At 38.0% G+C, this 288,358-nt stretch overlaps 1 protein-coding gene across 4 annotated transcripts; it reads right to left on the bottom strand.

Moving 5' to 3' along the window:
• Window positions 1-59,150: 59,150 nt before the first annotated feature.
• LOC132129724 (plexin-A1-like) lies at window positions 59,151-280,396 on the bottom strand. 4 transcript variants are annotated; one of them, XM_059541422.1, is made up of 32 exons: window positions 280,179-280,396; window positions 253,923-255,304; window positions 232,952-233,134; window positions 167,691-167,822; window positions 155,285-155,385; window positions 154,611-154,734; window positions 153,797-153,950; window positions 153,614-153,713; window positions 145,355-145,469; window positions 130,016-130,216; window positions 115,868-115,964; window positions 110,883-111,073; window positions 103,181-103,332; window positions 102,459-102,579; window positions 101,865-102,001; window positions 93,783-93,950; window positions 90,150-90,243; window positions 88,989-89,225; window positions 87,166-87,309; window positions 85,386-85,620; window positions 79,642-79,790; window positions 77,366-77,622; window positions 76,319-76,385; window positions 70,479-70,625; window positions 69,797-69,956; window positions 67,778-67,881; window positions 66,526-66,622; window positions 63,789-63,979; window positions 62,042-62,211; window positions 61,721-61,933; window positions 61,455-61,605; window positions 59,151-59,612 (listed from the first exon to the last, which is right to left on the bottom strand). In XM_059541422.1, the coding sequence occupies exons 2-32, from the start codon at window positions 255,108-255,110 to the stop codon at window positions 59,517-59,519; spliced, it is 5,676 nt and encodes a 1,891-aa protein (XP_059397405.1). In that variant the 5' UTR covers window positions 255,111-255,304; window positions 280,179-280,396; the 3' UTR covers window positions 59,151-59,516. The 4 variants fall into 4 exon arrangements, with proteins under 4 accessions (XP_059397405.1, XP_059397406.1, XP_059397407.1 ...); XM_059541423.1 differs by having other exon boundaries at window positions 79,648-79,790; XM_059541424.1 differs by lacking the exon at window positions 232,952-233,134.
• Window positions 280,397-288,358: the final 7,962 nt, after the last annotated feature.

The raw sequence follows: 288,358 nt of genomic DNA, 5'->3' as shown, positions 1-288,358 counted from the left end.
AGTTTTAAAAAAATTATATATATATATATATAAATCGGGTATAATCTTGATTTATAAAAATGAAAAAAAAAAAAAAAAAAAAAAAAAAATATATATATATATATATATATATATATATATATATATACATACATATATATATATATATATATATATATATATATATATATATATGAAAGTGAAAGTGAAGTGACATTCAGCCAAGTATGGTGACCCATACTCAGAATTTGTGCTCTGCATTTAACCCATCCGAAATGCACACACACAGAGCAGTGAACACACACACACACTGTGAGCACACACCCGGAGCAGTGGGCAGCCATTTATGCTGCGGCGCCCGGGGAGCAGTTGAGGGTTCGATGCCTTGCTCAAGGGCACCTAAGTCGTGGTATTGAAGGTGGAGAGAGAAACATATATATATATAACATATATATATATATACATTTTTAAAACAGTTTAATTAGCCAAAAACAGTGCTTAAAGAGGTAATTCAATGCTGCCAAGTTAGTAGAAATGCATAAGACTTCGGATTTAGCAGTGGAGTATGAACAAAAGCAACCAACAGCACAGAAACTCGGTAATCAAAGTGTGAACGCCCAATGAGTCATAATGGCAAGACACACTGACACAGCTTCAAGAGATGCATTTTTTACAAAATGAGCTCAATATTAGATTCATAGCATTGTAACAACCACATAAAATAGAGTTAACATGAGGCAGTTGTTTGCAATCCTTTAAAAGAAGCAAAGCTTTTCATGGTTCAGCATATTGTTGATGTTTCATTCCCAGGGGGTTCCCATAACACATCATCTGTCTCTGTCTCTATAGAAATGGAAACATATAAAAAAGACTGTGACTTTCAAGACAGACATATTTTAATATCTATAAAGTACGGTGGCCCAGTAGTGCACAACACAACGACATTAAAAAAGCAAACATAAGCTCACAACACAACGACATTAAGCCACAACACAAATACATTAAGCCACAACACAAAGACATTAACCCACAACACAACAAAATTCTCACAACACAACGAAATTAAGCCACAACACAACGAAATTCTCGCAACACAAATACATTAAGCCACAACACAACGGAAATTCTCCTGACCACTAGGGGGCAGTTGGTCTGCAGAAACGGGCAATAGACTACGTATTTCCTGTGAAATCTCAGGGCGAATAAAAGATTCCTGTCTTTATTCTGCCGTAGTGTGAGTGCATTACCAGCAGCAAACTTTTATCCATAAACGATGAATATTAAATCATATTTATACATTTTGCTATAATACAACAAATTAAGTATACCACAGCAATATAATTATTTAATGAAGAGTTCCATAAACATCTGTGAGGGTGGTTTACACTAGGGCTGTGCAAAAAATCGAATGCGATTTTCATGCACATCTCATTAGTAAAGACGCTCCTGTAATTAGAAGTAAGTTTACACAGCTATTGCTGTGACCCGTTTTGTGAGGCTCCTCAAAGGTTTTTCACACTTTTCCCCTGGATGAAGAAACTCGAAATAAGTGGATTCAAATTAGTAATGTAAGATTTAAGGATTTCAACATCACTTCTGATACTTCAGTCTGCAGGCGCCTCTTCAAGAATGACAACAGCATGCAAATCTACACTAGGTAAGATCTAAACCTTTATTACTATATTAACGAGCACAATGTAGGCCTATTGTGAATTTTTTAATTGTCATTATTACTTTTTTGTCGCTGTGGTTGCCTGTTTGTTTAAAAACCTCTTCCGTGGATCAAGGCAATACGTGTTAATAGATGATTAACCCATAAATAAAAAAATAAAGCTGTCATCATATACTCAATATTATGTCGCTGTAAACCCATATGGCTTGCTTTGTTCATTGGCATACAGAAATGTTGTAAATAATGTTACCGTCAGTCAGCTATCTAGATAAGACCCCACAGAATAAATTCAGAACAGTTTATATGTATATATATATATATATATACATTTTTAAAACAGTTTAATTAGCCAAAAACAGTGCTTAAAGAGGTAATTCAATGCTGCCAAGTTAGTAGAAATGCATAAGACTTCGGATTTAGCAGTGGAGTATGAACAAAAGCAACCAACAGCACAGAAACTCGGTAATCAAAGTGTGAACGCCCAATGAGTCATAATGGCAAGACACACTGACACAGCTTCAAGAGATGCATTTTTTACAAAATGAGCTCAATATTAGATTCATAGCATTGTAACAACCACATAAAATAGAGTTAACATGAGGCAGTTGTTTGCAATCCTTTAAAAGAAGCAAAGCTTTTCATGGTTCATGAAAAAGTCTGCAGGCGCCTCTTCAAGAATGACAACAGCATGCAAATCTACACTAGGTAAGATCTAAACCTTTATTACTATATTAACGAGCACAATGTAGGCCTATTGTGAATTTTTTAATTGTCATTATTAATTTTTTGTCGCTGTGGTTGCCTGTTTGTTTAAAAACCTCTTCCGTGGATCAAGGCAATACGTGTTAATAGATGATTAACCCATAAATAAAAAAATAAAGCTGTCATCATATACTCAACATTATGTCGCTGTAAACCCATATGGCTTGCTTTGTTCATTGGCATACAGAAATGTTGTAAATAATGTTACCGTCAGTCAGCGGTAATGACACGAGGGAGAATAAGCTAAAACCCCAGCTAAAATCTTTTTACAGACCTACCTTTTTTCCACTTGTATGTCAATACATTATACATTTTTAAGTATCCTTCAGGTTCAGTGTAGGCAAACAAACTTTTTACATTGTTTGGTTTGTATTTTCTGAAAACATGTCTCATCCAATCTAGATTTGAGAAGTAGATCCATTTAATGGCCTTTTGGAGAGTTATTGAACCTGCATTCCACATGGTTCGTGTGACCAGAGCAAGGGCAGCTAAAGCGAGGAGAGAAGTTGGAATATCAAGCAATGCAATGGTAAATATTGATATTGTATTGTTTGTGACGGAGAAAGAAAATGTTATATTTATTTTCACTTTTTGATGCACACGTTACATGCATGTATCATAATTATTTAACAATTATTTTGACAGTGTCAGTCTCTGCAGCCCTTCGATGAGTTCCCCCTCTTCATGGTCCACCTTTCAGTCGATCTTCCACAGAGAGATCTGGCCTTACACAAAAAACTTGGGATGGATTCATTTGGTTCTCTTACAAGAGTTCTGTCGTACTGCGTCTTAGCTAAGACGCTACGGGAAAAGTCTCTTTTCACTAAATACTGAAGCAAAAAATTATCCTTAATTTTGAATTTTTGTAAAGTGCATTTGCAGCAGCACACAGCCATAGTCGAGAGTCAATGGTGACTTTGAGGACTCGCCTGGCATTCTTCTCCGAGCCTGCATCCTCCGCTGCGCTGCAGCGCCGTAAAAAGCGCAGCTCCCAGCGTTTACCGGAACCGCCTCCAGCTCAACCGAGCTCGCCGGTTCGCCCTGCTTCACCGGCCTCCCCTGCATCGCTTCCCGATGGCAGCGCCCGCTGTCTGCCGCCGCGTCATCCGAGGAAGTCGATCTCAGGGCCGCGTCGGGGGAAGAGGAAACGTGCTCTCTGCTAGCTTCGGGCAGTGAGGGATGGGCGAGCTCCGGGGATCTCGCGCCTTCTGCTCAGAAGCCCAGCAAACGAGCTGACATCGAGAAGGAGCCGAGGCGAGTGCTCACGCTGGCCGCGACGAGTCTCGGCCTCGAGTGGGTTGCACCAGCGCCCCCCTCTCGTTCCCGGCTGGATGGTAGTTTCCTTTCGGATGAGCGTACTTCTCAAAGCCCGCCTCATTTCTTCCTGAGCTTCACGAAGAGGTGGCAAAGGCTTGGAACGCTCCATATTCAGCGCGAACTCGTTTGGCTGTCTCACTAGCATTCTCCGCACTGGATGATGCTAAAAACAGGAACTACCAGTCACTTCCGCCGGTGGAACAGGCGATAGCGACGCACCTTTGCCCGCCCTCTGCTGGACGGCAGACGAAAGTGGTGTTGCCATCTAAAGCCTGCCGCATGACGTCATCTCTGCTCACGCAAATCTTTCTGCTGCTGAGCAGGCTGCGTCTGCACTACACGCGATGGCTGCAGATATTCCAGGGTGATCTCCTCTGTAAACTGGACGAGATGGGACCTGATTTTCTCGCAGATTTTAGGAGTGCTTCGCTACTAAATCCGCTGCACAAGCCATGGGACGAGTTATGGCTTCCGCTACGGTGGCTGAGAGGCATCTAGGGCTGACGCTCTCAGACATGGCAAGCGCTCCGGTTCTGCAGCGAGTCGTGCTAGACCGGCCTCGCAAAGCTCTCAGCCACACCCCCCGCCTCCTGCTGCTTCATCGAAGCGCCGGTGTACGAGCTCTGCTGTGGCCGAGCTCTCACCCAAGCGCGCCGCTGTTTCAGTTTCAGGAATTGTGACTGTGTCAGCGTTTTCTGCAACGCGCAAGCCTGCACAGTTGCCCGCTTGCCTGCACACAAAAGCCGTTATCACAACAGCTTCAGCAATGCAGCTCGAGACCCCGTTCTCGCTCTACCGGCCGTCGCCCCGCGCCGCGGGGACCACGGCAGAGGATTACAGTGAGGCCAGAAGCCCCGAAGCCATCCTAGGAAAGCGCTGGTATACGAGTCGCCACGGCCAAACTCTCACCCAAGCGCGCCGCTGTTTCAGTTCCAGGGATCGTGACTGTTTCAGCGTCTTTTGCAATGCGCAAGCCTGTACGGTTGCCCGCTTGCCTGCACACAAAAACCATTATCACGGTTACCCAGATATTTCCCGAAAAGGTGTAATTTCTGGTGTCCCGGCCACGGCCGATGGTGCTATAAATGTAGTAACGATGCCCACTGCTCAGTGCCCATATCCACATATAAGCACAGCCCTTCACACAGGGCTCGCGCACATAAAATCGACTCAAGTCGATCGCGCGCACTGCATAGTAAACGTGCCCACTCCTCAGTGCCCACAAACACTATGTCACATGCGTCATGTGGTTTCTGTAAAAACGAAACCCGTGCACGTTCGTTCTGCCCAGGCAGACAGCGAGTCTAAAGCAGTAAATGTGCACGCCTACAGCCCACAATTACTCACAGACAGCACGAGTCCCACGGGACCTGCTCAGCCCTCCCTCACTCGGTTAAGCACCGTGGGGGGGTCGAGGACGAGCGATCTGCCCGCTGTGATCAGCGCGCTCCCCGCCTCATATGTCACAGGCTTAACGCCCATGTTAGAGCGCATCGAAGCGCTGCCGTTGCCCAGCAACAGAGCGCGCTTCGCATCCAACCCCTAGCCGTTCATGCAGACGCATGGTCAGCGCTTCCAGGGGTTCCGGATTGGGCGCTAGACATTATAAAGAGAGGCTACTCGCTACAGTTTTTTCGAAGCCCTCCGCACTTTTTAGCGTGCGTCGAAACTGCGGTCAAAACAGAAGTAGCACACATACTTCGGGCCGAAATATCAAAACTGTTGAGCAAAGGGGCTGTAGAGCCTGTGTCTCAAGCTCAAAGCGAGGTGGGGCTGTACAGCAGATACTTTCTAGTGCCCAAGAAAGACGGGGGTCTCAGGCCCATACTGGATCTAAGACAGCAAGGCATTGGTGAAACACATTTTCAGAATGCTTACGACCAGGGAGCTCCTCACGCATATTCGCAGAGGAGACTGGTTCATGTCAATAGATCTGAAGGACGCGTATTTTCAAATACAGATAGCGTCAAGTCAAAGGCGATATTTGAGGTTCGGCTTCGAGGGCCAGGCATACCAGTTTACAGTCCTCCGTGGCTCCTCGTACGTTTACGAGGTGCATGGACACAGCGCTCGCTCCTCTCAGACTCAGAGGCATGCGAGTGCTGAACTATTTGGACGACTGGCTGATTCTGGCTCAATCACGAGCGGAGCTCGTGGAACACGGGGCCATTTTACTCGATCACCTCGAGAAACTCGGTCTCAGTGTCAACTGGACGAAGAGTTCGCTGAACCCCAGTCAAACGATACGGTTTTGGGTATAGCTCTGGACTCACATTCCATGACGGCGCGGCTGTCACCACAGCGCGCGTTGGGCACTCAGCGCGCAGCGAGTTCTCTCCGCTGCGGCACGACTGTTTCGCTCAGAGAATTTCAGAAGATGCTGGGTCTCATGGCCTCAGCATCTCCAGTTCTTCAGTTGGGCCTGCTCCGCATGCGCCCCCTGCAGTTATGGCTGAGAGCGCGGGTACCGCGCGGAGCGTGGGTATCTGGTCAGCTGTGTCTCAGGGTCAATCAGAGCTGCGTTACAGCCCTGAAACCCTGGACAGCGAACGACGGATACCAATCAGGTGTAAGCTGAAAGTGAAGATGGTGTCGACGGACGCCTCCACTTCGGGATGGGGAGCGCTGCTCGAGGGCAGACCGTCCTTTGGCCTGTGGTCAGAACGGGAAAAGCTCCAACATATCAACTGTCTGGAAATACTGGCAGTGGAGAACGCGCTGACGCGCTTTTGTCCCCGAATCAAGGGCCACCACGTCTTAGTCCGTTCGGACAACATGTCTGTGGTGTCCTACATAAATCGCATACACAAGGTCCCGAAACCTGTACAAGTTGGCGGAACGCCTCCTGGTTTGGGCTCAGCGCAACTTGCGCTCGCTGAGGTCAGTTCATGTACCTGGGCTAACGAATCTCGGTCCAGACAGGCTGTCCAGAAACAACATTCCCACGGGCGAATGGTCTCTACACCCGCAAACAGTCCGGCTGTTGTGGGAGAGATTTGGCAGGGCGGAGGTGGACCTCTTCGCGTCCCACGAAAACGCTCACTGCCCTGCGTTCTTTTCCAAGAACGAAAGCGCGCTGTCACGGGGATGGCCGTGCTGCCCGCTTTATGATTTCCCCCCCGTCTCCCTCCTTCCGCAGGTGATGGAACAGGGGAGAGAAACGAGATGTTTAATACTGCTTGTAGCACCATTTTGGATGAACCAACCATGGTTCCCAGATTTGATGCAGTTAGCAGACACCGCTCCGTGGCCAGTGCCGTTGAGGAGGGACCTCCTCTCGCAGGCCAGGGGCTCGATTTGGCACCCTCAACCAGAGTTGTGGTCCCTCCATGTGTGGGCGCTCAACGGTTACCCGCTGATCTCTTAGTGGGATTGCTAAATACCATCACTCAGGCTAGAGCTCCGTCGACATGACGGCTGTATGCCTCGAAGTGGTCGGTGTTCTCCAGCTGGTGCACAGCTCGGGGATGTTCACCCCTTAGTTGTGAGGTGACGGAGGTTCTCTCCTTCCTACAGGAGCTGTTGGATAAGGGCAGAGCCCCATCCACGCTCAAAGTTTATGTGGTGGCCATCGCAGCGTTTTCTGAGACAGCGCTCGGTCAGTCAATATGAAGGAACGATTTGGTCATCCGCTTCCTTAGAGGAGCTAGGCGGCTGAATCCTCCCAGACCTCGTCAGTCCCTGTATGGGACCTCGCGGCAGTTTTGGAGGCCATGAAGGGTCCCCTTTTGAGCCTATCCAAACGATTAGCCTCCAGCATCTGTCGGTCAAGACAGTGTTCTTGTTGGCTCTCGCTTCAGTGAAGCGTGTGGGTGACCTGCACGCGCTCTCGGTGAGCCAGTCGTGCTTGGTGTTTGGACCTAATGACTCAAGGGTCATACTCAAACCTAGGCACGGTTGTGTGCCGAAATCCCTCAACACGCCGTTTCGGGCTCAGGTTGTTGCCCTGTCTGCCCTGTCGGTGTCAGGTGAGGATGGAGACTCGAGTCTTCTTTGCCCTGTTAGGGCTTTAAGAGCTTATGTCTCGCTCCGCTGTCTTTAGACAGACTGAGCAGCTGTTTGTCTCGTTCAGTGGACGTTCCAAGGGAATGGCTGTTTCGAGACAGACTCTATCCAGATGGATAGTTGACGCCATAGCGTTAGCTTATGCTTCCAGGGGCCTTCAGTGCCCACTGGGCGTCAGAGCACAGTCCACGAGGGGCGTCGCCTCGTCGTGGGCGTGGTCTACTGGGATCTCCTTGCAGGATATATGTATGGCGGCAGGTTGGGCCTCGCCGTCTACATTTATCAGGTTCTATAACCTGGAGGTTCCCGCCTTGCAAGCAAGGCTGCTGTCGGTATAGACGAATCAGGCGAAGCGCCCTTATTGGTCTGATATTGCATCAGCCTGCGCTCGATAGGCTGTGCACTTGCCGCAGAGCAAGCCAATGAGCGAGCGAGCCGTCTCGCCTATGGCTGTGTGCTGCTGCAAATGCGCTTTACAAAAATTCAAAATTAAGGATAATTTTTTGCTTCAGTATTTCGTGAAAAGAGACTTTTCCCGTAGCGTCATAGCTAAGACACAGTACTCGTTCCCTCTTCTAGAGAGAACCGAGGTTACGTTAGTAACCGAGTACGTTTTATTTGTACAGACTACAATATAAAATGTAAATTAAATATTATGTAAGTGCAAATATATGTAACTTTAATATGTTTTCTTGCTCACCAGTGTAATGTAAACATGTAAATATCCACACTTAAATTTTTTTAACTTTGATACAGTTTTAATAGTTATGTAAAATACAAATACTAATAACTATGACAGTGTAATGTTGTGTTACTATATTTTTATAACACTACTATATTTATAACACTTCTGCCACTTGGAGGACTGATAGGTCAGGCAGATCACTGGTGACTTCACTGTAAACATTCTCCTGAGATGAAAAACAAAGGTATAGTGTAAATTGACCATTAAGAAAAATAAAACATTTCCACCATCATTACAGGTTGCATGCATAATGAATAGAGCCATAATCATTATGATTGTGTTTTTGTCTTTTTTCTGTTAGGGCTAATCAAATAGGAATGTTATACATTATGAATAAAAGCAAGATATGAAAAGATGATCAATATCAATATTAGACACTTTCCTCCTATCTTAACCACTCAGCGAGTTTCCTCTCTTGAAAACAGGACCACCATCCCACTGACAGGACCTGGCTTGACTCTCTAGGCATATCAATGGGGCGTGTTAATATTATTAATCAAAGTTTATTAATTATGTCATACATTAAAGAATTTGATAATTCTCTTACTTACCATTGTTCTAGGTTTGTGCCAGCTCTGCTCCCTTCAGTGCAGCTCTGTACAGGAGGAACTGCACTGATTCTCATTTCTGAATAGTGTGCTGTCTGCTACAGTGCTGCAACAGTACGGATGGGAGTCCGTTAAAACAATCTGTGAAGATTATAACATTGGTTTGCATATTTAATTGATTTCAGATACATTTTGAATTACTTTAAGTTGCATTTTAAATTATTACATTGTAAATTACTCTATATTTAAAATACATTAAGACAAATAATTAATATTTTATATAATGTTACAAACATGCCAATAGACTGTAAAGAGATCAGTAATATTTCAAAGGATGTCCATATCTCTCTTAACCATTTCTGATCTTGTTTGCTTTTTACTGAATAGCTTTATCATGCTTGTGTTGGGGATCCATGGAAAACTGCTATATAAATGTGAACAATTAATTCAAGCTTCAGGTTACAGATAATACACTTTGAAAATATAACAATAACTGTCAGACTAAAGCCCCGTTCACACAATGAATGATAACTTTTAATATAACGATAGGAGTCCACAGCAGCGAATTATATAATCTGTTTATTCTAAGCGTGCACACGCTCGTCCGCTGCTTTACATTCTCAAGCTCGTTATAGCAGGATTCTGATTGGCTGTCAATGTTTTTAATCGTTCATCAGCTGGAAAAAAAATAGTTCTTAAAGTGATTCCAATGATATTGTTTCTCTATGTCTTCATCATTATAGCTGTGGTGTGGACTCTTTTTTTAAATAGTGAGAACGATTTTTAAAACTAAATATCTTTATCGTTTTATTTATCGTTTGGTGTGAACGGTCCTTTAAGATTTATTACGATACATGGCAATCTAAAAATGGCAACAGTATTTAAAATACTTTATATCAAGTGAAGAACTTCCTATCACAGCAAACACCTATCAGAACCAGCGATGCAAATCAATGTGGATTACCGGGAATCCTGCTTTTATTTCTACTATCTCTTACGAGTTATAAAAAGATGAGGTGGACGGAGTTTAAAGCTATACTCTAACTTAGCCCTGCTATTTTTGAGCTGATCAAGTCAGTGCAGCAGCGTTATCCAGCCTTATTAGCTAGATTTGCTAGAAGACGATAGAACAATACTCACCCTAAAGTTGTTGATGTAACTTGAAACGTTTAATGCCCTTCTCCGCGCGATGAAATTCATTTACAGTCATCAGGGGAAGTTCTTGTAAGATGAAAAATCTCCTCTTGTCAATTTGAAAGCTCTACGAAAAGAGAAATGGATTCCTGCACAGCACCGGATTTAAATAAGCCTCCTGAGGAAAAACATTGTGTACAAGAGCAGAGCTAAACGGTCCAAATTGAAAATATTATCAATTTATTTTTTGCTCGATTCATGAATCAGGACATTAAGATTGAGGATATCAAAACATTTAATAAAAACAGGTTTTTCATTTAAAAATCGATTACACATATTAAGTTACACATACGCCTCGATGAAATATCGGTGTTTAACTTTCAACACTGCCCCCTAGTGGTCGGGAGCACTTCTGTTGTGTTGTGGCTTAATTTCGTTGTGAGAATTTCGTTGTGTTGTGGCTTAATGTATTTGCATTGTGGCTTAATGTATTTGTGTTGTGGCTTAATTTCGTTGTGTTGTGGCTTAATTTCATTGTGTTGTGAGAATTTCGTTGTGTTGTGGCTTAATGTATTTGTGTTGTGGCTTAATGTCGTTGTGTTGTGAGCTTATGTTTGCTTTTTTAATGTCGTTGTGTTGTGCACTACTGGGCCACCGTAATAAAGTGCTATAAAACATAGTAGAAATTCAGTATCTTTACATGCTCTTAACTGAAAAAAAGAAAAGAATAAATCTGTAAGCCAAGCAGTTTCAAAATAAGACTTGCATTAGATATCATAAAAATACACACCACATATACTGCAGAAGCTATAATTTGGATTTCTACAAGCTATTTGATGCCACAGAGCTAATGACTGCCAGATTCACAAGTTAATTGTTCTTTAAAGTGGTTGTATTTAATGAATCAGTAGAACTGATTTACAAATTGGCCTGCATCTATATCATCCGTTAGCAATCGGTCAGATTACGGAGTTAATAACACTCTCACTGGCTGAATCGAAAGTCATCACTTCTGGAAACATCAAACTGATCCCAAGAGAAAAGAAGATTGCTCTTAAAAATAATTGATTGGTATCAAATAATAACTCTATTTTCTATGCTACAAACCACTGAATTCTACACCAATTACAAAAAGCAACCTGATGGATATAACGTAATAAAAAACATACATCTTCAAAATTAAACACAACAAAACAATAGGCATCTAGCACAAGTAACTTAAGGTGCCAGGCTGGATTTTTAAATGCCGTTCTCTAAACAAAGTTTTTTCCCAGGTTTTTTTTTTTTTTTTGAAAGTTGCAAAAAGTTTCTTTTTGTTGTACAACAACCACATATTACTTAATAGATTTGTCTTTATATTCTTGTAACATAATCAATAACTCACATTCACACTGTTAAGTAAAATATGAAGTATTTATGTTAAAAACACAATTGGGTTATTCTATAATTGCAGGGACATTTCCATCTGATTTTTTTTTTGTTGAAAATGAATATCATCAATAATATATTACACCTACTGTGCAATATTCATTATCTTCTTTCTTATTTTATACAAGGTCATGCTAACTATATAAGTGTAGGATTAAATATGTATCTTTTACCATAGTCGGCTATTTTGTTGATGTCTTACACCTAATAGAGTGGGGGAACTATGACATCAGAACCCGGAAATGTAATTCGCCGCGGGATCCTTCAAGATTGTCATGTTTATAAGTAAAATAAAGCCTGTGGTAAACATAACTTGATGATAATTTTACGTCTTTTTCTAAAATGTGTAAACTGCACACACTCCCAGCCCAAACGTTCTTATCTAGTTAGTGTTTTGGGTATGGATGTGTGTAATTTATGTTGTAGAACAAAATACTAAAGGGTTGTCAAGTTATGTTTACCACAGGCTTTTTTTTTTTTTTTTTTAACTAATAAACTGAAAAACACCATTATAAAACTCATATGAAAATCTCGAAGGAATCTGCGGCGAATTACACTTCTGGATTCTGACGTCATAGTTCCCCAACACTATAGAAGCCAGTAACACCACAGATGAATTCCATGATTGTTCACTTTTAAGATGGAGGAGGCCATCACAAAAAAAAAATACTACTATTGATCTTATGTCACATAAATGTCAAAGATATCTTTAACACCACTGTTGGCATCACTGCCATTTCACAATGAAAATTCTAAAATTATACATTTAGAGTCTAAAAACTGTTTGCTCTGTAGATACTCCATCACCACACATGACCTTTCACCTCAGGAAGTGCATTTTATAAAAGTCCTTTATATATATTATATTAAATTATTACATTTTAACATAGTAAATTTTTAGCTACTTTTAATACCTAATTCAACAAATACCTCTTTAGAGAACAGTGATATTGAAAACATATGTTTTCCAAATTAAAATAAGATTACTTTACATATTAATAAAAAAATCACCTATACTGTTATGTGTTATACTGCTACATGTTTTCTATATGTGTTTGTGCATTGCATTTTTAGCCATCTAAAAGTGACTTACAGCATCTGTCACTCCAGCAACTTTATAATGACGTTTTCTTCAAATGCACATTAACACTGCCAATCTAGGCCTTTTTATTAACTATGCTAGGTAAAATGTTTCTCAATAGCCCACGAGCAAGGTTTAAAAACACCAATTCACAGCTGTTGCTTTCCAAATGCCACATGCAGGGATTTCTGAGGATAAACCAGAGGCCCTGCCAGAGTCTGTCTGTGAACTGCAAACAAGACTTCCTGCTATAAAGGTGTAAACTTCCTGTTTATAGTCCATTGTGAGATTACTTAAATATAATCATGCAAAATCAAGGGTAGAACAAACATTGTTAACGTAACATGTTACTTGATCTCTGTGAATTCACATTTGGCTACTTTCGACTTTGGGTCAGTTTGAGTAGGCCCATATTTCTAATTTCCATGCTAATGTAGATGTGAGGGTACGGATTTTATGACTTTTAAATGTGATCTAACTCAGATGATGCAGTTTTTAGACGTTCTGTCAACACTGCATGCATAATTAACAAAAAAGCTAAATAAACATGCCGCTATCATTTAGACCCATGTCTTGAAATTTGAATTTGAATCTGCAACTAGTTTTCAATTCATTTTCATCTATTATTTATGAGAAGAAAATGAGATTCATAAGGTGACTCAAAAGCCTATGGGATGGTGTTGAAAAAAAAATCTATAAAATATTTTTAGGCTTCATTCTATTAGACTAGGTTAGCCCAAGGGGAATCTAGGAAGTTTGCCAATAACCAAATCATTGATCTCCTAAGGTTACAGTGAACTTAGACGGTTATTGCCTTGATACCTATATGATCTAAATCAAACAGACCTGGCCAGTCTTATTAGATTCAAGGGCCTTTAACAATAGGTGAAAAAATGATAAATGCAAATTATTTTCACTGTAACACTTCCATTCTTTGATTTTTTCTTCTTTGCTTAACGCTAGGCTTTAGGTTTTTTAATTTTTAACCAATAGCCAAATAGCTGTTTAGGCAAACAAACTAAACTTTTTTAGCAAACAAGGTCTGGCTCCATTCTAGTATGTACATCTTTTCTTATTGGATTCTCTCAGAAATTCATCATATGGTTTGTGACACCAATTCATGCTGACTTAAAGAGGTTAACATATGCTAGTCTGAGCTAATTCATGAATATGTTCACTTTCAAGATGGACAAGGCTTTTGTTTTTACACTATTGAGCTCATTTTTACATTTACATTTTTATATTTATGTAGCCTACACAATAATATTCTTTTACACTGTAATCCTTTTGTTTTTAATATTTGGCATGTTTCTGTTGATGTGCATCCCTGTGTGTAATAAGCAAAGTCAACGCACACTGTGGACCCGCCCAGAGGTGCATTTTCTACCGACGCGCTCATTAAATAACAAAAAAATATTGCGCCATTGACTTAGGGGCCCTATACACCCGACGCAATGCGATGCAAGGCGCAGCGCAAGTGTGTTTGCTAGTTTTTGTCCAGGGCCACTTCGTTTAATAAGCAAATGCATTTGTGCTCATTTTTGCGCCCATGGGCGTGCTGGTCTAAAAAGGAGGTGTGTTCAGCCGCAATGTTTTTTCTTTGTTATTTAAAGAGCGTACACGCTGCTTATTAAACACAGGGACGCACAGCAGCACACAAACATGCCAAATATAAAAAATTAAAGGATTGAAATGCATAATATTTTTTTGTAGGCTAAATAAATAAATTATATATATATATATATATATATATATATATATATATATATATATATATATATATATATATATATATATATATATATATGACAAACATGTTATAATGGAATACACATGTATCAGAATTAGGCTATTTGCTCGCATACGAGCAGCTCCGTTTCCTCTCGGAGACGCGTTCTGTCTTTGCGCTTGCTAAATTCCGCCATGTAAATAGCAAATCCGTCATGGCACGAGCGCAACTGGCTCTTAAAGGGAATGGAAGATGAGACTCTGATTGGTTTATTGCAAGTTACGCCCAAAAAACACCCTTTACTCATTAAGAGAATAAGGACAACCCGTTTAGACCATGCGCCCGGGCGCGCCAACCGTTTTTATGTCGTTAAAATAGCAAAAGTGGATTTGGACACGCCCTGGGTGCAACTGCGCCGTGCGCTTTACAATTTGCGTTTAGATCGTTAAAATTGGGTCCTCTTTAGACCAGGTTTGAGTTGGTCTACGGCACAGTCTATTTTCAGCTCCTTAAAATAGCAATGCGCCTGAACACACCTCTTTTTTAGACCAGCACGCCCATTGGCGCACAAATAGGTGAGCAAAAAATGCATTTGCTAATTAAACAACGTGGCGCTGAATGGAAAAATGCGAACGGCGCCGGACTGAAACTAGCAAACACACTTGCACTACGCCGTGCGTCACATTGAGCAAGGTGTATGATAGGGCCCATTATTTTCATAATAATAATAATAACAATATGTCGTGTTAAGTAACATCTTTTCTCACTAAATATCCTATTTCAGTCAGAAATATTATATTACAAAGCAAAATGGGTTGCAAATGCCAATTCAAGCTGACTTTAAGGAGGCTAATTAAGCTATTTTGAGTGATTTAGGTGCATGCTTATTATATGCACTTGCATTACTAAAGTAATGATTTATATATTTTAAAACAGGTCAGCTTTCCTGAAAAAATGTGTGTTATTTATAAAATAGTGTTGTCATTTCACACTCCTGTTGATGTACTTTAAAGTGCATTTGTATAGCAACTCTCCCTTACTGTCACATTTTTTCAACACATTGATGAAAAATTTACGCTTTCATGGATCATCAAAATCTTGCTTCCACTTGACAGAGGAGAACTGATATTTATCAACGTATAACCATCTATTAGGTGCAAAATCACTGCACATATGAGTCTTTTACTAGAGGACGTTCTGTCCTCGGTTAGCAGTGATCTTCCTGTCCCACTGGGTGCCCCTGCCATATAGTGATGAATAAGCTCTGGGATAATGAGAGGACATACAATGTAGGGCAGGCGAACACCACTGCTGCTGGTATGGGGGCCGCTGGGGGCCCTGGGGCCACAGTTCTCCAGTGAGTACTGGTGAGGCAGGCTCCTCTACCCTGACCGCCCATGATGCATTGAGCTCGAGTTTGTTACTGTACTACACAGAGAAGAGAACGTGAGTGCTCTCATTTATTTTGGACGAGCAAATTAGTGCCATGATGCATGCATTAAACGCCCTGACAGTGGCATTACCTTGTGCATGAGAAAGAAGGAGAGACAGAAAGACTATGATAGCAAGAGAACATCATGCATGTATCATAAACACAGAAGTCGAGAGTTAACCATTACACAACTGCATTAATTGCTCTTTAATGTGACTCTTGGTCTCCCAGTCATATTCTATAACAAATAAATGTGCTTTCAAAATAAACAGAAACTGAAGCGAATGTGCCCTTTTCACCTTCTGTTTATTTTTGCTCCAAACAAGTGCATTGGAATTCCAGAGGTTGATTTTTCCCCCAGTACACAGGTCTTGTAAAGTGAGACTCAAAGGATCTGTGACACTGGGTCTTTGACAGCTTCTTTCAATTGATTTCTTTTGTCTTTTTTTTCAGGTGTGGTGAGCTATGACCATAAGATGGATAGCCAAGGATGGCATGGAAACATCATTATCTGTGACCTTTGGTTGACTCGGACATATAAAAAAAGAAAGAAATAGGAAAAAAGGGAAGTGTAGCTCTAGAGATATAAAAACTAAAGTTCTAACTTTGTAATTTTTATTTTTATTTATTTATCTTTATACGTTTTTATCTGATAAAAATGGCTTAGTCCTCAAGCGTCTATTTATAGCACATTTTTATATATATATAACTGCTTTATAACATATTTACTTTTTTACACATAACACAATGTGTTTAGTGTACATGAAAGATATACGGAATATACACAACTTACACTGCATTCAATATATATATGTATATATATATATACAGTGCAGACCAAAAGTTTGGACACACCTTCTCATTCAAAGAGTTTTCTTTATTTTCATGACTATGAAAATTGTAGAGTCACACTGAAGGCATCAAGGGCTATTTGACCAAGAAGGAGAGTGATGGGGTGCTGCGCCAGATGACCTGGCCTCCACAGTCACTGGACCTGAACCCAATCGAGATGGTTTAGGGGTGAGCTGGACCGCAGACAGAAGGCAAAAGGGCCAACAAAGTGCTAAGCATCTTTCGGGGAACTCCTTCAAGACTGTTGGAAGACCATTTCAGGTGACTACCTCTTGAAGCTCATCAAGAGAATGCCAAGAGTGTGCAAAGCAGTAATCAAAGCAAAAGGTGGCTACTTTGAAGAACCTACAATATGACATATTTTCAGTTGTTTCACACTTTTTTGCTATGTATATAATTCCATATATAATTCCACATGTGTTAATTCATAGTTTTGATGCCTTCAGTGTGAATCTACAATTTTCATAGTCATGAAAATAAAGAAAACTCTTTGAATGAGAAGGTGTGTCCAAACTTTTGGTCTGTACTGTATATATATTAGCAGTCCAGTAGCAGCAGCTGTGGAAACTGGTATTTTGGTGGAAACTATGGTTTCCGTGGTACATTTTGTAAGGCTTTGTGTAATTCAAGTTTACTGGTATAAATATACTCTCAGACTACCAGTTTCCACAGTTACTGATTGTACTAAACTGATAAAATGTATACAAATGGTTATAGACAAAAATGTCTGCCAAATGCATAAATATATTTTATATATATGTGTGTGTGTGTGTGTGTGTGTGTGTGTGTGTGTGTGTAAGTACATTATGTTCTGACATTTACTAATGTTCTCAATAAGTTATGAAAATGCAATTTCTGAATGTTCTCTGAACCTTCCAAATGTTTGGAAAATGTGTTTATTTGTTTTCATGCAAGCATTCCATTTTATAATTTTCCAACTTTATGGGAATGCCACTTTTGAATGTTCTCTAAATGTTCAAAAACAAGTAGTAACAAAATGTTTAGTCAAATGTCCTACTAAAACTTTTTTGGGGGAAAAAGTTCCATGAATGAGGTATATATAATTAGTAATGCTTTTATGCTAACATTTTAAAAACATTATGAAAGACCAGATAACTTTGAATAAACATTCTATTAACATTGAACCTGTTAATAGAAACCAGAAGGTTAACCAAATAAGAAATTTCCATTTTAGACCGGGTTATGGTATTCATGCAGCCAAACTTTTGATTTTTAGCACAAGGTCCAGTAACATTGCAGGTTCTACTGTAGCTCTGTTTAGTAGCAAGAATAGACTGGGAAACAGCAAAAAGGATTGACAAAATTATAGGATACCTTCGACTGCTAAAAACATATGCAATATGTGCATATGTCTATCTAAACCTGAGACTAGTATTTTGGTAGAAACCATAGTTATCATGGTAAATTTATCATCACCAGAGTAGAAGGTTTGTTCTTGGATGTGCTGAGAAAGTGGGAATGTTTTGGAGTGTGGTTTTAACACATATTATAAGCCAACAGCATGACTTCAGTTAAACACCCACCAGCTTCTTCTCTAAGTTCTAGTGTCATTTCTCTCTCTACCTCTCCACTACACTCATTATACCGGCTCTGTTTAAATAATGGGAACATCTCTACAGAAACACACTTAGAGTTCTCGCCGCTAGCACTATCAGCAGGGTACACGCACCGCTGCAGAGGATTCTGGATGGTGGAATCTACACAATCTGACAGCGACTGGGAGTCAGCATGTATTCGCTCTGGCAAGTCATATTTCCTCTTTCGGGAAGACACCATTTTTCCCTTTCATCTTTCAGAGGAAGTGCTGCACTGGCAGGTCCCTTCTTTCTTTGTGTGCTTTCATTTTGTCCCCGCACCTGCCGCTGTACAAATAGCCATTCCCCGTCCTCGCCACAACTCTTCTGTGACCGCCACTTCCACATCCAGCCCCACTTCAGCCACTCAGCTATGCTTTACTGTTTACTGTTTTACAATGTATTTTTGGCTTCCATTTTTTCCTGTCTCTACTCACTCTAAGTAAAGTCTATAATAGTTGAAGAAAGCTAGCTAATAGCATTCACATTCATTCCAATAGCAGTTGCTCTGCTATGCCATTCAAATGATGTTTCAATACTTTTAATTATTATTTTTATTCAGCCACACATTAAAACAGTAAAGCCTTTTATAAAGATTTCTGTCAAATAAAACTTTCCCATTCTTTAGAACTTTTTACTCATCAAATAATCCTGAAAATACCAGTTTCCCGAAAAACATTAAGCAGCACGACTCGTTTTACATTAATAATAATTAGGAATGTTTCTTGAGCAGCAAATCGGCATATTAAAATGATTTCTGAAGATTGGAGTAATGGGTGCCGAATATTCAGCCTTGCCAGAACAGATATATATATGTTTATATATACATATACTGTAAAACCATATTTTGAAATATTTATATATGCCCATATGCCCAAAGTTGTGTAGTAACAAAGCCAAAATGTAGATAAAAATACTTTATTGTACATTTATATTTTATATTTATTTACAAGTATAAGTCGAAGACATTAGATATACACACACACACACACACACACATAGTTTGCACATCTTGGTGCCCCAGATGTTGCAGTTACCTGCTAGCACTAAATAGACCATGCTAACCATTTAAACTTTGACCCCTTCATTCATTCATGCCTCTCTGATTCTTTCTACCATATTGTCTATTTCTCCACCCTGTCATTTTCCTTTGCCTGCCATTTGTATGTTTCTTTCTATCTTTGTCTGCTTCTATATTAATCTCAAACATGAGATGAATGACCTCAATCTGTCCGTCTGAGTTAGACACTCACACACACACACACACACACACACACATACATTCAACAACACCTTGAAATAGGCAAGCTTCACGCTACTCTCTCTCACTCTTTATGTCATGTATTTGTGTTCTGATACACTCACTCACCACATTTACATGACAAATATATGGAGGTTATGCTTTTTCCTTTGTTATATATATATATATATATATATATATATTCTTTTATTTATAGCACAATATAATAGCATTTCGGTGTTAGGGAAGCTACATTAAGTTGTCTCTTTTTGAATTGGTTCATTTACATAAGCCATCCAAACAAACAATTCACTAAAACATAATGCACAGCAGTACATATTAAAGACAGGACATTTTAGAATAATTATAGTATAATTACAAATGAATATAAATATTTTAGATATTATACAGTATAATTTGTTTGTAGTCACTTATCTGGCACAAGAAAATATTAAAAGTATGAAAATGAACCAATTTACACTAAATGCAACTAATAAAACTATAAATTATAATAAATTATAATAATGACCAGAAGCATTATACTAAATATTTTAAAGTAAAAAGAATGATGACCAGAAGCATTATACTAAATATTTTAAGGTAAAAAGAATGATGACCAGAAGCATTATACTAAATATTTTAAGGTAAAAAGAATGTTACATTTTGAGTAGGGATTCAAATGAATCAGTGAATCTTTTATGAAATTGATATTCAGTAAATTTAACTGGCCAGTCCTTCTTGCTCCTGTTATGCTAAACCACGAATCATTTCAAAACTGGCTAGTTAAATATCGGGTGCCGTTTGTAAAGCTGCTCATGCTGAAAATAACAGCAACATTTTGTCACATTTAGCTTCAAACTATGTTTAAAAAACTGGTATGAATTTTTGACGGTCACTTTTTAGCACATTTACAACAATATTTGTCAACTTAGAGATATTTTAAATAGTTAAACATAAATATTAAATGTTAAACCTAAATGTTAAATGTTAAATCTAAATGCTAAATCTAAATATAAATGTTAAATCTAAATCTAAATGTTAAATCTAAATGTTAAATCTAAATCTAAATGTAAATATAAAATCTAAATGTTTAATCTAAATCTAAATGTTAAATATAAATGTTAAATATAAATATAAATGTTAAATCTAAATGTTAAATCTAAATATAAATATAAATGTTAAATCTAAATCTAAATCTAAATGTAAAATCTAAATCTAAATGTTTAATCTAAATGTTAAATCTAAATCTAAATCTAAATGTAAAATCTAAATGTTAAATCTAAATCTAAATGTTGAATCTAAATGTTTCGGTTGAAACTAAATATTTAGCTAATATGCAAATTCAAAATGCTGAAAGTGCCAAAATAAAAGCTCGATGAGGTCAGTGTGTGTTTAAAGCATCGTGTTAAATAAGGAACGAATAAAAATCATCTCATCCGAGGAAATTGACTCTTGGACATGGATTATCGTGATAATGACTACCTAAAAAAATAAACACGTTTGGAAAAATGTACACGTTGTGTACGTTTAGTAGGAAAACATCTGATCCACACTCCGGAACAGAAGAGGGCGGTATTGCGCCAATAAGCTGGATGCCAACCCCCGTTAAACTGGGAAGAAGACGAATATGACGGCTTGCTGTGAGCTTTTTGCAGTCTATGGCTGTGAGTTACAATGGTGAGAATATATTTTTTTCACGAAATAATTATTTAAATTTAAGAGTACAAGTTATTTTCATACAGTGGTATTGGTTTTGGAGTTAATAATCTATTAAATCTAAGGTGTAAAGTCAGCAACATATAAGCAAAGGTGTAAAGACGCTATCCTCTGGTTTCACAGGCAAGACTAATTGAGCCATGGCCTGATCCTGGCTTAATCTAAACCCTGTTTGTTACTTACATAATATAGCATATTTGTGATTGTGCTGTAAAAACACGTTTTATAATGAATAACTAACAGGGGAGCTCCATTAAGTACACGACTCAAAAGTGGATTTATATAAACCATATATACATCTTGAAGACTATTACTAAATGTCTATCATCTGACAGGATAGTCTTTGATAAGTATAGCAGGTGAGCACATTTAACAGACATGAAACAGGCATCTGAGTTCTCATTGTTGTCAACACTGCTTTAGATGAGTGTAAGTCATGTAAACAAACAAATCTACATAAAGTAACTAAACACAGGTCATCTATTTTATTTGTCCATTTGCAATATTGATAATTTTAGAAACATTTGTGTTGGATAAAAAGTGAGTTAGATCATTTACTAACTCAACATGCAGATGCAGTATATCACAGATAAATCACAGAGGAGACTGACTCTTGTCTGGATGTTACAGGAACAGATTATGTTTATCTGCTGTAGAGTGACTGATGAAGGACTGATGAAGGAATGATCAAAGGATTTGTGTAAGTACACTACAAAAATAAATGATACATTTTAAATAGTGTAATTTCAAAGAGTTATAACAGCACTTTTCTTATTGTTGATTTCTGTGCATTTGCTGCAGATCTTTTGTGGTGGAGCAGGACCTGCAAGGAAAGGGGAAAAAAGGAAATACCTGAAACAAAAGAATAAAGTAATGACTTTTTTTTATTGTGTGTGTGTGTGTGTGTGTGTGTATTTGTGTAGGTTATGAAAATGTCTGCAGACTGGTGTGTGCACTGAGGATGGAGAAGTCCACTGCAGCATCCGGAAATGGTCCAGAGATATGGATGAGATGCTCCATCACTCCAGCTCTCATCAAGACCAGATGCTGCTGTGGTCTCTTCCTCATCGGTGGCCCCAGAGCAGCGAGAGCATCTAGAGAAAGACCAAAAGACAGAGGATTTGATTTTGGTAAAGTTTGTTCTGCTGGTTTCTGTTTATACAATGAAGGCTGACTTTCAGAAGCTTCAAAAGCATCATCAAAAAATGTGATGGAGCTTTTATCTGAAGTCATTGACAGTGCTCTTATTACAGGGGCCTACAATCCTCTGATCCACCTGGAGAAAAGAGCCGTGCTCACAGACATACTGCTGGTTTTGAACCAGTTCAGTGGTTTAGCCCACTACAAAAGTAATAAATTAATGCATGTACTTGTAAACTCTGTGTAAATGTTTTAAAGGTAGTGGTGCTCGTGGAGAGCAGGCACACGATTGTTTGGAGCAGACACAGCAGCAGTCAGATTGTCCTGCACGTGTTCTTCTGCTCTCGCTTCAAGGTTGTGTGGTTCAGAGAGCCGACATCATGGTCTTCCTCATCCTGTTGCTCAACGACATCCCCGTTGAGAAGAGTGAGACTGTGAAGCACAGCGCAGCAGCAGAATTGGCGCAGCTGTGTTGAGATGATAGTAAGATTTGGGGTTCACCATCTGTAAATACATAATTGTTAGAACAGTAAGTTTGAATGAAGCTTTGTATCATGTGTTGTTGACTTGTACATGTATGCATTTATTGTGATGCTAACATTTATACATTCTTTTAATCATTTAAACATGTTTCTTGTTGTCAGTAAATAAAATATAAATATTTTATCTATTCATGTATTAATTGCTTGACTGAAAACTGATGCATTCACATCAACTGCATTAGTGTATATTCATGTATAGCTATGTCACGACAGAAAATACATTTTGCTTCTTTTACTAAAATGTAATTTTAAGGAAAAAAAATTTATATAATTATTGGTTGGCATTTAGATTTAACATTTAGATTTAGATTTAACATTTAGATTTAACATTAATATTTAGATTTAACATTTAGATTTAGATTTAACATTTATATTTAGATTTAACATTTATATTTAACATTTATATTTAACATTTAGATTTTATATTTATATTTAGATTTAACATTTAGATTTAGCATTTAGATTTAACATTTAGGTTTAACATTTAATATTTATATTTAACTATTTAAAATATCTCTAAGTTGACAAATATTGTTGTAAATGTGCTAAAAAGTGACCGTCAAAAAAATCATACCGTTTTTTTTTTTTACATTGTTTGAAGCTAAATGTGACAAAATGTTGCTGCTATTTTCAGCATGAGCAGCTTTACAAACGGCGCCCCATAGTTAAAACATGAGCTACGGTCATGCTAGTGAAAAGTTTGCATTACTAAGTTTAATTAGTTACTCCATCACATTTTGTTTTAGTGGGAATCCAAAAGTAAGAAAATTATTTGTATTTTATAAATGACATTATACTTTTTTTCCGTCTTTTTTTCTTTAAAAAATGTCATGTTTAATTCAATAACTTCCCATTGCTTTGTAATTATTTGCAAACTTTACTACCAGTTTCTGAAAGAAAACTGTTTCTACACCAGGGCTGCCAACTTTTGAGTTCAGCTTAGAGTGAGATTCTGGGGGCGTGGCTTTGTTATGGGGGAGGGGCGTGGCTTGGTATGGAAAAAATACAAACACAAAATCCTTGCATTAGCAGAAGTGTGGACGGCTGATACAAGCATTCTTTTCTTGCCTGTCCCTGACACTTTAGATAACATCTTATAACAGAAAATTCAATTTATCCATACTGACACCGCCAAATATCAAATATCTGACTTACATTCTGTTTAGAAAACAATAATTAACATTTACTACTAGGCATTAGGGCTGTCAAAATGGTTGAAAAACTAAATTCAAATTTTTTACTTGTATATTATCAAAATTCGAATTAAATTCGAATTTAAAATGCATAATTTCAGTAAGGGTGAAGAGAAGCTTTTTGCTTCTATCCTGATGCCACAAGAGGGCGCATCGAGCAAAATATTACTAATGCACGTTTAATAAATGCATTAGAATAAATGAGTGTTAAGTGAATAATATTTAAAAAATGTTTATAAACCAATTATAATTAAGTTGCTTAAACAACTATAAACAAAACAGCATCATGTATACATGCATAGTTTAATACAGAGCGCGGAAAGCCAATCACAGAGTCCATTTTACATTTAAAAACATGAGATTCAGTGGGATGGGAAAAACCCACCATAAATTATCGAGATAAGATTTTTAAAATTTCATTTTAATTTTACACGGCTTTCTAAATATCCGGCTCTCTTGTGAGAGACGCGAGTGTGCGAAATGCGTTCTATGTGAACAGCTTGATTTAGGTTTTGATGTAAACAACGTCTTCTCCACATTGTTGTTCTTTTTTCCGCAATATTTTGAAAGAACGTCGCTGCAGCCCTGCATCTAGTGGCTTTAACTGGAAAGGCTAACAAGAAAATTATAATGCAATGAAACTTACATTGTCATCGCATCTCGAGCTGCACTGATTAAGGCCAAAATATACTTGGGCCGTCTGCATCCACGCTACAATATGTCATTTTCATCATCAAGAGGGCTCGCGGACAGCTGCACACCACGCCCGCGTGCAGGCAATTTATGAGACGCACAACAGAGCACGCACGAGGTGAATGATGAGACAGAAGTGGTACTGCGTGTCGAGCTCATCCGTCTTTGGAAAGCTTGGAATGTGAAGTATACCTGGGCAGGGCCTTAAAGCAGCCTCCTTTTTTATTTAAAATTCTACGAATATTTGAAAATCTTTTTTTTTTTTTTTGACAGCCCTAACGTTACTAGGTATGTCCAGATACTATTTTTTATGATAAAGTTATGTAAAATAACTGCTCAGTGCTGCTGCAACAAACAACTCTACTAATGCTAACTTAATTCTATATAAACTACAGTATATAACCGCATAGGCCTATTAGTTACTAGCCTAAACTGGATGGAGACAAGAAGCGCCCTGTAACTCACTGACCTGCCAGCGTTCACAATTCACATGGTTCAGATGGGAGGGAGAACGGCTGACTACACAGTTTATGGGAATTAATTGTGTATCTCCCTCACAATTGTCACAAAAAAAAACGAACTAAACTGTCTGTCCGGTCTCTCTGCGAGTTGCTTTGCGAGATCATGCGGCGCAATTTTTCCCTCACTGCTGCAGGAGTCTGCGTGAGAATATGGGGGTGTGGCGTGAGAGCGGGAGAATTGGGTCAATTGCGTGAGTCTCACGCTGAATGCGTGAGAGTTGGCAGCCTTGTTCTACACCTTTTGTAAATCTGACTGTCAGATTCAAAACTACTGTTTTGTCATGTATGTGTTTTTTGGGAGAGAGGAAAAATCAAGAGAAAAACATGGCTGGTACAGTAATTAATAATATATCTTCTGTGTGTTTGCCTCCACATATTTTGTCCACCACATTTACAAAATTTAGCCTCAAACGAATGAGAATTATCACAACTTGGCAGCCCTTTGCCTTGGCTTCACTGTCAGCCTGCTGCGTTTTAAATAATTACTCTCTCTGCATCATCCATCATGGCCATTGTTTTCTTTATTCATATTCTTCTTATGTTAAAAGGCACTGGACACATGCTGGTTTGTTTAAAGTTGACTGCTGGAGCTACAGATATTGTAGTTGGCTCTGCATGCTAAAAATAACCTCTCTAAAGTCTCGTGGTGGCCCACCATAAAACCTATCATGAGTGCTAGGCTAATAATGTGCATGGTAGATGTGTTTAACACAGAGACGGAGGGATTCAAACCTGTGTCTGAATATCTCAGCCTGCACCTGAATGCTCATTATGCAAGGGTTTCGAATCGAAGATGAGAATAAGGGTGTGAATAAGGTGTAAGATAGGCAGCAGTGACACTAACAACACGAGAGAAGCTTTTAGAAAAGCCACATGTTCATTCAAACCTCGATGTGTTCCTTTCCTCTCTCGCTGCAAGTCTCATTTCATAAATGATACATGAGTCTGTGGAAGCCATCAGAAGAGGTGCTAAGATCGTATTATGGAGTGAAATCTGAACAATGAACGGAGCTGAGAGTGTGACTAGCTCTCTGTCAGACACAGAGCTGTGGCGTCAACATATTTTTAATTGAGCCTATCTGGTGATGCGCTAATGAGGTCTGAGAAGATGACTCGACCATTATGACTCGTCTTTGGTAATGAGGTCCTCTCACCAATCTGAGCAAAAAACATCCATGTGTTTGTTTGCACCTTTTTTGGGAAGAATATTTGCAGCCATTTTGTTAGCCCAAAGCCAATGCCTTTTCTTTAACTATTTGAAATACATAAACAGCAGGCAGTATGATGTATACTCTAACTTATCAATCAATGCAATCACTGAGGCTATTACATGCTAAATTATATCAGTTATGTCAGAATCAATAAAATACAGTCCTTTACAGCAATGCTGAGAAATTAAAAGCTACTACTGAGTCTCTCTGGTGTGAAAGAGGACTCAGAATGGTCTATGAATTTAATCTGAAGACTGTTTCTACTGATAGAAAGATATACTTTCTGTACGCGATAACAAAAGCTGCTTTATTCACTCTTGTAAGCCTTGTGCAAGAAAAAAAAAACTTTGATTGATTGACAGTCAGCCATTAGAAGTGTGAATGCAAACTTGTGATGAAAAAGATATATGTGCTTAGTCTGCTCACGTTAAAGCTTCAATACTGTCGCACAGTCTGGAAAGTGTAAAATAAACATTGAAAAACCTTCGTCAGATGATGGGTGTGTTTGACACATTGCATCATGAAGCTTCAAAACCATTGCAAGTCCTTTGTTTTGAGTTAGTTTGTCTAAAGCTGAATGGTAACTTCTCGTGTCAGTTTTCAATCATTCTCTATAAACTGTTGGTACATAACACTTGTGCGCTAAGGTTTCCATATTGAAACTTTAGCATAAGAAGGTGCTGTGAAATTGAAATCTACGAAAAGTTATTTGACAGCAGTGTGGAATTTTGTATGACTGTCTCTCTGAGTTGGAAAGAAAAAATGGTCTTATAAATTAACCAGATTAAAATCGATGGGGAGGAAGCCTCTGATGGTGTAAAAGTTTCCACCTAAGTCTTGATTCTCTGTCTGAAGATGATGCCACTTCTACATTTGAAAAGTATTTCAGAATATGGACAGTGCAAGGGGAGCATCATTCATTCATGAAAGGCTTTGTTTAATTCAAAATTCTGTCTTTTCAGCTTATTCTCTGTAAAACTCTTCTAATGACGTGGGCATTCGCTCCATGTACACCACGCAGGGAGTGGGTTCTTTCCTGTGGCACGAATATTAGCGAACACCCAGGCAACCCTGAGGTACATTATACAGTGAACAGAACAAGACATGTATGCTGCATATAGACTAGGCAATATTATTTAAGATATTTTAAGTCACAGAACAGTTTGTTCCCGGACCTCAAAGGTTTTTGGACATGCAGCATTCCAAGAGAGCTGATGTAGTCTTGCAGTGCTGGAACTTTTCACTGTTTGTATCACTCCGCTTGTACGTGTTTGTGTGTGTCAGACAGGTTGTCTCCGAAGTATACTTAGGCTTTTTATGCGTAACTTTGTGTGTGCACACAGTCGAACCCACAATATTTCAATGTATACCCCATTTGATAGTATGCACAAACACAGGCACTGGAGATTCAGCCTTGTCCAGAGTCTGTACTTCTTCTCTCCACAAGTTATAAGCAATACAAATGTCTTTATATTCTTTTAGAGATATCTTTTATTCCACCCACACAAGCACTCGTCAATGCTAGCATTTTTGTTGTTGTTGTCATTGTGTGTTCACTGTTTCTTTTCCAACTATGAAACAATAGCCCAGTGTTACAGTGTTGCCACCCTGAAAAAAAAAACTAATCAGTGCAAAAAATAAATAAATAAATAAATAAAATAAAAAAATTCATTAGTGGAATTTCTGTAAAGTTACAGCATTCGGTCAGTAGGTGGCAACAAGCAACTGTATTTCTGACTGAGCCATTTGAATCATTTATTCAACTGATTTGTTCAAAACCTATGATTCACCCAGGATGCTTTATTTATGTGTGAGTAATTGAATCATTCTTTCAACCAATTCTTTCAAAAATTCTGATTAATTCAGAAATGAGACTACTTCTATGCCTTTGTTTGGAACTGTAAGCAATAAAGCAAATGAAGTAGCAATAATAATATTAATGTAAATAAATAAATAAATGGTATATTATATAATATTTCTATAATTTAAGTAACTGAGTATTAACTTTTTCATTAACAGATCATATTTATAAAAAAAGAAAACAAAAATACAAATGAAGCCTAATTGATGCCAGATTATCATGTCACCATCATGTCAATTGATTAATATGCGCGAGGGAGAAAGAGCAAGACAGCGCTAGTGTTGTTTGAAGACTGTGACCGTGCGGCTGGGGCTCGCTCACTCTCTCTCTCTCTCTCTCTCTCTCTCTCTCTCTCTCCCTCTGAGTTCTCAAAAATCCTGGGAACCATTGTTCTTTATGTGTTTTTTTTTGCCTTATTCAACTGTTTTAGCATTTTTAGTTCTCTTACGAGAGTTCTCTCGTACTGCGTCTTAGTTAAGACGATACGGGAAAAGTCTCTTTTCACGAAATACTGAAGCAAAAAATTATCCTTAATTTTGAATTTTTGTAAAGCGCATTTGCAGCAGCACACAGCCATAGGAGAGACGGCTTGCTCGCTCATTGGCTGCTCTGCGGCAAGTGCACAGCCTATCGAGCACAGGCTGATGCAATATCAGACCAATAAGGGCGCTTCGCGGAAACGGGTGTGGCCCAACCCTATAAAAGGAGCTCGAAAAGGCTGACTCACCTGATTTTTCATCTCTTCAGTGAAGCTCACGCATCGCTGGATCAGGAAGGAAGCAAGCGCCGTCTGATAGGCATCTCAGCGGGACGAGCCACTTCTGAAGCTGCTGGCCTTCGCCGCCTTCCACTGCCGTTCCTGCTGCGCTCTCCGGCGCACATATCCTTTCAGTTCTATTATATCCTACTGTTCTTTATGCGTCTGTGTGTGTTCGCCCTGTGACACACACTCGTAAAAGAGCTTGCGTCTTTTTTTAAGATGCCTTCCTGCGGCTCGTCAGAGCCCCACTCAGCGAGGGAGACCGGTACGTCATCTGTGTCTCCTGCCTGGGTGAAGATCATGCAGCGCTCGCGCTCGCTGACGGCGGATGCCTTCACTGCGAGCTGTTGCCATGGTGACTCTGAGGACTCGCTTGGCCTTTCTCTCTGAGCCTGCATTCTCCGCTGCGCTGAGGCGCCGTAAAAGCGCTGCTTCCAGCGGATTCCGGAACCGTCTTCAGCTCAACCGAGCTCGCCGGTTCGCCCTGCTTCACCGGCCTCCCCTGCATCGCTTCCCGATGGGCAGCGCCCGCTGTTTGCCGCCGCGTCATCCGAGGAGGTCGATCTCAGGGCCGCGTCGGGGGAAGAGGACACACGCTCTCTGCTAGTTTCGGGCAGTGAGGGCTGGGCGAGCTCCGAGTATCTCGCGCCTTCTGCTCAGAAGCCCAGCAAACGAGCTGACATCGAGAAGGAGCCGAGGCGAGTGCTCACGCTGGCCGCGACGAGTCTCGGCCTCGAGTGGTCGGCACCAGCGCCCCCCCTCTCATTCCCGGCTTCCTTTCGGATGAGCGTACTTCTCAAAGCCCGCCTCATTTCTTCCTGAGCTTCACGAAGAGGTGGCAAAGGCTTGGAACGCTCCATATTCAGCGCAAACTCGTTCGTCTGTCTCACTAGCATTCTCCACACTGGATGATGCTAAAAACAGGAACTACCAGTCACTTCCGCCGGTGGAACAGGCGATAGCGACGCACCTTTGTCCGCCCTCTGCTGGACGGCGGACGAAAACGGTGTTGCCATCTAAAGCCTGCTGCATGACGTCACCTCTGCTCGCGCGAATCTTTTCTGCTGCTGAGCAGGCTGCGTCTGCACTACACACGATGGCTGCTTCATCGAAGCGCCGGTGTATGAGTTCCGCTGTGGCTGAGCTCTCACCCAAGCGCGCCGCTGTGTCAGTTCCAGGAATTGTGACTGTCTCAGCGTTTTCTGCAACACGCAAGCCTGCACAGTTGCCCGCTTGCCTGCACACAAAAGCCGTTATCACAACAGCTTCAGCAACGCAGCTCAAGACCCCCGTAATCGCTCTACCGGCCGTCGCCCCACGCCGCGGGGACCGCGGCAGAGGATTACGGTGAGGCCGGGAGCCCCGAAGCCATCCTAGGAAAGCGCCGGTGTATGAGCCACCGCGGCCGAACTCTCACCTAAGTGCGCCGCTGTTTAAGTTCCAGGGATGGTGACTGTTTCAGCGTCTTTTGCAATGAGCAAGCCTGTACGGTTGCCCGCTTGCCTGCACACAAAAACCGTTATCACGGCTACCCAGATATTTCCTGAAAAAGGTGTAATTTCTGGTGTCCCGGCCACGGCCGATGGTGCTATAAATGTAGTGACGATGCCCACTGCTCAGTGCCCATCTCCACATATAAGCACAGCCCTTTACACAGGGCTCGCGCCCATAAAAGCGACTCAGGTCGATCGCGCGCACTGCATAGTAAACGTGCCCACTCCTCAGTGCCCACAATCACTATGTCACACGCGTCATGTGGTTTCTGTAAAAACGAAACCCGTGCATGTTCGTCCGGCCACGGCCGATGGTGCTATAAATGTAGTGACGATGCCCACTCCTCAGTGCCCATCTCCGCATGTAAGCACAGCCCTGCACACAGCGCACCACATAGTAAACGTGCCCACTCCTCAGTGCCCACAAACACTGTCACACACGGCGCGTGTTTTCTGTAAAAACGAAACCCGTGCACGTATGCTCTGCCCAGGCAGACAGCGAGTCGAAAGCAGTGTTGGGTGCTAGACATTATAAAGAGAGGCTACTCGCTACGGTTTTTTCGACGCCCTTCGAAACCACAGTCAAAACAGAAGTAGCACACATACTTTGGGCCGAAATATCAAAACTGTTGAGCAAAGGGGCTGTAGAGCCTGTGTCTCAAGCTCAAAGCGAGGGGGGGCTGTACAGCAGATGCTTTCTAGTGCCCAAGAGAGACGGGGGTCTCAGGCCCATACTGGATCTAAGACAGCTGAACAAGGCATTGGTGAAACGCAGTTTCAGAATGCTTACGACCAGGAAGCTCCTCGCGCATATTCGCAGAGGAGACTGGTTCATGTCAATAGATCTGAAGAACGCGTATTTTCAAATAAAGATAGCGTCAAGTCACAGGCGATATTTGAGATTCGCCTTCGAGGGCCAGGCATACCAGTTTACAGTCCTGCCGTTCGGCTTGTCCGTAGCTCCTCGTACGTTTACGAGGTGCATGGACGCAGCGCTCGCTCCTCTCAGACTCAGAGGCATGCGAGTGCTGAACTATTTTGATGACTGGCTGATTCTGGCTCAATCACGAAGCGAGCTCGTGGAGCACAGGGCCGTTTTACTCGATCACCTCGAGAAACTCGGTCTCAGTGTCAACTGGACGAAGAGTTCGCTGAACCCCAGTCAGACGATGCTGTTTTTGGGTTTAGCTCTGGACTCACGTTCCATGACGGCGCGACTGTCACCACAGCGCGCATTGGGCATTCAGCGCGCAGCGACTTCTCTCCGCTGCGGCGCGACCGTTTCGCTCAGAGAATGTCAGAGGATGCTGGGTCTCATGGCCTCAGCATCTCCGTTCTGCAGTTGGGCCTGCTCCGCATGCACCCCCTGCAGTTCTGGCTGAAAGCGCGGGTATCTGGTCGACTGCGTCTCAAGGTCAATCAGGGCTGCGTTACATCCCTGAAACCCTGGACAGCAAACGACTGGGACCAATCAGGTGTAAACCTGGGGACTTCCTCGAAAGTGAAGATGGTGTCGACGGACGCCTCCACTTCAGGATGGGGAGCGCTGCTCGAGGGCAGACCGTCCTTTGGCCTGTGGTCAGAACGGGAAAAGCTCCAACATATCAACTGTCTGGAAATGCTGGCAGTGGAGAATGCGCTGACGCGCTTTTGTCCCCGAATCAAGGGCCGCCACGTCTTAGTCCGTTCGGACAACATGTCTGTGGTGTCCTACATAAATCGCCAGGGCGGTTTCGGGTCCCGAAATCTGTACAGGCTGACGGAACGCCTCCTGGTTTGGGCTCAGCGCAGCTTGCGCTCGCTGAGGGCAGTTCATGTGCCTGGGCTAACGAATCTGGGTCCAGACAGGCTGTCCAGAAACAACATTCCCACGGGCGAATGATCTCTACACCCGCAAACAGTCCGGGTGTTGTGGGAGAGATTTGGCAGGGCGGAGGTGGACCTCTTCGCGTCCCACGAAAATGCTCACTGCCCCGCGTTCTTTTCCAAGAACGAAAGCGCGCTGTCACGGAGATGGCCGTGCTGCCCGCTTTATGCTTTCCCTCCCGTCTCCCTCTTTCCGCAGGTGATAGAACGGGTGAGAGAAACGAGATGTTTCTCTCGTTCAACTGCTTGTAGCACCTTTTTGGAAGAACCAACCATGGTTCCCAGATTTGATGCGGTTAGCAGACATCGCCCCCGTGGCCAGTGCCGTTGAGGAGGGACCTCCTCTCGCAGGCCAGGGGCTCTATCCACGCTTAAAGTTTATGTGGCGGCCATCGCAGCGTTTTCTGAAACAGCGCTCGGTCAGTCAATAGGAATGAACGATTTGGTCATCCGCTTCCTTAGAGGAGCTAGGAGGCTGAATCCTCCCAGACCTCCGTCAGTCCCTATATGGGACCTCGCGGCAGTTTTGGAGGCCATGAAGTGTCCCCCTTTTGAGCCTATCCAATCGATTAGCCTCCAGCATCTGTCGTTCAAGACGGTATTCTTGTTGGCTCTCGCTTCAGTGAAGCGTGTGGGTGACCTGCACGAGCTCTCGATGAGCCAGTCGTGCTTGGAGTTTGGGCCTTATGACTCAAGGGTCATACTCAAACCTAGGCACGGTTATGTGCCAAAGTCCCTCAACACGCCGTTTCGGGCTCAGGTTATTGCCCTGTCTGCCCTGTCGGTGTCAGGAGAGGATGGAGACTCAAATCTTCTTTGCCCTGTTAGGGTTTTAAGAGCTTATGTGTCTCGCTCCGCTGTCTTTCGACAGACTGAGCAGCTGTTTGTCTCGTTCAGTGGACGTTCCAAGGGAATGGCTGTTTCGAGACAGACTCTATCCAGATGGATAGTTGACGCCATAGCGTTAGCTTATGCTTCCAGGGGCCTAAACGTGCCCACTCCTCAGTGCCCACAATCACTATGTCACACGCGTCATGTGGTTTCTGTAAAAACGAAACCCGTGCATGTTCGTCCGGCCACGGCCGATGGTGCTATAAATGTAGTGACGATGCCCACTCCTCAGTGCCCATCTCCGCATGTAAGCACAGCCCTGCACACAGCGCACCACATAGTAAACGTGCCCACTCCTCAGTGCCCACAAACACTATGTCACACACGGCGCGTGGTTTCTGTAAAAACGAAACCCGTGCATGTATGCTCTGCCCAGGCAGACAGCGAGTCGAAAGCAGTAAATGTGCACACTTGCAGCCCACAGTTACTCGCAAACATCACGAGTCCCAAGGGACCCGCTCAGCCCTCCCTCAATCGGTTAAGCGCCGGGACGGGGTCGAGGAGGAGCGATCTACCCGCTGTGATCAGCGCGCTCCCCGCCTCAAATGCCACAGGCGTAACGCCCATGTTACAGCACACCGAAGCGCCGCCGTTACCCAGTCAACAGAGCGCGCTTCGCATCCAGCCATTAGCCATTCATGCAGATGCATGGTCAGCGCATCCAGGGGTTTCGGATTGGGTGCTAGGCATTATAAAGAGAGGCTACTCGCTACGGTTTTTTCGACGCCCTTCGAAACCACGGTCAAAACAGAAGTAGCACACATACTTCGGGCCGAAATATCAAAACTGTTGAGCAAAGGGGCTGTAGAGCCTGTGTCTCAAGCTCAAAGCGAGGGGGTGTACAGCAGATGCTTTCTAGTGCCCAAGAGAGACGGGGGTCTCAGGCCCATACTGGATCTAAGACAGCTGAACAAGGCATTGGTGAAACGCAGTTTCAGAATGCTTACGACCAGGAAGCTCCTCGCGCATATTCGCAGAGGAGACTGGTTCATGTCAATAGATCTGAAGAACGCGTATTTTCAAATAAAGATAGCGTCAAGTCACAGGCGATATTTGAGATTCAGTGCCCACTGGGCATCAGAGCACAGTCCACGAGGGGCGTCGCCTCGTCGTGGGCGTGGTCTACTGGGATCTCCTTGCAGGATATATGTATGGCGGCAGGTTGGGCCTCGCCGTCTACATTTATCAGGTTCTATAACCTGGAGGTTCCCACCTTGCAAGCAAGGCTGCTGTCGGTATAGACGAATCAGGGCCCTGATGGGAATTCTGAGTTTGTGAGCGTTATGCGCTGCCAACTGTTATATGGGCAGCATTGCGTAAGACCCGCATTGCCACATTGGTCAGGCCTTGCCTCGACTGTGTGAAGATTCTCTAGAATCTCCTGCGGGTGTTTTCTCTACTTCCTGTTGGCCTTCTGTAGCAAATTGTAGCTCCGTGTAGCTGTTTTTATTTTATTTTTTCTCTAGAATCTTTATCTTACTATCACTCTCTGTTTTTTAAAGTGGTAAAATATAACTTAATTCACACCATATTTCTGATATTATCGATCAATCTTATCAGATTAACTTTGATCGTTCACTTTTATTTTATATCCGTGAGTGCAGTACACCTGCAAAGCGTTAGCACTCGTTAGCTTGTCATTAGCGTTTTCATTCGAACCTATCGCTGTTTTCTTTTCTCCTCTCCCTCGCTCCAGTTTTTCACAAGTTCATCAAACAACCGCAGTAAGAATATTTCATCAAGCACGGTGAGTAATGGCTTTTCCCGTCATTGTTACTTGCACCTCTTGCCACATGTACAGTTTATCTATCTCTGTCGCTGATGAGGGATTCACATGTGATAAATGCAGGGAAATAGTTAGGCTGACAGAGAAGATTTCAGAATTAGAGACACAAGTGGTGCCCACAGAATAACATAGGTTTCATAGACAATTGGACAAGCTTTTGGGGCAGACCTGGCCTGTTTAAAAGAGATGGTCTTCATCCCTCCTGGGGTGGCGCCACTATTCTCTCTAGAAATATGGCAAATAGTCTTAGTGTTTATACTTGACTAACTGGGGCCCAGGTCAGGAAGCAGACAGACTGGCTAAACCGACCATCTGCTAGCTGCCTCCCGTCACAGAGATCAGTTAATTCTCAGCACATAGAGACTTTTTCACCTAGATATCACACTATAGAGACTGTGTCTGTTCCCCGAACTAGAAAAAACAAAAAACGTCCAAACCAAGTTAAGATTAACAATTTAATTGAGGTTCAACAAATAAAAAACAGAAGCAATATGGATAAACAAATGATAAAGCTTGGCTTATTGAATATCAGATCCCTTTCTACGAAAACACTTTTTGTAAATAATATGATCACTGATCATAATATAGATGTACTCTGTTTGACAGAAACCTGGCTAAAACCTGATGATTACATTATTTTAAATGAGTCCACCCCCCAAGATTACTGTTATAAACATGAGCCACGTCTAAAAGGCAAAGGTGGAGGTGTTGCTTCAATTTATAACAACGTTTTCAGGATTTCTCAGAGGGCAGGCTACAAGTATAACTCGTTTGAAGTAATGGTGCTTCATATAACATTATCCAGAGAAACAAATGTTAATGATAAATCCCCTGTTATGTTTGTACTGGCTACTGTATACAGGCCACCAAGGCACCATACAGACTTTATTAAAGAGTTTGGTGATTTTACATCCGAGTTAGTTCTGGCTGCAGATAAAGTTTTAATAGTTGGTGATTTTAATATCCATGTTGATAATGAAAACGATGCATTGGGAACAGCATTTATAGACATTCTGAACTCTATTGGTGTTAGACAACACGTTTCAGGACCTACTCATTGTCGAAATCATACTCTAGATTTAATACTGTCACATGGAATTGATGTTGATGGTGTTGAAATTATTCAGCCAAGTGATGATATCTCAGATCATTATTTAGTTCTTTGCAAAATTCATATAGCCAAAATTGTAAATTCTACTTCTTGTTACAAGTATGGAAGAACCATCACTTCTAACACAAAAGACTGCTTTTTAAGTTATCTTCCTGATGTATCCAAATTCCTTAGCATATCCAAAACCTCAGAACAACTTGATGATGTAACAGAAACTATGGACTCTCTCTTTTCTAGCACTTTAAATAAAGTTGCTCCTTTACGCTTAAGGAAGGTTAAGGAAAACAGTTTGACACCATGGTATAATGAGCATACTCGCACCCTAAAGAGAGCAGCCCGAAAAATGGAGCGCAGCTGGAGGAAAACAAAACTAGAGGTATTTCGTATTGCTTGGCGGGAAAGTAACATATCTTACAGAAAAGCATTAAAAACGGCTAGATCCGATTACTTTTCTTCTCTTTTAGAAGAAAACAAACATAACCCCAGGTATTTATTCAATACAGTGACTAAATTAACAAAAATAAAGCCTCAACAAGTGTTGACATTTCCCAACACCACAGCAGTAATGACTTTATGAACTACTTTACTTCTAAAATCGATACTATTAGAGATAAAATTGCAACCATTCAGCCGTCAGCTACAGTATCACATCAGACAGTGCACTATAGACCCCCTGAGGAACAGTTCCACTCATTCTCTACCATAGGAGAGGAAGAATTGTATAAACCTGTTAAATCATCTAAACCAACAACATGTATGTTAGACCCTATACCATCTAAGCTCCTAAAAGAGGTGCTTCCAGAAGTCATAGATCCTCTTCTGACTATTATTAATTCCTCATTGTCATTAGGATATGTCCCCAAAACCTTCAAACTGGCTGTTATTAAGCCTCTCATCAAAAAACTACAACTTGACCCCAAAGAACTAGTTAATTATAGACCAATCTCGAATCTCCCTTTTCTGTCCAAGATACTAGAAAAGGTGGTATCCACACAATTATATTCCCTCTTAGAGAAAAATGGTATATGTGAGGATTTCCAGTCAGGATTTAGACCGTATCATAGTACTGAGACTGCTCTCATTAGAGTTACAAATGATCTGCTCTTATCATCTGATCGTGGGTGTATCTCTCTATTAGTTTTATTGGATCTTAGTGCTGCGTTTGACACAATTGACCACAACATTCTTTTGCATAGACTTGAACACTTTGTTGGCATCAGTGGAAGTGCATTAGCATGGTTTAAATCGTACTTATATGACTGCCATCAGTTCGTAGCAGTGAATGAAGATGTATCCTATCGATCACAAGTGCAGTATGGAGTACCTCAAGGCTCAGTCCTAGGGCCGCTACTTTTCACGCTTTATATGTTACCCTTGGGAGATATCATCAGGAAACATGGTGTTAGCTTTCACTGTTATGCTGATGATACTCAGCTCTATATTTCTTCGCAGCCCGGTGAAACACACCAATTTGAAAAACTAATGGATTGCATAGTCGATATAAAAAACTGGATGACGAGTAATTTCTTACTGCTAAATTCTGAAAAAACAGAGGTGTTAATTATAGGACCTAAAAACTCAGCTTGTAATAACCTAGAACACTGTCTAAGACTTGATGGTTGCTCTGTCAATTCTTTATCATCAGTTAGGAACCTAGGTGTGCTATTTGATCGCAATCTTTCCTTAGAAAGCCACGTTTCTAGCATTTGTAAAACTGCATTTTTCCATCTCAAAAATATATCTAAATTACGGCCTATGCTCTCAATGTCAAATGCAGAAATGTTAATCCATGCATTTATGACCTCAAGGTTAGATTATTGTAATGCTTTATTGGGTGGTTGTTCTGCACGCTTAGTAAACAAACTACAGCTAGTCCAAAATGCAGCAGCAAGAGTTCTTACTAGAACCAGGAAGTATGACCACATTAGCCCGGTCCTGTCAACACTGCACTGGCTCCCTATCAAGCATCGCATAGATTTTAAAATATTGCTTATTACTTATAAAGCCCTGAATGGTTTAGCACCTCAGTATTTGAATGAGCTCCTTTTACATTATAATCCTCTACGTCCGCTACGTTCTCAAAACTCAGGCAATTTGATAATACCTAGAATATCAAAATCAACTGCAGGCGGCAGATCCTTTTCCTATTTGGCGCCCAAACTCTGGAATAACCTACCTAACATTGTTTGGGAGGCAGACACACTCTTGCAGTTTAAATCTAGATTAAAGACCCATCTCTTTAACCTGGCATACACATAACATACTAATATGCTTTTATTATCCAAATCCGTTAAAGGATTTTTAGGCTGCATTAATTAGGTAAACCGGAACCGGAAACACTTCCCATAACACCCTATGTACTTGCTACATCATTAGAAGAATGGCATCTACGCTAATATTTGTCTATTTCTCTCTTGTTCCGAGGTCACCGTGGCCACCAGATCCAGTCTGTGTCCAGATCAGAGGGTCAGTACGTATCCAGACCAGATGCTGGATCAGCACCTAGAAAGGACCTCTACATCCCTGAAAGACAGTGGAGACCAGGACAACTAGAGCCCCAGATACAGATCCCCTGTAAAGACCTTGTCTCAGAGGAGCACCAGGACAAGACCAAAGGAAACAGATGATTCTTCTGCACAATCTGACTTTGCTGCAGCCTGGAATTGAACTACTGGTTTCGTCTGGTCAGAGGAGAACTGGCCCCCCAACTGAGCCTGGTTTCTCCCAAGGTTTTTTTCTCCATTCTGTCACCGATGGAGTTTCGGTTCCTTGCCGCTGTCGCCTCTGGCTTGCATAGTTGGGGACACTTCATCTACAGCGATATCGTTGACTTGATTGCAAATAAATGCACAGACACTATTTAACTGAACAGAGATGACATAACTGAATCCAATGATGAACTGCCTTTAACTATCATTTTTGCATTATTGACACTGTTTTCCTAATGAATGTTGTTCAGTTGCTTTGACGCAATGTATTTTGTTTAAAGCGCTATATAAATAAAGGTGACTTTGACTTTAATGTTGTATTGCCGCATCTACGGGTGCTGCTAGATATGGGACGGAGGGCTCCCCCCCTCTCCTGTCCTGGACTGTCTGTGAGTCCTTCGGGTGACTGTGCACTGTAAATCCTGGGCGTTGCTTCAGGTTTATTGGTGTGTGATCCCTGCACGCACGGCGTTTTACATGGGGTTCCCGTAGGGTCTTAGCTCAGACGCAGTACGAGAGAACTCTCGTAAGAGAACGTACTCGGTTACTAACGTAACCTCGGTTCTCTCTAGAAGAGGGAACGAGTACTGCGTTCTCTGCCGTGCGTACGATTCACTCGCTTCGGCGATGAAATAAATCAGGTGAGTCAGCCTTTTCAAGCTCCTTTTATAGGGTTGGGCCACACCCGTTTCGGCGGGAAGTGGCATGAAGGACGCGAAGCGCCCTTATTGGTCTGATATTGCATTAGCCTGCGCTCGATAGGCTGTGCACTTGCCGCAGAGCAGCCAATGAGCGAGCGAGCCGTCTCGCCTATGGCTGTGTGCTGCTGCAAATGCGCTTTACAAAAATTCAAAATTAAGGATAATTTTTTGCTTCAGTATTTCGTGAAAAGAGACTTTTCCCGTCTTAGCTAAGAAGCAGTACTCATTCCCTCTTCTAGAGAGAACAGAGGTTACGTTAGTAACCGAGTACGTTTTTCACTAACCATGCATAATATTTTTTTTCTCAAAAACACAATCATGTACATGCATGCATTTCACATATCATTACAGCCCAGTTTGTGCTGATTACAGTGAGATTAGACTTTACCCATTTAGATATTTATAAGAAACTGAAAAAAGCACAAATGTCAGGGCATGACAAAACTTCTCCAGGCCCCAAAAATACCCTTAGACTCCAGAGGGTTAAAGTTGTCCAAATTAAGTTCTTAGCAATGCATATTACGAATCAAAAATTAAGTGTTGATATATTTAAAGTAGGAAATGTCAAAAAATTTCTTCATGGAACATGATCTTTACTTATTGTCCTAATGATTTTTGGCATAAAAGAAAAATTAATAATTTTGACCCATATAATGTGTTTTTGGCTATTGCTACAAATATCCCCCAGCGACTTAAGACTGGTTTTGTTGTCCAGGGTCACATATGTCCTCTTTTTAATGTAATGACTGAAAAGTAGTTTGACCAATAGTTTGCAGGAATTGTACATAATCAACCAATCAAAACGTGCGAGAAAGTGGGATCTACAGAGAACCGTCAAAGCAATGCAAAAGCATGTACTTATAATGTATGAGAACAATAGAGAGCACACCAATAGTAACAAAGCCAAAATCCGGATATTTCAGCGAATTTTGAAAATATCGGCCAGGAAATGTCCGGAAAAAAGATGACGTATATGATCACCCTAGAGTTCATAGTGTGAGAAGCAGACTGAAATTTAAGTGATGTCAGAAATGTGCTTGTAATGTGAGCCAGCAAATGTGTGCAATGCATATTTTATATATATATATATATATATATATATATATATATATATATATAAACTGACAGGAATGTGGCCTAAAAGCTGAAAGACTGGATGGAGCTCTCTCATCCCTCCATCATGGCACAGATCTGCACTGCTTCCTCATATTTCATACTGTCTAATACACTTTTGACTTCCTCTACTTTCCCATTCCTCGGCCAGGCTCAACTCACCGCAGTCTCTCTTCCTCTCCCCCTCATCCCTCTCTCACCTTTCCATCTCTTTCAGTGCCCCGAGCGCTTGCCCTGGGACTAATTAGAGAGAAGTTGCAGCTCTGAGTGCAGCTCTGCTGACATTGGAAAGTAAGTGTCTGTGTGCACGTTTGTGTGTGCATGTGTGCATTAAACAGAACTGCTCTGCTCACAGACAAAACAGCAGGATTTTTAATTTATCATTTATCTAACTGCTCCTCTCCATCACAGTCTCTGTCTTCCTTATTCTATGCTGCAAACATGAAGTACCAGAGTGGATTTGCAGAGCTACATTGTAGACTTCATGCAGAAGTTACTCAAGTTACAACTACAGCCAAGCTTCTAACAGAAAGTAGCTCATAGGTAGGCAAAATATGCTAATACCAGTGCTTTAAGTGGCCCAAAAGAGTTTTTTTTTTGATGACTCCCCTCATCCCCTGAGGTAACAACAACTATATTGAAGGGGTTTTATATACAGCAGTCAACAGACAACCTTATAAAAAATAATTAATCCGTTTATTAGTTTGTGGATTTGCTTGAGCTAGAAAGAGCTACTGAACATAAATAAAATGTTCATTACTCTTTAGTCTGCCACAAGAAACAACAACATTAAAATAATGAACTCAAATGTCATTGTAAAAAGAAAAAAAAAATGACTGTTGTAACAGTGCGTAAATCAGACCTTTCTGTAACGTTAACGCTAATGAGCTGAAACTTATTTTTTGTACACAGTGCCGCGAACTGTCAATCACTACTTTACGTGTGCATCACTGTCCTCCACGCAGCTGCAGCAACTTGTGCTCTCTTCATCAAGCTTTAAAACAAAAAGGGGACAAAAAGGTCGTATTGTCTTTGTGCATATAGATTAATTAGATAAATGAATATCTAAATTCGTGCCTAGCCGCCTACCGTATTTTTTTAGAACTTAGAAAAAAGATGCTGCAGCCAATGAGCAGCCGGCGGGGGCTGGTTGCAGGACGACTCAACCTCCGCAGACAGTTTTTAATGTTTATCAGACAAAAACTACTCAAGATTTTGCTTTAGTATAATTTTCGGGACAATTAGGGCTAGATTCGGGATTCGGGACAACAGTTTAGATTTCGGGACTGTCCCGAATATTTCGGGACGTCTGGTCACCCTACCTGAAAGAGCTACTGCATTACTTCATTAGCTTGCGTCTGACCTGCAGCGATATCATTTAGGCTTGGTGGGGTGTCAGCCAGCGAATCATCTGATTCTGACCGTGTTGTTTTAGTACTCAAAGTCTGAAGCCAGGAGAACATATTAAGTATTGTTCACTGTATTTGTATTTTTACCAAGCCGAGTGTGCGTATTTCACCACCCTCTCAGGCCACGTTGAGTTGTTACGGACAACGGCAAAAGTGACGCATGCGCTTTTCACTTGTTAAACTCAAGGGTGTATGGGTAATGTAGTCTCTGCTCTCGGTGGGATGAATTAGGAAGCTTGCATTGTGAAGGGCGCTCTGAAAAGCGGCAGCGCAGACAAAAGATTAAAACCTCTATTAAAACAGATGTCCAAATAAGTGTACCGGTACGCTAAAAGCACGTTCTGGGCGCATGGAGAGGTGGCGGTATGCTCAAGAGCTATATTTGGAAGTGGCGGTACTGAGTACCGGTGCGTACCGGCCCACTTAAAGCACTGGCTAATACTTTATAATAAGGTCTGATTTGTTAACATTAACTAAGATGAATAAATACTGTGTAAGTATTATAAGTATCTTAAGATAAATAGCTAAAGTGAACAAATAAGATTGATTGTGAAGTGTTATAGCCTATTTAGATAATATCTTAGGGAATACGTATGTACTAATAAAATGTGTCTGCCAAATGTAAGCATTGCAAATGAGAACTTAAAGTAAAATTAAATAGTGTATAAAAACGGTCCAAAAGTCACCAATTAAACTATAAATAAGTTATATTATTTGTAATAATTAAGATTTTTTTAAATAAGTATAAATGCTGCATTTATTGATTACAAAAAAATACAATAAAAACAGCAATTTTGTAAAATATTATTAGAATTTAGGGGGGGGGGGGGGTATTTTTGAATACATTTTAAAGTGTAATTTATTTCTGTGATGCAAAGCCATTATTCTAGTCTTCAGTGTCACACAATGCATCAGGAATCCTTCTCATATGCTGATTTGGTCTTCGAGAGATATTTCTTTTTATTATCAATGTTGAAAACAGCTTTTCCTGCTTAATATTTCAGTGGATACTATGATACAGTACCATTCACAATTTTATAAAATAAAAAAAGTAATTTACTTTTATTTAGAAAGAATGCATTAAATTGATTGAAAGGAAAATTATATATGTCACTGGGATTCAATGAATCAGTTTATCGTTTGTGAAACAATCCAAATGAATCATAATAAACTGACACTAGTCACAATAAAATAAAGCAATGTAATGTTTTGTTATCTGGAAAAGCTTTTGATCTGAAAACAGCTGAGTTTGAGAACAGCTGCATGACTGTCTAGACAAGACTTGCATCTAAATGGTGAACTGACATGTAATATAATTGAGGAACCACCAGCACGAATCTAAAGGGCTGCATTGCACATAAAGAAACCAGATTGGAATATTCTATACTGAGAAGTGATACTTCATCATGGGATAAACAAATGGTAATGTGGCGGGCTGTGAGCAAATCAATGTAATTAATTGTTTGCAGCTTGGTGAAATCCTCAACAGGTTTCATGCATGTATCATTTATCACATCAACTAAACCTACATGCCTGCAGTTCCTTTGTTATAACAAAATTGTATTGCGTTTTTACATTGGCCAACAAATACAGTGTCAATTATCATCTAATTAATCTTTCTAATAAGGCTTTAGTTAAGCACCAACAGCCACATCATTTTACAAGCCTCCTGATGCTTTATATAGATTATTTATCCTGAGGTTAGTATTAATCAGAGGCCAGGATTACAGTCGTGTGGGATTTTATTGATCCGGAGAGCTGAGCTGCATCGATGAAGGACAGCACAGACATTTTCGTGTTCTGTGCAGCGAGATGTTCCGGTCTTTCAGAAGAGAGGGCCGCTGAACCGGTCCGGTTGATAGCAGCAGAGCTACACTAACTGTCACCAGCACTAATGCACAAACAGAGAATTACAGCAACTGGATGATCTACAACACCTTTCCAGCTCTACATTATATTCCCATGGACATTTCTATTGATATTATATATATATGTAATAGTTAATAATATAAATATAGGTAATTAAACTTTATCATGGCATTTAGATTTTAGATATTAAATATGTTAATAACAATCCATTTATAGTTCATACAATAATTGTATACATTACTGCAATAAATAACATGTATGTATTAATAGGTATATATGAATAAATATATTGATTATGTTTATTACAAGAATGTATTTATATGTGTAAACAATGATGTTTTATTTATTATTGTTATGTTCATTGTTTATTGAATATTATTTGCTAATTGTTTTATTATTAGATATATATGCTAATAATTGTATAATAAAATAATACTTGTAACAAATGTAATGTAATACATTTACATTTATTAAGAAATTATATTCTTTATAATATTCCTTAGAATAATTTGATATATACATATATTATGTTAATAAATATAATGCATATATTTATGTAGTTAGTTATTAATATATATGTATATATTAATAAATAATTGGACTTTATTCAGTTATTTAGCAGTACAAGATACAGTTAGAAAGCCAGCTGCTAATGTTTTCTGGATTGTTTCTAAGACACTGCTAAGCAGTTCATTTGCAGTTGCTAGGGTGTTTGTGTCGCTGAGGGCAGCTGCAGTGGAAACAAATGTGCAGCCCTGCCTCATTGCACCAAGAATTCATCACCAATATTCGATCCTGCAGACTTAATGACCAGAGATCAGAGTGCGGCCATGAGACATGAGCAACTCCACCTGTGGATGACCCCAGATCAGGTCAGGCCACACGGAGTAAATGGAACGTTACTAACACCAGCAGGAGCAGCTGACCCAGGAGCAGCTGAGCGCAGAAGCTGAGGAAATGAGATGCGAGTAATGCCACTGTCAGGAGCTGACCTGAGATCAGATGCTGAAAGAATGAAGACGTCAACATGATGACCGGTGAGGGTGGGCTGACGCAAACCGCATTGCAACAGGTTCAGTCACACTGCGGTCTGCAGTTTACAGCTCTCTCTCTCTTTGGTTATTTGCTTATCATTACCACTAGCGCAGATAAATGGGCTAATAGTGCAGAAAATTATTTCTTGAACATCCACACCTAAAGATGAGTTTTCATTTTTAATGCATCTTGTATTATTAAAGCGTAAATATGTTTAGTGCTTGAGAAAAACAAAGAGAGTGCAACCAGAAAAGGCACTCCAAAGACATTTCCTTTGTAAACCGCATATGCCAGATCTTTTTTTTTCTGAGATCAAGATGAATTCTGGGTACTGTTGGAAAGGTACATGATGCAAGGTTGATTTGATCAGACAATGACGCAGTTCTTTCATTTCTTTCCTCTTTCAATTTTGTTGTCTGAGAAGTGTTGCCGTGGAACAGCTTAGGAAAGGGAGCGAGCGAGAGAGAAAGGCCTTGACAGGCAACAACCCTCATGTAAAATGCATAAAAAGCTGCGATGTCAGTTTACTACAGCAAACTCTGCAGTGAATGCACATATTCTGCACTGAAGCTCTCACTTGTGAACTGTGTTCAGCACTGGGGAGTCTCTCCTCACCCTGTTAGACTTCTTCATTAACAAACCTCAAACCAAACTCTGAAGCATGACGTGTAACTTCATTACATCATCTTAACTCTTACAAGAGATTATGATGAAATATAGTGCATTTTTTATCATATGGGGAACATGCACGGAAGCCCATTTTCTCTAGGTAAAACATAAGTAATTATTTAGGGTAATTATAAATGTTTGTATTTTTACGACATCTCACAATTGGCACTATTTCACACAGTGGCTCACACAACTAACTTCAAATCTCTTAATTGTGACACAATGTGTCTTTATAGCCTATCACCACCATCTGCAACATTCTCAATTATTTCAACTTATTTTACAAATTTTACAGTTGGGACTTTATAACTCAAAATTGTCAGAACTATGGACTTGTCTGAGTTTTTTCCCCTGTGACCCAGTTTCTGTCACTTCTTGATTGTTGATTAATTCCCAGGTGTGTCTCCTTAGCTCCTTTGTTAGCTTGTCTTTTTTGAGCATTGTCCTTTCAGTTCAGTTTTGTCTGGTCTACCTGTTCCATACATGTGTCTTCACCCTGTTGGATTTACTCCTGTGTTTGATTAATATAGACTCTTTCGATTTATCCTCGGCACCGGGTTCCTTTCGGCAACGTAGTGTGACAGAAATGTGACCTTGTGTTTTTAAATTGACTCACAGTTATATTTCATAATTGTAACTTTATACGTATGTCACAATTGCGACTGTATTTCTCACAAATGCAACTTCATACATCACAATTGTGACTATTTCAATTACCTTTATATTTTCATAATTGCTACTTTCTCACATAAAAAAAATTGCCACTGTATCTCACAATTGCAGCTTTATATATCACAACTGTGACTTTATTTCTTATAATTGACTTTATACTTTATAATTGTCTTTATATTTTCATATTTGCGACTTCATTTCTCATGTCAAATTTTAAAAATTGCCACTATATCTCACAAATGCTATCACAACTGTACATTTTTTTTGTAATTGTTACTTCATATATCACAGTTGACTTCACATTTTCATAATTGTGACTTTATTTCTCATAAGTCATTTATTTTATTATTGCGACTATATCTAACAATTGCAACGTTATTTCTCACAATTGCAACTTTATCACAACCTCATTTCATTTTGTATTTTAAACTTTATGTGGTACCTTTTACCTGTCTATTTCTTTTCCCCATTTTAGAAAACATAGGACAAAACTGCTTCTTATACTTATTCTTTGATATGAAAGACAAAAAGCATGTGCTGTGAATTCCCCACAAAAAACACACGCGATTGCTCACATGACATGAAACTTTTGTTGTAAATGTCACGCTTGTGTTGGTCGCCAGGGGGTCGTGGTGCTGAAACGTCCTCTAAACATTGGCCTTCATTGCTTTGACTTAACTGTGTGGACAGACTGCTGAGAGGACATACATTTGAATTCCAAACATCAAATCATCATAACTGTAATCAATGTTGGCACGCCAGTGGTCGCAGGGGCCGGTGTTTCTGCTGTTAAATCACTCTGCTTTATCAATCCTTTGAAGGGTTTAGAGTGCACCAAGACCCCCCTCCCCGCAAACAGGTACACACACACACGCATACATACTATCTCTGGATCCGCAGAAAGGTTCTCTGTTGCTTCAAAGATTCAGTTTGGCGTGCTCACATCCCAAAATGCAATGCTTCTCTTATCTCTGCAAACCATAAAGAACCACCATGTAAATCCCCCGCTGATAAATTGAAAGATTGCAAAATGCATGCAACCTCTTCATTGCTCTCATTAAGTTCAGTTTATTTGCATCATCATCACTCTTTTTTTAGTTACATATTGAGATTTGAAGTCATGGGAGCCACGTATATAAAAACTTTTCAAACTAATTGGTTTTACGTGACCTTATTTTAGGTGTCAGTTTTTCTTAAGGCGTAACTAAATTTATGTCTCAGCTTTGACATTTTCAATTAAAAGTCTTTGTTTGAGTGAGCCTGGAACATAAAACTACTTTTGAGAGGATGATATTTAAGTGTTTAAAAGGATTACCTTAACATTTATGATGAGATGGTGCTGAAAACAGAGCCATTGGTGAGAGAATATTTATGAATGAGTGCACAGCCAAATGATGTCACCAAAAATGTTCACTGTTTGTCTAAAGAGCTATACATATGCCAGGATGTTTAAGGATGATGTAAAAGATTACAAAAGACTGCCTAAATCTAACAACAGTAATGATAATTATTCTTAAAACAAGCAAGAAGACAAAGTAAACATTATTACGGTGCCCGTAAGGTGACTTGTTGGGTTTACTTAATGAATGTATTACTTTACTTTATGAATGAATAAATCCATCTCTGATAATCCCAGGTTGCTATGGTCACGCAGGTTTGTTTACGCATTAAACTCATGGCCACGAGAAAAACATGTCGTTCCCTCAGCATAAGAAGTCATGGCCACGAGAAATGGATGTTGTTCCCTCAACATAGCATCTCAAGGCCACGACATAAGGATGTCGTTACCTCGACAAAATAATCTCGTGGCCACAACATAATATGACGTTCCCACGAGTTAATATGACGTTCCCACAAATTAATATCTCGTGGCCTCGACATATTATCACGTTCCCACGAGTTATTATTTTGTGGCCATGACAAAACTAAGTAAACCGATCAAGTCACCTTACGGGCACCGTACATTATCAATGTTGAAAACGGTTGTTCTTTCTAATAATTGTGGACACCGTGATTTTTTTCCTGGTATCATTGGTAAATAAAAGTACGTTATTTTAAAAAAATCTTGAAAAATCTTCACGAAACCTCTGAATGGTAGTATCTCATGGTTTCTTTAAACTACTTTCATCACTTATAATAATAAGAAACATTTTTGAGTACCCTGTCAGCATATAAGAAAGATTTCTGAAGGATCACGTGACACTGAAGACTGGAGTAATGATGCTGAAAATTATGGCTTTATAAAATAGGCTATGGTTTGTTAATTTTTTGATGGCTTTCTGGCTAATCTTATTTTAAACGGTTAAATCTCATTCAATGTTTTTGGAGATTTTTTTCAACAAAACTCATCACTAACAAATACAGATGGCATGCACCAACACTGCCTCATCATCCACTGACTCAACTAGAACTGATGCTTTGACATATTTACAACGTCTACATGCTCAGCACCTTTGCTCCATGAGAAATAACAGCCAAGAACCATCCTCCCTAATCATACTGTCTACATTCCACTGCCAATCACACCCCACGTCTCGGAGCTCAGTAATCAAAACGGCTTTCAGCAAAGCGCCATCTTATTACCTCCACGCAGGTGTGATCATTTCCAAGGGGCAATCCCAAGGCTTCATCATCAGCCTCTGTCCTCAGAGACCCGCAGAGAGCCGGGGCGAGGGGCGCGTGCGGAACGCATGAGTGAGCGGGAAGATAATTGTCCACATCTGTGTCTCTTTCTGACCATCAGCCATTCAAGAATCTGTCTGTCAGCGGGAGGCCCTGAGCAGAGGAGAGATGCTTAAAAGAGGGGGAAAAAAGATCCAGAAGAAGGATTGAGAAAAATATGGGGGGAATATGGTGGAAGGTAGATTAGTTGGGCTGGCAAAGAGTGTGAAATATCAGTAAATGGGTGAATCTCACAAAACTAGCACCAAAAGAACAAAAAAAGCTAATTTTTGTTATGATGAATTATATACTATTTTTATTATTTTATTTTTTTTACAGAAAACATTTAGCTAACATTTTCATTGTTCTATATATGTATAGAATATATAAAAATATATTATATTAAATTATTTATAAGTATCTATAATTGAATATATTGTGGCAGTCTTCATTGTTGTGAATATGTTGTGTTGCATTAAAATCATTTTATTGTCCCAAAAATTGACATTTAAATTATTGAATTACAATCAAAAAGCATATATTCAGTATAGATTAAGAAATATTAATGTTATATTAAATAGTAATATAATAGTTATATAATTAAAATGTAAAAACACACAAAATATATACAGGTCCTTCTCAAAAAATTTGCATATTGTGATAAAGTTCATTATTTTCCATAATGTAATGATACAAATTAAACTTTCATATATTTTAGATTCATTGCACACCAACTGAAATATTTCAGGTCTTTTATTGTTTTAATACTGATGATTTTGGCATACAGCTCATGAAAACCCAAAATGCCTGTCTCAAAAAATTAGCATATTTCATCCGACCAATAAAAGAAAAGTGTTTTTAATACAAAAAAAGTCAACCTTCAAATAATTATGTTCAGTTATGCACTCAATACTTGGTCGGGAATCCTTTTGCAGAAATGACTGCTTCAATGCGGCGTGGCAAGGAGGCAATCAGCCTGTGGCACTGCTGAGGTGTTATGGAGGCCCAGGATGCTTCGATAGCGGCCTTAAGCTCATCCAGAGTGTTGGGTCTTGCGTCTCTCAACTTTCTCTTCACAATATCCCACAGATTCTCTATGGGGTTCAGGTCAGGAGAGTTGGCAGGCCAATTGAGCACAGTAATACCATGGTCAGTAAACCATCTACCAGTGGTTTTGGCACTGTGAGCAGGTGCCAGGTCGTGCTGAAAAACGAAATCTTCATCTCCATAAAGCTTTTCAGCAGATGGAAGCATGAAGTGCTCCAAATTCTCCTGATAGCTAGCTGCATTGACCCTGCCCTTGATAAAACACAGTGGACCAACACCAGCAGCTGACATGGCACCCCAGACCATCACTGACTGTGGGTACTTGACACTGGACTTCAGGTATTTTGGCATTTCCTTCTCCCCAGTCTTCCTCCAGACTCTGGCACCTTGATTTCTGAATGACATGCAAAATTTATCCAAAAGTCCAGTGCTGCTTCTCTGTAGCCCAGGTCAGGCGCTTCTGCCGCTGTTTCTGGTTCAAAAGTGGCTTGACCTGGGGAATGCGGCACCTGTAGCCCATTTCCTGCACACGCCTGTGCACGGTGGCTCTGGATGTTTCTACTCCAGACTCAGTCCACTGCTTCCGCAGGTCCCCCAAGGTCTGGAATCGGTCCTTCTCCACAATCTTCCTCAGGGTCCGGTCACCTCTTCTTGTTGTGCAGCGTTTTTTGCCACACTTTTTCCTTCCCACAGACTTCCCACTGAGGTGCCTTGATACAGCACTCTGGGAACAGCCTGTTCGTTCAGAAATTTCTTTGTGTCTTACCCTCTTGCTTGAGGGTGTCAATGATGGCCTTCTGGTCAGCAGTCTTACCCATGATTGCGGTTTTGAGTAATGAACCAGGCTGGGAGTTTTTAAAAGCCTCAGGAATCTTTTGCAGGTGTTTAGAGTTAATTAGTTGATTCAGATGATTAGGTTAATAGCTTGTTTAGAGAACCTTTTCATGATATGCTAATTTTTTGAGATAGGAATTTTGGGTTTTCATGAGCTGTATGCCAAAATCATCAGTATTAAAACAATAAAAGACCTGAAATATTTCAGTTGGTGTGCAATGAATCTAAAATATATGAAAGTTTAATTTTTATCATTACATTATGGAAAATAATGAACTTTATCACAATATGCTAATTTTTTGAGAAGGACCTGTATTCGGACTATTCTGGTTTGAAATGGTATTTACTGCAACATAAAAATATGATATTGTCTTTTAATTTCTTATTATATAACTGAATATTTTCCACAAAAAAATGGTATAAAAAAAGTGTCAAACAATCATGATGGATCTAATGAGTTTTTTTTTCTCTCACACAAATAAATAAATAAATAAATAAAATATTTATTTATTTTATGGGATGAAGCATGACCTTGCCACATTCTAATGAGATTCAACCAAAAGAATGAGTACATAAAAAAGACATTAAGCATGGCCAGATCCTAAAGGAACGGAGCTATTTAATTATTTTTCCTAAAAGACAGTTAATCGTCAAATGACCAGTGTCTGTTCGGCACTTCATGGTTAACTAAAACAGAATGTGAAAATAAATTACAAAACTCCTCACAGTTAATTTAAGCCAGCTTGAAGACACCTGAAGAAATATTTTTGGAAAGCAGGCGCCAAATCTGAAAGAGAAGCTACAGACTCTACCTCCATTCACAGCTGTTGTTCATCGCTCTCCCAGTCCTCCCAGTTTGTGTTCCAAGGAAACATTGAGCAGAAGTCTTTAATGATGACATCTGTTCCTGTTGAAACACGGCAAATTAAAACAACCTCTTTATTTAAGCTGCATTTACACTGCAAGGCCTAAGGAATCCATCTGGTATAGGTATTTTGACACATTTGATTTAAGGACTTGTTTTCAAGTTTTCAAGGCCGTGGAACACTGGACCAGCTCTATACCCTCTACAGGGTGCTGGAGGGTTCATGGGAGTATGCCCAACCAGTCCACATGTGCTTTGTGGATTTGGAGAAGGCATTCGACTGTGTCCCTCGCGGCGGCCTGTGGAGGGTTCTCCGGGAGTATGGGGTCCGGGGCCCTTTGCTAAGGGCTATCCGGTCCCTGTACGAACGGAGCAGGAGCTTGGTTCGTATTGCCAGCTGTAAGTCAGACTTGTTCCCGGTGCGTGTTGGACTCCGGCAGGGCTGCCCTTTGTCGCCGGTTCTGTTCATGATTTTTATGGACAGAATTTCTAAGCGCAGCCAGGGGCCGGAGGGGGTCAGGTTTGGTGACAACACGATTTCGTCTCTGCTCTTTGCGGATGATGTTGTCGTGTTGGCCTCATCAGGCCAGGACCTTCAGCATGCACTGGGACGGTTTGCAGCCGAGTGTGAAGCGGCTGGGATGAGAATCAGCACCTCCAAATCCGAGGCCATGGTCCTCAGTCGGAAAAGGGTGGCTTGCCCACTTCAGGTTGGTGGAGAGTTCCTGCCTCAAGTGGAGGAGTTTAAGTATCTTGGGGTCTTGTTCACGAGTGAGGGAAGGATGGAACGGGAGATTGACAGACGGATCGGTGCAGCTTCTGCAGTAATGCGGTCGATGTACCGGTCTGTCGTGGTGAAGAAAGAGCTGAGCCGCAAGGCGAAGCTCTCGATTTACCGGTCAATCTACGTTCCTACTCTCACCTATGGTCATGAGCTTTGGGTCATGACCGAAAGGACAAGATCCCGGATACAGGCGGCCGAAATGTGCTTTCTCCGCAGGGTGGCTGGGCGATCCCTTAGAGATAGGGTGAGAAGCTCAGTCACCCGGGAGGAGCTCAGAGTAGAGCCGCTGCTCCTCCACATCGAGAGGGGTCAGCTGAGGTGGCTCGGGCATCTGTTCCGGATGCCTCCTGGACGCCTTCCCGGGAAGGTGTTCCGGGCACATCCCACTGGGAGGAGACCCCGGGGGAGACCTAGGACACGCTGGAGAGACTATGTCTCCCGGCTGGCCTGGGAACGCCTCGGTGTCCCCCCAGAAGAGCTGGAGGAAATGTCTAGGGAGAGGGAAGTCTGGGGTTCTCTGCTTAGACTGCTGCCCCCGCGACCCGGCCCCGGATAAGCGGTAGAAGATGGATGGACTTGTTTTCATTACGACTCAAAATTTGAATTCAGTTATGTCATAAAAATGTAATACAATTTTATGTTTGAAAATACTTGCTTCACAGGAATAAATTCTATTTTAAAATATATTCAAATGGAAAACAGTTCTGTTGAAGGAAAACGCCACCATTTTTCCATATTCCACTATGTTCTTCCCTCAACTTAGACAAGTTGATACATACGTACCTCTCCCATCTCAGTGTGTGCACTCAATCGCTGTAGCGCCTGGCACCATTATGCTAGTATTTAGCTTAGCACCATTCATTCCTTTGGATCCAAACAGGGATGAATTCAGAAGCCACCAAACACTTCCATGTTTTCCCTATTTAAAGACGGTTACATGAGTAGTTACACGAGTAAGTGACACAATATAAAACATGGCGATTTTCTAAGTGGATAAAAAAGATAACTATATTGTATGGCGGAAGAGTACTTCGCAGTACTTTAACCTCGGCGCATTAATATCATCACTCCTGAAAACTCCTCAAGTTGGTTGTATTGATGAAAGTTGGGGGTGGGGGTGGGGGGTTTCAGAAGTGATGATATTACTGCACCGAGGTCGAAGTGCTTCTCAGTGGCTCTCATTTTGGGAGAAAATTAAGACTTACTTACAAAATATATAGTAGTTATAAAATTTTAATTATATATAAACAAATCATTTTGGACTAATCTGGTTTGAAATGGTATTTACTGCAACATAAATTAAGAATTAAGACACGTTCATTTTTACAAAGCTCATCATTCTGAAAAACAAGGTGTGCTCTGATTTGCCAGATATTTAGTGCGTTATGATTGGCTGAATTCCTCAGGTGGTGTGACGGAAGTGTTAAGCCCCTTACCAGGTTCAGGAAAACTTTCCTTCGTAAAATGCGCTGCACACACTCAAATATTTGGGTCGTACTGTTCTGGAACGGTGTTGTAAATACAACTTAACCACTGATTTCTAGCCGTGTCCTCTTTTGGAAGGCCAAACAAAGTAGTTTCACATTCACAATGAAACACAAAGCGTTTCCACGATATGGCAGCGACAACATCAATACTACAGTTAGAATAAAAGTAATGCCTTCTTTCTTTGCGCATATATTTGGGTGGTATTATGCAAATCTTCCCAGACAGTGATGAAGACATGTGGGGGCTTGTTTAAACGAGCTATTTAAGAAGGTGTGGCTGAGTGTTTTACTTTTCTCTTTGGGTTTGAGACTTTAATCTTTTTGCGACTTTACGGATCTTCAGGTTCAGGTTTTAACACTCCAAAGACAAAGGAAAACATGAAATCTCATCATATGACCCCTTTAATAAAAAAATGAAAACATCAGGGCTTGAAGAAATCTGAAGGGAAACCAGTCATAGAACCACTCATGCAGGAAAATGAACACTTCTTGAAAAGGTGCCTGGTAAGAAGTGACGCATGTAAAACTATTCACTGAGAGAATCAGAGCATCATTGTGTCGCTCCAAATGCTTATCTAGCAACAAAAGGGCAATGGAGCATTAATTGCTCTCGCCGTTCGCGGCGGACATCATTGACTGTAACTGCTTAGAGGAAAGAAAATCACATCCACTGCCAGGCAGCCATAAATCACAGCTTTACTGGTACACGCACATTTGAGTCTGACAGAATCATTTAAAGACTCGGTGGGCTCGCAATCATAGGGCAATTTGAGCTTTCCTTCAAAAAGAGTTTTAATTGAATTAGTCTGAGCGATTATATGCTCCAAACTAATGGGGGCAGTTTCATCTGGCGGGGCTCACTGAGCTGAATAAAGAGCCAAATCTCAGTTCCTCCATCATTACCGGGACTCAAATATCAGGACGCCATCAGATAAACATTTGCACATACCGTTCACTAGCCTTTCAAAGCCTAGTCTGTCCCATTTCTGTCCTTGTTTAACATTCAAGATTTGATCACTTTTAATTGCTATTTGTGTTTTTATATAAGGTTTTTGATTGTACTGTATGTGTGTGTGTATATATTTCAGTATTGAATGTATTTATAATCATCATATCAACATCAATCATAAGTCTTCAACACATCATCTTGGTAAATGTTTTTCCAGTTCATCACAATGCTTTCTGGGATTGCCTTATTCAAGAAATGGCTCATTAGGAACCATAATAGGTGAACAGTGAACTCATGCCTGAGCCCTTAAAGTGTCACATATTTATTGTTGGTAGATTTCACATTGAAATCCAGTTTTGTTTTGTTTTTTCAGTCATAGATATTTCTCTTCATGAATTTTGATTTGTGTTCGAGGTGACACGAATTCGCTATGTTGACCAACAGTTGAGGAGTGGTTGGAAAGTGATGTTTATGCATTGCTATACAATTGACAATGGTTCTTTTTAGTCACCAGATTTGACAGAAAAAAAATCACCAAATTTGACAAATGACACAGTATATATGATATAGTGAAATGATAACTGAAAAATAAGACCGGTGACGAGCAATTTTAGCAAAAAATGTTTAATCTCTCCTTGATGCATGTGTTTATTTACACAATAAATTTGCAAAATAGGAAAGAGCACAATATTTACACAATGAGCATTTAACAGCCAACCTGTCACAGTTGATTCAAGTCTGAAACTCTTTAAAAGGTATCAGAATTAATAAAGTATTAAAATTCTTCAGTTTTTGTTTTTTGAAATCTACATGCTCACATTTTGTTCCTTCGCTTAAATGAATCAATCCTTCCAAAAAAAGATTTTTTTTCTTTAATCTGGAAACACCATTAGTGGAAATCAAAACCCGGATTGGTCTTTTGGACTGAGGAGAGGAAGAAAGAGGGCATGGCCAGACAGCAATAAAGAGGCGTATGGAAAGAGATGGATTGTGGGTAATGCAAGGGTCGGAGGAAGCGGAGAAGAATGAGAGAGGAGTTGACAAGGCACTCTGTGCAAAATGAAAGCTCTGTGTGTCTGAAACACCTTTTGTTCGGCTAGTAACTTTTTTTTTTTTGTTCCTGTACTCAAAGTAGCTCTCAAAACAAGTGTCATAAAATGAGAAGCATCACTCAAATACTTTACACAGCGAAATCTTTGAAAAATTTTGAATATCTCTGAAGAGTTCCACATGTTCCATAACTCAACATCTAAAAACCATTGAAAATAAAAGATAGCACTCGCCAAAAAAAAAAAAAATTGAATGAAAACAAAGGCAAAGACAACATCGAAGTGAAACATGTCCTGAGACATTACAATGCAACCAGCTGCTTTACAATCACCATCACCAAAGTCCCGCTAACCTAGCACAAAGCAAAGCACATCGAGATAAAAAAAAAAAAAAGTTTGACCGTATATATGATATGTAGAATGACCATTATCAGCCTTTGGAATGAAAGTAGAACAGCATGCTTGTATTCTCAAATCAATTTGTAATTTCGAAGCTTGCAGAAAATCGTGTGAAAATAAACATAACATACTAACATAATGAAGGCCAGACGGAGGGGTCTATGTCACCTGCAATGCTAAACGTCCAGCCCTATCCTTCTACTGATAAAATTAAGACATACACGTCCAACAGTACTGTGTCCTGTATGTTTACTTTAAGAAAGTCTATCTACTGTACTTCATTGATGACTCCTTCAATGTAGCTTGAGTTTGCTCTAAGAATGACAGGAATGATCGCCAAGAGTTTATGAGAGCTAAACACAAGCAAGCAAATCCAACATCGATCTAATTCATTTTCAGTAGACATCTGTGGGAAGACTGAAAATGAAGGCAGTTCCTTACAGGTGAACATCTTGAGTCTAAAGGAAGATTGTCTTTACCATGGAAGACCTGCTCCCGGTTGATTAGCAGAAATCGCAATGGCATAAAATCAATAATGTAAGCCGCAATCCCAAAATAAATAAATGTGTAAAGAGTGATTCATTATTACCGTATTTTTCTGACTATAAGTCACACCTGAGTATAAGTCGCATCAGTCCAAAAATACATCATTATGAGGAAAAAAACATATATAAGTCGCACTGTACTATAAGTCGCATTTATTTAGAACCAAGAGAAAACATTACCGTCTACAGCCGCGAGAGGGCGCTCTATGTCTTCAGTGTAGACTACAGGAGCACTGAGCAGCATAGAGCGCCCTCTCGCGGCTGTAGACGGTAAGGTTTTCTCTTAGTTCATTTCTCTTGGTTCATGTCAAATTTATTTTTATAAATAATTCGCACCTGACTATAGGTCGCAGGACCAGCCAAACTATGAAAAAAGTGTGACTTATAGTTTGGAAAATATGGTACTTTCCCGGCTGGAATCAAATCTGATGTATGGCTGAGGTAACACGAGCGAAAACCCGTCAAATATTCGGTTGGTGCGCCTCGCTCTTTCTCTCACTGGGTTTCTGACCTAAATCTTTCAAAGATGTTTCTATCGCATCTCAGAAAGTCTACTTCTACTTTAATCTCAGTGGAAAGCAAAAGGAGGAGAGGCTTTCTCTTGTTTGAACACAACCGACTTTAAGAGAACTGCTGCAGCACATGAAAGCGAGTCACTACAATAAATATCCTCGCAGAGTTACCAACGCTCGCAAGAGAGAAAAAATAAAGAGAAACTCCAAAACAACCAATATGTCAAAGAAAAGTAAAGCAGAGCTCGACTTGATAGTCCTGAAACGGTTTAAAAATCACTGCAATTTTGTGTTTGTAATACTGCAAATCACCAATCTTGATGCTAATGAGTTAGTGGAATTGAATATCAAGAGGAACGATAAAGAACAAGCACAAAAACTTCAAATAAAAATGGCATAAGGAAGTCAAGTAGCTTATGAAAATTAAACAAAAAATAAATAAAAATACTCCATAAAAAGATTCTACTTCCAAAAAAGCATCTACTGCTGATATGATGGGTGTTTTAAGAACGTGAATCTATAGTTAATGCCTTTCTGAGATTAATTCAAATCAACTTAGTTTAACTACAAGATTTCGTGAATGGGTAGCATTCACGTACAATTATTTAGCTTAAAAACACTTTCTGTGTGTCACACTTTTAAGCTTGTTTAAGCTTTTAAAAAATGTAGGCAGCTAAAAGAAAAGTGGAACTGCATGGAATTAACATTTGCTACATTTACTGTGATGTCACTGAACCTTCTCAGAATGCCAGATTGTAACATCATCAGTAACGGAACACATTCGTTGGTTCTTCAATCTCAAGTTTTCCTTCATTCTAGACTGATTTGTGCAAAAATGCCTGAGAGTGCTCACATCTGAATATGAGAAATGAACACGAGATGAAAACATGTTTTTGCATGGAATAGCAAAGAATATTGTCCTCAAGTGGCTTTCAGACTGAAACCAAATTGCAATAAAGGTTGAAAAAAAAAAAAAAAGTACAAACTAAGTACACAGATTCATCCACCAACTAAACAATGATTCTTGTTTTTCGTTAGGACAATTTCCCTCCAAAACACTAGGTACCACAGGGGAACACATTTGTCTGAGTTTGTTCTTTTTTGCACATTTTTTTTCAGTCTCAGTTCTTCAGTCACTAGGGTTGTCAACATTTAAATCATAGCACATTTTATCTAAAGAAAATCTTTTTTTTTTGCACAAAACAACATTCAAATAAAACATGGCACAGGACATTTTTTTGATATTTTTTTCATAATTCAGTCTGTTTCACATATCAAATTCATCTTGTTCTTTTCTATGTTAAAATGGAAAACTTTGTACGCATCTTTTCACTTTTTGTATAAAAATGCAGTTGTGTATATATATATACACATTTATATATATATATTTATATCATTTTCATTTGTTGTAGTTCCTGTAAATTGTGCAAATTCAGCAGTAACACAAGTGGCAGGAGACAGGAGTGAGTTGCTCAATCAACCCAAAGAAAAGAAAAAGATGTTAAATTAAGCGCTTAAAAAAAAAAATCCATTTGTGGGGGGGGGCACCGCTTTTATCCATTATGGGCTTTAAGTTCTTCTGGCTCATAATACAAGACATCCTTAGTGAGTAAAATCAGACAAGCGTGGCTCAACACACACTCCAAAATGATAAAAATCCAAACAACGAAGTCCTTTTGGTTGGACGCGGCATCCGAGGAGACATTCTGCTGCATGTTGAGTTCAAAGGAAGTGATGAAAGAGGATTTCCACCCTGGGCTGAGGGGTCTCCAGTGTACTGCTTCTGTCCTTGCAGTCCATTAGCTTAGTGTGTGTGTGTATGTGTGTGTGCGTGCATGTGTATGACTGTGGGGGAGGCATGGGGGCATGGGTCAGGAGGTGGGTGGAGAGATGGGGAGGGGGTCCTCAGCTTGCCAGAGCCATGGTATCGATAACCTGTTCCAGTTTACTGCGCAGTCTCTGTCGCCGAGCTAACTCATCCTTCTGTAGTGCGGACAGGATCTGTAGAGAAGGAAATGACCTCAGATTTGAGTTATTTAGTTGGTTTCTGAGGCAACAGACTTGCGTGAATAAATTACATTTCCCACAATAATCTCAGCATAAAAATGATAAAATACACAAAGCCTTAATGACACACTTATTAGATTTCCCTCTTTATTTTATTGCACAGGTGCTTAAAGATGTTTACTTTATCGGTCAGGAAAAATTGCTGGGGGAGGGGCTAAAAATAGAAGGGCTTGATGATGTCAGCTGACAAGAAAAGTCATTACAGAGGTAGAGTGAATTTAAATTTAATGGTTCACAATAATAATACTGATTTAAGTTGGGGTTCAAACCTACAACATTCTACCAGTAAAGATCTTTAACCACTTGACTTCATTTCCTTTGGGTATGTGTCTGTCTGCTGACGGAAATGCACATGTGCCGCTCAGAACTTGTTTGCAAAACAGCGTGTGATGCTAATACCCATCTTCTTGGTTTAACCAAAAGCAAGTGTCTAAATGTAAAGGAAACAGCAAAGAAAAGAATCTCCAACTCCCTCAGCATCAGATAATGGATGGACTGCTAATTTCCCTCCTGTTTTCATGCAGGTTCAGCGAGGGGATTCATGTGGACACGTGTGCATCTGGATAATAAAGACTAATGAACATAAACGGCTGTTTAAAACGCAACCAGCTGCAGTGTATTAATGTCAGACAGTGAGAGGGAGAGTGGTTTCATAGAGATCCGAGATGAGGTTTGATGAGTTGTGTTAGACTAAACTCTCCCGAAGGTGAGAAATGGAAGATGGAAATGAAATAATTTAGAAAGAAACAAGGGTAGGTGCTAACTATGGGCACCTTTTTATATCTGCTTAATAGGTGAAGAAACAGTTGCAAATGTAGGAATAATTATGGAGAGCAACTGTGTCTTTTTCTTTTCACTAAAATACACACACACACACACACACACACACCCTCATTTCTGTGTGAGGTAGAACTAAATGGTTTCCTTCGGCGGCTCATTATCTCTCCATTTATCCAGCCTGGCTGGAATGAGTCACTGATTCTGACACATGATCTTGTGTGTGCTGTCAGATGGCGTTATATGTGAAGGGCTACATGGATAATACTGAATCTGAATGGCCATGTATTAAATGTGTTAGATTTCAGATTTTGCCATTTTATTAACAGCCTATTCTGGCCTGCTTTGGTCGAAATCTGATGTACTAGTCAGAGTAGCCACCATATTTTTTTCTTTCTTTCATTTTTCTTCTATGAAACATCTTCAGAATAGCATTCTACACACAATTTTTCTAAAAAGTGGAATGCATTATTTATAGCAAAATAAGTTTCTGTATGCCAGAAGCAGCTATTTGCTGAATAGTTAAGTGTGCAACCAGACCACAATGTATGAAATAGAGTATCCCATGATGCAACTTGCTCAACTTAACCTTTTATTTCTTCTTGACCTTCTAATGTTGCTCAAACATATATTTCTTGACTCTGTGTTTGATTTAAGTTTTATGCAAATGTTTTATTTAATTCCTGAGATAACCAGATGCAACTTGATGAATTAGCCATGCAACAGTGTGGTCATGTGACAATGTGTTTGAAATGTTTGTTACTCATGGCACATTATTTACAACAAAATAATATATATATGGCTCAACTGGTTTTGCCTAAAGACCAAAATGTCAACAAAGTTGCTACCCAACACCAAAATTACCTACATTTAACATTTAACACTAAAATGAATTGTCCTTAACATTAAATATTCAAATGGTTTATTATGACCATTAACTGCATTGCTTAAACCATGTGCAAATATTAACACAACATATTCTGCCTTTCTTTCTCTTACCTCGTCTTTGTACTTGGCTATGTAGGAGTAGATCTCGTGGAGGGCACTCATGCTGTTAAACTGGCTCAGGTGGAGTCTGGACTGCTCCGCGAGATAAGCGCTCATGTCCTGATCACTGATGGCGGGCATGCGCGCAATGTCTGAGTAATACCTGCAGGACAGCAAAACAGCAGGTCCAGATGAGTGTGATGATTTGGAGTCTTTGAAGGTTGTAATTAACAACTAATAAGGGCATTTTCTGCCTAGCAAGATCTCATTCCACTTACCTTTCTACCCAGTTCTTGTAGTTGGGAATATCTTTAGCGTAGAGCAGCTTATTGGAGGGGGAATCTTTGCCAAGCTTGTGTTCAGATGTAGAGCAGGAGTCCATGAATGTTTGGGCCACAACTGAGAGACACGCATCTGTGATGCTGTTCTTGTGGATGTCGAACACAAACTGAGGGTTCTTGATCACGTTCACCCAGAACCTCAATGGCAAACTGAGGACGAGGGAAGGAAATGGGTAGATGGTTAGAAAAAAGTCCAACTGATTTCATGAAACAGAAATTTTACAATGAATGAAATGTTTACGAGTTGCCGCTCCTCACCAGTTGCTCTTCCAGGTATGCCGAACATCTGAATCTGTGATTTGGTGTTTGTCCGCCTGCTCGTCCAGGAAGTCAAACATGTATTTGATGGCGAGAGGGAGGGCACTGCCACGGTGAGCTGTGCTGAATATCGTCTCAAACAAATCATCAACGAATTTCTGTAAAGTACCCTGTGGAGAAAGAAGAAAACAGAAATGTTTCACCTGTGACTCTAAATGAATATATGACGGTCAAATGTCATTTTTTTCATATACGTTAATTTCATATACATTAATATTTAATCAGTGATTTTCAACTGGTTTTGCCCCAAAATCACGCTTTTGACTAAGTTGCTACCTAACAGCAAAATGACCTAAATTATCACACAAAATAAAAATAAATTATACTTAATATTACATACTGGAATTGTTTACTGTGACCAGTATTATTAAATATTAACATGGCAAACAGTAGAGTTTGACTGTTGATGTAATCAACAAAATATGGGAAAGGTTTTTCATTTCTGCTTTAAAAGCTCAATTTTTATTTTATTTTATGTACAATATTCTGGTTAGTTGCACGTTATTAATTACATTCATAATATGTTTTATCCACAAGCTTACACTGCTGTATTGCAGAAATTTGACCGACAGAAAAAGCCTGAAAACCTAACGGTTTGAAGCTACTAGAACTTTCACAGCTGTAAACCTATCCTATTGATCATAACGACTACTTGCATGGAATCGGTACTTGCAAAAACATACTAAAGGCCAAAAATCACCAAAGGGCCTCTAGCAGCCAAACTGGAGATGTCAGTTTATTCATCATCTCTGAGAGTGGGAGAACAGCAGTGGCTCTCAGATAATATGGATTGTGTTGATTAGGATGCTGGTGTGTGTGTGTGTGTGTGTGTGTATGAAACAGACAGGCACAGTCCATGTGGTTTCCCAGCATTCATTCTGTGCTCTGTCACCACGCACCATGAAGCACTCGATCCACAACAAATTACCTGTCTCCTGTTGTTCTCTTCCGCTCCAGCATTTCATTTATCTCTCGTTTTTTCTTATGTATCAAAATTGACCACCCGAGAGACTTGTAAACATATTCTGATTTCATTTTTTCCCTAGCCTAACAATTAGGAGGCAAAGCAATAAGCTACAGAAACAAGAATAGAGGGAGGAAGACAGAAGAGTGGAAATTAGATAGCAGGAACATGATATTGTGTCCTAACCAGGTGCGATGTGACAAGAGTCAAGCAATTTCTCTGTCAACACTAAATGTGAATCTGTTACAATTACAGCCAATCAGAACATATTTGATGTTTAATTTGCAGGATTTTGGACCAATGGGATTCAATGTAGGCAGTTTTTCCCAGCACAGCAGCAAATAAAAAATACAAGAAAACTAGGAAACTGAAATAACAAACCATCCTGTCTTTCATTGCTTATTGGATTTGGTTAGGATAAAAGCAAAACGTTGCATCGTTTTCATCATCCTCAAAACCTAAAGGTTCATCTCAGTTCTTAAGCATATCTTAAGATGCATTTTTGTCAATCACAAAAACACAAGTGGACAATGCTAAATACAGGTGTAAAGAGAGTCTGAAAGGTTTTCAGCTTGTCACCTCTGACCATTTCTGACCAATCAGGAAGGTGGACAAACGAGACAGATTAAAACACCTCCTTCATCTACTCCCTCGTGATCCAATCGACCAAAATGCATCTTCATAAATAGCAGGTTTAAGAGAGAAAACTTAATGCAAACTCACCTTGGTGGCCAGCAGTCGTGTCAGGTAGATCTCTGACACCATCTTGCTCCCGCGATCGCCCTCACGTTGATCTGCATGGTCGTGGTTTTTGACGAGGTGCCAGAGTTTGGTCCCGCTCTCTAGATCGGGCGTGATCATGGGCGTCCTGGACCGTAGACTGTCTGGGCTGCTGGCCGTCCTCAGCATACTCTCTGAAGAGAAACACGGAGTCAAGCATCAACAAATTTTATAACACAGATGGCTCTATTTTTACATTTGCTAGGCCAAGAAATGACAATACTTGCCAAAAGAATTGTTCATGCTGATTAATGTTATAGTTCAACAAACTATCTAGTAAAAATTGATGTCTTTTATCATGTTCCTTATTTTGCTGCCGTTTCATAAAAGCAATACACCTTGAAAGGCCATGCATTACAGTAATTTTACTTTAGTCAAGGGTGTTTTAGGTACTCGTAAAGCATTAAAATCAATGTAACGCATGGCCTCTCGAGGCTTATTGCTTTTATTTCATCATAATTTGGATGGTTCAGAGATCTCTGGTAGTATTGAACCCACACATCTTCATAAATATAATATAAACCAAAAACCTAAACAGCATAAAACAGTCACATTGGCAGTTGTAAATCAGGTCCGGCGGTCTCTTCTATCTGATGAGCAGTCGGCTGTTAGAAACCCAGGAGTTACACATCAAAGATGAGAGCGGAGATGAGCTGAGCTCTGGCTAATGGATGGTTAAGCACAGTAATCTGTCTAAGGATAAGGCATTCTGGGTAAGGATAATTTCCTGTGGATGCCCTTAACTACAATGAATATACTGCATCTGCAGAATCCATCAAAAACTCCCTCAGGTTTATTCTATCCTTAAGTGGCAAGTGGGAGTGAAAGATAGAGTCCCGCGTCTGGAGTCTAGTTAATCAGTCACAGACTGGCAGGCCAGCATGCTTGAAAGAAACAGCCACTGTAAGCTTAATTCGGCTCCTCGCAGTGCTTTTATATTATACCACATAAAAAAGTCAAGGCTTAGAAAAACATAATAGTAAAAAAGCAAATAAATAATAAATAAAGGAATAAATAAACCAGGGAATGAGCATTTTTAAGCTACACAGAGACCACAAGATAACGGAGATAAACACTAATGGCTGAAACTTATTTACTGCAAGTACATCAACGCAGACGTTCAGGCACCGAAATGTGTCAGAGCACAATTCATAATTAAATACAAGTGTGTACTGCATCCATAGTGTTGCTGTAATGATGGTTTTCTACGGTCAAGTTTCTAGTTCATGTAAACTAGAAATTAGTTTTCATTCATGTACTGTAAATAATGTGGCATTTATAATTTTACTAAAGAAGATTATTGTTTAAAGTAAATAATTTACATCAAATATATCCTGAAATTTTTTCTGATTACGATTATGATTTCCAACAAAACCAAAAAAACAAAGCATTGTTTTCAGCACTGATGATAAGAAATGCATCTTGACCACCAAATGAGCTTATTAAAATTATTTTTATTGATATTAAAATTCTGCATCATCACTACAGAAAAAAATAATTTAAAAAATATATTACAATAGACAAATCTTTTAAATTGCAATATTATTTCACAATATGACTGTTTCACATTATTTTTTATCAAATAAATGCAGCCCATAAAAAAAAAGCTACCAAGAAAAAAAAAAAAAAGAAAGAGTTGAATATTTTATTTTCTTCTGTATGCATCAGCATTATATCAGTCACCCTGCTTTCTATAAGAAAACCTTATTGGTCAATCGCTGACCAAAGATTTGCCTTTGTGTATTTGCAGATGTAAGCTTCTATATTTTTATGAGTATGATTCTGGTCAAACAGGCCGTTCATGCCTGCATGGTACTACTGTAGCAACAAGCAAGTGTTCATATATCATTTCTCAATGTGACACAAATCGCATATAATTCTCAGCTCAGGATAATAAAGGATGACACGAATATATAAAAATACCCTCTGAGCAGTCTGAAATAAGACTTCCTCAATTCTCTCCCATGGCCTGTGAATGCATCGTTCATTATTAATGGTACCAGTGTCAAACTTCATTACGGAGGCCCAGGGAGATGCGTATCTCCATGTCCATTCTGGAGGCTGGGGAGGAACTTTCCTTCGGGTATTGAAGATATGAATTCACTTCCTGAATGTGAAAGGGGTGAAAGGACTTGGAATAATGTTCAAAGGTATAATCACAAACTTACATAAAAAAAGTAAGGGCCAGATCATGAAATGACCAATGATGATAAGCATCAGCATCAACTCTGACACCACAGTGACTGTGCTAACTGCTGCCGTTTCTATGGCAATGGGTGAAACATGACTTGAACAACAATACGAATGTGTGTCCAGTGTTATAGCACTCAGAGAATTATCTGAGACATGAAGCCCCCTCTCAAAGGGAAATATAATGGACGTCTGCCATGAGAGAGCCAAAGTGCTCAGAAAACAAAACAATATCATCACAAAGAACAGCAAAAAATAAAAAATAAAAAAACATTAAGTTTGCCAGCTTTTTGAAATCGCGACACAAAGACACGATACTAGCTAGAGTCCTCATTTTCATTGGAAACGTAGAGGCCAGTGGGCTCTGGGAGCAATATAGACAAGTCTTTTGGTTTCATATGATCTCACTCTTCTGATGAAATTCTCGAAGGAGATGAGACTTGAACGTTCTGAGGAGAAAATCAAAAGAAGAATGAGACTGAGTTCTTACCGTATCTGCTGAGGGACTTGGTGAAGGTGGATGAGTTTGAGATGTTGTATGCAGAGTTTTGCTTTGGCACCAGGGCGATAACAGACCCATCTGTTACCTGAGGACAGTGAGCAGCACAATATTACTGCAACATACTCAGAAAAACTCAAATCACAGAGACATTAGCAGGCTATACTATATATACAGGCATATCATATATTATGCCACAATACTCACACAGATCAACCCGTAGCACTTTATTTTACAGTCCTGTTCCTCGTGTACATACTATTTACTTATTATAGTAATTACAATAACTATGTAATAACTAGGTACTAACCCTGAACCTACCCCTAAAACCTAAAACACTAGTTACCTTGTATTACCAGAACTTTCTTAGATAAATACACTGTAAGTACACTACAAGTACATGTAAGTACACGTACTGTAAAATAAAGTGCAACCGATCAACCCGTATGTTGTGTATCAAATGTTTCTGATAATTGAGCACCAAATAAGCATATTAGAATTATTTTAAAAAGATCATGTGATATTGAAAACTGGAGTACATGGCTGCAGAAAATTCATCTTTGCAGTCAAAGGAATAAATGATTTAAAATAAAGAAATAAAGTTATTGTAAATTGTAATAATATTTAATAATATTACTTGTTTTACTGTATTTTTCAGAAAAAAAATGCAGCCAGGGTGACCATAAGAGACTTTACAAAAAAAAAAAAAAAAAACATTACAAAATTACCCCAATTTTTTTACCGGTGGTGTTTGATATACAGTGACGACTCATATGTTGACTTGATTACAAATGTTTTGTAGAAAAACAACTTTTAAATTCCCAACTTATTTCAGTGAGTTACCATTAATTTGTACAGTCATTAATGAATGAATGTAATGAAATATTCCTAAGAATTTTAAAGATAATTCTATAGAGATTACTGAAAACCATTTCTATTTGTATACCAGGTAAGAATACTTAGAATTAATATATATATATATATATATATATATATATATATATATATATATATATAAAATAAAATAAAACACTAAGATTTGAATTTGGCTTTAAAGAAGTCTCTTGCATTACAGGAATAAATTATATCAAGTATAAAGTATATTCAAATAGAAAACCATTATTTTAAATTGCAATAATATTTCACAATATTACAGTTTTTCTTGTATTTTTAATCAAACCTTTTATTTTCTTTATTAAGGCTGTTTCCATGGTAACAGCTCAGGTGTGGACAGTAACCGTACCTGATAGTGTGCTAGTGTGTTCAGGCGTTTCCAGTCATTATCAATCTTAGTAGTGACATCCTCATCCTGCAGAATGATCCTCGCCAGTCGCCCCTGACGCCACTCTGCAACAGAAAACAAGTTGAGTATGGTGTGTCAATAAGAATGGGGTGATGTTTCATGTTTAAGAAAACAGCAATTACTTATTTATAAATACATTTTGTCCCCAAATGCCTCTCAAAGCAAGTTTTGTCATATTTAGCTAATTTTTGGGAACAATTTTGTACTCTGGCTCTAGCTACAGTATGTGTACAAAACACACATCACTCCCACAACAAGGACGAAAGGCTTCTTTCCTTTTATCCTCTTTAGAAAGGCTTCATTTATAACACATAACCTTGTGCAGACCTTGTTCGAATAGCCCTGTGCAGAGTGAAGTCACTTTTCTTAGCTGAACAAATGCAAAAGCATGCGCTTGCTGTTACCAGAGTTGAGCAACATTACTAGGAAGTCAGAGTCCGGGTCAGATCTAAATGACAGATCTGATCAAGATCATGAGAATGACTATTCTAAGCCTCTTACAAGCAAACCGTTCCAATAAACCACCTCCCTGTTTATTTGTAGCAGGAGAAGTCGCAGTTTCTTATTTCGAAACAGGCTCTGAAAGACAGCTGCCAAGGAGCGGAGTAAAGCCAGATGAGATCTGCAGCTGATAGCATCACTCAGTCTGAGCCAGATGACAATCATGTTGGGAACTGCTCGAGCTAATGGGATCTTGCTGTGGATGATATGGTTCAGTGTCTATTTCCCTGGTGCCCACAATGGTGACATCAGCATCCATTTACAGTATATCAAGCTGCTGATAAGCTGAACATTTGTATCAGCTTACAGTACCTGCTTTGAACAGAGGCATTTGATTACAAGGATGTGCAAAAGGGATGTTAATAATTTAGTTTAATCATTTAATTAAGCTTACCAATTGTCAATTTATTTAAGTGACGTGACATACAGTCAAGTATGGTGACCGATACTCAGAATTCATGCTCTGCATTTAACCCATCCAAAGTGCACACACACACTGCACACACACACACACACACACGGAGCAGTGGGCAGCCATTTATGCCGTGGCGCCCGGGGAGCAGTTGGGGATTTTGTGCCTTGCTCAAGGGCACTTTAGTCGTGGTATTGCCAGCCTGAGACTCAGACCCACAACCTTAGGGTTAGGAGTCGAACTCTCTAACCACTACGCCACGACTTCCCCACAAAGTTTAGGTTATGTCCATATAATATTTGGACTTTTTCACATGCATTTTGTTGCATTAAAGTCAGTGATTAAAATGATTAATTGACCATTAATTTAAATGACAATCAACTATGAAACTTCCTGAAAAATGACTTGTAATATTTCATTGATGTAACCATCTTGAAGAATAACTGCTCTGGCATCCATTCATCCAAGCCGCACATTTCTACAGGGTTTTTCACATTGTGTTTAACCCTGGGTAAGGCCACTCTTTGTCCTGGGTTATGCAACATTTCACTTTTGTAATTTTGAAAAGAGGTTAGAATCACTTTTAACCCCATGTTTTAAAACCTTCACAAAATGCAGAGGCAAAGGTACACACTATACAGTGTGAAATGATGCAGGGCTAGAATGTTACAGCAAATTATTCATCAACAGAAAACCAATCATAAACTGCCTCATTCAATACTCATGTGTTTTTGCATAGAAACCTTTACTTTAACATGAAACATTTTCAGAGATGGACAGGCAGTTATTAAAACAGGTCATTTGCCAATCAATCTTATTGACCTCATAAATATGCAAATAGGAACATTAACCCAAGGTTTCCAAATGTAGAGTATGTACCCAACTGCCCAGCATTAATTACAAATACAGGGCAAAGTATAAATAGTGTGCACCTTGAAACAAATTAAGACAGGATTATGCTCTCCATGGATTAGAATAACCCTGCATTAACAATTTCAAGTGTGAAAAGCCATATTCCTCCCTCCGTCGTTCTCAAGAGTTCTTACCCAGGTCCATGTCTCCTGCTTTTGGTCTCTGTGAGTATGGGCTTCCTTTATACACAGCATCCAGAAGCTTCTCTTTCACCTGGGTAATTGTGTCACAGTTCAGGCTTTTCACTGTCACCTCCAGGCCATTCTCGTTCTCGGGGTTCACACAATGAAGTGTCTAAAAGGAGACAAGATAAATCAGTCTGAGCAATTTATTATTAGCATCTAGTTTGAACAGTTCGAGATTCAAGATTTTTATTTGTCACATACATGGTTATAGGGAGAGCATATGACCAGCAGTGAAATCTAAGTAACAGTTAAGGCACTCTCACTATAAAAACAAGCTGAAAACACCAATGAGCTGCTCATCCCTCTCTAAGAAAATATCCTTTAAATTTCCTTAAAGATCAATCTATTAAATTATTTAATACTTATTAAATAATTATTATTTGAAACTATCAGCAGGAAGTATAAATAACACTCTTTACATAAAGTACATGGAGAATTGACTAGTTTCAATAGGGCTTAGTGTTAGCCTGTTGCTAAGCTAACAACATTACACGTTGACTTTTTTTCTTCTATAATAACATGCATGATTTGCGGACATGAATTATGCATGAGACTATTCAAGTAAATTTATGTTTAATCTCTATTTGAATGAAAATTAAAAAATATACTTGTGCTGTGCACTTGCACTGACCAGAGTCTTGTAGTCAATCTGTTGCCGGATGAGTTTGTCCTCACTGAGGGAGTATCTGGCCTCTCCGGTGATGGCGTCTATAGGGCCTTTTTCCATTTGCTGTTTCATAGCACAGTACAGCATGAAGAGAGGTTCACCAGCACACTCCTGTAGAGAGAGAAAGAGTGTCAGAAACAACAACAGTGTGTAAGGACTCCATGATGTGAAAAAAATGTGACTTTTTTCACCTTATAAAAAGTGGAAGACAAAGCAAAAAGATGACGCAATCAATAGCCATTCTTTCCTTTCATAGTAACACGCGGACATAAAATGCATTTCAGGTATGTATATTGAGCAAAACTTGATTACTGATAAACTGTCACTTCAGATGTGAAAAACAAGCAGCTATAATGGTGCACCGCTTTCAAATAATCACAAGGACTTGCCAATCAATACAACCATTAGCCTCACACACTCAAAATGCCCCTCTCGAAAAAGACAAACAGTTTAAATGCAGGGGAGGAAGAGAAAGATAGATGGAGGTTAACGATTGGGAGGAAGCACTTAAACCCCTTTGTGAAACAAACGGATAGGTGTGGAGAAAAAGAGAAAAGAGAGAGAGAGGGATGGCTGGGGTGTGGACTGATAGGCTGTTTTCTGCATTAGCATTAACATCTTTCACTGACTTAACAAACAACTTTCTGTTTTTCAGTTTTCTTAATTCTTCAGATTTATGTTTCTGTTTGATCCAGGTGTCTATTAGCAGTTAACTAGCCTCATGTAGTCTGTGTTACTATTATGACTTATTCTGGACAATTAGCATCCACTCAGAGAGGAAGATTTGATCTGACTGACATATAAAGACACCAAATAAAGCTAAAAACTAAATAAAGCTTAAATAAAATATGAATAAAAGACTAAAAACTTTTAAAATGAGAAATTATTTTAAAATCAGTGAATAAGTTTGCTTCACCCTAGTTTCTTCTCTGTAGCTTCAGATTTTGTATTGTATGTGAATTAGCTTGCTAGCTTTTGCCTCAGAAAATTTTGACTAGCAAGTTTATTTATTGTCGCTTCAGATAGCAGATAGAGTTGCACATAATCACACAAAATCAGCAGAGAAACTAGCAATTAGCAATCTTCTTCACTGTAGCCTCAGATTTTGTGTGATATCATGTGCATAAGCTAAGCTTTCAAATCGCTAGTTTCTGCTTCAGTTATTCATTGTAGCTTCAAATTTTCAAGTCAAAATCTGAGATAATTTCAGAAGATTGATCAGGTTCTAATGCAGGAATCTTGTAAGCCATAAAAATTACAGTGAGGAGTCACATGCGAGATGCATCAGGCACATACCCCTCCTCAGCCAACCCCTGACCACACTGACTATGATGGGCGCGGTGAAACGAAGAAACCCACCATCTCCCTCCGCCTTACACATACCCATATGAAACAGTTTCTTCTGGTTTCCTCCATCACTTCGTCCTGTTTACTCCACCCACCCTCCCACCATATGCTGTTAACGTCTCGTTAGCATCTGCGCTAATTAAGCAGACAGCTGCTAACGAGTGGGATCGCAAATACATCACTCTTAGAGACCCCCACTGCAGCGCACGCGGCCGAGAGACCAGACCTCATCCCACGCTTCAGCTTCATTAAAGAAATAGACAGAAAGAGAGTGAGAGAGCGCAGAAAACATAGCCAGACCTCACCCACCCATAGGGCTAATGAACAGTAGCAGGAAAATATCCTGTTGAAATATAGAGCTAGCAGATCAAATATTCCGCACTACAGCCTTGAGCAGACTTGTTGACACTGTGGCCAGAATGTTGATTAAAAAAAAAGTGTACTTTGTGAGAAATATTTCTGAGAAGGTTTGATTCAACTGTGCTGTCTGAGCCGTGTCTTCATATGTGGTATCACAAGCTGTGTGTTGGTGACAACAGCTTGTCAGTTCCACTAACTCATGCCACAATCCCATCGTCTAAAACAGCACCGCTTTTCCTAATGCTAATTAATGATTTTAAACTGCCTGCTTCTGAACTTCTGTCAGTTAGCAGAGGAGTCAAACGAGGCCTGTAAACAGTCAAAACTTGAAACAGACTTCAAACTAGCAAATCGGAATTGGGCTATTTGGTCTGAAAGGATGAGTTCACCCCCCCCCCCCCCCCCAAAAAAAAAACCCTCACGCCATTCTAAATCTGTTGAAATTTCATAGTTCACAAAAGATTTTAGGCAAAATATTCTTGCTGTATGTATCATTTTTAGCCATACTATTGCCTTAAGTGAGACTTGATTTCCTCACTCACATGCAATCATATATCTTTATATCAGGGGTTCTCAACTCTGACCCTCGAGGTCCACACACATGAACACACCCGAACAAGTTAAACAAGGCTTCCAGGATCATTAGAAAGTTATATATATATACAACCCGAATTCCGGAAAAGTTGGGACGTTATTTAAATTTTGATAAAATGAAAACTAAAGGAATTTCAAATCACATGAGCCAATATTTTATTCTCAGTAGAACATAGATAACGTAGCAAATGTTTAAACTGAGAAATTTTACACTTTTATCCACTTAATTAGCTCATTTAAAATTTTATGCCTGCTACAGGTCTCAAAAAAGTTGGCACGGGGGCAACAAATGGCTAAAAAAGCAAGCAGTTTTGAAAAGATTCAGCTGGGAGAACATCTAGTGATTAATTAAGTTAATTGATATCAGGTCTGTAACATGATTAGCTATAAAAGCTTTGTCTTAGAGAAGCAGAGTCTCTCAGAAGTAAAGATGGGCAGAGGCTCTCCAATCTGTGAAAGACTGCGTAAAAAAATTGTGGAAAACTTTAAAAACAATGTTCCTCAAAGTCAAATTGCAAAGGCTTTGCAAATCTCATCATCTACAGTGCATAACATCATCAAAAGATTCAGAGAAACTGGAGAAATCTCTGTGTGTAGGGGACAAGGCCGGAGACCTTTATTGGATGCCCGTGGTCTTCGGGCTCTCAGACGACACTGCATCACTCATCGGCATGATTGTGTCAATGACACTACTAAATAGGCCCAGGAATACTTTCAGAAACCACTTTCGGTAAACACAATCCACCGTGCCATCAGCAGATGCCAACTAAAGCTCTATCATGCAAAAAGGAAGCCATATGTGAACATGGTCCAGAAGCGCCGTCGTGTCCTGTGGGCCAAGGCTCATTTAAAATGGACTATTTCAAAGTGGAATAGTGTTTTATGGTCAGACGAGTCCAAATTTGACATTCTTGTTGGAAATCACGGACGCCGTGTCCTCTGGGCTAAAGAGGAGGGAGACCTTCCAGCATGTTATCAGCGTTCAGTTCAAAAGCCAGCATCTCTGATGGTATGGGGGTGCATAAGTGCATACGGTATGGGCAGCTTGCATGTTTTGGAAGGCTCTGTGAATGCTGAAAGGTATATAAAGGTTTTAGAGCAACATATGCTTCCCTCCAAACAACGTCTATTTCAGGGAAGGCCTTGTTTATTTCAGCAGGACAATGCAAAACCACATACTGCAGCTATAACAACAGCATGGCTTTGTCGTAGAAGAGTCCGGGTGCTAACCTGGCCTGCCTGCAGTCCAGATCTTTCACCTATAGAGAACATTTGGCGCATCATTAAACGAAAAATACGTCAAAGACGACCACGAACTCTTCAGCAGCTGGAAATCTATATAAGGCAAGAATGGGACCAAATTCCAACAGCAAAACTCCAGCAACTCATAGCCTCAATGCCCAGACGTCTTCAAACGGTTTTGAAAAGAAAAGGAGATGCTACACCATGGTAAACATGCCCCGTCCCAACTATTTTGAGACCTGTAGCAGAAATCAAAATTCAAACCAATCAGAGAGAAAACCAAATATAGCATATAGAATGTGACGGTAAAATTGTGAAATATAAAATTTTGAAATAACTTTTATATATTTGAATACATTTTAAAATGTTATTTATTCTGGCGATGCAATCATTGCTCCAGTCTTCAGTGTCACATGATCAGAAATCATTCTTATATGTGAATTTGCTGCGTAATTGTTATTGGTTCACACTTATTAATAATGGTTCTTGTTATTATCAATGTTAAAAACTGTTTTTGCTGTTTTGTGGAAACATTCAGGTTTCTTTACAGAACAGAAAGTTCAAAAGAACAGCATTTGAAAAATAAATCTTTTGTAACATTATAAATGTTTTTACTATCGAATTTGAGAAATTTAATGCATATTTGCTGAAAAAAAAAATCATTAATTTTAAACACACACAACATGTTATATCATGGTTTCTGCATAATTATTAAGTAGCTGTTAACTGTTTGAAACATGGATAATAATAAGAAATGTTTCTCGAGCAGCAAATCAGCATATTAGAATGTTTTCTGAAGGATCATGTGACACTGAAGACTGGAGTAATGGCTGCTGAAAATTCAGGAATAAATTACCTTTTAAAATATATTACAATAGAAAACATTTATTTTAAATTGTAATATTATTTCACAATAATAATGTTTTGCTGCATTTTGAGCACATAAATGCATCCTTGGTAAACATAAGAGACTCCATAAAAAAAAAAAAACACTTTTTTTAATTAGTATTGTGAACAAATAATGACAACTTTCATTTTCGGGCAAACTATACTTTTACAAGCAACTAGATTCAATGTACTCAAATAATACAAAAGCACGTTCAATTTGTGTCATAGTTAAATTAATCTCTATGAAGTGAAAGTATTCTGGACTCCCGTTTCCTGTTGATTAAAATTCTTTCATTGCATGCTGAGCCCTGCATGATTAAACTAATAAAACTAGAGAGAGTGAGAGAGCTACAGAGAGACAGACAGGGGAGGACCGACATCCTGCAGCTCAATCACGCTCTGTGAGTGGCATCATGGAGTGATGCAGGATGGAGGGGGGAGATACAAAATGAGACGGAGCTAAGAGCTGATGGAGAGTAGGATGCAGAGGTGCCTGAAGGGATGACCTCTGACCTGCCTGACCACTGACAGACAGCTTCTGTCTCATTATTTGGCACATCATGTTGGACCGAGTTGTGTTGGATATTTTGTGTTCTTGCAAAATAGAGGCAAGTTCATTTTTGTGCTTTTGTATGTGTGTTTGAGTGCATTTTGAGTGAGTAATTACACACTTTACACAAAAATAATTTACCCACCCCTCATGATGTTTAAAACATGTAAGACTTTCTTCTGCACACAAAAAAACGATATTTTGGGAAAAAAAGTTTCAAATGTTATTGTCCATAAAACTGAAGTGGAAGGGGTCTAAAACAACACTGTTAACTTTCATTGTATGGACAATATTATAATATGTGCTTCACAGTATACAGTATACACAGTATACTTCACAGTTCAGCAAATCATACTGATGTGAGTCAGTAAATAACTTCTATTTTTTGAGTTAAATATCTTTTTAAAAAATAAATATGGATTCAGAGAGATTTGAGACAGATTCAAGCAAATCAAACTGATTCAAAACTTATTTTTTTGTTTTTGTGAATCAAACTGTGAAAACTCATAACTTAAACATTATTCAGAAGTTTGGGGTCAATAAGATTTTTGTTATGCTCACCAAGGCTGCATTTATTTGATAAAAAAATACAGTAAAAGCAGTAATATTATTAAATATCACAACAGGTTTCTATTTTAATATATTTTAAAACTAAATGTATTCCTGTTATGCAAAGCTGAAATTTCAACATCATTCCTTCAGTGTCCCATGATCCTTCAGAAATCATTCTAATATACTGAATTGCTGCTCAAGAAACATTTCATATTATCATCAATTCTGGACACAATGCAGTCTTATCAGTAACAATACTGTACACACTTACTTTTAAGAACTTGTACAGAAGAAAAGTGAACCAGTTTGTAAGCATCTTCTCAGCAACAGACTCAGTCCTTAAAGAGAGAAAGGAAAAGTGAGAGTGAGAGAAATATGAATCAAAATTCATACAACACAAATGAAATCCAAAAGTGTATTTAAGCTTTCAACAAACTCCATCTAATGAAAAACGACACTTTTTTTTCCCCAAAACAAACTACCAATCTTCATAAAGCCCAGACAATTACAGTAATTGGGCAACATCGTCCCTCAATAGCCAACCTGTCGCCTGCCGAAGACCCCCAAAAGCTTCCCCAGAACAGAAGTAATTAAAGCATGCCTTAATTAATGGACTTCAAAAGCTCCTAATTCATCCGTAGCTGGCAAACGAGAGCGAATGCTAGTGTGCAGCTCCTTCCTCCCTCAGGCCCACCAGGAGCCTTTTCTGCTGTTTAATAATGCATTCACATAGACTTACCAACTCCCATTACTTCCTTACATAAGAGCCTATTATTAAATTATATGCTTATTAATAAAACGGTTAAGAGGAGATAAGGTGAACATAGTGGGACAACAGGTATTTCATGAGGGGGAAGTGTCCCGAATAGCTCATTTAGTGTACTTCAGTAAGTGCACTAGATCAATGACCCTTTGAAATAGGCTGTTTTTGTGACTGTAGCTTTAAGAGATCTGTAATGAAACAACTTCGGATTTCGGTGGCTAAAGGCCGGTCACATAAAAGAAGGTAACTATAGCAGGTAACTATAAAGTTTAATGACTGTTATAATTCTATAAGAATAGTGAATTTCTGCAAATATAACAACAACAGAGGAATTATATAGTTAGAATCATTTCCAAATTTTTTTAGCTGATTGACAGCCAATCAGAATCTGTTCTGCTTTAAAGAGTTTGAAGCAGTGTGTGCTTATGATAAACAGGACATTATCATGCACTGGTGTGGTCGCTGATATAGTTATCTTCACAGTTATCAGTCTTTGTTGTGAACAGTCCTTAACTCTGTATATCAGTGTGACTCTGTGTGTGTGTCTTTTCCCACCTCCTGAGCAGCAGTTTAGGGTGATTCTTGCTCTCCAGATTCTTGTCGATGAGGTCAGAGAGCAGCTGTTTGAGGACTCCTGTAGCGTACTCCATCTCTCCCTGTAGAGCTGTCATGATGAGTGATGCCACATTGCCACGGTCACGCATGGAGAAGGAGCGCTGAGCTTCCAGCGAGCGGATGAATGTCAGCAGGAAGTGCTTCTTGGTGAGGAGTTGACCAAACAGAGTCAAGGCCTTCTCGACATTAGCCTGCACCTGTGGGAAAACACACACAGCAACTCATTATACAGTGAGGAATAGAATACAACAGCTATGTTGTGTTTTAATTAACAGATAAATAATAATAATAAAAAAAGAATCTATCAACTCTAGTGTGATTTATATTAATTTAACATGATTCTTTTAAAGACGTTTTTTAAGACTCTTTTTTAAAATTCTATCACAACTATGGTAAAATAGTTCAAATCTACATTGTTGCCCTAAACGGATCCATTTATATTTACATTACATTTATTCATTTAGCTGACGCGCGACCTACAATTGCTATATATGTCAGAGGTTGCATGCCTCTTGAGCAACTAGGGATTAAGTGTCTTGTCATTGGTGTCTCACAGTGGATTCGAACCCGGGTCTCTCACACCAAAGACGTGTGTCTTATCCACTGCGCCAACACCCAATTTCATGATTGGTTTGGTGTGACTGGTTTGAGGTCCTGATACAATAACACTGGCTAAAAAATTGGCATGAATTTTGGGAGCAGGACAATCTTTTTTAACCGGCCAATAGCAGAAGAGGCTATCATTTAAGATTTGACTATTTAAGTTTTTTTTAATGATTATTAAAGATTTATTTTATTATTTAAAAATTAAAAGTGATCAGTTGTGCGTAGTAAGACTAGGGACATTTTTAAAAGAAAGTAAGGTCAATTTCATATTTATATTGCTTTTAAAATTTTTGATTGACGCATTCTACCTTTCTGAAAAACAATTTCGAATTTGATTCGAACATTCCGGCAGAAGTCCACATGAGGGACATGCAGCTCTCTGATTGACATCAAAGGGAATCCAAGATGCTAGCATCTCAAAACACAACAGAAGGAAATGCAGAGTGAGGGCGAGGAAGGACAGAGAGAGAAAGAGTACAGCAGAAAGCAGACACGACCATGGAGTCCAGGAGCAAAAGGTGGTGATGTGTCCTTCCATGAGCCGCACCTGTCAATTTCTTGAAGCCACATATTTACACTAACATAACAAACGCAACATCTTACATGTGTCCTAATAAGCCATGACAAGCTACTGGACATTGTCGTTCGTTTGGTTTCCACAGCAGCGTCTACTGAATAGCCCCGCCCACAGTGAAATCTCATTGGTGCAAAATTCTGCTCCACATGTACAACCTGGCTGTAATTATCTCACATTGTTGTTGGATAGTTTTCATGGCTAGTTAGGACAAAGTGCTACAATTCAAAGAAATTATTAAAAACAAAAACTAACAAATAAAATCTCCAAGCGAGGTTGCCGGAATCAGACTTCAAGGCAAACCGGCATCTATTATTGTCCCCTTCAGCACCTTATGTACCATGTAACCTGACAAAGACCTTTTTCCCAACAACACAGACTAATAAAGTGCCTCAAATGTTCTCTGCTGAGCCGAATGAAATTTGCAGCCTCCCGGGGAGGCCGATAGTAATGTAGGTTGCTTTGGGGCGAGAAGCTACACAGAGCAATAAGGGCCTGAGCCGTGCGCATAGGCACTTGATTACGCCGGGGACTCGGGGGCAAATACAGTGAAAACAAACCCCAGATGAAATAATAAACATACAATCCCTCCGCAAGCCAACAGCGTGACCTGCAGTATGCAGGCCGGTGGACGCAGCATGAAGAGAAATAGAGTTTTTAATTGCTCTGACCAGTGCATTTTGAGGTTTAGTGATTGCTCTCATTAAGTTGCGTTGTTTTCTTTAGCTCGTGCTATTACGTGTCACTAATAAGTGTCTGGCTTTATTGTACAAGAGGTCACAATCTGTAATGCACTGAACTTGTAAACTCCAAATTGTAGGTTGAAATTTTATTCTTTCACTCCTGAGAGAGTCACCAACCCCATTTATCAGAAGCAAGTGATGTCAAAAACATTGGTAACCGAATTTACAATATACATTATGACCTTTCAAGAGTGCTGATCAGGCGTCTACGGCACAAATGTAGTTTATACAATCTCAGCACTATGTTGTTGTTTCTTGTATTAGTAGTGGTCTGCTGATGGCGATGTATTGACCCGTACCTCCATCTCCTTGAGCACCGGGTGGTCCTCAATGCCAGGGAAAAGCACCCTCATGGCATAGGTTCGGTAGTCCAGGAATGGGATGCCAGCTCCATCCAGCTCTTGGGTCAGTTCATGGATGTCAGTTTGGAGTTCGGCAAAAGCTGTGAGGAGAAAAGCACTGGTAAGGAGAGTTTAAACAATATCTGACCAATTAGACCACTTCTGACAAAAAAGTTGCCTGATATTTCCAGTTGCATGTGATGACTGGATGAGGACTTTTTTTTTTTAAAGAATTATGTATACACACACACACACACACACACACACACACATCATTTTACAAAAACATTAGATTATTAAAATAACATTTAATTACGGTTTTATAAAAATGTATAGAATTTTTTCATTTACATTTAATCATTTTGCAGACGCTTTTATACAAAGCGACTTACAATTGGGGGATACATAAAGCAATTCTTCTTAAAGATGCAAACAGAGACAGGAAGTGCTTGTAATACGAAGTTTTAGACATTGTTCAAATAAGTACAAACTCAAATATTTCCGGTGTAGTTTTGCAGTGTAGATAAAGATTTAAAAAAATTAGATCAGGGTGCATTTACAGCATAGTATACACTTGTGTGCCTAATAAAATTTCTCATAATAGAAGTTTGATTTGCTTTAAGCCTTCCCTAAGTATGAATAAAAAATAACTTTAAATAAAGCGGTTGATTGGGAACTCATGAACTTGCTGGGTAAACAGAAGCAATGCTAAGTCTGTCAATCTGTTTGTTTATCTGGTTTATGACTAATTTGGTTTTGCCATTCGAAAAGAGCGGGAGGGAAGAGACGTAAGAGACACAAAGTTCACGGGAAAAGAAAGTCAATTAATTGCATGAGTGGGTAATTAATAAAGGAGCGGAGCTTTTCATGCATAATTTCCTCCAGCTGTTGTTCCTCCTCGTTGTCCGCTGGGATATGAATACTGAAACAAGAAGCTCCTACTCTAAGTTTTTCATCTTAAAAATACTACACAAATATTATTCAAGATGAACTGCCCAACAGGATTTCCAGTCTCCCGGCGAAAGTGAAAGGCCTAAAGAGCTTTTAATTCAATGGTTCTTTCTGGTCAAAGTGCACTTGAAAGGCCTAACAAAGATTTCCAACATGAGGGATGGCCTTGTAATTCAATTTCACCTTATTACTTGGAGAGGCCGGTATATCGTAAAGCACGAGGGGGCATTACAGACAACTTAAATGCGAATTTTTAAAGGCTTCCTGTTGTAGTGGTCAAAACATTACGCCTCTCAGGAAGCAGCAGCAGCAGCACTGCCAAGGTCAGCCAGCAAAATATTTCCTTTAGCTTGAAAAGTTTGTACACTGCTGATTATGCATTTCTTTCTAAAATTGTTCCTTTAGTTGTGAAAGCACTCAAAGTGAAACAATTCCAATTACCATGATGTTCACACAAGCTTGCGCTTACATTTCTCGGCAAATGTAAAGCAGACAAGCGAAGCTGATATCCCCACTGAGCATTCCCTGTATCTAAACCAGAGCTGGATAGCTCGCTAATTAGCCATTAGCCTTTTGTTTGTTTGTACTACTGTGCTCTCTGATGGGCTGCATCATGGTTCAGCAAGCGTCTGCACATGGTGAATCCCATGCCCCTGCATGGCTCGCCGGTCCACACCCCATGACCGTGCACATGTAGCGCCATCTCGACTGTATGCTATATAGCCAAACTAGAGGGCTAAGCGGTTTAGAGAGGTGGGATCGCATTTATACATTTGGGTAAATCTCATGATAAATGGCAAGAATAGGATATGCATACACACACACACACACACACACACACGCACATATATATATATATATATATATACAGTGCTGCTTGAAAATTTGTGAACCCTTTACAATTTTCTATGTTTCTGCATAAATATGACCCAATTCATCATCAGATTTTCGCACAAGTCCTGAAAGTGGACAAAGAGAACCCAATCAAACAAATGAGACATACATTTCTGTGGGGTACAAAAAGTGTGTGAATCTCTATGATCAGCTGTTAATTTGAGGGTGAAATAAGAGTCCATCTGTTCAGAGGTGTTTTTAAACAGTGGAATGACTGTCACGTGTCATTGCCTGCCCCATATTATTTAGTGAACAGGGATCTATGAAATTGAATCATGGCACGAACAAAGGAGATCTCTGAGGACCTCTGAAAAAGAGTTGTTGTTGCTCATCAGGCTGGAAAAAGGTTACAAAACTATCTCTAAAGAGTTTGGACTCCACAAATCCACAGTCAGACAGATTGTGTAGAAATGGAGAAGATTCAAGGCCACTGTTACCCTCCCCATAAGCGGTCGACCAACAAAGATCACTCCAAAAGCAAGACTTTTAATAGTCTGTGAGGTTGCAAAGGAATCCACGGTAACTTCTAAGCAACTTAAGGCCTTTCTCACATTGGCTAATGTTAATGTTCATTTTGTGCATGGCAGATTTGCAAGAAGAAAGCCACTGATCTCCAAAAAGAAAAAATCACTGCCCGTCAGCAGCTTGCCAAAGATCATGCTGACAAATCAGAGGACTACTGGAGAAATGTTTTGTGGACAGATGTTTTGGTTTATATGAAAAGTGTTCTGTTTGGAGAAAAGAACACACTGCGTTCTAGCATAAGAACCTCATCCCATCTGCGAAACATGGTGGTGGTGTTAGTATCGTGGTTTGGGCCTGTTTTGCTGCACCTGGGCCAGGATGACTTACCATCATCGATGGAACAATGAATTCTGAATTATACCAGCAAATTCTAAAGGAAAATGTCAGGAGATCTGTCCAAGAACTGAGTCTCAAGAGAAACTGGGCCATGCAGCAAGACAACGACCCAAAGCACACAAGTCATTTTACCAAAGGATGGTTAATAAAGTTAACAAAGTTAATGTTTTGGAATGGACCTTAATTCAACTAGAATGTTGGGGAAGGAGCTGAAGCAAGCATTTCATAGGAGGAAACCCATATCATCACAGAGTTGAAGTAGTTCTGTACTGCGGAATGAGCTAAAACTAATACATGATCAGCAGTTACAGGAAACTTTACCTGCAGTTACTGCTGCAAAACTGGGTCACACCAGATACTTATAGCAACTTTGGCTTTTAAACCGCACAGATATGTAACAATAGATATTTTTTCTCAATATATAAATGACAAAGAAAATATTTTTGTCTCATTTGTTTGATTGGGTTCTCTTTGTCTACTTTCAGGACTTAAAATCAATCAATCGATCAATCGATCAATCGATCCTTCGACCCATCGATCCATCTATCTCTCTTTCTCTCTTTCGTGATTTTGGTCTAATGTGACATTCCTTGATGTGATTTTTTGAGATGGACCCTTTTGTAGCCCATTATTTTTCAATGGTCCTACAAAAACTTGTACTGCGCTGATCATTTTCATTGCTCTAATGTAGTAATTTCGTAAAATATACAGAAAAAAAACAGATGTTACTGTCATGTATTTTATAACACAATTTTACTATTAAAATATTTTATAAAATGTAATAAAACTAACTTTTCTTTATCCAAACTTTTATTTGCCATTTCTTGACAGGTTTTTTAAGATTCACCCTCTTGCAGCCCATTATCTGACCCTGTTGGGACAGACTACGGGTTTGAGAGCTTCGGGTCGTTACCAAGCAAATCCACTCCCAGCCCAAACAAGAAATAGCCAAGCTAAGGTCAAAAATATTTTGCAGAGGTTGTAAATAATGTCAGCGCATATGATCCAAAAAAAAAATTGATGTGCAGATTGAATGGCATTGCGATAACAAACAGTTCAGGTTGTCCACTAATGAAGGCAGTCGGCCAATCAGTGAGAATCAGGGCTAAAGAACATGACAGCTAATCAATCTCTACCAGTTCCTTCATTCATTTGGCAAGTAGTAAACTTCTTTCATCATTCTCCCTCTGCCATTCAGCCATCTCCCCCTTTGCAGTGAAAAAGACTGTTTGTTAGCTAGCTAGCTATTCGTTTTCATCCTCCTGACAGGGCTGTGACCAGAGGGCCGACAGCCCTAAGATAATGGTCAATTAGACCCAGTGCATCTCTACGAGACCAAGTAGAGGCACTGGAAACCTTTAATGCATATGGAAACTGCATTTCAAACTGGGCAGAAGACGGAATGCCATAACAGTGCAGCCCACTAACACCAACCTGTTACCAAGACATGCTAACAACCATGATGTCACCATGGCGACAAGAAAACGGAAAGACGTTAATGTGGAGCCTGAGAGTACACCCGCAGGTTTCACTTCAACAGCCATTTAATTTCTATATCAAATTCACTTTCTGTAATGGGGATGTTTATCTCAGAATGTGCCTTTTTGTATAAAACAGAATTTATAAATATACAGAGAGGGTGTAAAAATTTGTATGTGTTACAAATTGATGAATCAATTTATTAGGGTGAACTAGTATAAAAAATATTTTACATATAAATTATATATATATATATATATTTCATTTATGTGCATATATGATAAAATTATGTATATATATTAGGGGTGTAACAAAACATGATAGTTCAGTATGTATCACAGTTTTCATGTCATTGTTTACTGAACAAATTGCTCTTTCTTTAAATAAATTCAGTTATAATTCAAATTTTCTTAGGGATAAAAACCCACCTCGGCTTATGCTCTGAACTACAGTGAGCCATCTTACAGTAAACCTTCTATAAGGTTACAGTTAACAACAAAGCCCAAACTTAAACTGAATTACTATCTATTTTTATTTTTTTACAGGCAACACTCAACTAAAATAAATGTATGCAAACATGTGAATTGCACATAATGCAGTTTTTTAAATTAACTTCTAATTTATAAAAATAAATATATATTTGTTGTTGAAATATATTCATTTACATTTAGTGCCTTTCATTACTCATTTCATAATGGATTTATTTAAACATTAAATAATTAAGACATCACTAACAGGTAAAGCAAAATATGAGTATATTGTCTAATATGTAGCGAAATGCTCTTCATTTATAGTGCACTAACGAGCTGTGGACACTGATGACTTCCTGAGGTTAACGAAATGCTATGTGACATTTTGTTTACAAGCTTTTATTGCCATCTTTCAGCAGTTGAAATGCTGATTGAGTGATTACATGAGGCATGAGATGTTCATTCATGTTTATTTCGTTTGAATGTTTATTGTTTGAATTTCCTGAAAAAAGGTCATAATTAGAATGATGAGATTTTGTTTCTTATCAAAAATAACAATATATAAAACTGGAAGTTTCCAATGAAGTTCTGTTTTTGCAGTGGTTAAAACAACACTGTACCGCAGTACACCCCTAATATATATATATTTTTATATATATATATACTTTATGAATACATGTGAATATTGTATATATATATATATATATATATATATATATATATATATATATATATATATACATATATAGAATTAAAACATTACAACTAGAAAAAAAATATATAGAATTCATATATTTTTCACATCAATAAATCAATGTTAACTGTATGATTTGTTAACAATTACAAATAAACTTAAAGCAGTAAGCCTGTGTCTTACCTGTACATAAATTCCATAATAACTTGAAAATAAAAAATAAAAATCACACTGACAACTTTGTTATTGTATAAAAGAGGCAGCTGCACTAAGATGCAGTTTGGGAATGCACTGACCAATAGGTGCAAGCCCTAAATGATATATGACTTACTAATAATTAATCTTACCTTCTTTGCACTCCAGAGCGACTCTGGACTCCAGGTTGTCCATTTGCAGCTGGAGTCGTTTGAGGGTGCGGTCTGCATCCCGGGACTTGCGCTTGTAGGCGATGAGCACAGCGATGATGACCAGCAGCAGGAGGCCTCCACCTCCTCCGATCCCGATGATGGCAGGCAGGGTGAGAAGGCTATCGGAGTAGATCTGCAGTGTGCCGGGGGAATATTCAAATCCTCCTGCCCGGATCTGTAACAGAGGCACGGGAGACCTGTCTCATAAAGGTGCAGGAAGCAAATCTTGTGTAGTGGCCTGTGATCTGCAATTAGCTGCGATTAGCATTTATCATTTTGTTGTGGTAATTCGTTTGTGAGAATCAACTTTTTGCTTCAAGAATGCAACCGCACATCCACACAAAGACCCAAATTAAAACTTTATGAGCCAATCACATTTGTGAGACAAGCAAGTCTTGGCAAAAATCAATCCACACAGTGTCCAAGTGTTTGTTTGAACCATAAACGTGTTTGTACACCAGAATAGTTAAACGTTTAAAACCAATTAGATTAAGATTTATTTTTTTCTAAAGAAAATCTGAGGATGTCTGTACAATAAAACTTAGGGATAACTTAGGGATAATTTGTGTTGTTAATAATGAATGTTTTAATTCGTTGTTTATAACAATCTATTGCTACCTGAAATGTGTAAAGTATTATGGGACGTATTGTGTCACTTACTAAAATTTTTGTCATGTAAATTGGAATCACAATGACTACAATTTGCAAGTTATCTAAATTGAACTGCTTAGAGGGCATAATTTTGATTAATAAATCTATGAGATATTTTTTCATTTTATCATCTAGTAGATGAAAATCAAGGACAAGCACTTAAATAAAATAAACTGCATATATATCAGTTTAACATATACATTTAATATAATTAATTATTAATACATTTTATAAAGCAATTAGCCTGTGACCCGAACGTTAATTCCAGTAAAGACTAGTCATATAATTAACTCGAAAACAAAATCACACCTCTCTTCGACAACTCACATAATTCGATGTATCATTCATTCACTCTAGTGCAGATACTAGGTGACTGTATGTGCTGCACCGCAGGCATTGTGTGCTTTCTAAAAAAACTACAGGGACCCCTGAGAAAGCATGGGGTCAAAGATCCCAGCCATGCAAAATTTCCTAGAGAGACTCTGTCTAACAGGGGTCATGGTGGTCATTGCACAGCTGTGTGACAAACACACTCAAATCACACATACACACACACACACACACATTCTCCAACTCTCACATACAGGCCAAAAGATACAGAAATCACACACACTGGGAGCTGCCAGACGTGATCCAATGCACAAAGGGCAGCCCATAAGTAGGCCACTGTACACAGGAGAAGAGCACAGTTGTGTCTGCATCTCCCCGGCTCACCTCACATCGCCTCTAAGTGCTTCACCAGGCCGGCGACGCAAAGAGACACGTCTATTTCTGAACCAGCATTTTTCAAAGAGCATTTGTACAAACATACATTTCACACAATTTCTACGACTTCAATGTGACATTTGCCGCAAAAGTAACACAAATGCAACAAACAGGCGTAAATATTTTTCTTCTCTGAGCATTTCACATTCAGAGCCATCCCAACGAATGACATGCTGTGGCAAGATAAAGAGTTTTCCTTCAGCGGGGCATTCGGTTGGTGTTAAGTTCATTCCTGAAAGCGAGTTGTCATTTCCAATCTTTTGACATTTGGTCAGTGTGAACTTGAGTATCTCTAAGTACATACCGTCACTTTGTGCTGACCAGTGAGGTTGGGCCACTCGCATAGCAACTGGGTCTCAGAGAGCGTCAGAACACACAGTGCCTCTCCGATAAACACTGTGTAGTTAAGTCTGGAGTTTCCAGGAGCGGCAGGAATCAAATTACGACCCTGTAAAGACAAAAAAATGGACTTCAGATATGAAAAGGAACTAACATAAATGGTTTTAACAAAGTATTTTCCTCATGATACTTATCAGGGCTTTTTAATGTAACACGTTAAAGCATCAACTATGCTAATAACTATAATTTGCATTAAAAATTAGTATTACCATTAGCAATATTTAAGATAAAAAAACTTTGGCAACAAGTAATTTATGTGAAAAAGTATAATATTTAATATACAGTAAATATAATTGCAGAACAGTATATATTATAAAAATTAATTGAAAATTATAATTTTAGATTTGCATTTATTATTATTATTATCAAACATTTATGAAATTAAAATTTAAGTAATTCATGTGTTTATGTGAAAGCATAATATTTAATTTGAATATAATTATGATTTATAATTATTATAAACAAAAATATTAATTGAAGATTATCATTTTCTATTTACATTGTTACTATAAACAATTCATACTCTAAAATAAAACATAGAAATATAAAAATTATTATATATTATAATATTCTATTTGTATGTGTATACACACTACACAATATACAAAATTACATTTAAACATTTAAAAAATAAATATATGCTACATATGAAAATACAAAATTTACAATAAAAACTATTAAACTATGAAATCATACATTTAAATAATCATTTGTTTTGTGTTGGCAACAGTGAACATGTTGGCAGGGCAAATATGTTTATAGAATGTCTATAGATATCTAAAATATTCCTTTAAGGTGCTGGAAATGGTTTTCCAGATAATAGTAATGGTCTGTTAGTCTGAATTCAATTTAGCATCACACAACCTTGGACACGTAAAGGTCATTTACTGTAGATATTGATTTAAAAAAGCAAAGAAAACTCAAAAGGCTTGAACAGATATAAACATATCCTCCAACTGATCTCCTCAATGGAGATAAAGAGGAAGGAAAATAAAGGTGGGAATACTCTGCGGCCACATGGACAGAAAGAACAGGAAAGAGAAATATTGATGAATAACAGTAAAGCACCCCCCCCCACACACACACAGGGTTCAGCGAGGCCATGGAATGACGCTCTTTAATGCAAATTCCGCTCCCTCTCTCTCTCATCTCATCCGTGCTGCCAACCCCAGATCAAATTAGATGAGAAATTAATTGCGTGGAGAATGTGATGCATCTCCAGAATATCCATGATTATTTCCCCAAATTGCATTTTCGTATTTTCCTTCGCTTTGCTAATGCATCAGGTTGTTTTCTCCCCTCACCCCCCGCCATCCCACCCCCACAAGGGCCAGGCGGGGGATCGGGCATTAAGTAAAAAGGTTTCGTTAATAAATTCCCATTTAACAAAGAAATATCACCCGACATGTTTCGACTCTCACCTCAGCTGGTTTAAAGAAAAGAGAAGCTTTCATTACAGGAGAAACCACCTTGTGTCTGTGATCAGCATTTTGAAGTTTAGAAACGAAGGGATGAAGAAGCAGCGATAGGTATGGAGAAGACAAATTTGTACTTCGTTATTACTGTAGCTATTTTGCAGTGTCCTTCTGCAGCTTTTATTCAGGAAAGGAAAATATGGGCAGAACAAGTGGCAACATGATCAGCAAATGATGCAAACTCAAACTGGCCACATTAAAATCACATCAATAACCACAGATCCATCAACCACTTGAAGCAAGAGATGTGCACCTTCAGGATAAGGGGAGATGTTGGTTTGAGCTCCAGAATGCCTGTGGGACTGAGGGGTTCAAAGACGGGGTCTGGGTAGTAGCTAAAGCTCTCGTTGACGACCACAAGGGCGTGGACGTTATCCATGTAGAAGCCGATCTCATCCGGTCCACTGCCAGTCTCAGCAAAGCCTCTATCCGAATCAGCCACCGATGGGGCCAGGCAGACCATAACGGAGTTGTTGAAAACTGTGCAGTTCTGAATAGAAGTAGGAAAACAGGGAGACAGAACTGATTTTTTTTTTTTTTTAAAACAACATTTATTATGTTGAGTGGCAATTAAATGTGTTCATTATAAAAATGAAGTATATGGTTTTTTTATATATATGTATAATCATAAATAATCATAATTATATGAAAACAATATACAGTTCATTGATAAATAAACAAAAAAAGAAAAAGAAAATTATTAAAATAAATATACATTTATGTACCAAATACATAAATTAAATAAATTTAAAAGCATTGTACTATTTGCATTACATATATTGTGCAATTAATTTAATTCAAATATTTGACTGACTACTCAAATAATAAATATTATTATTTTTATTATTAATAATAATATTTGTTGCTGATCTTGTTCATTTCTCGCACCAATTTCTTTTGAATGTTTTATTCATCTGCAAAGTACTGTAATGTATTTAAATGATATCTATATTTGGTCATTCTCAGGGGAAATAAATAAATGTGATCATTTAAATGCATAACATTATTTGCATTACATGTTTTGTGTATTAGAATATTTAATTGATTGACCTTAATTTCAATTAAATGGGAAATAAACTATGAGTTGTGACAGCAGAAGGGACGTCAGATAATTCAAATGTTACATTATAACATTTTAATGTGATTATGATAAACACAGAGGCCATTTAAACTGAGACTGTGAGGAAAATAAATTTATAAAAAGAAAATAACAAAAAGCGACACAGAGATACTTCTCTGACCTTTCTCAAGATAAAAATGCTGGTTAGGATTGTGTTTCGCTGTTACTAACACAGTGGCAGGGGAACATGTGAAAGCTTTTGTGAAATTAACTTTAGAAACAAGTACGGAAGAGCCTAATGAAGTGGAAGGTAGATGTCAGGAAAGGTCAAGGACAAGGAAACAGAATACTTACATGGAAGGACTCTGCAGAGCCGTACTTGGCGCGGATCTTGGGTTCTTTGATGGTGGCCAGGTTGGTGCCGCTGATCGTCAGCAGAGTCCCACCACTGGGAAGAGAAACAGGAAGTCATCATCGCAACATGATGGGTACAGATCTCACACAACAACCCAATCATACTGTACAGTCTAGCTCAACACTTGGCCTTGAAATCGGAAGAAATATCAGTCTATCAAGCTTTTCCTCCCAAAGGGAGGCAAAACAGAGCAGAGGTAATATATCCTATAATCACTTTTGGTGATGAGACACAAAAAGGATTTTTGCGAAGAGCCAGGCGTTTAAAGACATTCTACCTCTACATATGCGGCACCCGTTTTATAAGTCGAAACAGAGGCTGAGATTTGGTGATATTAAGATAGCATTTGATATTTGATATCAAATCAAAAAGAGTTTTATAGCTTTCAGTCAGCTTGTGTTAGCTTCAAGGGTAATTATTACATTTTACATTTATTCATTTAGCTCATGCTTTTTTTTTTACAATAGCTATATATGTCAGAGGTCGCACGCCTCTGGAGCAACTAGGAGTTAAGTGTCTTGCTCAGGGACACATTGGTGTCTCACAGTGGATTCGAACCCGGGTCTCTCACACCAAAGGCATGTGTCTTATCCACTTATCCATTATATGCACTTTAAATTTGTTAAATGAGAGATTATATTTGGGTAAGAAAAAAATCTACATCTAGGCTGAGAATGTTCCTCCCTCAAATGTACATGCCTCTTTTTAGTAATAGCAAGCAGCAAATTGATAATGCAATTTTTTTAACCATCAATTGTGGTGCTACCGGCTATTTAGAGTACGTGATTAGCCCTTTAACTTCATTCGTTTCCATAGGAAATCTGTTAACCCTACAGCTCGGTTTGTCTTACCAGCTGTTTGGAGACCTGCTTGTCCACAGCTCACTATATGTGTGGAGCTCTTTCAGTCCCTTCTCTTTCTATATCACTGCCTGTCTCAGTGAAAAATCCCTGTTAACTCAGGTACAAGCTTCAGGGAACAAGAAAAAGGACACCCTGCCTACAAATAGATCCTCTGCCCACTCCTATCTGAGAATATATCTCATTCCAGTCACAGTGCTCAAAAGTATGCAACTGTACACTTGACATACTACAAGCATGCAGCCCTGTTATTGTACTACTGTGGCAGCAATCAACCACAGTACTCAAGAGTGCAATAGTGTTACCTCCAAATGACATTAATCCAGATGTGCTAGCTGAAAATATGTTGTCAGTTTAATTTCAGCTAACTGAAATAACTCAGCAAAGGTTATATTATGTGATATTATACTAGTATATTAATATATAGTATATTAGGAGTCTATCTGTATATGTTTGAGTCTGTAATGTACTACTAGCATAGCTAGTTTTGGGCCTGACTGGTTTCCTGTTTGTTTTGTTTTGGTCTCTTGGCATCCGTCTTTGTTTGATGATGTTATATGTACCTTGGGCTTCTGTTTTTTTTTTTGGCTGATCGAACACAAAATCATTTTTAAGATACTAATTTGCGTTGGGTTCCATATTTCCTTATACCAACGTCTTGTGTTCACAAGCTTGTTGACACAGGAGGTCTGTGATTTTGAGTCTCACACCGTGATGCCGCTGATGTCTCTGCTTGTTTTCCTCTGTGACACCTGCTGTGCCGTGGTCCTGAAGGGCATTTTCAGCTCAAATCAATAGATTCACTCTGCGCAAACTAACAGACTCTAGGGCCACAACTTTTGGATTCCAGTTAGGTCTATTCAAGATAGGGGCGACTTCTGCACATGTAGAGTTATTTCCGGTACTGCTTTGATCCCTGGGTGTGTGCGTTTGTTTTTCAGAGGCAGATGGAAGAGAGGAGAGGTACCATTGTACACACTCCTGGGGGATAATCGCCCCTTTCAAAGTAGGACTCAACAGAGAGAGTGCACACTTGACTGTAGTGGCCTGGGTCAGCAACAAAACACACAGACACACGGTTGTGAGAATACACGTGTCGTGACATAACCGAATTTCTTCAGTCAAACTCAAGTAATATTTTATATATTTCACAGTTCTGTAAATATATGAAAATTGAGCCAAAATAAAGATGAGAAACAATATTACAGAATTATACAATAATTAAAATAAAATATATATAAAAAATTTTTTTGACAGTACTACATACTATACACACAGGTCTTACAACACAATACATATATTATACCATTTTGTGCCAAATTAAATGTATCACTGAGAGCTGATGTTTAAACAGACACTTTCTTTCTAAAACAGGATTATTATTATTATTATTATTTTTGGCTGATATTAAGCTGTAATGTGAACCAGACCTTTTTCAGTTTAGTCAGAGGTCTGGCTACAAGTCTGAGACTAGGAACATAAAAGCAGGCAGAAACATCAGCAACCATTCAAATATTGTAAAAAAAAAAAATACACAGATACCCACTAAATGCATAAAGTCAAAAGCTTTGCTCTATTGCTTTACATTTCTCACTTTTTTGCTCTCTGAGAGCGTACTGCTGACACCACACAAAGGTAAATAAGAAAGTGAGTGACAGAAAAAGAGAAGGAGCGAGAGAGAGTGTGTTAAGAGCTTCTTTTTATCTACAGGCATTTAAAGAGCTTGCTCTATAACCCGCAGGAGCAATGAAGATGCAGGTGATAAGTGCTCCATCCTGCCTGCCCCATCGGACACCTGATGGTGTTTCTATGGACTCTTTGTTTTCATTTCAGACCCGACACTGACAGACCAGACATGCTCCCTGGAAAGCTGCAAAATCATCACTTGACAGCAGCTCTTCTCATAAGTGCAGACGTCTGATGGCAAGAAGAGAGCGATGCCTACAATAATCTAATTTTTCAACCTCTTAATGAGTTCTGCTCATGTGTCAAGTGAAAGTGTAATACAAATGGCTTCATATTGATTTTTATTACTTCTTTGTTGTACCAACTTCCAAGGAATTGCCACATTTTTTATTTTGCCATTTTTTTTAATAAATAATAGAAAGTAGAAAGATGACAGAAAATTATGACAAGGGAACTTTGACAAAAAGTGGGCCAGTTGTGAATCAATGACTACCACATGAGCATGTGATGGAGAACATGCTAACCACTCCGAAAAAAACAACAAGGTGAAGTGTAGCTATTTTTAAATGTTAAAATACCTTCTGTTGAAGATCGACATGTCTTGATCCAGTGTACAAATTATTTAAAAAAAAATATTTGTATAGTTACAATATAGTTAAAAGAAATTTGATGTGTGCTACTTAAAAATAGCTTGAAGTTACTGAAAAGTTGTCCTCCATCTTCATAAAAAAGGAAAATGTAATAACAACAACAACAATAATAATAATAATAATTATTATTATTATTATTACCTGTTTTTTGTTTTGCTTTATGAAGCTACAGGACAATGAAGGAATAAAAGAGACAAGATCAGGAAAGAGACTACTGCTTAATATATTAAGGCACATAAACAAACCTCTAGGCAATGGTTAAAAAAAACAACAACAACAAAAATCGCAGTCAAGCTTTCACTCTATTCTGAAATCATAATGTTGCAATTTTAATTTAAACTCAAATGGTGGTCCATGCAACTGTTGTGTGGCCTACCTAGCAATGCTCCAGTCCGGGTCTATCTTCATGATAGTGGGGTCCTCCGTGTAGTTAAACTTCACCTCGGGGTTCCTCAGCTCAGCAGAGTCTATGTCCACCATAACTGGAGTGCTTCCCGCAATCACGCCGGCCGGGGTCACGCATATGATCTCTTTAGAGCTCCGCCTACAGTCATGGAGGAAGCGTTAGAGAAAGAGCAACTGAAGTATTTACTGTAATTCTCATCAGAATCAGATCATGTGCCGAGTAAGCATGTCAACACATTTCTATTTTATCATGACACAGATTCTGTACTCAGTAAGAGTTAAGTATGTTTGATAAAGCTCCATCATTTGTGTTAGCAAACATATGGGTTTCAAAGACTTTAGCTCTGCTTTTCTCAGTCTGCTTCACTATCTCATTCTGTACTGGAGACGTGCCTGCATTCTCCATGCACATCCCCTTAACACGTTGCCATGGGAATGCTTTTCAAGATGCACATCCCAGAAATCCCCTGAAGACTGCACATATTTTGACAAGGTGGTTGTCACAAAAAAAAAAAAAAAAAAAAGATGGAATAGTGCAAAGAGAGAGTTATTTTTTTATATTTGTGGAGTGAATAAGCCACAAATTTCCTCAAAGGTAAAATATACAGACATTCAACGGAATGGAGTGCAGAATTGCAATCATTGCTTTGGGATATTTTTTTTAGAGATTTAGCATTTTAAATATGTAATTTGGATTATAGACATGTAGAATAAATTTGAATAAGAATTAACAGGATATTATGAATGGAAGACACAAAATTCACACGAAAAAGAAGCAGGGCATCTGAAAGGGATGTTTCGACCGAAAACGAAGACCTTGCGGCTTTCGAATCCTGTTTGACAGTATTTCTTCTGAAGAACATAAAAGCAGATGTTTCACAAAATGTCCAAGCTGCCCTTTCCATGAAATGAAAGCGCAACAGGGACTACAGCTATCAAGTAGGGATGGGCAATATATCGCATCCGATTGTCACACCCATTTCGTCAGTAAAGCCGGTTTCCTGATTAGCGGTGAATCGCCATCACCTGATAAGCTACGCAATATTGCATGCATTATCGAAGGCGATTCATCTGCGATAACGAACCCGATATTGCCAGGGATTAAAGTGAAAAAAATTCTTCTGACTGAAATTTTTTTTCAGGCCAAGTCATATTCCTTTCAATTTTTAAATAGTCGAGACCAATAGCATTTTAAGGGGAGACGTTTTAAACCGCTTTAATGTTGCCAGATGGCGTATTTTAAAAGCTATTTTAATCAATGAAAAAGAAAAAAACTTAGCTTGACTAATAATCAACCATCTACATAACTTTTCAGTGCATGTTTTTATTTATCTTATAAGACCAAACAATGTTTTATGAAACTCTTAATTAACAGGAAAAAAAAAGATAAAGTAACAGCACCACCATTAAAGTGCTATTCTTGTGCAAAAGTCTCTAGAGTGCTTTTTACTTCTTCTGCCTTTTGGCTGTGAAACCATATTCTTGAAGCTTGGCTACACCAGACACCCGTTTCAGTGTTTGACTACTAACTACATGTGCAGGAGTTGCTCCATGTGAGGTGGAGGCTGTAGCACCAGTGCGTTTAACTCCAGGGATGGAGGAGGTGGAGGCTGTAGCAGTAGTGCATTTAACTTCAGGTTTGGAGGAGGTGGAGGCTGTAGCAGCAGTGCATTTAACTTCAGGGGTGGAGGAGGTGGAGGCTGTAGCAGCAGTTTTGCGTTTAACTCCAGGGGTGGAGGAGGTGGAGGCTGTAGCAGCAGTGCATTTAACTTCAGGTTTGGAGGAGGTGGAGACTGTAGCAGCAGTGCATTTAACTCCAGGGGTGGAGGAGGTGGAGGCTGTAGCAGCAGTGCATTTAACTCCAGGGGTGGAGGAGGTGGAGGCTGTAGCAGCAGTGCATTTAACTCCAGGGGTGGAGGCTGTAGCAGCAGTGCATTTAACTCCAGGGGTGGAGGCTGTAGCAGCAGTGCATTTAAGTCCAGGGGTGGAGGCTGTAGCAACAGTGCATTTAAGTCCAGGGGTGGAGGCTGTAGCAGCAGTGCATTTAACTCCAGGGGTGGAGGAGGTGGAGGCTGTAGCAGCAGTTTTGCGTTTAACTCCAGGGATGGAGGAGGTGGAGGCCGTAGCAGCAGTTTTGCGTTTAACTCCAGGGATGGAGGAGGTAGAGGCTGTAGCAGCAGTTTTGCGTTTAACTCCAGGGGTGAAGGAGGTGGAGGCTGTAGCAGCAGTTTTGCGTTTAACTCCAGGGATGGAGGAGGTGGAGGCTGTAGCAGCAGTGTGTTTAACTCCAGGGATGGAGGAGGTAGAGGCTGTAGCAGCAGTGCGTTTAACTCCAGGGGTGGAGGAGGTGGAGGCTGTAGCAGCAGTTTTGCGTTTAACTCCAGGGATGGAGGAGGTAGAGGCTGTAGCAGCAGTGCGTTTAACTCCAGGCGTAGAGGAGGTGGAGGCTGTAGCAGCAGTTTTGCATTTAACTCCAGGGATGGAGGAGGTGGAGGCTGTAGCACAAACAGAAGAGGGGGAACCTTTCTTTACTTTTTGTTAACCCTAACTGCTGAGAGGACCTTCACAGCTTCCCTCAGTTTCCTTTCCTTTTGCTTGTCAAGGTTCTCCTTCTTTTTCTTCAATTGATTTTGGTATGTCCCATAAGAAGACAGGCACGATCTCCTCAATGCAGGGGTAATTTGTATTTTGGAGGCAGTTTCGCCAATTACCTTCATGTGGGACTTGATAATGGCTAAGCCTTCATAAGTCTCAATGTTTAGCCTAACCCTGTCTTTCTCAATTATGTCATCCATGATGTTAAACGATCCTTCCACAAGAGGGCCAGTGAACAATGATAGAAGAGCCTTTACCAACTTCCCTAAGATGGGGAATCTCATTCCTCCTCCTGGCATCTTCATGGCAAAGATCTTACTCCACCAATCAACATCGATTCGTGCAATGTTCTCCTCAAAACATTTGGCCAGTGCTCCTAGATCTGTATCAATCTGGTAGGCTCGCACCTCTTCATCCAGTTGACCCAACTCCTCAGACTTCACAGCATTTGGCAAGGCCTTGGCCAAGGTGTTGAATGCACCTTGAACTGATTCGTGGAGAATCAATGATGGCGTCAGCACAGATAAAGAGTTGATGATGTTGTTGTTGAGGGGAAGGTTTTTCAGGAGGAATGTTGCTGCCTTTATGTAGCCTTCTCTGAGAGAGCTGTAGACCTTCTGCACCCAGGGCTTCTTTTCCACTCTAGCCTTGTTTAAGGTAAAGAAGCTGAACTTCCCCACAGACAACCTTTTGTCAGTGTACTGCAGGTCTCTCTTGTGAACATTAAGCTTCAACAAGCCCTTTGCACTCAAGGGGATAGTTTCAGGCTTCATAAATTTTGAGAGAAGTTCCCGAACCAGTAGCACCATTTCAGCATGCAGCACATGGATCATGGGCTTTTCATTCTGCAACTTCTTCAGGAACACCTGGAAAGTTGGAAGTACACCTGAAAATCACAATAGAACCTGATTAGAAATGTGTCTGAATATTTTATCCATTTATTCATTATCACATTAATAGTAATGTAACATACTCTTCCTTGAATATTACAACCCTTTATATATTTTTTTAGCTTTATTGTTTTATTGTTATTTTCATCTGTATAAATTTACTTTGTTTTGAAATGTGCTGTTTAAAGGGATACTCCACTTTAAAATGAAAATTCTGTCATCATACAGATATTTAGAAGAATATCAATAACCAGAAACTGTCTGGTTACTGACATTCTTCTAAATACATTCCTTTCTGTTCAGCAGAAGAAAGAAATTCATAAAGGATTGAAACAACATGAGGGTGATTGTATGATGACAGAATTTTCATTTTAAAGTGGAGTATCCCTTAAATAAAGTTTAGTAGTAGTAGTATGAACCAAAGTTATCTGATTAACAGTGATCTAAAAACTGCATTTATGGTTAACTTAGATTCCATTCCAGGATTCCAGGAAAAATAAGCACATAATAAATATACCAATAAAAGGATTTCAATACATAAGAAATCTCTGTACTTTTCTTACCACTTAAAGTGAATAAAAAGTGAACATACCTCGGTATAAATCAATCAGGGTTGTGAGCTTGTCAAACTCTGAAAAAAGCATACAGATGCTGTTGCAGAAAAATTATTCTGGCCTTCTCATCAGATGTAACTGCATGCTTATCAAGAAGCTGGTTTAGGAGCCATCTGCATCACAAAAAAGCATATACACAAGGATTAAGGAGAGAAAACAGACATTGCTATTTCTAATTGCCAATACTTAATTTGTCATGATATAATTTTTGTTTAGAGGTCAAGGCACTTTCCATCCCTCATATGAAGGTTATTTAATAATTTCACTGCATCTGTAATGAAGCCGAGCTTCAATATTTGTCCTTATTTAACCCTTTAAGTCACTACTGTCTATCTATTACTTGATATAACCTAATTGATCATTGATATATACACACACACAGACAAGTGAATCTCAAAAAATGAGAATATTGTGCAAAAGTTATAATTTTGATGATTATTATGGCTTACAGCTTATGAAAACCACAAATTCAAAATCTCAGAAAATTAGAATATTACATGAAATCAATTTAAAAAAAGGATTTTAAATACAGAAATGTGATGTCGGCCCTCTGAGAAGTATAATCATGCATATGTATATAGTTAAATATATTAGTTTCACCTTTTAATTTGAATGACTAAAATGCTTTTGCACGATATTCTATATATATATTGTTTGTTTGATTATCACCCCAAAGAAAGAAAACAAATCCATTGCTTTTTTTCTTTAACACTGAGGGGCTAATGAGATCTTGCAAACTGGGCCTACTAGTACAGAAATTAAATAATAAAAAAGAGAATGCTATTGCCATGTACCTGTGTTTGTGTTGATCATGAGGAGACAGGATGCTGTAGAAGTGCACAACCAATGGATCCATTAGCTCCCGTATTCTGTTGCACACATCTAGCATTTGCAGGAAACTGCTGCTGATGGGACGTATTAGGCTCTTATTCGCCAAATGAAGTAAGGACTGAAACTCAGAAAAAACTTCTTTCTGTTTTGGTGATTTTTCAATGTCATAGTATACATCAGAGCAAAATTGTTCCACAAATCCCTGGAAAGGATTTAAAAGGGCTTTGGCTGCATTTGAGACCATATGGACAGTGTCTCCGCTGATGTCCAGGAGTGATGGATTTTCTCTCCTGATTAGTGTCTCTACTCCAGACTTTTTCCCTCTCATTACATTGCAGTTATCCAACAGTATACCAACAACCTGATTCCAGTTCAGGCTATATGACTGGAGAATGTCTGTCAGTGTGTGTGTGATTGTTAAGGCATCTGCAATATTCATTTTCCTTGAGGCCATATGCTGAGTTGCCACTTTACCCATATCCTCATCAAAGTATCGAATAAGAACATTCAGAATCCTGTCCATGTTTCCATCTGTTGACTCGTCTACATTTAAAGAAAACATCTTCGTTTTCAGCTTTGTTGATAATTCGTTTTTCCAATGAACAGCAATGCCATGTGTGCACAAGTAGGAGGCGTGTGCATTAGATACAGACAATCTCGAAAGTGCACTCTTGTCTTTGACAGCTGATTGCATTAAATTAACCAGCGGTTGTGAGACTTTGAACGACAGGTCATGCTCTGCTATGAAAGAACATATGCGCACTTTTAGATCGCACACACGATCGGCCATGGATGGATGAACCTCCGTTGTGGTACTTGTCACACCAGGCAGGGAGCATGTGTATTGCAGAGCACGAACGGCAGCATTGTGACTAGCTTCTGACTGATGGCGAGCAAGCACTTTTTTGCCATTATTGCCATATTGTAGTCTCCTGTGGCATACTGTGCAAAGACACGTACCTGGCAGTTTGATTTTTTTAGCCCACGAACTAAAAGGCTTGCTATTCTCACCCATTTCGCTGAGCCAAGCCCATCTCCACTTATTTTTGACACTTTTATCTATCTCCGATACATCGGAGCCTTCCTGCAATATAGGTGTGTCCATGGTAAAGTTAACTGAAATGTAGTTCTACACCAGCGCTCATCTGACATGCACTTCTCCAAAGCTAATTGAGTGAACACGGAGCAGCTTTTCCGTGAGCGGGAATTGAAAACCCGGAGTGGACCACGAGCGAAGCGATTACAGAATGCTTAGAGTGGAGAGAGGAACGTGCTTTCGCTCCACTCCAGGCTTTGATCACATCCCCCTCAGCAGGGTGAATACACCTCGTCTTTCCTTCATTTAAGACCTATTCAAACTAAAATTAAGACATTTATTACACTATTTGAGAAATTAAAGCCTATTCACGGCCTTAAAATTATGAAAAGTGAATTTAAAACATTAAGGACAGACGGGAACCCTGCAATTGACAGAAATCCGTCATAGACTCGCTGCAATTAACGGAAATCTGTCGTAGCGACGGAGAACTTTAATCCCTGTATTGCGTAGCTTGTCAGTAATCTACGGCTCGGTCTATTAAATGCACCTCGATTTGAAAGCAGGTGATGGCGATTTACCACTAATCAGGGAACCGGCTTTACTGACGAAATGTGCGTGACAACTGCATGCGATATATCGCCCATCCCTACTATCAAGCAAGACTTTCAGTGAATACTTAATTAAATTTTTGTCTGTTCCTCATATATATTTTTTGGGCTTATAAAGACTTAGAACATAGTGCATATGATGTGTGTACTACTTTCATGATGCTTTAAGGGAAGAGAAATAATAATCTTCTCATCCTTATGTCGTTCCAAAACTATGACTCTCTTTCTTCATAAAAGATGAAATATCTCTGTTTTCCCAACTTTCTTCGGAGAAGAAAAATAAAAGTCACACAGGCTTCACTCCATCCACTTTCACTGTGTTGAAGCCAGGAGTGTGAACATTCTTCAAAACTTCTCCTAATGTGTTTTATAGAAGAAAGAGTGTCCTATAAGTTTAAAATGACATGTGGGTGGGTAAACGATGACTTAATTTACTGTAAATTTCTGGGTAGACTTTTTGAAAAATGAATGGCCCTAATCTCAAGTGTGAACGTTCTTCGAAACTTCTCCTTTTAATTTCCACAGAAGAAAGGCTTGGAATGATGTGAGGGTGAATAAATGATAAGAGAACATTCATTTTTGAATGAACTATTCATTTAAAACCCTCGCACAATGGGTTAACAGGAAGTGGACTTTCTCTCTGAAGTGAATCCTGGCTCTGAGACCAGGTGTGGCTGACGTCTCAGTCAGCGAGAACCGCGGTAATCCTCATTCTCTCTCTCTCTCTCATGTCTGAGACTTGGCAGCAAGACAATGTTTTTATTCCCTGCTGCAATGCAGAGCGGTCTGGTGCTACAAATAGACAGGTGGACGCAGGAACACTCATTCACTGTCCCCGTCCACAAACGGAAGCACACATCGACTGGGACTGCCTGTGCCATAACATGGATGATGTTCTTGCCTTCAAATTGTCTCTTTACGCTGTAGACACATGCCGATGGTTAAAAAAATGGGCCTGGGCATTTTGACTGAAAGAATGACAGGTGGACGTGCTAAGGTGAGAAGCTGAAGACAGCTTTTTGGATGGACATAGATAAAGACAGAGGGAGACAACTTGGCAGAGAGAGCGAAAGACAGAAAAGAACAACATTAACGAGCAAGTGGAGATTGTACGCTGGCAAATGCTACACCAAAACAGCCAACAGGCTAACCATCAAAACGACTGGCGCAGAGCCTATAGAACATATAAAACAGTCAAACAAACAAACAGAAACTGTATGACAGACAGAAACACAAACTTAGAAAGAAAACCAGAGAGATGGATGGATAAAACAATAGCAAGGTAGACAGAAGGGTAGCCAAACAGACAACTGTATGCTTTTTTCAATGTTTGGGGCTTTTGCCTTATTATTGGACTCTGAAAGCTTGTTTTCCTTTTCAGAACTGTGAGTTTATATCTTGCAATTGCAATATATAAACTGCTAAACAATGGCACAAACTAAAGATAAACAAAAAATAAAGAAGAGATTTACTCACTTTTTAAAGTGACAAGAGTGACGCCCAATGTTGACCACCACAGAGCTGCCAGCGTTGAGATGGTTTCCTTCAATAGTGATTCTGGTTCCTCCTGAAAGAGGTCCCTGAGCAGGCTGGACACGGGCGAAGTATGGCGTCTAAGGAAGAAATTGACAAATTGAAGAAGCACATTGTTTGTTATTGTCATCTTATTTTATACATTATTAGTAAAAGGCCACAAACTTTATGCATGTAGAACTTGGTTGGCAAGATTTTTAAAGTTTTTTAAAATAATATCTTTTGTTGACCCATAATTACATCATCACAATTTAATAATAAAAAAATAATAAAAAAAACTCTTTAGATTAAATTTTTTATATAATTTATATCTGTAATGGCAAAGCTGATCAAAAGAACAGCATTCATTTGAAATAGAACTCTTTTGTCAATTTAATCCATCCTTGCTAAATAAAAGTAATATAAAGAGGAAAAAAAACAACCTTTGAACAGTAGTGCGTTTATATGCACATTTGGAATTACATGCAATCATTTTGCATTTAAATTATCCAAAAGACAGGAAGATCTGATTAAGGATTAAGTGTCTTAGACACTCACCACAAAGGTGAAAGCCCTGGGTGAGAGGGCTCTGTAGTCAGCCAGACAGTCTCTTACACACACCTCCACCTGGGCTTCCTGCACACGGTATCCTGTGGCATCATTCAGAAGACACACAATCCTGTGGAAGATGAAAAACATTGGAATCCTCTTTAGGGTTTCTGATTAACAGCACTGCTAAGTTACCAAAAGTCTCAAGGGGAGGAAGGTGAATGGATACATTTATATGATACGGTGCAAGTAAATATTATTACTATAATTAATCTGTGTCTGGTTTACTAGCCGGGCCAGACATTATCTGCAGACATTTTTATGCATTTTCTACACTGATTTATGCACTGCAAGGATACTTGATTTCGATGTGGTGAAATATGGTAAATGGAACTACTAGAAGCGTATGCTAAAAGAATAATCAGTAACCAGAGCTAACAATGTATTAAAAATGCACTCTGTGGATTGAGATTGACAGATTATACATTGAAAAGTAAGAGTGTTATGGACCTTAGTCACGTTAGACAATAGTAGAATCCACGGAACACACTGTACTGTATTTCTATTCCTCACAGCCTCATTTTAATCTCTGTCAAATACTTAATATGGCTCTAATCAAGTCAAGTAACGTTTTTATAGTGTTTTATACAGTGGCGATTGTTTCAAAGCAGATTCACAGCACTGAAAAAGGACAGAAAAATTGAAGCCAAAATACTGTATGTAATACCCACCTTTCTGCACTAACGTATTCCTCTTCAATAGGAACACAGGGTACTTTTCCCAGACGAACGCCTGTCATAATGTCCCTAAACTGCAGACCCAGGTTCTCTCCGGTGATGGTGAGTCTGGTTCCGCCTTGCCGTGGTCCGGTCTCAGGAAACAGCTGTAAAATGAGGGAAATAGAGACAGCTTCACTGGAGATGGAGATTTAACTGACTATAATACAACAAACTACATTTTCGTTTTGGACTTTTTGCTATGATGTGCAGAGAGCAGGACCAGGAAATGTAAGAAAAGAACGATACTCTGGACATATTGTTTTACATTCTGATATATGTACAGTAGACCATATAATATCTCTCTGGTATGTGGACAGGTCTTGGCATTGAACCCTGTAGCTCCTTATAGTCTTGCAGTTCCAACACAAACTCAGACGCCTTGCATTTTAATGAAGACAAATCACCCCTCGGCACAGGGGAGCAGAAGCCCCTATGCTGGGCTTGGTGAGACACCCCCCTCCATCCGTCCTCTAATTGAAACTTATTATCCAGGCTCCCAGATCCATGCTTCAGAGACGCATGGCGCAAGGCAGTAGGATAATGTGATTTATTTAGCCGGATTATTCTCCGTAACGAGGACAGGTGTGGCATGACAAAACAAATATGGTGAATGATGTGCAGTGGTAACAGCAGGATGGCGACCTGTAACAGCCATCATGAGGTAATTATAGGTACTCTGTATGCCTGATCTCCCGACCACAGGGTCTCCACAGAAACCTGGAGCCGACCCTCAGCTACATCACTGCCGTAATGGCTGAGGGCCTAGAATGAAGCCTTGGCGGACCCCTATGTGGAAAATTTTGTAGCACAGCAAACCATATATTCAACAAGTGTGAAATAAGAATGTTTGCAATGAAATTCTAATTTAGTTTTTGGTAATTCCTCAGCCTCACTGTAGAATTTGAACTGGAATGGCAGGAAAAGAGATTTAACAAACTTTATCACTTTGGTGCACTGCATTGGATAAAAAAAAAAAAATGAAATAAAATAGAGCAGAAGATTTAACTGACCATAAAACAGCAAACCAAAAAAAAAAAAAAAAAACTATATATATATATATATATATATATATATATTTTTTTTTTTTTTTTTTTTTAAAAAGGAGACAAAATATTTTTTTTCGGACTGCTGTTCATGCCTCTACTATGCACGCTTTCATGTATGTGGTTTCCAGATATCAAGAGTTCAAATCCCCAAATCAGAGCTTCTGTGTTAAAATCCCCAAATCAGTGCTTCGGTTTTCTGTTATGTTTTCTATACAGTGTTTTGCTTAATTTTGTCAATCTGGCAACCATCCATACACTCGTAATACATTACGGAAGCGCCAACGATGATCTAAATACATCTACAAACACGTAAGCTGAAGTTTAGTGATATCCATGTGAGATGTTCAGCTTAAATGAAAGTGTCATTCAGCCAGTCTGTGTTATGTCATGTGATCTCAACTATTTTGTTTGCGATTGTGGTTGCTGATTAAATGCACTTACTCAAACACTGTTGTTTTTATAGAGAAACATTATTGCGATTTGGAATTATTCAGTTTAACCATTATACAGCATGATGAAAATGTGGTAAAAAGTTTACATTGACTAATACTAGACTAAAATGCTCAAACATTTAGTTGACTAAAACATGAATAAACAAAAACAGGATAAGGTTGACTAAATATGATGATAATTAAAAAGCACATTTGACACAGGATTTAGACTAAGAGTAATTTAAAAGACTAAGATTAAATTAGAAATGGCTGATAAAATGAACACTAATTTAATTGAAATTCAATTCACTTTAATTCCACATTCTTAATTTTAAGTTGAAATGTGAGAGACATTTTCAATTTAGTTCTGAATGGCATAAAAACCTGTTGTATTCATTACTGACTAGGGCCAGCCAACTGAGATTGGCTTGGCTGACTACACGCAACTTCTTTATGCCTGGAACAATGTAAGGAGTATTGATACAATGAGCACTTTTGAGAAAGATTAATTCACTAAATTTTCACTAGATAAACCACACAGGCTGGTTCTACACATATGATCAAAATATGCTGCAATGTGGAGCAGACTTAATGCAAATGCAGCCTCACAAAACTTCATTGACTGACCAGTTTCCCAGGAACTGGTCAGTCAAGTTATGATGCCTCAGACCTCACTGCAATGTCAATACAACAGCCTAAAAAGCAAAATAAATTCAAGCTGTGTTGATAGAGCTTGTACTGTAATACAGTAGTCTTGACATGAAAATCAAAGAATTTGTACTGAATCCTGTCACTCGGGATTATACTAAAATTAACCTACATTAGATAGTCTTTTATTATGTTCAAAAACAATTTATTAATTTATTATTTAAATCAGCCTTAGAGCGAAATGATAGATAAAAATAATATCTCTCAACACAAGTGGGAAAACACTAATATACATACACATTCTCCCCCAGGACCTTGTTAAATTACACACAGTTAAGTAAATCTTGCTTAATTATCATCTCTGGGTAATGATACTTTCAAAAAATATATGCAATTACTGAGATTAAAGTGCACCAGAATGCACAAAGTCTCCTGACGATTTCCAGTGGCGAGATTATTTCTGTTTGTGTGTCGCATTCCCCCAACCCTATCCAATACGTGGGAGGATGACAATGATGGGAGAGTGGAAGGATTCAGAAAAGATGGTGGGTGAAAAGAATAGGGGCAGACTGGGGCATCTGAAGAACCCAGTCTTCCAGATCCCATCCGCCCACAGGCCACCTGCACAGTGTGTATGTCTTGACGCTTTCCTGATGTTGCTGTCTGTCTGTTTGTCGGTCTTTCCCTGATATTCATCAGCAAGTTGGTTCTTCATCTTTTGGCAAGCACAGAAATGCAGCATGGGTAAAACCTGTCAAAAAACAGCAATCGATCTACTTGCGCACTTCAGCCAGACACACAACACACTTCTGTCTGGCACCCCCTTTTCCGTACGTCTATGGCTGTATGCTTTCTAATGTAATTGAGGTTAAGTGTCTTTGCTTATGAGTACAACAGCTTCACTTGGGATTTCACCCAGAAAACCTCCTATTTATAGAGCCTCCACCAATCTACTGAAGAATGGAAAAACGCAACAACGTTCTGCCATAGCTGTCATTTCAGCTATGTAGCTTTCCAGGGCCCTAATTTGCTTCCTTTTATTCCTATTTTCCCATCCAATATTGCTTGTTTGTAGCATATGTTCTCAAATCCCTCTCCCCCTAAGCCAATCTTAGAACCTTGCATAGACCATACACTCAAAAATTGCCTTTTCGTACAGAGCGAGGCCAATAAAGAATACAGCATAACGAAACAAGGGGTTTCAGAGGGGTTGTTTTATATGTAGCTTGGTGGCGTCCAATCATGGCCAGACTTGGATGGGCGGCAGCAGAAGTCTGTCTCCCAAAAGGAACATGAGGCTTAAGACTATTTTCATTTGTTACCTACATGAAGAGAACGTTAACTAAATCATCCAATCAAAGGCCTACCGCCTCCCTTGCCTGTCTCACTTAATCTCGCTGCATAAAAAACAAGGCAGAACATCATGTATATTTTACATATTTCAGTGTCAAAGCTTATCAGAACTGCTTACTGTTTACAGAGGTGCGATAAAGGTGTGTGTTTGTGTGTGTGTGATAATGAGAGAAAATCCCAGATAAAGAAAAGAATGTTTGGTATAAGAAACCTTGCTCTTGCCTCCAGTTAGGTGCGCTTTCCTCTGCTGTAATTAGAAAAGGAGAAAATCTACACAGAGCAAGTTAATGCGATATTGATGCCGAAGTGAAGAGATGCTTTTAGCGAAAAACTTGAGCTAAGGAGCAGTTTAGGAAGGACTTTTTCCCCATGATTGTCAGGGTTTCTCCACGCAGCATATTGCAAAACTTACAGTTACTGCCATTTAGATGAATGGTAACACTTACAGCTAGCTCTCTCCAGGTATTATAAACTTCTATGGCCCTTAGAATGAAAGAGGAGCACAACTTTGACATAAGCAGACAGCTTTAACTGAGACACAAAACAGCAGACAATAAGACAGACATAAAGCAAATTCAATTACAACTCATACCCAGGGGTCTCTCTGAGGAGACAGAGACAGAAAATCCCAGTTTAAATACTCTATTCCAAATGAAATTAGAAGCTTATCCACCGGTTAATATACGAAGTCAAACGGCTCTGATGTGAATGAAGGAGAAGCAAGGGAATGAGTGTGGTAGGAAAGGACAGACTGCAAAAAAAGAATAAAATATATAGCCACAGTGTAAAATTACTTGTGTTAAGATATTATATGGAAAGTTATTGCTCTATCCTGGGCCAATAAACAAGTTTGCTGCTCACAGTTGCTAGATTTGTTACCGTTAACTAACTTAATTTAATAAAGTAAATTGTTAATTGCAAAAAAATATTTTTTTATTAAACTTACTTCAGTTGTCATGACAACATTTAAACATTTAGGTTAAACTACTAAAATTACTAACTGAACTAAAACTGAAATAAAATTATTTGAAATATATATAAAAAATTAGATGTCAAAAACACAATAACAAAATGACTATAAAATAAAGATATATTCTTAATGTAAATGAAACAAATTGACTACAAAAAAAAAAACTTCAATAGTATTTAAATAATAATAAAATAACATTCATATTTTCACTTGAACATGAAGTTGAGAGGGAATGAAAACCTTAGTATGCTAAGTAAACTAATGATGATAAATATCCCCACTGACTATTTAGCGGACGATTTGATTTGTATTGCTAAATATCAAATTATCATTCTCAAAATTTGAATTAAACCATTTATTGCTACAGTTCCTAATTCTGGGCCAACTGGCTACTAACTCTCTTTTATTTACTCACCAAAAGCGATTTCATGCACATTTGGCGAGTGTTTATTTGGACCTTGTTCACTACCCTCCTGTATTCCCTCTAATAACATCAGAGATGTACCACAAATGCTCAAAAATGAGCCTGTGAAGAAAATGCAGCCTGTGTTAATGTTTTACAGTGTATCGTTGGTTTGAACTCATTGCATTGTTTTTCCATCTTTCACAACTTACAACTCTAAATCAAACATGACCATTGTTTGGTCACGAGACATAGATAGAACATACAATGCTTAGTGTCTTGTCTCTGAAGGCAACACATATCTGATCTGAGAGCTACTTTGGAGGGAAAAGTCTGTCAATATAAACTCAAATTTAGTTTGATCTTCACATAAAGCTATCGTTTGTCTTCAGAAGACTTAGTGGCTCAACCCAGTCAGCTGATTCTATGTGAACTGAAAACAAGCGTACTCCATTCCCTTTCTTTGTCTCTACCGCATCCTTTTCTGTTTCTCCATTCATTCAAGCTTTCAGTTCTGGTTATAGAGCGATAAGTAAGCAGAGAGACAAGCATGAGCTAACGGATTAGCAACTGTGCCACTGGCAATTACCCAGTATCAGGGGCTAATCTTACTGAGAGACACCGCTGTCTCTTAGACTGTCAGCTGCCAGCACTGGCACACCGCAGTATATTAGCATCAATACACCACTGCACAGCAATAAAAGCACAGTGAGGGATCTGTATGGCACAGCCACTTTAGGAAACTTAAAATGGAGGTCTATTGTTTCTTTTTCTTAGATGAAGAGCATGTGTGTTATAAAAACTGAGAAATAGTACACCATCATTAGCATACAGGAAGTTAACGTATGGCTTGCTCAAGGGCACCTCAGTCATGGTATTGCTGGCCCGAAACTCGAACCCACAACCTTAGGGTTAGGAGTCAATCTCTCTAACCAGTAGGCTACGACACCCCCCTAAGTGCCTCAGCATAGCCTTGGTGGAGATTTTTTATTTTATTTTATTTTTCTGTGGTAATCAACATTATGCCACTAATGCAGTTGACTGAGCTTATTTTGTATTGAACCTATATTTCATATACCGTATTTTTCAGACTATAAGTCGCACCTGAGTATAAGTCACATCAGTCCAAAAATATGTCATGACGAGGAAAAAAACATATATAAGTCGCACTGGACTATAAGTCGCATTTATTTAGCCCAAGAACCAAGAGAAAACATTACCGTCTAAAGCCACGAGGGGGCGCTCTATGCTGCTTAGTGTAGACTACAGGAGCACTGGGCAGCATCTCTGGCAGCATAGAGCGCCCTCTCGCGGCTGTAGACGGTAATGTTTTCTGTTAGTTCATTTCTCTTGATTCATGTCAAATTAATTTTGATAAATAAGTCACACCTAACTATAAGTCGCAGGACCAGCCAAACTATGAAAAAAAGTGCGACTTATAGTCCGGAAAATACGGTTATTATATTTAATATTTTATTTCTTTAAATTTTAATTTAACAAAACCACAATGGTGCTTCAAAGAACCCAGGAAGACTTGAGGTTTCTAACAGATACCTAAAATGTAAATGCTGATCTAAAGAACCAATAAACAAAATTATTATTTACAAGAACCAGTTTTTCAAAAACCTTATACAGTAGAAAATATACTTTATAGGTTCTTTGCAAAGCACTATTGAACAACCTTAATTAATAATCAACAATGTTCTGCAAAATACAACACCTGATAAATGCTCACACTAGGGATATGCCGGTATCAAATTTTCCTGTTGCGATTAATTGCTCATGCTTTTATCATGGTAAACGGTATTATCACAGTATTTAAATTTAGTTTAAAAAAGTGCTCAAAATATAGTATAATATAATAGGTTAAATAACTTTTTTCTAACAACAAAAATAACTGAACATTTAAATAAAATAAAACAATAAAGAAAAATATATAAAGTTAAATGTTTTGCACAGATTAAAGTGCAAAAGAACTATAAAGACCCATAGGTATCACTTTACAATCTCATTAGTTAACCCTTAACCTTCACAATAGCTACATTTGCTACAGAAGTTATTAATCTGTGTTGAAAAAATACAAGTCATAGTTAGCTCATTAAATACAGTTGCAACTTTACATTTTAACAAAGTTTTATTAAATATTGGAATACCTAAGATTAATGAATGTTCAGAAGAATTTGTCATTGGCAGTTTATGTTAACCAATGCATTAACTAATGTTAAAAATGAAGCCCTGATGTAAAGTGAATTAACAATAAAAATTCAAAACATTTTCAAACTATATCTATGACACGTTGTAGTCCAGATTAAAATAACCTATTAAGTCTTAATACTTAAGTATTTGGCACTGTGATGAACATCATAGCAAATACACAAATCTGAATGGCTATTTAAAATGATTTAAATATGTTTCAGAAAGTAGTCCAGCTGGTTTATTTAAGGGGTTTCCAGGGTAAGGACATTTTCTGCAGTTTAGCGCCATCTGCTGTCAGAAGAGTGAATGTGCTTTCATTCAGCGCGTCCCTCACGTGTTCCTCCATGTGCTTCTCTTACATGCTTGTTTACATCAGAGCGCACAAAGTCTTTCAAGCAGCATACAGCAGTGTTGTGCATTTGTAATATAATTATCGCGGTATTTAGAAGTGCCCACGATAACAATATTGTGCATATTCATTACTGTGATATATTGCATTACCGAATACCGGCACAAGTCTAGCTCACACAATAAAAAAGTGTGTTTGACTGCCTTGTAAATACTGAATGTGTTAAACGGGGTGTGACAGAATGGGAGCGGGTGCTACCTTGTTGATTTTGGGATGTGCACAGCGACTGTTTCCTGCACTGGGGTGCATCCAGATGCTCTCCGGAGGAGCACATTCCTGTCTCAGTGAACACTTCTTCTCCTGTACGCACCAGCCACAGTCGAATTGAGGATCTGCTTTCAAACACATCCCACAGCTGTCCCGCATGGCGTAACACTTGTACAGGTGCGCTACCGAGAGAAAGAGAGATAAAGACAGGGATGACTAAGCACACAGAGCAGAGGACAAAACCTGCGACCGCACATCAGATGAATTTTATATTAATGTGCTAAGTTGCTTGGCAACCATAAACCATCTACAGTTGAGCTAATTAACTATATTACCCGACTAAAGAAGTGCTTATTTTCATTATTAGACTTAACAAATGTGATTATTTTTAAACACCAGTGTCTTTTTCATATTACTGTTGCCAATGTTTTATGCGTGAGTTACAGTGATTCATCTGCATCTCACAATAAGCCAAAATACACCCTTTCACTGTGGTAAAATCAAGCACAACCTTAGTGGCTTATTAATTTAATGAACAGAAAAAAACGGTTACAAGGTAGAGTGACGGTATCAGATGGTATCTTATGTAATACAAATGTTTTCATAAATATTATATAGATAGATAGACAGACAGACAGACAGACAGACAGATACAGGTGCATCTCAAATTAGAATGTCGTGGAAAAGTTAATTTATTTCATCAATTCAACTCAAATTGTGAAACTTGTGTATTAAATTAAATGAACACAGACTGAAGTAGTTTAAGTCTTTGGTTCTTTTAATTGTGATGATTTTGGCTCACAGTTAAAAAAAACACCAATTCATCTCAATAAATTAGAATATGGTGATATGCCAATCAGCTAATCAACTCAAAACACCTGCAAAGGTTTCCCGAGCCTTCAAAATGGACTCTCAGTTTGGTTCACTAGGCTACACAATCATGGGGAAGACGATCTGACAGTTGTCCAAAAGACAATCATTGACACCCTTCACAAGGAGGGTAAGCCACAAACATTCATTGCCAAAGAAGCTGGCTATTCACAGAGTGCTGTATCCAAGCATGTTAACAGAAAGTTGTGTGGAAGAAGAAAGAAATGCATAACCAACCAGGAGAACCACAGCCTTATGAGGATTGTCAAGCAAAATCGATTCAAGAATTTGAGTGAACTTACAAGGAATGGACTGAGGTTGGGGTCAAGGGATACAGACGTGTCAAGGAATTTGGTTACAGTTGTCGTATTCCTCTTGTTAAGCCACTCCTGAACCACAGACAACGTCAGAAGCTTCTTACCTGGGCTAAGGAGAAGAAGAACTGGACTGTAGCCCAGTGGTCCAAAGTCCTCTTTTCAGATGAGAGCAAGTTTTGTATTTCATTTGGAAACCAAGGTCCTAGAGTCTCGAGGGAAGGGTGGAGAAGCTCATAGTCCTTGAAGTTGCTTGAAGTCCAGTGTTAAATTTCCACTGGAAATTTACTGAACATTTCCAAAAGTTGGTTAAATGACCATGGTGTTGGTGTGCTTGACAGGCAAGCAAACTCATCAGACCTGAACCCCATGGAGAATCTATGGGCTATTGTCAAGTGGAAAATGAGAAACAAAAGACCAAAAAATGCAGATGAGCTGAAGGCCACTGTCAAAGACACCTTGGCTTTCATACCACCTAAGCAGTGCCACAAACTGATCACGTCCATGCCACGCCGAATTGAGGCAGTAATTAAAGCAAAAGGAGCCCCTACCAAGTATTGAGTACATGTATAGAAAATGAACATACTTTCCAGAAAGCCAACAATTCACTAAAAATATTTTTTGTTTATTGGTCTTATGAAGTATTCTAATTTGTTGAGATAGTGAATTGGTGGGTTTTTGTTAAATTAAATTAAATTTTGAGCCAAAATCATCACAATTAAAAGAACCAAAGACACAATTTGAGTTGAATTACTGAAATAAATTAACTTTTCCACGACATTCTAATTTACCGAGATGCCCCTCTACAGTATATCATACTAACATGGCAATTTGAGCAAAAAAAAAAAACAAAAAAAAAACAACTAAAACCAGTCTAAGCTGCTTAGCTGGTCTTAGATGGTTAAATCTGGATGTATCTGGTATAAGCTGGCCAAATTGGTTTTTACTGGTTGTTCAGATGGTGACCAAGCCTGACTAGCTAAAGAAGTGGTCAAAAACCCTCTAAAGCCAGCCTACTAAACCAGCTGTGGCCATGTAGGAAGACCAGCTAACCAGCTTAGCTTAGTTTAAGGTTGAAGGTTGAAATGCAGTGAAATGCATAAAAATTTGCATAACAATTCGATAACCATGTAAACACAATATACTATGGTTTTTATATGGTATTCCAGGGTATATAAAAGACTACTATGGTTCACATCCAAATATTACCATGGTAGCTTTTTTATTTAGGCAGAATACATGTACTTGAGTACTTGAAGTAGCACAAATGAGTCATTCCATACAACCATCACCTACTACTGCTAATAATCCAAACCGCAAAAATTTAAATCAGAGCACAGACACATTATTCAACATCTTTTATCTAAATGTTTAAGTAGTTTGCTTTAACTGTGAACTGACTTCAGATATTAGCAAATTACAGATGTTAAATTCCCATTGTAAAGGGAAAGATGGCAGATTTTTCGTGGGCCTCTGGAGCTTCAGGGGACTGGGTGAATGTTCTGTTGGCTGGGTGTCTTATACTGCCACTGGACTTCAAAGGAGACAGTGTATCCATCCGTCGCAGCCTCATGCTAATCAGATTAGCCACGGCTAATCTTAAAAGTATTGCTGCACTAATTAAACTGAACCAAATGAATGATTTAATTACATTATCATTTCCACTTTACAGCAGGGCAAAGCTGTTTTTTTTTGTCTTGCAGTATGGTGCAGTTGAATACATTTATTGTGCTATAAAGACGCTGCTTAGAGAGAGAGAGAGAGAGAGAGAGAGGGAAATGGGCCAAATATATCTCAATTTCCTGAAAAAAAAAGACAGTTTGCATAGTTAAAAAGTTGCATAAGATAATATAATATATATTATTATTATATTATTATATTATTAATTATATTATTAATTATATTATTCAAAAAATAATATATTTTGAATTCATTTTAACCCCATTTCTCATTCTATGCATTTTAGAAGAACAACTTTTTTTTTGTTGTTGTTTTTTTTTTTTTTTTTTTTTTACAGTGCAGCCATCCTTTTAAGACACCAATAATAACTTATTCTTATTATTATATACAATACCATTCAAAAGTTTGGGGTCAGTAAATTATTTCTTATAAAAAAGAAAAAGAAAAGTAGGATATTATGCCAACAAAAGCTGCATTTATTTGATAAAAATACAGTAAAAACAAAGTATTGTGAAATGTATATTTTTTTATTTATTATATTTCATTAACATGTTATTCCCGTGATGGCAAAGGTTAATTTTCCAGCCATTATTCCAGTCTTCAGTGTCACATGATCTTTCACAAATCATTCTAATTCTGATTTGGTACTCAAGAAAAAAAATCTAATCTTCATCAATATTATACATTTGATACATTATTCTGATACATTATGATACAATACAATACATTTTTCAGGATTCTTTGATAAATAAAAAGTTCAAAAGAACTGCATTTTTAGAAACAGGAGTCTTTTAGAACATTATAGATGTCTGAACTATCCATTTTGATCAAACTTTCGAATGGTAGTGTATAGAAATGTTATCTAATATATTATTTCTTATATTTCACAAGCAACAAAGAGATGTGGAAAAATAATGGAATGGAAAAGCATTATATCAGTCAAGGTGCTAAGATCTTGACTTGGCCCAGGTGTGGTGATGGTAAATGGACTGCATTTATATAGCAATGGTCCTCTGGAGTCACCATTCACTCACCACTCTCTCTAAATCAGGGGTGTCAAACTCATTTTAGGTTGAGGGCCAGATCTGAGGAAATGTCCCGTTGTGCAGGCCGAATTACCTTTTGTTAAACCCTTTGTTTGCTCACAGTTACATTAACCATACAAACCACAATATATTTGACAAAAAACCTAGGAAAACTTTTTTCAAAGATGATGCTAAGTTATTTTAGGGGTGTGCAATCATTTTTATTTATTTATTTATTTATTTTAAAGTGATAATTGCCATATTTTGCGGAGTGTGTTTTTGAGATTGCACCTTGGTTGGTTTAAGCCTGTCCTGGTTAAATAAATGACACTAAAGCTGCCAAGAGGGGGCAGCAAGTCTCCTTCTTAATGAGTAATCATTTGACTCATTCAATCAAAATGGCTGATTACTTTAGAAAATAAGCGATTAGTAATTGTCTTTATGAATGGGCTACTGAATCATTGACTCAAATGATTTGTTCAAAATTCATTCAGTAACAAAATACACAGTGCTGCTTGGAGACGCGCAATTACTCCGCTTTATTAAAGCCTTTTTCTTGCCGAAACAAAGATGAACAGACAACATTGTGACTAATATAACACACTTAATACTAGCATATTGTTTCTTGAGCTGTTGTCTGAAATCAATTAATTTGCGATCACACTGACATTCGGGAAAGCAACACACATTCTGCGGGCTGGATTGGACACCTCTGTGGGCCATATTCGGCCCCGTGGGCTATATGTTTGATACCCCTGCTCTAAATAGACCAGGCAACAAATAGACAAGAACTCGACCCAAAATGAGCAAAGTGGCCATCAAGATGGGGATGTGAACCCAAAACCACACTTTCTCAGCTGTAACCGTTTTCATTCTTTGCGAATGAGGGTTTCACGTGGTTTCTTATTGTTTAGCAGCAGCGAGCTGCAGTCACAGCTCAGGAAGGACCAGATAAGCTGTATGGAGAGCAGTGAGGCCTGACATGCAGCCAGGCATAAAACGGACCTAATTTGTCTTCACAGACAAACTGGAGAGAGGTGTGGGTACACAGAAAGACTGACTATAGAGGAACGGATGCGAGCTGTACCTTGGATATTGTAGGGGTTGTCAATGACGAAATCTCCATTCCACACAACCGAGAGGTCTACCGGCAGGTCGCTGATGTCATTTCCTTCATAGTCATACTGGAGAGAGAGAAAAAAAGAATGATATGATTCAATGCTGTTACATACACTTGATGTTTTCTCATTCTTTTGTGCAGTGTGAGCCTCCATCAAGCGCAAATCCTGTCATAAAACCAAGCAAAAAGCCACAAGAGGTTATGATTTACTACAGGTACTACAGATTTACTCTTAAACGATTCTCAATAAATACTTTTTATAAACATTTTAAAACCTGCAAAAAGACTGTAGATTGTCAAGCTCATGTGGGAAGTATGGATTTTAATATGATTCACAGCTTTTCTAATCCGATTCCTCCTGCTTATCACCATCACTTCCAGTCTCTGCAGTCTGTCTATCCACCATAAAAGACAAAAAGGCACTAAATAAAACTAGTAAATGACACACTGAACTGCAGCTCGCAAAATTTTCAGATCTGATTACCCCCACTTCTTACCATCAATTCCTGTCCTTGCACTACAATGCATCCACTAAAAAGACAAAAAATAACAAAAAAGGCTCAAAATACCAAAATGTGTGAAAAAGAGTTCGTATTAGACTCTCAACATTACTCAATACCATTACCCTCTCTCTATTGTGTTTCCACTCAGTAAAAAAGACAAAATGCACCCCCCCCACCCACCAAAAAAGGGGGAGTTTATACAAGAAATATGTTTTTTTTCTGAACCAATTATTTCTATTTTTAGTAGTAATATCATGCCGTCTGTCTACCAAAAAGACAAAAATGTCTTAAAAAAAAAAAAGAATAGATTCACACTTCTCACCATCTTTTACTGTCCCTTCTTAACATTTAGAAAATGAAAAAGAAAAAAAAATGCTACAAAAAAACCTAAATGGCCCAAAATAAAACAAAAAAGTGACACATTGAGCTTTGGTGCTTATTTGGTAAACTTGGATTTGAATAAGACTTTTTTTTTTTTCTTGAACCAATTGTTTCCATTACTAGGAATAACTTCCGATTATGGACAAAAGACAAAAAAAATTTACTGACTAAATAAATAAATAAAAACATTAATGGACATATTCAGCTTAAGACTTTGAACTTGGCTCACAATATATCTCGATCCCATTACTCATACTTCTCGCCATCGGATTTCCTGTTCTCCCTCTACTAAAAAGCCCAAAATACTCAACATAAAACAACTGCTGTTCATGTAGGAATCTAGAGTTTGTATCTGGCTCACAACATTTTTTTTTTAATTCTCACGCATCTCAGCATCTCTTTCCTGTGCACTGATCCTGACATGCTACTGGGGGCCGCCGGGATGAAGAGCGTTACAAAAATGCACACAAACTGTGTTCTGGTGCACAGCTTGAGCTCAGCCTGGCTGAAATGGCAGCGAATGAATGAAACATGCTGGCTTATCTCACTCCATGTAAATCTTGCCATTTAAGCGTGTATCCTTGAGATAGAAAAAGAGAGTGAGACGGATAAAACAGAGAGAGAGCAACAGAGTGAGACGGACAGCGAAGGAGAGACAAGTCAGGATTCTCGTCACGCAATTGTGAGACTGTCAGATCAATATGGGGGAGGTGAAAACACTCCACCCTGACAGCAGCCTCCTCTCTACAGCCCCTCTCATTCACACCTTCTCCTTACAAGCACTGATAAACAGCAGCAGACATTCAGCACACTTACAGATGAGGTTCTTGTATCAGAAACTGTCTAATAGTAGAGCTACTGACTCAGAACCAGCACGCAGAGAGAAATGCGATTTGTCTGTGCAGGCCTGGTCGTTTCTGGATGAGCGGTGGGGTCGAGGAGCACACGTGAAAGAGGAAGCGAGACGGAAATGGGGAGAAAGACGGGGCGAAATAGATCGAGGGTGTGTGGGAGAGCTCAAAAATCTAAATTACAGAGCAAAAGCCATTCATTTACACATGAAACAAGTGGTACAATTTAGGCATGATGCGAATTGCCTGAATGTAAGTGAAATTGGCATTTCCAATTTGCTTTTTGACACGTCTTATTTGGCTTCAACTGTCTCCAACATACACACAGAAGCGCATGCACAAACACACACACACACACACACACACACACGCACACACACACACAGACACACACACACACATAACAGTTGACCAATGAAGCTGAGGTCGTTTTTTTTTTTATGACTACCTGAACATACAAAATACGTCAAGCCAGTTTCGTGTGCATTTAAAATGTGTAAAAAAAACAAATAAAATAATAATAATATATTATTTAAAAAATAAAATTGTTTCCAGAACTTTTGCAAAAACCAATTCCTCGATTAATCTATTAAAGAAATATATATTTTTTAAAAATCACCCTCATGTTATTCCAGTGAAATAAAGATGCAGAAATTATGTATTGCTTTTTCCATGCAAATAATGAGAAGAGGATCTTCTAAACTTCAAAAAAGACTCATTATGCTTAATTTCTATTAATTATTATTTTTTGTCAGTAAATTGTGTTATTTATTCATTTATTAGCTCTTAACAGTGTTATTTTAGCATTATTTATATACTATTACATAGGGGTGTAACGATTCACTCGTTTTCTCGATGCATCGATTACAAACCCTGTCGATTCATATGCATCGATCTTGAAACATGATTTTTGAATCGTGAATCACCGATCTTGGACAGTAATCGATTCAAAATGCTAAGAATCGAATGAATCGCGATTTCTATAACGATTCAATGCTTTCAAAATGTATACACATTAAATTACTACACGCACAAATTAATGGAGACCTTGAAGAGTGTTCGTGAATCATGCCTCTTATCTGTCCTTCACGCGCTCCACTGTTTACCGACTGAGACTGTCACAGGATTGCGCTCGCGCTCCGTTCGTCTCTGACGCAGCTGACGTGTGATCTGTAGGACTCGTGGCCAGTAGCTAATGCTAACGTGAAGTAGTTTTACTTTTCTGTAGTTTGTCAGCGACTCTCTGCATCTTACCGACGGAGTTACCGGAGCCGTCGACAGCTGTGTTTATTGCATGGACGGAGCAGAAATGTAAGTGTCTAAATCATACGCACAGATCCATTGAATGATAAATGTTTTTAAACAATGCGGATGAACCGAATATACGAAGGAAACTTTTAAAATTAACCACAGCATTAACAACGACCTTGAAATAAGAGCGCGAGATTTATCTGATAATCAGATGCATGAAAGTAGCGTTTGTTTCATTAGCAAACAGACATCTGGCGCGTTTTCTCTCAGAATCATTCGCTGATGGAGAGGAAAAGTTAAATAGAGATGAAGACGTTTTCACACTGAAAGAGAAGCGATCTCGCTCTCATAGACGTGCCAGGCTATATCTGCAGCTAAACTGAATAAAAGCAGAATGAACTGATGAAACTAAAAAAAAACCCACAAACAATTTATGAATGATGCAGTGCTAATTGACATTTATTACAGTACAGAAACTATAAAGTATATTTTCTACCTTATTCTGTGCAGAAAATTTTAATTAAATTTAAATAAATTGCTTATTAAATGTAGCCTAGTATATAAAACAATCATAAAATTGCCATTAGGAAAAAAATATCGATTACAAATGATTGATTATTGTCCAGCAGTGTATTTGATTTATTACAGCTAATTAAAAGTAATTAAAAAAAGAAGATAATTCCTTGTAAAAAAAATAAAATAAATAATAATAATAATAATAATAATAATAATTATTATTATTATATAGGCTACATACATAAAATGATTGTATTTGACATTCCTGTCACTTCTGAAATTATGGCTACGCCCCTGGTGTGACAAAATGTTAGCTTATACATAATACTCTTTAAGCTCTTTTTTAAAAACTTGGCTTATATACATTTTTACGTATACCATGTCGCATCATTAAACTAGCATTTAACAATGGACAAAAGGTTTTTTTTTTTTTTTTTTTCTAACCTATGGTTCTCTAACCATAAATGCTACTGTAATTTCCCCCCTGACTAAGCATTTAAAGAATTTAGTAGAAGCATTTAAATAATCCCGTGAATGCACTTAAAGAATGCAGAATCGAATCATTATAATCGAATCGAATCGAATTTAATTGTGAATCGAATCGAATTGAATCGTTCTAAATTTGCAAAAATCGTTCTTGAATCGAATCGAAAACCTATGAATCGTAATCGAATCGAATCGCTGCCTTGCCAAAGATTCACAGCCCTACTATTACAGTAATTATTATTAGGAATTATATTTTATTAGTTTTCATTTAAATTTAAGTTTTAGTGACTTTAAGTACTTTTGTCATTTTAATTAATTCTTAATATATTTTAAGTAGCTTAGTACTTCAACTTTAGTTAAACAAGGCAATAACATTTTGTGTTCTTTTGTTTTGTTTAGTTTTTTTGTTTGTTTTTCATTTAATATTTATATTTTAGCTTTATTTAAATTACCATTTATTAATATTATTATTTTAATTTTAGTTAATAACAGCTTCAGCTTTCAGAACATGAAAAAAAACAAACAAAAAAAAAACAGCAGACACAACTCTTGCTTCCCCCACCTCATAAACGGTCTCCTATGAATGAATATCATTCGGACTACACTTGTCTATTTCATGGAGAACCTTATTCTCTAATGTTTTATCTTTTACAATGGGATTGTTTCCAAAGACAGAAAATGCACAAGACCATATTTATTTGTTACCTTTTGAAATTATGAAAAGCATTCTGAACAACCAATCAATAAAATTTGACAAACAATAATATATATATATATATATATATATATATATATATATATATATATATATATATATATATATATATATATATATATATATATATATGCACTAACTATATATATATATATATATATATATATATATGCACTAACTATATATATATATATATATATATATATATATGCACTAACTATATATATATATATATATATATATATATATATATATATATATATATATATATATATATATATAGTTAGTGCAGCACAAAAACCATTAATAATTATGGTGAGCATTGTACTGGTTTTGTTCACAAGCCACATAAATTAGATTTTTTTTCTCAAATCTGATCTATGAGACTTTACCTGTCTGTCATGTTCAAAGTGATGAAACCAGGTCCACTTGTTCTGACAGTGCAGTCAATATCTGGTATATCCACATCTGTTGCTGCACCACTGATTTAAGTGTCAGTGTGATGGCGAGAGACTTCCTTCTACTATAACTGAGATGTTGTCACAGTGGAAAGCGAAGACGGAAAACTGAAAATTGCCTTTGCTCATGTCCATCATGACATCAGGCCATGACAAACTTATGAAGCACATCAGACAAAAGCATCAGAGGGATAACAGCACTACTGACACATTCACGCTTCCACCTCGCTTGTTCACTCGTTCACCACCTACTAGATGAGTGCCACATCTGAACTAAAACATTAAACAATAACAAAGCACGTTCACAAATGCTACATTTATTGTATCAAAAATTATTCATCTTCAATGTCACATGATCCTTCAGAAATCATTCTAATATGCTGATTTGGTGTGCAAGAAACATTTGATTATTTTTACCCATGTTGAACTCAGTATATATATACACACACACACACACACACACACATATATATATATATATATGCATATATATTTTTTGTTTTTCTTTTTTTTTCTTCTTCGTTAATCAGATTTCAAACAACATATAAATGTGAATAGCTTTTTAAACCACATAATGTGAACAACTTTTGAGCTTTTAAAATCATAGTTGGATATGCGTTAAAGAGATGTTTGCTGCCTGTCTGAACAAAAGCAATGAGTCAATTGATGCTTCTTTAAAAGACACAAGGTCAAGAGTAAACCGCTGAACACCCAAGTCACAAGGCCTTTCTTTTGACAAGCACTGACAGCTTCCCTCAGCGCTTCGATTTGATCAAACTCATCCTCCACGCAGACCGCAGATGACCTTCACGCTTACAATCACACATTCTTCCCTAAGCAGACATGTGAACCCTCACACTTCTCCTGCCTACGAATCCTCACCAGCGTCCCAGCTCCATTAAACTTTAAAGAGCTCCAACAGTCCTCCCACACATAAGTCACATCTTAACAACAGCCATCATTGTTCTCCCACGGCCGTCCAAAAACATAGATATGATTTATTCACATCATCATTAACATGCCTTTGACATTACACTACATGCTCACCTCAGTCAGACAATCAGCATATTCGATGCTAATCGCGGTGGTCAGATCATGTGACTGAGGTCAGATGATGTTTGGTGACCATTCTGGAAGCAACTGAAGAGCGCATTGTTCTTTACAAAAAGGTCACATGCAGCATTTATCGAAAAGGTGGTTGAAAACAGCGGGCTCTGTTTCGTGAGAGATGCCAGCATAAGAGGAGTTCGGGGAGAACTGTGCGTCTACTTGAGACTGGATGAATAATAATGCTCATTATTCAGCCCGTGGTCATCGTGGAGACATGGCGGAGAGTAATTAATTGCTTGTGCAAGTGTGAGTTCCCATGAGGCTGAAGGAGGCCTCCCACACAAGGTGAGGAGAAACACGCACATGACCCAATTAAGAATAACTATGATCCGGCAACCTTTTTCATACGCACCGAACCTCGAGCAGAAACACACGCGGTCTTTAAAAAAGCCCCTCAGGTGCTGGGCTGACATGACAGGTGTTGATTAATGTCAATGTCTGCTAGACTGTGGCGTTCTCTATATATTCCTCGGTTTGTGATCACAACACCCACACAATGCCATAGTTATGACGTCTTTAAAAAAGATAAATAAAAATAAAATGATAATTACATATATAACTTTATTTATGTAATTATATCTATCTATCTATCTCTGTATATATATATATATATATATATATATATATATATATATATATATATATATATATATATATATATATATATATATATATATAAAATACACACACACACTTAAATGAAAATTTATCAAATGTATTACAATATTCATATAAAAATATTTATAATAACCACATTTTTTTTATTCTAACCTAAAGAAGCAATTTATTTATCTATTTATTTATTTATTTTCATGACAAATTCTTTTTTTTTACCATAATGAACCTGGACATTTTATTATTGATTGATTGATTTATTAATTGAAATTCTTATTAAATTTCCATTATTCTCAATGGTTATTACTTTTCTGATTACATTTAAATATAATAAGACAATTATTGTTTTATTTATTAGCATTAATAATAGATCGATATGTACGTACGTATGTACATACAAACATAATTGAGGGATAAAAGATATTTTCCTGGAAATTAAATTTTTTGTATTATTTTTTTTACAGACTGAACATCTTGTCAAATGTGACAGAACATTTTGTCAATCACTTTGTTTCTATTTCGGCAACATCTTCTTAAGGTATTTTGCCACTTATGACACAGCAATCTTTGTAATCTGCAGTGAAAAACAAAAACAAAACAAAAAAACTTTTCTTGTACATAGTAAAACTGCTTTGCATAACACATTGTTATTTCATACTGACCTTAAAACAGAACAAGCAAGAAACATGAAACTAACTTCTGAATATGACAAAAGAAAAATAGAGCTCCACTCATTATGCATTCAGTTATAATAAACCTATGAAAGGTGTAAGCAGTTGTGCATGTACAGTAGTCTGAGAATGGTATAGGTCCTCTTTCTTTCTCTCTCTACACCTGCATTCCCAAAATGCATAATTACCCTCACAGGGGTAAATGAATGGAGGCCAGAAATAGAGAGACACACTGGGCATATCCCCAGCCTGCGCCGGTCCTCTGCTGGCAAGCCCATTGATCAGGGGGATGGAGGGAAGAAGGGAGAGTATGGATACGTGCGGGTGAGGCAGGAGATTCCGGGTCTATGGGGCTGGAAAGTGCCGATGTTAACAAAACACAGCAGCTGCTGGAATGTGAGGAGGGAGGGAAGAAAAAGTGCCGCCTTTTGTGTGGGTCAGTCTTATATAATTAGTCATTTTGATAGCATACCTGTGTGCCTGGGTAAAAATAACACATCAGCACATCGGGAGGGGGTTTAAATACACAGACAGACATGCACACACATGCATGCATGCACACATTTAGAAACGTAGAAACATCCAACATCCAAAATTCATTAATCTGGTCCTACAGAACGAAGTTCAATGATAATGTTAACTGTCAATAAACATCTTATGAAATATTTACTGATGTGTTTTAAGGTTTAAAATAATAATAATAATAAGTATGGGAGATAAATAATTGTATTTATTAAAAAAAAGAAGGCTGTCAAAATGTATGTGTAACTCATTATGCAGAGTTATTTTATTGGTGCAACAGCTGTGTCGTGTTTTGCAATGAGAGTATTTTCATCAAGAGGCTGAAGCTCTTGAATTCAGCTCTGAGCTCATGGTGAATCTTCTTCTCAGCAGGAGCTCATCTCCACAGGAGCGTCTGGCACACTCTTAACCCCGCTGTGGGAAGCAACTGAGACTCCTTCAGTTATTCACCTCTCCCTCTCACCCCAACGTACGAAAGCCGCTTTCAGTTCCCTTCCTCAAAAATGATGACCCTGCTCCTCAGCTCATTTTCTCTCCTCCCTTTCCATCTTTTTTTCTCCCTCATAGTGTTTGGGGAGGACCTGGTGTGTTGGGTCCGAAGCAAACCATCTCTCTGCTGCACGGCTGCAATTCATCATCATTTTATCTACGACGGCTTTTAATTGGATCCTATCAAACTCTCCCGATAGTCCTCATTTTGCTGTAGACGGCATAGAGGAGATTCTTGCTGAGATTTTTCTTCCCTTTCCCCCTCTGTTCCTTTCCATCATTGTGTTTTCTCTGTCAGTCTCTTGTTCTCTCTCTCTGGTCATTTATCTGAGCTGAAGGTAATGTTGTAAAGCAGAGTCTGATACCATCAGCCTGTTCTGTTCATCTCCTGGGTCCTGAGCTGTGGCGTTCAGAGAGAGAGAGAGAGAGAGAGAGAGAGAGAGAGAGAGAGAGAGAGAGAGAGAGAGAGAGAGAGAGAGAGAGAGAGAGAGAGAGACCGTTGGCCTCATCTCATCTTTTATACACCCATCTTCACTTCTTCATTTGATTTCCTATCCTATAACCCTATATCCTAACCCTAACCCTATATAATAAATAAATAATGGTATTACGTACTGTGCACTAACAATACGTTTCTAAAGTATTTGTTAGTCTAGGATAATATAAATTTGTAATATACTACTACATACTGTTCATTTATTTTCTATCACAAATTAAAATGAATTGATACAACATGAAATGTTAGAAACGCAGTAGAAATTAGCACTTTGTGTCCTTTTTGAATCTTAAGCTCCCTTATCTAAAAGATAATAAGCAAAAAATTAGAAAAGAGTATTAACCAAGATTGATAAATGCTGTAATTGTTAGTTCATGCTAGGCACTGTGGTAACTAATGTTGACATATAAAACCTTATTCTAAAGTGTTACTCGATTTTTATCTGTACCTTAGTATTTCCATCCAGCATTTTTCAATATGCCACAGTAAAAAATAAATGGACTGAAAGCTGAGTTGTGATGTATACTATGATTAAAATCATTGCAATCAAGATATCATAATTGGATCATTTAAAAAAAAAAGTGAATCTGCAGTATCAGTCTCAATCTCTTAAGCATTTCACATCACTTTTGTCCAGTTCGCATCTCTTCTACAAACTTGGAGACAATGCATGTTTATCTGAATACATCTGCAGGCATCTCAATGGACTGTTACACGATTTTCCTCTTCGCTATTAACCTGCTAATGCTCAATGATGTTCTTCCTTCTCAGCACATCTCATCCTAAGCTCTATATCCTTTGTTTACTCAATCGATTGAGTCAGGACTGCCCTCTGTGTCCCAACACACCGTCGTGTTTTATTAACCCGTCTCTCTATTGTTTTAAGCAGAGAGACAAAGGATCGAATGGATCAATCTCAGGCAAACACAATCAGCTCCCCCTCCCTAATCATGCTACACCAGCCATCTGCCCACTGTGAGCCTGGGACTCCAGCTGCCAGCTGTTGCCTTGGATCTACCTGGCACGTGATTGACCTCCACGACCAGCGTGGAGGAACACAGCTTGCTATTTTATTCTGCAACTCCTGAGAAAAATGAACAATTACATTCACGATCTTGTACGCCTATGTTTGTGACATGCAATCCTTAACATTTGGTTTTATGATGCATTCTACATTGCAAATGCATTCTACACTACAAAAAAAATCATGATAACTTTATCTAGATATCTAACACAGATAAGGTTTTCGAATTTGCAGAAATCATTCGAAAGCATCAGTATGCAAAATAGTGAACAATAAAACTTATATTTGGGATAAAAAACATTGTGATATGGTAGCAATGTGCTTTTTTTTAATTTGACAATTTTCTTTTTGATAAAACAGAGTTCAACAGGCATTTGGACATTTAAAGGTTAATAAACTAATGACCTCATAAATTGACAAAATAAATAAAAAATAATCTTGTCCTATTGTTAAATTACTTTAAAAAATGGATAAAAAAGTGAATATAGTTCAAATGACTGACATCCCGGCTTTGTGTGTGTGTGTGTGTGTGTGTGTGTGTGTGTGTCTTCAATGCTCAAACACTTTTTGAACCAATTTAAATAGTAGCAACACATTTCCCCGAAAGATGTTTAAATTATTAAACAACAGTGTTCAACAAGCAATCTTGACAAGATTTTTTTTTTATTACTTAAAAAAATGGCTCAAGAAAGGGAACATAGTTCAAAGCTCAAGCATAACTTTTTGAAATGAAACAACTCAGATAGTATGATGTAAATTCACAAAAGTAAAATGTTCCTTCAATTTTAGCAAAAAGTAACCTGATTATGTAACGTCTTGCTCCCAAACACTGCAGATGGTGAGCTTAAAATTGAATTTCTCAGAAACAGTACTGTTATGGCAAAGCAAACCCAAATCAAGCAAATCCCCTCTGAATTCAACAGAACTGTTAGTCAGCGTCATTATTAATCATTCAGATGGAAAAGTTTCTGTGACGTGAATGAAAAGAACTGCTGGGCATTTGGCAGGTGATTCACATCCGACCTGCCGTCTGGCACCTCAACCAAAGCGTTCAAACACGGAAGTCTTTGAAATGTTTCGGGACCGATTCAGCCGGAACCTATTGATGAACAGTCATTTAACCTGTAAAGAGTGACTCTGTGAATGACTAAAACAATAGTAACTCTTGATCTATGCCAAAGCCTGTCACTCTATACATGCTCCTACTCCTGGTAATGGAACTCTCACGCAGGGCTATACAGCACTCATGCTAAAAAAAATCACTGCACATTAAGTAACTGATAATTGCTGGTATTTAATGTTGTAATTGCAGTGGGATCTTAACACAGCTCTCATTAAGAGTGACAGGCTGTCTGAATACTCAGCAGCAGAGAACAAAACCCGGTTTGCTTCTGTCACAGGCTTAAACTGCATATGATCAATGAAAAGTAAGGAAAACCACCTTTCTTCGAGCTTTAACTGAGATAAAGAAGACTTACTGCTATTCATGGTTGTTAAAGAACATCAGCTATATAATCAGACTGGGCTTAGGAAGTATTTAATAAATTAACACCGTTACTTTTTGTATTTAAACCACAATATCTAAATTTTGAATAAAGTAACAGGAGTCCTTTGAGAACAAAGGGGGGTTTTTAAGACTGCTCTTTTTCATTTAATTAAGGGGGCTAAAGCTTTTGAAAGCTTCAAAAAGGAGACAAAAGCACCATAAAATATCAGAAAAGTTGTTCAAATGACTAATTTGCTATATTCAATGTTTTTGAAGTCAGTTTGTAACTGAGCAAACTTTAAGTCATTATTTAAAAACTCTGCCCTAACTTTAAAGGGGAGGTCTAATGCTATTTCATGCATTTTGACTTATTTGCACTGCTAAAGTGTTGGATTCTCATGCGAGAGCATGGTGAAGAATAACACAAGAACTATCTCTTTAAGCAACCACTAAAGCACCTGCATTGCTTCTACCTTCACTTGCAAAATGAGAAAAGAACAGTTCGTTAATCAGCCGGCTGTTTTTCGCTCTGGTTGACCATTAAATTTAACATCATTCTGGCTGATGCTTCCAGCTAGCGGAGACAGAGAAATAGCTTCTTATCAGTGACGTGCCAATCGCTGCTGATTTGAAACAGCTGCGACAGCAAACAGTCGATAAAGTCTTTAGCGAGACAGCTCTCTGCAAACTCTTAGCTGTGTCATTAGCTCCCCCTCAGTAACACAAGGAATCTCAACACAAAAGAGAAAGAGGCTGCGTCCTATAACCGCCATCAATAAGGCATGGTGAGAAGTGTCATGGTGCCATCAAACACCCGAGTATCTTCTCGCTGCCACTAACGACTGTCTTTGCAAAGCAGTCTGTTAAAACGATAATAAGTGGCACGTGTTTCATCAGGCCTAATGGTCCACCAGTGCCTTGTCCAGTGCCTGATGGGATTTTTGACAGCCAGACAAAATGTTGATTGGCCAAAAGGTTTCTCCACCAATAATTGCCCTTAAACAACTCACAGAGATGTGACTATTTAAGGGTCATGACTTGTCAGAATGACTTTCGGTCCATTTGCCTGCAGCGCAGGTCCACTGGCCCATGTGATCATAAAATACACATGACACTCTCTACCGCATATTCGGCTAGAAATTCTTTCCAATAGAAAGAAAATCCCCAACGAGATCCCATTAGCATCTCCATTGTTTCTTCTAGACAGCAATGCAATCAAATGTAGAGCAAATTAAAAAGCTTTTAAATTAAAGTCTCCTATTCCAGTACTCTCATGTGTCTCCTGAGTCTGGAACCAACAGTCTGAAATCTCAATTAGAACTCAAACATTTCTCATACTATATGTATGTATGTATGTATATGTATATATTTACATATTTTAGAAAGAAGTCTCATGCTCACCAAGGCTGCATTCATCTAATCAAATATATGATATGCAACAATATTTTAAAATATTCTTACCATTTAAAATATATTAAAAAAGAAAGCAGTTATTTAAAATGTAATTTATTCCTGGGATGCAAAGCTGAATTTTCGGCATCATTACTCCAGTTGTCAGTGTCACATGATCCTTCAGAAATCATTCCAATATGCTAAGGTATTGCTCAAGAAACATTCATATTATTATGAAATGTTGAAAATAGTTGGGCTGCCTAATAGTTCTGTGGAAACCTTTATACTTTTTTTCCCTTCTTTGATAAATAGAAAGTTCAAAAGAACAGCATAATAGATTTTTTAAAACATTCGAAATGTCTTTATTGTCCATCCATCCATCCATCCATCTTCTTCCGCTTATCCGGGGCCGGGTCGCGGGGGCAGCAGTCTAAGCAGAGAACCCCAGACTTCCCTCTCCCTAGACACTTCCTCCAGCTCTTCTGGGGGGACACCGAGGCGTTCCCAGGCCAGCCGGGAGACATAGTCTCTCCAGCGTGTCCTAGGTCTTCCCCGTGGTCTCCTCCCAGTGGGACGCGCCCGGAACACCTTCCCAGGAAGGCGTCCAGGAGGCATCCGGAACAGATGCCCGAGCCACCTCAGCTGACCCCTCTCGATGTGGAGGAGCAGCGGCTCTACTCTGAGCTCCTCCCGGGTGACTGAGCTTCTCACCCTATCTCTAAGGGATCGCCCAGCCACCCTGCGGAGAAAGCTCATTTCGGCCGCCTGTCTTTATTGTGATCAATTTAATTCTTCTTTGATTACTAAAAGTAATAAAATAATATATATTAAAAAAAATCAAATAAAAAATCAAATATTTTTTAAATAATCCTACTCACCCCAAACATTAAATAGTAACGTACAAATATATATATGTGTGTGTGTGCGTTTACTTTTTTTTTCACACTGTTGGTTGGCCAGTTAGATCTGATTAAACCAACAAACAAGTTGCAAACAAATATAGGCTGGTGACATAACACATGAAGCATATCTGATAACAACATGACAACTCTTGAGCTATGAAAGAGCAACCTCTGGGGGAAAAAACATCCCCCCTGAACAAAACCACCCACACCACTAAAAAACAAGGGTTTTTTAAAAACAACTTACCATGGTCTTCTGACACTGTATGCTAGTGCTGTTGAAGCGCAGCGCAGTGACACTGTACTCTTTTCCCTGAATATAGAAGATACACTCGTAGTTCCTCTGTCCAGACTGAGGCTGTGGAAGATTGCGGGCCAACAAGGTGATGGGCTTCATGACACCAACAGGGATGTAGATCTGAGTGGACGGCAAGATCTGAGGACAATCCTGCAAAACAAAAAAAGAGGACTGCCTTCAGAAAATTAAATTTTTAGATATTTAAAAAATAAAATTTGATTGAACAGACACTTAAATCTCGATAATACATCTGTGAGGTAAAAAAAAAAAATCACTCTCAGGGTTCATTCATGTTTATAGCCACACAATAGATTGTAAATAACACCGTGACAATAACACAAATATGACAAATGCATACACATCACATGAAACCGCTCTAGACAAAAAATAATGACTGGTTATTATAATTTTGGGAGATTCAAATAACAGCACTGAGGTGCATCTATAGAAGATCAAAAACACTTTTGATCTTACTACTTGAGTAAATGTGGCTATTCATACATGGCGGATTTTCAGTGATGCTGCTAAATCAAGAGCGAGTGAAGGCGTGGATATGTAGGATGCGCGGAGGACTTCAAGGCCATCGCCACCGTTGTCATGCCAACAGATTGGAAAACCAGGGCACAGTGCAAGATGCAATTAAGCTTTTTGAGGGCGTGTGCCATTTTAAAAGGCTTGACATCGGCACACAAGTTATGATGCCAACTGTGCATTTTAACTGGGCAGCAGCACAACATTGGGCACAAGACCTAACCTCAGATGCAGATACTCCATATATATATATATATATATATATATATATATATATATATATATATATATATATATATATATATATATATATATATATATATATAATAAAATATATATATATACAACCCGAATTCCGGAAAAGTTGGGACGTTTTTTAAATTTTAATAAAATGAAAACAAAAGGAATTTCAAATCACAGGAGCCAATATTTTATTCACAATAGAACATAGATAACGTAGCAAATGTTTAAACTGAGAAATTTTACACTTTTATCCACTTAATTAGCTCATTTAAAATTTAATGCCTGCTACAGGTCTCAAAAAAGTTGGCACGGGGGCAACAAATGGCTAAAAAAGCAAGCAGTTTTGAAAGGATTCAGCTGGGAGAACATCTAGTGATTAATTAAGTTAATTGATATCAGGTCTGTAACATGATTAGCTATAAAAGCTTTGTCTTAGAGAAGCAGAGTCTCTCAGAAGTAAAGATGGGCAGAGGCTCTCCAATCTGTGAAAGACTGCGTAAAAAAATTGTGGAAAACTTTAAAAACAATGTTCCTCAACATCAAATTGCAAAGGCTTTGCAAATCTCATCACCTACAGTGCATAACATCATCAAAAGATTCAGAGAAACTGGAGAAATCTCTGTGTGTAGGGGACAAGGCCGGAGACCTTTATTGGATGCCCGTGGTCTTCGGGCTCTCAGACGTCACTGCATCACTCATCGGCATGATTGTGTCAATGACATTACTAAATGGGCCCAGGAATACTTTCAGAAACCACTGTCGGTAAACACAATCCGCCGTGCCATCAGCAGATGCCAACTAAAGCTCTATCATGCAAAAAGGAAGCCATATGTGAACATGGTCCAGAAGCGCCGTCGTGTCCTGTGGGCCAAGGGTCACTTAAAATGGACTATTTCAAAGTGGAATAGAGTTTTATGGTCAGACGAGTCCAAATTTGACATTCTTGTTGGAAATCACGGACGCCGTGTCCTCCGGGCTAAAGAGGAGGGAGACCTTCCAGCATGTTATCAGCGTTCAGTTCAAAAGCCAGCATCTCTGATGGTATGGGGGTGCATAAGTGCATACGGTATGGGCAGCTTGCATGTTTTGGAAGGCTCTGTGAATGCTGAAAGGTATATAAAGGTTTTAGAGCAACATATGCTTCCCTCCAAACAACGTCTTTCAGCAGGACAATGCAAAACCACATACTGCAGCTATAACAACAGCATGGCTTCGTCGTAGAAGAGTCCGGGTGCTAACCTGGCCTGCCTGTAGTCCAGATCTTTCACCTATAGAGAACATTTGGCGCATCATTAAACGAAAAATACGTCAAAGACGACCACAAACTCTTCAGCAGCTGGAAATCTATATAAGGCAAGAATGGGACCAAATTCCAACAGCAAAACTCCAGCAACTCATAGCCTCAATGCCCAGATGTCTTCAAACTGTTTTGAAACGAAAAGGAGATGCTACACCATGGTAAACATGCCCCGTCCCAACTATTTTGAGACCTGTAGCAGAAATCAAAATTGAAATGAGCTCATTTTGTGCATAAAATTGTAAACTTTCTCAGTTTAAACATTTGCTATGTTATCTATGTTCTATTGTGAATAAAATATTGGCTCATGTGATTTGAAAGTCTTTTAGTTTTCATTTTATTCAAATTTAAAAAACGTCCCAACTTTTCCGGAATTCGGGTTGTATATATATATATATATATATATATATATATATATATAAATTAAAAAAAAAAAAAAAAAAATAATAATAATATATATATATATATATATATATATATATATATATATATATATATATATATATATATATATATATATATATATAATAAAAACAACACACACACACAAAAAATGTGAATGAAATGGCACAGTGAGTTGGCAAATGGACTTGCCCACAGACTTGGTTTTCTCACAGACACGTCTCATGTGCAACATATAAACCCCCCCCCCCCCCCAAAAAAAACTAAACAAAGAATCAGTACATGATGGAGGGATACAACTAGATCAAAGCATCAACCTTTCTATTGATGCTTTGATGCAGAAGGGGGGAGGGAAAAAGACTTGGTACCATGATGCATCAGTTGGTTGAGGGAATCTAACAAAACCAGATAACATAAGTGTCATATTTCAATATATGATGTATAATTCTAAATATAAAATTAAATATTTATAATCATTATTTCAATACTACAATTTTGAAATCTTCTTAAATTATAGGACAATGGGATTATTAGGAATTAATAGGAGATACGTTTATTATTTAAGATATATTTATAAATTTTAACTTTTTATACAATGAAAATAAGCATTGTATAAAAAGTGGAAAAAATATTAAAATATCATAAATAATAATATTAAATATATATACATAACTTTATTAAAATGTTTATTATATTAAAATATATTGCCTTTCATTTATGTTTATTTAGATAATTACAAAAAATAACTACAAAAATTATTAAAAAAAATAAATAACAAAATTGTATGTGTGACCTGGAAATGTTTTTTTTTTTTTTTTATGGATTCAGTAATTAATTGTACTGAAAGGTTACCATTTCATCCATCATAGTATGCGCACAGTACTTCAAACAATACATGCCCCAAAATACATTTGCAGATGATGTATAAAAGATGTGATACAGGGTGGGATCTTCCCCTGAACCATCCAATCAGAGCCTGATAAAGTGTCTTAACTTGTTACCCTCATTTCCTATTTAGCCTGCCTGTGGTTCTAATTGAATGGAAGGAGTACGGAACACCAGCGGCGTTATTAAAATCTACCGGATATATGAGCTAGCGCTGCCATGGCAAGGGCTCTGTAAACAAACCTGATGGGAAAGCCACATGCGGCTCGGTGACACTGCAGAGTTCCATTGGGCTGCTGGTTTAATTTCCTCGGGCGGCAGTCTCCTTATTAATACTATGCTGTGCTTTCGATTCGGTTGTGACTGAATAAATAGACTGTGATGCAGTACCCCCACCCCCCCTCAATGGAGCGAGCCTGTGTTAGTGTTCAATTACTGTGTGGTACACAAAGGTGAGGGTTTCACTGCTAATGAAAAGGTGCAATTTGTTCAGAGTCAATAAAGGCCTGTATGCTGAGCACAGACAGCCCTTATCAGCTTCCCAAGAACGCTGCACACAAACCAAAAACTATATGTTCACTGCTAAAGGTTTAAAAGGAAACATGTTTATGCCGCTGCTATGAGTCGGTAATAATCAGAATGATGTCTGCATGCTAAATATTTGAATCCTAACAACACATGTCCAAAAACCATGGTATTAGCTGAATCTAATGAATACATGTCCAGTAAACATATATAGTGTCTATATATATATATATATATATATATATATATATATATATATATATATATATATATATATATATATATATATATATATATATATATATATATATATATATAATACTAGATTGTATATTAGATTCCGCTTTATTTGCCATCATATTTGTTTCTATGGGACATACAGTTGGGCATATCTTCAAAGACCAATGCTTTGGCATCATTAGTTCATCATTAGTTCTGCTATCCCTTCATACTCAGCTTGTTTGTAAGTTTGTCTTGTTTGTAAGTTTGTCTTAAGTTTGTTTTTTCACTAAACTGCCATGAAATCTAATTACCCCGATTAGCTTGGCTTCATTCCGAAAAAAAAATCTGAAAATGTTACACAACGTAAATTAACAAAGTCAATTCAGCAACACTACTGCACGAGGCAAAGGGGGGGAAATGATAAGAGTGTCTGAGAACCAATCAGAGAAGAGGAAGAGCTGCTATCAGTCATGCTAAACCACCCGACTGGTGCTGAGAGACGCTTTGATTGTGGCTCTGCCATTTGTTTCTGCAATCAAAACAGGTGGAGAACAGATAGCTGTAAACTACACATTTAATGAAACACTCCGACCATCTGATAAGAAAAAGATGCCTTTTAGAAGAGATGTGAGTCCAGTCCCGTGGAAAAATGAAAATGTGTCTTTGAAAGGGTGTGAGACAGGAAAGGGAAAGGAAGAGGAGAAAAGAATGAAATGGAAACGCTGAATGTAAAGGACAGGATTACAACATTTACAGTACATTTTTTCAGTAAACAAAGAAACAAAGATGAAGTGAGAGATACTTAAAAAAAAAGTACATCAAGGAAAAGTCTTTCCATCAGTTATCATTACTGTACCTTGGTACCCCAAATTGTACTTTTTGTAAGCGTAATAAGACTAAGAAAACACAAGCGCTAAAGCAAAAAGAAAAACAAAAAAAGAGCAAACGTGGGAAAATATTTTATTAAGTACCCTGACAGGTGTCAAAACAGGGTTGAAAGAGCAGATCAGATGGCACACTTGCCGAGCACAATGGAATAATGGTGTACCACAGGGATTCCTTTGATGTGTTTCACGTTTTCTCTCTTTTACTGCCTTTATTTGCTTTGAAATGACTGCGGCTCCGGTGAGCCGGGAATCCAGGTTATCATGCGGTGGGCGCCCCCACAGCGCTGAATCACATAGTGGGAATGAGCTTGCAGCAAACTCACATGTTCAAGTTAGAAAACTCCGAACTCATCTTACTGATGCTGAAGCATTCCACTGCGGCTTCTGGTGCTATATTTAACACTGTACTATACTGCATTATAAATGCATGCATGGAATGCAAAAAAAATCCAGGAATTAGCCAAGTCTTGGTTCATAACCAAAGGATAAAAAAAATATAATAATGAATAATAATAATAATAGTAATAATAATAATAAAATTAATTTTTTGTAAATGTTTGTAAATCAGATCAACTATGGTTTAACTAAAACACTGTTACTAATGAAAGTCATAATGGTTCGTGTTTACTCTCAATCGTCTAATGAGATAAAATAATTTAAATTAATGAATAAAATAAAATGCGCTGCAGTTTCTGGTGCAATATTTAGCACTGTACTACACTGAATTATAAATGTATTCATAGAATGTCAGAACATTCCAGGATATGGTTATTTAGCATGTTTGTGGGAATTAGCCAAGTCTTGGTTCATAACCAAATGATAATAAATAAATAATAGTAATAATAATATTGAAGTATATGATGATAAAATATAAATATCTTGCTAAGTCAGATCAACTATGATGTGACTAAAACACTGTTGCAAATTAAATTCAAAATATGAATTAAAACATCTACTTAAAGAGAATACAAAGAATAATCAATAAAACAATCAATTTCTGTCTCTTTTTTGGCATTAAAAAATGCCAATTGCAATCGTCTTATGACATAAAAATAGATGGGGCACAAGATAATGCTACAGGACACATGTCTTGCAATGTGTTTTTCAAAACTTACAACATCTTCAAACCAATCTTCATGGTACAAGAATCGTCACGACAGCAAACGATGTTAGTCTGCATGTAAACAGACCAATGATAATAATAAAAAACGCAGACAGAATACAAGAAAGCATCCTGTGTGAACAGTCCATTAGCTAGAAAAATAATGCAAACAGCTTCCAAAGATATTTCTTATGACGTCTATTCAATGATTCACCCATCTGTCACATGAATATAGGCTAATGTTTTCATTTGGGGGCTTTTCTGAGCAAATATTGAAATATATGTGATTAATTGTATTTATTAATCTGCTTGTCATGTAATTAATTTGAATAACATTTCAAATCGGCCCTCCTCAGAAGCTGAAGTTTGGTATGACATGGACATGGAAACAGAGATAGATGCTGTGTGCAGTGTGTAGCATAGGATTGTTGGGAATCCGTGTGGAGGGAAAGAGGAGGGCTGTTTTTTGGCTCTGGTAGCTGGCAGCACTGCTCTGCAAGTCTGCTGTTTGTTTTGCTCAACTGCTGCCTCTAGCAATGCTCCTGCAAATAAAAAAACATGATATCTGCTGCTCTTTTCTTCCTCGTTCTCTCACATTTTCTACTTCTCTCTCTTAGTCTAAAGAAGCTGTGGGGCGATGCAGAGACAGTGCTCATGAAGCGTTGAGCAAAGCAAAGCCCACACTGCGAACACAGCAAATGCAGCCCACTTCTGGGATCATCCGCATTCCCTTGCTTCCAAGTTGCAAATGGATTTAAATCGCTTTGGAATCGCATAGATTTTGTGTATGAACCATTCAGGATGAATGTACTCCACTTACAAAAAAGCATCATGATGATATGGTATTCTATGAGGTCTAGCTAGTTCATGCATTCATGACCTCTAGACTGGACTATTGTAATGCACTTCTAGGGGGTTGTCCTGCATCCTCAATGAACAAGCTACAGGTAGTCCAAAATGCAGTAGTTAGAGTCCTTACCAGGTCAAGAAAATATGATCATATTACCCCAATTTTACAGACTTTGCACTGGCTACCTATTCCGTATCAGTTACAAATTATCATTACTTACCTATAAGGCCCTTAATGGTTTAGCTCCTGCGTACCTAACTAGCCTTCTACCACGCTACAACCCATCACGCACCCTAAGGTCACAAAACGCTGGACTTTTGGTGGTTCCTAGGATAGCAAAGTCCACTAAAGGAAGTATAGCTTTTTCACATTTGGCTCCCAAACTCTTGAATATCCTTCCTGATAATGTTCAGGGTTCAGACACACTCTCTCTGTTTAAATCTAGATTAAAAACGCATCTCTTTCGCCAAGCATTCGAATAATGTATCTCAATTGTGACTGCAGTTGAATCTGATCAAAAGCGCATTCTTATTCTTTAGCTTGAGTTAAACTAATTAATTTAGCAGCTATGCTAATGATGTCTCTATTTGTTTCTCTGTTTTTCCACAAGATTTACATCCAGTGGTAACTAGGATTTACACAAGCTCCAGTCTGGATCCATAACACCTGAGAAGAGATGATGTCACCCCTCAGAGGACCCAGATGATGCTAACCCTGAAACAACAGCACTAACAAATATTGCTACAAGTGTGATTGCATCATATAATAATTGCTGTTAATAATGTTCATCGTCTGGCTGACTACGTCTTGTATTAATTTTTCTGAAAAATCCTGTCATATGCACATAAACTGACAGTCACCACTTAAAAGCTACTACTAAATATCGTAGAAATGTAATTTTCTGTAAAGTTGCTTTGTAATGATTTGTATCGTAAAAAGAGTTGAATTGAATTCTATGAGATAAATAGGAGTAGATGATATGTAATATAATTTCATTAAGTAACATGGTACTGTCAAAGGCACTTCTCTGCAAATGTAGCACAAATGTACCAAAAAGTGTTTTAGGCATAGTACCATGCTACTACCATAGTATTCTTGGAAGTACCTTAGAGTACCATCTCTTTAAAAAATAAGAAAAATACTGAGGTGATACCATGGTACAGTGATGATGTTACTATTGTACTTTGAACTGTACCATGGTACTAAAATGTAACAGCATTTACACTGCATTCCAGGTTATTTCCAATAACACAATGCTACGGGTACACTTTTTTGAAAGTGATATACAGTAAATAGACATTATTTTAGTATTAGTTACATACTGTTTATAGTATTTATTAATAGTTATAATAAGAATGATAATAATGTTATTAACTATATAAAAATTTTAGCTTTATATTGCACTTTAGTAGAATTTTTTTTCATCTAACATTTATATTTGACTTTATTACAGCATTATTAAAAATTAGTTACAAAAATATAAAGGTTTTATTTTTATTGCAACACTTAAGTGTTATGCTATTGAATGTGATGCTATTGATCTTACCATCCTGAAAGTGTTTATGATGGTTTTTGTTCTGAGTCTACTTACATTTCATCAAAGCTATTGTTAGGAAAGTGGGAGGAGCAGCACTGCTTTAGCTGGTCTTTTACGCAGTATCACTACTGACTGAGTCATTAAACGACTTGACAAGACAGTTATTATGTCTAACCAATTACTATCAACAATTCAAGGGCAGCATCACCAAAATTCTTTCAATCCTAGTAGCGTTTTTAATTACATATTTTGGCAAGGCTTATCTGGGTAACAGATGAGGAACTGAGCTGCCATCTAATTAGGCAGTCTTGGGCTTATTGACTAGTAAGGGCAAAACGGTGAGGGGGAAACAACTCATGGATCTATCCACTCTAAGAGCAGCCTGTTGTCGAATGAAAGGGACTTTGAATTCTAAAAGGGCTTTAGAGTGTCCGCCCACATGGGGCTTGAAAATAGAGCGCCACTCAAAACTTAGCAAGATGTGGCGTAATACAAACTGATATGTGTTAGCACATCTGGAGACCAGATACTTAGTGATATCAATTATATAAGACATTACCATATGGCTACTAAGGAAAATACACTACTTCAAAATTAACTAGTGGGTGAGAGAAAGACTTATCAGATTTAAACAATAGCCTAGCTTTGGCATCACCTGCCTTGGACTGAACACCCTTCTTGGAGAGCATTTAGATATTGAGGTGCTATATATATATGCTTGATTGACTGTCGAACAAATCTGAATGTGTGGGTGAAGAGGCACAGTTGTAAAGGATATTAATTTGAAGACGCACCTTTTGAGATAATTTTACCATGCAAACATGATAACAGCTACAGTACGACACGCTTTATGATAAAGTGACACTGCTACAAAAATATGCAAACACTGATAAAATGGACAAACAAACAAAAATGAAGAATCTATATAAACTAGGTTACTGGATGATTGGTAAACTGATTAGATGAATTGGTCACTGTGACATATCCTAGGTGCTAACTGCTATTGCTAATTGGGTGTAAAACACAAACACGACTGTCAAAGATGATGTATGGAGTGACCAAAAAAAAAAAAAGGAATTAAATGTAAATACGCAGCTTCACTTACATATTCAAACATACTAACAGCTAAAGCACAAGTTTAACAAAAACATGTAAGTTAACAAAACCATTTATATGTTACTAATCTATATAAACCAGGTCGGTTATTGAATGACAAGTCAAGATACATCGCTAATTGCAACCTGTTGTTTTTTGCTACTGAATATTGAACTTATTGCATATGGCTTTTGCATTCGGAGCAAATACAGTAAACTAGTGCAGTAAAATACAGTATATTGGCACTGGACTGAGTTAAAACAGCATGAGAAACCCAGTCCAAGCCTGGTATTCTGGGGCACCACCCAAGATGTTGCAAGTACTCGTGCCATCTCCTTGACTCCTGAATCTAAAATTCATCTTCGGCCTCCATTAGGTAGACAGACGCTGAGGCATCTGGAAATTAAGATTTAATACACTTTGAATAATTAAAGCCACAGATCAGTAGCAGCCTTAGATCCCTCCGAGAGGCTCAGTGCCAGAGAGAATGGCAACTGAGGGGCTTTGAGCTCTACTCGCAACACAGCGGGATGGACCACCATCAAACAACAAAGGTGAGGGTGCATGGCGTGGTCCCCATTTCTGCTAATTGCCTTTCTGATTAATTGATTAATTACAATGAACACTCATCTTTGTTATCCCGAGAGGATGAGGCGTTGGGTAGGATGAAGGTAGCATTTGATATACAGTCATTGAAGGAACTGAAATGACACGAGGTGAGGCATGCGTTCTTGGCACGGCCGCTGGAATACTGATCCAGAGACCGGCTTCTCAGAGCTACGTCTTCGGCTGTTTGTAGTGCAGCGCCATCACTGGCAGTGCCAGGGATCAGAGGCATGTGGGACGGGAATTTGCAAAGTGTTTGTGGGAGCTGGGCAGAGATTTAAGAGAGTGAGTGAGTAAGTGAGGGAGAAAGAGAGAGAGCGAAGGATGAAGAAACACCTGACAGCAAAACAGGACAGACGGTAAAACAGAGCTGGGTGGAGTTTGGAAAGCAGAAGTGGATGCTGCTCTCCACATAAAATTCGAAACAAAGACCAGATTGAACCTGTGCAAATGCAATTCAATTTAGTGCTAAAGGTCAGTGAGGAATATATGGCCAACACATTAAGAATCTAATTCAATGTTTATGTATTCTATTCAAATTTTGCACGTTCTATAATAGTCATGCATACAGATTGAAGATTAAATCAAGGTCTGACACAAAAGCCTCACGTCCTACATAACAGAAGATTACGATTCTGCAAAATGGAACATGGCACTATGTTTAGACAAGAAGAAAATGTAGGACGTCTTGGTCATTTCTCATCTAAACACTGAGATCACGTCCAGGTCGCATCTCACCCTAAAATCAAGAGTAATAAAAAAAATATTTTAAAAATGACAAATTTTTAATAATGTAAATAATATAATACAATAATAATACAAACATATTTAGAAATAAATTATACTCTTTATATTATAAAGTAAATAAAGCTTATTTAAGGACTGATATTTTATTACAACATTATTTTTGTGACAATTAAGCATGGATATGATCATTATCATAATTTGTCAGGATGATGTTTTTTTAATACTCATTCTTAATGGTGATTTTGATTAGATTCTCATTACCGTAAAACACCATGAATCTGCATAAATATTTTGCGTTACAGTAATAAAAATTTGGTTTATTTATGTTTACTTTACAGTAATATGAAATGTGCATAGTTGTCATGGAAATAATGTCAATGCAGAAATCTTAAATGTACTAGATAATAAAAACTATAATTTATATATGTGTGTGTGTGTGGATGGATGGATAGATACTTTGAAACTATATTTCTTATTATGAATATATAGATATAGAAAATATAGAGAGACCAGTTACTTTTACAAACATTAACTAATCAATTACTTTTCAGTGCACACTCATAAGTCTCAATTTACATTATTTTAATAGTTTGAAATCCCTTTAAAGCTTTGTGAACCAAACACAGACATTATGAAGGATCTAAAAATGAAATTGCGGGCTCCGGGGACAAACTAAAAGTGAAATATAAATGTATTCTCAATTTTAATTAAGTCTCTCAAAGCAAAAAGGAAGAAAGTATAAACACGATGGATGTCCTGATAAAAAAAAAAGTCTCTGATCAACTCAACTGTGCAGCTTCCATATTCGGCAGCAGCATATTAGTTACTGCTTATAATTGAAGCTGTGAAATCTGGAGAATATACCCTTCTTTCAAAGAAGACAAAAGAATGAATGAATTCTCGTCCAGCTGACAACTATATTACATCTTATGTACTCGTACCACCCTGGAAAGCTTTTGAAATGCTATGGATAAAATATTTACAGGAAGCAGTGCATGTTATTTTATAACCAAACAACAATGTAGGTACAATAGCTTTGAGCAGAAATCTTTTAATGCTAACAGCTCCATATGAATTACGAGAGCTATATACTGTCCTATTTACACTACAACCACATATGCACCAGGGTGAGAACAAACACCCCCACAATCCTTAGCTTTTTCTGCTATTATCATGGGTGACATGTCTTTGTTTATAAGAGCAAAGGCAAGGCAGAGAATTACTGAATCACACGGATCCCACGGGTACATCAAGCAGTTCCTTGGCGATATACCACCCTATGACTTATTTATCAAAACCCCCATTTGTCTCATCGGAGACGCACACTAATGAGTCTCAAATGAGCGGGAGAACGCAGCCGTAACACCAGTTTCATCATCCTTAAAACAAACTCCATTCATTACGCTTATGCACTGGGCGGCTGTATCTCAATTGGGTTGGATGAAAGTGACTATGGCAATGTTGGTTTCCCAAGGTGGGTCAGCCGCTTCATTCAGTCTCTCTGGTCCATTTATGGGCAATCAATGTTGGCGCATTATGAGCGTGTCTGCATGACGACACATGCTGTGTAGGCTCAAAACAGAAAACAGTGAGATGTACACAGACTTGACTATTAATCCAAAAGCGATGCTGAACGCGGGACACATTTCAATATTCCAGCTCTGCACGACCTTCGGTGCGGATCTGTGAAATGGTCGGGCACTTTTGGCACTAGCAAAGGGCAAAACCGCTGTCCAAGTGTGACTAAATGAGTTACTGGCCGACAGCTGAGTTCACAAATAACAAATGCTGGAACAAATGTGTTAGCGGCGCTATTTGTTTGTTTGTTTATATGTATATGTATGTTTATTTCTCCTTGTGGATTCCTCAAGTGTGGCTTACTGAAGCAATTTTCCGCCTGGTCAGATTTAATATGTTCCTCTGTTTATCCGCTGTCAGGCAAATGTTGATTTATATACATTTGATTTGCAAATGTGACTCATCACGCTCTGTGATGGCATGGTTTATCTTTCATGTCTCTGAGAGGATGTTTGGCTACTTTTTAAGGTAAGGTTGTTTGGAGACCGAGCTTTAATAAAAGCAGAGATAAAGTGATTCTGAAAGGGACTGAGGAAACTGTATTTGCGGCTGTATCTATGTGTATTTACAGATGAATATGAATTTTAAATTATACAACCCAGTATTGACACTAAAAAAGTGATTAAAAAGCCTGCCTGTAACTCATTTAAAGAAAGAAAAACAATATTATTATTATAATTATTAATAATAATAATAATAATAAGTGCTTTTTCTTAAGCTTTTGAATCCTTTTTTTTATCTTAAATATTGTTACATATAATTTCAAATTAAGATTTATACTCACAAATTTGACCACAAAAATGTTATTTATTTAAAGGATTATAATAATAAAAAGTTTGTGATGTTAAAATGTTTTAAATGTTTTAAGGCATTATTTTTTTTTGGTTTACTTAAGGATTTATTATTATTATTATTATTAATAAATTATATTTATTTATAGGTTTTTAAAGTCATGGGGTTTGAATCACTTTTATAACAAATATTGTTATATATAATTTTGAATTAAGATTTATCTGCAAATTATTATTTTATTTTTATTATCATTATTTACATTTCAAATAATGTATTTGGTTATTTAATAATAATAATAATAATTATTATTATTTGTGATAAGGTTTGTACTCATCACCAGAATGCTCTTATGATTCCCAGAAATGCTGTCTAGGCAGGCACCTTCAGTCGCTTTTGAGAACCCACTGCCAATAATAATGAAAAGCAATCTCTAAAATCTCACTTCAACCACTGGTTATTAACTGAAGATACCAGATCTGGAACACACCTATCCTTCACTCCCTGTCTCAATTCCACACCTTCACCCACCGTACCCTGCCAATGTCTCACCCTCATCCTCCACCCATTAAACACTACCAACCTCTATGTCAGGAGCTTCTTTTCCAGTGTTTACTAGTCTCTACACACGTCATGGCAACTTCTTCATGGCCTCATGTCAGGTTATGACGTAATGACATCTAGCTACTGTCCAAATGAATCATCCATAACATAATAATCTAGGCGCAATACTAACTGTCAAAGACAGACCATTTGCCAGCTGAAGGATTACACTTAATGAATTTACTTTTACATTCATGTATTTATTCATGTAGCAGAAGCTTTTAATCAGAGCAACTTAAAAAAATACATTTGCTTAATAAAATAACATTTGAATGAAAAATTGTGTCCTTGATATTCGCATTATGCTGTAACCATTCTACAAAATCAATAAAGCTATCAAGGCCCTTATGCATTATGAATATAATCAAGGATAAAGTGTTAAAGACATTTCGCTGCACATTGCACTAAACATCTATTCACAATCCACGCAAACAGCAATATAAATATTAATTTGAACAATGAATCATAAAAAACAGAAAAATAGATTAACGTATAAATGTTTTTCTCCTTCAAGGTATCCTCAAAAGCTTCTATGAATAACCTTAATATAAAGGCGGGCCTATGGCAGATTTTAAGAATTTAAATGTATTTGACTTAAAACAAATATGATAAAAAAAATTATGAGAACTACACAATAATAATAAAAATCATGAGAATAAAATATATATATGAAGTCATACATTAACAAAACATTGGCTACTACTCAGGTGCAAGATGCAAACGTATTGAACCAAGTTCAACTAATATAGAGGAATTAGGTACTGCAGCACAACAGGAATGTGTTAGGGAGCGAACAGCTATAAGGCTATGTGCAAAATGGTAAACATTTATGTACATTACACCTAAATGCCCCTCTCAATGGAGAAAGCGCTGTTTAAGAGCTGCAGAGCGCGTGAACAGCCCCCTGGTCGACTCGAAACGGTTTGAGATACAAATGCTCCCCTGTGATGACTTCGGCAGTTGAGAACGGGCATGTGGAGGATTGATGCGCATGTACGTTGGTAATCATAACCCACTGTACACATGTAATGCCGCCTCTTGCACTTCCAGTGCTCATACGAAAAGAAGAGAGAGATGTGATTGATATTGGTTTTTATGCAAATGTAGCATTTGTAAATGTACAACACAAATACAATTTGCATAGTCATTCAGTCAGTGCCATTTATAAGTGCATTAATCCAGCGCCGCTCTCCTTAGAGCAGCTGCTCACACAAAGCTAGCGCAAAAAGAACAACACTTGCAAATGGGACATGACCGCCGATGTGTGCATATGCACCCCTGGAATTGTTGGTGATGGGTCGCAAACATGAAAAGCAATTTCCGATTAAATGAAGTTGTGAGCAGAAGTGATTTGCATGTAATTGTATGTATTGTATTAGAAAGACTGACCTCAGACATGTTGACGCGGCCCTCCTGGAAGGAGCAGTCGTTGGCATTGTGTGTGCACATGTGTCGGTATTTGCACCAGTGGCATGGAAAGGAGCCATTCACACAGGAAAGACACCTATCAAGAAAAGACAATCAGAGAAAAAGAATATTATTCATTTATTAATGGCTCAATGGCTCAAGTCACATATGGATGCATTCTATTTTAAACCATGACATTTCCAACTGAGATATTCTCACATGCTACTCTATAAGCATTTGGACTTGGGTGCTCTGCACAATTAAATTTTTAGCTTGTTCTCAGAGTACTTTAGTAACCACGTAGCAACAGCATTGCAAAATACTTAAACATGCTCAGAACTCATTAGATCCCACCAAAACCACAGCACACACCGGAATGCCGTAGCAAACTCCTAGAACACCCCAACTAATGTATAGCAACACACTAAAAGCTACTCAGAACACCTTAGCAATCACATAATGTGCTAAAAAAATCAGGACACCTTAGCAACACCCTAGCATTTGTACCGCAACTCAGTAGCCACAAAGCCTTAGCATTCCCCAGAACACACTAGGAATTGCATAATATGCTAAAACAACCAGAACACCTTAGCAACACCCTAGCAACAACTCCGAACACAGGTAGCATTCATATAGCAGCTCACTTACACCTAGCAGCTCACCTAGCATCCACCCAGAACACCCTAACAACCACATAAAAATGAGCTAAAACACTCAGAATACCTTAGAACTCCCTATCAACTACAATGTATCCAAAAACCCAGAACACCCTAGCAACCACATGATGTACTGAAACACTATGAATACCTTAGTAACACCCTAGCATCCATTTAGAACACCTTAACAACCACATAATTTATTGAACCACTTGGAACACCTTAATAACACCCAATCAGAACTCCCTAAAAACCACATACTGTACTGAAATACTCAGAACACCTTTACTAACACCCTGTTATCCAAGAAGGAACACCCTAGCAACCACATAACAATGAGCTAAATCACTCTGAACAGCTTAGCAACACCCTGGCATCCACCCAGAACACCCTAGCAACCCATAACAATGATATAAAACACTCAGAACCCTTTAGCAACACACTAGCAACCATTCAGAACACTCTAGCAACCCCATAACAATGAGCTAAAAACACCCTTTAGCAACACACTAGCACACATTCAGAACACACTTGCAACCACATAACATGACTAGACTCCCAGAACACTTTAGCAACACCCTAGCACACACTCAAAATATCCTAAGCCGTGTTTCCACCGCAGAAACTTTACCCAGGAACTAGGGACTTTGGCCAGTACTCTGTGTGTTTCCACCGCAGGAACCAAATAAAGATCCGGGTAAAAAAAAACACCCCTCAGAAAGTCCCTGCTGGCGAGGTAGTACTTTTTTAAAGTTCCGGAACTTTTGGGGGCGGGACTTGGGCGCTAAACATGCTGATTGGTTGAGTTCACGCAGCATTGTGATTTCGACCACCATTCATTCGGATCATTTTCAAAATATCACTGTTATTGTGTCATGAAATGTAATTTTACAAGTATTTCAGGCGAGAATGTAGTTGTTTAAAACTCAAATCTTTGGTTTATTTATAAAGACAGCGTCTATTTAAAAATGTTTCTCGCCGATTTCGGAGACGATGAGCTCCACGCGATCAGCGAGAGCTCAGTCCTCATGTATCCGCCGAGAGCAGTGTCTACTCGGCTAGTCCTTCTGATATGTGCTGCTGGCACGGATGTCTCTTTTTATTATATAGTGTACTGAAACACTCAACATACCTTAGTTACACCCTAACATTCACCCATAATCATCATCTGTTTAACAACTTACTAAAAACTACTTCGAACACCTTAGTGAGACCCTAGCACTCACGCAGAACACCCTTGCAACCACGTAACAATGAGCAAAAACCCTCAGAATACCTTAGCAACAACCTAGCACCCACCCAGAACCCCCTTAGCAAGTGCACAGCAACACATTAAAAACTAAAAACACCTGTGCAACCCTCTAGCACTGATCTAGCAACAGACAAAGAAAAAAAAACACTTTAACCATTTATTAATTTTGCACCTTAGCAACCATCCATGGTTACATCCTATTTCCAAGATGGTTTTTCAAACAAATCTAGGTCTTATATGTCTTCTCTATCCCTCTCTCAACACTTTTCATCTCTCTAGCAGAGGTCACAGAGAGCAGGTGGTGTGAGATGGACAGATCAAAGACGGAGTGAACGAACGTTCTCATCAAAAGACATCAGAAAAGAAACCAAAACATACAAACACAACTCATTCATTCAGGTTTACACACATAAAATGATCAGAGAGCAAAGCTTGACATTCAACAGTTTAAAATGACTCATTTACATCAATAACACTGATGATTTGTTCTTTAAAAGGCATTTAACGACTGAGCCAGCAGTTGACAGAGTTGGCACCTCCAGGGGAAAAATAAGAAGAATGCCAGACACGTCACAAACAACACTGATCTGTCAAAGGTGTAGGTTGGCTTCGTTGCTATGGTTACAGAGGAAGATTTTGTTGCTGTTTGGCAGGGGAGGACAAGGACACTGATCTGTGCTCTAGTCTCAGAGTCATGTCTCAAAAAGTCATAACAGAAGAGTTGTGTGGGAGCAGTATCTTATCATGAACTCTAGAATGAATTGAGCTTGACATAAGTGATGGAAACAGATTTGCACAGTACTTCTAAACCATATACAACTGTATAATAAAAGTGAAGCGAGTCATTTCTGCACCACTAGTGTCACCAAATTGAACAGATTTCCAGAACACTCTCTTTGTTTGCCATTGGATATTTAAGTCAAAATTAAAAACTCTTAAAGATCATATAAAAACACACACACACACACACACACTTGATGAATGATTTTAATTGGTTGTTTAAAAAATATTTTACAATTTATATATATATATATATATATATATATATATATATATATATATATATATATATATATATGTATAAATCCATTATTATTTATTAACTGCATTTTTTTACTTTTATAAATGTATTACTATTGTTATTTTTACCATTATTATTTTTAATCAAATTATAAAATTTAAGCAAATCAATAAACAATTTGCTATAGAACTGGAAAGTATTTCAAAATAGTTTAGATAATAATAATAATCATGTATATAAAAATGTGATATTGTTAATGTTGTGTTAAAATATTAATTTAATATATAATAACAATTACTTAAATAAAATAAGCTTTAATATTTGTGTTGTTTTTCATTATTATAACATTATCACCAGGCAATTAATTACATTATTATTATTTTGCTAGGGTGTTGCTATAATTTTTTTAATATTATTAATATGATTTTTATCATCATCTTCAGAATAACATGCATTAATAAATCGTTCACAATATGATCATATTTGTGCATTAAGTAAACAGTTGTTTTTATGCCATGCTGAGTTTAACAAAAAATTATATAATACAAAAATTATGTACACGGGGACCTAATAAAAAGCCTTGAGCTACAACACAAATGTTGAAGTACGGTCTACACAGAGTGCCGCTTCTTCAGTATTTTAAGACACACTCCGAGAGCTACATGTATCTCACTACTCCCCAATCCTCCTCAGACGCCCGGTGCTTTTCTCATATCATGAAAAGCCTTCTGTGGTCAGCGAGAACGTCACAAAGAGGCGAGAAGTGCGCTCTACACCTCTTCCCCTGTCTGTGCCAAATGTTCAAAGGCTTACGCTCACATCCGCTGCTGGTGCATGATAAAGCTTTCTCCTCACTCCGCTCCGATTACATGAGACACAAGAGCTGCTGAATGAAAGGACTAGCTGAACCTGACGAAGGGAAAGAGAGATTCTAAGGGAGAGGAATGAATGAAAAGGAGAAAAACAAGGATGCAAAAACAAAAAAAGAATAGAGAGGGAGACAAAACGGGAAGAGAGAGGAGCAAAGCAGGGCAGAGGAAGAAAGAGGAGAAGAGAGAGAGAGAGAAGCATCCACTAATGAATGTCCCATTGGCACACTTTGATCTTGTATTATTCAGATCTTACTTCCTGAAGAGGCACCTACATCATTGCTGACACGCACCTCAAAAGTGCCATGTCATCCTCCTATTAAACAATTTAGGCATTTCAATTATAAAAGGAATAATAACTGGAAATGAAATGTCACAATTATTGTGCCAACCCAATAAATCAATAATAATAATAATAATAATATAATGTTTTTGTTGTTATTATTTACCCATAAAAGAAAGAAAATTGTAAGTATATGTTAATTGATACATTATACATCTTACATATGCAAGCAAAATGCTAAACGAACTTCACAAACAATGACAATGACGACACTCAAGACAGGAAATCAGATGTCAAATTTACATTGTACCAAACTGGAGGCTTTAACACACACACACACACACACACACACACAGAAGGGATGGTCTATTCAACAGTGTGTGTCTCCTGTACCACACGCATGGACTCTTTTCATATTAAAATGCACGAGCTACTGCTAACCTTTCAGCCTTGTGAGTGCTTTATCGCTTCAACAAAAGCCACCATCTATTTGTCTTTTTTCCAATTTTTCCTCCTTATTCACTCCGTGCTCCTCTTGTTAAAAATGCATCGGGCCCCTCACATGCTCGATTAAGCCGTCCCCTCCCCGTCTCATGCTAAACTCTAATATTGTTATGCCGCATGTAAATAGCTAGCAGGGTAATTTGCCGTGCCAAGCAGGCGCCCCTCTGCCACACACACACACACACACTGAATAAAGACCCTGTGATCATTAGAGCCAAACAGTGTGCCTTAGTCACATTCACACACATGAGGAGCACCAGGTGAGCACTTCATCGCGTCCAGCTTTAGATGAAGTGGCTGCGTTGCTAATGGGACAGTGCCATGCTAATGTAAGGCACTCTTAGGTAGTGAAAAACACACATTCTGACTTAATGAACGAGAGCGGGAGAGGACAGGAGACTCTGGAGCTCAAAACATCTGGAGCCTCTCCTGCCTGGAGCACAAACTGTTGTCTATCCGAAGAGAGGCGGAACAAGAAGAGAATGAGGAGAACGTGGGAGCCATGGGACATAGAGAGAGACTGGAAATAAGGTCAAGAGAATGAAATGGTGATGTCAGGATCAGTGCGGTTTGTGTGAACGCTCAATGACATAGGCATTTTCATAAAAAAAAAAAAAAAAACATAAAAAATGAAGTTAATCACAACACATCTTAAATGGTGAACATTTTCAATAAAATTTCTGAATTAAAATTAATTTAGCAATTTTTTTGCGGGGCAAAAATGCCAAGGTGGAGTAATAGAGGCTAAAATAAATGTGTTTATTTAAATCTATTGTTTTAAAATGTGATAAAAAAAAATAATAGAATAAGTATTAAGCAAATCAATATTATTTTAATATAATTTATATATATATATATATATATATATATATATATATATATATATATATATATATATACTTTTATAGTTTTTTTTTTATTTTTTTATTTTAGTAATTAGTAGTAGTTAGTAATTTAGTTGTGTTGTTTGTGTTTTTTTTTACATGTCCATAGTTTTTCATTTTTATTTCAGTTTATTTAGTTTTAGTTATAAAATAATTACAAAGTTAAAATAAGTAAAAAAAAATTGAAAGTTTGCCATGGCAACGATATGAATTAAAAGAAGTTTAAGTTTATTTATAAGTTTATTTCAAGTAACATTTTTTTTTTTATGGTTTTAGTTTTAATTAATTACAACCCGAATTCCGGAAAAGTTGGGACGTTTTTTAAATTTTAATAAAATGAAAACTAAAAGACTTTCAAATCACATGAGCCAATATTTTATTCACAATAGAACATAGATAACATAGCAAATGTTTAAACTGAGAAAGTTTACAATTTTATGCACAAAATGAGCTCATTTCAATTTTGATTTCTGCTACAGGTCTCAAAATAGTTGGGACGGGGCATGTTTACCATGGTGTAGCATCTCCTTTTCTTTTCAAAACAGTTTGAAGACGTCTGGGCATTGAGGCTATGAGTTGCTGGAGTTTTGCTGTTGGAATTTGGTCCCATTCTTGCCTTATATAGATTTCCAGCTGCTGAAGAGTTCGTGTTCGTATTTGACGTATTTTTCGTTTAATGATGCGCCAAATGTTCTCTATAGGTGAAAGATCTGGACTGCAGGCAGGCCAGGTTAGCACCCGAACTCTTCTACGACGAAGCCATGCTGTTGTTATAGCTGCAGTATGTGGTTTTGCATTGTCCTGCTGAAATAAACAAGGCCTTCCCTGAAATAGACGTTGTTTGGAGGGAAGCATATGTTGCTCTAAAACTTTTATATACCTTTCAGCATTCACAGAGCCTTCCAAAACATGCAAGCTGCCCATACCGTATGCACTTATGCACCCCCATACCATCAGAGATGCTGGCTTTTGAACTGAACGCTGATAACATGCTGGAAGGTCTCCCTCCTCTTTAGCCCGGAGGACAGGGCGTCCGTGATTTCCAACAAGAATGTCAAATTTGGACTCGTCTGACCATAAAACACTATTCCACTTTGAAATAGTCCATTTTAAATGAGCCTTGGCCCACAGGACACGACGGCGCTTCTGGACCATGTTCACATATGGCTTCCTTTTTGCATGATAGAGCTTTAGTTGGCATCTGCTGATGGCACGGCGGATTGTGTTTACCGACAGTGGTTTCTGAAAGTATTCCTGGGCCCATTTAGTAATGTCATTGACACAATCATGCCGATGAGTGATGCAGTGTCGTCTGAGAGCCCGAAGACCACGGGCATCCAGTAAAGGTCTCCGGCCTTGTCCCTTATGCACAGAGATTTCTCCAGTTTCTCTGAATCTTTTGATGATGTTATGCACTGTAGGTGATGAGATTTGCAAAGCCTTTGCAATTTGACGTTGAGGAACATTGTTTTTAAAGTTTTCCACAATTTTTTCACGCAGTCTTTCACAGATTGGAGAGCCTCTGCCCATCTTTACTTCTGAGAGACTCTGCTTCTCTAAGACAAAGCTTTTATAGCTAATCATGTTACAGACCTGATATCAATTAACTTAATTAATCACTAGATGTTCTCCCAGCTGAATCTTTTCAAAACTGCTTGCTTTTTTAGCCATTTGTTGCCCCCGTGCCAACTTTTTTGAGACCTGTAGCAGGCATTAAATTTTAAATGAGCTAATTAAGTGGATAAAAGTGTAAAATTTCTCAGTTTAAACATTTGCTACGTTATCTATGTTCTATTGTGAATAAAATATTGGCTCATGTGATTTGAAATTCCTTTAGTTTTCATTTTATTAAAATTTAAAAAATGTCCCAACTTTTCCGGAATTCGGGTTGTATAATAACTCTATACCAAATTTAATGTGCAACAACCAACATGTGATTGTGTCAAGAAAACCATAAAACAGTACATAACATTACAGCATGTCAAGGTCAGAAAGCCTCCTAAAAATATGATAAAAATGAACTTTTTATGACATGGCAAGGATAGTTTGTGTTGTCTAATTTAACAATCCCAAGAGAATGTCATGATATGCATGTTTTGTTTCAAGAAAACAATTTTCTAGACTTGGTTTAAGATTATAATTAATTCTAACTTGATGGCAACAAACTTGAAAATTAAAAACCTGAAAAATAAAATCGAAAAAAATGTGTCATAAGTATATTTAAATTAGGAAAATTAATAATTACTTTTACACTATTTGAAATTTATTACAGCCATTCAATTTTCAATGCTCATAAAAGTAGACAATCAAAATGAAAACAGATTGCTAGAACTTGGCACATGCATTTTAGATGCTTTTTAATGCATTTTAGATGCAAGCTTTTTAAATGTTTCCTCCTTTCATCATTGCGGATATCTTTATTTGTCATTGATCTGAGAACACCGCGAGGATGGATTTAGGAATGTGAGCGAGAGAGCGAGTGAACAGCGGGAATATAACTCATGAGCCTTAAAGCTGGACAGCTGATGTCAAGGATGCTCATGAGTCGTTAAAGAAATGACATTAAAATTCTGATCTCATCCCTGATCTCAGCAAAAAACTGCTTACACCACGCAAAAATAACATCCCTCTCTCACTCAGAAGCAGTAAACACACACACAGCACAGTTCTGTAAAAAGACACTCGTCTTAGTTCAAACGAAAGAATGACAGAGAGGAACAGGGAGAGAGTTAGACAGGAAACTGCCTTCTCTGTTTCCTGTGTGAGACTTACGATTGATGGACACTGCAGTTGTAGAAGACAAAATCCACACTGGCAAACTTCTTCCCCGTCTCCCTGGATTTCAGATAGAGCTTCACCACCCGCTTGTCACCTGCCAGCAGACACACGGTGAGCTTCAGCGCTTTCTAACAAGCGGAAGGAAGCTTTTAAAGTAGTGTACATGTGTCGTCTTACCCTGGTTGCGGGTGATGGGAGCGATCTCCCGTGCGGAGGGGGACAGGCAGTATATACGTCCCCCCATGATGTGTCCCTCCGTCTCAGTGTAGTCCTCAAATGAGCAGTTAATGCCAGCAGCCAGACTGGGGACGTTCTGAGCCTGAAGAACCAGCTGTAGAGCCCAACACAGACCAGGAAACAGGAACAGATTTCAATTTCAGTGTGCTTTATTGGCATGCCAAACACTGAACATTTGTACAAAAGACACCTGGACTTTCATATCCAGATACTATGTAGATATTTTTAGCCGCATGGCATCTGCACCTCGTTTCCAATGAGTCTCCAGTGTAGACGGAAAGACATTTGAACACACTTAACTGCGCAATACACAAATAAGCACTGACATATTACATGGAAAGTTACATTACTGGAACATTTCTATAATTCATCGACTTGTAAAAACATTGAAAGATAATTCAAAATGTTATGTTACTTCTTTCATTTCCATTTATTCCATTACTTATACTGTTAATATGGATTAGAAGAGAAGGGGACAAAAATATTTAAAACAGAGAAACTTTGAGATTTCAAGTGAAATCCATGCATTGAACAATTTATAAATATCACTAAATCATTTATATATTTTTTTTTTTTCATCATATATGATTATTTGCAACAAATGTATTAGTATTACTTATGTACTGTTTATGTAAATGCATACAACTTCATTAACTGTGGTCAAAATCCATCTCAAACCACCTCCCAACATATTTGAAGTGATCCAAATCCCAATCTGCTCACAATAAACCAGCTTTTGTTCACAAACACTTGCCTGAACTTCAGACATGGTGACTGAAATATTGTTGGGCTGCACCATGAGTCGGACGCACTGCTCCAGTCTGGAGGCGAAGCGCTGGGGCTCATCAGCTCGCTCACAGCGGTCCTTACGAGAACATCTAAACACAAATATTACTCAGCAGGAGGGATAAAAACCATTATAATCAATTTCTAAGAATAAACAACCCGGGAGATCAGGCGCATACTTTATTAGTAGGTTGAATAGATTTGGAAAACACTGTGTTGTGTGATGAATAGAGCTTCAGTAGTGTTAGGGTTAGGGTTAGGGTTAGAACGAAACAACATTTGTTTACCAAAATTCTTGCTGCATAATTTTAATAACAACAAAAAAGTAATACATTAATGAATTAATAATTAATTACTTAATGTTCTTCATCAAGAAAACTTCACTTAGTATGCGATTTCAGACGTTGCTTTGATTTCTCTTTTCTTTACTGGTCCAAAATTCCACTAAGTAATGTATTAAATAATAAAGGAAACATGTTCTGTTTGGCTGTTTTTGTGTCTCCTAGCTAAGCTTCTTTAGACAGACAAATTGTCGCTGGAAACTTGTTTCATAACACTGTAGTGTGTCTGCATTCATATAGCCATATAAACATGTCTATGTGTTTGTGAGCAGCTGTGGGGTCAGGAGGCACTGATACTCACACACTGTGCAGGACACACCAGCCACAGTGGGGATCACCAGAAGCCAGACACTCGCTACAGCTGCTGTACTGCTCACAGCTCTCCACCGGCACCCGTCTTACCTACACACACACATAATCTCACTACTTCTTATTTCAATGTGTTTTTCTATTTGCAATTACAGTTAGAAAATATTGCCAACTAATTATAAAAAAATAGTAGCAATATAACGCCAGACACTGAAATCTGACAAGACTCCTGTGAAAAATGTTGAATTTGAGCTCATTTGACAGCATTGTTGCATAGTTATATACCACTGAAAATCTATGATTATTTCATCTCCCATGTTTAAAAACATCCCTGATATCACACTTACATCACGGAGACGTCTAGATGACGTCTGCAAGATTTATTTGTTTGCTAATCTGCAATACATCTATAGAATGTTTCCTATCAGATGTCAAATAGATGTTTAGAAAATATCTTTAAGATGTTTACGATTTAGAGTGTATGTAAAACTGACATCTTAGACGTCTATCAGATGTTTGTACACAGCAGATGTTTTCCAGATGAAGCGATCTTTAACAGACATCTTGCAGACGTAAGTGTGCTGTCTGGGATTACATAAAGTAAAGACCATAGCACTTACAATGGAAGCAAATGGTGTTAGCATCAGGAGCAGGTGAGTTTTTGTCTGTGCAGTTTTATTTTTGTTGTACATGTGTGCATTTGGCAGACACTTTTATTCAAAGCGACTTCCACTGCATTCAAGGTATACATTTTATCATTCCCTGGTATCAAACGCACAATTACAGCATTGCTAGCGTCAAGCTCTACTTATGACAAACAAGAAAGACAGATGGAAATATCTCATGATCAACCTGCCTGATGCTTGCAGATGTGAAATCTGAGCACTGCGGTGCAAAACAGAGGTTGTCACATTCACCATCACTGTCAGCAGTTCAACAAACACACAGTTACTCTTTCACATAGACACCTTGCATATTATATTTTACAAATGTCCAACAGAGAGAACAGCTGTCTGAAACATGCTGAGAAATATTGCCGGCCACCTACACACGTCTACTTTCATATAGTTTTATGCAGCAATCATAATGTCTGACTAGAGACTCTGGAGACTCAATGGCTCTGTTCCAAACCTATACACTGCCTACCACACACACACACACACACACACATATTTCAAGGCCAACAGAGTAGTGATGCAACAGATTGACATATCAAATACAAAATGTTGTGTTTCTGGGTTTTGGGGTTGGCCATAAAAGAAAGAGATCGCAGTAATTCATTGCGGTAGGGTGTGTTCGGCTTCTGGAACATTTCAATTAAGTCGATTTTCCAATGGGACAGTTGAGCATTGTGTCCTACCTCTGCTCTTTGTTTAAACATCAGGGCTGAAGACTATTATACAGTAGCCATTCATACGAGAAAGAGAGAGAGAGAGAGAGAGAGAGATCACATCCCTCTCTATTTAAATGGCTGGAAGACAAACCATTCATCTCTCTACAAGAGGAGGAGGAGGAGAAGCAAGGGGTATATTAAATATAAATAACATCTGCAAATGAGGCACGAGGCATGTGGGTCACAATGGAAAATTATCTCAATCAGAGAGAGCAGGAGGGAGAGAGCAAAGCAACATTAACTCAAGGGTCTGAAAGGGTCCTGGACCACACATAAAAGTTAAGAGACACTCATCTGAACCATAAAGTAAATAAAAAGAATCTTTACATTATTGCCATGACATAAATGTTTGCTTTTCAGTTTAATAAAATATCTCAAAATAAAATAAAATGTAATAATAAATAAAAAAAATCTATAAAAACTAAAAAACGGTTTAATTAAAAATAACAATACAAACTACAAACTACAATATTAAACTAATGTTAAAACTAATACTAAATATTAAATATTAAAAAAGTTTAACTGAATATAATCAAAACATTTTTTAATAAAAGTAAAAAATATAAAATTATTATATATAAAATAGTACAGGAAATAAAAAAGATTTCACTTTATATAACAAGGTTGAACTAAAATAAAACGGATCATCTAAATTCACTCAATAAGTGTGCCACTGCTGATTGCTGACACACTTCTCAAAGCTTTATCCATGATCCCTGTCAGAATTCATACACTGAATATCTGAGAAGGCTTGTGCAGATGTAATCAAGGATGGTGTGTTTTCTTTATTCTGCGTGGGGTTTGGACAAACCCAGTGCATGTAATTGCACCATCTGTGCAATTTGGGCAAAAAAACTGGTCATGCTCTAAAGGTGGCTGTGATGATCGATGGCTTATTTTTTTCCATCCTCAAAACACACACACACACCTCAGAGAGCAAGTGCACATTTGGAAAATTCACGGAAAATGAATAGGTCATTCACCCCCCCCCCCCCACCACCACCAAAATGACACAGCCTAATTTACAAAAAGCAAGCTTTCTAGACTAGGAGGACTTTTCTTTCCTTTAACTCTCCCTTCTAAGCCCTCCCTGTTCATCTATCTTCCATTTGGCCATGCACAAAAGAAGAAATGGCAGATTAAACCATAGATCTAGGCCAGGATGCCAGACATAGCCTAGGGGGAGAGGATGGATAAAAAAAGAGAATGAGAGAAAGAGAAAGAAAGAGAATGAGAGAAAGAGAAAGATTCCATGCAGCCAAAACCATTTGCAGGTCGTTTCTTGGTACACAGTGACAGTACTTGTTGCTCCAGAGCCACAGCTGCAAAAGTAAAGCTCAGCTCATATAGGTCCCATTTTTTAAAGAATGTCTCCACCACCAATTATAAATTATGTACAGCCATCAAACCAATGAAAGCCCTGTGGGGTATATGTCTATGGTTAATCTGAGTCAGGGTGATGGGGTCATGACGGCATCCTGGGACACAACATCTGTGGCCATATAAGTGATGGAACACACCTGTAACACCAGATTTGAACTTCCAGTTATTGTGTGAAGCCAATGTAGTCTAAATATTCACACCTGTGGCTGCAAATCGACTGAAATGTAATGATATGCCAAGTTGGTCACCATTTGTCATCAGATCTTTTTTACCAAGTCTTTATTTGTTTCATTTTTATTTAATTGTATTGTCTGCTTACATTTTTATTTGTTTTAATCAGAAAAAAATGATTGTGAATTCTTATTTTGTAACTCACATAAACCTTGTGTACATTTATTGTATCGAACTTTTGAAGGGGGAGTGTGTTCTCTATATGTTATGCTGTAAGTGTCGGTACTTCATTTAATAGCACAACACAATAGCACTGTCTAGATCATTTCCATGAACAGATTAACCTTGCTTAGCTATCGCATTGGGGGTATGGTACATGTTTTCTTTAAGAAAATGTAAATAAGTCATTGAAATATAATAATATGCAAAGTTTCAGTTGCTTGGCATCTGTAAAAATTTTACATTCTATGGACAAAATGTTTTATAAAGCAATGAGCTAAATTGAGGCAGGGCATTTCTGCTTAAGACAATCCTTTACGACGGTAAAATCATGGTAATGCACAACCTTTTGTGGCTTCTTGCTCGTGCGGTTTTTCACTTGTGGAAGCTATGATAATGTTTTCAGAATTTTTCTATGAAAATGTTCGAAAAACAATTTAGAATTAAAACATTCAACATTCTGTGACATTCTAAATGTAATTACTGTCAATTTGCTGTCAAAACCTTTGCATATCAAGCAAAAAATATAAAGTGAGAGAGAATAAAAATATAAAAAAGAAAATGTTTCAAAGTCAAAACAGACTTATAAATAAAATCATGAAATCCTTTTCAATGAATAGGATTTATGTTTGTGCTTCATTTGAAACATTATAAAATCTGAAACATTATATAGATGGCTTTCCAATTATTTTGAAAAATGTATTTACTTATTTATTTTTCTTTAATGAGCCATGGCCTATTAATGGCCTGGTATTGATAAAGCAGGAGGTTTATTAAAGAAACTGGGACATGTGGGTTCGCATCTGGCCATTTTTTTCCCTCTCTCTCTCTAACGATTTCCTGTTCTCTTTTTACTGTCTTCATTAATAAAGTGGCAAACGACCATCAAAAGCATTGTTTTATTACATCAAACATACTTCTCAAGGCACTGACTCGACAGTATAATCAACAGTATGTCTAATTAGCATTGTGTGCTGACAGTCAGACTCCGCCCCCTCGGATGGAACCATATGTCACTGCCGCTAAAGACCTGCCATCATATCTGTCACAGACTTAGACACAGATATAATCTACAGCCCATAGTTTAAGATCAATTTTGGTTACATACTTAAATTACTCTATAATTAGTTTTAAATTGCAGCTTTTGCCCGAGTTATATAAAGCAATGGCTTGTTAATGTGATAAACAAATAATAAAACATAATAAATGTTTGGTATTTCGGTCTTATCCATTTCTTTATTTCACCTTCAATAAATGTCTGTCAAATGCTAATTCAAATTCAAAATTCCTCCCGTGTTTCTTGCAGGGCAAATATGCGAGAAGAAACGGCCTTCACGGTGCAGTGTGTTATTGAGCGTAAACACTCACTGCTACATGTCGGTAGAGTCTCCAGCTACAAGCTCAATAAAGCTTCGCTTTATCAATACAAGCACACATTCAAGGATTTGTGTATAAGTGTGTGTGTGTCTGTACTGTGCATGGTTTATGGATATCACCATGGCAACATCTGGGCTCTAGAATGGCTCACTTGGTCACTATGTCACGTCTGGATGATTTCCTCAGTAAAATTATGGAGAGAAGGAAAAAGAACAAATGAAGTGTTGTAAAATGACAGAATGGCAAGAAAAGGCTATCAGAGAAGACCAACTAGCAAAAGAATGAAAATTAAGATTATGTGAAAGCCATAAATGGCTTATATAAAGAGATGAACTTTGATTTGGTTTTAATTGCTCCAAGTGTCTTCCCCTGTGTAGTTGTTTACCAGTCAAAACTGTAGCACACATACACATCCATTGTTACTATTTTCCACAATTTAAAAGTCTTAACACTATGAAACACATACAGTAAATTCAATTAAGAAGCTGCATATATTAAAAGGGAACAGGTTTTTATGATTGGCCCTAGGCCAATAAGAAAATGAATAATTAAATAAATATTTATTATATAATCTAGAATATAATTTGAAATATTTTTAAAAAACAATTATAATAAAGGTAATAAAACTATATTTAAAAATGTAAATATATATAATGATACATAATGGCGTAGCTTAGACTGATTTAAGCAGGGCTTTTATTTCATGAGGTTTATAAGATTAATACAAAATAATGTTGAAAATTTGGGTTTTAATGGCAAAAGTAAGTATCCAAAATCATTTAACTTAAAATCTGCAAAGTGGAAAAATATGTTCAAATAATTTAATATCAACAAAATTCATAAAATCTGTAATTTTCTGTGGCTGCTTGAATGCAGGAAAAGTAGAAAACATTTGGCTCATGTTTACTATTATATTTATAGTTTTATATGGCACAAGGGTTTTATATAGATAATATAATTATTTTACAGTCTGATATATATATGTATATATATATATGTATATATATATATATATATATATATATATATATATACACACACACACACAAGCAATTTATGTCATCACAGTTTATATCAGTCTATAAAATTATTTCAAGCATTTAAGCATAAACTTTCAGATTTAAATGTTATTAAATAAATTCAGTGAAGTGTGTCCAAACTTGTGATGGAAAGCATATACATACACAACTACCTTGACACACACACACACAGTGAACTGAAGAGCTGGCAGTTTCTCCTTCCGTCTTGTCAAGTTGTCTATATTAAGACGTCCGCCACACAAATCAGATTACAGCCAGCTGATACTTCCTCTCAGCTCTCTGATAGAGCAGTACAGAAGAGCACTGACCTTCAGAGAGTGAGAGAGACATGTACTGTGTTACACAGAGGCCATGAGGTGCAGCTATGTGAGGAAACAATACAAGCACTGTCGCTATGATCAAACGCTTCTAACAGAGGGAGTGATATGCATGTACAAACATACACACATGCTTTCAAACCCACATATGCTCCCACAGCAGACACACACTGGGCATTATACTTGATGGAGCCAAGTGCCGCTGTTGGAAGTTGGGTAAATGGTATATTTCATACCAAAATGTGCATTAAAAAAAAAATCATCAAATCCATAAATATTTGAAATATAATTTAAAATATATTAAAAAATATTTTAAAAATTTAAATATATAATGATAATTATTATATAATAATACTTATAATATAATTTTTTTTTTTTTAATTCCTCCCAGCCTCAGATAAATGTTGTAAACTTTATCGTCCATACAGCAATGAGCGCTGTTTAAATCAAGCTAGCGCTAATCGAAGTTTCTTCTCGCTTAGTACAGGACAGCTTTATGTCTTCCCGGACCCCAAAGCGGCAGAGAGATGCCGGGGCTATCAGCAACTTTTAATTAAGTGAATGTGAATATGGGAAATGGAAAATTGTTCTGTCAACCCGATGAAATGGAGTTTTTGATGTTTGAGGCACAACATGCGCCTCCGTCTGCAGTTTCTATTATCCAAGGTAGAGATACAAATGGAGAAAAAAAAAACAAAGGGAGCAAAGGAAAAGAAGGACATGGATGACATACAATGCTTCCTCCCCAAGTTCATCAAGAAACGGGGGGAAGAAACAGCAATATTATTGAACATTGGGGTCCTGGTCTGTTCTCTAATGTGGTGGGATATCTCTGTAAGCCTGGGGTACGGAAGCCAACATATTAAAATGTGGGCTGGATTACGGTGTGATTGTGTTTACGGATTGTCTTGAAAATTTCTGCTCTCTAGATTCAAAGGGGAACAATAACATCTCTGTCTTTTGTGAGAGAACGCCAGGCATCGGCCATCGACCTCATCAAACATAATAAAACCTGGAGAAAAAATGTGTGACTCAGGCAAGAGAGATGGTGACGGAGGCTTGTTAGCTGGTGCTGTTGACAAGAGAGATGGCGAGATGCCTCAGATTACGCTAAACATGGAAAGAAGTGAATGTGGGGAGAGAAAAATTAATGAAAGATGGCTTCAAGGAAGCCGAAGTGATCCAATCACAATCTATCTCCCACGACTACTGTCAGTTCTCAAAGAGTCGGCAATATCTCAGCGAGACGGAGCAAGAGGGAGAAAGAGGACCCACTATTTGAAAGAAAATGACCCCTGGGGCACCTTTCCCATTGACTCCTTCTTCCATAGGAGGAGGACCACTTAACAGAGAGGGGAGAAAGAAAAGAAAAAAGATAGATGAAGGACAGAAGAAAGAACAAATTGCTTCAAACCAATTAATTTCCACTTCTTTTTTTCGCTCGGTCCTCTGGGTCTTGGTGTGCAGCGGCTACAAACAGAGAGACAGCAGCCTGTGAAACTCATTCAGCTCATCCTGTACGTCCAAACTCACCCCAGCATCTGCAGAACAAACTGCACAAATCTGCAGGTGGACACAATAAACCATCATCCAAAAAAAAAAAAAAAGACAAATCCCGTGCCAATCTTAGCGTGTTTTTTTTTTGGGGGGGGGGGGGGGGAGGTTCTGTTACAGTAAAATAAAAAAAAATACAGTACAGATCACAGCATGCCCACTTCGCATGCATGCTACAGTTCACACTCCACCAATACCACACATTTATCTAGATTAACATTAGATTGAGCTGCCATGTAAAGTTGTTAACATGGTTGGGCCGATAGACGGTGCCATCATCCATTACCGATGGCTGATAGACATCACAATGCTGCGCCAGCTTTTTAGTTTCACAATCACTTTCGAAATTCACAATCTCACGTACTGTCCCAATCAGGTGATTTATAGTAATTGTTTCCCATCCCTGGACATGTTTGCTTTCACACAGAAGGCGACCCAGCAATGCTCCGGCAATTTCCGGGGTCCACCGTGCAGTGTGAAAGGGGCTATAGATGAATAGACATCTCAAATCATGTAGTTTGTTGAGGAGAGGCGTGCTACTGCTTTCTAAGCAATAAAAGTAATATATTTCATTAATGGATGATAAAACAAATTTCATAAGCTTACACTATAAATATAACTTTGGTCTTTTTCAGAGCAGAATACCACAGATATATTCTGTGCACTATTACATTAGTTTATATTACATACAAATAAAAAAAATAAAAAACTTTAATTTGTATATGTTCAGCTGTCATTTTATTTATTTACTTAATTTCATATAGCTTTAAAAAAAAATAATTCCCAGTTTTAGTTTTTTGTCATTTTAGTACTTTATTTTATGTAATTTAGCTGCTTTTTTTTTTGTTTTTTCACCTAATATTTTTTTTTTCAGCTTAAAGGGGGGATACAATTGTGTTTCATGTATTCAGAGCTGTTCACAATGTTAAATGAGATGGATTCTCATGGTAAACATGCCCAAAGTTTTAAAAAATAATTTAGAAGAATGACACAATTTCTGTGCCAAAAATGGTACAATTTGGTACAAGTTTCGGCTGTTTTTTTTTCAATCGTGGATTTAATGACGTAGACGAGAGTGGAACTCCTTATATGAGCATTTCTCTCAGAAACACGTTGACTAGAGGAGAGCGAGACCGCGCACATCAACGCGCTTCATCGGGAAATCGTCGACAGTGCTGCATAGGATTTGTTCGAGAATGTCTCCAAATAAGTGTGTTTTTGGATGTGAGGGAAAGTTTACCGTGTTCAGCCTCCCAAAGAACCCAGCGTTACATGAACAGTGGATGCAGTTTGTTTTTCCGGGGCAGCAACGGAGCGTATCAAGTGCCTTTGTATGTTCTGGTCATTTGAGTGACGAATGTTTTATAAACAAGGCCCAGGTCGACACTGGATTTGCACATCGTTTGGTATTAAAACATGAAGCGGTTACTGTGATAAAAGACCCCATTCATGTAAGTAAAACTGCTTACATCAGATTTCTGTATTTTGATGGAAATCAGCACATAAGTGATATATGTTAATGGGAACAACACGAAACATCAGTTTTATAGCTCCGCCCACGGCACGCCTCCAGGAGCTCAGCTTTTTCCAGAGAGAATCGGAAAGCTGCATTTTTCTTTCATAAATATGATAAAACTAAAGATATTTTGGATTTATGAAGGAGGCAGTACTACTCTATAGGTACTCAAGATTAACATGAGATTAGGTGAAACTGTGTATGTTATGTACCTTTTAATTTTAATTACCTAAAAAAAACTGTTTTTAATAGTTTTAGTTAATAAAAACAGTGCTGACAATATGGTAAATGCCATTCAGACAGCCTTTGCAAGTGCATAGAAAAGTCTAGCATCCCCAAACACTGGTTACATCAGCAGAAAGTGACTAACATGCACTGACAATCTTTGCATAAAAAGACCAGGGACAGGTGGATGCTGCTTACCGGTGGTGGAGGAGGAGATACCCCCTCACAATATAGAGCCCTTTGAGTGCTTAGAAAAACAGAAAAGTGCTACATAATGTAATGATTTATTATTATTATTATTATTATTATTATTATTATTATTTATTAAGAAAGTAAAAAGAAATCAAAGCCTGTCTTTCTGCTTTCCTTCCATGCATAGTTATGATCTGACCTTCAGGGTTTTCCATTCTCAGCCGCACGCTGACCACAACAACACTGCTCTCATCTTTATTACAATGCCTCTCAACCTCCAGAGAAACAGTTCATCATTCTGTGTGGCCATCGCTAGTGCTATGAACACAACTTCCTGTGAGAGAGGCACTTCCTCCCCCGCGTTTGTATAATAGTTCAAACATTCTTCCTCCATAAAACCTTCTTTCCAAACAAAGCCATTTACAGCTGCACTTAAATCAATATCAGTCCGAGCGCAGAGCGAACACACACAGCTCCATTTAAAGAATGTTAGTCTAACACTCCTTGCGCTAAGTTAATGTGTTGAAGGGTTATGAAGCCCGTCCTCTCAACATGCAATCTACATGCTGCCCTGTATCAGAGGCACTCATACAGAAACCATCTATACCAATTACAGAACATTTTCCATCTGAAGACGTGAATACTTTATGTTAAAAAAAATTATTGCCAAGCGCTGATAGATTGCAGTGTTGGTTCAGCTAACATGTTTTTGTATGTCTAGGTAGGTGTGTGTCTGTGTGTGTGTGTGTGTGTGTGTGTACTGAGAACCATTACAGTAAATAAATTCAAAGGAGAGACAAAATCATCTAACACTGTCAGCATAGCTCCGTTCAGAGTCTCCTACAAAATACAGCTGTATGCCACGTTAAATGACAATAGATCTTACATCTAAGGGTCTGGGTGAGGTTAAAGGTCAGAAGTTGGGCTTAGTTTGTAAATTACAGAGTGATTCGAGGTCAGCCCCCATATGGCTGGACATTTTCTCCTTTCAGTTTACTTATGCCATGCATTTGAACTCTTCAGTGTCTAAAGAAATCTTGTTTGCCAAAGATCAATTATTGGGAAATGAATATTGAGTAACACTTGTGAATAAAGCCTGTATATTTAATGTATTCTCAATGCATCCTTAATGCAGCTTTAGAATAAGTTGCATGTTCTTGTAAATAAATGAAAGCTGTTGTAATACATTGTAATACTTACCTATTTATGAGGCCAACTTTAAAGAGCATAACAATCCATCCATAATGCATTAGACTCTTTTAGTTGTAGCCATGAATAGGTAAGTATTATAATGTATTTTTACTGTTGCTTCAATTATTTATGACAAAATATGATTATAACACAAATTATAGGGTGAATCTCACAAAAACATGTAGAGGTAATCCCAATATACATACATACACACAAACATGTACATAAACATATATACATATATATAAAATATGTTTATGACAGGCTTTCAGAGATACATCAAGACATTTAAGAATAGCTTTATAATGCATTCAACAATCTTTATAATGCACAACATTATAGCATAGCACAGTGCACAATCACTGTGAGGGTGATTACATTCTTCTCTTGTCTGGTTTGCCATGAATACCTAAGGGTGCTGGTGCAAATTATGGCCGATGATGCATCTTCATGGCTTTTTTTGAGCCTGCTGCTGTGATGCAGCGCTCTAATCAGAGGCGGTGTGGGCTAGCGGAGAGCGAATGGGGTTATGGCGATGAAGGAAATGCCCTTTAATGAGAGGAAGACAGGAAGCACTCCAATCAGCCCTTAGTGAGGAGAACATGAAAGCACGAAGAAAAGAGCGAGAGAAAAACAAAGAAAGGAGCGAGACGGAAGGACAAAAAGAGGAGAGAGAGAATTCTCCAGCCCTCGGTCTCAATGAAAAGGTGGATGGTGGAGGTGATGGGGGTTTGGACGCTTTCTTTTTCCATCAGAAAAGATCAGAGAAGCCCTTCCTCAATTTTCTCTGATAAGTGGTGAATCACCAGAGGCGCCGCTGCTTGTGTGTATGTGTGTGGAAAAGTGGGTAGGGGGCTGACGACACAGTGTCGAATATCACATGCAGACAATCAGGAGACGTTCCGAGGCTCTCTCTTTCACACAGCACACTGAATAAAACACATCATGAACAGCTTTTTCTTTGTAATAATAGAGCAGCATTTTCAATATTCATACACTCACAAAAGTGAAGTCCAACCCAGCTATTGTATACACTATCAGTCAAAAGTTGGTGTTACTCATCATCTTAAAAATCTTTTAATAAAGACATTTTTAAATGTTTGAAATTAGTTTGAAAATAAATATACAGTAAATTGTGCCTACATATAGATTTATTTGCAAAACGTCAAAAGTCAACTTCTATACAAAAAAAGACTGTGAAAATAGGCTTCATTTTCTTTAGAAAAAAATTAGCTAATAAATAGTTTTAAAATCCTTTTGTCTATATTTTGTTTAAAAGTAAAATATAATATGATCTACTGTAATAACAAATTCAATTAAATATAAATACAATTATATTTTTACAACCATTAGTTTTTTCCCCAATTCTTTTTATTTTTATTTTAAAATAAACTTGATAAGTTGGACCAGATGACTCAGAAAAGGCCACCAAAAGTGCCCTTGTAAACATTTCTGGTATTTTAAACAGTACTGAATGTAACTAGTAACTCCAAACTCATGGGTTCGATTCCTAGGGAATCCATGTATTGATAAAATGTAAACCTTAAATGCAACATAATCCACTTTTAATAAAAGCATCTGCCAAACGCATAAATGTAAAAAACCATTATTGGCATTTCAACCAAGAGTGTTTGGAAAAGAGTGTCTCTTCACTTGCACTTTCATTTGGTTTATGTGTACTTTCCTCTCTAGTTGGTGTCTTTGGGGACTAAGATGCATGACCAAACCACACTGTTTGTCCGTTGGGCTCCTCAGAACATTCTAGCCAAACAAAACCTGTCAAACATCAATGTCAAACAGCACACTTCCTTAAGTCTTACCTCTTCATCTGTGAGGGTGTAGATGTATTGATGGTCAGGGCTGAACAGCATGTCCCTTAAAATTGGGTTCCCTTCGCTCACCACCACATTCTCATACAGCAGTGCAGGCTGGGTAATGGAGTTCACCAAAATCTGAAAGAAATAGAGAAGACACATTGAATACACATCAAACATTGCTTGGATTGCCTGTGATCTGATTGGCTGATCACTTTGTGCAGCAATCTGGCTTTTAGAAGGTAAAAAAAAAGGGTTTATAATGAAAACTAGGGCTGGAGCAAAATTTTATATTACTGAATATTATTTCGGTGGGTTGGCATTTGGTTTTCAATTTTGAGATTCAAATAATCTTTTTCTCTTTTTAACACCTTGCATCCCCTGCGAAACAGTCTTCAGCCGAGCTTGAAAATAGTCGGGTTTTCGTGTCGAACGGTTGTAAGGACTGCCAGGTACTGTTACAGTTGTATTTTCACGTAAGCCTGGTATGGCGCGGCACGATCACAAATAGGCATATGCCGGTATCAAATTTTCCTGTTGCGGTTAATTGATAATGATTTTATCACGGTATACGGTATTATCACGGTATTGAAATTTTGTTTTAAAAAAGTGGTCATAATACAGTATAACAGGTTAAATAACTTTTTTTCTTATAACAAAAATAACTAAATATTTAAAACAAAGCAATAAAGAAAAATATATAAAAGTTAAATGTTTTACACATTAAAGTGCAAAAGAACTATAAAAACCAATAGGTATCACTTTACAATAAGACCTCATTAGTTAACCTTAATTAATGCATTAACATTCAAGGCAAGTCAAGTTTATTTTTATAACACATTTCATACACAATGGTAAATCAAAGTGCTTTACATAAAAGAAAGTTAAAAGAAAGTCATGAAGACTTAAAATGAATTTAAGACAGTTTAAAAATAGAAAATGATCTTACATAAAATACAGTGCAATACATAAAATATAGTGTATTCAGTTCGGACATCGCATAGTGCTCATTCAAAAAATGTACAGCTAAACAATGAGCAATAGCTACATTTGCTATAGAAGTTATTAATCTTTGTTAAAAAATACAAGTCTTAGTTCATGTTAGCTCATTAAATAACACAGTTGCAACTTTCAATTTTAACGTGTTATTAAATATTGGAATACCTAAGATTAATGAATGTTCAGAATAATTTTTTCATTGGCAGTTTATGTTAACTAATGAAGCCATAATGTAAAATGTGAATGAACAATAAAAGATCAAAACACTTTCAAACAATTTCTAGGGGATTTTCTAGTCCAGATTAAAAATAATAATAATAATTGAATGTTTGAAGATAAATAGCCTATTAAGTCTAAATATTTCAGTAGTTGGCTCTGTAATAAACACTATAGGGAAAACACAAATCTGAATGATTATTTAAAATTATTTAAATATGGTTTAGAAAGTAACTGCTGCTTTATTTACTGTGTTTACAGGGTAAGGGCTGCATTTTAGCGCCATCTGCTGTCAGAGTGTGAATGTGCTTTCATTCAGCGCGTCTCTCACGTGTTCCTCCATGTGCTTCTCATGCGTGCTTGTTTACATCAGAGCGCATGCGCTCTTTCAAGCAACATTCTCGGCACGGTTAGACAACGGTTAGAAAAAAAAATGTGAGGCAGTTTGGTCTGTGGAGGAAACATTTGCGCTTATTGATATTATACCTGTTGCCGCCTTCTGTTGATTTTATTTTTCACGTCAAGAGTTGTCTTTTTTTCTGTTATTGAACAAAGTAGATATCAGATAAAAAAAGGAGTCCCAAAAACAGAAATATCTGATTATTGTCCAGATTTCTGTTTATATTACACAACCAAGGCAACGACTGACACATATGTATTACATTCCAAAGAGCTCCGTTATAAGCGAGCTGCTTTTATCCTCCATGTTAATCAGTAATTTTACACATGATAAAAACATGCACTTAATATGTTTGGAAAATACTTGCGAAAATGGCAGCTATTAAAAGAAAAAAAACGAACAGTAGCCCAGTCTAATAACAATTTGTCTAAGTATTGCTCCTAACAAACCTGTGTGTTTTGTACCACTAGTGCAGTGTCCATTCTCGGAGCATATAAGCCCTTCCCGCATAAGGTACGCCGCTTCCAGCTCATGCTGTTCTGTATTTTATTAAAAGTTTATTAATTATGAACATGTTGCGTGTCCATATAGCTCCAAAATGCAACACAGCACTTTGCAGCAATAAACCCACCATGCATGAAGTCCATTGGATGAACTTTCTTGACATAAAAATGCAAACAGACAGACAGACACACACACACAAAGATTCCTGCCTTTATTAGAGAGAAGAGTATGTTCAGCCCATCCCTCGCTTCGAATATTCAATGTTGATTACTACCTAAGCTTCGAAGCTCAAAAAATGGCATTCGGACCAGCCCTACTGAAAACTGTCAAAAGATTTTTGGTTTGGCGTCTCTCTAAGCTACATAATACAGCAATTTAACTCTGTGGCCTTCACATTGACACAATGGAAGTAACTCTGCCCTCAACTGATGCTAAACTAATGGATCTTGGTCAATAATAACTGCAGCCTCTCTTTCTGCTTCCTTCCTCTGTTTGGCCCACCCTAGCATCACCCAGAGTTATACCTCCTTTAAGACCCCCTCCCCAGCCCTATTGATGGAGGGTCAGGGGAGCGTGACCCCCACATCCTGTGGAGTTTCAGAGCCTAATGATGTGCTCAGCTCTTGTACCGTGTCCAGCTGATTAATGACTGTCCCCTTCGCAGAGTGCCATGGGAGTGCATTACCTGGGCCCTATGACACCACCCCATCGCTAATGAAGAGAGCACCTGCAGCACCGTAGTACACTAGAACACTGGATGACCCACTTACAAAAACATAAAAGCCAATAAAGCAGTTTGGTTTCGCTCACAAAGGACCAGATCACAGAGCGAAAGAATTGCAGGAAGTTTTCAGCCACCCACACCTGGGAGTCGACAGTGTGGCCTATTTGGGTCAAAACCAGCAGCCGGATCAAGAGAACTAAAATTACACCTACAAACATCTGAAAATAGAGCCAACTTAATCAGCAGTTCTGTTCTTTAACTAAAACCTAAAGTTGCGTGACGTGACCACATGTTAACTGCCATATTTACAGAACAACATTTTAGATGGACAAAAAAAAAATGGTCATGCCTGGCATGGACAGAATTAGCAGTCTGTCACTTTCTGTAACGGTTTTAAATGTAAAATCTGCAGAATTTATTTAAATATTTATTGGCAGTTGAATATTTAGCATAATTAATAAATCAAAATATTTATTAAACTAAAACACAAATAGCGAAAATGATGTTAAAATAGGGAATACGCCTACTCATGACAACTATTATGATTTGGTTTGCTATTATGATGTGGGAGTTGGAGTCTGTTGTCCGTCTCCGCCTCCATCACTTCATTGAGCATTACTTCCACGGGACGCAGTTCATTATGAAGTAGTGGCAGATAACAGCTTAAGGACAGCATAACCTCTCCCTCAGCGAAACCTTCTAGAACTCTTGCCAAGGAAAGCTAAAGTTCCTGCAGTGGGACACAAGCTGGAAGACAGAGAGAAAGGATCTTCCCTTGTCTCCGTGAAGGAGCACACACGAGAGGAGGGAGATGCTATAGCCGCATGGAAGACTAACCTAAAAAATACTGCCCACTGCTATGCTTTGGTTTATTGCTATTTTTGGACCTGTTTAACAATGTTCAAGTTGCATGACAATGCAACTAACAAACTCCCCTGCAAGTTTCTCCACCATATGAAGCTGATTAAATGGGCTAAACATATATAATTGTTCTTCAAGGTTGAGCAAGAGTCGCCATCTGCATTTCTCCTCCCTCTTTCAGAGTTGTGCAGATTGACGTAATTGTGCAATGACTCTTCAAAAAGCAGATTCTTGGCAGATGGCCCATCTTTCGCTTAACAGAAGAAGCAGGAAGAGCTAGTGAACTCTCTATCTCGTGCTGCCTCAATAAAGGTGTCAGGAGAGATGGAAGTTGGAGGGTGAAAAAACAAACAAATCCATTTCTCCCCACTGACTACTGCTGAATCCCAATACACCGTAGTCTGTAGGCTTGCTGCTACTGACTCCGCTTTAGATGCCATGTTCAATCACTTCCTGGATCACAGGACAGACTGAAAATATATTTTTTGATTATTGGAGTATGCTTTACAATGAAATATGATTTCAGTATTTCTAATTCATGCTTAATTCATAGTGTAACTTCCAATTCTCAATATATATATATATATATATATATATATATATATATATATATATATATATATATATATATATATATATATATATATATATATATATATATATATATATATATATATAATACATTTCTTTATTTAAATATTTATTTTTATATATATTTTAATATTTAATATATTTAGATTTTTAATATTTGTATTAATATTGTATAAATTTATTAATAACTATAATTCACACATAATACAGTTATATAGTTTTACAGTTTATTTATAGTTTATAAAGTTATATAGTTTATTTTATAGTTTTTATTTTTATTTATTCTAAATAACTATATTTAGTTTACTGACATCTTTAAATATTGCATGTATATTTTAAATAACTATATTTGATATATTAATATATTTAAAATACATGAATTTAAATTCTAATGCAAAATTACATACATCAAACCATCAGATTAATCTATGTAGAAAAGCAATGCCAAAGTACAACTGAATACATTTTGAAAAAAAATATTCTAACATGTAACTTGTAGTTTCATGTTTCAATCACAGAGGTCAACAGAGAGTCCAGAAAATTGTAGCATACTGATAAAAGATGATTCACCTATATTCAAGGGCAGGCTCTAAGATGGTTTAGATCCTACCTGTCTGATCGCTACCATTTTGTTTACTTAAATGGGGTGTCATCTCATTTATCATCAGTAAAATATGGAGTGTCACAAGGATCCGTCCTAGGTCCCCTTCTATTTTCAATATACATGTTGCCCCTTGGTAATATTATTAGAAAATACGGAATTAGCTTCCACTCTTATGCTGAAGATACTCAGCTATATATCTCAATGAGACCAGATGAAACTTCTAAATCATCTAAGCTATAAGAGTGTGTTAAAAATGTAAAAGATTGGATGACAAATAATTTTCTCCAATTAAACTCGGATAAGACAGAGATATTAATTATTGGACCAAAAATCACTATACAAAATCTTGTAGATTACAATCTGCAACTAGACGGATGTACTGTTACTTCCTCTACAGTCAAAAATCTGGGTGTTATATTAGACAGCAATTTGTCTTTTGAAAATCATATTTCCCATGTTACAAAAACTGCATTCTTCCATCTTAGAAACATTGCCAAGCTACGAAACATCTTATCTGTTTCTGATGCAGAAAAGCTAGTTCATGCATTTATGACCTCTAGACTGGACTATTGTAACTCACTTCTAGGTGGTTGTCCTGCTTCTTCAATAAAAAAACTACAGGTAGTCCAAAATGCAGCAGGTAGAGTCCTTACAAGGTCAAGAAAATATGATCATATTACCCCAATTAGCACTGGCTACCTACTAAGTTCCATATCAGTTACAAATTATCATTACTTACCTATGAGGCCCTTAATGGTTTAGCTCCTGCGTACCTAACTAGCCTTCTACTGGAATAGCCTTCCGGATAATGTTCGGGGTTCAGACACACTCTCTCTGTTTAAATCCAGAATAAAAAACGCATCTCTTTCGCCAAGCATTCGAATAATGTATCTCTTAGATTGTTAGTGTAGTTGATCAATCTGATCAAATGTGCATTCTTATTCATTAGCTTGGGTTAAACTAATTATTTTTTCTAAAAATCCTGTCATACGTGCACAAACTGACAGTCACCACTTATAAGCTACTACTAAATATTGTAGAAACATAATTTTCTGTAAAGTTGCTTTGTAACGATTTGTATGGTAAAAAGCGCTATACAAATAAACTTGAATTGAATTGAATGTCCATGGTGATGACTTATCTACATACGGTACTCACATTATTCATACCAAAACAAATATTGAATTCATACCGTCTTAATAGATGAATATGTTCCATGATTGCTACTTGCATTGTCTTCTTATGTTTATGGTCCCATTACAGTTAAGTCATGACAGAATCATTTCAGGACAGAAGCAACTGTGTCTAGCCTCCTGCAGCAGACTGCACATAATGAGCGCATTGGGTAATAACCTAAAATAGGAAGCTATAAATTAAGAAACAGAGCCCTGCAGTCTTCTTTAATACTGGTCTACAGATGAACAATAATTAAGGTGGACCAGGGTTCACTGAAGGGTCACTCCTTACAGCTTCAGAACAAACTGAAACAGGTCTAACCTTTTCAATTTTATCAACATCTCCACTAAAGTAGCTACATCTGAATTTGTATGTGACCTTATGACATAGATGAGGTCAACAGTCGGTGCATTGATAAACTCTCCTAGACATTAAAGAGCTTACGGCTGTCTCTTATGTAAGCCTTGAAATAGAAAAAAAGAAAAGCAAAAGAAAGGTTGTCCCTCGCAGGCAGCTTTAATTTCAGTATATACTGAAATACTATGAGAGCTTTGGTGGAGTGAATGATTGAAAGAAGTTTTGTCACGAAACCCAGGCGTTTCTCTGCCGGTGACTGTGGCGACCCATCAACTCAACGTTGTTGAAAATAATTTTAACTCCGGCTTGGATGGGGAGAGGAGACATTTGGCTAATTAAATCAAACAGGAGGGCACTTTCCAGATGAGCCTGAATCCAATTTCATTAGTGCCCTCTCAGCCACGGATAATGTGCGGACCATGAGGTCGCTCTCGGACGTTTCGTGTCTTGACAACAACGCACTGGAATATAATCGATAAAGGATGCTGAGCTGAAATGCAGGACTGAAAGCATGCTGGCTATTCCATGGGCACTTTTTGCTGCTGGTGGAGTTTGACCTCAGCGTTTGCACATCATCCTCAATTGGGTGTTCAGAGGAAATTTAGCTATAATATTGCAAATGAAAAATCATTAGAGCTCTTTTCAAAAAGTAATTTAATTTCACATCTTTTCATGTTTTAAATCTTTTCAAATATCAATATTCAATGTTTTATGTTTAAAATAAAACATTATTTATGCATTTGTAACTTTTGGTTAAATGCATCCAGGTCTCCTTTGAGCTGCATTAAACAATCTGTGTAAATGAATATAAATGGCACTTCACAGGCAGATTCCATATTTGCAAAAACTGTTTTCTTATGTTAGAATGAAAGTCTTCGGACAAGATGAAGTAACTCAAAGATACAAAATGGAAGAAAGAGTTAAAACTGAACACGATCTTGCTGCTCAAACAATTGTTTATAATGATTTGCTCCTTTTTATTTTGAAGTTACTTGTACTTTCAATATTTGTTTAATATTTAAAAAATATTAAACTTATACTTAAGTACAATAAATATACAATCACATACTTTACTCAAGTAATATTCTAAACAGTGATTAACTTCTACCATAGTAATTTTCTAATAAGACTTATGAACTTTTACTTACAGTAAGTGTGGCTTTCAAGTACTTTCTCCACCACTGTTTATTCTGCATCATCATATTTTAGTAATCTGACCCCGTTCCTAAATTTAACAACTACCTTACTAACTATTAATAAGCAGCAAATTTGGAGCTTATTGAGGCAAAATTCACAGATAATATTAAGCTAATAGTGAGAATTGGACCTTAAAATAAAGTGTAACCATAATTTCTAACAATCAGCAATTTTGTTCTCGGTGGACAAAGCCTTGTTTAAAAATTCGGTGAAAAAAGTTATTTTTAAAAAACCTACTAAAAATAAAAATAAAAATATAATGAAGAAAATATAAATTTGTAAATAGTACATAATAATATATTTATAAATGAACATTTTAAAAAATAAATAAAACTTATTTATAAATAGTATCCATCTACCTATAGATCTATCTAGAATTTTTAAATATCAAAATTACTTTTTTCAAAATTAATGTTTAGTAATATATGTGTATCTATACTTTTTTATTGTTTAGTTTTTTTTACATTTTATTGTATTTTAATAGTTTTGTTGTTGTTGTTGTTTTCTATTCAAAACTAAATATCTTTATATACACACACACACACACTTTGAAAGCCTTAAAAAAGCCGATGTATGAAAAGTGCACCAATTATACAACATTGAATTTAGCACAACTATGCTATATCGAGTACAATATTGCAGTACTTCTGAAGGCCTCTTTGACCCTTTTCTGGAGGGCATCCAATACTCCCCATGGCACCTGCGGACTTCACAGTCTGCATCTTGCCGACAAGAACAGAACCTGGTACACACAATCTCATTGGGCTTGATCAGCATGACAGATTACTCTGTGAAATTAATCATCTTTCTCTGCCATGCTGCTCCTGTTGCTAAAGGACGCCGGCCAAAGCAGCTGCGGACAGACAGTCCCTATGGGCATGATGATGGCACGCCACTGCGCGGCTCCCGGGGACCCAATGCCCACTCCCCGGTGACTTTCATCATTAATAAGACAAGGAAACAGGAGCTGGGTTGGTCTTTGCATGCTTGAATGGCTTGAATAAACCAGGGGTATAATCCAGCTGGAGACGCTGAAGATCAATGTCGCATCTGTTCGGTCTTTGTGTTGTCATGTGCGGCATCGCGGTGACTAAATGATAAGGGGGAAAGACGGAGTGAGCGAGAGAAGAGGAGGAAATAATAAAGGAAGAAGGGGAGTCTACGCACGGTCCCTGGGGAGTGCCAGGCATGTCTCAGCCTCCACCCTTTTTAATCTTTCAGGCTCTCCATGGGTAAAGCATCTCCTCCGCCACTCACCCCTGCCGCTGCTACAAGCTCCACTCGCATGGTCTTGACATAACTAGGTCTCTCTGTGAATAATAAACAAGCCGCCAGATTCCTGCCTTTGATATGCAGCCCTTGAAGTAAAGATCTGCATCTGATTGAGAACAATCACTGGCTTATTAATGAGACGGAAGGCCGACACTGGGCCTATGCTGGGCCGACACACTGCCACTGCCACTGTCCATCCCAACTCGTTCCCCTGAGAAGAGCCCAGCCATGCCTGGAGGAAGAGACTCAGGGAGCACTCATGGGACAGGCAGACACAGCTTATGCAACAAAGATGGCAAATAGTCTGACCACTGCAGATAACAAGTCGCAAAAATAGGATCTTTCAGCCATAGGTAAGATTCAAAGTGGAGAGAGATCCATGTGCTAACAGTATATATACAGTACTGGACGATGCTTAATTGCACATGGTGTCATTTATATCACCATTGTAATTAGGGCTGAACGATGTGTCGTTTAAGCATCGATATCGCGATTTACGAATCCACGATAATCACATCGGAGAATGTGCGATGTAGGCTATCGTAGTTGATCCGTTATTCATTTACTGTACGGGCCAGCTGCTCCCCGGCCCTTGACGAATGTGATTCGCGGAATAATTGCATAGCTTAACCATCTTAGAGTGAAAGTTTATCATTTGCATGTGTTTTTAAGTCCTGTCATTTATATACTTGTACTAGTTTTCACATAACGTGTAAAAATTTTACTAGTTAGACTTTTTCCAAAGACTTTTTCCAAACTATAATTCCTGACTAAATGTATAATCAAGTGAAACATTATGAAGTTTCAGTAACAATATATAATACTATCCAATTCAAAAGCTTGATGTAAATAATATAAGTGTAACAAATAAATGTAACTGTAACAAATGTAATAAACAATGCTGTTCTTTCAATTTATCCCCCCGAAATAAACCTGAAAAAATATTCTCAGCTCTTTTCAACATTAATAGTAATAATAATGATGATAATAACAATAAATGTTTTTTTTTTGTAGAAAATCAGATTGTTAAAAGGATTTCTGAAGGATTGTGTGACTGGAGTAATAATGCAAAAAATTTGTTTGAAAGTCAGCTTTGATTGTTCTAATAAACTGTTTAACTGCTCCCCCAAGTGGATATTAAATGATGTTGTGGGATAATTAAATATATTCTAAATAAACTACAAACATAAAATTATATAGATTTATTTTGTCCTTACATTCTTTCTTGTAACTCCTTCCTCTCAGTGGCACAGATGACACAATGATATTCATGATAGTTGACGCCTACTCGCATATGACTTTTACCAACAAAAAGTGTCTTAGAAAATTTAAATCAATATATTGTTTTCTGTAAGTGAGTAAACAAGATGATTTTCACATAATTTAGAAAGAAAAATTCTAGGCTACAAGCTCCAGTTCTCAAAAATCCCGGGAACCAATGTTCTGTATGTGTTTTATTGCCTTATTCAAGTGATTTTATCATTTTTAATTTTTCACTAACCACGCATAACATTTTTTTTCTCAAAAACACAATCATGTACATACATGCAGCTTACTTATTATTATAGCCAAGTATGTGCTGATTACAGTGAGATTAGACTTTAGCCATTTAGGTATTTATAAGAAACTGAAAAAGTACAAATGTCAGGGCATGACAAAACTTCTCCAGGCCCCAAAAATACCCTTAGACTCCAGAGGGTTAACAGGGCAGAGAGAGAGAGAGAGAGTGCGAGAGAGAGAGTGCAAGAGAGAGAGAGTGCGAGAGAGAGAGCGCGAGAAAGAGTGCGAGAAAGAGAGAGAGAGAGAGAGAGAGAGTGAGAGCAAGCAAGCTCCGGCCGCACGCTCACAGTCTTCAATCAACACGAGCGCTGTCTTGCTCTCTCTCCCTCGCGCACATTAATCAATTGACACGATGGTGTCGATGTTTAAATCATTTAAAATGAGAATGTAAGTGTGCTCACCCCATTTTTGTTTGTAAAAAAAAATTAGATTAGATTTCATATCGCAATATATATCGCAGAAAAATAAAATCGCAATGTCTTTTTTTCCCAATATCGTGCAGCTCTAATGGTAATCATCTAACACTTTAAAGTTAATCAATCATTTACATAATGACAAATGCATTCTTAAATGTTTGCCTAGTATCAAAGTAATATAATTTTCCCTCCCGGATCTTAATGTTATGATGCCTAAATTCACTTGCAGCATTTAAAACAAATGACTGTAGTAGTTCTTAGTGTTTTATTTATTTTATTATTGTTTAGACAAAATAATGTTTTAGACAAAGTATTGTTTAGAGCAAATAATATTAATATAACAAATGCAAAATATGAATTGAAGTGAAGTGACATGACAGCCAAGTATGGTGTATGGTGACCCATACTCAGAATTCGTGCTCTGCATTTTTTAACCCATCCAAAGTGTACACACACAGCAGTGAACACACACAAACCGTGAACACACACCTGGAGCAGTGGGCAGCCATTTATGCTGCGGCACCCGGGGAGCAGTTGGGGGTTCAGTGCCTTGCTCAAGGGCACCTAAGACATGGTATTGCCGGCCCGAGACTCAAACCCACAACCCTAGGGTTAGGAGTCAAACTCTCTAACCACTAGGCCACGACTTCCCACGTATATAAATATATATATATATTTTTTCAATACATTTTGAAACCATGTAAATATATATTTTATATAATGATAGAATGACGAAACAATGTAACGACAGAATGACGGACGGACAGACAGACAGATATGACAGAACTATAGATATAACAATAAAGACAGAGCAACAGATAGAACACTTGACAGAATGATAGACAGAACAACAGATCTTCTTACTTTGTGTACCAACTAAACCATTTTTACCCACCAGATGCTTCAACCGAGCAGGACTTGGAAATGCTAATTAAACTCAGCTCAACTGTCCCACTATGATAATCCTCATCCCGGAAATGCAAAAATTACCTGTGTACTGGAAGAAGCAGGTCAAAACACTGAAAGCCACGCAGAGACTCGTAGTCTTCACCGAGGGACAACAATGTTGTGTGGCAAAGACAAAATATACTCATCGGCCCAGATGGGTTTTACAGGGAAAACAAGTGCACCTCGTGGGCATTGGGAACTAGGCAGTCTCAGAAAGTGAGGTGAAGGGAGAACGGGCTAATCATAGAGGTCTCTAGACAGTGGCCTCAAAGCTCCTATTTTCTAACCCCAGCCGTAAACGTTTCATTATGACAGTTTGTGCAACAGATAGCAGCTCAAGCATTTTCTGTTCCACTTTCCTTGCAATATCTGATTTGGCCCTGGGTTCGAAGGCTCCTTGGAGCATTGCGAGGAATTTCATTTCGATTTTCCTACTTGTCGTCTTTCCGCAATTGACTCGCTCCCACTCTCTGTCTTCCTCTCTCAGACCTCCACCCTCTCGCTTCAGGTCTTCTTGACACAAACAGACGCACACCGGCAGTCAAGCAAGACAGACTGCATGCTTAAAACTAGGTGGAAAAAATGGGAGTTTGCCCTGCAGTGAGTATGAAAGCGACTCCTAAGTCATCTCCATTTGTCACAAGCTGCACGCTGGAACTGCCAGACCACTTCTCATACACTCAAACCTCTGACAAGAGCGAGCTATGGACAAAAATATCAAATAAATGGGATGCTATGGAGCTCAGAATAACACTGCAATAATCATTAGGGAAGCCTCTGGCGATGATTTCTTTTAACTACATATCGCTCCTGTCTATACATCATCTCTGAATGCTAAATGGGGATCCAAAAAGCTTGTTTGTGAACGCAAATGCCACAACTTCATCAACTCATGACTGGGTTATCACATGTAAAAAAAATGGAGTTCCCTCAAAGCATTTTCTTCAATGTTAAGATCTCTAATTAATAGGGAAAAAAAACTTTCTATTTCTATTACTGTATATTTCTTCCATTTCCGATGCACTCAATTATTTGGAGTTGAAAGTCACAATGAGATGGATTTTTTTTTTTGTGTAAAACAAAGTCAGCTTTCAAATTATGTCAGTTTAATTATGAACTTCAAACAATTACAGTTAAGACATGTCACCAGGCATTTTATTTTTATAAGTCGTTTAATTTCCATAGCTCATTAGTTAGCTAGAAATATAACTGTAGAGAAGAATATATTTTCTTAAGCATTAATTTATTGTTAATTATATGCAATATATTATAAAGGCATTGCATTAAACTTAATTATTAACTGATGTCTTAATTATTTAAATATAAATGTAAATCTGAATCAATTTAATACAAAAATGTTTTGAGCCACAAGCAAAGACTTTCCTTTGACATTCAATACATTACCCACATATATGGATGTAAAATAATATTCGAATATTTGAATAAGATGGGAAAACGTGACCATTCTACATATTTTCAATGCAAATGTTTTTCTTTAACTTATATTGAACAATATAATAAATGTATTTGTGTACTGAAAATGAATTTTGCATTTACCCAAAATGTATGCATTTAATGTTTAAATGTTTTTCCCTGCCCCAGATATTTACCATATGGACAAAGTCAAAATAATGGAGAAGGTCACATATAGGGCTAAATTTATTTTCCACAAACAGATGCTTGACTAAATGTGAACACTTCCACGACTGCAAGCTCAACAAAAATTCGGACAAAATATGGGTCATCGTTACAAACAGAGCATAACAAGCTACATTTTTTAGGCTATGAATGGTGTATTCAGATGGTTCTCAACATATTGGCTCAAACATTGTGTCACTTTTGAGGGTCACACTCCACGCGACAAGCTACACTGTTTGACGGGTCTGTAATTCTCAATGGCAGCTCTCAGCGAGTGTCACTGAAAAGCCATCTGCAACAATGGAGTGAGGGAATAATACTGACAGAGCCAAACAAAAACTCTCCCATAAGGATGTGAACGTACTTGACACATCAAAGTGAAGAAAGAGAGCACGGCATTTTCCCAATTTCACCCCTGGAAGACAATCTGACATACCTGAGCACACAGAAAACACAGCGTTTGAGCTCAGAGGAAGAGGATAACATGAGGACGGGGTCCACCGGGACAAACTACCTGGCGGTGCTTGAAAACTAGAGAGAGAGAGATGCAAGATACAATCTGCAGAGGGTGAGCAGGTCAAAACAATCCCAGTGAAGCCATCTTCATGGAAGAGCTCCCTCTGTGAAGCAAAGCATTGGTAAACTTTATTATAATACATTGTGCATTGACATTTTTGGGGGTTGGAACATATTATGAACCTGCGTTTCATTGGCTATTTCCTTCTAGACCAAAATCATATAAAACCATTCATGACACCTCTTATAAAAAACAGCACAAACAGGATCGATTCGAGTGTTTAAGGTTTATGAAAGGGTAAAACCGCTTTATTTGAAAGTGAACTGGCTGTAAAAGGCAGCACTGACTTCCAAGAAAATTTCCATTGGAAAATAAGCTCTAAAATTTTCCCTCAAGTAAAAAAAAGTGTCACAGGCGATGGAAATGTCTGAAGATTAATTATGCCTATACATTACCATACATCTGCATTACTAATACATGCAAGTCCTTCTTAGACATGAGTGTTCGTCTACAATTCCGAAGTGGGTTATTCAATGTTCCATTTAGCTCATAAATTGCACAGACGGATTGAAATTAAATTTGAGAATGTTTATGCGTGTGTGCGCGCGGAGGTGGCTAAGTGTGTGTTGCCAATTAAGTGGCTCGTCTACAGTAAATGTCAATGCATATCGAGACACTTAACCTTCCATACAGACCGGAAAGGGGCACACTTCAAAGACGCTTATCCATTTTACAGCATTCCAGCATATTTCGCACAGAAACCTCATCAACATCGACATTCCTCACTGCCGACCAACTGCAAATGGAATCCTGTGGACCCGAGAGAACATTCTATGCAGCGTGAAAAGCCAGAGGGGGTAAACAAGCGCTTAGCACTACAAAGAGCAGTCTCTGAAGAAACGGCTAAACGATGTTAACATTAGATGCTATGGATGTGCCTCCATTTACGAGAGAGAACCGCAGGACAGATTGAACATGAATGAACATGTTTCCTTTCCAATTACATCTATAGATTAGTTGTGCAGGTAACATGTGGGTATTTTTTCTGTTAGGTGTTCATTACATGTCCCCCTTTGGGAATCTACATCAAAAAAGGGGAGAAACAGCTCGTTGTTCTTTGAAAAACCTTGGCTAGCTAACAATTTGTCCAAGCAACACTCCATGTCTGTGCTCTGGTGTAAATATAGGGGACTGGCACAACCATGTTGTACTAACTAGTGGTATGCTGATGCTAAGAGTATGCTAGCTTTCTAGGCTTTGTTATTCTAACATTACTGAGAGTAATGCTAACTTTCCAGAAGTAGTTATGCTAGTATTTTTCTAGGTCTAAAGGGCTAATTCAAAGGGCTAACTTTATGTTTATTGTTAGCGTTATACTAACCCTACTGATAGGATGGTGAGGTTTTTTTTTAACAATTGTGATGCTAAACAATATTGAGAGGACAGATGGGGGGACAAGCTGCTAGCTATAACCTCAGTGCATGCCATATTTAATTTGATGCTAATAAAAATATATCTATAAGGCATAAACGTATAGTTTGTTTTCATACTGATGTATATTAAAAAATGTCATTTACATTGACTATACAATTATGGTCAAACATCGCCTATGAAAATGAATCATGGTTTTATTATAGTAAAAGGTTTGTAGGCAGATTGATTACCATTTGAATAACCACAGTCTACTACAAATACCATGGTTAAACTACGGTTAGGGTAGCAAAAAACAAGGTTAATTTGTGGTTGCAACGGTTTAACTGCAATAACCATGTTTTTTTTTTGTTTGTTTTTTTTTTTTTTTTGTTAGTGGACCTGAAATAATCTAATCAATAAAACAAAATCAGGCAAAAAAAAAAAAAAGTGAAAGCGATATGAGTTGCATTTTTATGAGTTGTCAGCAGTGACATAATGCAGCATTTATTCATGTGGATCTCACTTGATCTGCCACCTGATATAGTTGGATACCACAATCCACAATAAAGTAGAAACAGCTACTAGAAAATGCAAAACTTACTAGTTGGGAATGAAATATTCAGAATAATTTGTGAAACAATTTTACCACTGAAATCAGAGTTTCAGTCCACATAAGAGCAATACCTAGCTTATTTAATTTTATTAAATTTCCATGACTTGTAAGCCTTAATTATGTTCCATAAATAACTTTGCCAGGCCTGGATAACAGTTTTATAATTCTCAGTTTTTTATGAATTAAAGGTCATGACCTTTACAGTTCCAACGAAGTAGTTAGTACTTCAAGATTGCAAAAAAAAAAAAAGCACTTACTGTCAACTAAAATGATTCATAAACCTGCTGCTCGCATGCACACACTTGAAGTATGCACTGTCAGCATCCTCAAAGCACATGCTCACAGACACAGATGAACAGATAGCCCTGATACACAGCAGAAACTCATGATCACAGGCATCTATCACTGGCACTGACAAAAAAAGAAAAACACACAAGATAAAACGAGAGACACACTGTCTCCTATGGGCAATGGGCAAACTGTAGCGCGGCATATTGTTACACGACCTAGATTCAAGCTTGTTCACTCTCTTCTCTCTCATAAACACACACACACACAGATAAGAGTGAAACACCAGGTTCCCTTTCTGCTGGAAAGTGTTGGGTGACATGAGAATATCACCCATTCAACAAACATTTTTGCCAGCATAAATCATGAATTGTGCATGCATGTTTTGTGTTTTGTATGTGTGTGCACTTTAAGAGAACAGTTCTACAGAGAAAGCCAGAACAATGGGACATTTTAGCAGCTGATCTAGGAAGGTCTAGAAAGAGAGCGCTATGTGTCTCAACACCACCTGCAGCAAATGAAGGGGAAAAACTAAGATGATATGAGAGTGAGAGGCAAAAAAAAAAAAAATCGTACTAAAAAAGAATTCTGTGGCGTCATGCCCATTCAAACTGACAGGGCATGTGTCCAAGATTATGAGCATAGTGGATTTAATCCAGCATGCCAAAAATAATTAATTTATTAATAAATAAAATAAAATTAATAAATTAATTTTTAAAAATGTTTGATGACTACTGAAGACTTACGTCTTACTAAGAACGGACGAATGTTATCAAAATATATTATCAAAACACTAGGTAACAAACTCGTATGAAGCTTTGATTGTTAGGGATCATTTTATTTTCCAGAAATTAATAGTCAGAAATTAAGTCACTGAACTGAATACTCTACATAAGCAAAATCATAATCTCCAAACAAATAGCACTCCTCATGAGAATCACACGAGAGAGTGACAACTGATTCCAGTATAGTTTGGCATTAGCATTAGCTAGGCTAATGACACACACACAATGAGCCCACAGCAGGAATCGTAAGCAAGCTAGAAACAGCAGCATTTTACTCAGCATAGCTCTATATTTAAGTACTAGGATTGTGACCATGGTGCTGGATGCTCAGGTGAGCTGTTGTGTTCCACGTAACCCTCAGTGACACTCACGCAGCATGGGACACAAAGGGTCACTAATGCAGCATCATGCTAATCGCTACATGTGGAGGCGCAGCAGGTCAGGACGGGTCAGTGATGATTACCTCAACATACTGTATATGTGCCATCCTGCTGACCACACTAACATACACACACCCACACAGCTTTAATGACGAGAAAGAGGCTGCTATCAGCCTTTAGCATGTAGCTGTTCACTAAACACAGTTTAGTGTGTAGTGATAACAGCTAGGCAATGTCTCTGTGTCATGGGATTTTTTTGGTCATTTTTTGCTGAGAGAAATATTAAAACTTGAAATAACCAAAATGGAGCAGTGAAGCATGACACCATGAATAACACCATAACTCATCAATAAAACATTTATAATGGTAACCAGTGTTTCTGCCAAAATACCATATTTAACACAGCTATTGTGACTACTGTAAAATATTTATTATTTAGTATTATTCTTTTATTATTAATACTACTGTTTACAAATTATAATTGCTGCTAAAATATATTAGTCACAGCTACTGTGTATACTGAAAAATAATAAGAATTTTTTTGACTACTATAAAAATATTATTATTTAAAGTGACAAAATATTCTAAAAGCCTCTTACAATAATACATTGAGATTCCATACAAAGTTATAGTGCAGTAAACATGGGATTTCAGCAGGAACTGTCCATTTCTTTATTTATTTTTGGATCTTATGTCATTTCTATTCACATAGATTAAAACTTTGGGCACTCATGTAAGCATATACAAATTTTCTAAGTATTTTTTTTTTTTTTTTTAGTTTACAACACATTGAGATACATTTAAAAAATGCACTACGAGACACCAGCAGTCTATATTTTTAGGCCACCAGCCTTTTAAGGGCAAAAAGTTCAACTGTCTAGAATTGCACCTTGGTCTATAAGCTATAAGTTGACCTTTTTTAGCAGACAATAAATCCATCTCCAGGACTGTTAAACATTTTATAACATTAAGCAGCTTCCATTCTCCTGCATGAGGTGAATTTGGGGGATGTTTAACCGGGTTGAGTTGCAGTGGCACCTCCTGCCAGGAGAGGGAGTGAGAGGAAATGCAGTCCCTGAGCATCTGTGTCTCTTCCACTCTGTGGTCACAGACCAGCAAATTAAAACAATCCATCAACATTATGGCTTTTAATCCACACATTCCCCATAAACACCTATTTCTTTACCCTCTCTTTTCTCCTATATCCTCTCTCTCTCTCTTCCTCTCTTTACTCCAGGCCTTCATTCTGTATTACAATAGACACTAAATCATTAACCTACTGCAGCATGTAAAAGGGTTCCTGCGTGACTGAAGACACCGCAAATGAGCAATTTCAGCAAGCAGGGAGAGAAGAGCTTTTAAGGGTATCTTTGCTTCCAAAAATAATAGATAGACAGGAGAAAACACTGCATAATGTCACTACATAATGATATACAACTTTAATGCTGACACTGAGGCTGATGAGGTCAAAGATGAAAGCTCAAATGATCATAACCTCTGACTGTCTTGTGAAAAGAGACATTACTGAAAAATAAGGGTTCTTTATTTACATTGATGGTCTCATGAAGAACCTTTAACATCTATAGAATATTTAAATTTCACAATAGGTACTTTTTAGTGGAAAAAGTTTTTTAGATTATGAAATGTTCTTCACTAAGGAAAAATATAATAGGTTTTTTCAGAACTGCTGAATGGAAGGTTCCTTGAGGAACCCAAAGTGGTTCTTCTATAGCACTGCTGCAAACTCTCCCCCTTTTGGAACCCTTTTTTTTTTTTTGAATATATCCCTTGGGAAATCAACTTAGACTTAGTTGTTTTGCATATTAATCTACGAAAACGTTCCACACTGCAGAAATTCCAACAATCAACTAAAAACATGAAAAAAAACCACCTTCCACCATTAAAGTATGAATTGCTTCACATTTCGACATATCTGGCCCCCGAAACATCTAAACCGCAAAATTAATACACCAGCAGCACTATAAACTGACACTTTGAAGGGCAAAAGTCATATCTCTAACCCGAGAGTGCGGCCATTAACGCTATCGCCCCCCGCCACAGCCAATTCTAACCCCTGCGTTCTTCCTCACCCTCCTATTCACAAACCTTTGTCATGGCTGCGCAGTGCAGGGCGATAAGAGAGGCCTGCCACATGCAAGCACACCGCTGTATTCAGATGTGTAATTACAAAGGAAACGTTAAGCCCGCTCCAGAGGGACCGCACCACTAATTAAAGAGCCACCAGAGCTTCAAATTGCCATTTAAAGCAGCCATACACAATTATACAATGCCCAATTCCTGGTGTCGTCTGCACTTCGATGGCAAAGTGGGATGAGAAAAAGGGCCCGGACCAGCCGAACTCTGAGTTACGACTGTTTACGACCGGCCTGACAAGCAGAGCGGGGGGGGGGGGGGGGGGGGATTGGGGGGGATGGTGTTGCATGTAGATCCGCTCATGTCCCGCCTTCACTGCCCGAGTGGGAACAGAATCCCTGGGAAAAACATGAGCCACACAAATAGAGAGTGGGGGGAAAAAGAGACTGGAGCAGGAAAGTTAGTCATTTTGTGGTTGCGAGAGGAATGTCCTAACAGACATGAGCCTGCCAAAAAAAGCCAAGCGATTTTCCCCCAACCCCCTTTTCTCACCTTCAAACACACACAAGCAACTACACACTACCAGCAAGCAAATTTAAATTCATCCAGTACAAGCATAAAAGCATTCTGGTGCAACCTTTCACTGACTGTCTCATCCTCTCACGTATCGTGATCACAAAAACACCCACCCAGACCTTCAAAGGCCTAAAATGTATTGTGCAAGTGTAAAGAAAGCAGCCGAGTAACCTGATAGACCACTAATGATGTGTCTCATTCATTCACTGGCCGCTTACAGATAGATTAAATCAAATGCATTACGGGCTTTCTGGTCTTTGGGAGCTTGTCCATGGGGAATGATGAGATCATAATGGTTCTATACAATGAAGTATAAGAGAAAGCGTGAATGCTTGTGTGTGTGTGTGAAGCCACAGCGGCTTCTGCTGACTCTCATCTCATCCTCCAATTCATTTAACGTATGCTACACTGTAACAAACAAGCCTGAATCAATCCATCCATCAATTACAGGAAGCTCGGGCATTAATCTAATCTGAGGCAGAACCTGATCTCGGTCTCCGGTCGTGAAGGGAAACCGTATAACTCAACCTCCCTGCCAAGAGTCTCACATCCTCTTCATCTCTCTTGCTCTCCGGCGTGAGGGTTCACCCACAACGAATGCCTTCAGAAGTTCACCGCACCAATAAAACAGAAGGACTGATGGTCATTCGTAAAAGCTGCATTGTTATAAATGTGACTACACCACAGAGTAGACCTGTGTGATATAAAAGGATCACACAAAAATAAAAATCCTGACATCATTTATTCAACCTCACATTGTTACTTTGTTAGCTCCTCACAACTGAACATCGCACAGGCCTTTAGATAAGACTGACCACAAAAAATACATTGATGTCATAAAATTTCTAGGAGTAGTTCGTCGCAGCATAAAATATGTCACTTCCTGTTGCCAATAGGTGGCGCTATGACTATAACTGAATATGGGCATGTCAATCTGTTCAGGTTCGGAGTCTTTGGGGCAGATTGGACATTGTATGTCTGAGTTATAGCAACTTCATTTTTCATGGCGAATCATCAAAATTCGCCAGGCCGCCAGGGACACGCCCTTCGACGAAAACTCAAGATCTTCGCAATTTAACATCGCAAAGACCTTTAGATTAGGCGTACCACATTTGGTGTTGATCTGAATAAATCTCTAGGAGGAGTTGTAGGTATTGGTGTGTTACATGTGTGTGCCAATTGTCGTGCATGTACGTGAAACATAGCTGGAAGGCTGTTGATTTTTTTAGTATAGGTGGCGCTGTCGAGCCATTTTGCCACACCCTCTTCTGAATCCTATATCAGACGAAAATTTTCACCAGGTTTGACGCGTGTGCAAAGTTTCATGACTTTTTGAGCATGTTTAAGCCCTCAAAAATGCGATTCATTTTGGAGAAGCGGAAGAATAATAATAAGAAACAGAGCAGATACAATAGGGTCCTCACACCATCGGTGCTTGGGTCCTAAATATACGTTGGCAGCTTCAAAAAAGACGCCGAGTGTGAACATAGTTTTAAAGTGCTTTTTTTTTTTTTTTTTTTGAGCTTGACAGCCACTGGTTCCCATCTACGTTTATTGAAGGTAAAGAGAAGCATGAGGACCCTGTTATCTGATTTTGTGTCCTATGGAAGAAAACAAGATAGTCTTAATGGTTTGGAGCAACACAGGAGTAATTTCGTTTTTGAGTAAACTATCCCTTTAAAACGAGGTAAAGAGAACAAAACATACGTCAAGTCATCTTTATTTCTATACCGCTTTATACAATACTGGTTGTGTTAAAGCAGCTTTCCTGTGCTAAACAAGAAAATAGTTTGTCAATAATGCAAGGCAGTAAGAGTCTCTTCTCTTTTTTTTTAACAGGCAAAGACTTAAATACAAAACCGTTTCAGGACCACAAACAAATGTGTGAGAGCCTTCGTTTGTTTTCTTCGTTCTCCTTGAACGGCTGCCATGTTTGGCATGTCTTCTCAGGATCTCCGTGTATGTGTGTTCCGCTACAATAACTTGCCAGTCGCACATGGCAGTGTTTGTGTGTGTGTGTGTGTGTGTGTGTGTGTGTGTGTGTGTGCACATGTCAATCCGGCTTCGCTCCTGTGGTGCCACACGCAGGTTGTAAATGAATATGAATGGCCATGAGAAGCCCTGGGAGGAGGCAGCCCGAGTCTATGTGCACTGGGCTTCTATTAAATCTTAGAGAAACTGACATATGGGAATAACCTAAAACTGCTCTCAAACAAGGCAGCTGGACCAATAACGTACCCCAACTACAGCCAAACCACAGCAGCATGATGTTGAGGACTAACTCTCTAAGAATGCATGTTATATTATCTTAAAATGGGCTTTGTACACTGCACTTAAAAATGTAGATGACGCTTTAGCTAAGAGACCAAAGTCATAGTTAACATTTAATTTGACAAGGATGAAACACGACAAAGATAAATTTACAAAACTGAAAAATAAAAGTGATGCAAAGCTGAATTTTCATCAACCATCAATCCAGTCTTCAGTGTCACATGATCCCTCAAAAATCAATCTAATAATTTTAAGCAAGTATTCGCTGAGATTCGGGTTGTTTCATTTAGGTGTCTGTGAAGAGAGGTGACAGAGACGGCAGATAACGCACACTGTTTATTTTCTTTATTCTACAAAAGTATAGCGTTTTGTTTTTATCATGAGTGTATACAAAAAAAGTAGACCCTTTACAGATTTGATTGATGTATTGCTCTTATCTGTACGATCAAAAGGAAGTGCAATTTAAGTTATTTTCAGCGTTATCAGGAGATTAAGCCGCAAAACGCATATACGCGTTAATCGACTCCAGAGGGTTAAACATTTAAATAAAATTATAGAAATATAAATATTTTAAAAAATCTTAATAAAAAAAGATAATTATTCAACATTTCTGACTGGTAGTGTAAAAGCACACACATTTATAAAGAAAAATCTTTTTTGAAGTAATCCTAAAAATGATAAACTGCTTATAAAAACAAAATAAAACAGACTTTTTTGCAAGCAATTACCTGCAACATTAAAATATCTCAGTTCACAAGACGACAAGCCGTGCCTTCGCTTCAGTCAATTGAGATACAGCACAGCCCATTAGCCACGCAGTACGCAAGGCTTTTTGTTTGTGGTCATGGTAGGCAGACATTGTTCCTCATGTTTGGCATTCCACGTTTCCCTCTTCATCAGCTCCCTCATTCTCAGGAGGACAAATGAAAGGAGGAGAACAAAAAGAGAGACACTTAATCTTCCTAGTCACAGCGTAGACTATCTCTCTTAACGCAATGATTTTGATGTAAGTCACATATCATCATCAAAAGATCAATGACTGATGTTAAGAGAAGTATTTTCTGACATTTCGATTTGAGCTGATGTTTATTCTCCATCCAATGTAACAGATCCAATGGTTTAATATTTAGGATACATGACGAATGAAGGAAAATGTGAACTGTTAAACAGCATTTTAACAATGGATTGAAATTTAAACCGCTTTGACCTCCAGGTCCGTTATTAAAGGGGATAGTCCACTCAAAACTGAAAATTCTGTCATCATTCACTGCCTTATGTTGCCTAATTCTGTCATCATTCACTGCCTAAAGTTGCTCCAAACCTCCAAAAACACAATTTAAAGTGGATCTTAAACACTTTAGCAACATGGTGGGTACTTTTACATGGCTGAACATTCGCATTGTCCTTGAAAAAAAAAAAAAACCTTATACCTACAATTTAACCTCAAAGCCACCAGAAGTCCCACCATGAATACCAAAGCAGAGAGACTTTAGAATCTTTAGTGTTAGCATCTTGAAACATACCGCAGAACTGTGAGGAATATCTTTATTGTTTGTTATTCAGTAAGGATCTGAGCATCATTACCTATTGAGGTGGGCACACACACAAAGATGGTCATGCATGCATACGGCCCCGCAGCGAGGTGCGGTTAAGCACTACACAGTAAAATCTCCAGTGTTGAAATCCCAGTGTTAAGGACTTTCAGAGTAAAGAGTTAAAGTTGTGGTGTTGAATTTCAAACGATTAACACTAGCTGGTGTAAACAGCTCCCTCTTGCTGTGTAAAAACGGAGAGTAACCCTTATTAACACTGTTGAGTGTTATTAGACACATCCGGGACATTTTCTCGTGTGCGAGCCTGACCCATCTGAAATATTTTTCAAAGACGCCATTTTCTTTGCTCGCGATGCGAAGTGCATAAGGAAGTAAAACAGCGAATTAAAGTGTTTAGTCTTAATTACAAAATATGTTTTGTAATATCATATCGTTTTATAACGATATTTATGTGCTGTATGTGCCTAAACGTTTCTCAGAGGCATTTCCTTTCACTCGAGAAGTGGAACAGACGAGGACTTTTTTTCAAAGCGGGAAAATCCGAAAGTAAGTGTTTTTATCTCATTTAAAATATGCGTTTTATAACATCACATTGATTTAAGGTGATATTTATGTGCTATACACTCCTAAACCTTTTCTCAGAGCGATATTTCCTTTCACCAGCGATGCGAAGACAGGGAAGTTGGTTTTAACAAGGAAAACACCGACAGTTAAGTAGTAACAGCTAAGTGTTTTACCTCATTTACGATATGTATTTTATAAGATAATATTTCTATATGACGATATTTATTTGCTGCGCACACCTGAACAAGCCTAACGTTAACCGTTTCTCACAGATTTGAATTGCTCTGCACTGCGCAGATGCAGAGGTCACTGGGAAACACCAGAAGTTAAACGTTAACGTTACCTAATTTAAAATTTGTTTTATAACATCATATTTATAGTGATATATATCTGCTGATAATGAACGAGTCATTATCTGGCTCGGCTCTGTGTTCATCTTCAGTTCTCTCTTCACAGCAGTTCAGTCAGTGTACTGTTTGAGTAAATGAATTACTCCGGGATATTGGTTTGTTTTAACTCAGAGGGAGTGTCAGCCACATTAAAAAAGTTAACAGCTTAAGTCATTTGTGGATTAATGCGTATTGGAGACGCGAACCGTTTCAAACAATTCAGTTCGATTTGGTGAACTGGTTCAAAAAGATCCGGTTGCATCGAATGATTCGTGCGCGAACCGGATATGACAAACTGCTTTGTTTTGAACGGTCTCACAACAGACACGGAAGAGAAGACAATGCTGAATAAAGTCGTAGTTTTTGCTATTTTTGGACCAAAATGTGTTTTCGATGCTTCAAAAAATTCTTACTGACTCTCTGATGTCACATGGACTACTTTGAAGATGTTTTTCTTACCTTTCTGGAAATGGACAGTATACCGTACACACAGTTTCAATGAAGGGACTGAGAGCTCTCGGACTAAATCTAAAATGTCTTACCACACTGAACACACACCCGGAGCAATAGGCATCATTTATGCTGCGGCGCCTGGGAATCAGTTGGGGGTTCAGTGCCTTGCTCAAGGGCACCTCAGTCGTGGTATTTAGGTAGTAATAAACAGTGCCCCACACGGCTATGGGGGGTAAATAAAGGCGAATGTAGCGAATCAATGCGTTTTTGTTTTGCTCTCTCCTCCGCTCTTCAGTGTTCGTCACTTCTCACCATGCAGGGCTTCTGCGTACAACACTTAGTGCAAACTAGAGAAACATTTTATTATGGAATTATGCACTTTATTTCACTTCTTTTGGACTGTTCAACAGAAACACCCACCCACTGCAATTATAAAGCTTGGAAGAGCCAGGACATTTTTAATAAAACTCTGTCTGGATTGGGAGTGGTCCCATGTATTTCTTCTGTAGATTTTTCAAAAAATAACGTTTGGTGTTCCTCAGAAGACAGAAGGTCATACAGGTTTAGAACCACATGAGGATAAACACTAGGGATGTCCCGATCAGGTTTTTTTGTCCTCGAGTCCGAGTCCGAGTCATTTGATTTTGAGTATCTGCCGATACCGAGTCCCGATCCGATACTTCTATAATACATAAAAAAAGAATAAAGAAGAGGGAAAAAACAGATCCAGGATCTTCAATAAATTACATTTTGAAATATATTCAAATATAAAACAGCTATTTTAAATAGGCTAGTGAAAATTTTTCAAAATCTTACTGTTTTGCTGTACTTTGGATCAAATAAATGCAGGCTTGGTGAATAGAAGGGACTTCTTAAAAAAAAAAAAAAAAAAAAAAACCTTAAGCTTACTGTTCAAAAACGTCTGACTGGTAGTATAGGCAACTATTTTTTTCTAATTTCTAGCTTTTAATTGGCTTAGAAATCTATAAATGCTGGACAATAACAAATAATAATGATTTGTTTATATACTACAAACACTGTTTATCGCATAATAATGCAGAATAGTTTATAATAAATACTATGTCAATCAGCACTGCATTGTTCATACTTTATTTATCACCTGCTGGAGATGACTTGAAGAACAATTTATTGTCGTGATCGTATATTAATGTCTTCGTGTTTGCATACGTTTCTGTTTTGCTGTGAGCACCACAGCATAGCTGGACGCTTTTTTCCATATTAGTAATATCCTGATATCAGCGCGAGAGCGCGCTCCGGCTTCGAGTATGAATGAAACACACACTGCATGAGAGTTTAGCGCTCTGTGATGTTCATCTCGCTGTATCCTGGGTCCGAATGAAATATCAGATCATGCGCAAACTATCATGTCTCTTTGAGTTTGAATCTATATTTATTCACACCAGCTCTTGAAAACAAAGTGATGTCATGCCGCACGCGTTGCTGTTTCTGTGTGGAGTCAAAAGGGTCTAACTCTGTGCCACCGCATAACAAAAGAGGTGTTAAAAATGAATGAGAATATATATATATATATATATATATATATATATATCCGAGTCCTGATCGGGAGGTAACGTCCGATTCCGATTGAGTCTGAAACCACGCGATCGGGCCCGATTTCCGATCACGTGATCGGATCTGGACATCCCTAATAAACACATGACAGAATCTTCCGTTTTGGGTGAACTATTGTTGTATTGCAGTTCATACTTGTATTTGACAATTTTTTGTGTGTGTTTTTATTTATTATTATTATTGTTGTTTTTCAATTTTACAGAGGAAGGTGTATGATGCTGCAAATAGGAGTGGATCTTGCTTGGCTGAAAACAGCTGAGAAACGCATCTTGTCGTGCTGAAAAAAAGAAGTTTAGAGAAGACAAAAAGACTATTCTCTCCAAGGAGGTCCAAGCACCATCACAGACTGTGATTAGTGAGGATTAACATGTATTCTGCATTTATGGTAATGAATGGAATGCTGTTGTTTAACCTCATAAATGTCAGAAATATAAATCTTATGACATTAAGAGTACATATGGACCAAATAAGAATGTTTTTTGTGTCTTTGTTTTGACATTAGGATGTTTAATTGTTGTAAGACCATGTTCTTTACATTGATTTTTGTTTTTAATTGTTTTGAATCGAAACATTGAAAATGAAGACATTTTGGTGCAGGAAAAAATTACAATGTTTCAATAAAATAAATATATGTAAACATTTTATTGTTTTGTGGGTTTATTTTATTTTATTTTTTTCACCTGAACACTGGGGTAGTGTTGACCAGTTAATCTATGAGTGTTAACTTTGAACACCAACTTTGGTGTTCTCATCATCCATTCTGGTGTTAATATTTTACACCTTAAGAGTTTGTTGGTTAACACTGTCAGAGTGTTAATAATGTTAACTCTTTCAAAAGTGTTAATTTTACACTTTACCAGTGATTCCCACTCTTAAAACTGTGATTGAGTGATTCTCATTAAATCCACTCTTTAAAATTTGCTGTGTAAAGCCTTACGAATATTGAAGGTGTCAATGCAATGCTGCGACCCAGCAGACGGGCTTCTTATGCATGAATCGATGTTATTCCTTAAACAAGGAGATGAGTATGTCTGCGTTTGCATATGTCAACAGAGCAAATTCTGTTTCTCAGGCTTAAGCAATAACTAACAGGCTTAAACGCATTGGAGATAATAAATATGAATGTTTTCTTTCTGTCTGCTGTAGTATCCATACAATCCCAATGCTCCTTTCTTCCACGGTAACACAACAGGTCTCCATTAAAAGAATTTCTTTGGCGGACATTGAAACAAACACACATTTTGCCTGGAGCAGGACACAAGCAGTGCTTCCTCCACATCGGTTGTGTCATATCATAGCTCGGTGGGTGCGACTGCGCTTCTTGAAGAGTCTGTGACACCAGTGCTGATTTTACCACAATCGCAAATCAGGAAGCAGCACCCGAGTGCTCGGTACAATCATACTGGGGCTAATCAGGCTGCAGGATCTGTGTGACTGACACGAGTACTTCAGCGTGCTGTCTTGTGTTTATTAAAGCATGATTAGGGTCGCTAGGGCTGTCATCTTTAAAGGGGCCATACTGTAAAAAAAACAGAAAGCTCTTTTATATTTTATATTTGTTCCATCTCTTTCCCACTTCTTGACAGAAAAAATAAGCTTTTTAGCACCAATGCAATAAAACGAAAATCAAAGTATGTGCATTAGGTGTGTAATTGATGCTTTATGTTGTCTATCATTCTCATGCCGTGAGTTCTGGGTAATGCAGTTTTGTTGTGCAAGCCTGTCGCCTCATGAACCAGCTAAATTAGTAGCATTTATCGTCGTTTTTTCACGTCGTTCCTCACAGTGTAATTATAACCAATTAGCTCCAGCCAAAAGCATTTAACTGACACGCCTTCATCTCAAAACGTCAAGGCTTAAAGAAAATCTCTGGTTTTCCTATCGTACACGACTTGGAGAAGGGTAAAGCTGCAAATGGAGGTTTCGCTTTTTATAAACGTGACCCTGGACCACAAAACCAGTCTTAAGTGTAAATTCAGATTTATACAACATATGAAAGCTGAATAAATAAGCTTTCAATTGATGTATGGTTTATTCAGATTGGACAGTATTTGGGCGAGATACAACTATCTGAAAATCTGGAATCTGAGGGTGCAAAAAATTCTAAATACTGAGAAAAATGCCTTTGAAGTTGTCCAAATGAATTCTTAGCAATGCATATTACGAACCAAAAATTTAATTTTGATATATTTATGGTAGAAAATTTACAAAATATCTTCATGTAACATGAGCTTTACTTAATATCCTAATGATATTTGGCATAAATAAATTTTGTAACATTTTGACCAATACAATGTTTTTTGGCTATTGCTAAAAATACATCCCAGCGACTTAAGAAGGTTTTGTGGTACAGGGTCACAAATATTCAAAAATCATCAAGGCTATGACATCACAAACATTAGCATATAAAAACACGACTGCAATGTTTAAAGGCTATTCAGCACTTTGCCTCACCTATCCGTGTTAATTACAGCAGTGCAAAGATTTATATATATATATATATATGTGTGTGTGTGTGTGTGTTTGTGACATATCAGGAAACAACTTTGTATAATAACATGGTTATGACACAGGTATTACAAGGAGAGGGTGACTTATGAGGACATAACCCATGTCCCCATTATTCAAAACGCTTATAAACAATACAGAATGAGTTTTTTTTGAGAAAGTAAAAATGCACAAAGTTTCCTGTGAGGGTTAGGGTTAGGGTTGGTGAAGGGCCATAGAATATAAAGTTTGTACAGTATAAAAACCATTACACCCATGGGATGTCCCCACACAAAAACAAACGTGTGTGTGTGTGAACGTATGTATGGATGTACTGTATAAACAGAATTAAATGGGAAATTATTACGACCTAAAACATTACATTCTTGTCATTTTCTTTTCATTCTTGTTTGATTTAGTGTATGCACACACATTCTTTTTTTGCGACGTAAACACAAAGTGAAAAAAATGTGAAACACTAATTAAAATATAAAAAATCATAAGTCCAAAAGAGACAATGCTACAAAGCATATCCAGAGCTTTCCAAACATAGTGTTATGTGTTTGGAAGTTGTTCGGAAGTCACAGTTGACTACAGATAACAAATAAACTCTCACTTTTAATAAAACCCCACTGGACCATTATGAAACAAGGAAAAGTATCACTGAGATAGATGGATAGACATATGAGTGGGAGTGTTCAACAGAAAGATAGAGATAGACGTAGTTAAATGAATGACTGGGGTGCTGAAAGATGGTACACAGCCGCAGGGAGGACCAGGAAATGTAGAGCTCACCCAGAGGTTGAAGATCTCATAGCTGGCTGAGACCAAACATAGCCCAGTGAGAGTAAATACTGCTGGCAGAGACAGTGGGAGGAACATCGATAAACTAATTCTGGGAGACACTCGTGAACAGATGCTACTAATGTTAAAAGAAAGAATTAGAATTATTAGGATTGGTCTGAAGGTCGCCTCTGGCAGTTTACATCATCCCTGACAGTTCTAATGACAATCAACAATCTCCTTTTCACCATATAAAATGGAACAAAAAAAAACCAGCTAAATCTTGAGCTGCTGTCTTAACTTTGATGAACGATTCCTTTGAGAAGTCCCCCCCCTCCCCCTCACTTTGAACCTACGCTCTCTCACCTGGGGCTTAAAGCTAATCAAAACCTAAGCCCTCTGGATGTCTCGATGCCCCCTAAAGAAAAATGCTTTGAGAAGGATTCCATTCAAAGTGCGCTCAGTTCATTCCACACTTCACTCAAGTCTCTCAACAGCATGCAGACCTTCACAGTTGGACCGGGAGAGCGGGAAGAGGGGGAAGAGGAGGAGGAGGAGGAGGAGGAGGAAGAGGAGGTGGGAGTTGTTTGCTAGCACTCTCCTAGCTTAAGCCATAATCACTCCAAAAACTCTCAAAGCAGCCCTCGATGGGCAGCCCGAACACAATTCTCCTGCCAGTGAGTTGCTGCCAATATCCCTGAGCCTTGAGCCTGTGCCACGGCGGTGAATAGATGGCACCATGCATGCATAAGCTCTCACAGGTACAGGGCGCTGGGCAAGAAATATATGGCACCGCGCAGAAGGTCACCATCCAGATGGGGAGTTATTTTCGAACATTTAATAAAGAAGGATTTGTGATAGCAGGAAATAAACGAGGGTGTGCGTTAAAGTCAGGTGAAAAGCAAAGTTTATATGGTGAGTATGACTATTACTATTACTAAAAAGTGAAAGCAACTTAGCAACAGCATAGCAATTCCTTAACAACTCAAAACTCAATGCAACCAAACTGCAAACTGACTTACATAGCCTATTACTTGGTGCTTTTTCATCATGTCATACCTGGTTAGCACAGCTACACACTTAACATACTGCAGCAATAAACCCTAAGTTTCCTCAGTTCTTATTAGAATAAAAAAACAAACATCCATCCAATTTTATCTCTCAGTGTTTCCCATGAGAAGCTCTTTCTTCATGGGCATTGGAGTTTACAGTGACTTTTTCAGCAGCTCCAGTCACAAGAGATCACAGCTCGGCTAGGGAAATATTTGGGGAGCACTATATCACCTGCAGAGTTAAAGAAATGAAAAACTCTCCCCTAAATCCTAATGCTCTGCTAGTGAAAGAGGAGAGATAAACCAAAAGAAACAGGATTACCAAGAGGAAAGATCTCAATTGTTTCCTTTAGACACCAATGAGATGAAATGGAGAACAAATGGATGCTCTTGCTTATGTAGCCTGGAGAGTAAAGTCTCTCAGAAGAGATCTGAAACTGTGCTCAGATGCCAAAGTCTGTAATTAAAAGTCAGATTTCAATATGAACTCAAACATATATCTTTAAATTCCCTAAACTATGCTGTATAAATTAATGTTATAGTAGTTTGCATTCCTCAATTTCTCTTTAAATACATATTTATTTATATATATTTACATATATTTGTATTTACATATACATATTTAAATACATATTTCTTCACTAATGGTTTAAAAGTAGTTTGATAGTGAAGTTGCACCAGAATAAGAGGAGAGGAGATGAGAGGAACACATTAAGCCAAACCACGTCCTACAGTCAACAGGCCTGTGCCTTGGTATTTCCTGCAGTAACTCAAAGACGCCAGACAACTGGGACCAGCATGATGGGGCACAGCAGGACTGGGATAAAGAGGATAGGGAATATCTCAACATATTCAAACACACACAGTGCACAAGCGGATTGACCTTTAAGGCAACATCTGGGCCACACTGTTTATTGGACTGACATTGTTTTTCCCACATGGATTGTAAGTTAATCTGTTTGGTAAACTCCACCGTGATCCGTCAATACTCTCAAAGATCAGAACCCGCTACTGGTGCCTGACCTGGGATCAGTGCTCCAAATATAAGAGACATCCTGTCTGTACACCTCTATATTAAGACAGACTGATCTCTGACCAGCGTTAGTTCCCTCCCTTTTATTGCTTGAACTAATATAAACTAAACACCAGAAGCACCAGTATCTGCAGCAAACTTTTTCCTTTGCTTTTAAAAACTGCAGGCTTGGAAATGTCCGGACTGCTAATACTCCAGAATATATTGCAAATTAAACTGCAAGCCTTGATCCCATCGCATCTATGTGTCTATGTGCTTGTGTTGAAAACCCTTTGTAATCGAGGGTGTATTACATGTGGCAAATCTCTACAAAACGTCCTTTAGATAAGTGCCGTTGGTTAGCAGTTAGCAACTTACTGAGATGTGGAGTTCACTTGGGAGATGTAGGTTCAAGTCTGGTTCAAGTCATTTTTCAATGCTGGTCATCCCACTTTTAACTAACATTTATTGTCCTCTTGTTACCATATTGTTAATGAAAGCTACATAAAGACCAAAATATAAAGTCTATTTTTCAATGTTCTTATAGTTGTTGACCTACTATATGAATTTCAGTGACTTTCCAGAATTTCAGTTACTGGACTTTTCCAGTCCAGTTGATTCCCATTTTCAGCTTTGCTATCACACAAACTGTTATTTTAAATTGTAATATTTTACAATATTACAGTTTGTATTTTTGGTCCAAGAGCTGCAGCCTTGGTGAATGTAAGAGACTTCATTAAATATTTCCAACCCCAAACTGAACAGTAGTATATATTTTGTGAAGATTTTATTTTTGTTGAGCATCAAAATATCGGTTTACTTTAAAGATTACATTTATTACTTTTCCAGACCCCAAAAATTTGAAAACTGTGGAAAAACTGTAAATATTCCTTATTTGTAAGTGCATTACAAACAATCACATATGGAATCTTTTTTTCCCACTGTTTTTGGGAAAAATCTATGGATTTCTGCAGAATGCATGTAAACAATCAGAGAGAATTCAGAAATTACCATTAACTGAAAATATAACTGAGAATCCAAACTATTTAAAAAACAAACAAACATGGAAGCAGAACTTTGTGAATGACAGTTGTGCCAGTTCTGCAGAAATGCACAGATTTCAGCAGCTGCAGATTCCGTGTGAGCTTATCTATGGGCACTGAGGTGTGTTGGATCCCCGTTCTCACCAGTAAACATTAAAGAACCCCCTCTACACACATGTGCATGCTTACACACCTATAAACCCAGATCCAGAGCGCAGCATACAGCCAGAGTCATCAGAAAAACACCTATCAGGAGCACTCAGCTGCCACGGTTCTCCAGGAGAGGACATCGTTTTCAGGCACATCAGCATTTTTTTTAAATGCTAGAATGACGGGGGACCAATGAAACAGGAAATCATCGTAAGCATCGTAATGGAAATGGGGCACACTGCTTACTGGGTTGAAAACCTTTATTTTTAATCAATTCTGTTTTTGATGAATTTTTTGATATCAATGAAAGTATTTATGAACAATGTCACATAATGTAACATTTACCTCAGAAAAGCCATTTAATGACCATAAATGTGATAGTTAGCTAGAAAAAAAGCCTTTTGCTAATATATGCACTAAATTATATTTGCATTATATTTTTACTTAACTTGTTTAAGACCAATTTATTGAAACATACATTAAATATTGAATCAAATCCCAAGCTTGTGAATCGAAACTGAAATCGAATCATGAAATTTGGCACAATATCCCGCCCTACTATAAACAGTTAAATAGTGAAATAGAGTGGAAATAATTTTCAAAAATTACACAAATAAGTTCTATGTGAAGAGCTGGCCAAGCTGCTTTCTACTAAATGAGTCAGTGAATAACAGCACCATTATACATAAAAGTGGAAGTGATGCTTGGGATTTAAACCCAGACACTAGTTTGATTTAGCTAACACTTTACTTTGTATCAGTACCACATTTGTTTGGGTTAGTACGTCACACGTATGATCAAGGACCTTAAATTAGGTCAGAAAAACAGATTACTCTTGAGTTTAAACCACTGACAAACAGGAAGCGAAACGTATGACCTGAACTTAAATTCACCCCTTAAATGACTAAACAAGAACCAGCTGGTCTTAATACCACTAATCTGGATGTAATACCATTATCTGAGATAATTAAAAAAAACAATGGGTGAAAAAAACGTTCATAACCCTGAATAATGCAATAAAGCTCTCAGTGGTTCTCTGGGGTATAAGCACAGTTACAATGGCAATGTAGGGGAGGCTGGGTTGTTAAGTGGTGCCAGGCACAGACATCTTATCCAGGTTAGTGACTCAGACTAATCCGCGAACACTAGCACCACCATGCCCTGCATTCCAGCACACGGCCTCCCTCCGCATTGAGCAATTTAAGAGCCGATACCACCCAGAGAGACGCCTAACCCCCTTACTGACATTTCTACTGGAGCCACTGAAGTACAAGAGCGGCCCACAGATGTCAGCCATTTCTTAGAAGCGGGAGCGAAAAGAGGTCAAGCACATGGTCGATGTTAAATGAACCACAAAGCGCATTAAAATGCCACTTTGGTTTGAAGTGGTGAGGCTGGTGTGCCATTCAAAACGTGTTGACAAGCAACTCTTGATGCAGCTTATCAAACAAAATTGAAAATGCTTGAAGAATTAAGGCTGACAATCAATTTCAATTAAATTGTAACTGATTTAATTATGTGATATGCTGGTTAATTAATCAAGTTAATCATATACATCAATATTTGCTGTGAAAAGGCCCTCAATTTTGAGAATTATCCTATATTTCTGATATTAGTCTATATTTTTGGTGTAGACAACTAAATCAATGCAGAAATCCCAGTATAAAAAGTGGCTTTATAATAATAAATATCAATTATTTATAAGATTCACCACACACAAAAAAAAAAGTGTAATAGTATAATAGAGAAACGATTTTCTCTCAGAAATGAATAGTAAATTACACAATAAACAAGTAACTCACTAAATTAGATGCGAAATATTGAAATAGAAAGACTGAAATAGTATTTTATTATTATTATTATTTTATGAAACATACTCGAAACTTTGAAAAATTTATATTTTTCTCAGTTAAAATATTTGAGGTCAGTATTTTTTTAAGAAATTTATTCAGCAACGATTCATTAAAATGTAATAAAGTGACCGTATAAAGAATTTTAATATATATATATTTTTTTTTTAATTAAAAAGCATTATTTTAAATTGTAATTTACTGTATTTAAATATTTTTGTGTCAATTGAACACAGCCTAAAAAAAAAAATACTTTTTTTTTTCTTAAAATAAATAAAATCTTACAGACTCCAAGCTTTTCATAGTATAATGTACTATTATTAATAATAGTTAATATTACAATTTAAAATGGTAGGCATTTGAAAAATATAAATACGTATTTAAATATTTCAAAATATAATTGATATTTTTCCAATTAATAACGGACATTTTAATTATCGAACTGAGGTGTTACACTGACAGGTATGACCTAGCAGTTTATCACATCCCAATCTCATTCTTTCTTTGTTCTCTGCAAATAATCGCTAACCAAGCTATTTTTGCTGTCAATAAGTATAGTCCTTTTAAGAGATATAGGAAAACATGCCACGTTTGCAATGAGGGACTTTTCTGCCACTCTCAATTGCCAAAGGAAGTTGTCTTTCAGGACACAGGAAGTTGATTAGCTCAGAAGGTCAAAGGGTGATGTCCGATGACTTTAGGAGGAAGCAGTGTGGAGGAATGAATTACAGACGTTTATGAGCCCTGGATGCTCTCATCATCTTACAAGCGTCGGCGCAGCCCCAGTCGTCGCCCCCTCAGAGAACAATGCACGTCGTCTCCTGTCAGTGTGGCATCTCAGAAATGCTAATGAAATTCTGACAAACAGCAGACAAAAGAGAGCGAGGCGATCCCACTGACAAAGCAATCACATTCAATAAAACCTCCTTTTTAGTCTGTCATTTCTTGCCTGGTTTCTTTATGAATACTCAAACAGAATGAACTGATGTTATGCATACACGGAACGACAAATGCTTGAAGGAAAGGAAAAAAACAGGAGGAAGATGACGGAAAAAAAACCTACATCATCTTTCTTCCCCTCAACTCTTTGGAGCTTTCACAAGGGGCGGATGAAAAGAGATGCAAAACGATTTAGCCATAGTGTAAAAACAAGCTCCTATTAGCTAATTAAACCTGACAATTAGCCAGCGCGTGATTCAGCTGCCAACAAAACAATGCAGAACATCGGCAAGGAACACCTGAGGCTGACACAAACAAAAGACGCTCCATATATTTCATTTTATCACCTTTTTTTTATCTATCCTCCTGCACCTTACCCTGTTTTAATATTTTGTTTATCCATCCCTTACTAACGCAGCTCTTCTTTCATCACTATTTCAGGAGCCTTTAGCACAAATCAATAGATTTATTTCACCAAAACAAACAAAGGTGTTCTCCCACAGCAAAATAATAAAAACAAAACATTTACAAAAAGTACTATGGATTACTGACATACGTAATACCATGATAATACTATTTTTTGGATGCTAATATGACGATTAAATAACGATTTCTTTAAAATACATCAGAGCAGGGGTTTTCAAATAAAAACAAAAAGTGTAAAATTTGAAATAATGATTGATAATTGATTAATCACATTTATTTAATTTTTTTATTGGCAGCCCTATTTTGTTTTAAAAAACAACAACATCAACAACACCAATAATAATAATAATAATAATAATAATAATAATAATAAGTTACTGCCATTATTTATTATTATATATTTAATTAAATATTTTTAATAAATGTATTAGTTGTATTTTTATTTTATAATAGTTTTTGTTTCATGTTTGGTCTATTATTACGATTAGCAATAGGAGTGACAGTAATTGTACTTTTATTATTATTATAATAGCTCTCCATTTTTTCCCCCCAGTTATAAATGGGTCTTTACAAACAAAAAATTATAGTTGCCTTTAATCACATAAATTCTATAATATATATAATATAAACATGGTATAGATATTATTACAAAGCAGCAGGCCAGCAGGTGTTTTACTTCATAGCTGTTGCTATACCATGTAGTTTAATTCAGCTGGAACCCTAAACAATGAGAATCCAAGGATTCTCAATGTGATGTGACCAGAAATATTCATTTTTAACAAAGTACTATGGCATTTCCAACCAGAGAATGTAAGCGAGCGAGGAATTATAGAACGCTTTGGTCAGAAATTGCTTTCACTCACATACTCTCACATGCTGCTATCTGATAGCGTCACTGTACTATGGTACAAAATGGTAAACGGTAAAGAGAAAATTACAGCTACTAACAAACAAAAGATTCACATTAAACACAAGGGAGCAGACTCATCCAGATTTGATGTGACGGAGGTAACTCAACTATGGGCTCAGGGCTCAGGTCTTCCCCTGTTAAAAAAACCCAAGATTCCATTTAAAGAGTGACGTGAATAGAGCGAGTCCCATCACTTTTTCGATGGTGGCCTTAATTTCTTGCATCTGCGTTCTGGAGCTTTCCATTATTCCTGCCTGACAGGGGATAACGGCATGTACTCCACTCCGTAACAAGCTCCTTGACCTTTCCTTAGCAGGGATGGAGTATTCCGCCCCACTAACGGCTCCATACAATCCGATTGCTTGCTGAGACCCGCTGTAATAATATTTGGCTAGATATGTGGGAAGGTGAGAAGAAAGCTAACACTGTATTAGCAGCATTCAGTTTAGTTCAGCTTATACCACAAGACTATGAGACAATAAAAAATAAAAAAATAGTTCACTCAAATGTTAAATCATTTACTTACCCTCACATTTTTTAAAACTTTCATGACTTTATTTATACATAAAGAAGATATTTCGATAGATTGTCCAAGCAGCTTATTTTCAATGAAAGTTAGAGGTGACCACAGCTGTCAAGAAAGTTTTTTTTTTTTTTTTGAGGAGTGTGGTCACTATATATATATATACATATATATATACTTACCATTGGATCTTTTAAACATGCTGTCATGGGCTTGTAAGATTATTTATAAAGAAACAAAACAGCAATGCTAGCATTTATTTTGCAGGTGTTCAAATAGCAATCCAAATGCAAATGTTCACAGACACAGGTGTATAAAACATGTTAAATTATGTTCCATAATCACATAATGAAGGAACATTTGACCCATGCCAGTGGCAGCCAAAAAAAAGACTAACCCAGTGACAGAAGCCTCCAAATTTGCAACACTGTAATTAACAGCGAAAGATGGCAAATAATCCAATCAAAGTCTCCCATTGGTTTCCAATAAGACACTTACACATCTTTGTATAAATTGCATGGGAGTGAATGAGAGTCTGGATCATGTCAGACAATCAATCATGTTAGCTCTAGCAAAGCCAGATAAGAGAGTTACACAAAGGGAATCTATCTCTGACACCAGACACAACAAGAGCTGATACAACTTTATCAAATCTAACATTTGTTGTCACAAACACAAATATTTTATCATAAATACATACTTTATGCCAGAGGTGTTACCACTGCAGACCTTCAACCTGTCTAACTGTGCCTTGATTTTAAAATAACATCTCGAAGCACCAAAAGAATAGAACTGTGCTGTGCTTCCTGAAAACAACATGGCTTTAAGACTAAATTATGCAACGGCAAGCAAAGCATCACTTCTGAAGCAGCAGTTAAAGATGGCATATCTCAATTGCCCAAAGTCTCCAAGGAAAACAAAATTTTACCTTAGTGTATTTAAGTGCCACAATCACTCCACCTACCCACCTACTCACGACTATAACAAAACAGTTGGCTGATCTGTAATGGATGCCTGAATACATTACGTACACACAACAAGACTGTATTCCTTGATATAAAACTGTATATAATATTTGTCATTGTATCAGTGTTGGGGAAGCTACTTAAAAACTGTAGCTAAGCTACAAGCTAAAGTAGCTAGCTACAATGCAAGCTAATATGAAAGTAGGTAAACATAAATCAAGCTTAATTTAAACAGAGCTTGAATAGAGTCCTTGAAAAAATATTGAACAAGTAAAATGTCTTTCTTTGTAACGTTCATGTCAAACCGATTCCAAAGCAACATGATTAAGTATAAATTCACCATTGCTTGAAGCCTTTTCAGCTAAAAATGCATTACTGTAGCACATGTAGAGTAATTGTGATGCAAGCCCCAGTAACTGTGACCCTGCTTGCACAGAAACAAAAGTTTTCTTGAAACAAAAAGCATAATTTAACACTGACAATTGATTATTAATATATATATATGTATATATATATATATATATATATATATATATATATGTATGTGTATGTGTGTATGTATATATATATATACATACATACATACATACATATATATAAATAAACCCATCCAATCCAATAGCCTAAGAACTACAAACCAGTATTTACATGCAAAAATAATCTGCTGTTGTGGACACATGCAGAAGTGACATCGGGTCATATTGAGACTTCAGCTTGAATGTTTTATGTGGTTGTTGGGGCCAAAGTGACTGTCATTACATGTTAAATTTGCGCTGAGACAACAATGTATCTTGAGGATATTTTTCTTTGCATTGTGTGAGAATGTAAACGGACAGTAGGACGACCCTGTTTAAACAATCCTCCTGCAGGCCGTTATATGTCTAGGTCTTTGGCAGCATGAGTGTACGTGTGCTACTGAGTCAAGAATATGAAAGAGAATACAAATTAAATGCATTAATAAGTTTGTGTGTGTGTATGTGCATGACCATGTGTCTCTCTGCAGGCCATCTTGGCTATCCAGGTCTGTGAAAATGACCTCATTAAATATCATTTCATTTAGCCAATTTTATGAATTTAACATAGTCCCTGGACCATTGTTTGCCTGCAAATTAGATTAAAGCAACATTCTCTTTTCTGTTTGGAGTCTTTCAATTATTTTTGGAGGGCACTGCAGGCACGGAACCTAATGAGCTGAGACAGCTTTCCTCCTTTTGACTGTGTTTACAAAAGGTCTGAGCCAATTAACAAATAGCTCCTCCCCATCAAGACAACATGACTTCCATGGACAGCGGCTGTTAGCATAGCGGATCTCTCTGGCTAGTTTACCTCCGGAGGACATTTGGATGGTCTCACACATTATCAAAGGAGATCAATGTAGGTTTTTAGTAACAGCTGTGGTGTTGAGGAACCTACTTTGAAGCTTCCCAGGTTATAAGCTACTTCTAACTTTAAGTAGTTACACAACTGTTAAAGCGAAACTTCACTCAACAATTCTGTAATTATTTACTCACTATCTTGTCATTCCAGATCTTTAAGACTGACTTTCTTCTGTGTAACACAAGATCTAGGTACACTACAAAATATTAAGAAAAGGTAGCTAACTTCAACTATGAAATCAAACCTGTCTTATTCTGTCTTATTCTCTTATTCAATATTGCATTAACATTTAATAACGTCCACTGAAACTTAAGCCATGCATGTTAGATAGATAGTTGTTTTTGTTTTTTTTCTGGGCAAAATACAACCAATTTATCTTTTAAATTTAAATTTGATCTTTTTATGAATTTTATGAAATAAACACAAAGAGATTAAAAATAGATTGGGTGAGAATTAATTTAAAGCTGTCCAAATGAACCAAATGCCTAAAATGAATCCCATTTGTGCTATTAAAACAAACTTTCAATATTAATAGAATTTGAACCATTTAAAGAAAAACTAAAAATTACAAAAAAGAAACTTATTTGAAAAAATATATGATTTTATCTATCCAAAGTAGCAGATTCACACACATAAAACATCTGATTTTAACCATCTAAATGAGCAAATTAAATAAAATGAAAACCATCATGAATTGAATTGAACAACCAAACAAATAGATTTTCTAAAATAAAACTTACTTTAACAATTGAAAAGAAACATCACACACACAAATCTGATTTGAACCATCCAAACAAACACTTTAACTCAAATTAAAATTATTTTAACCATCTAATCAATACGCTTCACTAAAAAGGAACAGATTTCCAAACACTAAATATGAGAGAGAGTTAAGTCTAGTGAAGCATGTTTAATTATCGCTGCTCACTCAGTATAATCATGTGAATGGTAGAATGTGCCAGCATACAAAGTACTCATAGTTAGTTACTGCTAACAGCTGATTTTGAGAAAGTACAGGGTAGTTTAACACTACATGCATGTATAACATGTGAATGAATGCATACATGAAACTACTAGCATGTGCACATGCATTTATGTGTGAGCCCAATGACAAGGACCAGAATGTCATTTTAATGAATGCAAGGCTTGGGCAAGGCTGAGAAAGGCTCTTGAGGCTTCAGGGTGACACAGAGAAACAATCAGGACGACAGTAAATCCAAAACAACCAAACTCAACTCACTGTTACCTTATTTTTACCACTTTTTTTCCATCTTCTCCCCACAGACTTTCCTGTGGCCCTGCCCAATAAGCACACATACGTAGCCAATATGTTGACTGAATGCTGTTCTAATGTGCCAACAGGTCAAATTGGAACAAGCAAACACTAAATATTACATGGTCTGTCTCATTTACAGATTTTTTTTTTTGGATTGATGTTGAAGTAAATGCATAGCGAATCAATTGAATCCCTAATAAAGAGAATCTGAATGTAAGGAACAGCTACTGATAAATCTAATAATTCATTTTTAAGCTGCTCATGTAACACTCTTCATTCTGATGCTTGTGTGCATCTTTGTGTTGGATGCAGGTCTTGAGGGTTGTTGCATAACCTAAAAAAGTTGCTGGCTGAAACAAAGCCAAGCATCTTGTGTCATTGAAGGCTCTACTGGACTTCATACATCTGAAAACAAAAATTAAAAATAACAGAACAACAGCCCACAAGAAAGCTGTACGCCAGTCAGCACAAACCAAAAGTGGCAAATGCTAAGTATAAATCACACCAGGAGGGATTTATCCAAGAGGAGGGTCTACCTAGAGAACCCAGCACAAAATCTCCACATCTCTATGTGAGTCAGACACTGGGTGGGCCAGATCTGTGATGAGGGGTTATGAGTGTGGACACGGGCCCAATGACTGTCCGCCAAACTCCATCTTCACCGACTCACACAGACAGAGAAAAGAAAAGAGGGGAACAATAGAGATCAGAGGAGAAGATGAACAAAGAGAAAATAAAAGAGAGAAGGAAAGAAGTTACAAGGAACAAAAAGAAAACAGTAGAGTGAAAGTGACGTGACATACAGCCAAGTATGGTGACCCATACTCAGAATTTGTGCTCTGCATTTAACCCCTCAAAAGTGCACACACACAGCAGCGAACACACATACACCGTGAACACACACCCGGAGCAGTGGGCAGCCGAACAAACCGGGGAGCAGTTGGGTTTTCGGTGCCTTGTTCAAGGGCACCTCAGTCGTGGTATTGCCAGTCCGAGACTCAAACCCACAACCTTAGGGTTAGGAGTCAAACTCTCTAACCACTAGGCAATGACTTCCCCTTCTTAGAGAAGAAGCTGAATGCAAAAGAGAGAAAAAGATAAATATTGAGAAAGAAAAAAGTAGCGAACTGACTTGGAGTAAAAAGATGTGAAAAGAACAAAGAAAAATGAGAAAATAAGAAAGAGAAAAATAGGTAAAAAAGAGAATTAAAAATAGAAGAGAAGAGGAGAGAAGAGGTATATGAAAAAAAAGAAAAGCATGAGAAATGAGAAAATAGAACCGAAGAAACAAGGAATGCGAAAAAAGTAAAGGAAACAGTAGAGAACAGATGAAGAGAAGAGATGAACTAAGAGGAGAGACAAGATATGAAAACAGAAAAAATAGAAGAAGAAAATAAAGTGGAGAACAGTAGAGCCAAGAAAAAGAGAACAGATGGGAAAAATATAAGAGATGTGAAGTTAAGAGATGAGGGACAAAGAGAGATTAGCTGAGAAGAAAAGAGGAAAGAAGAGAGCAGACGAGGCAGGACAATGAATCTGATGAACTATTATATGTCAGTGCTGAAATCACTGATGGGTGTTGCTCATGACATTCCTGCAATTAAAGCAGTAGTAAAGTGATGTTATGAAGATCTGATGCCACGTGACATCAGTGCTGGAGACAATTCAAGACACGCCAAGACATTCAGGGCCAGGCACAGAAGGACATCAGCGCCAAGTATGGGACATGAACATAATGTCACAAACACTGGCCATAGATCAGCTGCAAACAGAGCCCGGGTCTGATCGATCTCCTCCGGGACGTCTGCAAAAGGGATGAAAACTAACCCACCCATCCATCCATCCCCCACCAAGCCCTGCATTCCTCAGCACACTGTAGACATAAATATCGTTTCCATTCTCTTGTCAAGGACGATTCTCCCTACCTTTGAAATCAACACCATCCAGGGAGGAGAGAAAATACTCAGCGGCCTGTTTAAATCGAACGGCAGATCATTTTAACAATATGGACCGAGAGGAGACACAAGATGGGTTTATGCACCATCAGCAGAAAACAGAACACTTCCATCCCGGCTGGATACTTCGTTTGTCCTCCTGCCATGAACTCTTTACAGAGATTCCTGCTTACAAAGTGAGAACGTACTTACGTAAGTTATAGCTTTACCCAAGTATTCCCAGAATGTTGTGTTCTGTTCTTTTAAATGCTGTCACTTCTTGTACTGCTAAACTCAAGTAACTCAATATTTGTACAATTTAAACTAACATTTTTTTAAATTAATAAATTTACACCAAGTTAGGTTTCCTGTAACAATGTTTCCCTAAATAAATTTTCACATTGCAGTATTAGGATTCACAAATAGGCTAAATGACTTTCAATGACTTGAAATGTTTTCTACAATGTTTACCAGTGTAGCCAGATTCACGACCAACTGACTCCGGAGTTCTTCTTCTCAAATGACTCTCAATACATTTTAGTGAATTAAAAACATAAAGTGCAACTTTTGTTCCAATTCATGAACAAATGATTCTTATATACCAGTTATTTTTAGTCAGTCAAAAATATACAGCATATCCAGTGTAGACCAATTCATGAATAATTGACTTCTATGAACTGGTTCTTATTAGTGAATAAAAAAAAACAGCATAACTAGTGTATGGATTTACAAATAATTCTTAGATAACGAGTTCACTTCAATCAAAAACATACAGTGACATTATTGTAGCCTGATACATGAAACTAATGACTCTTATGAGGCAGTTATTATGGTGTCCCATACTTGGAATTTGTGCTCTGCATTTAACCCATCCAAGTGCATACACAGTAGTGAACACACACACACCATGAAACACAGCCAATGCTGTGGTGCCCAAGGGAGCAGTTGGGGGTTCGGTGCCTTGCTCAAGGGTCCCACCTCAGTCATGGTATTGAGGGTCAAAGAGGGCACTGGATATACACTCCCACCACCTACAATCACTGCTGGACCTGAGACTTGAACCCGTGACCTTCAGGTTACAAGTCTTAGAACACCATTTCTATACCAAACTTTTTGATATTATTAATTGATATTATGACTGAAATACTCCCAAACTCATTGGAAGTGAATCAAAAGAATTAAATAATGATAAATGTATTATATTCAGCCCTACTTGTGATAACAAAAACACTGCATAAACACACTGAATCAGATTTCTTAGGTTGATAAAGTACAAAAACTTGTAAACAAAGACTTGTTGGCATGTTAGAAGTATAGTCCGCTGTTTAAAGTTCAGCTCTGTAAAATTTGTTTAAAAGTGGACCAGATCTAAGATAGGTTGCAGGTCTCCCAACTGAGAAGCACAAGAATCAGCACCATTTTAGTGAACAAAGTGTATCTACAGAGCAACAGTACAACAGAGACCAGACCAATCGGCTGCTAATGTGGCGAGGAGACAATCAAGAGGGTGTAAGCACCATCTGAACTACCTGAGGGGATCGCAAACAAGCTCTCACAGCCTCTGTGTAGAGAACGTGTGATCTTTATCAAGTCTACAGAGAGACAGTGAGAACAAGAGGGAGACAGACTGAAGCCCCTTTCACACTGCACGTTGGACCCGGCAAATTGCCGGAACATTGCCGGGTCGCCTTCTGTGTGAAAGCAAACACGTCCTGGGATTGATTTCGGCATTGAACCCGGGTCGGGGACCTAGTAACATTGCTGGGTTCAATCCCGGGATGAGCGCTGCGTGAACAAAAGCCAGATCTAATGCCGTGTCGTAGTGATGACGCACATTATCGCACAACTCTTTTACTGGCAAGGAAGATCAACGTTCACGACAAAAAAATATGTGCAAACTGTATGAAGCAGAGATCAGTTAGTTCCTCACTTTCCGCACTGACGCTGAGATCGTTAGCCAGCTTCAGTGAAAGTATAACGTGCCTAACGTTTTCGACTCGTACATTACATGTCATGCCCTGATGTCACGTGTCGTTACGGGACCTTTACAGGTTGTGTGTGAAAGCACGCACATATCACGGGTAATCACTGGCAGTGTGAAAACACTTTACCCGTGTATTTGCTGGAATCGCAGTGTGAAAGGGGCTAGAGAGAACTCCTGTATGAGTGCTTGACTGGGTCATTCTAGAGGCCCTTAACAGATGTGGAGAGGACTGAGGTATTTGATTAAAGTAATCTGACAAGACCGGCCCCATCAGCAGCTCATAGGAATAAAACCCTGCAGCCTTCTGTTGCACGAACATGTGCGTTTGTGTTTACATGTCTGTGTATGTGTTTCCCACCTTTGCATCAGCCATGGAAGCAACAGTTACGTGCCTGTTACTCAGTCAGACGCCACTGACCCTCAAGGACTTTTGGCCTTAGCAAGTGTAACAACCAAAGGAAAACAGAAAGAAAGTGTGTGTGTGTGTGTGTGTGTGTGAGAGTGTGTGTGAAAGTGAGTTTAGGTGACAAAATCAAAAATAAAAATCTTGCACTCAAGCTAATATGAACAATACAAAATAAATTATCTTATAAATATTTCTACTGAAATAAAATTATGCAGGGAAATAGTAGATGTACTAGATTCATCATTTTTGCATAATAATGATCATCAATCATAGGACAAAAGTAATTTGATTAATCTCTATAATCTTTTCAATTCTGAACAATTCTGAAATATAATTAGATTATATTAAATAACATTAATACATACTTAGAATACTAATAAAATAATATTATTAAATTAATCTGAAATATACATTATATAAATATCCATGCACAACCACACAAGCACTACAAATGAAGAAGTTTGTAAATCAGAAGTCCAAACACACACAAAATCTACATACTGCATAATCTATAAGCAGATGCCTTGTGTTTTATGGAGCTTGGATGAACAAACAAATCTCCACCTGCACGACTGTTTTGTGAGATGTCCTATTTTCCTCCAGCCACTATTAAAAATGCCTCGGGGTCCTGCGAGTGAACCTGGCAAAGAAGAGAGATGCTCTTTGAGGACAAAGAAAATCGTTATTGTGTGGGTCGATACATCGGTGGAATGGCTCGTGAAGAGAAACTACCTCAGAGAAACCACAGCAGTATTTCACAGCACCGCTGCTTCATTCCCCTCTATAATGAGGAGAAAGAAAAGGCGGCTAATCAAGCAGGTAAATAAGCTTTTAGTCTGTGACTCGCAGAGCTTAAACTCAACACCCGCTCCGAGCACAAAGTATCAGCGCTGGAGTATCTCTCTCTGAAAACTGCAATTAACAATTATATATTGCACAGTAATATCTGCTGAGGGCATTAGGAGACAGATGGACTGATAGAATAGAAAGACAGTTAAATGAAAGATAGATAGAACGATAAATAGAACTTTAAATCGTCATTGACAAAAAGGAAAAATGATCTATAGAATGAACAACAGATGGATAGAATATTAAACATAACCATCAATCTAAAGAATGATACATAGAACAAACAATAAATAGAGTGATAAATATAACCTTTGACAGAAAAGATAGACAGAATGATAGAATGACAGAATGACAGTTAGATAGCTAGTGCAATAGAAACAATAGAATGATAGATAGACAAAACAATAGACTGAAAGAATGATGCATAGACAGATAGATAGAACAATAATGATAAAACTATAGATAGAACGATGGATAGACAGAACGATAGAATTAAAGAATGATAGACAGAACGGTAGAATGAAAGAATGACAGACAGAATGGTAGAATGAAAGAACTACAGACAGAGCGATAGAATAAAATAACGACAGAGAGAACGAAACGAACAAATGAATGATAGATAGACAGACAGACAGACAGAAAGACAGAACAAAAGCTAGAACAATAGGTAGAACAATAAAATGGTAGCTAGAAAGATATGTAGAACAACAAAACAATAGACAGAACGACAGAACAATGATAGAAAGATAAAATGACAAACAGAACAACCGACAAAATCTCAGAGAGACAAACAGAAAGACAGATAGACAGAAAACAAGTACGCTCTGAATTTGCTCTGAGTGAGTGAATTAGATCTAAATCACTGTGTATAAAAACATCTGCTAAATAACTACTTACTAAGATACACTTATAGAAGCACACTCATGTAAACACATAATACTGTACATACAGGGATGTTTTAAGCAACAGATACACAAAAAACTCAATGCAAAAGATAGAAAGGACCAAACAAATCCAGCTCAAGTAAGAATGCCTTCGCTGGTGGCATTCAATCAACACGATATTATGCAAATATGAACAGTCGTAGTGTGCTGCGAATCATTTGGCAGCATTGTAAACAGTAATCACATTTAAGAATGAGCGAAAAATAAAATAACAGTATTTATATCAGAGCGATGCCTAATCCGATAAGCCCTCTTCATTTACTCAGTCAGAGCGCTAAACATGTTTTCCAAAGAACACAAAAGAGACGCTAACACACCGCTACTATTTCTGTGCAGCTAAGATGGAGATAAAGAGACATTTATCACTTTTATTGTGCCTGTCTGCTCGCTATAATTAATAGCAGGCGATAATTTGATCTTTTACATCTTTTCATTTCATCTCCTGACAGCTTTTGGCACTAAGTAAAACTGAGATGAGGAATCTGTACCTTAGAGGCACACCGCAGGGTGTGTATGAAGTGTGTGGGTAAGATCGCAAGTGTGTGTGCTGAACACACGAGCCAACAACCTGGAATCCATGGCAGCTTTCTTTGGCCAAGGCCCGCCTAAGAGACCTGTTTACTGTTTAGGAGAACAAATAAAACCTAGCAAAACTTACTTCACATGATCACATAAGGAACAAACCACAGATGTTGATAGAAACTAGTTAATAAGGCTCCTTCACACAAAAAAAGTGAAGGATTGAGAGATTAATCAAACCAAGAATGAGAGGCAGGAGTTGAAAAGACGAAATTGGTGACTGATTTGACTGATTTTGGCATTGTCAAAGCTGATGCCAGGCCCAACAGACACGGAGGGGTTTAGTGTCAGATGTGACAATCTGCACTGAGTGAGCCTTCTCAAACTGTCAGCCAGGACTTGAACCAATTAAGAGATTAAACAAAGAGGCTGCACATGAAGCCTGTGGCTTTCAGAAAAAGAGCGAAAGTGAAAGAAATGGGTCGCTGCCAAAAAGTCTAGCATTGAAAAACATAACTAAGTAGTCTTACGGTTGAAGCTAGTTGTACCCATGATGCGGACAAGCATCCAAAACACAAAAATGGTAACTAGGTAGGGAAGGCAAAAAGAAAACTCTTTCACTCACTGGAACCAGTGCTTTAGAGTGTTTTTGAGGGTACTAATGCAGAAACAAACTCAGTTGCTGACCATTTTCCTCTCCACTTAGACCATAAAACTCCATCAAAATACTATGGCCAATATCATTAGTAAATCTATGTTGCTCCTGACCCTGCATAGTTAAGATGCACGGCTCTTGGCATCCATTTTGGAGATCATACAGATTTGCCTGGGAAACTAAAATAGCCAACACTGTTAGACATATTTGGGATACGTATCCATCATGCAGGGTAGAATTGCTGGTGGAGGAGAGCGAGCCAAGAGACTGTTGGGGTCTCAATTAGGGAGGTGAGGGTTAGGAAGTTGGAAGAACCACGGGTCCTGGCAGGATCAGCCGCAGCGGGCCAAAAGGTGACAGGCACCTGCTGTTGCGGCAGCCGCTGTCATCCTGTCAGGACGTTTCTGCCTACTCATCCAGAAGCACCCCTTTGCCCCTGTCACTCTGTGTCTAACGCCTTCCCTCTTGTTGGAGGAGATCTACAGAAATGCTAGCTGGCGGACAGACAAGGACAGAAGGGGGTCAACACAGTTAAGACCTGCAAGGTTAAGGTATGGCAATTAGGTGGTGGTATCTCAGTTCAAACAAATTCCGAGAGCTGTGGTACCGAGCCCAGCCATATCAGTCTTTGTGGTTGCTATTGGTGCATTTCTTGGCACAGGTTCCCAACGTGAATTTTATCGTGTGAATGCAAGGCAGACACACTGAGGAAATGATTGGAGTCATATTTCAGTAAACTACAGTCGAGGCCATTTCGTTCTTGTCAGGTTTCTCCACCCTCTTCATCTGAAAGGAGAGGACACAGAGCAGAGGTCAATAGAGCCAAATAAATTAACGGCTTGAAATTGAGAGGAGTGAGAGGAGGAAAAAGAGAGAGATGGAGGAGGAAAATGAGAAATGACAGGAGTAAGTGTGCAAGAGAAAAGCATACCTAAGCAGGTGAACAAAGTGTGGGGAAAAACAAAGAAGTTATTTAGAAGGGAGGATTTAAAAGTGACCTTAAGACTCTATCCCAAATGCTCCCCTCAGCCCCTGCAATCCTCTATAAATTGTTGACGTGATACCTCACCGACTGTTATGTTAATGTACACTGTGAAGTCAACAACTGGTGTAGGAGTCTCATTGAGGGCCGCATCATGAATAGTCCTCTGAATAATAAATTGACAAAATGGGATACACTACAGTCTCATAAACTTAACAGATATGTTAAATTGAAAGCTACAATAGTGCAAGTACACATAAAGTGAACCATTTGGCATTTGGGATAGGGCAGAAATTCCATGTCAGGCCTTTTGGATGGGCAGAGTTTTAACATATCCAAAAAGGTTTATTTGTCAGACTAAGTGGTTTGGATAAGCGACTCAGTCCAATACTGGCACAACAGGCCTCTGGTCAATAACTTGAATCTTTGTGTCTTTAAAAAAAAAAAAAAAAAAAAAACAATGAAAAAATGATCATGCAGGATAGAAAGTAATTTAGCGATTCATCCCAATTGTGCTAACAAATGGAGGGATAAATATGTTATTGGGAAACAATTAACCTCCCAATGTATCTTACAGACTTTAAACGAAGCATTTAATCCCTCTTTTCAAATCTAGCAGAGCTCAAACTGTTATCTATTTATTTCCAGTGCAAGGAAATCTGCTTTAATCTGCTGGATTAACCACTCTGTGCTGTTTTCATCAAAGGAAAACTAATGCTAGATGGCTCCCTAAGTGCACTTTGAACAATCGAGTCTTCAATAAGGTAATAGGAAGAGGATAAAGAGGAAGTGTCAATGTCAGAGAAACCTCACAGCTCCCAAGTGATTTTCGATAAAGCAAGACTGTGCAGAGGATGTACAGTATATGATATCTTATGGTCAATATCTTAGCATACTCAGCATATGTACATCACTCATGCCCCAGACTTAACTACAAGCCTGTGAAAAAAGGCAGACAATGCAATATCAGAACAGATCTTTGAAACGAGACAATTCTCTAACTTTTATAGTCTCTCAAATGGGCATTTTAAAGCTAAAGTATCGCAGTACGCCTTTATCAAGAGCATTTTGTGAACACTAGACGCTTGTCTCGTGGATAAGCTCAATTATCAGCAAGGAAAGTGCAGACAGGCAGGATCACAACCACTTGGGGTCAAAAAGTCAACACATCACAAGAGAATGGCCATCATCTTAAGACAATCAAGTACTAGTATTATACCGGAAGAATCTGAGCACTGTACACTAAACCCACTTGGGTGCTGGAAATAAACTAAAGTGATTAACTCAGTGGCATGAGGTTACGTAAAGATGACATTAAATGTAATGAAACTTCATCGCACTCAGTCACGCCCTGCCCTTGTGAACGCTGACGTATGTGTCTGCATGGTGGTCGCTGCATAACTCCTGTCATCTGAGATGTCCGGAGCTCAGCGCTCACAATATTCACTTTGTTGTGATGAATGTTCTGTAATCCATGTTGGAACTGAGTGAAGGAGTTAAAGATCCAAATGATCCCCGAAGAGCCGGTCTCCCCCCACCAAGCCTTAGGGCTGATTAATGGAAAGACTGCATGACTCCATGTGATTGGAATGAAGATGGAGGGGATATTGTTTATGATCATGTTAGGAAAGAGACTGAGCTGAACCCTGATCGACTACAGAGGGGCCTGTGGAAAAACAAGAGAAGGGTGTTCACTGTTACAAGGAGGGATGTGATCTAAGTGTTGCATATTGTAATTGGTCTCACACATGCACAAAAAAAAAAGTCATCTTTGACCTGCTTTTGACCTTAAGTCGTTACAGAGCACAAAGGGCCCCTGTGTGATATCAAAGGCAAAACATCTCACACTCTGCTCAGATGGTCACCAACACAGTCTAGGACACCTTTATTTTAAAACGGCTCAATGGCCCACAGACAGACCTTAACCAAGCTCTAACTTTAATATAAAAATTCTTGCATATAAACAGAAATAAAAACAGGTCACCTAAGATAGTCATGAAAAATAAACAATAATACTGTTATTATTCTAACTGGCACATGTAACAAAAGTAAAAAAGGCCCCAAGAAATGTGAGAAAGTGCCTATTCATGACCAGTAGTTGTGCTGATGAATTACAAGGTATATACGTGTATGTGGTAAGTAGGAAAACTCAAAATCCACATCAATACTTCTCTTTAGTGGTTGAGTGGTTTAAAAGACACATGGGAAGACATGTGTCTGTCTCCAAGCCAATGAGGATCTCCCAGAAAGAGAGCACTTCCTTTTCCTCTATCAATCCCTTTCGCTCTACACATATACAAGGCCACAGAGGGCCAATGTGGGCCCCAGCCACGCTTCCCCCAGGGCTCAGAGCCAGTGAGCAACTCATACAAACACCACAGTCTGCCACAGAAGATCAGGGTGGCCCACATGGGAGGGAACAGAGATGAAGGGAAGGATGGTGCCGGATAGGGTGGATAATCCACACACACACACACACATTGAAACACAAACACGCAGCACTGAAGCCTGTCAGGACGCATGCCAAGTCAGTATACTTTAATTATTGGCATGCCTAACCATAAAAAAAAATAATAATAAAAAAAAAGAGCAGAACTGCTAACATACATCTCCACAGCTGGGATCATTCCTCAACAATGGACTGAAAGGGTCGGAGAAAGAGAGGGGCTTGTGTAGAGCCAAACCATTGAGGAGCTGAGAGGGACATCCTGATATCATGCACGATAATCTTGCACCAATGAAGACATTATGAATGTTGGCACAGGGAGGGTCTACAGATGGAACTATCCCCATTTTTCCCTCTCTTTGTCTTTCCCTCTTGAATCTCTCTGCTGTTTTGCACTCTCACAGTTTTTAGAAGGAATTTTAAATCACTCAGCTGAGGAAATATTCTAATGAAAGACGGGTTCGCTTTGCAGATGTGGCCTCAATATCCCCAGGTTTCCTTTTATGACAGACTTACAATCTTGTTGAAACTGAATGCAAGTGTCTGAGTCCACTGCCTCTTCACCCCTCTGACTTTGAAACTTAAATGGAAAGGATCACTCTTACATACCGAGAGCTCCTAATGCAAGATTGTGAGTGGCCAGTGAGCAGGCATATGAGTCAGGGCAGCAGGTGTGTTGTGTGTGTAAGCAAGTGCATGAGTGTGTGTGGGTTCGTGTCAAAGGGCCTCTCCGTCCTGATTGCAGGGGCCTCTCGAGAGACTTGATGCCTACTTGATAATCACTATGTCTGGAAGTGCTGAGACCCCCAATAGCCTGTCTGAGGCTGGAATGGCCCCCTCTCCTTTACAGTGCAATGATTAGCATCTCAACGAGAGAAACCAAGCCATGGAGGTCAAAAAAGACTGAGGTCTTTGATATGATAAACCCAAATCGAAAGCATCTTGCAATTTGAGCATCTTGCAAATCAGACTTGAAATTCAGGAACCCAGCTTGATTTCACAAGAAAAAGCAACTGTTGTATGAGTTGGCAACAGTTTGGTTTGTATAAAAACATTACATTTTAGGACAAAAAAAAAATCTAAACATGAGGGTCCACCCCTAAAACACTCATTGAGTGAAGAATGAATTTTTAAATGGATACTCCACCCCAAAATGAAAACTCTGTCATTAATCACTTACCCCCATGCCGTTCCAAACCTGTAAAAGCTTAATTCGTCTTCGGAACACAATTAAGAAAATCAGTAGGCTTTTGACTGTCCCATAGACTGCCAAGTAAATTACACTGTCAAGGTCCAGAAAAGTACAAAAGTATGAAAAGTATTGGCAGAATAGTCCATCTTTCATCAGTGGTTCAACCATAACATTATAAAGTGACGAGAATACTTTTTGTATGCGAATAAAACAAAAATGATGGCCGATTTGTATGTACAATTTAAAAAAAAAACTTAAAACTCACAAATCAGCAAAACTAATATTAGACAGTAAACTGTGCATCCTTTTCCAAAATATTGGATTTGTAAAATTAGTTTTCTATGATACTAAGAAAATCATAGTAGTTTGGAACAACTCAACTCAACTTTTATTTATAAAGCACTTTCAAAACCATTAGAATGGACCAAAGTGCTGTCCATAAGTAGGCTGATCAATAATTCTAAAATACATACAAACATTAATAACATTAAAACAAGACACAAGAGAATCAAACAACAAATCACTCACAGTTCTCAGACCTAATCAAACGCCAAAGGCTTGATTAAATAAATAAGTCTTCAATTCCTTTTTAAAAATATCCATGCCTGATGAGGTTTTTAGGGATAGTGGCAACACATTCCAAAGTGCAGGAGCCACAACAGAAAAAAGAATTCCCAAGCTCCTTGTTCCCAAACATAATAAACTCAGTCTTATCCTAATTTAATTGTAAAAATTATTTGCTAGCCTAGCCATCCCTTTACCTCAGTCAAGCACTTATAAAAACTAGTAAAAGATGCACAACCATCACACTCCAAAGGAAGGTACAATTGTATATCATCAGCATACAAGTGATAGTTAATATTATGCTGCTTAAAAATAGACCCCAGGGGTAACATACAGAGAGAACAGAGTCGGACCCAGGATTGATCCTTGAGGAACCCCCCAAGAAATAGCAGTGGATGCAGAGACATAGTTTCTGATTTTAACAGAACATGTCCTGTCATGCAAATAAGAGGAAAGCCACTTGAGGGCTACACCATTGATTCCTACATAATCTCTAAGGCGGTCTATTAAAATTGCATGATCTAAAGTATCAAAGGCTGCACTTAAATCTAACATCAAGACAACACTTTTCCCGGAGTCAATACTTAACAAAATATCATTTGTAACCTTCAATAATGCTGATTCTGTGCTTTGTTTGGTCATAAATCCAGACTGAAAAATATCCATTATGTTATTTACAATCAAGAAATCTGTAAGTTGATTATGGACAACTTTCTCTAAAATCTTATTCATAAAAGGCAATTTTGAAATAGGTCTGAAATTTTTTAACTCATGTGAATCCAAATTATGTTTTTTTTTAAACCGGCTCAATAATAGCATGCTTAAACCCTGAAGGTACAGTTCCATGATATAAACTACTATTGATAATCAATAGTATATTAGGACCAATAGTGTCTACAACCTCTTTAAACAATCGCCATAAAGTGAGGTAGTCAGCTTTAAATGCATTATTATCTTTTCCAACTGAGCTGTAATAGATAATAGTAATATAATAGATGTAATAGATGCAAATTAGGGATGCACAATTTTTCATGGCTGATTCCGATACCGATTTTTTTACAAGCAAACTGGCCGATACAGATTTCCGATTTTTTTGAATCTTTAAGCTACAAACAAGAAAGGAGGAAAGTGTGCATAAACAAGATGTTTATTTGGTATTTAATAGGCCAAACTGGCTTTTGGCTATTGAAAATAATAACCTTAACCATCTGAAATTAACGGCAGTATCTGCACAGTAAGTACCCTAGATTCAGTACAAACACAGATGGTACAGACATCCGCATTTAGCTTTTGTTTTTGATATGGGTTTGAAACTACATAGAACTGGCCTTAAATTAAAAGATTAACTGTGACCATGTGAAATTAAAGGCAATAACTGCGTAGTTCTACAGTCCAAACAACACAATCAACACACATTCAATAAGATGTTTCTAAATCAGCATTCAGTATTTTAGTTTTTCAATTTGGTTTTAAATAAAAAAAGGTCTTTACCAGTGAGACTAAATAAAAGTATGCTATATAAATACATTATTCCAAAATGTTAAAATCAAATAATGTTGGTGCGAATAAAACAAAGATGCAAAGTGTTTCATTCATCCAATTAAAAAAAAAATTAGGTTTATGATTCACATTTATATTTTTTTACTTGAGCCAATGAAAAATAAATAACTATTGTCTCAAGTAAAAAAATATAGATGTGAATCATTACCCTAAAATTTTTTAATTGGATGAATGAAACATTTTTTTTTCAGTGTGCACAGCAGGTGATTTTGAAATCAAATTAAGTCGATGTAATTTTAAGGTAAAATAAAAATAATCCTCCTATACATAACTGACGTTTACTTCTGGCTTCTCAAACGTGTATGCAAGTTCTACTTTACAAAAAAAAAAAAAAAAAAAAACATTTTAGTCTTGTAACAGTTTAGTCCGTTTCGTTTCTCATCCAACACGAGAGAAGTTGAGCTGAACATCTCTTCACGGCCTCCGTGTCTTTAGGGAGCGGACAGATACAGTACGCTCACGCAGCTTCAGTGAGCAGGAAAAGGGCTCTTATTTTGTGCAGTCAGCAGTTCGCTTCCTGCTGTCTGTGCCTCAGACGTGTAGCTCTGCACTTCCAGTGCTGAACGGCTGCTCGCGTCCGCGCACAGATTTCAAAATACTAACACAGAAATAACATGATAGCGAATGATTACAATGTAGTCTGTGCACGCGGGCGCACTTCCGGAAAAATCGGCCGAAAAAAGACCAAAAACCGTCTGATTGCCAATCGCGTATTTTAAGCAAAAACCGTCCGGTTCCAATTTATGGCCCGTCAACTGGTGCATCCCTAATGCAAATTTACTTAAACAACGAAAAGGATTAATTATATCGGCTACAACTTTGCCTACAGGCACAATATTTGACCGAATAAGAACAACCTTATCAATAAAATATTTTTAAAAACTATCATACAGATCCTTAGACGGGGGAAGGAAAATAATTGATAGACAGACTCAATACTTTATCTATAATTGAAAATAGTACCTTCGAAAAATACGAAGATTTAGTGGCTATAACAACATTTTGATAGTTTGATAGAGATTCTCTAAGAATATCATAAGATATCTGCAATTTATATTTCAGCCACTTATGCTCTGCAAGCCGACAAACCCGCCTCAAATTACGCTTTACATCATTTAACCATGGTCGTTTTTTAACTTTTTGACATCTCATTTTAAAAGGCGCAACATTATCCAAGATTTCAGAGCAAACATGATTGAAAGAGTCCACCAATTCATCAGGTCCCACAACTGACAATATGGTAGGCTCAATATGAAAGGCTAATTCAGTAAAAGCAGTTGAGAACGCACTAGGTGTAAAAGTAGTGATAACCCTGGACAAGAATGATGGAGGCTGATGACAGTCATTTGTTGTAGAGGTAAAATTAAACCTAAATGATCCGAGATGGCCACAACATTATGATCACATCATTACAGTTAATAATTGATTGTGTTTATTTCCAAAGAGACAGGCTTCTACAGGGTGGCTAAACTAATGGTTATCCCTCTCTCCCACTATGAAGCTTCAAAGGACCTAATCTCATACCAGAAGCTGCAGATTAGCCACCGTGGGCCTTGTGATACAATGGTGGCCACTTTAAAGAACAATAAACCTGCAGAGACAGACTCTCATTCATGATGTCGTGCCTGGCCAGCAGTCATGGGAAAGCCACTATCCGGTGTCTCTCGATTCTCTTGTTTTTCTTGGGTGGACAGATTTCTGTTTGATTCTGCTTGAGTGAAAAAAAACAATACAACCATCTGCACGCATATACGCTGTGACATTTTCATCCTTAGGCACTGAACGATGTAAGGAACTCAACTGAGCTTCACAAAAGGTGGCAGACAAGATCACTGTTCTTTCCCATAATCACTTGCAGCAAGTCTATGGAAAAATAAGGGTCTGGCAGCATTAAGAAGACATTATCTTTAAAGTTAGAAGGAAGAACTGTCCTACCAAGTGTCATCTTCGAGACAGCACTTGAAACGTAACAAACAGGGAATTAGAATTCTGGAGGGCTGGCAGGACACTTGCGTGAGGTGCTTCCATAAACAGAGAGAGAGAGAGACGAAAGAGATGGCAGGCACCCCACATATGCAGATGAGTTGCATGACACACTCAGTTTCCACAACAACAGAGCCCAAGGGAGAGCTGCCCTGGAGACAGAGACTTTGGCAGCCAGAACACCAAGACCTCCTCACAAACAGAGCTTCATCCAGTCATTCTGCAATCTGGGCTTCAAGAACTTGCTGGACTAAACACACAGAGTCTGCATTGACACCACTAATAATTATTTATTCAATTGTTACTAGTTTTAAAAATCTTTAAATGTTTCCACATACTGTAAGTACAAACCTCATATTTTCATCCATCACCTTTCCAGACTGAACCGTTTTAGACCATCAGCATTATTGATGGATCCTCTGCACATGTTCTGGAGGAACACTTGTGGTGTACGGCCTTTACAAATGGTTTATGCGCATAAGGGAAAACTGCAGAGATCTAGAGTTCAGTGTTAATATGTGAGAGTGCCATGTCTGTTGTGATGAATGGACAGATGGCACCAATGAAAGGAAGGGAAGCAAGCAGCTGCTTCGGCCCTTTGATGTGGGTGGAGGATGGAGGCGTGTCCGCAGTTGTCAGACAACGCCATGACGTCAGGCCCGGCTGCAGATGCCGTTGGGCAGGCAGCTGTCCTTTCCTGGCATCAGGTGAGGTTGTGCACAGTTGTGCTGGACACAGCTGTGGTGAAAGCTGGCAAACAGCATCCCAGGAATGTAGCTGGTCACATTCTCCGTTGGCATCTGGTAAGTATCAGAGACATACACACACACAGAGTCCATAGTAGAGGTCTTCACGGGTCCAAAAATTCGTGCCCGAACCCGAAAGAGACCCGTAATGTACTACACCGAACTGACCCGGACCAGTCTAATATTTCAAAAGCTGGACCCGGACCCGTGTAGATCCGAGAAATGCCTACCCGGACCCGACCCGTACCCGTATATTATTTGAAAGCTAGACCCGAACCCGCCGGGAAGACACAGACCCGACTGGACCCGATTGTCATATATTCCACTTTAAATTGCTATTACAAGTCAATAAACATGTTGCGAAAAAAAAAAACCTATATCTTAATTTAAGGAGCCGTTGTCTGTGATGCATTATAATCACATTAAGGAATACCTGACTGCCTGTGATGCATTATAATCCTCAGACAAGAAAGTTATCCATGTTATTCCGCTCGTTATTCCAAGTCCAAGCTTAATCCACTCATTATTTCAGCTTCAAAGTTCCATTTGATGTCACCGGGACGGATGACAAATGCATCTGTGCACATGTACATTCTGGCTCGAGTTAATTCGCATAATAACTTCGACTGTTTGCCCTTTTGAACTATAATAACGAACGCTCCTTCAGTGCCATGGCCGCTTAAGCCATCATCTCTGTGCTCTCTGCTCTGCGTCGAGTCTGAATCTGACCACTAAAACTTTAAGATTAAACGGTTTATTTATATTAGTATAAAAATGGGAGAAAATGTAAAGCGCGGTTTGTCCCTCACTGGTTGCCATAGAAACATGACACGCGCTCGAGACTACACATGCGTGTTAGCTGGATCATCCTAAAATATGCTTTAACGCAATTTGAGCGTCATAGAAAACATTCATGTGACAGTTCACCTCCGATTTTGTTGTTGATTTGAAATATATTAAATATGAGTGTGTCAAGTCTGCAATTATTAACGTGCATGCACTTGCATTCTGCTCGCTCTGCTTCTAACGGCAGAGAGAGAGAGAGATCGCTGTTTTTTTTTTTTTTTGCTCACTCTGTTCTTTTTTTTAGTTAGTTTACAAGTTGCAAGTTACAAAAAACACAAGCAGTGTCTGATCAGGGCCAGGTGTTCTCCGAGTCTGATTACTCCGATCGCACGGGTATTACACACAATGTTAAACAGACCCGGGACCCGAAGTAATAGATTCGGACCCGACCCGGACCCGGCTGATCATTTAAAATATAGACCCGAACCCGTACGGGTCCCGGGTCGACGGGTCTCGGGTGCACTGTGAAGACCTCTAGTCCATAGCTCTGCTAAAGAGCGCAAGCAGCCGGCACACATCAGTGACCCACAGTTCCACTCGACAGTGTCCATTGCTGCAGGATGTATGCATGCTCAATATCCACAGCTGTCAAAGGCACACAGGCCACCTCATCACAGCATTAAACAAATGAGGCAGAAAATGAGAGAATACCCGACATCACCGTCATTCAGTTTACAAAGACTCAAAGCACATAAACACAAGCTGTTTGGAGGGTATATAAACTTTTATGCTAACACAGCGCCCTTCGTTAGTATGACGATAGGTTATTGGCAGTTGTTTTGTTCCGTAACAGCCCGAACAGGTTTATATACAATCACCATGCATTATAGGCTTATTTCCAGCCAGATTTTCCCCACCAGACTCGTAGGTTAAATGCTACTCAAGGGAACTTCCAAGCAAAGTCAGGACTTCAGGGGAAAAAACCCCTGCAAAGCACCTGGTTAAAAGTGTGCTTTCCTCACAGATGTCCAATGAGCTTCATAGCCAGGAGCTCTTTCAATCAAACCCCTCTGCCAGTGCTTAAAATAGCCACGTATAGAACAAGGGTACAAATGCCTAGCAAGCTCCCTTGCTACCTTCTATCTAGATATGCAGCTACCTTCTAAGGTGGCTTGTTTAATGAATTGTGACAAAAAGCACTTCACGAGTTCACACTGGAGTAAAGGTTATGCATATTTTGGATGTGCTATCCAAAGGAAGGCCTCCGAGCTCAGAATTTGGACCAAACAGAGAGTACCTCCCCCCATAGGAAGAAGTTGGGATAGGAATAGAAGTGAGAAGATGGGGTGGTGGAGGGATGCTGGAAAACTGTCAAGAAACAGTAATATATATATATATAAATATATATATATATATATATATATATATATATATATATATATATATACACACACACACACCTCTTATCTTGTTAATTAAATTGATTACTGAATGTGCTCCTCTCATGTTAATTAGGATAATTATCTGAACGCGCTCCTCCCGAACTTTGTTAATAAAACAACATCTAAAGCGCACTGGAGACTTGGCTTACAATGGACTCTGTTAGCGTGTAACCTTAGCATGTTGCTAAGCTAATGACATGGTACTCTGGCATGAATAATAACACCTAGCACACACAAATGGGTGAAAAAAGTGCAGTTTTAATTCAATTAAACTTTTCTTTCAGTACTGAAACCTAAAAAGAAAGAGGTTTTTAAACTTCCACATCTGAGAAACGTGATTTTAAGGAGAACACCAGGAAATAAATTACTTAAAATAAAAGCTTCAAAACAAAAAATCTGGTTTTGTGTGTGAGAATGTTATGTTATGTGTTATATGTTATGTTATGTTATATGTTATGCTGTATGGGTGTATAAATATAGGTAACACTCTTAAAAAAAAGAGAACTATTATTTTACCAATATAGTGTTACATAAACGTATATTAAATATATTAATTTTTAATTAGACATGTTAAATTAAATTAATAAAATATTATTAAATTATTAGTTTAATTAAAAAAAATAATATAGAAACTATCAATATTACACTATGATGAATTTAAGATTTGGGAAGATTTAGGATTCAGCCAGGAGATTGAGGCAGATGCATGTTTTTTACTTGTGCCTGAACAAGAACACTGAATTGATACAGATTGAGACAGAAACACGGGCACAGTGCCCATTTTAAGAGAGGAGCTGGATGTGACATTTATTGTGTGTGTGTTAGAAAGGAAATAAAATGAACAGCAATTCTGCACTGGCACAGATACAGCTTCACCTTGACAATGAGAATGTTAGATGCTAAGAAAAGTCACCACAGAAGAGAAATCACAATTACGACATGCTACAGTCTGTCTTTCTTTGATTTGTCCCTCAAAGGCGTGATGCTTCATAATGCCGCTTGGAGCGACTGACCATGCAACAAACTTCTGAGGACGTTCTTTGCAGCTCGAACTCTAATCGCTGCCACCAATCATGGCTTCCGACGTTCCTGAGGACTACAAGATGTTGTCAATCATTAATCGTTCTCAATCAGGCAAGATTTCCACAAGGAGAAATCACTTCCTGCTGCGACAACGCACCCCCCAACCACCCCACAAGCTTGCTTTCTTGCTCATTGCTTCCAAATGTTATCTGTAATTACCATTCGCTCGGCAAATTAGCTCAAATCAGATCATGCTTCTTAATTAAAATGACATTTTGGAAGTGGAGGGGGTACACGTGTGGCTGCGCTAAAATGCTAATTAGCCATGCAAACGTGCTAAATGATAAGTGACCTGTAGACACCAGCATTTAACGTCTCCAAGGGAGATCTTCCATAGAATCAGACCTGCAGAAGCGGGTGGGTGGACATTACATGAACACGACTGACTGGTTATTCACAATAACCTTAACTGGCAAGTCACCACGACTAAAAAGACATTGTGAATTGACCAAATGCTAGTTAGCATGTTAGCTCTACCAATTCATACAGATACACAGAGCTCATCAACATTCATTCATCTTAGGTATTCCAATATTTAATAAAACTTTGTTAAAATCTAAAGTTGCAATTGTAATATTTAATGAGCTAACATGAACTAAGACTTGTATTTTTTAATAAAGATTAATATAAGATTTTGCTTCTGTAGCAAATGTAGCTATTGTTCATTGTGAATGTTAATGGTTAACTAATGATGTCTTATTGTAAAGTGATACCGAATGGTGTGTATGGTTCTTTTGCACTTTAAACTGTGTGAAACTTTTAACTTTATAAATATTTTTCTGTATTGCTTTATTGTATTTAAATGTTCAGTTATTTGATTATGAGAAAAAAAAAAGTTATTTAACCTGTGATACTGTATTATGACCACTTTTTTAAAACAAAATGCCAATACTGTGATAATGCTGTATACCGTGTTAAAAGTATTAGTAATTAAATTGCAACAGGAAAATTTTATACCAGCATATCCCTACTTCTAACTCACACACTGTCGAGTAAAATCTGAAAATTGATTAGCCATTGGCTAATATCATATATTATTTAGTCACCTCGCCCAAAGTGAAGATTTAGTAGCATATGCAAGTGATTTACTCACAATGTAGAGGGTAATGGATTCTATCAAATCACAGACACGGACGTCCTGTGCACCAGACCCACAGTAGCCACATTTCTTAGCAGTGTCACACAATACACCTCATAAAAAATACAAACACATGTAAAAATCTCACTGCCTTCAGAACCTCACTATATATAATCTATATGCATAAAAAATAGTCAACCATTTTCCAAACACACTCAACAAGAACTCCTTGGCCTATAATTTAATTCAGCCTATGGGAACAAAAGTATCAATTTATTTAAAAACAAACATTTTACATAAAACACAAATGTTTCCATACAATGGTGTTTCCAAACTGAAGATACATACGATGGACAGCACAATAGATAAAACAAACAATAGTCAACAAAACAATCTATCCCCAAAAAAATTTATCAAACAAATGAAGAACAGATTGAATGAAGAAATGATAGATAGAATGAAAGATAGATAGGGCGACAGGAAGATAGAATGAGAGACAGATCAAAGAAACGAAAGTTTGAACAAACAAATAAACAAATGAAAGATTGAACAAACAATAGAAAAAGATAGAATGAATGACAGAACCAATTAACAATAGATTGAATGAACGAATGTCAGATCGAATGAACGATAGAATAAGCGATAAACAAATGATAGATAGATCAAACAATACAGAAAACAACCAACAAAATATAAAACAGCCAGAAAGACTGATAGATAGAACAAATGTTAGACTGAATGAATGATAGATAAAGCAACAGAATCTGTTATCACAAGGTGTGTTATTTATTTTTTGAGCATATAGCATACATAAATGATACTTGATGAATCAAAAATAATGATTGAGAAAGCAAGAGGAAAATCTTGAAAACACACAGCCAGTCAATTGTCTTTACTTCACAAAAATTAACTCGCACACACATATTTGTACAGCTGTCTGCAGCCACTAAGATTTAGGCTCCTGATTATATATTCATACAGATAAATCAATAAGGCCTCGTAGCAACGGGAAGACTAGAGGAATTACAATGAGCCCACGTCAATAGACTACAGCTTACATTTCATTAGGGCCAGACCCACACTTTAGCACTAAATGAATAGCAATAAAACAGCACCGCCGGCACCAACCCACACCCAAGATCCAGAGCTGGTCCGTCTCATACAGCTCGCCCCTTGAGAGCTCAGACATATTTGGCTATGGCTTTGCAAAGGAACTAGATTGGCTGAGATGGTCAAACAGTAAAAGAGACTTGAATTAGTGAGAGAAATGCACATGATTGGTACTCAATTAACTGATGCATGCCATTAACGTATGTACATACACCTTTCTAACTTTCACCTTATTAGGATCTTAGACACATACACTGTATTTGCACACAGGTCATTGATTTTTGTCTAATGACACAGGCAGCTCTGTCCGGCTCGGGGTCCACTACAGGAAGAGAAAGACGGAGGAGAAACGTGATTCCGATGATGGGATATCATTCTCTCCATCCATCTCTTTCCACCACAGCCTATATTCAGTCAGCGGTTTAAACATCACGCCGGGGTCATGTACAAGGACTGAGACAGGATTACTGCATACTTCAGCACAAGCACATTTGTGTAGAAGTGTGTGGGCATATGGCTCGTTTTCAAATTTTTGAGAGCAAACGTGTTTCACTATTAGTATTCGAATGGAAATAATTTTAAACCGGAACTGTGGTGTACCAAGATTCACTGATGCTATCAGAAAGTAACACCATGGTATGATTTCCACACATATCATATACAAAGAAATTTTTATAGCACTGTGAAATAATTCAAAGAATAAAAATGTTATTAAAATCACGGTAATGTTCAAAACAGAGGTATATTTTTATCTAGGGTAACATACCAACAAAAGAAGAGCAGCCTCTATATACTCTCTCTCTCTATACATACATACATACATACATACATACATATATATATTTTTTCTTTTATTTGATTTCTTTTTATATATGCATTTAGCAGACGCTTTTATCCAAAGCAACTTACAGTGTATTCAGGCAGCAATTTTTACCTATCATGTGTTCCCGGCGAATCGAACCCCCAACCTTGCACTTGATAGCACAATGCTCTACCAATGCGCTACAGGAACATACATATATATATATATATATATATATATATATATATATATATATATATATATATATATATATATATATTAGGGTAATCTGAATTTTCTAATCAAATCATAATAATAAAAAAATATATTTTCAACCATGACATTTCTTCTTTCCGACAAAGACACCATCCCAAAACCTTTACAATCTTCCACATCCAACCTCAAATGAACACATGCTATCGCTTTACCACAAACAAAAATTAAGTATGTGACTCACCTTTTTCATCCTGCCGCCACGGGTGCCAGTAAAGGCTATGGTGTGCCCACGATAATCATATGCCGCCACTGACGTCATCCCATCGTCTTTGTCCAGGAATAAAGGAAACCCTTCAATCGTAGTGGTGCCCCCTAGAGGCTGGTTGAAGTCCTGGCCACAAAAGTTGTCATCTATCTGCAGAGGCTGTGGAGAGAGATAAAAAAGGCAGGAGTTATTTGAGTACTTACTAAGTGGGAGTTGAGGCGAAGGAGACCGATATGGCATTTTCAATCACCTTAATCTTCTGCAGTACCAATCCATTGCTCAATATTCCTTTGGGTCATTAAAGCCCATATACTGTATTTCTGTGCTAATGAATCAGCCAGAGGCCCACACTTGCACAGATATATTGCAAGATAAGTCCCTGTGCTTGTGCCACTCAAAGAACGGTTGGAAAATATAGAGGACCTGAGGGAAAATCATTCTCGGCTCTTTACTCCAAACACCAAATGTCACACAATGCCTCACAATTCAATGCCTAATGCACACATGATCTGTAATCGTTCTACACAAAGACAACCACACAATGCACAAAGTGTCCCAGGAGACGTCCTCCCGCTCTGGCCGACAGACTGGGCTCATTAGCAGAAACAAAAGTGGCCATGACCCCCACTGCCCCGCATTGCTGCCCAATGGTGCCCCTCATTCTTCACCCAGTGAGGGGTACATCTGCTGCCAAGGATGACCCGTTCCAGGCAGCGGGAAGGATATTCAGGCTCGCAAACACTGTAGCGGACCAGCACTGTACCCTACAACACAAGAGAGAATGTCCTTTTCTAAACCCCTGGGAGATATTTGGATAAGCACTGGGAATAGAACAAACAGAAGGGGACTGGACAAACGGACCAAGTGCATCCCTAAGGTTAGCGACTGTCTGGGTTACATTGACCCATCATGCACCTACTGTAATTACAGTCACCCAGGTGCAAGCAAGACTAATCACCAGAGAGCAAACATTAGTCGCTCTCTGTTTGCAGTTACTGCCGCTAGGTGTTATTCTCAGTTAGATGAGGAAACATTATGTTGGTAGAGTTAATGACGCTGGTAATGGCGGTTAATGCAAGCCAACCAATGATGCTGGAAATACCACTTGCGTTAGCAAAGCTCGAAAAGTGCTGGCAAAGACAAGGTCGTGGAGACAAACTATGCCTAATGGCGTGTACTGAGTGGATGAATCCAGCCTGGATAACGGCAATGCCCCTGGTGAGTCAGGGTTGTGAAAAATTCAGAACCAAGAATCTGAATATTACAGAAATTTAAACTGGAGTGGCAGGAAGGGGAATTTATTTAATTGCAATTTAAATTAATTTAACACAGGTGATCCTACTTAACAGCTATCCATCTAACCATCATTCTCTCCATCCATCTATCATTCTGTCCATCAATCTTTCCATCTATTTTTCTATTTCATTTATTCTACCTTTCCATCTACCATCTATCTAACATATATCCATCCATCCCCATTTGCTACATTCATGCATGAGGAAATGCTACATTGGTATAAGGGTATATCATTAAATAAGCATATTTAAACAGTCAACCAAGAAATCACATACACTGCTGAAATATATACCTCCTATTCAGTATCCCCTTTGGGAACCATAGAAGCCACAAACAAGGCACAGGGTAGCCACCCATAGCCAGTGACCATGACCGGCAACGATGCGTATCAATCAGAGGTTCTACAGTAAATGCAGTTTTCTTCTTTTTCCCCTCCTTTACTCAAATTACAGCCTCAATCTAGGGAAAAAGGGAGGAAACGATGACTAAACGAGGCCGCAAGGTGGACTGGTGCAAGATGGAGGAAAATGTTCAGTGAATAATGTTTTAGGTGTGAAGGGAAGGGAGGAGACGGGTGTCCTGGCCCAAGAAGAAATCTCATCTCTCCCACAAATCTCTGGTTTCAGAGAAGGGCGTTAAGAGACACGGACATGTTAACAAGTTTTACTGCAACAGCAGTTTCTTGGGCTGGACTGAAACTGTCATCTTCAATATCCATAGAACGTGAGGAGGATAACATGACAGCTGAGATGGAAGGGGGCTGAAATGCCTCCGACAGGTTGGACAGGAAGGCGATGCTTTAGAATCCAGTCAGAGTATGAACCTCAAAAACTTAAATGAACCCATCTGTGCTGTTCCCACTGAAAAGCAAACTGACCCTACATGATAAATCACAGCACATTTGCACATTTTCCTCTGCACGCTAACAACCAACCTAAAAATGACTCAATTCAAATGGCATTATTTAAAAATTGTGGAATTTAAAGGGACATTCAAAACTGAAAACACACGAAATGAAAATTCTAACACAATTTCCTCATCCTCATGCTTTTCTAAACCTGTATGATTTTGTTAATCTTCTGGAAATAAAACATTATTTTTATTTAAAGATTATCCTTGCCTCAAAAACACCATAAAGGTATAATAAATGTGTTTATGCATTATTCCAAGGCTGGTGAAGTCATACAATAGTTTTTATGAAGAACAGAGATAAATAATTGCTAGTGACTAATAAAACTACCCTCTAGTGAGAGGTTGACTTGTCAGTGGATTGAACTCAATAACTGGATCAGTCTGATTTGTGTAAGAACCACATACGTTGGTTTTGTGAATGAGCTACTGATTCACTGTAAAGATCTGATTCTAATTTATCCCATTTATTCACACATCAGACATTATTACTTCTCTTATTAATATGATAAGGAGAGCTAAAGTACCCAGCTACAGTAACGAACAACTTAAATTTCAGCCTGTCCTCATCAATGACTTCAGAAGACTTGGAATACAGCACACAAAGTTCAAGCTATGGTATTTTATGGAACCTTGTTGTCATTTCGGAGCCTAACAGCATTAGCCCTCATTTACTTTAAATACATGGATTCCATTACCCAGGATTTTCACCTAAACAAATCCAACTTCCACGGAAGAAAGATGTTTGGAACAACATGAGGATGAGTAAATAACAACAGAATGTTCAGTGATAGCACAATGCTCTACCAATGCACTACAGGAACATACATATATACATATATATATATTAGGGTAATCTGAATTTTCTAATTAAATCATAATAATAAAAAAATATATTTTCAACCATGACATTTCTTCTTTCCGACAAAGACACCATCCCAAAACCTTTACAATCTTCCACATCCAACCTCAAATGAACACATGCTATCGCTTTACCACAAACAAAAATTAAGTATGACTAAGCACAAACCTTAAAGTGTCCTGATTTCAAGTTCGTGACCCACTGGTCAAAACACAAGTTCATGACCAGTGGGAAACAGGAATGTAATGCTAACTCACCTCACCTCTCTCACACACACACACCTTAAAGTTAAAGAGCAGCTGTAATCCTTTTGTCTTATCATTACACCATCTCATCGATCTCACAGCAGACACGATCCAAGTCTCTCCTCTATCAGTCCATCTCTTTCCTGTCCTGCTCTCTCCATCCTTAGCCTTAGGGATCGATGAGGGAGGCAGGGCTTGACAGAGGGGGATGTGATAGACAGACTCGTCTTAAAGGGTTAATCTGGCAGCATGTTTTAGAAATGCCGCAGGCCCGATCCAGAGAGACAGACACCTGATAGACCAGGTACTTTGAAAGATCATACAAAGGAGAGACTCAAAGTTCTCAGTCCTGTTTTTTTCTTTTCTTTCTTTTGAGAGCTAAATACAGTTATATTCACTTGTAGTTCAGTTTTAAAAAAGAGGGAGAATTGCATTTTATAACCAAATTGAAAGTTTTTTTTTTATTATTATTATTATTATTATTCTCCAGGACTCATAAATGGATTTTTTAAAAACAATAACTATGGTTTAAAAAAAATGGCTTCAGTTATTTGTTCATATTTATCAGTTCATCATTCTGTAATTATTATATTATATAGTCTGAGTCCTCATAAACACAAAATTATATAAAGAGTTCCAATTTTATATACAATAGTTGTTTTCTACTTTATAATAATTTACAGTTTGTAATTATATTTATAAATAATAGCACGCATAAAAATAGCATTCACATAAATAACATTTATAAATAAAGTAGATTTATACACTTAAATACACGTAAATATATATATACACACTATGCATTTATAATTATAATAGTTTTATAATGAATTAATAATAATGTAAAGTTAATAATGTAAAAGATTTAGAAATGGTATTTCTATAAATAGCATAATATCAAAATATTTATAATATTTTATTAATATACATTGATATCGTAAAAATATGTTTTTGAACTTGATATCAATATATAAATTATGTTTCTATTTATAATGCACTTATGTATTTGTAATAGAAATACTGTAACATTCAATTGCCCGTTTTATATACATGTATAATTATTATATATAAATATATGTATAAAAATATAAAACTAATAAAATATAAACTAAATAAGTATATTAACTTATACAATTATATTATAACAAATAAAAATAAAAAGTTTATCCCTAAATCTTAAAAAATGCACTAAAACACTTCTTCCTCAAACTGCTGATCGTCTACAGAGCTGCTCATTTGTGTTCAGCATGTATCCTTATTTGTGTACTCAGGTATGTAGCAAGGTGGGCAGCCATGTGCGTGTGTGTTTGTTTTATGTGTGTGCATGTGTGTGATTGTCCTTTAAATGTGTTTGTGCTGATGCGTGTGAATGTGTGCGCTTGTCCTTAAATGTGTTTGTAGATGGTGGAACACATAAATGAAGATAAAGAGAGGCTGCCAAAATCTTTGGACGCACGGCCTAAGAGAAAGAGCGAGCGAGAGATGAGTGGAGGGATGGCAGGCTGCCAGCCTCCTGTTTTGATTGGTGACAGTGGAAAAGCAGCGGCTCAGCCGTTTGCCCTTTGTTTCCTCCAAACAGCCAATGGAGGCTCTCTAATTGGGTCTTAATGGTGCTCGCGCTAAAGCGAGCCAGAATTCAGGCACTCTCTCCGGCATTAACAGCATTAGACAGGAGAACATCACAGATTCCCAAAGCATCTGAGGCTTATCTAAAAATACATGTCATATTAGCATGGCCATCATGAGCAGTCGTGCAGCTTTATATAATGGTGTTATTTATAAAGCTGCACAACTGAGCAATCCTATTGACCCTCAATCTAAAGTCCTTTAGTAGGACTTAATGTCTTTATGTATGCCTTCTATCCTGCCATTTGATTAAGATATGACGTTTCTGTAGCTCAACTGGTAGAGCAACACCAGAGGTCATAGGTCTTAGATAGATGCTAATGTTCATTCTACGAAAATGAACATGAACGCATGTTCATCAATTTTTCCTTGACTGAAGATTTTAGGGTACATCATTTACTCTTAAATGTTTTCACTATTTTTTTTTTTATCTTTACCGGTTGACTGTGGTATGACAAATTAATTATTATAAGTTTATTTCTTCATACAGGCTCTCTCATATGATGTCTTAAAATGGTATATACTTATGGTTAATGAACTTATACCCAGAATGCATGCTCACATTTACCAACACTATCTAGTATGTGTTGTGGTCCTGTTGTTTAGGGCCTGTACCCCGTGGCACGGCTGTAAGGCACAGCAATATATCAGTCTACGCTTTCACCTTTAATCACCCCTGGACTCTCTCTCTCAGTCTCTATTCCTCTTTCACTCCATCCTCTCGTCTGGCACTAAAACGGCATCGCTATTGTCTGGTTTTATTACGTCTGCATGAGACAATCATGGAGCGAGAGCAGGTGTTCACTGCATGGAGGCACTGGAAAATATCAACGGAAAGTGGAAGAGAAGTGTGCACTGCTGATCAGGGCTGATTTTGAATTAAAGGTGTAGATTAAAATACCCTTCAAAATTATGTCATTGTGAAGGAGTTACTGAACAGGAAAGGTATATTCAGCTAAGTCCCAAACTTATAACAACCTGTACAGATCACAATCTCAGGAAATTTGCATAGTAGTGAGCAAATAGGATTGGAACAGGTGATTTCAGCCATTTTTGTCTACAATCAGAATGTAATACTAGCAGCACTCAGAATTAATTAAAATAAAAAAATAATGCAAAATGGTTTAAACTGTATATAACCACAGCATATTGCATAGCGAATTAAATTTAGCAAATGCTATCCAATGTAAAATAAATTACTAAATTTGGTCTAATCTATATAGAAAATAAATTAAAATAGCATTTAATAAATTTTTAAGTAATATTTATAGTCCATAAAAATAGTTTTGTAATTTATGCATAGTGCAGTAAGTACAAGTATATGTACTCAATATTATATAATATCATAGTTACCATTAGGGCTGCATGATAAATTGCATGCCATGTTTAATGCACATCTTGTCAGTAAAGCTGGTTCTGTAATTCGCGATAAATCTCCATTTCCTGTACGCTTTCACATTGAGCAGCATTTCACACATTCGCACAGTATGCATCCTGCAGAAATAGAAATAAAGTATGACAAAATGCCATTCTGATCTTTGTATGCAATATGGTTTAAAATGACCAATGAACATTTTTTTGGGGTGTACGCCTTCTGAGCAGAGACTATGCTGTAGGACTGTCCCTTTTTATTCGATATTCGAATATGCATTCGAACATGACGTGAAATATCCGTAATCGAACTATAAATAAAATATCCGGTTTTTAAAATGCCATGTGTAGCGCATTTTTTAGAGTCTATGATTAGACCGTTTGTTTTTTATTTTATTCTTTGCCATCTTATCCAGTAGAGGGCACTCTAGACGTATTGTAGCGTAGGCACATGACCAAATCAAGCGAATAATAGCTAGTAGCCAGGCACGTCTGTGTGCTCTGAACGTGTGTTCTCCACCGCGGGGAACATTGTAAATAAAAAGAGAGCCGCACTTGATCGAGATCAAGTTGATAGACTGGTGTTTCTTGCAAACAATATTAAGAAATTAATTAGGCTAGGCAATATGCCTTACTCCTGCTGCTGTTTAAGTTGTCACGTTATTGTTTGTGCCTGTTCTGAATCATTTTTTTTTTTTTCTTTTTTCATTTAGCCTAATGTTGTGGGATATGCATAGTGGCACTTCATATAAGTTGATATTCTAAGTTGATAACCTGCTGTTGTTTTTTGTTTTGTTTTTTTATGCGTGGGCGGGGGGGGGGGGGGGCGTGCGGGCACGTAGATATTCGTATATATTTGAATACATTGCATGATATTCGATATCCATTCGAATTAGATTTTTCTCAAAAGTGGCAGCCCTACTATGCTGTGTATGATAACAAAAGAGCTGACTGAAAGAAGCAAGTGCAACTCTGAGCTGCACACATGTGCTAATGTGTAATGACTTCACACTTGTGTCATTTAACTAGCAGCAGGCAAAAGCTGTGGGACAGATGTTCATATCTTCTCTCCACTGACCTGACACCGCACACGCACCCCAGACACAGCCTGTTCACACTCACACATACAGATTCCTCAGACCAGCACAAATTCCCCAAACACGCTTCCAAGCAGTGCACAGAGGCCTGATTATGAGACTGTCCATGACCTGCGCTCGGCCCCTTGGCATCTGGCACAGACAGAACACACATGCTCAACCCTCACGCGCTCTCTCTGTTTCTCCTTCTTACTCTCTAACATGGAGGTTATGTGATTATGCATTTCACTGATCTATAAATCAGCATAAACTTCCAAAAACTGAATGGAAGAGCAAAGGTACACAAATGCTTCCAGATGCAAGAAAATTGAAACAGTTTAGTTTTTCGTTTGTTGGGTGAATTCTAAAAACCTGTCAAGAACTTTCCCAGTTCATATTTCAAGATATGAATGGGGGAAAAAGGCCTATAAATAATACTCTTTATTGTGGCATCACATTTAATGCTGTAGAGGCTGAATGATTTGCATCCTTGAAAAGCAGATCACACGTATGTTTGGCACGCTCAGACGTCAGGCCTTTCAGAGCCTCCACTGAAAGCAGCTGCTCCATCTCTTAATGTGCTGGCTAGGAAATGCAATTTAGGCCAATTTCTCAACATTACTGACCCACTTCCTGTCTGATAATTTCCCTTCAAGATTCCAACGAATCTAAATGTGTGCCGAAACAAAAGGGTTAGCGAGTGAGTTTACGTTCCCCGGCCATGTGTAAGATTGTATGTATCCTGGTTTGTCTGAGGGTTATTAAAACTTAAGCATTAATAACATAGAACAAATTTAAAAAAAAAAAGCTAAACTCCAAAATAAAATAAAATATATATATATATATATATATATATATATATATATATATATATATATATATATATATATATATATATATATATATATACACACACACATACACACACACTAGGTTTTGCTAGGTATTTTGCTAGAAAATAGAGATGCCTAAAAACTCCTCTAAACATTCTGTGTATGTGATTTATTTTTTAACACTAGTATAATAAATGTATAATTTTTGTTATTTTTTATCAATCATATTATATCTTAATAACAGAATGAAATTATTATTATAAAAACTTACAGTAAAACTTATAGCTCATCTCATACTAAAAATTTAACCAATTTGATAATTGTAAATATTAATATTAATAAGGATTCTTCAAAAAAAAAGAAAAAAGAAACATACAATTACAAAAAAAATAATAATAATGAAGCTACTAATAGGTTATTTTTATTTATACTTTTATATAAAATTCATAGACTGCAGTATGAGAGATTATCAGACAGGCTGACTGTCTTATGCAATTAACTAAAATCAATAAAAATCCCCATAACTAGTGCTTAGATTTGTGTTCTCTCTAGTTGAAAGTACACTTCACTACCTGTAAAATGGTCAAATAATTTAATATTCATAATGCATAACAGTGTCAAAACATTGCAGTTAGTGTTGTCAAAAGACCCGGTACTTCGGTACCAAGTCGGTACTAAAAAAATTTAAATGTGACGGTACCAGGTTTCTTTAAGTACCCGTTTAAGTACCCGGTCCCGTTCAAACCCGGTTCAGCGCTATGATTTCAGCGAAGCAGAAAACGAGGACGGAATCTCAAAATCCAGTCATGAAAATGAAACTTACATTTTAATATGGACAGTCATGGAATTTGTCAAAGTTAGCATAAATTAATCAAATCTCCATATGGACCAGTATCTGTAAATGTTAAGCCGCAAAAGTTGTTTGGAATATGAATCCGTGTTCTGCGCGTCTCTGTGTGAATTAATGAATGGCAGAGACGTGCGGGTTTGTTTACTACATAGACTGAAGCGCATGACGCTTGCATTAATTTCAGCATCTGAGCTTCAGAGTTCTCTCTCCATCAAGCGATCTGAACTTTTCAGTTCATCTCAATGCACGCACAGCGCACCTGTATTTGATGCTCTGTAAACTCTTTGTGAAGGCCCACGACTCACCGTCGCTTTACTGATAGCGCTGTTTCTCACACATGCAAAGAGAGAGAGAGCGAGAGTCTTACCACGCTGAATCGACACGCTATATGTAAACTATTCTTTGTTGTCTTCTCCAGTCAAAATAATGGAGTTCGTATAGAATTATTCATATTCATTTTCAAACAAGCAGAAGACATACCGGTTTCTCCGGTAGTGGGCGGAGCTAATGCGCAAATGGCAATTTCATTGGCTGGCGCTTATCTAGTAGGCTACCGTCCCTGTTTTGATTTCAACAAATCAGTTTGACCGAACGCAGACAAAGTGATTAATATTCATGAACCCAGCAGCTCATCAATTCATAGTGCATTGTATAAACACTAGTATGATAGTAGAATTAGTAGTAGTATTATCTTTTAATAATAATTAATATGATCTATTACTATTTTTTTACAGAAAACCCTCAATGACCAAAAATATCTTAAGCATCACCACCAGTCTTAAGTTCAGTTAAAATGACAAATATGCATTCATTAGGCCTAAAAGAAAATTTTTAAATAAAGGCATTGTGCTAAAAAATATTACTATTATTTAGTAATATGTATGTGATACTGCTACTACTGTTGAAAAAATTTATAAAACTTTATTTTTTAAAGAAATAAATCACAATATTTCTTCCATGTTTTAATTTTATTAGCAAATCCCCTTTATTTACCAAAAATAAAATGTGTTTAAATTTCATAAATTAAAAGACAAATTAAATTTGGGTGAAACTTGTTTACTGTTTTTCATAATTATATAACTTGTAGAAAAACTTTAAACACAATTGTAAATAAGTATAAAGAATGGCATTGGTTTTATTTTTAGTGCTAAAAAGTTATTTATTAATAAAATAATAAAAGTTATTATTTATTAGCATATTTTTGTGTTTTGCTTTGGTACCGAAATTGGTACCGAGAACCGTGGATTTTCACTGGTATCGGTACCGAATACTGAAATTTTGGTAGTGACAACACTAATTGCAGTTAAATAACTGTGGGAGAAATCAGTAGCTAAACTCATATACATAAAACTCTTACCTCATGAATTCTTAACCTTAATTCTTAATTCTTAACAAGATTCATAACCTGAAGTCTTACAAACTAAATCAACAGGATTTATACATTTTTCAAATCCACCAATAACATTAACATATTTTACATATAATTTCCTATGATTTCTTATTCACATCTTTTTGCATGTACGCTTTTGATTGTTTCATGCATTTTCTTTACACATGCAACCATTATATTTGGTCTAAATAAGCTCTTGACTGTTAACCATATGCTATGAGTCATACACGCAAGCCTGTGAATGTGTGTGTGATTCATCTCTAAACTCATGAAGCTGATCTGAGGCTTTTAACATTGTTGTCCCAGCAAAAGCATCAGATTATTTCGGGGAAGTCGTGGCCTAATGGTTAGAGAGTCGGACTCCCAATCGAAAGGTTGTGAGTTCGAGTCCCGGGCCGGCAGGAATTGTGGGTGGGGGGAGTGCATGTACAGTTCTCTCTCCACCTTCAATACCATGACTGAGGTGCCCTTGAGCAAGGCATCGAACCCCCAACTGCTCCCCGGGTGCCGCAGCATAAATGGCTGCCCACTGCTCCGGGTGTGTGCTCACAGTGTGTGTGTGTGTGTTCACTGCTCTGTGTGTGTGCATTTCGGATGGGTTAAATGCAGAGCACAAATTCTGAGTATGGGTCACCATACTTGGCTGAATGTCACGTCACTTTCACTTTTATAATCGGCATAATCTAAAATTAAGCATTCCATAAACACTAATCCAATTACAGTGCAGACACAGACTTTCTCCCAAGAGCGCTTTGCATTTCCAGCTGAAAACGTCTGTGTTCAAAAGCTCCGCTGAAATACGTTCACTTACAGCTGCAGAATAATGAGATCTGAGATGCATCTCTGTTTTGCATGAGGACATGAGAAAGCAATGAGCGATTTCATTAGTTTCCATTCAGCGGATTCATGGTAGCCACTGGATGCCCCACTGGGCACGTTCTCCTCCACAACAAGGCCATAACAGGAACATAACATTGAGGAAATATGGGTCTGCCTTTTGATACCAGTTCAAGAAACAAGGCTGGAAACGGCACTTCAAGACTCAGCATGGGGCAACTGTGAGCTTTCAACAGCATAATGCTAAAGAGCCCTGAACAAGCTAACATAATGTTTAGCATGCTGTTAAAAAGCCTGGTGCCAATGTATAAGCATTTTAAGTCCTCACTATGGCTGCTGGTGACCCCTGAAAGTAGGGTTGGGTACTGAACTTGGTACTTTTAAGGGTAGCGAATGAATTACGTTGGTAATACTGAGTACCGATTCACGTTAAATCAATCGGTGCCAAATTTCAGTACATAAAAATGCATCTGTGCGTATATGCTCAGCCCTGCAACTCGTTCAAACAAAACAGGGCAAACCGAAATGTTCTGAAGTGTCGTAACATATGTTTTCTGTGAAATCATGGATGGGTTTCTTTCACTCACTTTCACTTTTCACTTTTTTTTTTTCACTTCACTTCTTTTATAAAAACATAATTTACTAGATAGCGCGGAATGCTACGGAATTTGTCAATTTTCGGACGAATAAATCAAAATTAGGTCTGCCACTTAATTTGAATCACGATATGAACTAGTGTCTGTGAATATTAAAATGCAAAAAAAATGGTTTATATACGAATCTTGCATGTTCCGCTTGCATTTGTTTACTACACAAATACTGAAGCACACGTGACATTAGCGGTGATTTTTGCCCTTTGCGTCTCACTATATGACGGCATGAGCACAAATACTTAATCTCCAGAGATGCTGTGAGAGTCACTTTGTGAGAATTTTACCATTTCATTAGAGAAAACTAGCATCATCATACTGTATTCACACAGAAACTTCATGGCAACCTGTGAAAATAAAAGTATGGTTTAACATGTAATAGAAATGTATTTCTCTTGTATTACTTTTGTACAGTATAATGTACATACTTTATATTCAAGTAATATTCACACAATTTCTCTTTCATGTATTAATTTCAACTGTAAAAAAGTTTGTTTGCCAAAGATTAAAAGGGTTTTCATTTGATTTAAAATAAATGTTAAATGCCTTACTTTGATTTTCAGAAAAATTAAAACAAGAATTTCTGGTGGGGGGGGGGGGTACAATTACTGAAATAAATGTTTTTGAGAGTAAAGAACCAAAAAAAAGTGTCACCGAAATTCAGGTACCAATACCAATACCGTACCAGTTAAAATGTAAACGGTACCCAACCCTACCTGGTAGACAATACACTGGCACCAAACAGCATTTGGAAACTTACTTTACGTTTGTGAATGTCTCTGCATTACAAAAAATAGCAATCACAAGTGGCATATACAAATAAATTATGCTAGAGCTTTTCTCAAAACCAATTTTAATTTTCTTTGAGCCATGTGTGGCATTACTTTTAATGAACTAGTCCAACAGCAGAGTAAACACAAGGGTAGATCATCACGTTTGACACAGAAACATATATACTATATATTTAAGCTTCATTACAGTATAAATACAAAGCCAATTTATTAATCTACATAACACTTTACTGTATAAATGGATTTGTATACTTATATTTGAAACATATTTTATACTGTACATACTATACATATACATATACATATATATATACATATATACATATATATACATACATATATATATACATATATATACATACATATATATACATACATATATATACATACATATATATATATACATACATACATATACATACATATATATATATACATACATACATATATATATATATATATACATACATACATACATATATATATACATATATATATATATATATATATATACATATATATATATATATATATACATACATATATATATATATATATATACATATATATATATATATATATATATACATATATATATATATATATATATATATACACATACATATATATATATATAAAAGGGGTCCCAAACTAAACAGAAGGGGTCCTTCCTTGGCATCAAAAAGTTTGAAAAATCCTATCTTAAATGTCCGAATATGTTTTATCATCGTGACTGCTGCAGTTATGGGTCAGATCTAGCCATTAAGGCCTCCTGGGTGGGAAAATGGATATAAAAAACAATCTGTTCGGTAGAAAATATCAATGAAAGAATCAAATTGCATCTACAGGCTCATTTGCCAAATGTACTGTATCATGGTTATCAGCAAATGTCTCTCAGGAGCAATATAAGGGTTTTAAATGCCCAACATCAGATGAAGGTACTTGACTCACAAACATTGTCTAATCAAACACACAATCAATGAAGCCTTTAGAGCACATCATAAAAAAGTATTTCTCACTCATATGAACAAAGAGTACAGTCATTTTGGCATTTGAAGATGTAACTGTTGGTTTCCATTAGTAAGGAGCATTTTTTCTGTTTAACTAAACTGGATCTACCTCCTAAAAACACAAGTTGCAAGGTTGTGACTGCACCCATATGGGACATCCAATCCTCATTATACACCCAAAACATTCCATCTTTTCCTGGAACCTCTGACCTCAACGTCCAGTAATGCTCCATCATCTAATCATACACCCCCTCATTACATTTGGACTCAAGAAAGCCTGCTAGAAACATCTCAGACGACAGATACTTCAAGATGGGGAGAAAAAAACATAATAATAAAGTTCTAAAAGCCACCATGACCTCTTCGGAGTGTCACAAAACTCCCACTGGCTCTTCAGCTTCGGTCGAGGTGCCAGGAATGAGGAATGGCTTTGTCCTTTCAAAAAGTGGTTCACCATCTTTCTTTCCAGGTCATGCTAGTTATGCTCTGAAATTTGCTTACCAAAAGTGGCTGGCCATAAGTCATTATGATTTAGCAAGTATTTGTCTGTAGAATTCACAAGATTGTGGCTGAGCATTATTTATTGCACAATGTCAAGATGGATTGTCGTTCTCTGACCCTGCTGAAAAGACCTGTGAACATATTGTTGCCAAGTACTGTATGTGATGTTCCTAGAACAACATTCTAGTCAAACAATATTAAATCTTACCATAACCTACCCCAAAAAATTACTGAGCAATATAATTTAAATTGAGCTAAATTAATACGAATTATAATCCGGTTGGTAGGAATGTTTTTCCACAACCAACAAGGAAGCTGATCCAAGAGCATTTCACACTTGGTGGAACCACAGAAAGTGCTGGTGTTCTTAAGTAGCTTAACCAGCAAAATTTGGGACTGGTTCTCCGACGATACAAAGACCAGTGATTGTCATCGTGTAGAGCAAGCGGTACCCAACCTTTTTAGCACCAAGGACCATTTTAAAGTCAGACAATATTTTCACGGACCGGGCTTTAAGGTTTGATGGATAAATACTACAAAATAAAATGATACGACTGGCATAAAAACTGTGGTATATTGTAAATATAGTAATAAACATGAATCCACGGTGTATTCTTATGCAACTTTATTAGCAGCGTCCTCATAACATCACGCCAACAACATAACATGAATAACATCCTCTCTTCCCGCGCCTGGCTCTACTGGTCCAATCAGCGAAGGGTTGTGCCAGTGTTGTTTTGTGTCGAAAATGTAAAAAATATATATAATGAGCGAGTACATCATGAATCTATTTTCCCAAACCGTGTTTTTGTCTTTTCCTGAATCACTACGGTACCCTTATAATAAGTGTTTATATTCTGACTATTTTAGTCTGGTTGGGGTCAGCAACGCTGCAGAGTAGCACAGTACCTGCGTGACTCACCATAGATGTAAACAGAGAGAAGTAGCTCCGGCTACAATGCGAGCGCCAAAAGTTACCGACTGCAGCTTTAATGTAAGTTATTTATTCTTTCTTGTGCGGCCCGGTACCAAATTTATTCTTTGTTGTTCGCGGCCCGGGGGTTGGGGACCGCTGGTGTAGAGTACTATTCGCTCCTGGATCAAAATAAAATATAATTTTAACCCTGACTTAGTACTACAATCAGAGGGCTATAAATTATTGAATTGATAAGTTGTACAAACCTTAAACTAAAGACTGACAATAAAATATGCTTGGTTGACAGGAATGCTGCTCAAAGACACAAATTTGTCAACAAAATCCCTTAGATAAAATGATGATGATGATGATGATGAAATACTGACTAAATTTAAAAGATATTTTGGTAGCACTTAAATATAAAAAGCTAAATGTTTTTAAATGCTTTAATGATGTCTTGTAATATACTTTATGATGTTTATGCTATGATCTTATGAATAATTTTAACCACAATTATATTACATTATAATATATATTTATGTTAACGTTGATGACAAACAACGAATTTCAGGCATAAATCTACAACTATTATTATGCATTTTAACTTTGGTTGTGAAAAGAGAGAATGCTTTATAATGTACATTAGGAATTCCATTATAATGCATTATAAATAAAGGTTTCAAGTAAAGTGTTCTCATCAAACAACAAAAATATGATTTATGATTGAATTAATTTATGTCACTAATGTTCGTGAAACGTGTCCCCTCTAGTCTTCTAGTCCAGCATTGGTCAAACAACATCGGCAGAAAAAGTGATGGCTGACCATCTTAACAGAACCAAACTAGAACTAACCAGCCTGCAAATGCATGCTGGTTATATCCAAGCAGGTATTTTCAGCAGGGAAGGTATAACTGGCTTTTCCCAGCTTGTGTATGCGGTTGTTGTTAAGCCTTTGTGGAATATGAAATAGACTGATGTTCTTTGGATCCATCCCATTGCCCACCACCACAGGAAATAACAAATACAGCTGCACGCGCAGCCTGGCAAACAGCACCGCACACAAGCGCACACCCCCAAACACACACTGCGTGCCTGATCACAACCACCTACCATCCCACACACACTCTCAACGGCAGCTCCCACACAAACACACATCAATAAATAATTACACCGACAATTAGATGGGGAGCACTCCAAGCCTGACCTGTTAAGAGATTTGCAACCTACACACATAGTCACCATCTAAAATTTTCATTTTTCTTACTACCCAGTTAACTGGCTGACTTATTGATTTAAAATTACCGTCACAGAGAGTTCATACAGTTGTCTACACTTTATTTGCCCATTCTCAAGGCCTCGTTTGATCTGAATAGCTTAAGTTTAAGCTACAAAGGAGCAGAAAATGCAAATTCTGCCCTATTACAAGGGCATTCACAATGCTATCATCCACACAGGAATGCACTGATACAATACTAGTATCGGATACTGAGATCATGTATCGGATTTCTGAGCTGCACATTAAACACATAAAACATTAATTTAATTTATCTTTTAATTATTGAAAATTAACTTAACTTTTTGGTAAACAAAGGGGATTTACTATTAAAAATAAAACATGGAAGAAATGTTGTGTGATTAAACCTTAAAAAAAAATAATGTTGGATTTTCTTTTTTTAGTAGTAGGCTATGTACATTCTGCTGAACAATAGTCTTTAACCGGACTTTTATTTTGACAGGTTGGCGTACATTTACAGTTCTGTGTATGTGATGTGACGCTAGTTTTACTCAAATCAAACGGTCAAATGCTCATGAAGTGACTGTCAGAGCAGTTCTGGAGATGTTGTTCATGTGTTCACGTTTTTATTTAGTGAGACAGCAGACGCTGAAATCACCTTGAGCGTCACGCGCACTTCCGGATGCGCTTCTGCTCCATTCATTAACACAGACATGCAGAACATGCAGGATTCATATTTAAATAGACTGTTCCGGCTTAATATTTACAGATATTAGTCCATATCGTGATTTGATGTAAGTGCAATGACCTATTTTTGATTAATTCATTCAAAATTTGGCAAATTCCGTGCCGTTCCGCGTTAAACTGTAAATTCCGTTTTTATGACTGGATTTCGCGATTCCATCCGCGTTTTCTGCATCGCGGAAATCATAGGGCCCTAGTTGTGGTATGCCAGCTCTATCTTGCAATGGACACACGCCACGTTCTCTTTACGTTTGCCCGCGCCCTCAAATCAAAACACTGCTGACTCCTTGCAGTATGCGATTTCGGACGCAGCGCTTGTGTCTCCTTACGCTTTGTGGGTGACGTAATTGCGTTGTCACACATAAAAAAAATCATTGCGAAAGAACCTGACGTGAGATTTAAAATAAATTAAAAGAGGCTTCGAGGCAGAGGAATTTGCCTCGATAATGTTTTGTAATCGAGTTACTCGAGGAATCGTTTCAGCCCCTACATCTATATGATTTTTCAATATCCAGTCATCTCTGATCAATACCCTACAGGGAAGGAGGCACAGATGGGAAGCCATTAAAGTGTAATCCAGTATGGACTTGTTCTTTTATTTCCTTGAGCAGTTCCTCGAAGAGTCAGAAAGAACTGAAGTGAACACCAACAGCAAGCAAATGATGTTCAATGTCATAATTAAATCACAAAGTCTTTCATTGGGGAAGTTTTCAATAGCATTGGAGATTAAAATACAAGACAGAAAATATTTCCGTCTTCAGTCTGAGGGAAAAACAGAACCGAACACTAGAAGGATAACAGCTAGCAATCAAAATTACCAGGCAAGTGATGAACCGAGATAAGTTATAATGTAATTATGCAAATGGTGAGGAGTACATCCTGGTGTATTTTTGTTCATCAGTTAGAACAATTTCTCTGAGTTCCACACACAAAATCAGCTAAAAGTCGGTCAATATTCGACGTCATGTGATTTGCACTCTGTGTTTTGAATTACGGAAGTGACGAGTGTGTATTGTTGTTATTGTGTTCAGTTGTTGAGCTCAATATCACCTGTGGACAGACTTAAAAACTAATTAGCAATGCTAATATGCTTTTGTTCTGTTTTTTACAGGCACAATTGCATCTGGCACAGAAGGTGACCTGGAACTTTTAAAAGTTCCTCTTTTGTTACAGCCACCATAAATTCTGAAGATTTGGAAGAGAGTCTGGCGCTCAAGCTGAATGGAAGTAGACGGAGAGATGCCATCCAGCAGAATAATCTCTATTATCCTGTAGATCAATAGGTTTGAAAATATAAGAAAGACTAACATCAGCATCTGAATAGGGCACTTTGGCAGCAAAGTACAAATTCAGTCTTTAGCTTTCAAATGCACGGTGCCTCAAAACACTGCATTATAATGCTGGATTGAATCATATCAGAGGCCCTTGCTGTGTCCATTATAGACATCAGTTATTTTATAAAAAAAAAAAAAAATTAATGAAATTAATTACAGTGGAAAAGTAACACTGCCAGCCTGGATAAGAAGCAAAATGGAGAAGTCTGTGTGTAATTATTATTTGACTCTGCTGATGTGTCTTTGATGGATTGCAACAATGTGTCGCAGATGGTAATCAAGTACCATCATGTACAGTTTCTCATTTACATATATGCATAGCTTTACCGTGAGCAACAGGAGAGGTGGGCAAAAGAAAGACGTCAAAAGTGCTTACTGTCTATCTGTCTGACAGTACACATCTCTCATATTTTTTCCATTCCAGTCGGCTTTCTGTCTGTCTGCAGGTGTCTCTCCCGCAAAGCCTTCTGAATTATGAAAGTGTGCTTTGTGGTTGGAAAATGACAACATTAATTGCTTGTAAGCGGAGGCAGAGGGATTTTTGATCATGCACTGATTGTGATGGGCTATAAATGAATAACACAAGGTGAGTGAGGGTGAATTATTAATAAGCTAGAAACTCCTTGCCGGTGGAGGACCCTCGGAGCGTTATCTTTTCATCCAATTCAGCCAGCCGTGCCGCCATCATTACCAAGGAAGATTGCTCCAGGCCCGTTATTATAATGCCAGCAGTTATAATCGTTAATGCCACTGTCAGTTATTCGTCAATGGAGTCTACCACTGTGGCCGCTACCATCAAAATATGCATTAGAGCATATGGTTTACACTACCAACAGTGCACTATAAAGACAACTGTTAAGACCATAAAGAAGGCAAAGTAAGACCCAAAACATTTCACGCAATAAACACAAACATAATTTCCACAAGCATGTGTTGCATTTTCAGCAAGTATTAGCTTAAATGTAGTCTTATAGACTATTTTTAAGGCAGAGCAACAAGGGATAGTTCCTAATTTATTGTCATTATGGAATTTCAAACATGTATGCATTGCTTTCTTCTGTAGCAAACAAAAGATATCTTCACACAATGACAGTCAATGGGGTCCAATGTTGTTATTCTTTAAATTATCTTTTCAAGTTCCACAAAAGAAAGAAATACATGTTGGTCTCTCTATTTTCTTTAGGAATTTTCCACCAATTTTCTTTATGACAAGCACAATTTTAATGAAACAAATGTACTTCGTATATGATGAGTCATAAAAAAAAAGAAAAAAGATAGCATAAGGTCTCAATCAAACCTGCTTTTGAAAGAGAGTCTATGACATCTGAATAACAGCAGGTCTCTCTATGTGATATGTAGTCTGATAGGTGATTACAGTTGGTAAAATTAATTAGTCTAGTTTGAATTTTAGAGCTTTGATGTACATGCCACTAACCGTTTGATCAGATCACATATTGTTGAAGCGAATATTACATTTTTTCATTTGGGGCGTTTAATAAAAGTTTTGTGATAAATGTAATAATTCATAACCCACTAGTGTTATGACAAAATACTGAAGATGAGGTGTCATGGCATAAGAATTCTGAAACAATAACTACATCACTGAAACTGCATCATAATATATCATAATACTACATGAGAAGCAAAGTCGGCACGCTTTCTCGATTCTTATTTGACTCCCTTACCATCATCTTTCTTTTCTTTCATAATCATCAGCTCCATCCTTCTATTTTTTATTACTTTCACAAGTCTCACACCATCAGCCAAAATGTGTTTCCTCTTGTATGTCTGAGTACAGGCGAATAACCCAGAAACATGCTGCACATATAATAGAAGGGAGGATTTTGGCTATTCTCTGGGAATAATCCCCTCATTCTGTGATAGAGCATTGTGTTCAGTGTAGAACTGTCAGCTTGGCTATTTCCTACAACGGCCTATGTAGAGAAAGCAGCTAAGAGTGCTGTTGATTTGCAAGTAAGCTATGCGCCTGCACGCTAGCCTCTTTGTAGCTGTCCACATTGCTCTGACACCAGAACAAAGGTCCCAAGAGGACTTGGGCAACAAAGACAGAACAACTTTAAGAGTTTAAATCAATTATGACTTGAGGAAATGGACACAAGAGGCAAGAGATTGACAGGGTGCTAATCCCATGAACTGAGTTTAGGATGTGGCTAGGCTAGTTAACCTGACTTGTGAGTGGATGTTTCCCCATTAAACAACAATGAGATTCTCAGGGCCTGCATCCATGCACACGGACAAGACATTCCCAACTGCTTTACCACACCAATGATCTGGAAATATCATGTGTTCTATAATTAATTGATTGATTGCTACAACACCCATCTACACTGGAAATGAGTTGAGGAACTTATGGTATTTTAATTCATTTGCAAACAAGTCAGAACTAAAATCAACAGTGTAGCTGGCATCTGGCTTGTTAATTTAACCATATAGTTAGTAAGTGTGACTTACTGAGTTGATGCAGTTCAGTTCCTTGTTGAGCAGCCAGGGCAGGGATAGTTTTCCTTCACCCCGGTAGCAGGATTGGATCCTCTCCTTAATCTTTTCCTTGATTTTTCGCAGTGTGAACAGGCACAGGGCTGATTCTTTAGGTGGCTTGGCCCGGTTCTTTTGGCCCTGAGCAAAAACGGTAAACAGCACCTCTTCCTGTTCAGAGATACCCAATGATCGTGCCAGCTTGGCACCGGGCCGACTGAGGTAAGCGTCTTGAACCAATCGGTATTCCACACCATCCTTGGTACAGCCAATAGGAAACTCCACGTAGGAGTAGAACTTGGGGTCATCCACACAGAGGCGGACAATCTTGGAGGTGAAGAATTGTTCACCACTGGCATCCGGCGAGGTGAGCTGGGTGTCCAGCTGGAGAGTTAGGTAGTAGATGAACTGTTCGCTGCTAAAGCCATAGACATAGTAGATGTCAAAGGTAGGGAACTTGGAAAGGGTGTCGGATGGAATCTTGAGCTGTGAGGAGACAAACTCATCCTGGTAGACAAAACTGAACATTTCAGCATTCTCCTCATTAGCCATCAGCTTACGACTGGAGAGAGTTGGAAAGTACTCTGATTTCCCTTCGATGGGTGTACCTACAAACAATTTACCACGGTCTTCACCTTGGGTTCCACTAATAACCACTCCTGACATAGTGCCCGCCTCAGACACACTTGAAAGGTAGTGTTCCTTGCGGTGATGCGGCTCACCCAGTTTGAAGAGGTCATCCAGTCGGAGGAACTGGCATATACCCTGCGAGGTGCTCCCACATGCAATGAGCCTGTTCTGCCCTGAATCCAGAAGCAACAACTTGTTGACATTGCTAGTCTGTGATAACTCGTGGGGGCAAGACTGAACACCAGGGGGTGGGTAACATTTCTCATTATCCACCACAGGACCGGTAACATGGCTTCGAAGCTTAGTTAGGTTGCTGGAGAGTTTGTAGATCCAATTGACAGCACCAACGTAGACTTCACCCGTTTTGTTATGGACGACCAAATGCGTAAGCCCTCCCTCTGGTGGGGTAAAGGTCCGGAAGGAAGAGAGGTTAACCTCGACCCCCCCATGTTGAGGGAGGAACGAGAGGAAGAAGAGGAGGAGGAATGCCTCATGAAGAGAGGTGGGAAGGGGCCTCCTCCCATAGGGCAGCATTTTTTGTAATTTTCTGAGGAAGCGTTAGGCCAGGTGATCCGTTCACCTTCGTGTTCCTGGGCCTGAAAAAAACCTGGACAGCGTCTGTCAGTCTAGGGTGAGGAGAGCGACTTATTGACCCAGTGTCCTCTCTGCTCTCTCTTGGCACGGAGCTGTCGTCTATACCATCATCTGCAGCGTCATGGCCGCTAGCCCTGCAAGGGTAGGAAAACACATTATGAGTGTTAGAGAAAAACAGAATAGAACATTGTCTATTGATTTGACTGGAGTTTAAAAGTTCTACCTGCCCAAAAGAAAACAAACTCATAATACATAAACATAAATATCTTACAGTGGGGCCCTGGGTGGAATCCTATACAACATTTAATGAGTGTGTCAAGCTTGCAGACCGCAGTGCACTTCACAAACTCCACACTGAGAACTCATATGATAGACCTGCTGTGCCCTTAAATATTTCACACAATCTGTGCCAACTCAGCTGGCATAAAAAGGGAAGAGAATAAAGCAGATGAGAGGAATGAGTAAAGAGTGAGCGATGCCATAACTATAGACTAGTTTACCAATTCACCTTGAAAAATGCCATAAGCTCAGAAGTGTCAGCAATAAACATTCTCATTTCCTCATGCCTGCTCAGAGAAGCCATTCAAGTTGACCTCGCGTAAAGCAAAAGCACTTTCCTTGAACCACAGTTTTTAAAATACCACAGTACAGACAACATGCCCTTTTGGCTAAACCACAGGGCTGTGAAAAGAGTGACAATCCATCAAATTTGTTCTAATTGAAAGTCTAATGACATTCATGTGATCATAGGCGATGAAGAGGAGCTCTGGGTGTCCAACTACATCCTCAGAGTGCAAAGCCACTTAAACAAGGGCAATTTCAGGCTTCTCAGCTAGCCAGCAGCAGGGACTATCTGCTGCTGTGACCTTCTTCAGTGTTCAAAACAGAAGCATCATTGTATCTCAGATGACATTTATCTCACTTCACAAGACTATTAAGCGAGGAGACTGCCTCTGGGTCTCATTCACCACTCAGTGCTGTGAGCCATACAGTGGGCTGACCGTCATGCGCAAACTACAAAACAACTCTGCTAGAGAGCATACATATACAGCCAAAAAAACATACATAAACCAATTACTATCCTGTACTACATGACTTATACACATAATTTGAGTAGGGGAAAATTTATTCATTCAAAATTACATTTTTTTGACCATGTGTTAAATAAAAACAGGCCATTGTTTTGTCATACTATGTCAATAGTGTTTATAAGGGGTCATATGATGCTTTTTTAAAGATCATTATTTTGTGTATTTATTCTAACAGAATATGTTGACATGCTTTAACTTAAAAAAAAAAAAAAAACATTTTTCCAAATACTGTACATTATTGTAGGTCCTCTATGCCCCGCCTCTCTCAAATGCACCATTTTCTGCAAAGTCCCTCCTTCCGACAAGCACAGTCTGCTCTGATTGGCCAACTGACCCAGTGCATTGTGATTGGCCGAATACTGCAAGCACTCGTCAGAAATGTAATGCACCTTTCCATTATCGTGAACTTCATATTTCAAAATAAATGTAAAGACAGTTAATAATGTCCTTAGCCTTACCATCAGTTCAAGCCCAAAAGGGGAACAGAGTCGCGAGACAGACACAGTGATGAAGCTTGTATGTGTTTGCAGTACACAAGACACTGACAGTTAAGACAGCTGACTCCACTGTGTGACCTCCTCTCTCGCTCTCTCGCTCTCTCGCTCTCTCTCTCTCTCTCTCTCTCTCTCGCTCTCTCGCTCTCTCTCTCACACACACACACACACACACACATGCAAAACTCCACATTGGAACATTCAATAGCAAATACTTAAACTCATAACAAAACATACTTCCAGAAGCTGATTCAGAAGCGCCAGATTGTCATAGCAAAGTTAGAATTACCTCCTCTCCTAGGTTCATGAAACAGTCGTCCATAAAATGCGTTGCTGTTCTGTTGTAAGCAATCTTAAAGATTCCTAAATGCATCTACTTTTGGAAGGTCAAATAAAGTGCTTTCTCTTTCGCATAGATACACACAGCATCTCACTGACATGGCTGCTTCAACACTAACTGCGGTTACTGAAACCACGCCTTCTTTCTTTGCATGAACATTTGGGTGGCATTACGCAAATATTTCCACATAGTGACGTACAAATGTGGGGGCGTGTTTGAATGAGTCGTTTTAGGGGGCGTGGCAGAGTCTTAACTTTGATAAAGAATATCTCTTTGGATTTTCAAATTTCTTAATTTAGCTGATGCTAATTGGATCAACTAGGGGTTAAGTGTCTTGCTCAGGGACACATTGGTGTCTCACAGTGGATTCGAACCCAGGTCTCTCACACCAAAGGCATGTGTCTTTGGGATTTGAGACTTTAATCTATGCAAATTTACAGATCTTCTTTATGCACCAAGAGCTTGTATAACTCAAAAAAGAAAGGAAAAATTTAAATAGCATCATATGAACCCTTTAAAAAATTAATGTCATGAGACATCAATATCCAAAGTGACTTCCTGGGAACTGAACCCATGACCTTGGTGCTGCTAGCATCATGCTCTACTGTTTCTGCTGAATGAATGCATACTTTGTTATTGTTGAGGGGGACAGAAAGTTTATTTTGAAAATACATGCATATTGGAGAAAAAAATGGCACAGTCCTAATACACCGACACAGTTCCAAAAAATAGGCTAAAATAAAAATTAAATAATTGGAGGCTCTCAAAAAGAACGCCTACTAAACAAGTCCAATTTCCAGCTATTTTCAGTTTTATATCGTTTCACCATATTTGCTATTTAATGTAGTGTGCTGACAGGGGTCCAATTTTTTCTCCTCCTGTATTGATCATCACAGCTGAGCTCTTCTCAGCTCAACTGACTCCGAGTCAGCACTCCAAGGTGCTTTTTGGCTCTGTGATACAGGGACACTGTCAAAGCAAATTCCCAGCATAAAAAACACGGAAAACTTGCCTATAAATAATCAAGTAACTAACTAAACAACTCCACGACACACTTAAAACTGAATTTAACGGTGCTGCATCTGACCCATTAGTGACTATAAAAACAAAGGCGTCAGAGTTTTGACTTATCTGGGACAACGATATGCTAATGAGGCAGAAGAAGCTGCTTAAATGCGTCCACTCTACCTCAGTAAATGAAAAAAAAAATGAAAAAAAAATTATAATACACTGAAACTGCAGCAAAATATATACACATGCTGCAATTTATAACACTGCACCGCAATGCAATTTGCATGGAATAGAGCAATTAGGACATCCCACCCACTTGCTCCAAATAGGCCCACACCAAGGATAAAGGTGAAATTGGATGAATCAATTAGAGGAAATATGGACATTGCATGGCACCTTCAGGAGAGCAAAACCTGCCTGGCTCGGAAAATGACTGGCGGGACCAAGGTATCCGCAACAATTTATTGCTTTTGGCACATAAATTACAACACAAGCCATGAAAAAGGCACTTCATACTTAAGCAAATTTATACAGATCACCTCTTTAACATGTAGGTCACGTCGCTGAGCATTGTGGGGTAGAAGGCAGGCAGGACTCAGTGATGGCCACAACTAAACCATAGCAGGATCTGCTTTCTATTGCAAGCACTCAGACACACTCACATACATCAATACATAAAGGCCTTAATCCACAAACACACACACAGGCTAGGCTTTTTTTATTGTTCTCCTTTTTTATGTCTTTCTGTCTTGAAATCTTCATTCTTCCTGTCATTCATTCATTTTGCCTATTATGTCAATCCTTATTCTTATCTTTCTTGATTCCTTATATCTGTCTTTTCTCTCTTTCAGTCGTTCCCTCCTACCTACAATTAATAACCAGCACGTTTATCAGCATTATTAGCATTTACTGATAAGCAGTGAGAAGAACATTTGCATGTGCAACAGAAAGGTTTGTAAAATGCTACACATTTGCAATGATATTAGACAAACCATACAATACCAGCTCTGGTATATTTAGATTTTAGTCAAGACATTAAAACCAGACAGCCTTGATTTAGCCTCCGATTCTAAAAAAGCAATAATTACCTCCATCCAGCGAGACCTCCAATCAAAGTGATATTTTAGCAGCTCTACACTGTGACTATGATTACGGGGGAGGATAGAGGAAACAATGACTTGTCAACAGGAAATTATTTGCAAAAACAGAGTCTAGGAACGACATCTCATCTCATTCAGCTTATAAGATAATATAGCAATGCAAGTTTGTTGCAGTCTAGGTAGCCAATCTTCAGTGTGAATTTTGCGATGCTAAATCAAAGATTATGCAAGCGTTATGAGGATGGTGATTCACACATATGTACACATATTATAAAAAGAAAAAACACCTACATAGTAACTGTTCCCATTTTAGTTTATGACAAGATTTTTTTTAGTAGTAAATTTACATTTACATTTACAGAAATGTACATTCTGCTGAACAATAGTCTTTAACCGGACTTTTATTTTGACGGGTTGGCGTACCTTTACAGTTCTGTGTATGTGATGTGACGCTAGTTTTTCTCAAATCAAACGGTCAAATGCTCATGAAGTGACTCTCAGTGCAGTTCTGGAAATGTTGTTCACGTGTTCACGTCCTCATTTAGTGAGACAGCAGATGCTGAAATCACCGGAGCGTCACGCGCGCTTCAGTGTGTGTGATAAAGGAAGTCGAGCTTCTGCTCCATTCATTAAAGGTGCCATGTGCAAAAATTGAGGTAAAAATATCCAAAAAATGACCTACACGCATCAAAAGAATGAGAAGAAATAAGGGCAATGATGTCATTAAAAAAATGTCAAGTTATAGTGCTGCAGAGATATCAACCTTAATTAGCATTAGCATTTCTAGCCCCGGCCCGACAGGTGTCGTAATACCAGTTTCGGCCATGGGAGGTGGTATGCGGGCAACATAACCACCAGCCAACCTGCAATACACGAATAACTCGCACGGCTTGTGGGCGTACTTGAACCTGATGTCAATCGTGTGGAAAGTACAGCCCACTACTTCATTTCAGTTCAGGGAAGAGAGCGGAAGGATGTCTGAAGCCCTTGGCAAGAGACCACCACCCGCTACAGGGAAACAACCGCGCTCGGAATCACAAATCAAATCCGATAAGAAAAGGAGCCGAACCAGAGTAAACATCGGCACTGCTTTCAATCGCTGGAGACAACTGATGGACCTGAAAGAAATGAGGTTCGACACCGAACTTGCAACATTTCTTTTGGATTGGTAAGTTAGATGCTGTTAGTATTTCGCTAGAAGTTTGTTTTATATGTTTGTGTATTTTTTTCCGGGAAGTTATAACATAGAAATGTATCGAAGGCTGTTCGATAAACGTGCTAATGTTAGCGATGGCTAACCATAGCTGCGTTTAATAATTAGCTAGCTATAACTTACCCATAACTTACCTGCTCTGTCTAGTCTGTTGGTCTCCGTGTCCTCTTTGCTTCGTGGTTTTTCTGTACGTGAGAAAATTGATGTGTGGCGTGAAAGCGTGTGAAAAGAGTCAATTGCGTGTGTCTCACGGTGAATGCTTGAGAGTTGGCAGCTCTGGTTACGTTGGTTGGCGCTAGCTTGGTCAACATCAGCTGTCTGATGTTGACCAATGATGTTGACAGAATGCTGTCTGTCAAATTAATTTAATTCAAATAATGTGTATATACAACTCAAAATGTAATATGAACAAAACGAATAGGAACATATTCACTGGTAAAGGTGAAGGGGAGTAGCTTGAAGATGTCATGTTTCAAAATCACTTGACATCACCCAACGTTCCTCTGGAGGCAAAACGTCCTCTTAGGCTTTGGCTATGGCTGTAGGGTTGTTGTGAAGGTAGGGGCGGAGCATAGAGACTATGCCATTTCTCGTTTGTTACTCTAGAGTAGACCAATTCACTTTATTGAGGCATACTGCCCCCATCTGGTATGGAATGTGGAGTATGACTTGATTTTTTTGCCAGACATGACAGATGGCACCTTTAACACAGACACGCAGAACATGCAGGATTCATATTTAAATAGACTGTTCCGGCTTAATATTTACAGATATTAGTCCATATCGTGATTTGATGTAAGTGCAATGACCTATTTTTGCCATTCCGCGTTAAACTGTAAATTCCGCTTTTATGACTGGATTCCGCGATTCCCTCCGCGTTTTCTGCATCAAGGAAATCATAGGGCCCTAGTTGTGGTATGCCAGCTCTATCTTGCAATGGACACACGCCACGACGTTCTCTTTACGTTTGCCCACGCACTTAAATCAAAACACTGCTGACTCCTTGCAGTATGTGATTTCGGACGCAGCGCTTGTGTCTCCTTCTGCTTTGTGGGTGACGTAAACGCGTTGTCACATAAAAAAAATCATTGCGAAAGAACCTGACATGAGATTTAAAATAAATTAAAAGAGACTTCGAGGCAGAGGAATTTGCCTCGATCATTTTTTGTAATCGAGTTACTCGAGGAATCGCTTCAGTCCTACATGTTAGTGTACAATATTTCTTGCTTTAAAAAAACTTCGCTAGTTGCTCATTCTTCAGGTAGGCTAAACATTGTATGCATAAATGTATTTAAATGTAAATGTATTTATTTGATTAAAACTCTGTGCCATTTGGGCTACAGACTAAAAAGTTATGCCTGAAATGATTGAAAACAGATATCCTATTACTTTGATAATCAATTTTCACATGTCAAACAATAAAATGAATAACAAAAATAACAGAGAATGACAGAAACTTGGTGGACTCTTGACTTAAGCCAGCAAAAAGCACCCTAGCAACTGCAGAGAAATGTGCTAAGAACAACTCTGAACACTTTGGTAGCAAAACTTGGTCAGGTTAGATGCCATATTGAATTTAACACGGATGAAAACTGTGAGGCGGTGAGGGATAGACTTGCAGTCTTTACAATGCCACACACTGTATGAAGGCTCTATATCATGTATTTCTCACAACTCAAAATTTTATGGAATTTTCAATTGTCAGCTGAACAGTCTGTATGTCGGACTTGATTTTATTCCTGTAAAAAAAATGATATGGCACAACCCTGATTAAGGTCTATAGAACCATCCTGACCTCACCTAGAACATATTTTTAACAAAATGTAGTTTTAATTTTATATATATATATATATATATATATATAATCTTAATAATTTATAAAAGTGTTATTTCAATTAAATATTAATTATCAGCAAATTAATCAAGACAAATAAGACGATTACAAATAAGAAAAATTTTAGATTTTTCAAAAGAATTATAAAAAAATGTAATAAAAATAATTAGACCATGTAATCAAAGTAGTAAATAGCCCATTTTGATGCAATATTTATATACATTTAACTAGTATTCTACGTTAATCAAACACAGATCCATGTGGGATCTTGGATGGCTTATAACAGCATCTAGAACAAGAAACAAAACATTTGCTCAGCTTCTCACTGACTGCTAATTGCTAATCTAAAACTGCCAAACAGTCCTGCCCCATTTAAACGACCAGTGAAAGACGCACTCCGCCTCCATTCAGATTGTTTAACTCTACAGCATGCGCTCCTGTGCTGAGGGTGGGTATTGTTTGGGTTTGACTAATGGCCGTGCAGCAGGGAGGGCCCAGTGTCTGCAGGAGTAAAGGACACTGAGGAGGTGATTGTGTGGCAGGCCTGTTGCACTGTGGATGTGCCAAAACCAGAGAACACTGTCCTCTTTTTATAGCGTCACTCCTTAGCGTGTGACCCACTGACACTATGACAGCTGTCCCCTCCCTCACCCCCCAAAGCATCAACAACTTCACACAGCGGGTTCAACAGAATCCCAATTTAAACAGGTGCATTTTGGGAAGGAAAAAACAGTGGTACTAGATTTGCACGGCACATTATGCAGTGGTTTTTAATTCAGGACCCTAAAGGTGAATTAAACCTCAAATATTTATCAAAAATGAAATAAAACCAAACCAAACACTGACAGATTAATATTATAATGAACTGCATGAACATGACAAATTTGCTTAATTTGAAAATGTCAACTGTTTTAGGTGTTTGGCAGCCAATAATTTGTTGTTGGCTCAAACCATTTTTGTTCACATAGCCCGAGTGCATTCCTGGTTACATTTGTTTTGTTCGTGGTGTGAGCATGGGAAATCTCACAAACTAATTTGGGCATTTTCTACTGAGTGACTATCAAATTGGTGCCAAAATGCTGTAGATTTTGATTGGATGCATGGCCTGAGAGGTCAACAACAAAAGAAGTGGGAATTGTTTTCACCTTTTATATTGTCCACCAGTTAAAATCAAACTCATTATGTTATTTGAGAAATAAATCATGTCCGTAGCATCAAGAGTGTAAAATGACTTAGGCCTATGTGTCCATATTTAAAGCAATGTACTATGGGTTTTAAAAAAAATGTAAGTATTACTAATAATAATGGATTAGCAAGCACTAGTAACTCTGTGGACACAATGCACCATGATGTGCAACTAAACTTACATGATTCCTAAAATCAGTTACAAGACTTGCTGTGTTGTTATATGGACTAGGGATGGGACGGTATGAAAATTTAATATCACGATTATAGTGACTAAAATTATCACGATTATCAATATTATCACGGTTTTGTTGAAACGAGATGTAAGTGTTCAAAAATAGTTGATGCTCACACTGAAAACATTTCAGCAAGTTTTATATTTAATAATCAACAAACAACTAATAAAACAAGCAACTCTATGCACTTAATTTAAAGAAAGATTAAATTCTGTGGCATTTCCTTCCTTACAATGAAAAGTGTAGAAGCATAGAAAAGCATAGAAAAGTTACTGACTTTCGCCATTCCTTCTCGAAAAAAAAAAAAAACATTGTGCGCTGCGCTTGCGTCAGACTGTTGCTGGCTGGACATGATTTAATAGTGAGTTATTAAAACCGCGATAATCAAACACGGTTTTAATGATAATTCATTTTTAAACGATATTACTAACCTTCAGCACATTTTATCACGGTTATCAATAAAACCGGTTATCGTCCCATCCCTAATATGGACTAAATTCTACAGCAGTGCAGACTAATCTTAAATCAGAGTAGAAGAAATCTAGGCTCATGAGGTCACAGTGGACATAAATTTGTGAGCTATGGCAAAAGACAAGAAATTCCAAGGGGAAAAGCCATCAAGTCTAATCACTGGCTCTTTTTAACTTGCAGTAAATGTTGCTACTGCAGCAGTTTGGATGGATGCGATTATGTTAACCCTGCCCTGGATGACAAAACTGTGACCAGTCTTATGTAGACTCACACTACAAAACAACTAGTCAAGACCGATTAGCACATGCTGCAATTATGCTAATATTAATATGAGAAAACATATGGGTAGTATGACTGTAGTGAAGTCATCCTTATATCATACAACCATGTAGGGTTACAACCAAGACGCTTGCCACATTCAACCAGAAAAAAAGGGTGTCAGTGGTAACGGACAACACTGTCAACATACTCTCGGTGGAATTACTGAAGGGAGCCGGTCAGTGACCAGACGTGGAGTTGGTTAGGTGTGGTCAGGTGCACGATTGTGACTGTCACTATAGACCTAGGACAGAGTTCCTCACTTTGCAGTTAAAAAAAAAAACACTTAATTTTCAAAGAATTTTATTATTATTATTATAGTTTTATGTATTATTGATGTTTTTTCGTTGTTGTTTTATAAATGCTCTATGACAATTGTTAAATAAATGTTCAATCAAAATGCAAAACATCGCGTCTTTTTTTTTTTGTCGACTGATCGTTGCGCAGGACAGGACTTTGGTCGACTAAGCATTTCTTTGGCTGACTACAGCCCTAAACATAACATAAACATAACCAAATAAAATAAAACTTAAGTAAAAAATAAATAAATAACAAATAGATTAAACTGATTAAACAACTTGAAATGAATAAAATAAAATAAAATAAAATAAAATATACTGGCGCCATTCTCTACTGTTTGAGCTACAGAAGGCATAGTCAATATATTAAACAAATGTCATTAAGACAATGATATAAATTATTGTACACAACAGCAGTAGTTTGGTAGTTTAGTAGTTTCTGCCGTGGTAGCTTATTAAAAACCATATATTGTGACCACGTAAGCATATTTTCACACAGTGTGTTCGTATACTCGCACAAACGTGCAAAGTCATGAAATAATTAAATGCAAGAACTGAAAGGAATATAAAATCACAGTGTTTCCAACTGCAACACCCCGTGACACATCCCGTTCCTTCTCTGGTTATGTTAATAGATCGACGTCCATTGCCACACCTCAGTGTCTGGGCTACAGCTCCCACAGATCCAATAAAAGCATGCAAACACTGCTGACTCAAAGTTCAGCCATCAATAAACAGCTTTCTCCCTCCTGGGAAGAGTTCTGTTATTTCCTTCAGCCCTTCGCATCTTATCCTCTTTCATTAGCTGGCTGTTGTGCAATCGACTTTATTACGATAAACACGCCCGCAAAACAAAGTGGGTTTTTTTTTTTTCCAGAAATTCTACAATTATGATTTACGAAGTTATTTACGAAGCCAGCTACAATTATCCATGGCAAATGCCAAGCTAATAGTTGTGCCAGGATCAGAATATGAAAACAGTCCACCGATTCTGGCTGTACAATGCTTTAATCTACAGAGGAAAAAGAGAGGCATAAAGTCTTCAAATCCCATAACGGTAGCTCCCGAGCTCATGGTGCTTCACATTCCATCAGGATCGCATCATTGGGCAACTGCCGTTCTCTGGCTCGCTTCCCTCCACACACTGCAAGCATTTGTGTGCTGAGCTTTACACTTTCTCTAACTTCACTCATTACTTTGCACCCACCTACTCATGCATGCAGACAAACAAACATCTCTAGCGGTGCTTTCATTTTAAAAGACTCAAGAGATAAAGTCATGAAGTCAAGCGGTGCTTTCATTTTAAAAGACTCAAGAGATAAAGTCATGAAGTCAAGCATGAGACGTGTGTGTGTGTGTGTGTGTGTGTGTATGCACGCCTTCACCATGTCATCTGCGTGACCTTTCTAGTCAGATATGTGCGTTCCCGGCAAACGCGTTTGTGCTAACACAATTACACTCAGCTAATGAACAGAGTGGTGAGATAAAGCCATTTGAATGCTAGCTTCATCCCAGCATCTCAATCTCCTTTAAAGGCTACATTTGCATCTTTAATAGAAATGAAATTTCATTAAATGTGCAAGCTGCTGGTTAAATATGCTTGTGGAGAAAGAAAGAGACCAAATGAGCAAAGAATAGATGTAAAACGAAGTATTTACACACTCTCGCCCATAGGCTTATAGCGGTGGTCTTATGCTAATAGAAAATAATGGTAATTTAACGATTCTGGTTCCAATTCAATGTAATGATCTGGGGGTAGTTAATTCCATTAGCTTTTCTTTTTTTTCTTTTTTTTTTTTTAAGAAGAATAGTTGAATAAACTAACCAAACTAAACTAACATAATATAATTTTTATTACCACAGATTCAATTAATTTCTGCAAAAGAAAAGACTCAAAAGAATGATGTTAACAAAACTAACAACTCTACACCTATCAAATGTTAGCTAATCAATGTCAATGTTGTAAACATTTTACAAACAAAACATTTATATACATATTATAAAAAAGCATTAGTCAAATCAGATTAAATGATCCGATTTACTTATTATATTATTTAAAAAAAAATACAAAAAAATACCAAATTATCAGATTTAGTTAAAATTCAAATATAAGATATAATTAAAAAAGCATATGATATAAAAAAATATGTAATTTACATATTCACTCGAAAAGAAGTTTTTTCTTAAAACAAAGTAGCAAACAACACTACTCATCTCATAACCTCAACTAATATAAATAATTCTTCAAAAATTTTGCTTTACACAGACAACATCTGAAAGCAAGTATAGGTTTACAACATGTTTTCAAGAACCGCTCTGACCGAATCATTTGATTCAGATTCATGAGTTCTTTTAGGCTTAGTCTTTAAAAGAGCCAGCTCATAAAAACTCACAAGACTAATGAGGACATCATAACTGATCTCATTCTCATAAGAAAATTGTATTAGATATTTCCAAGGTGCCAACTTCATATGATGTGATTTGTACAGAAACGTTGGGCGTAAGCAGATCATATGAAGCCGTACATACAGTACAAAGAAAATACTTTTTGGTGTAGAAGTAATTTTCACTTAGAAATTGCTAGTATATTTCATTATTAATTACAAAGCAATGTCAAGGAACAGAATTAAAAAAGTATGCTTTCATACAAATTAGAAACCAATATGCCAAAACTTTAAATAGTTATGAATTCCCATGAGAATATGCCGGATATGTTGTCTATTTGTTGATTTTGTATTACTATCATCAAGCTCATAACTCTTCTAAAGCAATTTTGTTTGCCATGAAGCTGTAGATTTAGCAGCAGGAAACACTGTCAGAATATTTAAGTACAGTACGAAAACAATTAACTGAGCTGAATGTCATGAAAATCATCCGGCTGTTGAGTCAGAACCAAACCGGCTCAGTTTCCAAAGCTTTTAGCACTATGAAAGAGTACAGAAAAGATTAAGCAAGGTGAAAGATGTGCCTTAGAGCTTAATAATGGATCTTCCACATCAGAGAGAGTCTGTGGTTTGTAATGCTTATAAATTAGGCCTGGGGAACGAGAAACTTGATCCTAAGTCAGCAATTAGGGCACCTTGTCCCGTGAGTGTCTGAGCCCTACAAAGGACAGTTGATCAGTCAGAGTGTGACAATTATGATGGACAGCCTCAGTACGCCAGCTGTCCGACTGCTCCTTTGGCCATTAATATTACTCGCTGCTCTACTGCAGCAAAAAAGCCTCCGAAGCTTTTGCTCACCCCTTTTCTAGCTCTTTCAAATCAGGAATGTGTTGCCATGACAGTGACCGATGGCTCGGCGGCAAACGGGGAGCCCGCTCATCCCAGCCAAGGGTTGAGGTTGGTGTGAGAGTGTGTCAGGGCCCCGTGGACGAAGGATCAGAGACTGATCCACTGGAAAACTGGAAGCATCTGTAGATGTGGTACTGATTATCCGCGGGTACGGGGGAGATCTGCAGGTATTTCAGCTATGCTCCACGTTTACCCCAAGGGAATCCGGCTAGCAAGACCTATGAGCAAATTTGGGCAGAATTTATGTAACTGCAAACACGTTTAGCCCTTGTGGTGATACATTACGCGCTTAGACAACGAGGCTTGCCAACAGGGTGCCTGTTTATGGAAAGTGCCCCGTTTTGAGCCTGACAGGCTGATGAGAACCAAAGCAGGACTCCTTAAGGTATATCTATGATTTGATCAGGAAGACGAGAGGAAAAACATAGATCACGTTGAGGTTTATTTTTCATGACAAGGCTAAAACAGCACTGGTAAACCAGATTTCTTGGTCAAATAAAAACCACTTACTTCTGGAAACACTTAGAGCAGTTCCGTGGATTTCTGAAGACCTGGATCTTCTACAAATTAAACAAACAGAACCAATTTTATCCAAGCTTCACTTATGTCATACTTCACTCACATCAAATTCACTAACAACTGATTCGAGCAATTAACGTTAAGATAAATCATTCTGTTGTATGATTCTCTTTTTATAGGTCTAAAAAAACATGAGAGAAAAGCATAAAAGCAATTCATATGCTAGATTATTAAATGAAAAAAGAATAAATGAGTCACTAGGCACTGCAACCATTTACAACCAACGAACAAACAAAATATCAGCTACAGCGCATCCGTGTACAAGAGCAAATATTAACATTCATTATGTATGAGTCTCTGCTCTTATCAGTCAAATACTCTGTTGTTCATAATATTCCTTTATAATAACGAGGGTTTAATGTAAGAAAATTAATTTAATTATTTATTTACAAAACATCAACCTTTATATTTGCCTGAAGTACCACACTTTTGTGAACTTTTAGTAATTTCAATGTAGTAAATATTTAACAGACAAAACACTGATAAAACTGTATAAAATGATTACATCAGACACATTAAACATAATTAAATTAATCATTTAAAAATTAATTTAAATAAATTAATTTCATTAAATTGTCAGATTTTAGTTACAAACAATGAATTCAAATATTAAATGAAAAAATGTAACAAAAATATTAAAATTAAATATTTTACATTTCTGATATTTAGAACATTACTAAATTCTAGATAATACAAATTTAAATAAAATAAAAATGATTTATCAGATTAAAATACCATATTTATAAGATATTACATTTATACAGTTAAAGAATTTTCAAAGTGTATTTAATCAATCAATTTGACTGAAATTATTTTTGAAATGATCAAATTTAGTAAAAAGAAACCATTTACAAATATTAAATTTAATATTAAATATAAAAATTAAAAACAACCATTAAAATTAAATATTTAATAGTACATCATATTGGAAAGTATTAATATTTATAAACAAGATATTAATTATTAAAATAAAAATGATAATAACTTTGTATTAAATAACTAATTTAATTTTGTATATGATTATGTAATTTTTTTTGTTGTTTGTTTTAATTTATACATTAAAAAATATATTTTTATTCAGTTTAATTTATCATTGGATTTTTATAATAATAAAAACAATCTCACAAACTCAATGAAATTCCTTCACAAACCCTCAGTTGGAAAATCCTGAAAAAAAGGATCCTCTTCACTACATTTAGAGCCCACAGGGCATTAACACTGTCTTTTTGTTGGAGTGTTTATTAGCGAGCTCTAGTGTGTTTTCCTCCGAGGAGAGTTTGGACACTACCCCAGTCTGGTGGCCTATATAGCAGCACAGGGGTCAGGCCATTGTTCCATCCCTGTTTGCATTTCCCCTGCCACCAGTGCAACCGCCTCATCTGGACACGATTGGGATTCCAACAGGAAAGAGACAGAATGGCACTGGAGTCTATAAAACTTTAAGAACTCGGCAAACACGTGCACAAACACACACACACACGTGCTTATAGTCAATCAAATGAGTAAACAGGAGTGTACTATCATTGCGGTAACACACACACTGCTATGTTGCTCTTCCACTCTCAATAACCATGGCTGAAGTGCCCTTGAGCAAGGCATTGAACCCCTAGTTGCTCCCCAGGCACTGTATCTATAGCTGCCCACTGCTCCGGGTGTGTGTTCATGGTGTGTTCACTTCTCACTGCTGTGTGTGTGCACTTGGATGGGTTAAATGCAGAGCACTGATTCAGAGTATGGGTTACCATACTTGGCAAATTTCACGACTTTCACTTTCACTTAAAACGCTTGCACATAACCAGCATCCGGTTTAATGTCAGCGGCACAGCCAAGGGTCACCCGGGTCTGCTGATGGCCATCAAGGCACTGCACCACCATCACTCACAGGGTCACAGGAGCATGAAAATCGAGCTGCAAACAGTCATGTAGCAAGAGGCTAAAAGTGAAGTGAAGTGAAGTGAAGTGACATGACATACAGCCAAGTATGGTGACCAAAACTCGGAATTCGTGCTCTGCATTTAACCCATCCAAAGTGCACACACACAGCAGTGAACACACACAAACCGTGAACACACACCTGGAGCAGTGGGCAGCCATTTATGCTGCGGTGCACGGGGAGCAGTTGGGGGTTCAGTGCCTTGCTCAAGGGCACCTAAGTCGTGGGATTGAAGGCAGGAGAGAGTGCTGTGCATTCACTCCCCCACCTGCAATTCCTGCCAGCCCGAGACTCGAACTCGCAACCTTTTTGGATTAGAAGCCCGACTCTCTAACCATTAGGCCACTACTTCCCCTAAAACAGACTAGTCTTATGTGAGCCAAGAATATGTGCACAAGTGTGAAAAAAGACAGTATCATCGGCCCCTGTAAATGCCAATCTCAAGAGGATCACACTCTCAATTAAACAGCGACCCAGTGCCAGTCACAAACATAACCCTGATGAAGACCACTGCTGGACTCGTGCCATCACACACACAAAAATACATCTGCAAAGGATGGGGGGGGGTGCAAGCTAACCTACACTCCCATCCTCTTGACCTTCAATAAACACCACAGTCTCTTTCAGTGCACTAGAATTCACACCCAGACTCCTTTTTGCACATAAAAAATAAGTTTTTGAATTGAAGCACATTTATAAAGTAAAAAAGTAGAGAAATATCTATATTGCAATGGGCAGCTCGCCAGCTCTTAGCATAACTCATTCTTCTTGTGATCATCTGGAGCCTTTATACCAAACAGCATCTGCTGCATCTCACAAAAGCTCTCATCCACTGAGAGATTTCGAGTTCTGACAGCTGCGAATGCAAGGAGAGATGCGCTTATGTCTCTGTCCTTCTGAATATTAAGCATAGACGTGTATCAAATTAGGCCTTTAGAAGGGACAAGGTCATACTGACTCTGCCTTCTTTTTTTTTTCAGTGTAATAGGAACAAAATCACAGAGACCTGAACGTTGGACAGTAAGCAATGGACTATGAACCACCTAGAACAGCCTAGCAACCCCACAGAACAATGTTAACATCCACTCAGAACACCTTAGCAACTGCACAGCAAAGTCTTGGCAACCTCCCAGAACACACTAGCATCCTGCTGACAAGTTTTGCACAGGCAAGCAGTACTAAAAATCTAGTTTTCCTCGAAAACAGCAAATGCAGTAAAATTGCTTTTGGGCTTATGTAGTAAAATGTAGTTAATACTTTTGGGCTTACTTTTTATTGGCAAGAGAGAGGACACAAAGAAAAAGAGGGAAAACAAAACACAGACGAGATTCTATCCAGAACAACCACTTGAATATTCTTTAACTATACAAATGAACAGCATGAGAAACAACCCAAAATGTTTGCTTTTAGATTCTATGACTCTTTACACCATTTTTTGATTAAAAACTTTTGACAGCCAACAGATAACACTCCTTTCAAGATTGTCTTAGACTTCAAGGCTCCACTTCCAACTCCTAACTCAATAGATGTGTCTGAAAAATGTACTCTATTAAAAAAATAAAATAAAAAAAATAAATAAAGCATAGTAGAAATTTTCTGAAAGGAAACAATAGGACAATTTTAAAAGACATACAATATTCATGTTTTAAAAGACAATAGAACTCATCTGATAAAAAGCCAATGCTATTTATTTGAATTATGTGCTATTGAACTCTGCAGAATGTTTTTTTTTTCCGTATTCCTATGCAATTGCATAATACAGTTACAGTTTAATTTAACCTTATTTAGCCACATCAGCTTCACAGGCTATTTCATGGCAAAGATTATACATTAGAAATACAATCGCAACTGCATAATAAAATGCATATAAAAAACATTCTGTAAATATAAAAGTAAAACATTTTCTTCAAGATTTTTCAGATGCGAAACTTTGAATATATTATTCATGAAGAAACAGCAAATAAATATATAAAATCACATCTACTGCGCATATAAAAATGGACATTACATTTAGCATGAAAGAACCCACTTCCACTGAGCACCATATTGTGCATTCATAGTCTCACTAAAGACACTGTTGAGTGCTTTAAGTGTGCCTAATCAGTCTAGAGACAAGTATTTCACTGCATAAACAAGTATACTTTTATGAACCTGTTTTCCAGCTAAAATCTGAATTTACTAGAGATGAGCTCTCAGAATTTGGATCCACTGAAAAGCTCCTTTGGGAGGCAAAGGTGGCTAAGAAAACACCTCACAAACAGTGAATCGCACACCGCTCTAAACACACGTTAAATGCAGGTTGTCAGGAGTGGTGTTAAGGCACACAGCCCAACACCCCTGTGGCTGAACACCTAGTCATTCCATCAGAGCGACACTTTTGAATACACACACTCACACATGATGTCATCTTCTCCCTTGCTCATTCAAACAGACACACACCTTCCACAGGCACCATAGCACATTACCTCTCTCCAAATAGAGTCTCGAAGAAGATTTAGTGTTGCATCCTGCACACAGACAATCACACTAACCCACTAAGGCATGATGACCAAGTACAGTCCGTCCCCCACGACACCTCTGGGCTCTGCAGTGAAGCATGTCAAGCGAATTCCATCTGGAGAGAGGAATCTGACCTCTGACCTCTGTTTATGACTCATCAAAGGGAAGCCTGCTCATTGGTCTGGCAGAGTAATCACTTCCAGAACGGGCCACTCAAAGAGAGTGAGTTCGAGAGGGAGATGGAGAGGGAGGGAGAGAGAGAGATGAGATTTTCCAGGGAGACAGAATGCCTGCAGCCGGCTATGTTAAAGGAATCTGTCTGATGATGTTCAACAGAGCTCTACAGAGAGGCCCATGTTCAAAATGCTACTTAAACAACCTCTCAGAGAAAGAAAGAAAGAAAGAAAGAAAGAAAGAAAGAAAGAAAGAAAGAAAGAAAGAAAGAAAGAAAGAAAGAAAGAAAGAAAAGAATTTTAAATTTTGGAAATAAGCCAAATATTGTAGAGGAGATACAGGAAATTCAACATTCATAACAATAATAATTTGTAGTGAAATATATATAGTGAAACTGTACGAATTTCCTAGAGCTACTGAAGAACTCTTAAGATTTTGCTATTTTTTACATATTACTGTAGAACTAGAAATGTTTGAGATGCATGAAAAAATAAACGTTCGAAAGAATATTTGAAAGGAAGCATTAAGGAGTGCACAGGAGACAAAGGAGAACTGCATTCACAAGTAATAAAAAATAAATAAAAAAATTCAAATATTGTACCAAAATTGCAATAATGGTTAGGTTGAGAGGTTAGCTTTACAGCTTGGTTAGTTTGCTAGTTAGTTTGCAAGATTTTGCCATCTTGTACAAATTATGACCAAGAGATCAGATTGTGGAGGAACTGAGGAATAATAAAGGCGTCTTCACATTTACATCAATTTGCATTAATAAAGCCACCAAAAGCTTTTAATGAACAATAAGATTTTGCAACAGCAACCACTGATACAAGTTAAACTGAGTTTAAAGGTTTATGCAAATGAGCAAGTATGCATAATCTATCAATGGGAGTACAGATAGGCTCAAGTGTAAGAAAGTGTACCAGTAAGAAGCTTACCAGCATTAATCAATGCAACCACACCAAAAATGAACATAATGTATGTGATGGTTTCCATCTTATATAGTCCAATAAAGGATACATTTAATTTCATTTCTGTTCAAACTCATCTCATTTTCCTGTGCATCCGTGTGGAGTTTTTTAAGTTGTTGTCATAATCAAAAGAAGCAGTCCATTCCTTCACTTGCTCGTTCTCAGACTGCTGGAAAAACATGATTAGCTGCTAGAAAAATGATTAATGAGTTCTGTTTCCTGAGCTGCTGCTCTGTCAGAAAGCATCATTACGGAATGAGAAGTTTGCTCTGCTTCCAAGAAGCCTGCAGTGACAAGGAGGTCCCACGTCAAAGAACCCCCGTGAGTTTCGAGGTCAAGGGGCAGTCTGGATTAGGGCGACCCGTCACCTGGCTTTGGGATTCCAATTAACCCTTTCACAGTCCTCTGTTACTCGGGCAACAGATAAGCCTGGTGCTACAAACCCAATGAGCTGGTATGTCTCACCCAGATTAAGCCTAATCCTGAATGAAAACCAACTCACAAAGCGAGCTCCAAATCAGACCCGCTTTAAACCCAAAACCAGTCAAGCAAAGATCACCAGCAGCCAAAATTACAAAGCAAAGGTCCCGATCTATAATCCCAGAATGAACCACAAGCGAAAGCAGTTGAGATTATGAGGTTAACTATCTGAATCCATTCTGGCTGTATTAAAGGTTGAACATTACTGAGAGAGATCAATATGCACCGTCTTTTAATGAGATATTAATTAAGAGGCGACTGAACAGCAGGACCTTTACTTAACAAGCTCAACGCTCTTATTAAAACTAATTCAATATCATGAAATATTACATCTATCAATCTATCAGGAGAAGCTTTATCTCTCTATTGATTTGCTGAAACAACTTCACAGATAGCTGCATTATAAACCATACCATATCTTGTGCATACTATACATTGCTTCCGCATTAAAAACATAGCTATGTGGCTACCATTGACCGCTTGAAAGGTCTTTTGGAGCGCCTGTGGTCTTCTGAGAGGGACGTCCCCCTGGGCCCCATCACTTTTAGTCTTACTTACATGGCCAGTCTAGAGATCTTGCATTATTTAACTGGCTTTCAGTACACAAACCACAACTGCCTGAGGAAGTGCTTCAGCAGCAGTATCCAAGGAGAGACGACAGCCAAATGAAATGAACCAGACAGTAAATAGCCGATTATGGAGTTCACACTGCTTATACCATAAGGAGGAAATCACAAAGAGCAAAGATGAAAGAACCCCAAAGAACAGAAACGTATAAGGAACATATTTTGCACATACAGCCCAAATTTAATTTTGCAAACTCTTATAACAAACATGGCCATTCTTAATACTGATGTCGCTTTGCCTAAAGCTAAGCTTCCAGAATTTACTTTTATCAAAAAGGGTTAAGTAAACACATGATTCAAACCAGATCTGAAGGGACGCGTTGTGAGGGATGCCTTTCAATACAGCAAAAAGATATTTGGCTCAGAGATGCTGCCAGTCTGTGACTTCCATTACAAGAGGCCTAAAACCCTTCTCGATACAAAACAGGCGAGCGAAAAGGAAAAACACCACGGCACCAGTTAATAATACCCTTAACAGCTGGTTTGGCATCAGTGAAACCAACCCTATGCTTAACATAATACATTGGGAGTGCCATGACAATGCTATCCAGGATCAGTTGTAGGGACCATAGAAAACTCCTCAGAGGATGGTGGTAAAGCTGTAGTCTGCAAGCAGATGGCAGATAGCATTGATCGGATCCATTCCCTGATAAGGCTGAGGGATAGATGCACGGTCCTGGAAACTAGAAAGGAGAGGTGAGTGGAAAGGTCTCCCCCACCCTGTCCCAAAAGAGAAATCCACACCACTGACTGGCATTGACGTACATTAATGGTCCATGTCCCAGACGTTGTAATTTAATTCTAACAGTGTGTATCGCTAAAAATGCTAACTGATGTAATGTTCAATATGCAAAGAGGGGTCAGGGATTGACCTGAGATGAACGAAGGATGCTAAAGCTCATTCGAGGGCCCTTGACACTTTCATTTATGATGGTATGCTACCTGACAACAAGGTCGAAGGTCACACCTGGTATTTCAAGCACAAGTCGAATAGTTGGGGTAAACTCCAGGAACTGGGTCAAGACACAGCAGGTAGGTTCTTTAGCAAGAGGGTGCTCTCTCCATCACAGACACATCACTTTCCTGTTCCTAGAATTATGTGCTATGTAATACTGTTCAACGGTTAAATTATATGCTGCTGACTCGTGTTTTCTGAAATGAGATACTCTTGGTCATGGTCAAGCTTCATCGGACAAGCTTCTAATCTCACTACTGGTCACATATTCTGACAGCAAAACAAGAAATACAATAGCTCTACACAAAAGAAGAAAAAAATTCTCCTGAATCCGCCGTTAGTTCTTTTATTTTGATGGGCGGTGGAAAAGAAAGAGGCCTGGAAAAACACTAGAAGAATGCGAGCTCATCATTGCTGTCCTGACATCATGAGTGGCACTGATCCTACACTGAGGTTCCCAGCTGAGACCTCCAGTCTGTTGAGGGAGCGGGAAAAGCTGTATCTCCTCTGGACGACGGCCATGACAAACAAAACATGGCCTGACCTTTCATTCTCCAAACCCTGCTCAAGCTAAAGCACTATTTATACACACTCAATAACTCAGTAAAAGGAAACGGTAATGAATTCGATGTAACAGCACTCTTTGCACATCATACCAAGGCACTAAAAATATACAACAGAGCAGGCTGCTAATAAGACTGATCAAATATAAAATGGAAGCCTAATTTATATTTCTGTCATACGGCATGAAGTATCTAAATCACACACACTTTCTCAGAAGGATAAGCATCTGCCAGCCTTCAGCTCACACTTAGCCTATATAAATGTACATACTAGAAGAAAAGTGAAGGGAGAAACAATTTTATTATCTCTTCCTCTGATCTGATACAATCAGCTTCAAAACACTTCAGGCCTGACTGCCTTTATTTTGTTAGTTTGACGTCTCCGCAGATTTGAGGTGTAGAAAGAGCTGATAATGGATTGGAAGAGTAAATTAAATAACATGTGTTTTATGATAAACTCGATCAAAAAGCTATCATTGTCTGTCCTAGGAGTGATATTGAAGAAAACTAAAAAGACAAGTAATGATAATCTGCAAGCCTTCTATTCAAGAAAAGGAAAAAAGAAAACCCAAAATGGCAGCTGGAGCTGATCAGTTTGAAGGAGAGATGCTTTCGGGCAAGATTATTAATGAATCATTGTTCAATAAATGTATGGAAGGACGGGGCTAGTTGTCACATGGACAATATCTCAGTTTCTGAGTCAAATGTCTACAGTTTTTATTTTCCTTTCAAACATCTAGAAAACCCCCAAAATAAGAACTTTCAATTAATTTTATTTATCAAATTAAAATTCCATTTTTATATATTTTTTTTCTAAAACTGTGGGGTAAACAAGTAAAAAAATAATAAATAAATAAAAAACACTGTTGGGGCAAGTTGCCACAAAAGGTAAACTGCATATTTATATACATCCCTAAGACTTTAAGACAATATCCAATACAGAAAGTGACTTTCATAAATAAGCCAACCTTAATATTCACTAGAACAAAAGGTGTGACAACTAGCCCCGGTCTCCCCCAACTATGTCGTGACTCAATAGTGACGTATTGTACCGTGTGTGAAAAGACGGCAAGACTGTGTCACGTAGAGTGGACACGGAGCTTGAATACAGCCCACAGCCCACTCCACAGAGACTCGAGAGGAGGCTGGCACTGACAAGCTCGAAGGTGAGGATGTCAGGGATATTTAAAGCATCCGTCAATCACAGCAAAGGCCGAGTGTGCGGAATATAACGACTCAAAGCGAGACGAATTCTGACATGGCGCACTTCTTTTCCCATTGTCACAGAGGCGAACCGCTTTGACATAAAGGTGAACGTTTATGCCTAGAACGTTGAGATTGATGCTCTATCACTTCATAAGACAAACTCCATCAAACTACCAGGGACTCTATTGGTAACGTTAGTATGAGAAGAATGCCACATTCACAAAAACGGTCCTGGAGTGCCGCTGTCCTGCAGAGTTCAGCTCTAACCCTAATCAAACACACCTGAACAAGCTAATCAAGGTCTTCAGGATTACTAAGGCTCAAGACCAGTGAGGGTTTTTTTCAGGGTTGGAGTTAAACTCTGCAGGACATCGGCACTCCATGACCGACCTTGCTTAGGCTACTCCTGCTCTAGACGTAGATTATCCATTTGATCACTTTGAAAAACAACTTTTATATTGAATTATTACCCAAAATAAGCCCTTTGAGATTAATAATTTTAGTGATTTTCCAAAAAATTAGTCGACTCTTATACCCTTTAAAACAGTAATAAACAGTAATATTCAGTATTACGTGTTAGTTAGAAAATCTGTGTAAACAAACATTTTACATTTGGCAACAGACATGGTCAGGTAAATGGATTCATATTTCTTTCTCAAAAGTAGGCTAGGCTACTAAAAGAATCGACAGTGGGTCCTTTAAGGAACGCAAACTGTTCAAAAGAATATGAACTAGAATCGTTCCATTCCTCAAAATTTCCATCACTACAAAGAATCAAAAACCATAATGTGAGCTACTTCAAGAATGGAACTGAATTAAATGACATCACTATGATCCATCCTTTGGGACCAAAAGGCACGCATTTTATAGGCTATAGGTAACAACCCGTCAAAAAACACAGAATACGAGCGTTTATATAAAACACGTAACTTTTGGAGAGATGATGCGCACTAGCAGGAGTTTGCTTTTCACCACAAGAAACCCTTTCAGTCCAGTTACGAGCGCTCTAATGCTAACTGAGTGGTTGAAGTGTACATTTCGATAAACACCGACTTCCATACAACACCTTTACTTAAGAAATAAACGTATCCTTCCCAATGTTAAACTCTTCAGTCATATTATGGAAAAAGCCCATATCGAACCGTCAGTGGAAGCTAGAAAGCTCAAAACATTTACAAAAACATAGTCTATCAGTTTACATATTGCAAGCAAAAACAAACCATGCAGTCTATTTCTTTCTGAAAATCATTGTTAAAAACAAAACATAACGTTAAAATATGTAACAAAAAACTCTTTACTGACATTATCTAATGGATGAAGCAGAGCATCTTGTAGGCATAGGCTACATAAACATACAACCACCTTGGACTGTCAGTTTCCCGCCTCACAAAAGAAAATATAAGTGTCTGCTCAACAAACCAGACAATAAAGAATCTGAGATTTTAATTAATCTAATCTTAATTAATCTATGCAGATATTACATGCGTGAAATTGCAATTAGAAATTCGCCTAATCTTAGATTTCTGCCTTTCATGCAGCCCAACAGTTCTAACCTACATCCAGTTTTCCGAATTCCCATCTGAATCAGTCTTGGCGAGAATTTACAGACAGCCAACCCACATACTGTCACACTGATACTGACAATCCTAAATCCGAACAACTGAGATGTGTCTGACAAATCCTGGTTTGTATATTAAAACAATATATTTAATCAAGCCCTCCTCCCTACGCAGTCAAGCGTAACCCTAAAAGTGCGATTTGCAGTGGTAAACTGAGCCATCCAACAAATGCATCGTTTACATTCTGCATATTCCCAGAGAATGTCCCTGTACCCACATAACATATTTCAGTAAAGCAGTTAAACCACGGGGAATCTAACCAAGTTAGTCATCCACTATTGCTGCTCAATGCAGATATCTTCTTGTTTAATGCGTCAGTTAATACGCACTGAGGTGTCAAACCGCATTTAAAATGTTCCCATGCACTCCTCGGCTGTACCGACGCAAGTATCGATACATTCATAGTAAACGCCAAAGGAAACAGTGCGCCGCACGCATCTGAGCTCAAAAAAACTACATTTTCCCCCAAACAAACTGCACTGAAAAGTCACGCCTGTGCGTAAAGAACCGAGGTTACTTACTTGTGCTCTTGATGCCTTGGTTCGTTATCCTCGCCATGCGTAAAATCTCAAACTTGAGTACATTTTATCTGCAGCAGTGTGTAAAGCTCCGCGTGCACTTTCCTTGTGTGAAGTCTCAGCACGGCATGAATGAGGAGGAATGCGGTCCGCGCGCCCTGATCGAGACGCAGCCTCGTTTTGAGTGTCAGGGAACGCGCTGCCTGATACGTATATCTCGCGTCGCGGCCAGGCGGCGACATTGTGCGCGCTGGAGCCTGTATGGTGAAATATACAGCTAATCTGTAGTCCAGAATACCGGTTCGTTGCACCACCTGTCGATGTATCTAAGAACATTTATTGCAATCACACAGACAACTATTTGTTGTTTGTTTGTGTATGCCAGCTAAGCATACAGTAGTAGAGGATATGCATAAATAGCTTTAGGTGAGTACTGTAACAACGGGTGAGTTGTAATACCATAATTAATCTAATTGGTTTAAACTTTAAACCATTAGAAATGAGCCAAAAGAGTGAAATATTTCCTATACGTGTATTTTATATTAATCATGTTAAAAATTAAATGTGGGTTGTAGGCCTACAGACAGTAATTATTTTGAACAAGTATAGGTTTCAGCAAAATTTTGTAAACGTTTGTAATGATAAAAAAAAAAAAAACAAGGCAGAAAAAAACAAGTGCACGTTTTTCACCTGCCAACACATAAACCTTGACGAACAGTAGTCACGTGGGCGAGAGGATGTAACCATAGAAACCGTACACTGTCGAAATGTTCTCCATTGTGATCAGTATCGTTTTGTATGTCAGTAAAACATGACAAGTCATTATGTATCACTTTTTTATATATACATTTACATATAACAGACATTTCACAATAAAGAATTATAATATTAATTATAAATGTCATGTCTATACAAGTTTCTAGTTTCTAGCAACAAATTACAATATGTAACGTGCAAGACAAGTTTGCCTTGAAAATTTATTTTAGACTACTTTTACTTTTTATCATTGTGTATATGTAGAATATACATTTAAGAACATTAACTTCTTTAAAAGAGAAGGCATTTGTTATAGGGTTGTAGTTTAGAACTAATTTATAGCAGACAAATATTTAAATCTCTCTCTCTCTCTCTCTCTCTCTCTCTATATATATATATATATATATATATATAGGCATATAAATAAATATATATATATATATATATATATATATATATAGGCATATATATATATACATGTATACATATATATGTATATATACATATACATATATATATATATATATATACACATATATATGTATATATATATATATATATATATATATATACATATATACATATATACATATACATATATATATATATATATATATATATATATATATATATATACATACATACATATATATATATATATGTATATATACATATATATGTGTATATATATATATGTATATGTATATATACATATATATGTATACATGTATATATATATATGCCTATATTAACATATTGTTCCTTGAAATAAAATGTGCTACCACACCCCCACTCTCCCCAACACTGTGTTTTTAGGTGGTTTCTACCCATGCATTTTTAAAGAGACATCAGAAATGTCTCTTTTCCAGTGGAGACTGACATAAAATGCAGAATATAGAAGAATATAGAAAATGTGCAGTATATTCATACGGAAAATTGACAATTGATATCTGAGTGTTGAAAATACTCTAACTTTGTTTCCTTTATCTTGCTCACTACTGGAAAACTAAGAAATGTATGACCAGACCAAAGCACAGCCATATAAATATAATAATAAAAAAATCATAAAAAATGATACTTTGCAAAAAAAAAAAAAATGGTATCCATCCTATATTTACTTAATGTGGTATTATAAATCCTTAGATTACAGTGAGTTTAGGTTCTTGTTTGACCAGTTATAGAAAAAGACCATCTCATGTTAGAATTTATTTGACCACCCATTGAGCTTTACAATCCCATCATCCTACTGCACACATAACCTTCCTCAGAAAGAAACCAAAGCTTCTCTGATAAACACTGTGGATTCAGGATCAAACTTGCACACCCACCGACAAATCCACTAATACTACTAGATTGAAGACGAAGTCTGAATGAACAAACAAGGCTGTCAGAACAGTCAAAACTTAGACTAAAACATACTTCATCTTAAATTCTACTCTAACCTTTATAACATAAGTTTGCAGTGATATATTTCTGTAAACAATTTTGCATTGATGTGAGGCTTTTCTGGTACATTGTCACTGATGGCTTCACTGGACATACAGTACAGACCAAAAGTCTGGACACACCTTCTCATTCAAAGAGTTTTCTTTATTTTCATGACTATGAAAATTGTAGATTCACACTGAATGCATCAAAACTATGAATTAACACATGTGGAATTATATATGGAATTATATACATAACAAAAAAGTGTGAAACAACTGAAAATATGTCATATTCTAGGTTCTTCAAAGTAGCCACCTTTTGCTTTGATTACTGCTTTGCACACTCTTGGCATTCTCTTGATGAGCTTCAAGAGGTAGTCACCTGAAATGGTCTTCCAACAGTCTTGAAGGAGTTCCCCGAAAGATGCTTAGCACTTTGTTGGCCCTTTTGCCTTCTGTCTGCGGTCCAGCTCACCCCTAAACCATCTCGATTGGGTTCAGGTCCAGTGACTGTGGAGGCCAGGTCATCTGGCGCAGCACCCCATCACTCTCCTTCTTGGTCAAATAGCCCTTGATAACTTCAGTGTGACTCTACAATTTTCATAGTCATGAAACTAAAGAAAACTCTTTGAATGAGAAGGTGTGTCCAAACTTGCGGTCTGTACTGTATGCTTCAAGCTGTTTAAAACAAAAAAGAGTGTCTGCCCTTATTTTGTCCTTCTAAGATACTGTCTGACCAAAATAGTGACAGGTTTACAAAACTACATACAGTATAGTTTGTTGGTAGCAATATAATAGGCCAGTGACCATTTAGGCCAGGGGTGGGGAACGTTGATCCTGGAGGCCCTGTGTCCCTGCTGAGTTTAGCTCCAACCCTGAAAAAAAAAAAAACCTACCTGTATTCTGAAGACCTTGATTAGCCTGTTCAGGTGCGTTTGATTAGGGTTGGAGATAAACTTTGCAGGGACACAGGCCCTCCAGGATCAACGTTCCCCACCCCTGTTTTAGGCAAACACATTTTTTCATGTCAGCAAAACAAGACACAGCGGAATCTGACAGGGCGAGAAAAATCACAAAATCTGTGAGCATCAAGCTGAAGTGCTCTGGAAATCAAATTCATTTAAATGTAAGAACATTTCTTATACTGTTACTGTAGTTTTACTGTAACTAGATTATTTTAAATGTTGACTTTCATGAAATGGTCAGTGCTTTTATTTTTAGGTGTAAGGAGATTCTGACCACAAAGTCTACACACAATTCCTACTAATTTCTTTGAGATTATCCGTACAACCTTTTATTGGTTTTTTTTTTTTGCATGCTAGTTTTGTGAAATAGCATTGGTTTTAGTTGTGTCTGCCCCTGTACATAACAAAAATAACTGTTATTTTTAATCAGACTGCTAAACTGAAGTTCATGCCCAGAATAAGCTACAACAAACCTCAGACTTTAAACCTATAGTCAGACATTTGGCTTGCAATACTATTACCACCACAAAATGTACATCATCAATCCGTGTCACTCAAAACTGCCTAGAAATCAGTGAATAAATCACAAGCACATACTGAGAACACAAATGAAATTGAAGGGCTCTGACAGACAAACTCTTGTCAGAGTCACCGAGCACAACAGGCAGTATTAATCTGTAAATGAGAGAGGACACCAGGGAGCTTCTACAGGTGTTGGTCAGGTGCTTCTAGAGGCAGGTGCAGGATGTCTCTGGTCATTCAGTAGTTGGCCTTGCATCTTAATAACATCTTAATAACACTCCTCCCTGCATGGGGATGTTTGCAAGGTCACTGGCATTAAGAAAGTTTGACTCAGATTGATTAGGTCTAAAACTTTTTTTCTCTCTCACTCCTGAGTTTTGGTGAAGCAGGTGTTAATTGCAGGGATATTAGTCATTTTGTCTTTTATCGCTGCAAATGAATACAAGAATGTTCCCACTTCCCAGCATATATTCATAGCTGTATCCATACAGGGCCAGTATGTGGGCTGTAATAGACCCTCCCCAGTCACCTTTTCAAAACCTTTTAGAGAAACATGGATTCGGAGGCCTGCTGTGATGGCTGTTGCTTTTACAAACATGCAGCTGTAGGTTGCTCCCTGCTCTTTGCCTCCAGTTTCCACACATTTCCTCGCAGGACATTTTTCCACCAAGAAGCAAAGTCTTCCATATAATGCTAGACTGCTCACGGGGCTCATGGCATATCTCTCCTGGCCAGCACCGCCTTGATTGTCAGCCATGCTTCTCTTTCACATCCACCGCAACACGCAATCATAATTAAAATCTTGTGTGGAAGAGGGAGCAGGGGAAGCTAATTAGGGACCAACACTTTCTTTTTCTCTGGCACAAATCAAAAAGAAATGAAAGGACTGGCTGCTTCTGTACCCCTGTGCTGTGCGGCTGGGGCAAGTAGGAGGAACCGACGGAAACCGTCGTTTTTTTGATCATGTGGAGCATCACAGACACGCTTTTACTTCTTTGCTCCCACTGCAGTTCTGTATGAATTAGGTTTAACTCACTAAATGATTGGAGAAAGGACAGTAAGGGGCAGATAGCAAAGGAGTGTGGGCTTAGGGACACTGTCTGGTGTCTGCATCCAGAAATAAGCTTTGTTTTGTTCTTCCTTGGCTAGGTAATTAGACGTTAGACTAAGTGTGTGTTTGTCTATTGGATGTATATTACATTTGAGATGTACAGAGCCTCGATATTCATCTTTACACTGAGCATCACGTCATTATGTAAAACCCAATAAATCAAACTTCATATATAAATAGCTCATTTTATATATATTCCTACATTTCCTGCTCTTCACATGAACGTCAATATTATTGATACGGAAGCTAGGAATAAATCATGTAATGCAGCACGAAGACATACTGATGATGTTACAATAATATTTGATGAAAAGTCTCAAATTTAGATGGTCAGCACATACAACAAATGACCTCGCTTTGCAATATGATCGCACAGAGATCACACACACTGTGAATACACAGTGGCTGCATTCATACAATCAGAATTTGGGATTCACAACTGTAGATGTGACTCCCAAGTTGTCCAGTTCATGCAGTTTACATAAGTGAAAAAATGCAGTTCTTAGAGGCAGTTCACCAAAAATTTGTTAATTATGTCATAATTTACTCAATTTCATGTTGCCCCAAAGCTGTTTGGCTTTATTTATCTGTGCAACACAAAATAAGGTATTTTGTCTGTGTTGTTGTTTTTTGGCCAGGTTAGGATGGTAAGTAAATTATGATTTTTATTTTGGGTGAACAAGGCTTGAATCGAACTGTGTGAACATTCATGTCAACTGAACCTTCACCTAGCTCCCCTCCTTGGTTGCATCAAATACACAGATGAAGGATCTGACATTTGAAACGAGCAAAAGTTTACCTGTGAATTGGTGGGTGGCAACAGATAAGTCTGGTCAGTAATGTTTTAAAGCCAGGGCTTAGAGAAGGGTTGTAGACCATCTTAACCTCTGCACTAAGAAATTATAACAAAGTCAAACGTTTCAGATATTAGTTCAGGAATCAGGACTTTTGATATTTGTACAAAACACAAGCCATCTCATCATCAAAATTAAGCAGAGAATAAAACTACATATGCTTCTGCCAAAAACGATTGTAATTGCTTGCCCAGTCCTGCCCTCGTAATTGGGCAGTGCATCACCCGAATGTCACTCCCTTTATTTTAATTGCCTTTCATGGTACGCGTGCATCGCCTTACTGACTAAATATTGCAGCCTGTATTGGGCTGCCTATTACGTTATGTATAAGACATTGTAGTCTTAAATCCCCAGACACCAATTACTTGCCCATATCAGACCGATCATTATTCCCGACCGAAGTCAAAGACTGAGGCCTGACACAGTGAGCATAAAGGGTATCTCTCTCGCTCTCTATGTCCCTTCCCCCCCCTTCCCTCCTCCCAATCACTTTCATGTGCCAGACTCTGATCCTCTATTTGCAATTCATCACTGGACCATGAAACGTTCCTAGTGTCTGCAGGAGTTGGCCATTACTTCCTGTTTCTCTCAGCCATCTATCAGTGCAATGCAATGCTTCTTACTGTCACCACGGTAGCAACACCCGTCCCCTCAGCAACAACCTTGTACCGGTTTCTGATGAATGGAAATGAATTGTTGAGTTGTGACCGATACATTGTTATGCTATAAATACATAGAGAAAGAGTGCTGGATGCATTAAGAATAATAATGGTTTAAGATGCACATACTCACCAACACATCATCGATCAAATTCATCAGGCCAGCAGCTGTCAAACATTTGGTGAAAGCATCTTGAAAACAAATGCATTGGATCTATTAAATGACATAACGTAGTTTGGACTGGAGTGTTTTTACATTTTAGGTTAGGTTCTGTATTGTACTAAATCTGTGAGCAGCCAGACCTTTCAACATTTTGGCAGTGCATACAGACCTGTGACATCCCTTTGCTCCTTGCCACTTAGGTAACAAAGGGCTCCTACTCAAAATACTAGGGTAAGACAAGATAAGAGAAGGTGTCCATGTTATCAATTCCAGCATGCATCAGTGCGATGGTGTAAATGAGTGAGGAGAAAAGAGGGCTGGCGAAGCCCTTGGGGAGCATCCATCCCTGAAAGCAAGAGCGGAACAGAAAGAAAGGGTAAGAGGAAGAGAGAGAGTCCCATTGCCTGTCAGTTCTCGTGACTTTCTTTATATTTGCAGTGTAGTATGTTGTTATTTCCGGAACCTTATCTAACTAGAATTTTTGCCATGTATTTGGAGGAGCAAAAGAGGAGCATTCGAACCAGCCACAGCTTTGCTCTACCCTCCAGCTGTGTTGCACTTTAGCCACAGAAATAGAGTAACGAGGAGTACTCCGGGAGAAGGGGTGATCATATGATATGTTTAATGTTCGGAGAGATGCTAACCTCGTCTTTGGCTGTTATGAGTGTAAGATGATTTCACCAGAAGGTACAGACAGACTGGCCATTCATTAGTTAACCTAAAATGGTGAGAATCAGCAAATGAGATCTTGTTTTCCCCAGATAGAAATCTGAATAAATGGAAGGGAAACTGCGACTTTTATCAGTATCCATGTTTCTCATCATTGCTTCTTAGACATTTTCCCTGAAAAAACCCCCCCACCATAATCCAACATACATCTCCTATAAAATATCAGAAAGAATGCTTCAAACTTGCTCAGATTTCTTAAAATAGATTTCAATATGAAATCAAAGTTTTCTCATTATTGCTATACGTTTCTCCTGAGAACAAAGATCCCAATGTTTCATGCAAGATTCTAAATAAATCTCAATTTCTCAAACTGTTCTCAGATTTGCCAAGAGAGATTACAGTATTAACTCAAATTATTAAATAGAAAGAAGCAGATCTCAAGATGTTGTGAATTACCCATTTACATGTGCATGACTGGATTTTCTGCCTGAACTTACAAGCCTATCCATATCTCAGATATGTGTGTCTAATAGAGAAATTGAAGAGTGGATCTAGATGCTGATTTGATGGAGGGCTTCAGTCAGGTGAAGACACCCCCTCCTTCCTCTCCTCAACTGGAAAGACTGACATAGATGCACACAGCTTTATTTACTAGGTGTGCTGGCAGTTATCTAAATGCAAAGTGATGGCATAATGGCATTTACAGCTCTATGTAAATGGCCAAAGAGGGACCTGCTCCTCTCCCAGCCCTCACACACGACCCCATAGTGGGGCATTAGCCCAGCCAAATGTAGCAGAAGTGATATGCTCAGACAAAATATGGGGATTACAGCTTGTCAAGGTTGAGGGAGGGAGAGAGGAGGGATGACAGAAAGAGTGGGATGTTGGGAAAAAAATGGATGGCTCATCATGTATCTGCTGATTAGGATAGGACAGTTGGGAAAGAAGCAATAAAGGTGTTAGTCATCGACAATGAGTGGACAAAAATAAACTTAGATGCACAGTGTGAAATAGTCTGCAACTTAGAGGATGCTTTTATTCATTATTCACCAATATT

This window comes from Carassius carassius, chromosome 46, assembly GCF_963082965.1.
Source record: "Carassius carassius chromosome 46, fCarCar2.1, whole genome shotgun sequence".
Taxonomy (NCBI): Eukaryota; Metazoa; Chordata; class Actinopteri; order Cypriniformes; family Cyprinidae; genus Carassius; species Carassius carassius.
Note: the sequence above shows the minus strand (reverse complement) of the source record. Positions and strands in the feature narration are given on the sequence as shown.

What these genes read in the sequence shown, in the direction of transcription:
- LOC132129724 (XM_059541422.1), bottom strand. Translation starts at nt 255,110, where the DNA reads ATGCTGCCCTATGGGAGGAGGCCCCTTCCCACCTCTCTTCATGAGGCA. An exon ending in AACTGAACTGCATCAACTCA is followed by an intron (nt 233,135 to 253,922) that starts GTAAGTCACACT and finishes CTCTCTCCACAG; the next exon opens with CCTCTGCAGATAGATGACAA. An exon ending in GAATACGTTAGTGCAGAAAG is followed by an intron (nt 102,580 to 103,180) that starts GTGGGTATTACA and finishes CATCTTCCACAG; the next exon opens with GATTGTGTGTCTTCTGAATG.